The 266,547-nt window shown below is 45.3% G+C and overlaps 2 protein-coding genes and 1 pseudogene across 2 annotated transcripts in view; all 3 read left to right on the top strand.

Annotated features, from left to right (window-relative positions):
* LOC134910365 (transmembrane channel-like protein 1) overlaps positions 1-2,033 on the top strand; it is a 155,311-nt gene extending 153,278 nt beyond the window's left edge. The window contains exon 20 of the mRNA XM_063918346.1: positions 1,217-2,033. Within this exon, the coding sequence (XP_063774416.1) occupies positions 1,217-1,332 (116 nt within the window). The 3' untranslated portion in view covers positions 1,333-2,033. The remainder of the gene's footprint in view (positions 1-1,216) is intronic.
* Positions 2,034-111,182: 109,149 nt separating this feature from the next.
* LOC134993526 (transmembrane channel-like protein 2-A) lies at positions 111,183-244,371 on the top strand. The gene is made up of 19 exons (XM_063950886.1): positions 111,183-111,209; positions 119,462-119,499; positions 120,158-120,301; positions 126,228-126,318; positions 137,038-137,119; positions 137,999-138,105; positions 146,755-146,853; positions 148,113-148,255; positions 148,595-148,742; positions 157,563-157,751; positions 158,527-158,706; positions 167,070-167,219; positions 171,436-171,564; positions 192,652-192,719; positions 193,365-193,604; positions 230,784-230,909; positions 233,023-233,101; positions 240,759-240,882; positions 243,583-244,371. Exons 1-19 carry the CDS (start codon positions 111,183-111,185, stop codon positions 243,789-243,791), a joined length of 2,373 nt encoding a protein of 790 aa, XP_063806956.1. The 3' UTR covers positions 243,792-244,371.
* LOC134948862 (5S ribosomal RNA) lies at positions 113,212-113,330 on the top strand (annotated as a pseudogene).
* Positions 244,372-266,547: the final 22,176 nt, after the last annotated feature.

The following is a 266,547-nucleotide window of genomic DNA, read 5'->3' as shown; positions in this document are numbered from 1 at the left end:
GGTTAGGCTGCAGGGCTGAAAAGGTTACGGTTAGGGCCCGAGGAGGGAGGGTTAAGGCTAGGCACATAGTAGGGGAGGTTAGGGTTAGGCATTAAGTGGGGAGGGTTTGGTTTAGGCAGCGGGTAAGGGAGGGTTAGGGTTAGGCACCAAGCAGGGAGGGTTAGGCACTCACAAGGGGTGGTTAGGGTAGGGGGCAGAGGAGGGTTAGAGGGCTTACTGATGGGCTGTCGGAATTCTGTACATCCTCCTCCTGTTACCTTTCACAGTTACAAGAGACATACAACATATACATTGTAGCTGCTGCCTACGTCTCTATACAATAAGGGAGACTTACAGTGCTTTTTCCATGGGCTAAAGATTGAATGAGAGCACAATAAAATATGCTCATATGAAATCTATTTCAGCAAGTAATAGCATAAATATATGCATGGACTAAAGGACCTTTCTAATACAATTGAACCAACTGACTTTGATTCCGCTGGAGATTAGAAGGAACCAAATACTGTTTATAATATTGGTTTTGTTTATTCATGTTGTGTGTATATAATGTTTTTTAATTTTTAATGGTAATAAATTGATGAATGCACTCCCTGGTTATTAATTTAGCTTTAGGTGTTGTTTTAAAGATATATACTGTATAACAGATATATGCTGCAGCCATGACAGATGGATATGGCAACTTTTCATGGAGAACATTTGCTTTGCAGCTTTAAGTGTACTGGTGTCTTTTGGTATTCATACGGAACTCACTCATTTATACAGCAGTTTCGTCAATAATCATTTTTCTAAAATTATAATAATACACTTCTCAGTCTTCACTCAGTACTACATACTGTAAGTACTTATTTGTCTATAATGTTTTTGTTAAGATAGGCATATAGGATTAAACTATTACTAGCAGCACCAAAGCAGAGCTCCCTGTGCCGCCCACACCCTCAAACACACATGCAAAGGGGCGGAGCTGCTGGCAGGAGGAAGTGTAGAGCTGTCTAGATGCTCTGGACGGCTCTACACTGCAGAGTGCTTGCCTAGAGCATCCTTTGGACACTCTGAGCAACAATGCAACAGCACTACTGGCCACAGGGTGCCATTCAAGGCCCGCTCGTACACCCCTCCCATGGATCTGATTACAAGGCTCAGTTGTCTACGTAGCACCAAACTGGGTTCTCATTATGATATACAGTAGCTTTCTCATAATATGCTATTTGTACTACAGGAGGACGACCCAATAGGAATGAAGCAGCTGGAGGTAAAGGAAAGAATCTTGAAGTTCCTCCTCGTATTGCTGTGACTAAACCACCAGCAACTAGAGGACCACCTGTTCCTTCTTAAAGACGACAATTTGAACAAGAAGGCTAGCAATGTACAAACAGTGCAAAAATAATGACCAAAAATAAAACTCTGACAGCTTCAACAAGTCAAAAATGTTATGTTTAACAAAATCTTATTATTGCTATATTGATCATTGAATATTTAGAATTCTGGTTGGATTAATAATTGTAAAACAAGCAATATTTCCTGTGTTGTTTATGGCATTTATATTATAGTTTACCAATAGTATTTATGTGACTAATGGCCCCTATACATCAACAATTTATTGCTGCAATGTCCCATTCAACCAGGCCGTGGAATCGGGAATATTAAACATGGTTAAAAAACCCGATTCCCCAATTCAGGCCAAAAATGGTTGGGATCAGCAAATCAGGCATTTTTAACATGTTTAATTTTCCCAGTTCCCCAATGGATCACCAATCATTGCTGGTCACCGATGGGCGGATCTGGTCAGTGGATCGGTGGTACTAACGGGTCAGGCAATTTGGGAACTGTAGCCGCTGATATATGGGGGCCTTAAGTCATATCTTAAATAAATAATTAAATACTTTTCTAGGTTTATAATAAACAAGAGCCAAAGTTTCCCAGAACAAAAGTCAGGCACGTATAGTACATACTGAAAATCAAACCATTTATCATTAGCTTCTGTGCTCACATCAGTTATCAATCTTTTCCTGACTGAAGAAATGGCTTTAAAAATCCAATGCGCTGGGTTTATGTACTTCAATAAACCATTCAGCAAACAATGTGTCCTTAAGTCTCCGTGTTGCTCACTCTTAAGACAGACTGCTTCTACATTTCTGTAATATTTGTTTTACCGTGCATGTGCAGTAAAGTCCTGGATGCTGGAAGATGTCAGACTATTAGTGCTTGGCAGTCTGATGCTGTTTGGGGGCAGAGGCGGCCCTGTTTCTCCAAATGGAGGTGTACCACCGCCGTTGCAGGAGAAGGATCTCCGTCAGAGGATGGAGATTTCCTTGCCTCTAGGTACCATGGTCACGCAGCTGGCCGATAGTGTGGGAGATGATCTGATACTTCATCCTAGGATGCAGTTCAGATCAGTAATGCAGCGGGAGGCATGACACCTCCTTCTGCATTACCATATTAAAGCTATTGCTGCTGCTTCTATGTAAGTATCAGCAATAGCTATTCCAACCACATCTGAATGAGGGCCACTGTGTGCAAGAAGTTCCAAATAGATATGGAGTGAGAATGTTGTGTGGCTGATTAAAGTACAATGGTAGATCAAAATAAAAATCTCAATATACATTAGAAATTTACACACAGTATAGTGACATAAAAATATGCAGCATAAACCAATAGATGAACTTTGTACATACTGTATATAAAACTTGTGCAATATAGTTGAGTAATGCAGATCTGGCAAACTCTATTATAATGCATCAAACACCTATTGCATTCGATATTAACATCAATGTGTTTCAAATGTCTTTGTTTCCCATTAGTTTGGGGAAAAGATTTGAGGTTCTTTAAATCCTGTGTATGGTATATTGGAGGTCTGTAGGATCTATATTATACAACTGGTCCTGTTATATGCACCTAAGTGCAGTTCTAATATGATATGGTGGTTAGATTATTGTTCATGTTTTATGTCTCCTTTTCCTATAAGGTGAGTGTTTGCACTTCTTTCCTTATTCCGCCACCTCAGTGTTTCCCAACCTCTGTCCACGAGTCACTCTAACAGTCCAAGCTCATTTGCGCTCGCCACGCAGTCGGTATGCCGGTGGTCGGGCTCCTGACACCGGTATGCTGGTCGCCGGGAGCCTGGCCGCCGGCATACCATACTACACCCGTTTTGAAAACTAGACACTTTCCAGTACGTATCTTGGTCATGGTGATGTATAGCACAAGTGCTTTCACTGTAAGTTAGTTACTTTCTTGCAATCAATAACAATCCCCATTTTTGGCCATTTTTGGTAGCTATCCATTGCCACGCCAGGAAGTACATGTATTCTAATGCTAAGTGCTAAAAATTCAAAAGGATAAGGTATAATTATGTATTTATTCAGCACCAGGTCAAGGATAGCTTCACTGGTGAAGAGACTAAAATGACCGAAAATAAACATGAAATATGGATTACAATGAATGAAAATAATTACAGTTGTTCAGTGCCGGACTATCAAATAAGCAGAGTAGGCACCGGGCTATGGGCCTTGCGACAATAGTTTAAAATAATATTGATTTGATCTTGAAAGAGAATGACAATCAAAATTCTTAAATTGTTTCCAAAAGATAGAAAAAATGAATCAACTCGAGAAATGAAAACTGTACATTAAAAACTATATAGGGAAAATACTGTATTAATGTAATGTACCCATTAACAACTTAAAGTACAAAAACCATAGACATCAGATTCACATTACAGTTTCCAGATAATAAACTGTTGGTTGTTAAAATTAAAACCGTATAAGGAGAACATTTGTGAGGGGTGCCTGAGATTTCGACTGCCTAGGGGCCTCCACAGGGCTTAACCTGGCACTGCAGTTGTTTATATATTATGTACTGTATATGTTCATTTCATACTAGTTTATCATTTTCTTAGATGTAAATATAAGTAACATTTTTGCCCAGTGTAACAATTTGTTGTGACAGTAAAATGTCAAAATGTGCCTTACAGTACCTTATCTGCAATGGAGGTGGCATATTTTATTGTGTATTTCAATTTATAATTTTGCTTAGTGCTTAACAGCTAGTAACAAATGCTGTATACAGTGTATGTTACGTGCAAACTGTGTCATTTTAAACAAAAGACAATGTAATGCAATATCCCATTCCCACATTAACATTTTAACACATTTCATTGTGTCAGACTGGTTTACAAAGCAGGCCAGCAGGTGAGCTTGAGGTAATCAAAAGGAACCCCACCCATATCATAGTCCAGAAGGAGGAACGGACTCTTGATGGTATTTGTCAGTTCTTTGTCAAAGTGCAGCATAAGGAGTGGAAGCTGGACATGCTTTGTGACATGTCACCCCCTTATAGTCACACAAGCTGTAATCTTAAAATGAAACATGCAGATGCAGAATGTGTTTTACAGAATAAAAGAGATTTGTATATGTCCACTGACTTATATTAATACTTTAAGCAGTTATATCTGACACACTAGATTCTCATTAAGGGGGTATTTAGCAAAGCTCTGAGAGAGAGAGAGAGAGAGAGAGAGAGAGAGAGAGAGAGAGAGAGAGAGAACATTGCATATCTCCCAACATTGTGATATGCTGAGGGGGGACGTGATGGCGATACGAAGCCGCACCCGAAAAAGAGGCATGGCCTATAGGAAAGGGGCATGGCTTCATGGGTGTACCGCGATCGTGAGCCACGCCCCCATATTTCATCACAGTGGGGGCATGGCCAGTGCTCTGAGAGCTGCTGGCATGCCCCCTCTCCCTCTCTCTCCCGTGAGCAGACGCTGTGGAGCCTCCCAACTGCCTCCCTTCCTCACTGCAGGACACTGTGGTCCGCGCGTGAGACAGTCCCAAAAAAACGGGATTGCCCCGCGAAAATTGGGACAGTTGGGAGGTATGAATTTGTGAGAGATAAAGTACCAGCCAATCAGCTTCTGCCTTATATTTTACAGGCTGTGTTTGAAAAATTATAGGAGCTGATTGGTTGTAGTATACTGTATCTCTCACAATTTTATCTCTCTCTTAAAGAGTGAGAATTGCCTCTATGATTAGTTGGGGTATAAAAAGTATAGATGGGGATGCATCAGTAAAAGTGTAGGTTATTGCCCAATACCTTTTTCCTACCATCACTAAGAGTGAATATAATTGGGTATCCAATATTTTCTCCTCTTCACAGTTCCTGTATCATAGATCAGTTCAATGCTGAACATAATGGAATGCAGGCTCTGCACACTTTTACAATATCGTAAAATATTTCATTTAAATATATTTCCCTTTTAAATAAAAAAAAAGAATCCACAGATGTATTTACCTGTACTCTCATTCCTGTCTTGATCTGACTTATTATAATGGTACATTAAGAAATAAAAAACACAGATGTCCCAAATGCCCTAGTGGCTCCAAAGAACCCCAGCAAAGCAATGAGTTATGAGGATACAGGTAAATATAAAGTTAGGAAACTATTTTTTTTCATTTGTCTTTAAATGAAGGTCATTTTGTACAAAAAGAGGCAATATTTAAAAATGTAGAGGCACTTTTATTTGCTGTATATATCAGTCTAATGGGGCATATTTGTATTATTTAGTTCCCTAGGGGGCAGTTTTTTATTTTTTAAAGGGTTCAGGAAAGTATGATCTTTATGGAGAGTTTTTTTTATTTTATTTAAACAATATAAACAGTGCTGTATGTCAACAATTGTCTTTTATTTTCAAGCGTTACCAGAAAGGGCCACACTGTTTGTTTTTAGGCAACACAGCTATTGTATAAAATAAATGTGATGTGTGCATTAAACATCTGCATAGCTTGGTTTCTCAACCCTTTAAATCGCTATTACATCCTATTATTCACCAATAGTTACTCTGAGAATGAAGAGGCTGAGTCGGCACAGTGCTCTGCGCCACGGGGAGAATAGCGAGGTCTCCGCCACTCCCGCAGTGCACATGGAGAAGGTATGTGTATATTTTGGGGATGACCCCCCCCCCCTTGGATCTGAGCCAAAATCAAGGAAAATCACAGATGTTTGTGGAGACTCATAAATCGCTGCAAATCCAAAATGTATTATATTCCTGGATTGTCGATATTGTGACCATGTTAGCATTTCTCAGTGTTGCCATTCTGAATGTTGAAAAGGTCGCTGTTGACCAAACATACCGGAACCTCAGAAATAATGTAGTCATTAGCAGTGGCGTAAGTTTATTCCCGTGGCCCGAAGGCAAGTTAGAGTTTGGTGCCCCCACCCCTCGAAAAAAAAGTGAAAATTATATATAATTTGGGGCTAGGACAAAAGTGACAGGACCAGGAGGGACAGTCTCAGGACAGGGGTGACAGGGCCAGTACTGAGATGAAAGGGAAAGTCCTGTGGGGCCAGTACAGTGCGGCCAGGACATAACAAAGGAGACAGGCGCAGGACAGAGGTGACATTGCCAGGACAGAACAGAGGGAGCAGGAGACATGGGTGTCAGGGAAAGGACAGAGGTGACAGGGCCAATACATAGACAACAGCGACACTACAGTGGGGAAAAGCAAAGATAGAGAAACAAGAGAGAGGGGACAGGACCAGAACATAAGTGACAGGGCCAGGACAGAGAGGATAGGACAGGGTGACAGGGGCAGAACCAGGACAGAGGTACCAGGACAGAACTAAAGGGATAGGAGAGAGGGTTAACAGGGCCAGGACAGGGATGGACAGGACAGGGGTGGCAGGGACAGGACAGAGTGGACAGGGACAGAATGGAAGGGTCAGCAGAGAGAGATAACAGGGCCAGCAGCACAGAGGTGACAGGGACAGGACAGGGGTGACAGTGACAGGAGAGAGAGGAGACATGGCCAGCACAGAGGGGACAGGACAGAGGTGACAGGTCCAGCACAGAGGTAATAGGGCCAGGAGAGAGGGGACAGCACAGACGTGACAGGGACAGGCAGAGCTGGATTAAGGCATTGGGGGGGGCCGGGGTTCTTAAGACGGGGGGGCCCTAAGGTCTAAAATTATATATATATATATATATATATATATAAAATACACAATGTATCGTTTGAACTAGGGGAGTATCGGGTAGTTTGGATAAATTAGCTATTTTACATCTACACATATATATAAATATACACACATATATATATATATATATATACATAGACACACACACATATATATATATATATATATATATACATATACACACTCACCACAGCCTAACACTAACACTCCCACTGCAACCTAAACCTAATTCCCCCCCCCCCCCCCCCCCCCCCGCATGTTACCTCTCCTTGGGCCTGGCAAACATTCATAGGGGATTCCAGCGGTCAGGGATCCGAACAGTGTCATGATTCCGGTGTCTGTATTTCGAATGCTGGGATCCCGACTGCCAGGATCTCCACCCTGCTCATATATATATATATATATATATATATATATGGGTGGTATTCATGTGACCGCTGGTCAGCTGACCGACAGTCACATGACCTCCTCCACGAGCCCGACGGCTCACTTTCCCGATGGTCGGCATGCCGACCAACAGGGACTATTTCCACTCGTGGGTGTCCACGACACCCATAGAGTGGGAATAGAACCCGTGGCGACCGCAGGTCGCCACCGAGCCCGCAGCGTGTGCTGCCGGGATCCCGGCGTCGGTAAGCTGACCGGCGGTCAGGAGACCACCGGTCAGCCATACTACACCCATATATATATATATATATATATATATATATATATATAGCGTCTGTGCGGGCGGCACTCACGGCGGTTAAATCAAAACACAAACTCCAGGGATACTGTCAACGTTTCAATGTAAATGATTACATTTTCTTCAGGACAAATAAAACATACAAACATACATACCTTTATAGCCTCCTCTGATCGTACATGAGGCCGTCCGCCAGCCGCGTCCGCCCGTCATCTCCCGCCCAGCTCAATGACGTCATCCGCAGGCGCCGGCGTCCGGCGTCATGACAACCTGAACGAAGCACACCAGAGAAAACAGAAAGATTTAAAACGTGCTACCACATCTAAAGTGCAAATAGTGAATAAGCATACATTACAATCCTGTAAAGAGAGTAAAGGCCGTTATGCATGAACATTAGATTTAAAAACACATATTAGTGTAATGCAAAAATATTTAAGATGTTCTAATAAAAGGACAAAATAATCTCATCACATCAAATTATCTTAAATGCATAAGAATAACGGCTCAGCCGGACAGTATCCAGTGAAACTGGATACTGTCCGGCTGAGCCGTTATTCTTATGCATTTAAGATAATTTGATGTGATGAGATTATTTTGTCCTTTTATTAGAACATCTTAAATATTTTTGCATTACACTAATATGTGTTTTTAAATCTAATGTTCATGCATAACGGCCTTTACTCTCTTTACAGGATTGTAATGTATGCTTATTCACTATTTGCACTTTAGATGTGGTAGCACGTTTTAAATCTTTCTGTTTTCTCTGGTGTGCTTCGTTCAGGTTGTCATGACGCCGGACGCCGGCGCCTGCGGATGACGTCATTGAGCTGGGCGGGAGATGACGGGCGGACGCGGCTGGCGGACGGCCTCATGTACGATCAGAGGAGGCTATAAAGGTATGTATGTTTGTATGTTTTATTTGTCCTGAAGAAAATGTAATCATTTACATTGAAACGTTGACAGTATCCCTGGAGTTTGTGTTTTGATTTAACCGCCGTGAGTGCCGCCCGCACAGACGCTACATATTTGAGGGAGGTAGATTCCTCTCCTATAGGGAAGGCACCGGCATTTACCCTGTATTATCTTGGATTCCTGGAGTGCCACCTGACTGGTAGATATATATATATATATATATTACAGAATAAACAGTGGCACTCAGAGTCTTCTGTGTCCAAAAAAACTGTATTGAACAAGTCACATACAACTGATGTTTTCGAGGCTCGCAGACCCTTTTTCAAGGTGTGATTAAGGGTAAAGAAGGTCTGCAAGCCTCAAAACGTCGGTTGTGTGTGACTTGTTCAATACAGTTTTTTTGGACACAGAAGACCCTGAGTGCCACTGTGTATTCTGTACTATAGCTCCACCCCACATTGTAGCACCCGGTAGGAGCCGAAATTCACCTTGTAGCACACTGAATGAGCCGAAATTCACATTGTAGCACACTGAATGAGCCGAAAATCACATTGTAGCACACTGAATGAGCCGAAATTCACATTATAGCACACTGAATGAGCCGACATTAACATTATAGCACACTGAATGAGCCGAAATTCACATTATAGCACACTGAATGAGCCGAAATTCACATTATAGCACACTGAATGAGCCGACATTAACATTGTAGCACACTGAATGAGCCAAAATTCACATTGTAGCACACTGAATGAGCTGAAACTCATATTGTAGCACACTGAATGAGCCGAAATTCACATTATAGCACACTGAATGAGCCGACATTAACATTATAGCACACTGAATGAGCCGAAATTCACATTATAACACACTGAATGAGCCGACATTAACATTGTAGCACACTGAATGAGCCGAAATTCACATTGTAGCAAACTGCATGAGCTGAAACTCACATTGTAGCACACTGAATGAGCCGAAATTCACATTGTAGCACACTGAATGAGCCGAAATTCACATTGTAGCACACTGAATGAGCTGAAATTCACTTTATACTACACTGAATGAGCTGAAATTGTGACAGCAGGGACAGTCAGAGTGACGACAGGGAGAGAGAGAGTGACGACAGGGAGAGAGAGTGACGACAGGCAGAGAGAGAGAGTGACGACACGGAGAGAGTGACGACAGGGAGAGAGAGTGATGACAGTGATGACAGGGGGAGAGAGTGACGATAGTGACGACAGGGAGAGAGAGTGACGACAGGGAGAGAGAGTGACGACAGTGACGACAGGGAGAGAGAGTGATGACAGGGAGAGAGAGTGATGACAGTGACGACAGGGAGAGAGAGTGATGACAGGGAGAGAGAGTGACGACAGGGTGAGAGAGTGACGACAGGGAGAGAGAGTGACGACAATCAGAGAGACTGACGACAGTGACGACAGGGTGAGAGAGTGACGACAGGCAGAGAGCATGACGACAGGGAGAGAGAGTGACGACAGTGACAGAGAGTGACGACAGGGAGAGAGAGTAACGACAGGGAGAGAGAGTAACGACAGGGAGAGAGAGTAACGACAGTGACAGCAGGGAGAGAGAGAGAGTGACAGTGGGGACGGTAACGACAGGGAGAGAGGTGACAGGGGAACGTTGCCTCATTTGTTGCTGGTGGCTGGCGGCGGTGGGCTGCTGGCGGCTGTGAGCGGCGGGCGGCTGGTGGCTGGCGGCGGTGAGCGGTGGGCTGCTGGCGGCTGTGAGCAGCTGGTGGCGGTGAGCGGTGGGCTGCTGGTGGCGGTGAGCGGCGGGCGGCTGGTGGCTGGCAGCAGTCAGCGGCTGGCAGCAGTGAGCGGCTGGCGGCGTTGAGTGGCATGCAGTGGGCGGTGGTGAGCGGCTGTGAGCTAGTACAGCGCTCTACACAGCCGACGCGCAGGATCGGGGAGCACCATGTGCAGCAGGATGGCCACTTCGCTCACCTGCTGCTGCACTTTTAGTTCCTCATTTCCGGGTCATACCGCCTGTATACCACCCCACTCCGACCACTGTGTGTGTATATATATAAAGCAATCCAGCACTCCCTCGTATGCCACAGAAATAACCTGCCAGTGTGCCCTCCTAGGGACCAGCAAAGCCCATCCATTATGCAAACAGTAGAGGCGGTACTCCTGGACTCAGTACTTGGTGTAGTATAAAGTGCTTTACTGCAACGTTTTGAGGTAACCCCCCCAACTATCATCATGACACACTTGTCCTGATGACGGGGAGGGGGGGGGGGGAGTATCCCAAAACGTTGAAGTAAAGCACTTTATCTTTCACCAAGTACTGAGTCCAGGAGTACCGCCTCTGCTGTTTGTAAACATATATATATATATATATATATATATATATATAGTGTGTATATATATGTATATATACATATATATGTATATATATATAAAAAATACATATTGTGTGTGTATGTATGTATGTATGTATATATATATATATATATATATATATATAGTCATTTATGAAAGAGGGCACTCACCAATTTTTTTTAAAAGGTCAAAGGTTATTTATTACCACATTATGAAGTCAGTCAACGTTTCGATCACATCCCGGTGATCTTTGTCAAGACATCAGCAGAATACTGTAGACAGCAGGACACCAAAAGCATCATGTCCAGCCAGCTCACTTAGTGTGATATTTATACCCCCATCTATTAGAGAGCATCAGACACGCCCACATCCACTTCCTGTGTTGTAACAAACACACCAAACTACGAATACTTCTTGCTCAAATAGCTAGACACACATAGCAATGCAATAGGCACAGGATGGTAGCTGTATTAACCATAAAAAGTGAAGACAATAAGTCACAAGCAGCGCAAAACAAACCAAATTACATAAAATGCCAAACAGGAAGTATCCGTGCGTTCCAGCACCTGGAACGCACGCGGAAGGCGGAAGTGACCCAACTCAAGATGGACGTGACATCACGTCGTCATGGGAACCCGCGACTACCACTATACAAGCAAGGAATAGCTTAATAAACATGACTCATGCGTTCCAATACTTGGAACGCACACAAGGCGGAAATGACACACCATAGACAGGACGTGACATCACGTCGTCATGGTGACCAGCCGAAATAGAAAACGGATGGGCGGAACAGGCGCCCGTTTATGTAAAATATAAACATATAGATTCGGCACGGCGCTCCACTTGAAGTAAACATGAAAGAATAATAGTACAAGAGGTTAATCACGGGCTTCACTGGACTGTAATGGGCATGTCTGATGTCTCTAATTTTGGCAACATACATAACAATATTCTATAACATGAGACCATGTAAAACATAACTTTTACTATTAACATTAAAAACCTATCAATAGTCATCCGAAGCGCACCATGGACAGCCGGCATAAACCGTCACCATAGATATGGTGTAAATCATGCTAGGCTGCCGATGGGCACCCAAGATGTAGATATCAGGTACACAAAAACGAAAAATAAAACAAAATAAATAGAAGACTCTGCTGCAGGTGCACCACAAATAACACTAAAGGCTTATACAAAGACTTATAGGAATTATTTTGCCACATTTTGAGCCACATAGAGGACACATCAGTGTCAAGATAAAAATAATGCCATATGGGTTAGCTTCGTTGAGACCATGCGGGGTAATAGTCCCAAGTTCAAAAATCCATCTGGATTCACGTTGTTTTAGCTTGAGTTCTCTATCACCACCGCGAATTGACGATGGAATCTGATCAATCAACAAGCACTTGAGACTCGATATCGAATGTTTTTGTTGTAGTCAGTGCCTCGCCACTGGCTTATCTGTTTTATTCGTCTCTAGTGCCTGACGGATGGAGTAACGGTGGTTAGCCATCCGTTCACGGAAACAGCGAGTCGTAAGGCCAACATAATAGAGCCCGCATGGGCAGGTGATGATATATATGACAAACTCAGACAAGCATGATAACTTGTGCTTTATTGGTATCCGCTTCCCACTATGTGGGTGTGCAAATGAGGATCCGCTAGTCATTGATCGACAGGTCGTACAATCAGGACATCGGAAACAACCTGTTTTTTTTGTGTGTTTTCAACCACATTGAGCTGGTCTTCTGTGGTAATAAGGCAGGTCGCATCAGTAACTGCCGAAGATTTGGTCCTCTCCGGTATGAGTGCATAGGAGGTTTTTGGCTTATCCCTTCCAATTTAGCATCAGCTGCAACTATGGACCAATGTTTTCTAAAAGCTTTCTCAGCAACCCGTGCATTGGTGTCAAACGTGGATGTAAAGATCAGTCAGCTACAATCGAAGGAAGAGACCGGCTTTTGTGTCGAATCTCTGAATCTGCCCTTGCTTTCTTGAGGCATCTAGAGATGACCTTAGGTGAGTACCCTCGTGCCTGAAATCTGTCAGACATATCGTGTAGTTGTTGCTCAGCAGATACTGAAGAAGAGTTGTTGCGTAATACACGTAAAAATTTAGAAATCGGCATACTTTCTTTGAGATTCTCAGGGTGATGGCTGGTGTGCAAACAGCAATGTATTGCGATCAGTCTGTTTACGATATAACGTGGAACCCAAACGGTTCTGTTCACGGAAAATTGTGACATCTAGAAAATTCATAGATTCATAATCAATCTGATGTGTAAAACGGATGGGACTATCAATAGAATTAAGGAATTGGACCATGTTGCAGAACTCACTCTCGGTACCCTTCCACAAAATGAAAATATCATCTATATAACGCCCAAAATAGGCGAGCTTGTCACCAAAGTTAGGAAGAATATAGGTGTTTTCGTATTGGTACATGAATAGGTTAGCATAAGACGCACCAGGTTAGAGCCCATGGCGGTCCCCGTGTTCTGGATGTAGAACTCATTCCCATATCAGAAGTGGTTCTTACTAAGAACCAGCTCTGCCAGGGCCAAAAGAAGTTCGACAGGAGGACCGACATGTGCATCTCCCCAAGCGCTGTCCGTAATGCATCCAGACCAGCAGAATGCGGAATCACTGTGTATAAAGAATTCACATCTAGTGAGGCCAACCAAATATCATAAGAGATATAGGAAAACTGGGACATTTTTTCTAGAAAATCACCGGTATCCCTGATGTAACTCGACATACTACTTACTGAGGGTTGCAAAAAACTATCCACAAATTTAGCAATCGGTTGTAGAATAGAATCTCTAGCAGAGATAATTGTACGACCCGGAGGGGCGTCCAATGACTTGTGGATTTTAGGGAGCGTATAGAGAATAGGACACACAGGGTGGTCAACAGACAGATAAGTAGCAATTTTCTCATCAATCCACCCCCCACAGTGATCGTGATACCACGATCACTATGGGTTTACAAAATGGGTGGATTGATGAGAAAATTGCTACTTATCTGTCTGTTGACCACCCTGTGTGTCCTATTCTCTATACGCTCCCTAAAATCCACAAGTCATTGGACGCCCCTCCGGGGCGTCCAATTATCTCTGCTAGAGATTCTATTCTACAACCGATTGCTAAATTTGTAGATAGTTTTTTGCAACCCTCAGCAAGTAGTATGTCGAGTTACATCAGGGATACCGGTAATTTTCTAGAAAAAATGTCCCAGTTTTCCTATATCTCTGATGATATTTGGTTGGCCTCACTAGATGTGAATTCTTTATACACAGTGATTCCGCATTCTGCTGGTCTGGATGCATTACGGATGGCGCTTGGGGGAGATGCACATGTCGGTCCTCCTGTCGAATTTCTATTAGCCCTGGCAGAGCTGGTTCTTAGTAAGAACCACTTCTGCTATGGGAATGAGTTCTACATCCAGAACACGGGGACCGCCATGGGCTCTAACCTGGCGCCGTCTTATGCTAACCTATTTATGTACCAATACGAAAACACCTATATTCTTCCTAACTTTGGTGACAAGCTCGCCTATTTTGGGCGTTATATAGATGATATTTTCATTTTGTGGAAAGGTACCAAGAGTGAGTTCTGCAACATGGTCCAATTCCTTAATTCTATTGATAGTCCCATCCGTTTTACACATCAGATTGATTATGAATCTATGAATTTTCTAAATGTCACAATTTTCCGTGAAGAGAACCATTTGGGTTCCACGTTATATCGTAAACAGACTGATCACAATACATTGCTGTTTGCCACCAGCCATCACCCTTAGAATCTCAAAGAAAGTATGCCGATTTCTCAATTTTTACGTGTATTACGCAACAACTCTTCTTCAGTATCTGCTGAGCAACAACTGCAAGATATGTCTGACAGATTTCTGGCATGAGGGTACTCACCTAAGGTCATCTCTAGATGCCTCAAGAAAGCAAAGGGCAGATTCAGAGATTCGACACAAAAGCCGGTCTCTTCCTTCGATTCTAGCCGACTGATCTTTACATCCACGTTTGACACCAATGCACGGGTTGCTGAGAAAGCTATTAGAAAACATTGGTCCATAGTTGCAACTGATGCTAAATTGGAAGGGATAAGTCAAAAACCTCCTATGCACTCATACCGGAGAGGACCAAATCTTCGCCAGTTACTGATGCGACCTGCCTTATTACCACAGAAGACCAGCTCAATGTGGTTGAAAACACAAAAAAAAAAACAGGTTGTTTCCGATGTCCTGATTGTACGACCTGTCGATCAATGACTAGCGGATCCTCATTTGCACACCCACATAGTGGGAAGCGGATACCAATAAAGCACAAGTTATCATGCTTGTCTGAGTTTGTCATATATATCATCATCTGCCCATGCGGGCTCTATTATGTTGGCCTTACGACTCGCTGTTTCCATGAACGGATGGCTAACCACCGTTACTCCATCTGTCAGGCACTAGAGACGAATAAAACAGATAAGCCAGTGGCGAGGCACTGACTACAACAAAAACATTCGATATCGAGTCTCAAGTGCATGTTGATTGATCAGATTCCACATTCAATTCGCGGTGGTGATAGAGAACTCAAGCTAAAACAACGTGAATCCAAATGGATTTTTGAACTTGGGACTATTACCCCGCATGGTCTCAACGAAGCTAACCCATATGGCATTTTCTTATCTTGACACTGATGTGTCCTCTATGTGGCTCAAAATGTGGCAAAATAATTCCTATAAGTCTTTGTATAAGCCTTTAGTGTTATTTTTGGTGCACCCGCAGCAGAGTCTTCTATTTATTTTGTTTTATTTTTCGTTTTTGTGTACCTGATATCTACATCTTGGGTGCCCATCGGCAGCCTGGCATGATTTACACCATATCTATGGTGACGGTTTATGCCGGCTGTACATGGTGCGCTTCGGATGACTATTGATAGGTTTTTAATGTTAATAGTAAAAGTTATGTTTTACATGGTCTCATGTTATAGAATATTGTTATGTATGTTGCCAAAATTAGACATCAGACATGCCCATTACAGTCCAGTGAAGCCCGTGATTTACCTCTTGTACTATTATTCTTTCATGTTTACTTCCAGTGGAGCGCCGTGCCGAATCTATATGTTTATATTTTACATAAACGGGCACCTGTTCCGCCCGTCCGTTTTCTATTTCGGCCGGTCACCATGATGACGTGATGTCACGTCCTGTCTATGGTGTGTCATTTCCGCCTTGTGTGCGTTCCAATTATTGGAACGCATGAGTCATGTTTATTAAGCTATTCCTTGCTTGTATAGTGGTAGTCGCGTGCTCCCATGACGACGTGATGTCACGTCCGTCTTGAGTCGGGTCACTTCCGCCTTCCGCGTGCGTTCCAGGTGCTGGAACGCACGGATACTTCCTGTTTGGCATTTTATGTAATTTGTTTTGTTTTGCGCTGCTTGTGACTTATTGTCTTCACTTTTTATGGTTAATACAGCTACCATCCTGTGCCTATTGCATTGCTATGTGTGTCTAGCTATTTGAGCAAGAAGTATTCGTAGTTTGGTGTGTTTGTTACAACACAGGAAGTGGATGTGGGCGTGTCTGATGCTCTCTAATAGATGGGGGTATAAATATCACACTAAGTGAGCTGGCTGGACATGCTGCTTTTGGTGTCCTGCTGTCTACAGTATTCTGTTGATGTCTTGACAAAGATCACCGGGATGTGATCGAAACGTTGACTGACTTCATGATGTGGTAATAAATAACCTTTGACCTTTTAAAAAAAATTGGTGAGTGCCCTCTTTCATAAATGACTGTTTATTGGAACCCACCATTCCTTGGAGTTGAGCACCATCTGGTTGGCTTCTGAATTACGGATTTGTGAGGATGCTCATGGGACTATATATATATATATATATATATATATATATATATATATACACACACACACACACACACAACCCAGTGCCTATGTTAAAATTTAATACGTACTTTAAAAAAAATTAAACAACCCATCCTGACCTTACATCAAGGATGGAGCCTGTCTCTAGTTTTCACCCGGCCAGTACACACGCGCTGGCAGGGAGCTTCCTTCTTTCCTGCAGCCTGTGTGCTCAGCCAGTCGCTGAGCAGCAGGCTTGCAGGGTGACACACTATTGGGCAGCTGAGCCGTCACTCAGCAAGCAGCCTAGGAAGCGCTCAGCGGCGCCGGCGGCTCTGTGAGCGACGGCTGCTGCTGGGCTGATAGTGGGGAGGGGAGCGCAGTGCATTGCTGCGGATCGGATCAGATTACAGATCCGATCTGTGGCGCGTGACGGGGGGCCCTTTCAGACAGGGGGCCCGGGGTACTTAACCCCGGAGCCCCCCCCTTAATCCGGCTCTGGGGACAGGAGAGAGGGGAGACAGGACCAGCACAGAGTGGACAGGACAGAGGTGACAGGGCCAATACAGAGGTGACAGGGACAGGAGAGAGGGGAGATGGCCAGCACAGAGGGGACAGGGTCAGGACAGGGGTGACAGGGCCAGCACAGAGGTGACAGGGTCAGGACAGTGGTGACAGGGCCAGCACAGAGGTGACAGGGTGAGGACAGGGGTGACAGGGACAGGACATGGTTGGCAGGGACTGGAAAGCGGGGACAGGGACAGAACAGAAGGGTCAGCAGAGAGAGATGACTGGGCCAGCACTGAGGTGACAGGGACAGCACAGGGGTGACAGGGACAGGACTAGGGTGGCAGGTACTGGACAGAGGGGACAGTGACAGAACGAAGGGTCAGCATAGAGAGATGACAGGGTGAGCACAGGGGTGACAGGAACAGGAGAGAGGGGAGACAGGGACAGAACAGAGGTGACAGGGACAGGGAAGGGGTGGCAGAGACTGGACAGAGGGGACAGGGACAGAACAAAGGGTCAGCAGAGAGAGATGACAGGGCCAGCACAGAGGTGGCTGGAGCAGGAGAGAGGGGAGGCAGGGCCAGCACAAAGGTGACAGGGATGGGACAGGTCAGGGGAGACAGGGCCAGACTTAGTAAATAGACCCTGTGAGCAGTGACAGAAGCGGGCATTTTGGGCAGTTACCTGACACTGTGTTACAGTACAGTATACTGTACCTAGCCACAGGACACTCAGATGATTCCCAGCCCTGTACCCTGCTCTGTCCCCGATCCCATAGCTCTACCTCTCTGCTCCCCGTTAACTTGTTGACATCATCACTGCTCCCTGCACTGTTTCCAAGCAGCTGGCTCCTGGTTGGTCACAGCATCAGCCGAGGCCGGGAGCCGGGAGGGGGTGGAGCATGCAGGCGGGCAGCTGCAGTGCTGCCCGGCTACCTGCATGTTGCGGTGAGAGAAGGAGCCGATGTTCGCCACCGCTGGCCTTGCTTCAGCTAGCAGTGGTGGTGGAGGGGAAGCCATGCTGGGTCATGTGGTCAGCGGCTCCTCTATTACAGCAGGAAAGAGCACAGAAAGGGCAGGGGACAATGGAGAAACTGCCCCCTTGAGGGCAGGAGACCGGCGGAAACCGACTCCATTGTCTGCGGTAGTTCCGCCCCCGGTCATTAGGTATTTACTAGAAGTAGGTTAGCACTCCAAACATCACAAATTAATGCCTCTAGCATTAAGACTATAAATTACTGTGCTCAATTTCTGTAGTCAGGGAGTTATTCAAGTTGGTTTGCAGATTCTGCTAAAAAGCAGAATCTGCAATCTTTTTTTTTTGCATGCTGGGAGCCGCCCATCGCAGGGCAAGGCCATCCACTATGCTGAATGGCCTGCCCAGTGGCTGTGACCACTATTTAATTGTGGTCGCAGCAACTGTGGACAACCCCCTATAGCCGCAGCTAGGCTGTGTATGCAGGCAGTCCGCCACCATTTTCTTGATTGGAACAGCTGCCTGTGATGTCGCGCAGCTGCCCTGAAAACACTGCCGACCAGATCGCATAGGCTGCTAGCGCAAGAAGGGACCTGGTCATGTGCAGTGCCGCAGCCGGAGTAATTGTGGCTGCATTGATTAGCAATGCGACCTGAATAACCCCCTCAGTTCCATATCTACAGCAACAAAAAAAGGCTTTAGGGCGCTGTACTGAATGTAGCTCTGGAATGATGTATATCAGCAGCCGATTGGGACAAAGAGGTATGCCAGCTTCTTAAAACAGAACAAAAAACAAATACTCCCAATTGGATCTTAATGATACATGTGTACAACCAATACTAATTAGAATACACAATTTTATTCACAAAAAATATTTATAGCAACCTCCCGGGGGTTTGAAAACAATTAACACAACAATAAATTCAGTATAAAATTATACACAATATAAAAGGACACCAGTAACCTGTAGGTTTAGTAAATCATGTATACGGTTTCACTGGTGTTAATGTCTATACTCTCAAAAGACCTGTATTAGAGTGCATCTGCATATATCAAATATTGAAATATAATAAATGTTTTTATTACCAGCTGAATATTGAACCAAACAGCGGAGACTGGACCTCATTCCGAGTTGTTCGCTCGCTAGCTGCTTTTAGCAGCATTGCACACGCTAGGCCGCCGCCCTCTGGGAGTGTATCTTAGCTTAGCAGAATAGCGAACGAAAGAGTAGCAGAATTGCGAATAAATAATTCTTAGCAGTTTCTGAGTAGCTCGAGACTTACTCCTACACTGCGATCACCTCAGCCCATTTCGTTCCTGGTTTGACGTCACAAACACGCCCTGCGTTCGGCCAGCCACTCCCGCGTTTTATCCTGGCACGCCTGCGTATTTCCGCACACTCCCAGAAAACGGTCAGTTTCCACCCAGAAACACCCACTTCCTGTCAATCACACTCCGATCACTTCAACGATGAAAATTCTTCGTTCGGACGTGAGTAAATCTACTAAGTTTTGTGCTAAAATACTTAGTGCATGCGCGCTGCGTACCATGCGCATGCGCATTTTTGCCTTAATCGCTCCGTTGCGAAAATCGGCAATGAGCGAACAACTCTGAATGACCCCCACTGTCAGTGTTAGTATAACCTGTCTCAATGCTGATGAGGAGTCTTGGTAGGTAGGTGACAATGCACATATAGTGGTAAGCTGCTCAATAAGATTGTAATGTCACTCAGGTGCTAAAAGGGTGGGGTAATTCTGTGTAAGAAAAAACAATTTGTGTTCCCTAATGCACACTGAGTGAAAAATAATACTACATAATGGGGGTAATTCCAAGGTGATCGCAGCAGGAATTTTGTTAGCAGTTGGGCAAAACCATGTGCACTGCAGGGGAGGCAGATTTAACATGTGCAGAGAGAGTTAGATTTGGGTGTGGTGTGTTCAATCTGCAATCTAATTTGCAGTGTAAAATAAAGCAGCCAGTATTTACCCTGCACAGAAACAAAATAACCCACCCAAATCTAACTCTCTCTGCACATGTTATATCTGCCTCCCCTGCAGTGCACATGGTTTTGCCCAACTGCTAACAAAATTCCTTCTGCGATCAACTTGCAATTACCCCCTATAATCAGATAATATGGAGCTCTTAGTTGCGTATATCTGCAGATATAGGGTTAAGCCCCCAGGTCGATCGGCAAGGCGTCTCCGTCACTGGGGGTCCCTATTACTAGGTATGGGTCCGGGGTGCAGGACCCCATCACGTCGGCACAGATTGCCTACGCCAGGTCAGCACATTGGTGAAAATTAGGGGTTAATAAGAAGCACATAAGTGCTATGTGAGTGAAGTGTGATTAAAATAATACAAACATATATACAAAGTGATAGGGAAAATAATAAGTGTTAATAAAGTGTTAGGGTGTGCCAACCTGAAGCAGTCCAGCCATACCAACGTAGAGGCCACCGCACCCCACACCCTCCCCATAAATAATTATAAATATGTCTGGGTCTAATTGCCCAGTGTAAGGCCACATGATAATGGCTCCTACAGCATTTGAGAGCCAGCTTACCTGGAGACACCCCTTAGCACCTGAGTGACATCACAATCTGATTGAGCAGCTTACCACTATATGTGCATTGTATTTAGAGAGGCATGGAAGGGTCAGCATTAGGAGGAGCTGACTCTGGAGTGCCATTGGAGAAGCTAGGGGTGTCTCCAGGTAAGCTGGCTCTCAGATGCTGTAGGAGCCATTATCATGTGGCCTTACACTGGGCAATTAGACCCAGGCATATATGTAATTATTTATGGGGTGGGTGTGGGGTGCGGTGGCCTCTACGTTGGTATGGCTGGACTGCTTCAGGTTGGCACACCCTAACACTTTATTAACACTTATTATTTTCCCTATCAATTTGTATATATGTTTGTATTATTTTAATCACACTTCACTCACATAGCACTTATGTGCTTCTTATTAACCCCTAATTTTCACCTGTGTGCTGACCTGGGGTAGCCAACCTGAGCCGATGTGATGGGGTCCTGCACCCCGGACCCATACCTAGTATTATGGACCCCCAGTGACGGAGACGCCTTGCCGATTGGCCTGGGGGCTTAACCGTATATCTGCAGATATACGCAACTAAGAGCTCCGTATTATCTGATTATTATGTAGTATTATTTTTCACTCAGTGTGCATTAGGGAACACAAATTGTTTTTTCTTACACAGAATTACCCCACCCTTTTAGCACCTGAGTGACATCACAATCTGATTGAGCAGCTTACCACTATATGTGCATTGTATTTAGAGAGGCATGGATGGGTCAGCATTAAGAGGGATTGCTGACTCAGGAGTGCCATTGGAGAAGCTAGGGGTGTCTCCAGGTAAGCTGGCTCTCAGATGCTGTAGGAGCCATTATCATGTGGCCTTACACTGGGCAATTAGACCCAGACATATTTGTAATTATTTATGGGGTGGGTGTGGGGTGCGGTGGCCTCTACGTTGGTATGGCTGGACTGCTTCAGGTTGGCACACCCTAACACTTTATTAACACTTATTATTTTCCCTATCACTTTGTATATATGTTTGTATTATTTTAATCACACTTCACTCACATAGCACTTATGTGCTTCTTATTAACCCCTAATTTTCACCTGTGTGCTGACCTGGGGTAGCCAACCTGTGCCGACGTGATTGGGTCCTGCACCCTGGACCCATACCTAGTATTATGGATCCCCAGTGATGGAGACGCCTTGCCGATCGACCTGGGGGCTTAACCCTATATCTGCAGATATTCGCAACTAAGAGCTCCATATTATCTGATTATTATGTAGTATTATTTTTCAGTGTGCATTAGGGAACACAAATTGTTTTTTCTTACACAGAATTACCTCACCCTTTCAGCACCTGAGTGACATCACAATCTGATTGAGCAGCTTACCACTATATGTGCATTGTATTTAGAGAGGCATGGAAGGGTCAGCATTAGGAGGAGCTGACTCTGGAGTGCCATTGGAGAAGCTAGGGGTGTCTCCAGGTAAGCTGGCTCTCAGATGCTGTAGGATCCATTATCATGTGGCCTTACACTGGGCAATTAGACCCAGACATATATGTAATTATTTATGGGGTGGGTGTGGGGTGCGGTAGCCTCTACGTTGGTATGGCTGGACTGCTTCAGGTTGGCACACCCTAACACACTATTAACACTTATTATTTTCCCTATCACTTTGTATATATGTTTGTATTATTTTATTCACACTTCACTCACATAGCACTTATGTGCTTCTTATTAACCCCCAATTTTCACCTGTGTGCTGACCTGGGGTAGCCAACCTGTGCCGACGTGATGGGGTCCTGCACCCCAGACCCATACCTAGTATTAGGGACCCCCAGTGATGGAGACGCCTTGCCGATCGGCCTGGGGGCTTAACCCTATATCTGCAGATATACGCAACTAAGAGCTCCATATTATCTGATTATTATGTAGTATTATTTTTCACTCAGTGGGGGTAATTCCAAGTTGATCGCAGCAGGAAATTTTTTAGCAGTTGGGCAAAACCATGTGCACTGCAGGGGAGGCAGATATTACATGTGCAGAGAGAGTTAGATTTGGGTGGGTTATTTTGTTTCTGTGCAGGGTAAATACTGGCTGCTTTATTTTTACACTGCAATTTAGATTGCAGATTGAACACACCCCACCCAAATCTAACTCTCTCTGCACATGTTACATCTGCCTCTCCTGCAGTGCACATGGTTTTGCCCAACTGCTAAAAAATTTCCTGCTGCGATCAACTTGGAATTACCCCCAGTGTGCATTAGGGAACACAAATTGTTTTTTCTTAGGTAGGTGACAAAGCAGGGGACCCCACGCTGTAGAGTAACTGATGGCCCACTGTGTTGGGCACACTGTATGTTGTATGTCCAAAGCGTGTCTTATCCAAGCTCAAAGATGTATTTTCTTGTGTGGAAGGAAACCCAAACACCGGGATCTGCACACGGCTGAAAATATACGGCCACAGCTTACCGGTGTATGTGGGTGGCTGTGAGGTATGAGCAAAGGTATAGGCAGCCGTTTGTTCAAAGCTGCATATACTGTAGGAATGTCCGAGCTGCCAGAGTCCGCACACTGGCCCTCATTCCGAGTTGTTCGCTCGCTAGCTTCTTTTAGCAGCAGTGCAAACGCTAGGCCACCGCCCTCTGGGAGTGTATCTTAGCTTAGCCGAAGTGCGAACGAAAGGTTCGCAGAACGGCTCAAAAAAATTTTCATGCAGTTTCTGAGTAGAAGCAGACCTACTCCTACCTTGCGATCACTTCAGTCTGTTTAGTTCCTGTTTTGACGTAACAAACACGCCTTGCGTTCGGCCAGCCACTCCCCCGTTTCCCCAGGCATGCCTGCGTTTTTACCTAACACACCTGCGTTTTTTAGCACACTCCCGGAAAACGGTCAGTTACCTCCCAGAAACGCCCCTTTCCTGTCAATCACTCACCGATCACCCTTGCGACTGAAAAGAGTCGTTCGACCTTGTGTAAAACTGCATAGTTTTGTGTGAAAGTTCTTCACGCGTGCGCACTGTGGCCCATACGCATGCGCAGAACAGCTGATTTTTTGCCTGATCGCAGCGCTGCGAACAACGGCAGCTAGCGATCAACTCGGAATTACCCCCACAGTGAGGAACTGACCATGGCTTACTGGTGGAAATGGTGAGGGCTCAGAGATGAAGCAGGAGTCGCACATCGCAGTAGATCAATCAGGACAGCACACGGCTCTGATGTGGGGGAGCCTGACGTCACGCAGCTGCCCCGAAAATACTGCTGACCAGATCGCATAGGCTGCTAGCGAAAGAAGGGACCTGGTCATGTGCAGTGCCGCACCTGGAGTTATTGTGGCTGCATTGATTAGCAATGCAACCTGAAATACCCCCTCAGTTCCATATCTACAACAGTATGAAGTTAATCCAGTAATAATCAACATTTTAATGCATTAGTTCAGTTTTACGAACACAATTAGGGGTTAAATGATTCAAATAATCATTGTACTGTGTCTTGGACAAGACTTGGGTGTGACTCTTAGTTTATTATTTAACATTAGGTCAGATTATATTACACCAACACTATGCATCATGCCTTCAATGAAGCTGCCTACTAAAAACATTAGTCTCATGCCTAGCAGACGCCAAGGATTCTGACATAACCATCACATTTATTTTACCTTTAAATATGGTGAGGAAACTTAAAAAGCGTTTTGAGAGCCTGATGGATGAAGGTATGTAGCAATCACTCATTAAAGTTAATGATTCATTCCTGTTGTATGTACTACAGTATAACCTCATAGTTTCAGTTATTATGGTGCTTTAGTTGATTGTGCTTTCTGCTTTTTGCTCAAAAATTAATTTACTTTGAAATAGTTAATAAAAGTCAGATTTGGTTTTGAAATAAGAGGATAAAAAGCACAGTTGTTTTACCCAGTTGTCCGCTATATTAGGCTGATTTAATATGTAGTAAAATTTTCGTGACACAAATATGTTTAACATATTCTTGGTGATACAGCATGAGCATGAATTTAGTATTTTTAGTGATACAAGTAGAATTTAGTCACAATTCTAAAAAAATCACCAGTTGTAAGAGGTGGCGCAGTCCAAAATTGAAAGGGCCGAATGAAAGTGTGAATTCCCTCCTCCCGGCCGCGATTGCGCCCACCGGCGGTATTTTAATGTTAACCCCTTCAGTGGTTGGTTTTATTAAAAAATACACACCTCCCATGGTGTGTTTTTAGAATCAGGTAGTGCAGGGGTTAAAGTGCAAGGGGGGAGTGCAAGAGGGCAATTGCCTGCGAGAGAACTCCCGCAGGCATCGCCAGCATCATAAACAATTACATTATACCTTGCCATAAACAATTACTGTATTTATAAAATACACACCTCCCAGGGTATGTTTTTTAATTCAGTGAGTGCTGAATTCAGGGAGTGCAGGGGTTAAAAATACTGGGGAGGGAGTGCAGGAGGGCAATTGCCCACGGGGGGAACACTTGCTGGGAACGCCAGCTTCTGCGCTAATTCACGGAAACCATTGCACAGTTAAGCCTGCCCCATGGCCAATAGGAGTATGGGGCGCGGGCTTAACTCCATAATATCTTATGCTGATTCCCGGGCGCCGTCTGTCCCCGGGGAATCAGCCAGTAGTATGCACGGAAATATTCCGGGGTGGCCAGCGGAAGATTTCTGTACATACCACTGAAGGGGTTAATACCCCCCGGAGGTAGCGAGCTGAAATGAGTGTAAAGAGACCCGTTTTGGCACACAAACGGGTCTTTTTACTATCGCGTCCATTAGTTTAGTCGGGTTTAGCTGCTTTGCGCGTCTAAAACCGACTGTACTGGGTGCAATAGGGGTGAAAACTGGGGACATTTGAATATCGCCCCTCTATCACCCATCACTTTAGACAGGAGATAGGGGGGGTGTTAATATTTGAATCCGGCCCAAATAGTTGAGCCACATCAACTGTCACTCTAAACGCTGCCAAAAGTTGCCGGCCGGGACTCACTGGCAGTTGGTGGATCCCCTATTTGAATTCTGGACTGCTCTGCAGCCCCACCTCTGGAGACATCACTGGTTGTAACACATATACAAAAATAGACAACTTCACCCAAAACAAAAACTCTAGTTTTAGAATGGCTTCAACAAATTAATTTAGAAACAAAAAATGAATTACCATTTATTATCTGATAATATACTGGAATAGTCCCTTGCACACTCCTTGTGCTTTATACTGCGGGGGAAATTCCAGCAGAATGAGGTAGAGTTACCTTTGAGTGTATAAGTAATTGTAAGTTAGGGTGCTTGTATTTAGAAGTCCGCTTTACTGCAATATTACTATGATAATCTGATAGTGTGTGGGAGCAAACCATAATCATTAGTTTGCTCCCACACGCCAAAAAATGTCCAAAAACGGATGGTCCAACTAGTTGGATCCAACACGTTTGATTTTTCCCAGCTAATTGTAGCATAGGGCATAGGGCAAACTTTTCCTGCCAACTGAATAAGTTGACAGAAACTGATGGCAGTGTCTACCTACTTTTGTCACCAGACCTATGCCCATCACTGCCACGCTGGCCCTGTTAGCCCGGGATTTGCGCTGGTGTAGCAGGAGTCAGGAGGAGCTGCGGCAATCCATCACTGCTGCTGGCATACCCTCAAACTTTCCAGATGCTGTAAGTGGGATCTTCGGTGCGCCAAATGTTTGGCTGGCTGTAAGGGGGCGGAGTCTCACAGAAAGGGGCAAAGTCTCATGCCCATAAAGCCATGCTCCTTGATGTATGCCTTAGTCCTCTCTGTGCGTCATGCCCAGTAGCCCAGCACTACAGAGGTGGCTGGTTTAGCCCAAGCCTCCTCCCGGCACTGAATGGAAGATGCCGGCAAATCACTGCTGCTCTGCAGAGACTGCAGCAGCTAGAGTTGCAGTGTGATATGTGTCTCCCAGCCTCCTGTCCACCCATGGGACATCGCAGCTCATGAGTGGGACAGTGCCTGAAAAATTAGACTGTCCCGCTGAAATCGGAACATTTGGGAGGTATGGCTGCTGGACTGTCTCTATCACCCTGGGAAGCCTGTCAGTGGTGGTGGAGTAGGAGGAGGATCAGCAGCAGCTGTGACAGTTCATCACTGCTGCTGGGCTACCCCTTACATCCCTGGATCTCTGTTTGTTTGCAATGGTGGCACTGGAGTGGGAACTGAGAGAAGGATCAGGAACACTCTATTCTAGACTCTTCTCGGTCAGCAAACATTTGTTGTCTGCTATCCTGGCTACTCACCAGAAACTCTGACTCATGGGCGTATACCTATCGACCCTTCAGCTGCAAGCTCTGGCTGCAGGGGTCTCATTACTATGCACATACAGAGCTGTGCATCGCAGACTCAATGCAGCTCTGGCAACATACACAGAAACACAAGTTTTGTTCATCATTCTAATTGTGAAAATGCTTTCAACTGTCAGACTGGTCGGATCTTTTTTTTCAACCTCATGGTAGTAGTTGTCCTTTGATTGTATAGGCCAGATGTACTAAGCCTTGAAAAGTGATAATGTGGAGATATGTGGTGGACGCAAGCTGGGACACGTGATCGGCTCTTTTAGAATAAACCACCTATAAGAGTCTGGTATGCGTTCCAGACATAGGAAGTATACACATGCGGTCACATGATCGCCAGATTAGAACCAGGAAGTGCTTGTGATGTTTTATGTATTGATTGTATGAAATAAAGCACAAAAGTGGTTTTAAAACACATATTCACTTGTCTCTACAAATTGGTAATAAATTAAACTGGATATAGTTTTATTTTTCCTGATGTTTAAAGATTATAAATTAAGTGCAGCTGCAAACAATGGGCAATTAACAGCCTTTAAAAAGGGCATTTTCACAATGGACACACACACCTTGATAAAGCTGTTGACACAGCGAAATGCATCAGTTTTAAGAGGCCTTCCACTACAGTTACCACCTCCATCCTGGAATACGCCTAGAAGTCCATCAACGATCTCAAACGGGGAACTTGTTGCTGTCCAAGAGAGGAGTACAAGACCAAGCTTTCAATAGGACTACATTTGTCCAGAATCAAGCTTTCAAGGTCCCACCATCTTACTCCATATGGACCATAAAAACATCCACAAGTGATATATATACCCCCTGGACTGTGGCATCTTTTTCCAAGGATTTTAAACAGAGACTGTGTTTGGCCTCTAAATGTGGTAACATATCTAACAGATTGCTGTGCTGTGTTTGCCCTATTTGTTTATGCATTTTTTAATCAGATTTTTAGTATTTTCTTGTTGCAACTAGATGACATTTTTTAACAATAAAAGGTTATACTGTCTATATCCAGTTTATAGCGCTGTACATCTTTTCCTATAATTTCTCTGTAGGGATTAACTATCCCTTGAACAGCTGCTTCAGGTCAAACACCACATTTTGAAGCGCCGGGCCCATTACCTTGGTAAACTTCCTTTGCTTGAACACTATATGGTACTAGGAAATTATTAACAGTACTAATATTCATTTCCAGTAATTTCCAATCAATTTTTTACCTCACAGCTCATAATATTGTTTTCACCGATATTGCCAAATGCTGCAGCGAGCTGGCTGGCTACTTAGGGACAGAGCAATGACACAAAGACACAGCAGTTTATAGCACATCTATAAAACAATGACACATATTAGTTGTGTAAGATGGAATTGTCCTTGGACCCTCCCACCTACCCTTATGTTGGATACTAAAAAGGACATGCATAGTTTAACAAATTAAGCACTTCAGCGAAATGGACTGCCAATTTTGTTTCTGAAGAGCTTGGTTTTTTTGGGCCCCCACAAAACAAGCTATCAATGGGCTTGTTAATGATCTCTTCTCTACAGTGGGAAGATGCTGTCATTATCATCTTCATGTTGTGTCACTCTGGTGTGCTGAGTTGACTTATCCTCACCATTAGATGGTTTCTTGGGAAACCTCAGTTTTTCATGGCAGCAGTTCCAGGAGAAACTGAAGGAGACATTGGGGGTCATTCCGAGTTGTTCGCTCGCTAGCAGATTTTAGCAGCAGTGCACACGCTAGGCCGCCGCCCTCTGGGAGTGTATCTTAGTTTAGCAGAATAGTGAACGAAAGATTAGCAGAATTTCGAATAGAAAATTCTTAGCAGTTTCTGAGTAGCTCGAGACTTACTCCTACACTGTGATCAGCTCAGCCTGTTTCATTCCTGGTTTGACGTCACAAACACGCCCTGCGTTCGGCCAGCCACTCCCCCCATTTCTCCAGACACTCCCGTGTTTTATCCTGGCACGCCTGCATTTTTCCGCACACTCCCAGAAAACGGTCAGTTTTCGCCCAGAAACACCCACTTCCCGTCAATCACACTCCGATCACTTCAACGATAAAAATTCTTCGTTCGGACGTGAGTAAATCTACTAAGTTTTGTGCTAAAATACTTAGCGCATGCGCACTGCGTACCATGCGCATGCGCATTTTTGCCTTAATCGCTCTGTTGCGAAAATCGGCAACGAGCAAACAACTCGGAATGACCCCCATTGTCATGTAATATGCCAATTGAGCTGCCAAATTGCTCACAAGGAGATCTTTGTATATCTTAAGATATTTGTCAGTTAGAAAGAAAGACATTAAGTATGACTCAAACCGAGGATCAGGTATGGGCACCTAAATGTAGCGATCCTATTTCAGAACGTTGACATTTGGTCCTAATATACAGATGGAGCCAATCGTGGCTCCGTCTGTTCCTAGTTACAACCGGCAAGGTGGACCGCTGGGAGCAAATGGGGCGCGCGTGTGTCGTAGATGTGCACGCACCCCAATCAGAGTGAATAGGAGTGTGTGTGTACGCTCAGCAGTGGGCTGAGGTGTAGGCATGCCTAGGCACGCCACTCGCCCCTGCCTGCAATGTAGCCACGCTCTCCATCTGTACATACATAGTGGAACTGCTTTGTTTGATCTCTGCATTCAGTTTCTTGAGCTGCCTTTCCATTAGTCTAAATAAGGGAATCACCTAACTCAAGCTGGCACTGTCTGAACTGACTTCATAAATTACTACTTCTAATAGTTTCAGTACCTTGCTTAAAATGGAAAGTACAGCATTCTCTGTTGTACTGGACAAATGGACAAAGGTACATGCCCCCTCCTCTACCTATGCCATGTCTTGTGGTGTACACTTGGATAGCTTGTTATGGTTCCTTAACTCGCTAAAGCATATCAAGGGTGGAATTGCACCTTGTTACTGCCTCTTGCATTGGTTGGTGGCATGGCAAATTGAACTGTTCTTGCAGCCACTGCAATCTTCTACATGCTGTTGCTGAAAGCTGAAATTGTTCCAAAGTTTTTTGGGCCATCTCCTGCATGCGCCTATCCTTTTTGAAAGAATGTGTTATCAGAAATGGCAAATCCTGAGGACAGTCCTAGCAGGGTAAGCCTGCTTGCTGTGACATCCCTTAGCTTTTCTAACAGGTTGACACTGATATGCCTCTTAGTGTATCCCGTGATAGAGAGAGAAGCCTGCCTGTGAATGAGCTGGCATTTTGTGTTACATATTGCTGAAGGTGATAACCCCACCCAGTAGGCTGCCACAGTCATGTAATCTTTAGTTTGACCAGTACTGCTTGTCCACATATCTGTTACTAAGTGGACAGTGGGTACAATGGCATTTTGTAGGCCAAGAATTAGTTTATTTTAATGTCCTGGTGCAGGTGGGGAACTGCTTTGCTGGTAAAATGGAACTGTAATGGAATTTGGAAGTGGGGACACAGGACCTCAATTAATGGTCTAAAACCAGCTGTATTAATGGTGGATATTAAATGCAGAAAAAATATTAGCATATCCATCATGGCTTCAATGCAACTGGATGGCAGATTTCATACTTGTTTCCTCATGCAAAGGATTGTTTTACAGTCAGTTGTTGTTTGACACTACTAGTAGGTCCCCTTCTAGGTATAGATTTACCCCCAGCAGCAGCAGGCATAGTGGTCAAGAATTCTACTGAGGAATCCTGGTCAGTTAGCCTTAGCAAATTGGATGCAAGGGACTACCTCTGATCGTTCATAAGAAGATTTATGATGAAGGTTTTGGGCGGTGGAGATTGCATGAGCTGGGATCTTGCTGAGACATGGGAGGTAGCTGATGCTTGATTGTATGGTAGTACTTTAGCAGATTTTTCAGATTTTGACAAAAACTGAATGAATTTGCGGCAAATGATGTAACAGGGAGGAGGTTACCTCTACTTGCTTTGTCTTTAAAATGCTATAGATGGCTTGACAAATGTCAATATTTAGGTAAAAATAATTCAACACAGGCATGATAATGTCCTTCTTCTTATCATATGCAAGAACTGCTGCCACTTGTGCCTGACTAACACAAAAAACATCCCCATCAGCAACATCCTCATTAATGTCATCAGCTACACAAATTTCACCTTGATTCTGTTGCATTTTCACAGTGTTTTCCTCAATTTCTGTCACTGTTTATACTTGTGCTGCTCATCCCTACATTTGCAGAGGGTTCAGAAATGGTGAGGCTATCAGAAATGTCAGACTCACACATTCTGAACATGGTTCCACTTAGATTCTTCTCAGGGATTTGCAACATTTCTGAACACACAGTTTGTTCTTCAGCCTTAGTGTGTTTTAGTTGTTTTTGCCTGTTTTACATTTGACACCTCTTCTAGACTTCTACAGTCAAATGGTGTTGCATCATTATGTGAGGTTACAGAATAAGATTTTTTTTCTGACAAGTTCTGGGTCTTTCCTTGTCACTTCATGTGGTGTATGGCATCTTGGCAATTTTATGTTTTTCATCAGTAAACTTTCTCTGTATTACAGGTTTTTTTTCTTTAACATTATGAAATATTGTTTTAATTTAGGTGCCTTTTCTTAAACCATCTATGCCCTTAAGCACTGGCTTTAGTTGATGTTGAAGTACTAGTATCATCCTCATGACTGGCAGCAGCCACAGCATTAGCACTTTGTTGCTGCTCCTGCTCCTCTATCAACTGATTGTGATCCATATTGACTCACACAGTGCTTGTATTAATGAGGCGGCATGGCACCTACTGAGTGTTATTGTAACACAGTTCCACTGCCTGGCCTGAACACACACATTTTAGAAAAAGTTTTTATATATATATATATATATATATATATATATATATATACACACTGCTCAAAAAAATAAAGGGAACACTAAAATAACACATCCTAGATCTGAATGAATGAAATATTCTTATTAAATACTTTGTTCTTTACATAGTTGAATGTGCTGACAACAAAATCACACAAAAATGATTAATGGAAATCAAATTTATTAACCCATGGAGGTCTGGATTTGGAGTCACCCTCAAAATTAAAGTGGAAAAACACACTACAGGCTGATCCAACTTTGATGTAATGTCCTTAAAACAAGTCAAAATGAGGCTCAGTAGTGTGTGTGGCCTCCACGTGCCTGTATGACCTCCCTACTATGCCTGGGCATGCTCCTGATGAGGTGGCGGATGGTCTCCTGAGGGATCTCCTCCCAGACCTGGACTAAAGCATCCGCCAACTCCTGGACAGTCTGTGGTGCAATGTGGCGTTGGTGGATGGAGCGAGACATGATGTCCCAGATGTGCTCAATTGGATTCAGGTCTGGGGAACGGGCAGGCCAGTCCATAGCATCAATGCCTTCGTCTTGCAGGAACTGCTGACACACTCCAGCCACATGAGGTCTAGCATTGTCTTGCATTAGGAGGAACCCAGGGCCAACCGCACCAGCATATGGTCTCACAAGGGGTCTGAGGATCTCATCTCGGTACCTAATTGCAGTCAGGCTACCTCTGGCGAGCACATGGAGGGCTGTGCGGCCCCCCAAAGAAATTCTGATCGTTTGAGTAGACACATGCCCATTTGTGGCTTGCTGGACGTCATTTTGCAGGGCTCTGGCAGTGCTCCTCCTGTTCCTCCTTGCACAAAGGCGGAGGTAGCGGTCCTTCTGCTGGGTTATTGGCCTCCTCCACGTCTCCTGATGGCCTGTCTCCTGGTAGCGCCTCCATGCTCTGGACACTACGCTGACAGACACAGCAAACCTTCTTGCCACAGGTCGCATTGATGTGCCATCCTGGATGAGCTGCACTACCTGAGCCACTTGTGTGGGTTGTAGAGAGATCATACAGGTACACGGAGGCCACACACACTACTGTGCCTCATTTTGACTTGTTTTAAGGACATTACATCAAAGTTGGATCAGCCTGTAGTGTGTTTTTCCACTTTACTTTTGAGGGTGACTCCAAATCCAGACCTCCATGGGTTAATACATTTAATTTCCATTGTTATTTTGTGTGATTTTGTTGTCAGCACATTCACCTATGTAAAGAACAAAGTATTTAATAAGAATATTTCATTCATTCAGATTTAGGATGTGTTATTTTAGTGTTCCCTTTATTTTTTTTGAGCAGTGTATATATATATATATATATATATATATATATATATATATATATATTTATATATATACATATACACATATCTATCTATCTATCTATCTATCTATCTATCTATCTATCTATCTATCTATCTATCTACAGTATTGATTTTAATTCATACTTATCAAGGTGATATCTTAAACAGATAATTAATTCAACATTTCGATCCCTCCAGATCATCATCAGGAAAATACAACAAGCACAGCGTATACAGCAGATTACATCTGTTCATATGCACCAGTATCATATATGTATATATATATACATATATATACACAGGGACAGAACAGATATGACATGGGATTTAGAATTGCTGCATAGTGGTGAATGAGAATCCAGTCAGGTGTTACTGTTGTTCGTGGTTGAGAAGCAGTTGACTGCAGGCACCTGTAAGAGTGCATTAAAAGGGTTCTGGGCACAAGGCAACAATGCTTCTGATGGTGACTAGCATAAATATGGGGTTGTGGGGACATTAGGTCCACTACACCTGTACTAAGGTGAACCTGTATCGCTATGAACTTGTAATGATGTGATCCTGTACTGCTATGAATTTGTACTGATGTGTTCCTGTACTGCTATGCACCTGTAATGATGCAAACCTGCATTGTTATGCTGGAAGATCCCTGTTCTGTGGTGCCTAACAAAGAAATAAAGAAGCTGGTGAAGCTTTTCCAGTCTATATGATTCCTGTCACATTATATATATTTTTTTTTACACACTGATGCGACGCACTGTGCTAATAGGCACACTGGCACCTAATGAACATTATTATTTTACTACACAGTGCCTGAACCTGAACAATACACATAAGTTTTTTTTTTTTACACACTGCTGCAACTCACTGCACTTATAGTATTTGGAACACACCAAAAACTTTTGCGGGCAGTTACAGCACCAGTGTGCACCAATAAAGAGTTAATACAGCCCTGTATTAGGAGCTTTGGGCTGCACTGTTGACAGTTACAATATCAGTGTGGACCAGTAAGATTAATGCTGTCCTGTATTTGAAATAGGAGTTCTGGGCTGCACTGAGGTCAGTTGGTGTGCAGAGTACCAGTGTGCAACAGAAAGGTTAATGCTGCCCTCAGTGCCCTGTATTAACCTTAGGAAGGATTAGGAGCTCTGGGCTGCTCTGCGTGCATTTGGTGTGCAGTGTACCAGTGACTGTGCACCAGTAAGGTTATTAAATCTGCCCTGTAATGTATTAGGAATTTAGGTAAAATTAGGAGCAGAGCTGTGCTCTGCACTGCTGCCTGTCCACTGTACTCTCCTGTGTGAACTGATGCCCAAATCACCACAGGAGGGACTTATATTGAATCCAAAACATGCAAGAACCTTACTGGGAAGATGATGTTTTGCCTTCTTTTGGACTCCTAGCCTGGTTGGAAAACCCTAGCCATTGTTCATAATCACAGGAGTGTGTGGGCAGGGACACTGAGGGAGAATTACGGGGAGGGTACGGGCAGGGACACTGAGGGGGGATTCACAGGGAGGCTGAGGTCAGGGACACTAAGGGGGAATTACAGGGAGGGTTCGGGTAGGGAAAATGAGAGGGAGGGGCTACAGGGAGGCTGAAGTGAAGGACACTGAGGGGCAATTACAGGGAGGGTGCAGGAAGGGACACTGAGAGGGAATTACAGGAGTCTACGGGCAGGGACACTGAAGAGGGAGTCACAAGAGGCTGAGGTCAGGAACACTGAGGGGGAATTACGGGGAGGGTGCAGGCGGGGACACTGAGGGGGAATTATGGTTCGGGTGCGGGTAGGGACACTGAGAGGGAATTACGGGGAGGGTGCGGGCAGGGATACCTAGGGGAATTATGGGAAGGGTGTGGGCAGGTTCACTGAGGGGGCAGTTACAGGGATTGTGCGGGCAGGGATACTGAGATGGAATTACAAGGAGGGTGCGGACAGGGACATCGAGGGGATATACGCACACATACATACAGTTAAAAAACCCTCTCTAGGGGCGGGATGTATTAACATACAAATCCACCCCCCGCAGTGATCCTAATCGCATATGTACTAACATATGCGATTAGCATCGCAATGCGGTTACGGAGGCCCCCCGTGATACCTGTGAGGTGGTGTGCGGGGGGTCTCCATCACCTCCCTGGGCTCTCGCACTCCTCACCTGCCAGGAAGCAGCAGCAGGCTGTCCCCGGCGCTTCCTCCTCCCCCCTGCAGCCAGAAGGACCTCCGGCTGTGTTGCAACGGGGAGGAGGAGTTTGACTTCCGGGGCCAGGATGCTTAATTAGAGGTATGCCCAGGGCAAGGGGGGCCAGTGTCGGTGGCGGGGGGGGGGAGGGGTGGTGGAGTGGTGGAGGCAGCGGCTGGCGTTAAGAAGCCCATAGTTTTCTATAGTGTATCTCCATACCTGTGTGGCAAAAACGCGGCAGTCGGGGCTTAGTACATATGAAAATGCGGTAAAACCCCCGTTTTACCGCATTTTTCCCTTTAGTACATCCCGGCCTAGGTGTGATGGCACTACATGTCCCAGCAAATGCAGTTGACAAGGTGTGCTGGGACTTGTAGTCTCAACACAGCTGGACAGGCAGTCACTGGTCTAGATACCTCTCCATACAGAGCTCTTTGTAAGCTGTGATACAGACTGCCAGGATAGACCATGCAGTGCATCTACGGTACCGCAGAAAATGTACAGGTATGCTCATGCTGCACTGCTGACTGGTGCTGTTTGTAGTGTCTGCTGTTTGGTGACAGACCGCGTGGGACCAATGAGAAGGGGAGCGCATGAGGAAGAGGAGGTGCCTCGCCCCTCCCCATACACAGAAGTACCCCGCTCCCCAGCTATATTCACCATCATGGTGACTGTAGTCACAGAGAGTGTCAGAGTGCAATACGCTTCTGAGAGTCTGGCAGTGGATGAGCACTGCTAAGGGATTTACTCAGTGAGAACTACAATGTCATTCTACCCCCTGGCGTGGGTGGCATTGCCGGGCAGCGCCCCCCGCCCCCCTCTCGTTGGCCGGCGCCCCTGGCAAGTGCCATCCTGGCCAATAGAAAGATACACCCCTGACTCCCTCCCAGCACCTCTTTGCCCCCCCCACGCTCATCGCCACTCCTTTTAGCAGAAGCAGGTGTCTGGGCAGCCATCTTGTCCAGCAAGTGTCAGGGGAACCATTTGTCTTATCCCTCTGCCCCCTCACAGCAGCCTGCTCTCAAGTGTTGTGCTGCACTCAGTCAATAATCCCACCTAGATTGTGCTGCACATACTTGCCACTTGGTCCACACCTCAGTCCAAGAAGGCACTGTGTCCTGTCTCCTGGGTGGCGGCAGGAGGGGGAGACGAGGGGAGGCCAAAGGACTATCTTCTGACCCACTCTGCATCAGTGGGTGTAATGTAGTGGTTCTTGTGACTGCTATTGCTACTTCTTGCTGTATCCAATTGCGAGTACGTGCGAATATGGGCAGAAGCTAACCTGACCATAGGGACGCCCATTGCTGTCGCAGCATTTTCATCCGATTGCATATAATTGCTAAAACATCATTGCAAATTAGGTCATGTTGCATATTCTGAGTTCCTCTGTAGACGCGAAGGCTAAGCTGCTCTTTAGGGATGCAGAATGCTTTCCATTAGCAAGTGAGATCACAACTGGAAATTTATGCACGCCCAGAAAATACTGTCTGAATGGCCATGACACACCTGCGTTTACCTGACCACTCCCCCTTATCCCCCCGAAATGCTGTCTTTTGGTCGCTCCCTTTGCAACTAATCCTTCGTTGCAACTGCCATCACAATTCACTCGCTGCGCATTCACAATGCACAGTAAGAAAACATCTGCTTTGTGACCGGGGACGTTTCAACAAAGTGAGTGAACAAACTGCTGATGATCAATTAATAGAAATACTGCAGCACTGTGGAGTAAATGAAGCCTTTCTAAATCCATCGAGTGAAAGCTATCTGTAGAAAGAACTGTGGATACAATTGTATCATTTCCACATAGCTGAGTTTAAAGTATCTTTTATTATTGTATCTGTCTGTCTTGCAAGAGACAACGGTGTTGAAGATTTGTAACAAATGTATCCTTTTTTTTCGGCTTGTGGAAGACTAAATAGACATAAATAAGTTATATGCAAAAATTCATATCTACATATATATATTGGCCACCGCAGACCGGAAAAAAAACAGAATAATGTGCATTTGTGGAAATATACAGTATTTTAAAGTGGATTAATAAAATAAAAATAATTTTACATATACAGCTTGCCAGCGCTTTCTATTTTTGTTTTTTCGGTGTTTCAACAAAGGAGTGCGTCTGTGTGCACATCCTGGGTGGGCCCCCTCCTCTGTACGGCGCTGAAGACTCCGGCATTGTGCCAGAGTCTACTGCGCATGCACAGTTCTCCGGAAACATGGTGCCCGCCATGATCCAAAGACCAATTTAGCTACTGTGCATGCGCGGTGGCCATTTTGGTGGCGATTTCTGCCGTGACCGCTGTGCCCAACGCTGGAGTCCGGAAAAGGTAAGTATTAAAATGGGTGCAGTGTGTGCACTGTGGGCTTCCCCTAGACCCAGGGACCCGTGTGCACCGCACACATTGCACCCATTATAGAAACGCCAATGTTTGTGACCGCATCTGCACCGTGTGGCCCTTGCCTGTCTCAGATGAGTGATATGCTGCTTTGGGCTCCCTGTCAACCCGAGATCACTAGCTGTGGAGCGGGAGAATGACAATTTAAAATTGTGCGACTATGGGGCAGCTGATATCAGAGGTTCTACTAAAGAGTATTTAGACTGGAGATGCTGCTACTGTATACAGCATTTGTATTTTCTTTATTTCATGGGCTGCATACTGAAACCATCTAGTTAGAGTTTATGGGATACGTCATTAGGTCAACACCACTTAGGTCGACAATCATTAGGTCAACAGGGTCACTAGGTCGACATATACTAGGTCAACAGGCCGACATGAGTTTTTACATTTTTTAAAACATTTCTGGACTTTTTCATACTTTACGATCCACATGGACTAAAATTGGGAACAGTAACCTGAAGCGAGCCATGCGAGGGGACACGGAGCACTAATTGGGGTTCCCCGTCACTTTACGAAGAAAATGACACCAAAAAAAGTAAAAAAAACCTCATGTCGACCTTTTGACCTGTCGACCAAGTACACGTTGACCTAATGACCATGTCGACCTAGTGACTGTCGACCTAATGCATGTCAACCTATAGTGGTCAACCTAATGACTGTCGACCTAAGTGGTGTCGACCCAACGACCCATACCCGAGTTTATTGGGTGCATAAATAGAATCCTCATGGAGTGTAACCACATGAAGAATGACTGGGTAATATTAGTAGCCCCTAATACATAATTAAATGATCAGTGTTTATTGGTATGAAAGCCAGATCCACGGTGCACATGTAATGTTCTAATCTAAGGAGAGTAATTAGGATGGTCATATCCAGAGGCGTAACTAGGGTTTTTGGAGCCCAGGGCAAGATGTAAAATGGCGCGCCCCCCCCCCCCAAAAAAAAAAAAAAACATAGCAAAAGAAGCATGTGCGCACGCCGAAAAAATGGGCGTGGCTACACACCAGAAGGGGTGTGGCCACGCTCCAGAAGGGGTGTGGCGACTGAAAATGCCCCACAGTGCCAGATACAATGCCTCACAGTGCCAGTTACAATGCCGCACAGTGCCAGATACAATGCCCCACAGTGCCAGTTACATTGCCCCCCAGTGCCAGATACAATGCCCCACAGTGCCGGATACATGCCCCACGGTGCCAGTTACATTGCCCCACAGTGCCAGATACAATGCCCAACAGTGCCAGATACATGCCCCACAGTGCTAGTTACATTGCCCCACAGTGCCAGATACATTGCCCCACAGTGCCGGATACATGCCACACAGTGCCAATTTCATTGCCCCCCCAGTGCCAGATACAATGCCCCACAGTGCCGGATACATGCCCCACAGTGCCAGTTACATTGCCCCACAGTGCCAGATACAATGTCCCACAGTGCCAGATACATGCCCCACAGTGCCAGTTACATTGTCCCACAGTGCCAGATACAATGCCCCACAGTGCCAGTTACATTGTCACACAGTGCCAGATACAATGCCCCACAGTGCCAGTTACATTGCCCCACAGTGCCAGATACAATGCCCCACAGTGCCAGATACATGCCCCACAGTGCCAGTTACATTGTCCCACAGTGCCAGTTACATGCCCCACAGTGCCAGTTACATTGCCCCACAGTGCCAGATACATGACCCACAGTGCCAGTTACATTGCCCCACAGTGCCAGTTACATTACCCCACAGTGCCAGATACAATGCCCCACAGTGCCAGATACATGCCCCACAGTGCCAGTTACATTGCCCCACAGTGCTAGATACAATGCCCCACAGTGCCAGATACATGCCCCACAGTGCCAATTGCATTGCCCCCCAGTGCCAGATACAATTCCCCACAGTGCCGGATACATGCCCCACAGTGCCAGTTACATTGCCCCACAGTGCCAGATACAATGCCCCACAGTGCCAGATACATGCCCCACAGTGCCAGTTACATTGTCCCACAGTGCCAGATACAATGCCCCACAGTGCCAGATACAATGCCCCACAGTGCCAGTTACATTGCCCCCCAGTGCCAGATACAATGCCCCCACAGTGCCGGATACATGCCCCATGGTGCCAGTTACATTGCCCCACAGTGCCAGATACAATGCCCCACAGTGCCAGTTACATTGCCCCAGAGTGCCAGTTACATTGCCCCACAGTGCCGGATACATACCCCACAGTGCCAGTTACATTGCCCCAGAGTGCCAGTTACATTGCCCCACAGTGCCGGATACATACCCCACAGTGCCAGTTACATTGCCCCACAGTGCCAGATACAATGCCCCACAGTGCCAGATACATGCCCCACAGTGCCAGTTACATTGCCCCACAGTGCCAGTTACATTGCCCCACAGTGCCAATTGCATTGCCCCCCAGTGCCAGATACAATGCCCCACAGTGCGGGATTCATTGCCCCACAGTGCCAGTTACATTGCCCCACAGTGCCGGATACATGCCCCACAGTGCCAGTTACATTGCCCCACAGTGCCAGATACAATGCCCCACAGTGCCAGATACAATGCCCCACAGTGCCAGATACATTGCCCCACAGTGCCAGTTACATTGCCCCACAGTGCCAGTTACATTGCCCCACAGTGCCGGATACATGCCCCACAGTGCCAATTGCATTGCCCCCCAGTGCCAGATACAATGCCCCACAGTGCCGGATACATGCCCCACAGTGCCAGTTACATTGCCCCACAGTGCCAGATACAATGCCCCACAGTGCCAGATACAATGCCCCACAGTGCCAGATACATTGCCCCACAGTGCCAGTTACATTGCCCCACAGTGCCAGTTACATTGCCCCACAGTGCCGGATACATGCCCCACAGTGCCAATTGCATTGCCCCCCAGTGCCAGATACAATGCCCCACAGTGCCGGATACATGCCCCACAGTGCCAGTTACATTGCCCCACAGTGCCAGATACAATGCCCCACAGTGCCAGATACATGCCCCACTGTGCCAGTTACATTGTCCCACAGTGCCAGATACAAAGCCCCACAGTGCCAGTTACATTGCCCCACAGTGCCAGATACAATGCCCCACAGTGCCAGATACATGCCCCACAGTGCCAGTTACATTGTCCCACAGTGCCAGATCCAATGCCCCACTGTGCCAGTTACATACCTCACTGTGCCAGATACATGCCCCACACTGTGCCTGATACATGCCCCACAGTGCCAGTTACATGCCCCACTGTGCCAGTTACATGCCCCACTGTGCTCTCTCCCCCCCCCCGGTCACTTACCGAGTCACCGGCGCCGCTTGTTTTATGTGAGGGGAGGAGAGCGCCTCTCCTTCCCCTCACCGCTCCAGGACAGGTCTCCGGCGGCTGTGTGGCGCCGGTTCGCTAGCCAATCAGAGCTCGCGGACCGGCAGCCAATCAGGAGCCGGTCCGCAAGCTCTGATTCGCTAACGCCGCCGGAGGCCGGACACAGCAGCGCTGCTGGCAGCGCTGCTAGGGCTTTCAGCGGCGGTGAGGGGAGGGAGAGACAGTGCGATCTCCTCCCCTCACATTTCGGCTTTCGGCGTGATGGGGGCGAGTGGGGCATGATGCCCTTGCCGCCGGCGGCGCCCCCCTCTCCTGGGCCTGCCAAGGCGCCCAAGGCACGTGCCCCACTCGCCGTACCCTGGATACGCCTCTGGTCATATCACTAAATACACTGTTTCTAACATGTCTGTCACTTGATACATTTGTAACCACTATAAGTGTGCAGTGTAAGCAGAGATCGTTTGTGAAGAAGCTTGATAAATAAAGAGCTAATATTAATATTAAGTTCACTGATGTAGTGGCATCATAAGGAGAGTTCGGGGTGTGTGGCCTGCACCCGGGTGGGAGTGACACCAAAATGCCGGCTCCTCTGCAGTGACAGGAGCCAAATGCTGCAGTGTGACAGTCTCCTACAGCACCTGGTTCCTGTCATAGATGAGGAGCCGACAATGCAGGAAGACTGTCCCCGGGGGCAGCCCAGCATCTCCGCAGATTCTGGTCATGCCACCTGAGTGATGATCTCGAGATCCCCATGAGGCCACGCCCACTTTTTATGTGGTCATGCCCCCTTTATGTGCGGCCACATCCACTTTATGTGTGACCACGCCCCCTTTTCACTGCGAGCATGCTTCCATTGCACCGGACTTCCAGAGTGCCCACCGGGTGTCACCACACTTGGTGATGCCTCTGCACTGATGGTAAAGGTTTTTAATTAGTTGCCCCGATTTTATAAAATTGTGTAGTGTATGCAGAGTCTCCAAGAGAGATGACTTAACAAGTAGACAATTATTTAGCCAGCAGCGGAGCTGTACAATCGGCCATGTAAAGTTTATGCTATGCTGTACTTTGACACAATAATGTAAGAATTTGGTAAATTCTTCTCCTAAAGGTCGAGTTTAGTCGATTTGCCATTTTTTGCGAATATACTAAGGTTAAATTCACATGGAAGGTACATGTCACATGCGACTTCGCACTCCAAATTACAGCAAATCACCATCGGTACAAACATCATCTAAATAAAATTGGTATCCGTGAAATTCTGGCATTTACTAAGAATCGTCTTTGCAAAATCACTCCGATTCACACCAAAAGCACTACAAAATCACAACTCAATGCACAAAATCAATGCACTGATTTTTTTGAGCATGTTGACATGTGTGGACCATTTTTTCTGCCTAATTCCCAAACATAGCACCACTAAACGCACACAAAAACTCTCAATGCACCACTATTATAAAAAATGTATTATGAGAAAAACAATTAGAATGCTTATAAAAGGCCAACAGGTTACATGCAGCACTCACTTTCTGCTCTCAACCATGGCTGAGGCAGGATTTGCTGTAGCCAGGGACGGATTGGCCATATGCTGTACTGGGAAGATTACAGGTAGGCCTACATGCCAGTGGGGCCACCTGTTGGATGGGTGCAGAGGCGTAACAAGGGTAGTGCGAGTGGGGCACGTGCCCTGGGCGCCTTAGCAGGCCCAGGAGAGGGGGGCGCCGCCGGCGGCCAGGGCATCATGCCCCACTCGCCCCCATCACTCCAAAATGTGAGGGGAGGAGAGCGCAGCGTCTCTCCCTCCCCTCACCGCCGCCAGCACTAGCAGTGCTGCGTGTGTCCGGTCTCCGGCGTTAGCCAATCAGAGCTTGCGGACCGGCTCATGATTGGCTGCCGGTCCGCAAGCTCTGATTGGCTGGCGAACCGGCGCCACACAGCCGCCGGAGACCTGGAGCGGTGAGGGGAAGGAGAGGCGCTGCGCTGCGCTCTCCTCCCCTCACAGACACAACAGGCAGTGAGTGATGGGGGGGGGGGGATTTGGACGACTCGGGGGAGCACAGTGGGGCAATGTATCTGGCAAAGTGGGGCATGTAACTGGCACTGTGGGGCAATGTATCTGGCACAGTGGGGCAATGTATCTGGCACAGTGGGGCAATGTATCTGGCACAGTGGGGCAATGTATCTGGCACAGTGGGGCAATGTATCTGGCACAGTGGAACATGTATCTGGCACTGTGGGGCATGTAACTGGCACAGTGGGGCATGTAACTGGCACAGTGGGGCATGTGGGGCAACGTATCTGGCACTGTGAGGCAATGTATCTGGCACAGTGGGGCATGTATCTGGCACAGTGGGGCATGTATCTGGCACAGTGGGGCAATGTATCTGGCACTGTGGGGCAATATATCTGGCACTGTGAGGCAATGTAACTGGCACTGTGGGGCAATGTATCTGGCACTGTGGGGCAATGTAACTGGCACTGTGGGGCAATATAACTGGCACTGTGGGGCAATGTATCTGGCACTGTGGGGCAATGTATCTGGCACTGTGGGGCAATGTAACTGGCACTGTGGGACAATGTATCTGGCACTGTGGGGCAATGTATCTGGCACTGTGGGGCATGTATCTGGCACTGTGGGGCATGTAACTGGCACTGTGGGGCATGTAACTGGCACTGTGGGGCATGTATCTGGCACGGTGGGGCATGTATCTGGCACGGTGGGGCATTGTATCTCGCACTGTGGGGCAATGTAACTGGCACTGTGGGCCATTTTCAGTGGCCACACCCCTTCTGGTGCGTGGCCACACCCCTTCTGGTGTGTGACCATGCCCATTTTTTTCGGCGCGCGCACATGCTTCTTTTGCTGTCTTTTGTTTTGTTTTTGTTTTGTTTTTTGGGGGGGGGGCCGCGCCATTTTACATCTTGCCCTGGGCTCCAAAAACCCTAGCTACGCCTCTGGATGGGTGATATATATATTTTTAAGAACATGGCAGGTCACTGGCGCCTACAGTACACTCGGCCTTGTCCCCACTATTGAAGTGCCTGATGTCATACCCGGCCCACTCAACAAGGCATCAGGCCCCGCTCATACAGAGTGACCAGGGTATGGGAGGAAGACGGAAGTGAATGATGCCGGACAGGAGAGGGGGAGTGAAATAAGTGCTGCTGCTTAGTGATGGAATGCACTTTGTCCAGCGCAGCACTTGCGGAAGGGATGCTTTGGGCAGCACAGGGACCACTGCAGGAGCAGCAAGTACAGTAGGAAACACTGGGGGCTCCAGGTCGGGAGCAGGGACCGGGGGAAGCAAGAATAGGGGCCGCAGGAGCACAGCTTGCAGCCATGCGAGGCATGCAGACTGTGCACCCCAGCTGCTATGATTTTGTATGTAGCATAGCAGCCTCAAACTGGGAGTTTTGGAGGCAGGGCTGTCCGGGTTTCAGCGGTGCAAGGAGGGGAAATGGGTAAGTGGGGCAGGAAAAAGTAAGCATGGGACACCGTAAAGGGATCTACATGGGAGTGGTGGTGGTGGTGGTGATGGGGGCATATCATGGGAGGTTATAAAGGGAGCAAAATGTGGGAGCACTGGTACAGGGGAATTGCATAGGATGAAAGGCAACTGCATGGGGGTAGAGGCCATTGTGCTATTGTGCAGAAGGCAGGGGACTGAGAGGAGGGAGAAGGGTATAAACATTTACATGGAGGTAGAAGTGTATTGGTGTAAGCAGAAACTAAGATATTCATGGGGTGGCGGATGTAGGAGAGCTGAAAAGATGAGGAAGAGTAGATTTAACAAGTTTAAAAAAAATGGTAGAAAGGAACAACTTGGAGTATTGAGATAATAGTGGAAATAAGAGCATGTGTATATAGCCTGTGCAGTAATGTGCGTAAGCATGGAGCAAACAAGGGAAATAGAGAGAGCAAGTAGTACAGGATGAGCTGTAAAATGAGTAACAAGTATGCGAGTCGTCTGATCAAAAGGAGGATTGCCAGAGAGAAGAAAGATTCCTATGAAAGAAAGAGAGAAAGAGAGAGAGAGAGAGAGAGAGAGAGAAGGAGCCAGGTGATGAGAGGGAAAGAAGATAAAAGGAGAAGGCCAGAAGGGAAAAGGAGAGAGAGAAGGGAGGGTAACTGGGATCAGGAGAGTGAGGAATGGGTACATAGGAGGGTAATCGGAAACAGGAGAGAGAGGAATGGGTAGATTGGAGGGTAAGGGCTAAAACACACAAGCCGGCATTGTAATGAACAGTGTGAGGAGTAGTGTCCTTACACACTGCACGGCCCCGGCCCGGCTGCCGGGTTGCAGCCGGAACTATCCACTGGAAGGTCCGGCTGCTGGGTCGGCGCCAGGCCGTCTTTGCAGTCAGTGAACCGTGTGTGTGAAGGGGAGCTTCACACACAATGGTTTTTTCCCAAGCCGTGTCTAATGCTGCACACAGCATTACATACGGCTCAAAGCCGCTGTGTGTGAAAGACTCTGGCGGTTTCTCCCGGATGGCAAAAAGCCGGACAAAGTTTGTCCGGCTATTTGCCATCCGGGAGAAACTGGCGCGTGTGGTACAGCCCTAAGAGTGTACATATATTGATGAAATAAATCACTACATAGTATAAGTAGATATGTATGTACTGTATAACGTCTGAATGTGATCAAGCCCTGCATAGGATGGTTATCCTTACATTTGTATATGCACACAACTTTGACATACTAAAATGTATTTATACCATCCTTGTTATGTACTGTCGCTCAACTTCCACACAGGTGTATTGCTGTACCACTCTTGCCTACTATGGTGTTAGTTCCACCTACAGTTGATTTGGTGCTGCCTACTGTATGTGAGGCCACTTCTAGAAATTTTTCTAGTGCCACTTTTAGCTCCCAATCCGCCCGGTTGTAGCCCATATCAAGGCACTGATTTTATGTGTCCTGCATGAGCCAATTGATAGGGAATTTTGTTGCATGATGGCGACTTGTGGTGCAAATTGGGGCATGAGTTGGTTTCTGCTGGCATGCTACTTGTGAGGCATTCTACTGCGAATTATAACGCATTCAAATGTGACCTCTGAAGTATCTTCCCATGCAATAGCTACAAAATCGTCAAATAACACATGCCAAAAAGTGACAACACTATCAGAAGACAATGACACATGTAAAAACACTTGTTAGTAAATGGCCAATTTTGTTCTGGCGATTAGGGGCAATTAAGGGCAATTTATAATCTCACCCAAAATGGAGTCTTAAGGGGGGTACACACGGAGAGATTTGTGCTTAAATTCTAAGCAATCTCTCCGTGTGTATGCCTATAGCGATAGCGATGCGTGGCCCCGCACGTCGCTATCACGGACTCTAGATTTGGTATGCCAAATCTAGTTAGATTGCTCATTTCACTGCTGGGAGAAATGAGTGCCCCCCGCCACCCCTCCTCGCTCAGCACACATCGCGCTGTGTGCTAAGTGGGGGGACAGATGTGTGCTAAGCGGTCTGTGCAAGATCGCACAGCACACATCTTCCCCGTGTGCGCGGGGCTTTAGTAAATCTCCCCTCTGATGTTTCACAATTTCTGTGAATTATCACAGGGTCTGAAGTATGTGCACTTGTTTGAGGAGAAAGTGCACACCAGCAGGGTGAAGGAATATCACCCACTGGGGCAGATCATGTATTAACTTGGAGAAGGAATAAAGAAGTGATAAACCATTCATAAGCACAGGGTGATAATGCACCAGCCAGTCAGCTCCTAACAGTCATTTTTCAAATCTGTAATGATTGGCTGGTGCGTTATCATCTTGCACTTATCACTGCTTTGTCACTTGCTTATCCCATCTCCAGGTTCATACATCTGCCTCACAGTTTGCTTTAATCATCTGTTACTGTATATCTAACCTATTTCTAAATTGCTGATTATGGGGGTCATTCCGAGTTGATCTCTCGCTAGTAACTTTTTGCAGCGCTGCGATCAGATAGTCGCCGCCTATAGGGGAGTGTATTTTCGCTTTGCAAGTGTGTGAACGCATGTGCAGCCGAGCAGTACAAAAATGTTTTGTGCAGTTTCTGAGTAGCTCAGTACTTACTCAGCCGCTGCGATCACTTCAGCCTTTTCGAGACTGGAATTGACGTCAGACACCCGCCCTGCAAATGTTTGGACATGCCAGTGTTTTTACAATCACTCCCAGAAAACGGTCAGTTGCCACCCACAAACGCCTTCTTCCTGTCAATCTCCTTGCGATCGGCTGTGCGAAAGGACTCTTCATAAAATCCATCGCTCAGCAACGATCCGCTTTGTACCCGTATCATGCGCATGCGCATTGCGGTGCATACGCATGCGCAGTTTTGACGTGATCGCAGCGCAGTGAAAAAACCTAGCGTGCGATCAGGTTGGAATGACCCCCTATATTCTGTCCATTTAACGCAAGCAGTAAAACTTTCAAGTAAGTAATTTTAAATGCAAAGGTCAGTGCTCTTTCCTATTATTCTTTCTTTCTTTTATTCCTCATTTATGAGTTCCCACATATTCTGACTAAGCTATCATTTCCAAGAACCACTACAGCTACATTACATCCGGAAAGTATATACAGCACCTCACTTTTTCCACATTTTGTTATGCTCAAAATTCGACACACAATACACCATAATGACAATGTGAAAAAGGTTTTTTGGAGATTTTTGCAAATGTATTAAAAATAAAAAAACTAAGAAATCACATGTACATAAATATTCACAGCCTTTGCCATGAAGCTCAAAATTGAGCTCAGGTGCATCCTGTTTCTACTGATCATCCTTGAGATGTTTCTACAGCTTAATTGGAGTCCACCTGTGGTAAATTCAGTTGATTTGACATGATTTGGAAAGGCACACACCTATCTATATAAGGTCTCACACTTGACAGTGCATGTCTGAGCACAAACCAAGCATTAAGTCAAAATAATTGTCTGTAGACCTCCAAGACAGGATTGTCTCGGGTCACAAATCTGGGGAAGGGTACAGAAAAATATCTGCTGCTTTGAAGTTCCCAATGAGCACAGTGGCCTCCATCATCTGTAAATGGAAGAAGTTCAGAACCACCAGGACTCTTCCTAGAGCTGGCTGGCCATCTAAACTGAGTGATCGGGGGAGAAGGGCCCTAGTCAGGGAGGTGACCAAGAACCCGATGGAGCTACAACATACCTCTGTGGAGAGAGGAGAACCTTCCAGAAGGACAACCATCTCTGCAGCAATCAACCAATCAGGCCTGTATGGTAGAGGGGCCAGACGGAAGCCACTCCTTAGTAAAAAGAACATGGCAGCCCACCTGGAGTTTACCAAAATGCACCTGAAGGACTCTCAGACCATGAGAAACAAAATTCTCTGGTCTGATGAGACAAAGATTGAGCTCTTTGGCGTGAAAGGCCTGGCGTCATGTTTGGAGGAAACCAGGCACTGCTCATCACCAGGCCAATACCAGCGGCAGAAGCTGGGAGACTAGTCAGGATAGAGGAAAAGATGAATACAGCAATGTACAGATATCCTGGATGAAAACCTGCTCCAGAGTGCTCTTGACCTCAGACTGGGGTTACGGTTCATCTTTCAGCAGGACAACAACCCTAAGCACACAGCCAAGATATCAAAGGAGTGGCTTCAGGACAACTCTGTAAATGTCCTTGAGTGGCCCAGCCAGAGCCCAGGCTTGAATCCGATTGAACATCTCTGGAGAGATCTGATAATGGCTGTGCACCAACGCTTCCAATCCAACCTGATGGAGCTTGAGAGGTGCTAAAAGTAGGAATGGGCGAAATTTGCCCAAATATAGGTGTGCCAAGCTTGTAGCATCATATTAAAAAAGACTTGAGGCTGTAATTGCTGCCAAAGGTGCATCCACAAAGTTTTGAGCAAAGGCTATGAATACTTATGTACATGTGATTTCTTCGTTTTTTATTTTTAATAAATTTGTAAAAATTGCCAAAAAACATTTTTCACGTTGTCATTTTGGGGTATTGTGTGTAGAATTTTGAGGGGAAAAAATAATTTATTCCAGTTTGGAATAAGGCTGTAAAATAACAAAATGTGGAAAAAGTGAAGCGCTGTGAATACTTTCCAGATGCACTGTACATATTATACCGAGTTTTATTTTCTTTCAGTTTAAGAATCTGCGGTATTGCTTTTTAGCATGCCTGGTTTTTAAATAATGTGACACTGGTCAAACCCTTATGGGCATATTTATCAATTATCAGGTTTCAGACCCGATAATTGTAATTTGTTATTAACGCTATTCGTATCAATAAGAAATGATTTTGCCTGAATGTATCAGAACATATTGTACATGCAGTGCCTGCAATGTGTTTGGAGATAAGTGACCACATCAGTGATCTCTTCACTCCTCTACTGGACTCCAGAGCATGGAGGGTTTCCTGACCATGCAAATGCAGCAGAGTCCAGGGCCGGCGCTACCACTAGGCAGCTTTAGGCAGCTGCCTATGGGCGGCGACCACTGGAGGGCGGCACCGCTTAGCCTCAGCCCAGCCAAACTCCTCCTTTTCTTTAAGAGACAGAGGAGCAGCTCGTGGGCGCCCCACCACGTCTGTCTTCAAAGTTCAAACGAGTGAGTTTACTATGTGTGACTCGTGAGTCCCTGATTGATCCAGCAAACCTGCCCCCCCACACCTCTCTGCGATAGCCCGCATAGTGTCAGTGTGGAATGTGTTTGAATTGTGTTCAGGCTGCCGCGGCCGCCTGTCTGCCGCATGTTGTGCTCCTGTCCTGAGTCCGGGGTCCCACATTATCGTTATCACATTATGAGCTCTAGTCTCACCGCAGGTCCGCAGCTCCCCCACGCGATGGTCTCCCGAGTCCCGCCGCCCGCGTCATGCCCGGTGTCCCCCCCCCTCATCCGCCCTGCATATGGGCACATCATGAAGCAGTCACCCGCGGCCGCTGGCCTGGTCCGCTCCGCTGCCGCACTGTGTTACTGCTCCGGCGCCGCCTCCCCACTACGATCGCCTGGCTGCAACTTGTCATCAGCCGCTGCGCTCCCCCTCCCTCCGTTCAATCCCGCGACTGGCTCCAGTGATCAGCACTGGAACTCAATGAATGGCACCTGCTGGCTGCTGCTGCCTCTTGTTAACAGCTCCCCCACAGTTATATTCGGCTCCCGCTGCCCCCCCCTCACCTCCTGCAGCTTGTTCCTACAAGGTTCATCCCCCCACCCCCCGCAATTGGGCTCCCGCTGCCCCACCTCCCCTTCCTGCGTCTTGTCACAGTCACCAGCTAGCCTCCCCCACACTTATTGGGCTCACGCTGCCCCCCCCTCCCCTTCCTGCATCTTGTCACCAGCTAGCCTCCCCCACACTTATTGGGCTCCCGCTGCCCCCCCCCCCTGCATCTTGTTACCAGCTCCCCCACAGTAATTGGGCTCCTGCTGACCCCCCCTCCCCTTCCTGCATCTTGTTACCAGCTCCCCCACCACAGCTATTGGGCTCCCGCTGCCCCCCCCTCTCCACTCCCCTCCTGCATCTTGTTCCTACTAGGTTCATCTCCCCCCCCCCCCCCGCAATTGGACTCCCACTGCCCCCCCCCCTCCCCTCCTGCATCTTGTTCCTAGGTTCATCCCTTCTCCCCCCCCCAGTTGGGCTCCCGCTCCACCCCCCCTCCCCTGCATCTAGGTTCACTTCTTCTTCCCCCCCACCCCGCAATTGGGCTCCTGCTGCCCCCCTCCCCTTCCTGCATCTTGTTACCAGCTCCACCCCTCGATCAAGAGCACCCAGGGCCAGGAGAGTACTAGGAGGACGTCTCCTTAATGTATATAACGTGACTCAGGGCGGGATGTAGTAAGCGGAAAATGCGGTAAACCCCCTGTTTACCGCATTTTCCTGATGTACCATCCCCCGGCCGGCAGGTCAGCGCCGCGGTGGGGTTCGCCAGCAGTAGCTGGCGATAGTCCATAGAAGCCTATGGGCTTCTCTCCGTGTGCAGACTGACTCCTGGGGCCGAATCCTGGAAGTCAGGCTGCCACTGTGCATCGCGGAGGACAGCTCTTATCGGAAGAGCTGTCCTCAACAATGCTGATCGCATATGTAAGTACATATGCGATCAGCATCGTGGCACAGGGGGGGTTTCTGGGTACCCAGAACCCCCCCCCTGATGAACTGCAATCCTTATTTTAGAAACGACAGCTGTGTCTCCACTTCAAAGAAAGCCGCGATCGCAGCTACCGCTGCGGGGATGAGGGATCTATTGCCGGCAAAGTCTGCATAGTGACCTGCAGATACTGGGAGCTGTTGTGCATGCACAGCACAGCAACTCCATATGTCCTCATCATTCCAGTAGCTATTCCGTGGCTGGCAGTGTCTCTCCTCTGCAACCCAGGTACATATATGTGCAGTACAATGTATATGTTTGTTGAAATGTTCAGTATGTGTGTGGTGTGTTTGTGTGTGAAGTGTATGTGCAGTCTGTGTATTTTGCCTACAAACACACACACTGTCCCTGTCGTCACTCTACCTGTCGTCACTGTCGTCACTCTCCCTGTCATCACTCTCCCTGTCGTCACTGTCTCTCTCTCCCTGTTGTCACTGTCTCTCTCTCCCTGTCGTCACTGTCTCTCTCTCCCTGTCGTCACTGTCTCTCTCCCTGTCGTCATTGTCTCTCTCCCTGTCGTCACTCTGGCTGTCCCTGCTGTCACAATTTCAGCTCATTCAGTGTGCTACAAGGTAAATTTCGGCTCATTCAGTGTGCTACAATGTGAATTTCGGCTCATTCAGTGTGCTACATTGTGAATTTCGGCTCATTCAGTGTGCTACAAGGTGAATTTTCGGCTCATTCAGTGTGCTATAATGTGAATTTCGGCTCATTCAGTGTGCTACAATGTGAATTTCGGCTCATTCAGTGTGTTACAAGGTGAATTTCGGCTCATTCAGTGTGCTACAATGTGAATTTCGTCTCATTCAGTGTGCTATAATGTGAATTTCGGCTCAGTCAGTGTGCTACAAGGGTCTGGGACTCCAGGTCGACAACAAAAAGGTCGACACACCTTAGGTCGATGCCAATTTGTTGACACACCTTAGGTCAACATGGACAAAAGGTCAACATGGACAAAAGGTCGACAGGAACAAGGTCGACATGGAAAAATGTCGACATGAGTTTTTTATGTTTTTTTGGTGTCGTTTTCTTCGTAGAGTGACCGGGAACACCAATTAGTGCACCGCGTCCCCTCGCATGGCTCGCTTCGCTCGCCATGCTTCGGACATTGTGCCTTCGCTCCGCTCGGCACAGATTACCGTTCCAATCGTAGTCCACGTGGATCGTTAGGTATGAAAAGGTTCCAAAAAAGAAAAAAATTGTGAAAAACTCATGTCGACCTTTTTCCATGTCGACCTTGTTCCTGTTGACCTTTTGTCCATGTCGACCTAATGTGTGTCGACCAATTGGCATCGACCTAAGGTGTGTCTACCTTTTTGTTGTCGACCTGGAGTCCGGATACCGTGCTACAAGGTGAATTTCGGCTCATTCAGTGTGCTACAAGGTGAATTTCGGCTCATTCAGTGTGCTATAATGTGAATTTCGGCTCATTCAGTGTGCTACAAGGTGAATTTTCGGCTCATTCAGTGTGCTACAATGTGAATTTCGGCTCATTCAGTGTGCTACAATGTGAATTTCGGCTCATTCAGTGTGCTACAAGGTGAATTTTCGGCTCATTCAGTGTGCTACAATGTGAATTTCGGCTCATTCAGTGTGCTATAATGTGAATTTCGGCTCATTCAGTGTGCTACAAGGTGAATTTTCGGCTCATTCAGTGTGCTACAATGTGAATTTCGGCTCATTCAGTGTGCTACAATGTGAATTTCGGCTCATTCAGTGTGCTACAAGGTGAATTTCGGCTCATTCAGTGTGCTATAATGTGAATTTCGGCTCAGTCAGTGTGCTACAATGTGAATTTCGGCTCATTCAGTGTGCTACAAGGTGAATTTCGGCTCATTCAGTGTGCTATAATGTGAATTTCGGCTCATTCAGTGTGCTACAAGGTGAATTTCGGCTCATTCAGTGTGCTACAAGGTGAATTTCGGCTCATTCAGTGTGCTATAATGTGAATTTCGGCTCATTCAGTGTGCTACAAGGTGAATTTCGGCTCATTCAGTGTGCTACAAAGTGAATTTCGGCTCATTCAGTGTGCTTCAATGTGAATTTCGACTCGTACCGTGTGCTATAATGTGAAATGGGCACCAGTACTAGATAGTATAATAGGTTCTACTACACGGGACACGCCCCTTTTGGATGACCACGCCCCATTTCCCTTGACTTTTGCATACCCCTACTTCAAAATTTCCACTTCGACCACTGTGTGTGTATATATATATATATATATATATATATATATATGAGACTACATACACACACATATATGTGGGGGGGGGGGGGGTGGGCAGCTGACAATTTGCCTAGGGTGCTGAGAAACCTTGCACCGGCCCTGCAGCAGACATTTGCATCTTTGCAAAATGTAGCCATAGGCTACAGAAGTAAAATAACAAAATGTGGAAAAAGTGAAGCGCTGTGAATACTTTCCAGATGCACTGTACATATTATACTGAGTTTTATTTTCTTTCAGTTTAAGAATCTGCGGTATTGCTTTTTAGCATGCCTGGTTTTTAAATAATGTGACACTGGTCAAACCCTTATGGGCATATTTATCAATTATCAGGTTTCAGACCCGATAATTGTAATTTGTTATGAACGCTATTCGTATCAATAAGAAATGATTTTGCCCAAATGTATCAGAACATACTGTACATGCAGTGCCTGCAATGTGTTTGGAGATAAGTGACCACATCAGTGATCTCTTCACTCCTCTACTGGACTCCAGAGCATGGAGGGTTTGCTGACCATGCAAATACAGCAGACATTTGCATCTTTGCAAAATGTAGTCATAGGCTACAGAAGTTATGGTGTTGAATTTTACCAATTTGTCTGAACAACCATTTTTGTCCATTTTCTAGCATTTGAAAGCAAATGGCTGTCATTTACCCACACATTATCTTGTTGGCTGGTTTGAAAGATAAGCTTTAAATGTATGGCCAGCTTAAGTTCTGTATATGATATGACATGCTTGGTAAATTTGCAGTTTTATCTAGAGCTAATGCTGCTGAAATCTTTTCCTGCAGCTACAATTTCTTCATTTTTGTCAATGATGAAAAAGGAGTGGAAAATAGAACTATGTTATATAAATGAGACTACAGAATGGAGAGAACTGGAGATGAGATGGGGAACACTACACAAGCCAGGAATCACAGATCAAGAGTATATTGTTCATACTGTACATAAGCCAGTTAAAAGAAAAAAAAAATGATAACCAGTAACAGGAGATGTAACCAGAACAGAAGGTCAGGAACACACAAGTGAATTGGTGGGAAACAAAAAAATACACAAAATCCAGGACAAGAGCCATGAATTGTGCAATGCTTCTTTGCTATTAGTGACAGATGACAAAACGTCTAAACACTGAGGATTTGGGAATAATTTATAGCGAAATGCAGACTTTTTAAAGATAAAGTTGTTAACAGTAACACTGAGCAATGGGTGGAAATAATAATAGTCTCAACTAATACTTAGGACTTGTGAGTATCCTCTATAGTTTAGACTACTGTGAGTGTAAAATGCTAAGGAGTTTGGGGGTAATTTTGAGTTGATCACTCGCTAGCAACATTTTGCAGCACTGTGATCAGGTTAAATCTCGTATGCACTGCAATGCACAAGCACATCGTACGGGTACAAAGAGGATCGGTGCTGGGCGATGGATTTAACGAAGAATTCATTCACACAGCCGATTGCAAGGTGATTGACAGAAAGAGGGCTTGTGGGGGTCAACTGACCTTTTCTGGGAGTGTTTGGAAACATGCAGGCATGTCCAAGCGTTTGCAGGGCGGGTGTCTGACGTCAATTCCAGGACCAGACAGGCTGAAGAGATCGCAGCGGCTGAGTAAGTCCAGAGCTACTCAGAAACTGCAAAAAACGTTTTTGTGCCGTCGGCTGCAAAAGCATTCGCACACTTGCAAAGCGAAAATACACTCCCCCATAGGCGGCCACTATCTGATCGCAGCGCTGCAAAAAGTTACTAGAGAGCGATCAACTCGGAATGACCCCTTTGGTACTTACCGATAAAACCCTGTCTCCGATTCCATAGGGGATACTGGAGTTACACTGGGTTATAGATGGGTGATCCATGAAGCCTGGCACTTTAAATTTCTTTAGAAATTAAGCTGGCCCCTCCTCCTCTATGCCCCACTTGACACAGGTTAGATGAACTGAGTCTGAGTGGAAACAGAGAGTAGAGAAAACAGAGGAAGGAACAGAGAGAAGGAGGTACCAAAAGGAAAGTCAGTCCAAGGAACAAAAAAAAAAAAAAAAAAAACAACAACCACAGCATACTGCAAACAAACAACATGCAGGCAAAACAAAACAGAACAATGGTAGGAAGGAGATCAGTGGGTGGGCATCCAATGTCCCCTATGGAATTCAAGAAAGGGATTTATAGGTGAGTACCAAAATCCTGTTTTCTCCATCTTCCAAGAGACACTGGAGTTACACTGGGGACATCCCAAAGCTAACCTCCCAGGGCGGATGAGCGTTGGAACACATGCAAAATACGTTACTGCTATAAACTGAAACAGAGGCCGCAAAGGTATCAAAATGATAGGAACGAACAAACAAATGAGCCGTGGACCAAGTAGCCACATGGCAAAGCTGCGACGCAGAAGCACCTCTGCGAGCAGCCCAAGACGTACCAAATAAGAGCATGGAGTGCACTGAGAAGGAGGCAGACGGAGGCCGAAAACTGACCACATATGCCTGATGGATGGTGAGATGGATCCACTGAAGAGTGTCTGCTTGGAAGCAGGCCATCCTTGCCTGGCAGAATCAAAAAGCACAAACAGAATCCGATTTGCGCATGGCCTTAGTCCGGGTAACATAGATCTAGAGGGCCCGAATCACATCAAACAATGGGGAACTATAATAGGCTGGTTTATGTAAGACCACATTCGGCAAGATGTCCGTCTTCATGCAAAGTGTAGTGTTCTGTATGTGTTGTGTAGGTGCTCATTCATAAAAACAGACATGGAGACCGGGAACTGAGATCAGCATGCTGCTTGAAACTACTTGCGCTTGTAATGTACACTTGTCTGTGCGCATGGCACGGCAAGCTTGGTCTAAGGTTTTATGAAGCGTTCAGCCAGTCCATTTGTAGCCAGGTGATATAGGGCAGGGCTAATATGACGAATTCCATTTTTCTTCAGGAAAGACTGAAACTCTTCAGTGGTAACTGAAGCCCATTATTACTGACCAACTGCCCTGGTACCCCTGTTCTGGCAAAGAGATTCCTGAGCACTTCCACCATGTGTGCAGCTGTGGTAGAGGTAACTGCAAAAACGTCAGGCCATTTAGAACAGGCATCCACCACCACCAGAAACATGAAACGCATCAATGGTCCCGCAAAGTCCACATGAATTCGCTGCCATGGAGTGGATGGCCACTCCCATGGATGCAATGGTGCTAGAGCAGGCATATTTTGAACAGATTGGCAACAGGAACACTCTCGAGCCAGATCCTCCAACTGCTGATCCAATCCTGGCAACCATACAAAACTCCTGGCCAGTGCCTTTATTTTGACCATGCCTAAATGTATGCTGCTTGAAACTTTACTTAACTACAAACAAACATAAAGCAACACATTTTGCAGCAAGCTACAAAATAGCACTGCACAACAAAGCAGTGGTGTGACATAGTACTGCAAGCATGAAACAGAAATGTAAAGCAGTGTGAATCTAGTAAAGCCAGATTACCATATCTAACACAAAGATCAGCCCAATCATCATGGAAGACAACATATGGGGAGCGACAGGACAAGGCCCTAAACTTCAGCACCCACCAAGTGTAAGTCAGGGCTAAAAGAAGAATCATCTTCCAGGCCAGGTACCTAAGGTCCACGCCCTCCAGGAGCCCAAATACTGCTGAATGGAGAAAGGTCAACACTAGGTTGAGATCCCACAGAGCAGTAGATTGCACAAACAGTGGCTGAATATGAAGTATACCCTGCAGTAAGGTCTGAATCTCTGGAAGCAGGGCTAACCACCGCTAGAAAAAAATGGAAAAAACTCACACCTGTACCTTCAGTGAACCCAACCACAGACCAGTGTTCAGACCAGGGACGTGCGGTGAGACAAATGGCTCAGGAGGCACTGGCTAGTACCAGAGCCAGATCTACACACAATATATGAGCTAAAGTGTTCACGTGGGCATAATGCTCATTTGAAGCAGTAATGCTGCATAATGCTCAGGTGGCAGCCTGGAAATTTGGTGAGTTTTGATCACAGATGTGCGGAAAAGATATAAACTTTTTACTCCAGAATTTTGACCATAAAAAATCAGTAGAATAATACAAAGAAGATATTTCTAAAACATTCTTTGTATTTTTCATATAATTTTTACAGTCAAAACTCTGGTGCAAACATTAGTATGACAGGAAAGGCTCTGCCTCACCCCACCACATGTCACTGGTTCAGACTTGCCTGCAAGAAAAGAAGATGGCGTGACAGCCAAAAGGAAGTAGTGGAACAATCATGGTGTTCACACTAAGCCACATAAGACTTCCATATGGAATGGTAGTGTGTGGCTATCACCAGCTGCCTGGCCTGAAGCATGGTAGGAAAAATATCATCTTTGATACCCTTGCATCTTAGGATCGCGGCCTCAATAGCCATCCTGTTAAATGCAGATGATGTAAATTGGTGTACACAAAGAACCCTACTGAAGAAGATCCAGCCTGATTAGCAGTGGCCACGGATCATCTGGGAGGAGTACCAAGTGTGGCTGAGGTCAATCCGTGGTCACCAGGATGACTGTGGTACATTTGTGCCTGATGCATTTGAGCATTTGAGGAAAGGGGGGAAACAGGTGGACTAGACGTTACTGCTACAGAATGGCAAGAGCAGCCACCACCTCCACTGCTGGATCCCGCATCCTGGAGCAATATCGCGGCATCTATTTATTCTGTCGAGAGGCCATGAGATCTATCTGTGGCCTATAGATGGGGCCATGATCACTAGGACAGACGGTCAAACTGAAATGGCCTGTAATGGAACCTGCCAAACTGAATGGCTTCTAAAGATGCCACCATCTTGCCCAGCAGATAGATGCACATGTGAACTTACACCTTTTTCGACTTGAGATCTACCTTGACCAAGTCCTGAATCACTCGCTAAGCAAGCAGACAATCACCAGCGGCACAGTAGGAAATACCGTATCCTGAGACAGGCAGCCTATAAAAAGGGAAGATTGACTAACCAGAGCAGCCCCCACCAAACACACAACAACAAAGGGGGTCATTCTGACCCGATCGCACGCTGCACCTTCCTCGCAGCCGTGCGTTCAGGTCGGAACTGCGCATGTGCGGTGGCCGCATTGCGCAGACGCGTCGTTGCCCAGTGACGCCATGAATGAAGAAAGCGGTCGCAGCGGTAACTGCAAGAAGATTGACAAGAGGAAGGTGGATCTGGGTGGCAACTCACCATTTTCGGGGAGTTGTGAGTCCAACGCAGGCGTGTCTAGCCGTTTGGAGGGCGGATGTCTGACGTCAATTCCGGGACCTGCATCGCTGGAACAATCGCACAGGGTAAGTAACTCTTGTTTGATCTCGAATGGTATCGGGTGCATTTTACTGCAACTTTTTGAATCCTGATACGGTCATTCACTAAGCAGCCGACTTTTCCCAATTCGTATTTTCCGATGTCGATGTGATTCGTAATGTCAGGGCAGTGTCTTACGGGAGTGATGAGTAAAACACTGCCTGACAAAACACAAGGAATCCCGGCCGGATCTGTGAGATCCATGCAGGGCTTCATTGTGTACCTTAAAAAGGTGTTTAAAGTCTTTAAAAATCTGAAAAAAAATGCGTGGGGTCCTCCCTCCAAAGCACAACCAGCCTCGGGCTCTTTGAGCCGGTCCTGGTTGACAAAATATGGGGAAAAAAAATGACAGGGGTTCCCCCATATTTCATCAACCAGCACCGGGCTCTGTGCCTGGTCCTGGTTCCAAAAATATGGGGGACAAAAAGCGTAGGGGTCTCCCGTATTTTTAACACCAGCACCGGGCTCCACTAGCCAGGTACATAATGCCACAGCCGGGGGACACTTTTATAGTGGTCCCGGCGGCCCTGGCATTACATACCCAACTAGTCACCCCTGGCCGGTGTACCCTGGAGGAGTGGGAACCCCTTAAATGAAGGGGTCCCCCCCTCCAGCCACCCAAGGGCCAGTGGTGAAGCCCGAGGCTGTCCCCCCATACGGCGGATAGGGGGCTGATAGCCAAGTGTAAAAAATGTGAATATTGTTTTTAGTAGCAGTATTACAAGTCCCAGCAAGCCTCCCCCGCAAGCTGGTACTTGGAGAACCACAAGTACCAGCATGCGATGGAAAACCGGGCCCGCTGGTACCTGTAGTACTACTACTAAAAAAATACTCCCCAAAAAACAGGACACACACACCGTGACAGTATAAGAACATAAAAGTGTCCCCCGGCTGTGGCATTATGTACCTGGCTAGTGGAGCCCGGTGCTGGTTTTAAAAATACGGGGGACCCCTATGCTTTTTGTCCCCCGTATTTTTGGAACCAGGACCAGGCGCAGAGCCCGGTGCTGGTTGATGAAATATGGGGGAACCCCTGTCATTTTCCCCCCCATATTTTTTCAACCAGGACCGGCTCAAAGAGCCCGAGGCTGGTTATGCTTAGGAGGGGGGACCCCACGCAATTTTTTTTCTGTTTTTACACTAAACAGACCCTTTCCCATAGATAACCATGCACAGATCTCACTGATCCGTGCATGGTTATCCAAACTCAACTGGAAAAAGCAGGTCTATTTTTTTGCTGCTTTTTTTAACGATTCACAAAAAAATAGACCCGCACTTGAGCACTCAGAAACTAACACCCAAATACGAATGAATAGTGAATACCCGTATTGTATGAAATAACAGCCGCGTTTGACCGATGGTCTATTCATTCGTATTTCAGAACTTTGCCAATCAAACCATTACGAATAGACCAGACACTGCCGAGTTTTCTGTTTAGTGAATTCCCGGATTGGGACTTAGAAAAAAAAAACACAAATCGGCAAAACTCGGATTCTTAGTAAATACTGGCCCCGGTGCGCACCCTTAATATGCCTCTGGCACGCTCGCTGCAAAAGGGGTCGTGGCAGCAAAAGGAAGGGTGCGTGGCCTCATGGGTCATCACTCCTGGGGCGTGCCCAGCATTTCCGGAGATGCAGGGCTTTACTGGACTGCCCCGGAGACTGTTTGCAGCACTGTTGGCTCCTCTACTATGACAGGAACCGGGTGCTGCAGCAGAATTTCACACTGCAGCACCTGGCTCCTGTCATTGCGGAGGAGCCGACAGATGGCTCCTGGCTCCTGTCACTGTGGAGGAGCCATCACCTCATCTAGGCATCACACCCGGGTACAGGCCACACACCCCTCCCCACACCCGGCTTGACGCCACTGGTCAGGGCACATAACTTGTTGAAAATATGTGTGCACAGACTTGAGGTTAAATCAGAGTTTCTGAACACGCCAGTAGATGTCCTAAGAACAGCCCTGTTTCTTAACCAGGGAAGTGGTTTAGTGAAGGGGTAATGGATACAGCTGTACTCACTGTTAAACCTGCTTGTTTGATGGAGCAGAGCATTTTTGATGGAGGCCTTGGGCAACTTCTCCACTGGTTCACTTCTCCACATTTTTCACTGCTTCATGAACAGACCCCATGTGTGTTGTCTGGAAGTTCAGATACCAACGTTTAAGTGTTAAATATTGGCCCCTCAACAATATTTAAAAGCCACATTGTCAATCAGGAGAGTGCCACAACGTGGCGCTCCCTGCTTGGCTGAAGGGACCCTCTTTGACAGGAGTCAGGGGGGGTCCTGGCAGTCGGGGAAAGAGGTCCCATGTGTAAACATGGTACCCCTTTCAGTGCGTGGTCGGGTTTTCGTTTTTTTGTTTTGCCAAATACGTGGATTATACAAAGGACAGAAGCTACACTGGATTATGTGAGTATAATTTTTTTCACAGGTACCCCGAGGATTCTACATGGAGAAGAGGACCGAGCCTCGTGTGAACATAGGTAAGTATGTGTGTATGTAGGTGTGCATATATGTAATAAAGTTGTACTGTCACGGTGTGTGTGTCCTGTTTTTATTGGGGTATTTTTTTAGTAGTAGTACTACAGGTACCAGCGGGCCCAGTTTTCCACCGCATGCTGGTACTTGTGGTTCTCCAAGTACCAGCTTGCGGGGTAGGCTTGCTGGGACTTGTAGTACTGCTACTAAAAACAATATTCACATTTTTTACACTTGGCTATCAGCCCCCCATCCGCCGCCCTTGGATGGGGGGGACAGCCTCGGGCTTCACCCCTGGCCCTTGGGTGGCTGGAGGGGAGGGACACCTTGCTTTAAGCGGTTCCCACTCCTCCAGGGTACCCCGGCCAGGGGTGACTAGTTGGGTATGTAATGCCAGGGCCCCCGGGACGACTATAAAAGTGTCCCCCGGCTGTGGCATTATGTACCTGGCTAGTGGAGCCCGGTGCTGGTTTTAAAAATACGGGGGACCCCTATGCTTTTTGTCCCCCGTATTTTTGGAACCAGGACCAGGCGCAGAGCCCGGTGCTGGTTGATGAAATATGGGGGAACCCCTGTCATTTTCCCCCCCATATTTTTTCAACCAGGACCGGCTCAAAGAGCCCGAGGCTGGTTATGCTTAGGAGGGGGGACCCCACGCAATTTTTTTTCTGTTTTTACACTAAACAGACCCTTTCCCATAGATAACCATGCACAGATCTCACTGATCCTTGCATGGTTATCCAAACTCAACTGGAAAAAGCAGGTCTATTTTTTTGCTGCTTTTTTTAACGATTCACAAAAAAATAGACCCGCACTTGAGCACTCAGAAACTAACACCCAAATACGAATGAATAGTGAATACCCGTATTGTATGAAATAACAGCCGCGTTTGACCGATGGTCTATTCATTCGTATTTCAGAACTTTGCCAATCAAACCATTACGAATAGACCAGACACTGCCGAGTTTTCTGTTTAGTGAATTCCCGGATTGGGACTTAGAAAAAAAAACACAAATCGGCAAAACTCGGATTCTTAGTAAATACTGGCCCCGGTGCGCACCCTTAATATGCCTCTGGCACGCTCGCTGCAAAAGGGGTCGTGGCAGCAAAAGGAAGGGTGCGTGGCCTCATGGGTCGTCACTCCTGGGGCGTGCCCAGCATTTCCGGAGATGCAGGGCTTTACTGGACTGCCCCGGAGACTGTTTGCAGCACTGTTGGCTCCTCTACTATGACAGGAACCGGGTGCTGCAGCAGAATTTCACACTGCCGCACCTGGCTCCTGTCATTGCGGAGGAGCCGACAGATGGCTCCTGGCTCCTGTCACTGTGGAGGAGCCATCACCTCATCTAGGCATCACACCCGGGTACAGGCCACACACCCCTCCCCACACCCGGCTTGACGCCACTGGTCAGGGCACATAACTTGTTGAAAATATGTGTGCACAGACTTGAGGTTAAATCAGAGTTTCTGAACACGCCAGTAGATGTCCTAAGAACAGCCCTGTTTCTTAACCAGGGAAGTGGTTTAGTGAAGGGGTAATGGATACAGCTGTACTCACTGTTAAACCTGCTTGTTTGATGGAGCAGAGCATTTTTGATGGAGGCCTTGGGCAACTTCTCCACTGGTTCACTTCTCCACATTTTTCACTGCTTCATGAACAGACCCCATGTGTGTTGTCTGGAAGTTCAGATACCAACGTTTAAGTGTTAAATATTGGCCCCTCAACAATATTTAAAAGCCACATTGTCAATGTGGAGTTTACACTGAACCTGTGCAGCCTAAATCTGGGTACACAGCTATACAATTGTCAGGCCGATCACCCGATATTGGGTGATCAGCCCAATTATTGTATAGGAGTGTATGCAGCAGTAATGCAGGAGCATAAGCTGATAAACAGCTGAAAATGTTCCTGCAATGGTTGAATTGGAAGACAGCATCTTATGTACCGTTTAATATTTAAACTCATGACCCCCAGTAAGTGTTGGATTGGGGCATGGAGGGCCCACCAGCGGATTGCAGTGGTAGGGGCCCATGCTTAGAGACTTGGCTAACCAATAGTGAGTGTATAGTCTGGGTCCCTAGATAATTATATATATAGTAAATACTGCTAGTGCATGCATGATAATGTACCAGATTAATGATAGGAATGCACTGTGGAAAATATACCATAGTCCTGTGCAGTATAATGTAACATATGTATAATGCATAATTCAAGAGCATAGTCTGGAACCTGATCCCTTAAGGAGGGGGATGGAGAGGGATTGTGTGTGTGGGGGGGGGGGCAGACAGGGGGGCCCACCGGGTGTTGCCCCTGTGGGCCAGTCTGACCCTGTCTTCAGTTCCCAAAGAACACACACATTGGGTCTGAAATGCACCGAACCCGTACAGTATGGATCTGCAACGTAGGTCACATTGCAGCATCAGACTGTCAGTGATTGACAGTCTAATGTCGATTGGGGGCAGCAACAGCCTCCGTTTCTCAAAATGGAGGTGTGTTGCCACCGTTGTTGGGGAGGGACGAGGCCAGGATGTCACTATGGGTTATACAGCCGGCCAATGGTGTCACAGTTGATCCGTTGCTACATCCTAGAATGCAGCTCAGATCAGTAATGCATGCATGCTCCTGCTTTATTATCATTTGAGAGCAAATGCTGCTGCTTCCATGTAAGTAGCAGTGATAGCTCCTCCAGCCACATCTGAATCAGGCCTACTGAACTATTTCTAGCTCATTGTGTACGGGGGGTCAAACTGTTCCGACAAACAGTCCAGGGATCGCTTTATGCCAATCATCTGAGTGATCAGTTTAGTGTGTATACCCAGCATAAATTTGTGTTCATCCTAATCCCTCAACTGCTATACAGGTGTTATTTTCTGGGAGGTGAGTTAGCTAAATGGAATAATGTGACTTCTGCATCTGTGTCTAACAAAGTTTTGTCTGTCCTGGCCAGTAGATTCCACAATTACAGATGGCCTTTATTCCCTTTGTTTTATTACAAAAGGTAAGATGCATCAAGCAGCTTCTGTCATTTATGTAGCACAGTCTATTAAATGACAGAATCTACCTGGTTTCTACGGGCAATTTCTCTATTTTAGCCTACAGATGTTGGGAGGTATGCTTGTCAATAAGATGTATCATTCTCAATCATATATTGTAAAGCATTTTTTGGTTGGTGAACTATCCACTGTTTTCCTATGAATCACATTCTACCAGATCCCCAGCACAGGGGGAGGAATGCTGTGCTAGAGGGGTAATTGGAGCTGCGGCAGCCATAGTTACCCGGCATTGAGAGGGGCATGACCACTAAGGAGAGCAAGGGAGCCCGGTACAGTGCCAAAGTGTCCTGGCTTCCTGGAGGGCCAATCCATCCCTTATTATACAGAAAAGTATGTTTTACTTCAAATGAAAAAACAATAATCTTATATCTTTGTTTCTTTACAGTTGGCATTGATGTTGACGGGAATGCAGACAGCACAGAAACAGATAGTGATGATGGTAAGTAAGATAATCGTGAGGATGGTGATAAACTTTGAATTATTTTGCATAAATGTAGAGCAACTGACTCAAACTGTATAGTCTACTCTATTCTAACTGGCTAAAAAATACCAGATAAAAAGTATATAAAGTAGGTGAAGCCATTTTCCTGAAACAAATATTGATATTGTGGCATAAATGTTAGTTATATCTGTAAACTTGGAAAAAAAGGGCCCTGTCAGCTGCTTTGCCCACTACCATTGACCGCTCCAAATTAAGAAAAAAATACTATGCTGTTCCTATGCTCTGCAGCAGAAGGACAGTCCAGGAAGGGGGTATGGGGCAATCAGCGTGATCGCTCCCCCACCTGTAACACCTCTTGTCTACCCACTACTACTGGCCACTGTATAGCAGCAAAACGACAGCAGCACATCACGCAGTGAGAGAGGAGACTGCTGATGCTCAGCAACAGAAGCCTCCCTCCCCAACACAGCACACCTTACTGTATGCTAGACTGCTGAGGGTCCGGGGAGGCTGCTGCCACTTTGCTTCTGTACAGTGGCCAGTGGTAGTGGGCATAAGAGAAATGTTACAGGTGGGGGGGGGGGCGATTGCACTGATCACCCCTCACCTCCTTTCTGGACCAGCACCTGTGCAGCAGAGCATAGAAATATTAAAAACATTTTTTAGAGGGCGTGGCCACGCCTCCCAGATTGAGCCAAGCCCACACAATACCTGTGACTTTCTGAGCTCTCGATGGCTCTGGCCACGATACTGGCTTTTCTGAGAATGGCTTTGTGCCATGTTGAAGGATCTGGGCATGTGCAGCTGCAGCCCCTGCAGCAGTAACAGCAGCCATCCAGCTCACTCGTGATTCAGATCCTTTCACATGGAACGCCTTTCTGCCGTGTTAAAGGATCTGGGCATGCGCAGCAGCTGCAGCAACCGCAGCAGGCAGGCGGCAGCCGCTTAACTCAGTGGATATGGACGGCTGTAATACGGTGACCATGCTGTCAGTAGGCTGCTATGTGCTACAATACTTAATTTAAAAAAAAAGTACAGAGGCTTTTTGCCACCCGGTGAAAACGGACAGTGTGAAATAGCCCTAAAGGTGGGTACACACTATTAGATATATCTGCAGATCAATTGATCTGCAGATATATCTATGTACGGATCGGGCAGTGTGCTGTGCATACACACTGCCGATCCGTCGGGGGACTGACGTCATGAACTGGGCGGGCGCTCGCGCTGGCCCAGTTCACCTGTCAATCACCGCCGGCCGCCGCAGCATGTGTACGGGCGGTCGGCCGACCGCCCCGTACACACACAGCGACGCGCCAATATATCGTTAGATATATTGGCTGTCGGCTGTGCTGTGCGGCCGACGCGATACGTCTGTGAACGACGGAGTTCACAGACGTATCGCCCGTACACACTGGCCGACGGTCCCGCAATGTATCGGCCGTTCAAGAGAACGGCCGATACATCGACCAGTGTGTATGGGCCTTAAGAGTCACAGATTAGACTTGATGAAATGGCCCTGGAAGACTTGTGAGGCAAGTTTAAATCAGGGAGCACATGTGCTTCTGCAGCTGCTGACTGATTAGCTCAGCCTGTAAGACACAGACCAGAGTGTGCCAGAAGCACCAGAGCAGCAGGTGACACCCAGAGGCAGTAAGGAGAAACTGCATGGATTGTGACAGTCAGCGATTACAGTTCACAACCAGATAGGGAGACTACTCATCCGGAAACTTATTGCACACCCCTCATATAGTATTCGTCACACTAATTATTTACTCTCTGGCCCACAGTTATTGTCATAAAGGGTTGAGTTTAACTTATTCTCTCATCTGCTATCTTGGCCCAATCCTTTTGATAAAACAAATAGAGACTGATACAATTAGGTAAACAAAAAAAACAAAAAAAAACACCCAAGTAGCATCAATAACAGTGATGTTATAACTGCAAATCTGCTAGCTACGCAGAACACAAGCGGCACAGTACAAAAAAGCATCAATGCGTCTGACTACTTCATAGTTGCCTACCCTCCCGCATTCTGCAGGAGACTCCCTGAAATAGTAGCAATCTCCCTGACTCCCTGAATGCTCAAGCAATCTACCTGATTGCACCCTACCCCAAATGACACACCTCTCAGATTTAGCAGTACACGTCAGCACTGATAGGTGTTACTTTCACAATCTCCCTGAAATGCTTTTTCAAAATTAGGCAAGTATGGACTACTTCTATATAGTAAGTTTTTGCAGTATGCAGATTGCTGAGGGCTCAGACATATACAATTTACTTCCATCCTTGCTCTCTAGTTTTTACATGGAGAACAGAGCGGTAAACAGACACTAATCTCGCTTTAACATCAGAAGGTTAATAGTCACTGAGATTTTTCAGAACAGATGGATAATCTTTAGTTTTGGCCTATCATTTGTTCCTTAGTATATTCATAGTTATTCAAACTTTATACATTTGCTTTCTGCTGCGGGGCTCCATAGGGAATGACATTGGGGTGTAGAGTAGGATCTTGATTCGAGGCACCAACAGGCTCAAAGCTTTGACCTTCTTCCCAGAATGCCTAGCGTAGCGCTACTCTATAACCCTGCCTCCGTGCACAGGAGCTCAGTTTTGTAGTTGGTGCCATGCAGTAAGCAGGCATACAACAGGGGGGCTGCTCCAGCAGCCCTGAGAAGAAGCTTTTAATGAAAAATGAAGACTTCACGGGCTGCAGCAGAGACACTGACTGTGTTAGATGACAGTCAGACATCTCCTGCTGCAGCTCCATCACCTCCCCCAGCGGCGCTGTACACTCCCGCGCCCTGGTTGCCGGGTACCTACAGTGGAGGCTCCAGTTTTCTTCCAAGTTAGATACACACACACGACCGCTGTTCTCCCGGATCGCGTGGCCGCACTCACGGAGGAGGTAAGTGGGTCCTCCCTGCGGAACCCGCTGTAAATCGCGATCCCGCGCGGCTGGTGGGAGGCGGGCCGCATGCGCTGGTGTGGACACTGTGGTAGTACAGGGACCCCACTAGACAACCAGGGCAAGGGCACAGGTCGGTTTTCTCTCATAAACCGTTTATATATGCCCACAGTACCCGGTGGTGAAGTCCAGCAGGGGGATAAGGCTTTGACCTGTAGCCCCTCCCCCAGCCCCAGGGCGCCATTTAGAGTAAATGTTCCCACCCTGGAGCTGCATCTCTCTCTCTCCCTCACTCCCTGTCAGCGTTTGGGTGCCATTAGGACAAGCTGAGCTGATCCTGGGACTGTTTGGGCAAATCCTCCTCTGTAAAGCCGCCTGCATGTCAGCACTGTGCATTTTACAAGACACTTAAGTATTCTACATGTATGCTGACAGTGTTAGTTAAGAAAGAGTGCATTTAGTCAGGGTTATATAGTACAAGTACCCTGTGATATACATCCAGTCTTTACTGTGCATTGTTATATCTATTGAGTGTATAGCTATACATAGTACTACTCTGTATTACTAGTCCAGTGCAGTTTTATTGCATGTCATAATTTCTGCATTGTACAAACTGTGACTCTGTGTGTGTGCATATAGCTGCTGTGTGACCTCCATTTCGTGTATCTCACTCAGATTGCTATCCCTATATTCTATAACCTGTGGGGGCAAAGTGCGTCAGGTTTATCATTTAATATAGGTAGTTCACAGGATATACTCAGTGTGTATTTTTCTGTGATTTTTAGTCACCATTTATCTCTTGAATTCCCTGTTTGTGCTGATACACTGCACAGGGGGTTCTTGTCAGGCATTGTGCTGCTGATATTGTACTGTGTTGCCTTGTATTGAGCTTTCGGTTATGTTAGCTACAAAGGGCAATGGTGCTGGAGCTGATCCCACATTGTGCGGTGGTGACGCTGCAGACACATTTGAGGAAAACATAGCAGCTGAGGGTTCAGGTTCTGGGGGATCCTTACCCCCAAGTGGGACTGTAGCAACGGGGGTTCAAAATGACCCACCTTGGGCTACCTTCTCCATGCTATTGCATACGCTGGTAACTAGACTAACGCCCCCTGTGGGACCTCCTGTGCCAGTACAACCGCTTATGGTCTCCGCGATTAACCCGCATGGGCAAATCAACTGTCCGCTCAGTTACAGCAATTGAACCAATCACTGACTACTCAGAAGTCTAACCCACGCCCGCCTAAGACCAAGGGGTCCTCTGAGAGGGCCATTACTTCCTCACAATCCACCAACGTCCCAGACTCCTCGTCTGATGAGGATGGCGTTTATACTGATCCCACAGATTCTGATCCCGACGCTTCTGATGGGGAATTGGTTTTACAGGTGGATGCTCCTGACTTGTTGGGGGCTATCAGGACCATTCTTCAAATTACTGATGACCTGGAGCCTGATGCTGCCCCTAAGAAACCGGACAGGTTTAAACGTCAGAAAGTGGTTAATCAAGTTTTACCTCGTTCTGACCATTTAGTTGACATACGTCAGGAGTCCTGGGAAAATACAGGAAAGAAGTTCATGCCTCACAAGAAGATGCTGGCTCACTACCCCCTCGCTGTGGAGCTAAGTAAAAATTGGGAAACACCCCCGCCAGTGGATTCGCAGGTGGCTCGGCTGTTGGTATCCTCAACTCTGCCGGTAACTACCGTCACGTCTCTGAAAGAACCGACGGATAAGCATGTGGAGGGTTGTTTAAAGGCAATTTACACCCTAACTGGTGCTGTGCATTGGCCCACCATTGCAGCGACATGGGCTGCAGAGGTTGTTGAAGCGTGGGCTCAGGAGCTGGAGGCAGAGTTGCCTTCCACTGCTTCTGATCATGCCAGACAATGTCTGTCTTATATTGTCACAGCTTCTCATTACATTAAGGAGGCAGCTGCTGATGCCGGTATTCTGGCGGCAAAGGCTTCTACTATGTCCATTTTGGCTCAGCGGATTCTCTGATTACGGTCCTAATCTGTGGATCTGGACTCTAAGAAAACCCTGGAGGTACTCCCATTTAAGGGAGACATTCTTTTTGGAGAAGACCTCAACAAGATAGTGGCTGACTTAGCCTCTGCTAAAACAGCATGTCTACCTAGTACTGCTCCTTCGGTGCTGAAGGCTAAAAGTACTCCATTTCACTCCTTTCGTCCTTCAGGGAAAGCAAAAGTTCAGGTGTACCCAAAACAGGTTCGCACTTCCAAACCCAATAAGCCCAAACCCAAAAGGACCTGGGCTGCCCGTCAGCCTGCTTCCAAAACTAAAAAACCTGCCGCATGATGGGGTGTGCCTCCCTCTAGGGGATCCCAGGGTGGGGTGCCGACTTCTAGGGTATACCCAGGCAGTGCCAGATTAAGGTCCGCATGGACCTGGAGCTGAAATTTATGAAGGGCCTATTGTGTACCTTTGAAGTGTGGTGTGGTCTAAATAGGGGGTGTGGCCTGTGCCATGAGTGTGGCTATCTCCATGAAGATCATAGCTAGTGTTTACCTATTACCACTTCATAGTTAACTATAACAAGAAAAAGTTTGTGACCACCATATAATACAGAACTTCCGTGACCACAATATCAAGCATGGAGCATCACAGTGACCGCCATATAACATGCAAAGAAGGATGAAGGGCAATGATGGGGCAAAACAGAGCAGATGTGGAAAGTTTAGAAAAGATGGGGGAAATACAGAGTAGACAGGGAACTGAGGGCTCCTGTGACACACTTATCAACACAGACAACACTTACTGACATACACCCCCTACTGACACAAACACACTGATATAGACACACACACACACACACACACACACACCACTGACACATACTGACATACAGTACATTACTGACAAACACATACTGATACACACATTTATTGATACAGACACCACTTACTGACAGATACTGTACCAATTGTGGACACAGACATCACTTATTGGCACATACTTAATGACAGACACCCCTTACTGACACAGATACAACTTACTGACACAAACGCACCTTACTGTCAGATGCCACTTACTGACACAGACACCCCTTACTAAAACAGATTCCACTTACTGACACAGACACCCCTTACTAAAACATATTCCACTTACTGACACAGACACTCCTTACTAAAACAGATTCCACTTACTGACACAGACACCCCTTTACAAAAACAGATTCCACTTACTGACACAGACACCCCTTACTAAAACAGATTCCACTTACTGACACAGATACCCATTACTAAAACAGATTCCACTTACTGACACAGACACCCCTTAATAAAACAGATTCCACTTACTGACATGGTGCACTGATACATACACACTTACTGACAAACACACTTACTGACACAAACACCCCTTATGGATACCACTTACTAACACAGACACCCCTTACTGACACAGATTCCAGCTACTAACAAACATACTAACAGTCAAACTTACTGACACACTGATGCACACACTTATTGACGCAGATACCCCTTACTGACAGATACCACTTACTGACACACATACCCCTTACTGACACACATGACAGACATCACTTACTGACACAGATACCATTTACTGAGACAAATGCCACTAAATGATCGATACCCCTTACTGACACACACATACTTACTCAGATACCACTTACTGACACAAAAAACACAGATAAACTTACTGACGCAGACACCACTTAAATATGGGAGAGGAGACCCCTGAGCCTGGTGTGTTTGCAGGGATGCTAACATCTCTGCCTGATTGACAGGCAGGGGCATTCAGAGGGAGTGGCGAGGCCAAGGGCTATGTCCCAGACGCAGTTTCCTTGGCCACGCAAGCCGCACAGCGTCTGCTAGTCTGGGTAAACTCAGGCTTACTAGCCTGCAGTCACAGATGAACATTGCGACCAAAGGAAATACACACAAGTATGGGGAGAATATACAAACTCCACACAGAACCATTGTAGAAATCAAACCCACAACCTCAGTACTGTGAATAAGTTGAGTCATCTGTAACTTTATTATACATAAATGACCTTTGATATGAGAGAACTCCACCCCTCTATAATACATTTTCAGATTATTGACACAAGTTCCGTTCTATGAGAGCAATACCAAGCACAGGTGTAGTATGGTATGCCGGCAGACGGGATCCAGGCAGCCAGCATACTGGCGCCGGGATCCTGAACGGCGGCATACCGACAGCTGGGCGGGTGCAAATTAACCCCTTGCAGGCTCGCCACGCTGCGGGCACACGTGCCACACTATTTATTCTCCCTTCAGGGGGGTCGTGGACCCCCAAGAGGGAGAATAGTTGTCGATATGCCGGGTGTTGGGATTCCAGTGCCGGTATACTGAGCGCCAGGATCCCAACAGCCGGCAAACTGAATGCCACCCTCAAGCACATCCTACATTAAGATAGACTCATACCAAAACTCTGCCAATACCTGGGGTTAAATAACATGAACCATTTTCATTTTTGTGTAATTTCCCTATAAATAAATATTTATACAGTATTTAATTCTTATATGCCACCTGCCTTCACTCCTTATATAGGCATGGATTCAGCTTGTGCTGTAGTCTTGTGAAAATTCGCAAAATTAAAACTTTCTCTAGCATGCGGGGGGCCACCCAGCACAGGGCAAGGCTGCCCCGCAAGCCGCGTCCTTCACTAATCGCATTTTAAGGGAAGCCCCTTGCCAGTTTCCGGGCCACCATGTTATGGATCGCAGTGGCTGCATTTAACATTACGCAGCCACCACAGCCTGCCCCACAAACGGTCCGGACCCACCTCCGTTGTCCGCACTGCACCCCTGCATCGCCGCCCCCAAAACGCCGCCCACACCGGGACTTAGATTGCGTACGATCGCAATCTAACTCCTCACGCATGCCCACAGCGATGTGCATTCTCAGAAGTGCGGAAATCGCCAAATAGCGATTTCCGCACTTCTGCTAATGATACTAAATCAGGCCCATAATGTCTCATTAATGTGTGCAACCTGTTCCCTTTTATGCTTAATTAATGTGTACTTTATTTATGTCACATGCCCTCCCCTTACATATTTATATATATATATATATATATATATATATATATATATATTATATATACCACGTCTGTGCGGGCGGCACTCTCGGCAGTGCCGCCCGCACAGACGTGGTATTTTTGAGGGAGGTTTATTCCTCTCCCTATGGGAAGGCACCGGCAGCTTACTCAAAGTATTTGGAGGTTTATGGAGTGCCACCTGACTGGTTGTTATATATATATATATATATATATATATATATATTAATGTACAATATGTCTGGCACTCACGCTTGAAAGAATACAACAGGTCCGGTGCACAACCTCTCAAACGAGTATATAGATCCCACACAATGGAGGCACTCGGCGAAATAATAACTGACACCACCACAGCCGGTGGTGTCAGTTATTATTTCGCCGAGTGCCTCCATTGTGTGGGATCTATATATATATATATATATTTAAGTTGTAGTCCCGGTCTCCTCTTACATATTCAATTTGTGTCCCCTGCACACCCATATATTTTTATTGTGAGCTTCCAGTTCTCTCTTATTTATACCCCTTTTCCACTAGCTCAAAAAAAAACAGGTTTTTGCATGGGGCACACATTGACCTGGGTGTTTTGGTAGTAAAAATGGCTCCCTCTGAAAAAACCCGGATCAAGTGATTCGGGAATCCAACCCGGGTAGCTACTGGGTTGGACTCGGGAATGACCCGGGTAAGGGTATAGTGTAAACGGGTTACCCGGGTCATCCGACCCAGGACCCGTTTACAGCATGTTGAGCCCATTCCTCCCTGACTGCAGTGTCCCGCAGGCGGTTGGGGGGGAAGAGTATGCTATCAGTGCTGCTGTCTTTCCTGCTATGCAGACAGCAGCGCTGGCTGGGAGCAGCGTGACAGTGGGCAGCATCACATTGGGGGGCGTGGCCTAATGGGACCGAGGCCATGCACCGAGGGTCTCGATCTGCTGGTTTTCCAGGCGCTTGGAGATGACGTCATCTCCAAGCACCGGCCAGACGACACTGCCCCCGGGTGCAGTGTAAACGTGTTCCAGATCCCGGGTCAGACCCAAGACTTCTAGTGGAAAAGGGGTAATAGTTAACTTATGCCACTGTCCCATTGTTAGATAATATTGTTCTGCCACCTGAGTCCCCCCCATTTATTTTTAAGTTGTGCCTTCTGTCCCCAATAATATATAAATTTAACTTGTGCCCATCCTCCTCTTATATATTTAACTTATGTCGCTACCTCATCTTAAATAATATATTAAGATATGATTTTATTAATTTATGCCACATGCCCCCTTACATACAGTATTTATATTGTCACTTGCCTCGCAATATATATTTACTTTGTACCCATATCCGCCCTTTTATATTTAAGTTGTGCATCCTGAGTGACTCCCTTTATATTAAAATTGTGGCCCTGTTCCTCCTTATATTTAACTTATGCCCACTAACCCCCCTTTTATATATTTGTGTAACTTGAACTTCCTGCCCCCCCTTTTATTACAATATAATTATTAAACTTATGCCCGCTGTTCTCTAATATATGTACTGAAGTTATGACACCCCACCCCACCACCTACCTTGCTCTTCTGCTGTCCTACTGTTCTATTTATTATGTGCAGCAGCCGCACACCAGACAGGGCAAACTGAAGAGGCTTCCTATGTGCTGCCAGTGACACATCGAGTGCGGGGGCGGAGCTTCGGGTGGAATGGGGGCGGAGCCTCAGACGGGACAGGGGGCGGATCCTCAGGCAGATACAGACAGGGGAAGCAGCCCCTTCTGGACAATCCCTGGGGTTGTCGCTTGTCGGGAGTCGGACTTTGGCCAGCCGATCAGGGGTGGGGGTGAGTGAGATGCTGGTGATGACAGGATCTTTTTTCTCCTGTCAGCGCTGGCTGCACTGCAGGGGATCTGTGGGCCTATTTTCAATGGGAGGCTTGGAGCTGCAGCTCATCCGCCCCATTGTTAATCCGGCCCTGTACCCAGGAATGGTTGAGGACCACTTCCGATGTCTGGGTATGGGAAGTCGTCACTCGAGGATACGCCGTATCCTTCAAGAATCGTCCCCCTTATCGATTTTGCCTGACAGACGTCCCTTCAGATCAGGTGAAGGCAAAAACTCTTTATTCGGTGCTACAGTCCCTCCTGGACACAGGAGTGGTAGTGCAGGTACCTCTGGTTCAGAGAGGCAAGAGGTACTATTCACCGCTGTTCCTAGTTTCGAAACCGAATGGGTCCTCCGGCCCATTCTCAACCTCAAGTCCTTGAACAAATTTGCGAGGGTCTCCAAGTTTCGTATGGAAACTCTTCGCTCTATTGTTCTGGCCTTGGAACCTGGGGATTATATGGTCTCCCTGGACATACAGGATGCTTACCTGCATATTCCCATTGTAGTGTCGCATCAGCAGTACCTGAGGTTTGCGGTTTGCAACCTCCATTACCAATTCAGGGTGTTACCTTTTGGTTTGACCACGGCTCCGCGAGTCTTCACCAAGGTCATGGTGGTAATGACGGCTGTACTCCGCCGTCAAGGGGTCAGGATCCTACCGTACCTGGATGACTTGTTGATTCTGGCAAATTCCCCAGAAATTCTCCTACGCCATCTGGATCTGACTATCCAGTTTCTGCAAGCCCATGGGTGGCTCATCAACTGGAAGAAATCTTCCCTGGTCCCTGCTCAGAACATGGTGCCCCTGGGGGCGTTGGTGGACACTCACAGCCAGTGGTTGTTTTTGTCTCAGGAGAAAGTCCTGAAGCTTCAGGACAGGATTAGATGCTTCCTATCTCATCCGCAAGTGTCGATACATTCGGCAATGCAAGTGCTAGGTCTCATGGTGTCGGCTTGGAGTACGCTCAATTCCATTCCCACCCTCTGCAGAAGCTGATTCTTGCCAAGTGGGATGGTCTGCCTCACCGGATCAGGTCTCAAATGATCTCCTTGTCTCCGGAGGTCCGCTTGTCACTGAGCTGGTGGCTTCAGGACCAACGATTGAGCAAGGGTCGTCCCTTCTGGATCTCCAACTGGGTCCTTCTGACGACGGATGCCAGTCTGAGAGGTTGGGGTGCGGTGTTGGAGCAACACTCCCTTCAGGGTCGGTGGACCAAGGAGGAGTCTCTCCTCCTGATAAACATTCTGGAACTGCGGGCGGTGTTCAATACTCTGAACTTGGCCCAGCATTTAATACAGAACAGACCTGTTCAAGTACAGTCGGACAAAGCCACCACAGTGGCGTACATCAATCATCAAGGCGGCACTCAAAGCAGCATGACAATGAGGGAAGTATCAAGGATTCTTCAGTGGGCGGTACACCATCTGCCAGCCATATCGGCAGTATTCATTCCAGGGGTCCTGAACTGGGAAGCGGACTTTCTCAGTCGTCAGGACATACACGCTGGAGAGTGGAGCCTCCATCCAGAAGTGTTTCAAATCCTCGTGGACAGGTGGGGCCTTCCAGATGTGGACCTGATGGCATCCCGACACAAATCACAAGGTTCCGGTCTTTGGAGCAAGGACAAGGGATCCTCTAGCAGCGTTCATAGATGCACTGACAATTCCATGGAACTTTCAGCTGCTATACGTGTTCAATCCGGTGTCACTCCTGCCCAGAGTAATAAGGAAGTTCAAACAAGAAGGAGGAATCCAACTTCTGATCGCTCCCGCATGGCCCAGACGGCATTGGTTCTCAGACCTTCAGGGTCTCTCGTTAGAGCATCCCCTTCTACTTCCGCAGCACCCAGATCTCCTCGTTCATGGCCCCTGTGTATATCAGGAAATAGCCCGGTTGGCTTTGACGGTGTGGCTCTTGAAGCTTCCATCTTGAGGGCCAAAGGATTTTCTGAGGCGATCATTCAAACTATGTTGAAGGCCTGGAAACCGACTTCTGCTCGGATTTACCATAGGGTCTGGAATTCTTACTTTGCTTGGTGTGCATCTAACAATCATGACGCTTACAAGTTTAGTACGGCCAAACTTTTGGCCTTTCTACAACAGGACCTGAACTTGGGCCTTTGTCTGGCCTCCATCGAGGTTCATATTTCTGCCTTGTCGGTTTGGTTTCAGAGAAAAATTGCAACTTTACCTGATGTTCATACGTTCAATCAGGGTGTGTTGTGGATTCAACCTCCTTATGTCCCACCAGTGGCTCCTTGGGACTTGTTGGTGGTTCTAGAGGCATTGCAAGAGTCTCCGTTTGAGCCCCTTGAATTGGCAGATCTTAAGTGGCGTTCTCTTAAGGTTTTGTTTCTGCTGGCTATTTCCTCTGCTAGACGGGTGTCGGATTTGGGTGCCTTATCTTGTAGGTCACCATATCTGATTTTTCACCGTGATCGGGCGGTTCTTAGAACACATCCCGGGTATTTACCTAAGGTGATGTCTTCTTAATCAGGAGATTGTGGTTCCTGCCTTTGCCTCTCCTGAATTGTCTTCCAAAGAGCGGTCTTTGGATGTGGTACGGGCTCTCCGTATATACGTGAAGAGAACTGCCTCCATTAGGAAGTTGGATTCTCTCTTTGTTCTGTTTGGTTTTCACAAACATGGCTGGCCTGCTCACAAGCAGACCCTAGCCAGATGGATTAGAATGGTGATTGCACATGCTTATGTACAGGCTGGCCTTCCAGCTTCTGCTACCATAAAGGCCCATTCTATACTTGGTCGGTTGGACCTTCTTGGGCACTACAGTGCGTCCTCTCCCATAAGGAACTGCTTTAGGACATCCCCAATGTCATTCCCTGTGGAGCCCAGTACACCCCCCAGCTCCACAGGGTGCCCACCCTGACGCACTTAGCTTCTTTGGGTTGGTATGGCATTAGCCACTGACACTTTCTCCTGTCGTGAGAATGTGGTGTATGTGGCTAGTAACAGTTGTCGTCTCTTTTGCCTACTACTGTATTGGACAGGTTAACAAAAACTGAGCTCCTGTGCACGGAGGTGGGGTTATAGAGGAGGCGGCGCTAGGCATTCTGGGAAGTAGGTCAAAGCTTTGAGCCTGTTGGTGCCTCAGATCAAGATCCTACTCTACACCCCAATGTCATTCCCTGTGGAGCCCAGTGTACCTCACAGAAAGAGATTTAACAACGGTAAGTTCTTACCATAAATCTCGTTTTTTTCTGAACAGAATCTACAACAGAGGTTTCGTCAAATAAACAATTACGATATCTGAGAAACAGCTCTAAACATCATGATGATTCTGAAAGTGAAGATGATGATGATGAGCATGATGATGATGATGATGATGATGATGAAGATGATGAGGACATTGATTTGCCAAAAAGAAAGCAAATTGTAAAAAAGTCCACAAAAAGAAAAGTGGTAAATAACCAGGACACTGAAACAGAGTCAGACTCTGAGACTGAGCAAACAAAAAAAAGTAAAAGGAAAGTACAAAAGGACGTTAACAAAAACTATACAAAAACAACAAAAAAAGAGGATATAAATAATGAAACAAATGCAAGTAAACCTAAAGGGAATAACAATAATGACAAAAAGAATGACCAGACAAAAAAAAGAAAAGACAGCGGGTATGAAATTCTTTCTCACTGAATATTTTTATTTGATGGTTACTTCATATGTTTGGTAAGTTTATTTGCTTGCTATTTAACCACAGTATACTTATGATACACAAATACCCTCAAAGACCCTCAAGACATCAGGTAAGGAAAAACTCTTTCATATGTCATTATTGAATGGAATTGTATTTGAAATGTTAAGTGATCATATTTCCAAAATATGGATTTACATGCTGGTCTAAACATTTACGCCTTTATTAACTAAACGATAGATGTGCCGTTGCTTTGAATTCAATGTACAAGGGATTTGAATGAGTAAATACAGAGAATCTGTTTATATCGCAAACTAAAATCCAACGGTGATGCCCATCAGATTATTCTGTTTAAAAAGTACATTGGATTGCCATTTAACAATTTAACTCATCCTCAAATACACATGCAAATTTGATGGCCTTCAACATAAACCATACAAACATCATCCAAAACCGACCAACACTTCCTTAAGCTTTTCTATTGGTTTAAACACAAACCTACTATAAAATGTCCAAAATAATTCAAAATGCTGACAGGGTGTTCTCCGGTGAATGGTGGTAGTAGGAGAGTGGAGGTTGTTGATTGTAGGAGTTTGCACTTGTTATGAGTTGTTATTCTGTTTGTTGGAAGGTGTCTTGTTATATAAAGATTCAGGCACATTTTGAATTTGACACCAGCTGAGACACAATTGCTGCTCATGGACTGGTGAACTATCAAGAATGGCCGCAGTAAGCCAATTGTGGCTCGCTGTGTCATCGCTCCACCCATCTTTACCAGTTTGAGTCACCAGATGGATAGTTTGGTGGCAGAGAGTGAAGAGAGAAGGCCTGCTGAGAAGACCTCCAGTGGTTATGGAAGAGGAAAAATGACAGTGCTCAAGATAGAAGACTATAGGTGCAGCCATTGAAGATCCATAAGCTGCAGCAGAGCCTTGAGGATGCGGACATCAGTGAGAGTCAAGCTGAAGTTGATGACCAGAAAGACTAGCAGTGGTGGAATACAAATGAGCTTTACAAAGCTCCCCAGTGCAGCCTATCCCTGCGACTCAGGTAGGGGACTTTACACCACCACTAAGTAGCTATTTCCCTCTAGGCCACCAGTGTTTGGGCATAAGGCCTGGGGGGCATTGTCATGCACTAGGCCTGTGGCACTGGAGGCAGAAACTAGGTTTGGGAGGTGTTAGAGGGCATTAAGCCTGGTAAGTCTATATGCTTGGCAGAAGGGCACCAGGCCTGAGGCCACAGAAGGATACTAGGCCCTGCATGTGTTAGAGTGTAAAAGGTAATTGGTTAAGTTGCAATAGGCCAAGGCTGCAGAGGCATTAAGCCCTACAGTATTTTGCTAGGCCCATCGTTAGAAGAGCAATACTCTTGAGCCATGACGTATGAGAGGGCCCTATATAGTCTATATACTCCCCCTCTCATTAGGTGGCATTAGGCTGAGGCACTATGGGTATTAGGCCCTGTAAGGTATTATTATTGCCCTTGGTTAGGTGTGCATTAGGCCCAATGGTATTGATGTGAAGGCCTTACTAATAGGAATGTATTGTAGTATGTAACCTTGTCACCTCATCAGCACATGTCCCCCCAGTCAGGACCCCATTAAAGGAGGCTGTTGGTAAGGTACATGCTGGTGTTATTGCCATGTTCTGTAACTGTACATGTGGCCATTGCTGCATGGTTTGGAAAAATGCATATTTGGGAAATCTATGAGTAGGGATGTCAATCCCAGGCCAATTTTTCAATCTCAGGATTCAGGATTTAAAAACTCTCAATCCTGGGATCGCCGGGATACCCTTATTGAGTTGGTCAATAAAAAATATTATTTCACGCCCCGCACCAATGGAATAAAATAACTTCATGGAGCTACATCAGTGGCCTAAAGGTGAGAGCAAGTGGTGTGAGCCAACTGCACCTGCACCACAGCAGACATGCAAGCCATAGCCCCCCACCCCTACATTTTGACAGCGTATGGTAAAGCCTCCTCATCTGCCTAGGCATGTGTGCATTTTGTCTTAATTGTGTTGTCAGAAATTCAACCTTACCTCTCTCAAAGGCCGCTAAGGAGTCAATCAAGCCCAATGTTGAATCTCTGTGAGACCTTGCTTGTGGAGCAAGGGTGAACAAAGCAGTTGGTTCTTCTGCTTGATGAGCTGGTGGTGAAGGTTTCTCGACACCCTAGGCAAAATTTCAGCCTGCTGGCCCCACCCCCCTCAAAACCAATACCCACTTTCCAGCCCCTCATGTGAAAGTGTGGAGGTAGCATCTTAGAAGTTCATAGAAGTTCAACAGCTGCAGTCTGCATTAAGTTTAACAAGGATGCATTTTCCAGAGTCATCCTTCATTTAGTGATAAGCTGACTCAGGGCGGCCCCCCCAGATCCTGGAGCCTAAAGCTGCCTAATGGTAGAGCCGGCCCAGGATAATGGAAATACGTGCATGCTTATCATCTTTTCCTCCTCTCTCACAATATATATTGCTCTAAGATGGATTTTGTCTCACCACAATTGTCCACATTTCTGTGAGATCATCTCCCTCCAAGGGAGAGGAAAACAAGACCTGCAAATTTTGCACTTGCAGTAGAAGTGTCGAACTCGGGCTTTCTGGATTGCACAGCTCCAAGTTGAAAAATAGAAGTCCAGGTTTTCCAGCTCACCCAGATCCAGCAGGAAGTCAGAAGCAGGAGCAGGGTTTAAAACTCCCAAACATCCACTGCACATTGCATTGATGCCTGTTAGAAGCCAGCAAGTAGGATGCAGTTTTTTAGTGCCAGGTACTGTGGACGTTGGCTGGGACAGGAGAGCATGGTGGATGGTGGCTGCTGCAGGTCGTTGCAGCAGAATGACCAGTAAGTATGGCGAGTGCTAAGATATTTACTTTTATGTTTGGACTTATTTTTGTGTGCACCTGTGTTTCCAGGACTAAGCCTGAATATGCTATGATCAGTATACGATGCCATTAAAGACACTGTGTTCTACCGAAAAACCTGCCAACCAAGGGGTATATTTACTAATATTCGTGTTTTAGCTAGAGATGAGCGGGTTCGGTTTCTTTGAATCCGAACCCGCACGAACTTCACTTTTTTTTTCACGGGTCCGAGCGACTCGGATCTTCCCGCCTTGCTCGGTTAACCCGAGCGCGCCCGAACGTCATCATGACGCTGTCGGATTCTCGCGAGACTCGGATTCTATATAAGGAGCCGCGCGTCGCCGCCATTTTCACACGTGCATTGAGATTGATAGGGAGAGGACGTGGCTGGCGTCCTCTCCATTTAGATTAGATTTAGAAGAGAGAGAGAGAGAGAGATTGCTGTGATACTGTAGATTAGAAGAGAGTGCAGACAGAGTTTAGTGACTGACGACCACAGTGACCAGTGACCACCAGAGACAGTGCAGTTGTTTGTTTTATTTAATATATCCGTTCTCTGCCTGAAAAAAACGATACACAGTCACACAGTGACTCAGTCTGTGTGCACTGCTCAGCCCAGTGTGCTGCACATCAATGTATTGTATATAAAGCTTATAATTGTGGGGGAGACTGGGGAGCACTGCAGGTTGTTATAGCAGGAGCCAGGAGTACATGATAAATAATATTATATTAAAATTAAACAGTGCACACTTTTGCTGCAGGAGTGCCACTGCCAGTGTGACTAGTGGTGACCAGTGCCTGACCACCAGTATATTAGTAGTATTGTATACTATCTCTTTATCAACCAGTCTATATTAGCAGCAGACACAGTACAGTGCGGTAGTTCACGGCTGTGGCTACCTCTGTGTCGGCACTCGGCAGGCAGTCCGTCCATCCATAATTGTATTATAATATATACCACCTAACCGTGGTTTTTTTTTCATTCTTTATACCGTCGTCATACTAGTTGTTACGAGTATACTACTATCTCTTTATCAACCAGTGTACAGTGCGGTAGTTCACGGCTGTGGCTACCTCTGTGTCGGCACTCGGCAGGCAGTCCGTCCAACCATAATTGTATTATATACCACCTAACCGTGGTTTTTTTTTCATTCTTTATACCGTCGTCATACTAGTTGTTACGAGTATACTACTATCTCTTTATCAACCAGTGTACAGTGCGGTAGTTCACGGCTGTGGCTACCTCTGTGTCGGCACTCGGCAGGCAGTCCGTCCATCCATAATTGTATTATAATATATACCACCTAACCGTGGTTTTTTTTTCATTCTTTATACCGTCGTCATACTAGTTGTTACGAGTATACTACTATCTCTTTATCAACCAGTGTACAGTGCGGTAGTTCACGGCTGTGGCTACCTCTGTGTCGGCACTCGGCAGGCAGTCCGTCCAACCATAATTGTATTATAATATATACCACCTAACCGTGGTTTTTTTTTCATTCTTTATACCGTCGTCATACTAGTTGTTACGAGTATACTACTATCTCTTTATCAACCAGTGTACAGTGCGGTAGTTCACGGCTGTGGCTACCTCTGTGTCGGCACTCGGCAGGCAGTCCGTCCAACCATAATTGTATTATATACCACCTAACCGTGGTTTTTTTTTCATTCTTTATACCGTCGTCATACTAGTTGTTACGAGTATACTACTATCTCTTTATCAACCAGTGTACAGTGCGGTAGTTCACGGCTGTGGCTACCTCTGTGTCGGCACTCGGCAGGCAGTCCGTCCAACCATAATTGTATTATAATATATACCACCTAACCGTGGTTTTTTTTCATTCTTTATACCGTCGTCATACTAGTTGTTACGAGTATACTACTATCTCTTTATCAACCAGTGTACAGTGCGGTAGTTCACGGCTGTGGCTACCTCTGTGTCGGCACTCGGCAGGCAGTCCGTCCAACCATAATTGTATTATAATATATACCACCTAACCGTGGTTTTTTTTTCATTCTTTATACCGTCGTCATACTAGTTGTTACGAGTATACTACTATCTCTTTATCAACCAGTGTACAGTGCGGTAGTTCACGGCTGTGGCTACCTCTGTGTCGGCACTCGGCAGGCAGTCCGTCCAACCATAATTGTATTATAATATATACCACCTAACCGTGGTTTTTTTTTCATTCTTTATACCGTCGTCATACTAGTTGTTACGAGTATACTACTATCTCTTTATCAACCAGTGTACAGTGCGGTAGTTCACGGCTGTGGCTACCTCTGTGTCGGCACTCGGCAGGCAGTCCGTCCAACCATAATTGTATTATAATATATACCACCTAACCGTGGTTTTTTTTTCATTCTTTATACCGTCGTCATACTAGTTGTTACGAGTATACTACTATCTCTTTATCAACCAGTGTACAGTGCGGTAGTTCACGGCTGTGGCTACCTCTGTGTCGGCACTCGGCAGGCAGTCCGTCCAACCATAATTGTATTATAATATATACCACCTAACCGTGGTTTTTTTTTCATTCTTTATACCGTCGTCATACTAGTTGTTACGAGTATACTACTATCTCTTTATCAACCAGTGTACAGTGCGGTAGTTCACGGCTGTGGCTACCTCTGTGTCGGCACTCGGCAGGCAGTCCGTCCATCCATAATTGTATTATAATATATACCACCTAACCGTGGTTTTTTTTTCATTCTTTATACCGTTGTCATACTAGTTGTTACGAGTATACTACTATCTCTTTATCAACCAGTGTACAGTGCGGTAGTTCACGGCTGTGGCTACCTCTGTGTCGGCACTCGGCAGGCAGTCCGTCCAACCATAATTGTATTATAATATATACCACCTAACCGTGGTTTTTTTTTCATTCTTTATACCGTCGTCATACTAGTTGTTACGAGTATACTACTATCTCTTTATCAACCAGTGTACAGTGCGGTAGTTCACGGCTGTGGCTACCTCTGTGTCGGCACTCGGCAGGCAGTCCGTCCAACCATAATTGTATTATAATATATACCACCTAACCGTGGTTTTTTTTTCATTCTTTATACCGTCGTCATACTAGTTGTTACGAGTATACTACTATCTCTTTATCAACCAGTGTACAGTGCGGTAGTTCACGGCTGTGGCTACCTCTGTGTCGGCACTCGGCAGGCAGTCCGTCCATCCATAATTGTATTATATACCACCTAACCGTGGTTTTTTTATACCACCTAACCGTGGCAGTCCGTCCATAATTGTATACTAGTATCCAATCCATCCATCTCCATTGTTTACCTGAGGTGCCTTTTAGTTCTACCTATAAAATATGGAGAACAAAAAAGTTGAGGTTCCAAAATTAGGGAAAGATCAAGATCCACTTCCACCTCGTGCTGAAGCTGCTGCCACTAGTCATGGCCGAGACGATGAAATGCCAGCAACGTCGTCTGCCAAGGCCGATGCCCAATGTCATAGTACAGAGCATGTCAAATCCAAAACACCAAATATCAGAAAAAAAAGGACTCCAAAACCTAAAATAAAATTGTCGGAGGAGAAGCGTAAACTTGCCAATATGCCATTTACCACACGGAGTGGCAAGGAACGGCTGAGGCCCTGGCCTATGTTCATGGCTAGTGGTTCAGCTTCACATGAGGATGGAAGCACTCAGCCTCTCGCTAGAAAACTGAAAAGACTCAAGCTGGCAAAAGCACCGCAAAGAACTGTGCGTTCTTTGAAATCCCAAATCCACAAGGAGAGTCCAATTGTGTCGGTTGCGATGCCTGACCTTCCCAACACTGGACGTGAAGAGCATGCGCCTTCCACCATTTGCACGCCCCCTGCAAGTGCTGGAAGGAGCACCCGCAGTCCAGTTCCTGATAGTCAGATTGAAGATGTCAGTGTTGAAGTACACCAGGATGAGGAGGATATGGGTGTTGCTGGCGCTGGGGAGGAAATTGACCAGGAGGATTCTGATGGTGAGGTGGTTTGTTTAAGTCAGGCACCCGGGGAGACACCTGTTGTCCGTGGGAGGAATATGGCCGTTGACATGCCAGGTGAAAATACCAAAAAAATCAGCTCTTCGGTGTGGAGGTATTTCACCAGAAATGCGGACAACAGGTGTCAAGCCGTGTGTTCCCTTTGTCAAGCTGTAATAAGTAGGGGTAAGGACGTTAACCACCTCGGAACATCCTCCCTTATACGTCACCTGCAGCGCATTCATAATAAGTCAGTGACAAGTTCAAAAACTTTGGGTGACAGCGGAAGCAGTCCACTGACCAGTAAATCCCTTCCTCTTGTAACCAAGCTCACGCAAACCACCCCACCAACTCCCTCAGTGTCAATTTCCTCCTTCCCCAGGAATGCCAATAGTCCTGCAGGCCATGTCACTGGCAAGTCTGACGAGTCCTCTCCTGCCTGGGATTCCTCCGATGCATCCTTGCGTGTAACGCCTACTGCTGCTGGCGCTGCTGTTGTTGCCGCTGGGAGTCGATGGTCATCCCAGAGGGGAAGTCGTAAGCCCACTTGTACTACTTCCAGTAAGCAATTGACTGTTCAACAGTCCTTTGCGAGGAAGATGAAATATCACAGCAGTCATCCTACTGCAAAGCGGATAACTGAGTCCTTGACAACTATGTTGGTGTTAGACGTGCGTCCGGTATCCGCCGTTAGTTCACAGGGAACTAGACAATTTATTGAGGCAGTGTGCCCCCGTTACCAAATACCATCTAGGTTCCACTTCTCTAGGCAGGCGATACCGAGAATGTACACGGACGTCAGAAAAAGACTCACCAGTGTCCTAAAAAATGCAGTTGTACCCAATGTCCACTTAACCACGGACATGTGGACAAGTGGAGCAGGGCAGGGTCAGGACTATATGACTGTGACAGCCCACTGGGTAGATGTATGGACTCCCGCCGCAAGAACAGCAGCGGCGGCACCAGTAGCAGCATCTCGCAAACGCCAACTCTTTCCTAGGCAGGCTACGCTTTGTATCACCGCTTTCCAGAATACGCACACAGCTGAAAACCTCTTACGGCAACTGAGGAAGATCATCGCGGAATGGCTTACCCCAATTGGACTCTCCTGTGGATTTGTGGCATCGGACAACGCCAGCAATATTGTGTGTGCATTAAATATGGGCAAATTCCAGCACGTCCCATGTTTTGCACATACCTTGAATTTGGTGGTGCAGAATTTTTTAAAAAACGACAGGGGCGTGCAAGAGATGCTGTCGGTGGCCAGAAAAATTGCGGGACACTTTCGGCGTACAGGCACCACGTACAGAAGACTGGAGCACCACCAAAAACTACTGAACCTGCCCTGCCATCATCTGAAGCAAGAAGTGGTAACGAGGTGGAATTCAACCCTCTATATGCTTCAGAGGTTGGAGGAGCAGCAAAAGGCCATTCAAGCCTATACAATTGAGCACGATATAGGAGATGGAATGCACCTGTCTCAAGTGCAGTGGAGAATGATTTCAACGTTGTGCAAGGTTCTGATGCCCTTTGAACTTGCCACACGTGAAGTCAGTTCAGACACTGCCAGCCTGAGTCAGGTCATTCCCCTCATCAGGCTTTTGCAGAAGAAGCTGGAGGCATTGAAGAAGGAGCTAACACGGAGCGATTCCGCTAGGCATGTGGGACTTGTGGATGCAGCCCTTAATTCGCTTAACAAGGATTCACGGGTGGTCAATCTGTTGAAATCAGAGCACTACATTTTGGCCACCGTGCTCGATCCTAGATTTAAAGCCTACCTTGGATCTCTCTTTCCGGCAGACACAGGTCTGCTGGGGTTGAAAGACCTGCTGGTGACAAAATTGTCAAGTCAAGCGGAACGCGACCTGTCAACATCTCCTCCTTCACATTCTCCCGCAACTGGGGGTGCGAGGAAAAGGCTCAGAATTCCGAGCCCACCCGCTGGCGGTGATGCAGGGCAGTCTGGAGCGACTGCTGATGCTGACATCTGGTCCGGACTGAAGGACCTGACAACGATTACGGACATGTCGTCTACTGTCACTGCATATGATTCTCTCAACATTGATAGAATGGTGGAGGATTATATGAGTGACCGCATCCAAGTAGGCACGTCACACAGTCCGTACTTATACTGGCAGGAAAAAGAGGCAATTTGGAGGCCCTTGCACAAACTGGCTTTATTCTACCTAAGTTGCCCTCCCACAAGTGTGTACTCCGAAAGAGTGTTTAGTGCCGCCGCTCACCTTGTCAGCAATCGGCGTACGAGGTTACATCCAGAAAATGTGGAGAAGATGATGTTCATTAAAATGAATTATAATCAATTCCTCCGCGGAGACATTGACCAGCAGCAATTGCCTCCACAAAGTACACAGGGAGCTGAGATGGTGGATTCCAGTGGGGACGAATTGATAATCTGTGAGGAGGGGGATGTACACGGTGATATATCGGAGGGTGAAGATGAGGTGGACATCTTGCCTCTGTAGAGCCAGTTTGTGCAAGGAGAGATTAATTGCTTCTTTTTTGGGGGGGGTCCAAACCAACCCGTCATATCAGTCACAGTCGTGTGGCAGACCCTGTCACTGAAATGATGGGTTGGTTAAAGTGTGCATGTCCTGTTTTGTTTATACAACATAAGGGTGGGTGGGAGGGCCCAAGGATAATTCCATCTTGCACCTCTTTTTTCTTTTCTTTTTCTTTGCATCATGTGCTGATTGGGGAGGGTTTTTTGGAAGGGACATCCTGCGTGACACTGCAGTGCTACTCCTAGATGGGCCCGGTGTTTGTGTCGGCCACTAGGGTCGCTAATCTTACTCACACAGCTACCTCATTGCGCCTCTTTTTTTCTTTGCGTCATGTGCTGTTTGGGGAGGGTTTTTTGGAAGGGACATCCTGCGTGACACTGCAGTGCCACTCCTAGATGTGCCCGGTGTTTGTGTCGGCCACTAGGGTCGCTAATCTTACTCACACAGTCAGCTACCTCATTGCGCCTCTTTTTTTCTTTGCGTCATGTGCTGTTTGGGGAGGGTTTTTTGGAAGGGCCATCCTGCGTGACACTGCAGTGCCACTCCTAGATGGGCCCGGTGTTTGTGTCGGCCACTAGGGTCGCTAATCTTACTCACACAGCTACCTCATTGCGCCTCTTTTTTTCTTTGCGTCATGTGCTGTTTGGGGAGGGTTTTTTGGAAGGGACATCCTGCGTGACACTGCAGTGCCACTCCTAGATGGGCCCGGTGTTTGTGTCGGCCACTAGGGTCGCTTATCTTACTCACACAGCGACCTCGGTGCAAATTTTAGGACTAAAAATAATATTGTGAGGTGTGAGGTATTCAGAATAGACTGAAAATGAGTGTAAATTATGGTTTTTGAGGTTAATAATACTTTGGGATCAAAATGACCCCCAAATTCTATGATTTAAGCTGTTTTTTAGTGTTTTTGGAAAAAAACACCCGAATCCAAAACACACCCGAATCCGACAAAAATAATTCGGTGAGGTTTTGCCAAAACGCGTTCGAACCCAAAACACGGCCGCGGAACCGAACCCAAAACCAAAACACAAAACCCGAAAAATTTCAGGCGCTCATCACTAGTTTTAGCAACCTCCAATGGCGGGAACTTTGCGGTCAGCGGTTGAGGTTACTCGCGGTCAACCGCTGACTGCAAAGTTCCCACCATTGGATACAATGGAGCGCCTATGCGCTACATTGTATCTTCAGTGCGCAGCCTGACTGACAGCTCAGGAGTGCACAGCCAATCAGGAGAGTGCCACGACGTGGCGCTCCCTGATTGGCTAAAGGGACCCTCTTTGACAGGAGTCACAGGGGGTCCCGCCAGTCGGGGAAAGGGGTCCCATGTGTAAACATGGGACCCCTTTCATTGATTGGTTCGGGTTTTCCGGTTTGTTGTTTTGCCAAGTACGTGGATTACAAAGAGGACAGAAGCTACACTGGATTGTGTGAGTATAATTTTATTCACAGGTACCCCGTGGATTCTACATGGAGAAGTGGACCGAGCCTCGTGTGAACATAGGTAAGTATGTGTGTATGTAGGTGTGCATATATGTAATAAAGTTTTACTGTCACGGTGTGTGTGTTCTGTTTTTTGTTGGGTATTTTTTGTAGTAGTACTACAGGTACCAGCGGGCCCGTTTTTCCACCGCATGCTGGTACTTGTGGTTCTCCAAGTACCAGCTTGTGGGGGAGGCTTGCTGGGACTTGTAGTACTGCTACAAAAAACAATATTCTTATTTTTACACTTGGCTATCAGCCCCCCATCCACCGCCCTTGGATGGGGGGACAGCCTCGGTCTTCAATCCTGGCCCTTGGGTGGATGTAGGGGGTTCCCCTTGATTTAAGGGGTCCCCACTCCTCCAGGGTACCCCGGCCAGGGGTGACTAGTTAGTGATTTAATGCCAGGGCCGCAGGGAACTATATAAAAGTGTCCCCCGGCTGTGGCATTATCTCTCTGACTAGTGGAGCCCGGTGCTGGTGTTAAAAATATGGGGGACCCCTATGCTTTTTGTCCCCCTTATTTTTGGCACCAGGACCAGGCGCAGAGTTTTGGATTCGGTTCCGAGGCCGTGTTTTGGATTCGGAAGCGTTTTGGCAAAACCTCCCTGAAATTTTTTTGTCGGATTCGGGTGTGTTTGGATTCGGTTGTTTTTTTACAAAAAACCCTCAAAAACAGCTTAAATCATAGAATTTGGGGGTCATTTTGATCCCATAGTATTATTAACCTCAATAACCATAATTTCCACTCATTTTCAGTCTATTCTGAACACCTCACTCCTCACAATATTATTTTTATTCCTAAAATTTGCACCGAGGTCGCTGGATGACTAAGCTAAGCGACCCAAGTGACCGACACAAACACCTGGCCCATCTAGGAGTGGCACTGCAGTGTCAGACAGGATGGCACTTCAAAAAAATAGTCCCCAAACAGCACATGATGCAAAGAAAAATGAAAGAAAAAAGAGGTGCAAGATGGAATTGTCCTTGGGCCCTCCCACCCACCCTTATGTTGTATAAACAGGACATGCACACTTTAACAAACCCATCATTTCAGCGACAGGGTCTGCCACACGACTGTGACTGAAATGACTGGTTGGTTTGGGCCCCCACCAAAAAAGAAGCAATCAATCTCTCCTTGCACAAACTGGCTCTACAGAGGCAAGATGTCCACCTCCTCCTCATCCTCCGATTCCTCACCCCTTTCACTGTGTACATCCCCCTCCTCACAGATTATTAATTCGTCTCCACTGGAATCCACCATCTCAGGTCCCTGTGTACTTTCTGGAGGCAATTGCTGGTGAATGTCTCCACGGAGGAATTGATTATAATTCATTTTGATGAACATCATCTTCTCCACATTTTATGGAAGTGACCTCGTACGCCGATTGCTGACAAGGTGAGCGGCTGCACTAAACACTCTTTCGGAGTACACACTGGAGGGGGGGCAACTTAGGTAAAATAAAGCCAGTTTGTGCAAGGGCCTCCAAATTGCCTCTTTTCCTGCCAGTATACGTACGGACTGTCTGACGTGCCTACTTGGATGCGGTCACTCATATAATCCTCCACCATTCTTTCAATGGTGACAGAATCATATGCAGTGACAGTAGACGACATGTCAGTAATCGTTGGCAGGTCCTTCAGTCCGGACCAGATGTCAGCACTCGCTCCAGACTGCCCTGCATCACCGCCAGCGGGTGGGCTCGGAATTCTAAGCCTTTTCCTCGCACCCCCAGTTGCGGGAGAATGTAAAGGAGGAGCTGTTGACGGGTCACGTTCCGTTTGACTTGACAATTTTCTCACCAGCAGGTCTTTGAACCTCTGCAGACTTGTGTCTGCCGGAAAGAGAGATACAACGTAGGTTTTAAATCTAGGATCGAGCACGGTGGCCAAAATGTAGTGCTCTGATTTCAACAGATTGACCACCCGTGAATCCTGGTTAAGCGAATTAAGGGCTCCATCCACAAGTCCCACATGCCTAGCGGAATCGCTCTGTTTTAGCTCCTCCTTCAATGTCTCCAGCTTCTTCTGCAAAAGCCTGATGAGGGGAATGACCTGACTCAGGCTGGCAGTGTCTGAACTGACTTAACGTGTGGCAAGTTCAAAGGGTTGCAGAACCTTGCACAACGTTGAAATCATTCTCCACTGCGCTTGAGTCAGGTGCATTCCCCCTCCTTTGCCTATATCGTAGGCAGATGTATAGGCTCGAATGGCCTTTTGCTGCTCCTCCATCCTCTGAAGCATATAGAGGGTTGAATTCCACCTTGTTACCACCTCTTGCTTCAGATGATGGCAGGGCAGGTTCAGGACTGTTTGCTGGTGCTCCAGTCTTCGGCACGCGGTGGCTGAATGCCGAAAGTGGCCAGCAATTCTTCGGGCCACCGACAGCATCTCTTGCACGCCCCTGTCGTTTTTTAAATAATTCTGAACCACCAAATTCAATGTATGTGCAAAACATGGGACGTGCTGGAATTTGCCCAGATGTAATGCACGCACAATATTGGTGGCGTTGTCCGATGTCACAAATCCCCAGGAGAGTCCAATTGGGGTAAGCCATTCTGCGATGATGTTCCTCAGTTTCCGTAAGAGGTTGTCAGCTGTGTGCCTCTTATGAAAAGCGGTGATACAAAGCGTAGTCTGCCTAGGAACGAGTTGGCGTATGCGAGATGCTGCTACTGGTGAAGCCGCTGCTGTTCTTGCTGCGGGAGGCAATACATTTACCCAGTGGGCTGTCACAGTCATATAGTCCTGAGTCTGCCCTGCTCCACTTGTCCACATGTCCGTGGTTAAGTGGACATTGGGTACAACTGCATTTTTTAGGACACTGGTGACTCTTTTTCTGAGGTCTTTGTACATTTTCGGTATCGCCTGCCTAGAGAAATGGAACCTAGATGGTATTTGGTACCGGGGACACAGTACCTCAATCAAGTCTCTAGTTCCCTGTGAATTAACGGTGGATACCGGAAACATGTTTCTCACCATCCAGGCTGCCAAGGCCTCAGTTATCCGCTTTGCAGCAGGATGACTGCTGTGATATTTTATCTTCCTCGCAAAGGACTGTCGGACAGTCAATTGCTTACTGAAAGTAGTACAAGTGGTCTTCCGACTTCCCCTCTGGGATGACGATCGACTCCCAGCAGCAACAACAGCAGCGCCAGCAGCAGTAGGCGTTACACTCAAGGATGCATCAGAGGAATCCCTGGCAGGAGAGGACTCGTCAGACTTGACAGTGACATGGCCTGCAGGACTATTGGCTTTCCTGTGTAAGGAGGAAATTGACACTGAGGGAGTTGGTGGTGTGGTTTGCAGGAGCTTGGTTACAAGAGGAAGGGATTTAGTGGTCAGTGGACTGCTTCCGCTGTCATCCAAAGTTTTTGAACTTGTCACTGACTTCTGATGAATGCGGTCCAGGTGACGTATAAGGGAGGATGTTCCTAGGTGGTTAACGTCCTTACCCCTACTTATTACAGCTTGACAAAGGCAACACATGGCTTGACACCAGTTGTCCGCATTTGTGTTGAAATAATTCCACACCGAAGAGGTGATTTTTTTTTTGCATTTTGACCAGGCATGTCAATGGCCATATTTGTCCCATGGACAACAGGTGTCTCCCCGGGTGCCTGACTTAAACAAACCACCTCACCATCAGAATCCTCCTTGTCAATTTCCTCCCCAGCGCCAGCAACACACATATCCTCATCCTGGTGTACTTCAACAGTGACATCTTCAATTTGACTATCAGGAACTGAACTGCGGGTGCTCTTTCCAGCACTTGCAGGGGGTGTGCAAATGGTGGAAGGCGCAAGCTCTTCCCGTCCAGTGTTGGGAAGGTCAGGCATCGCAACCGACACAATTGGACTCTCCTTGGGGATTTGTGATTTAGAAGAACGCACAGTTCTTTGCTGTGCTTTTGCCATCTTAACTCTATTAAGATTTCTAGCAGGAGGATGAGTGCTTCCATCCTCAGGTGAAGCTGAACCACTAGCCTTGAACATAGGCCAGGGCCTCAGCCGTTCCTTGCCACTCTGTGTCGTAAATGGTACATTGGCAAGCTTACGCTTCTCCTCAGACGATTTTGATTTAGATTTTTGGGTCATTTTACTGAGCTTTATTTTTTGGGATTTTACATGCTCTCTACTATGACATTGGGCATTGGCCTTGGCAGACAACGTTGAGGGCATTTCATCGTCTCGGCCATGACTAGTGGCAGCATATTCAGCACGAGGTGGAAGTGGATCTTGATCTTTCCCTATTTTATCCTCCACATTTTTGTTCTCCATTTTTTTAATGTGTGGAATTATATGCCAGTAATATATCAATAGCAATGGCCTACTACTATATATACTGCGCACAACTGAAATGCACCACAGGTATGGATGGATAGTATACTTGACGACACAGAGGTAGGTAGAGCAGTGGCCTGCTGTACCGTACTGCTATATATTATATACTGGTGGTCAGCAAACTGTGCAAAACTGAAATGCACCACAGGTATGGATGGATAGTATACTTGACGACACAGCGGTAGGTAGAGCAGTGGCCTGCTGTACCGTACTGCTATATAGTATATACTGGTGGTCAGCAAACTGCAAAACTGAAATGCACCACAGGTATGGATGGATAGTATACTTGACGACACAGAGGTAGGTAGAGCAGTGGCCTACTGTACCGTACTGCTATATAGTATATACTGGTGGTCAGCAAACTGTGCAAAACTGAAATGCACCACAGGTATGGATGGATAGTATACTTGACGACACAGAGGTAGGTAAAGCAGTGGCCTACTGTACCGTACTGCTATATATTATATACTGGTGGACAGCAAACTGTGCAAAACTGAAATGCACCACAGGTATGGATGGATAGTATACTTGACGACACAGAGGTAGGTAGAGCAGTGGCCTACTGTACCGTACTGCTATATAGTATATACTGGTGGTCAGCAAACTGTGCAAAACTGAAATGCACCACAGGTATGGATGGATAGTATACTTGACGGCACAGAGCTAGGTAGAGCAGTGGACTACTGTACCGTACTGCTATATATATAGTTATACAGGTGGTCAGCAAAATTCTGCACTGTCCTCCTACTATATACTACAATGAAGCACAGATATGGAGCGTTTTTCAGGCAGAGAACGTATAATACTGGTGGTCACTGGTCACTAGTCAGCAAAACTCTGCACTGTCCTCCTACTATATAATACTGCTGGTCTCCAGTCCCCACAATAAAGCAATTAGCACACTGAGCACAGATATTTGCAGCACACTGAGCACAGTCAGATATGGAGCGTTTTTCAGGCAGAGAACGTAGATATTTGCACTTGCAGCACACTGAGCACAGATATTTGCAGCACAATTTGCAGCCCACTGAACATAGAAACTGAGAGGACGCCAGCCACGTCCTCTCACGATCATCTCCAATGCACGAGTGAAAAATGACGGCGACGCGCTGCTCCTTATATAGAATACGAATCTCGCGAGAATCCGACCGCGGGATGATGACGTTCGGGCAAGCTCGGGTTAACCGAGCAAGGCGGGGGGATCCGAGTTGCTCGGACCCGTGAAAAAAAAAGGTGAAGTTCGGGCGGGTTCGGAACCCGAGGATCCGAACCCGCTCATCACTATCTAGGAGTGGCACTGCAGTGTCAGATGGGATGGCAGATTTAAAAAATAGTCCCCAAACAGCACATGATGCAAAGCAAAAAAGAGGTGCAATGAGGTAGCTGTGTGACTAAGCTAAGCCGATACAAACACCTGGCCCATCTAGGAGTAGCACTGCAGTTTTCTAGCGAGAGGATAAGTGCTTCCATCCTCATATGAATCTGAACCACTAGCCATGAACATAGGCCAGGGCCTCAGCCGTTCCTTGCCACTCCGTGTCGTAAAATGGCATATTGGCAAGTTTACGCTTCTCATCAGACGCTTTTAATTTTGATTTTTGGGTCATTTTACTGAACTTTTGTAGTATACTTGACGACACAGAGGTAGAGCAGTGGACTACTGTACCGTACTGCTATATATATACTGGTGGTTAGCAAAATTCTGCACTGTCCTCCTACTATATACTGCGCACAACTAAAATGCAGCACAGGTATGGATGCATGGTATACTTGACGACACAGAGGTAGAGCAATGGACTACTGTACCGTACTGCTATATATATATACTGGTGGTCACAGCAAAATTCTGCACTGTCCTCCTACTATATTCTGCGCACAACTAAAATGCAGCACAGGTATGGATGCATAGTATACTTGATGACACAGAGGTAGAGCAATGGACTACTGTACCGTACTGCTATATATATACTGGTGGTCACAGCAAAATTCTGCACTGTCCTCCTACTATATACTGTGCACAGCTAAAATGCAGCACAGGTATGGATGCATAGTATACTTGATGACACAGAGGTAGAGCAATGGACTACTGTACCGTACTGCTATATATATACTGGTGGTCACAGCAAAATTCTGCACTTTCCTCCTACTATATACTGCGCACAACTAAAATGCAGCACAGGTATGGATGCATAGTATACTTGACGACACAGAGGTAGAGCAATGGACTACTGTACCGTACTGCTATATATATACTGGTGGCCACAGCAAAATTCTGCACTGTCCTCCTACTATATACTGCGCACAACTAAAATGCAGCACAGGTATGGATGCATAGTATACTTGACGACACAGAGCTAGAGCAATGGACTACTGTACCGTACTGCTATATATATACTGGTGGTCACAGCAAAATTCTGCACTGTCCTCCTACTATATACTACAATGCAGCACAGATATGGAGCGTTTTTCAGGCAGAGAACGTAGATATTTTCTGCACACTGAGCACAGATATTTGCAAGCACACTGAGCACAGATATTTGCAGCACACTGAGCACAGATATTTGCAGCACACTGAACACAGAAACTGAGAGAACGCAGCCACGTCCTCTCGCTATCATCTCCAAAGCACGAGTGAAAATGGCGGCGACGCGCGGCTCCTTATATAGAATACGAATCTTGCGAGAATCCGACAGCGGGATGATGACGTTCGGGCGCGCTCAGGTTAACCGAGCAAGGTGGGAAGATTCGAGTCTGCCTCGGAACCGTGTAAAATGGGTGAAGTTCGGGGGGGTTCAGATCCCGAGGAACCGAACCCGGTCATCACTAATAAATATATATATATATATATATATAGAAAGACTGTAAGGACCGGCACTCCCCCTCCAAGACTTAGTGCTTAGGTGCCATCTCAGGTAAGGATGGATAATAGACAACAAAGTAAGCGGCACTTTATAAGATACACAATGTGTGTAGTGGTGCAGATAAGTACTAAATTAATCTTATAAATTTTCTCCCGGTGTGGATTATTAAAGTTGGGCGGGCGTGATCAGATGCACTTGGCGGGTTTTCTTTCTCGATATAAGGTATGAATTTTATTATTCTTGTTATTGTTCACCTTGACAAAGGGGCGTTTGGACCCCGAAACGTCGGACCACTTTGTGTGAAATACACTTGACTTTGAAACAGACTTAGGGCTGTAACACACACTCCGGTTTTTCCCGGATGGCAAAAAGCCGGACAAACTTTGTCCGGCTTTTTGCCATCCGGGAGAAACCGGCAGTGTCTGTCACACTGGACGGCTTTGAGCCGTGTGTGACGCTGTGCGCATGCGCAGCATCAGACACGGCTGCAGAAGAAACCGTTGTGTGTGAAAGCTCCCCTTCACACACACGGTTCACTGGCTCCAAAGACGGCCCGGCGGCCGCCCGGCCGCCGGACCCTCCAGTGGTGAGACCCGGCTGCAACCCGGCAGCCGGGCCGGGACCGTGCAGTGTGAAGGGACCCTACCCCTCACACTGTTAACTACAATGCCGGCACGGGAAAAAGCCGTCCGGCTTTTTCCCGGCCGGCAACAACCGTGTAGTGTGTTTTAGCCCTTAGAGTGCCGCTTACTTTGTTGTCTATATATATATATATATATAAAACATATGGAAATTGGTGGCACTCACGCAGACTTGATAAATGCAGGAAGAAGATTCTTTATGGCAAATAAAGAATCTTCTTCCAGAATCTTCTTCCTGCATTTATCAAGTCTGCGTGAGTGCCACCAATTTCCATATGTTTTATATTGTCTATTGCTGACCTGGAGGGCACCGCAGCAAAGGAATATTTTTACTTTTATTTGGAGTGCCTGTAACACTTTGGATATATATATATATATATATATATATATAAACACAATCCCACATACAGTAGAATGCACTCCTCTTCCAATTTAAACAGCATGCCAGGGTGCACAGCATATAGGATTCGGGTAGGTAGGCACTCATCCGGTCTTACAACATAGTAGCTGAATACACCAGTGTAGTTGCAAAGTTTCACAGTTTTAATCCGTCATCAAGCAAAACATGTCATGCTTAGCTTGATAACGTATTAAAACGTTGAAACGGAGTCCACAATGTGGACTACGCAATGTCCACATTACTGGCATTGCAAAGCAGGGGGCGGGGCTACGGTGACGTGATTCAGCGCAAATTGCATCATTACCCCACCAACTTTCCCTCTCACGGCAGATGCGGGCAGCTGGTGGGGTGCCACCAAGTTGCGGGAGACTAGGCCCCTTTTCTGGGTGGCAGGGAGTGCCTCCTGATTTTTCGGCAGCCTCCTGGCCATTTCGGGAGAGTAGGTAAGTATGATTAAAAGGTTAAAGTCAAAAAGTATCACACGCCGCTTAAAATAAGCGGGATGCAATCCTGATTAGGAAGAGGAAAAGAAAAATATAAAGGTGTACAAGGCTGATGTAGTTATAACTCCCTCTCTATGAGTGTGTAAAGTTTTGAAAAAATCTAGTGAAAGTGACCGAATACTCAAATTAAAAATGTTGAAACCAGAGTTATATTAAAAAATAATAGGAAAAGTGGGTGGTGGGCCGTCCAGTATGGCCACTTTTTAGAGCTGCTCCATCTAGTATGGCAAGAATCCTTCTAGAATGGCAAGAATTCTCCCATATCACCCTACCTGCTTGGCTGATTGCTACATTCTCACGCTACCCTACTCCTCATGATCCTTATTAGTTTTGAAGCATCCCCAGAGTCTGGTCAACACCACTCACGGCCAATTTGACTGCCAACACCAAGTTGAAATGAAATTAATAGGAGACGCTGGGCCTAACTATTGAAGCCTCTCCCCTACTACACCTGTTCTGCTGCTTATTCCCCGAGACTCACCTGTCTGGTTCCATCTGCCGACCTGGAGTGGTCTGCCCAACAACTCTTGGGTGTTTCTGTGTGCTGTCATTGTAGAGTGTCCAGATGGTGGAGGCACCCTGATCTTCATTACTGCCTGTCTCCGAGTCCTGGGAGAGCCTGTGCAACCTGGTGGTACGTAATTAGGCTTACCATACCATCCCTTTAGACCAGGACACTCATGTATTATACAGGTTTTGTGGCTGATTAATACCAGGTGAAATTCAGGCTTGAAGTCAGCAGTCACAGAAACTGTAAATTATAGAGGTCCCGGTTTAAAAGGATACTATGGCAAGCATATGTATAATCCCATCTGCTACGCTTTGAGAGTCAGAAAGTATAGCCCCCGTCTCGATCTGTTTTTTCACGGAGGCTTCCCCTGGATTTCTTCCGAACTGGCCCCTCAACAATCTGGACAGTGTGTACTGCGGCGGTTTTACAGCGTGCTGAGGAGACCATTGACTGCTGCTAGATTACGGGGTATAGTAGCTGCTGAGGGATCCCATCTGCTGTCCTCTGTGATTGGCAGTGTGTGAGCTGGTGAATCAGCTAACCTTCTTTCCCGTAGTCTTGCCCTTATGGAGTTGCCAACGGCTGCTTTATTGTGTCCCATCCTCTCTACAGGGACTTTTTGGTGCACCTTTGCTGATGTGCCTGGTACTCTGCCATATGTGCCCTGCTGTGTTGGTCAGCTGGTCCTGGTGTCCCTAGCTTTTGCTGAGAGGAGCAGCTCCTGGGAATCCCTGGTGGTGGCTGCTCGATAATTATTTACCCGATCTTAACTTTGCTTGTTGATCCCGTTTCCCTTCCACTAACACCTATTTAGAAGTCCCTGTTTATCTTCTTTACTTGGATCCATTTAGCCATGCGTGATATTCTTGTTCTCATTTGTTACGAATGATACATGATGCTTAAGCCAATCAGCTCCTAACTGTCATGTGTTTGAAAAAATTACATGGCTGGAGAACCATTTATCATTCATTATGAGTGATAAGAAGACTATCTCTCGTTGATAAATGTGCCCCTTTTTTCCCTCACCACTCCTCCACATGCCTCCTTACCACCACCCCAGCCATCCACACCCACTGAGTCTCCTTACCACCCTTTACCTCTTGCCTGTACCTTCTTCCCCTTCTCTCTCTGCTACCCTGATATGAACAATCCAGGACACTTTGCTTGAGCAAAGGCAGTTGGAGGATCTTGTGCACCTGATCTCTCTGCTCCCTTCATGTGTGGACTTCCATGTCCGGTACCATACATCTCAGTTCTACCGTTGGCCCTGCTGTAGAGCTGTTCCACAATTGTAGTTTCACCTTCATTAAGTTCTGGCTCAGTGTCACCATTTACTACTTAGTATACTTCTCATAGATTACTAATTTGTGATTGATGCACCAAATAGTTTTCCTCCTGTACAACATCGCCATCTAGGGGATATTTTTTTTATTTACTAGCTGTACTATTTTGCACAGTTTTATTACATTCCTCATTGATTGCTCTAATACGCAGTTGTTGTGTGTCCATCTATTATATACTGTATGGTATTTTCTTAGTTATTTATTTAATAGGCTCTTTTGAGTTACTCAAGGAGGACTGTGTTTGTTGGATCTAGTACGATTACTGGGGGCAGATTTGTGAAAAATACTATGGTGCCCTCCCTCACACAATCTCAGGGTTTCTGTTGAGACATACTGTTGATACAGTAGTTATTTTCCAAAGTACCATTTATTCCTCACAGGGGGTCACTACTGGATGGTGATAATCATTAGCTACTTCACAGGTGACTTCCTGGAGCAACCTACAGTAGTAGCATCTCCTATTATTGCCCCCTTTTTGCTATATGCTCACTGGAGTTCTAAGGGTTTATTGCAATTTATATTTTGTTTATTATTTCTCCCAATATCCGTCTCCTTTTGTCTATTGCTTTCTTCACGTATAATGTACAGTACTGCATGCTATTCTCCAAGGATCATAGTGCGCATTTCAATAGCAGGCTGTAATATATGATATTGCAATTGTCAGGGCTGTTTCTAGCCAATTTGGCTCCCAGTGCGAGATTTAAAAATGCGCTCCCCTCCCCATTGATATAAAAAAAAATGTGCCCCCCATAGACATAAAAAGAAAAAGCAAGGCGTGCGCTCTCCCGGCAAGGGTGTGTGGTCTCATTAAAATGGGCGTGGGTTTATTAAATTGGGCGTGGCCTAATCTGAAAAGACTACCCTAAACTCCAGTTGTTGACCTTGCACCAACAGATCACGGCCACCCCAGGGAAAATATATATATATATATATATATATATATCTAGAGAAGATAGAGTAATGGGGGGCGCCAATAGTGCATTAAAAGATGACAATTTATTGACACTTGTATCTTTGATTTTAAAATGAATGTATCAGCGGTGATTATACCGCCATCTTTGGTACGCTTACTTTTTTAGACCTGTGTTTTATGATGTGTCAATAAATTGTCATCTTTTAATGCACTATTGGCGCCCCCCATTATTCTATCTTCTCTAGACATAATCTTTCCCCATTGGGAGACGGGAGAACGGGGTGGACGACAGCTGATCTAAACGGCAGTGTGCAGCCAGATTATTTGGAGACTTTGGGGTAGGAAATTGGAAAAAATCCTGCCGCACCCCCTGGACTGCTGCAACAGGTAGGTAAATAGGGGATGTCACACAATCTCCGGAATCACAAATGTACAGAAAGAAAGATTTTACCACCTAAACGCGCTGTCCAGTCGAATTGCCCAACATAGACATAAATGGGAGTACCCCAGCATTGAGGGGTGAATGTTCAATGTCGTGGATGGGGTAGGTTAAATGTTCGTGTGTGTTTCTTTTCAAATCCACTGGCGGAATGTCTATATCGGGAGAGTCCTTCAAGCAAGTGGGCCTAATCTTGAGGTGATGTCAGATCCTCTCAGCGATCGTCATACAGGGCCCTCCTGAAGGGTAAATCCTCAGTGTGTTGCGGGTTTATAGAAAATAAATGGAGAGACCATATAGTATAATACGTTTTGATGTATCATGAGCATAAATCTCCCCCCTTTCGCAATTATCGTTAGTAATCGCCCTACAAATGGATATATCTGCAACTGGTCAGTATAGTGCCACACACCTTCTACAAATAGTGACACCCAAGCGGTAGTGCAAGAAAGCGGTGGGATTAAATCAATTACCAGAAAAAGCAATAAATAGGCATAGATCTCCTCTCTTCACAATTGTCACAAGTGGTTGCCCTTCTCCAACTAATAACACCCAAGCGATGGTGCAATGAAACGGTAGAATTAAATCAATTACCTGAATAAGCAACAAGTGGGCATAAATCTCCTCTCTTCACAGTTATCACGGGTGGTCGCCCTTCAAGTAGGTATATCCCGATATGTGGTGGGTTTATGCAAAGAAGTATAGAGACCACATAACGTAATTCATTTTAATAATCACACACTAAAACAGACATATGTACAATGATCCCCCATGGAATCCAGAATGGTAAAACCAAAAAAATTACCAAAGCGCAAAAAATATATAAAAACTTCTCTTTAAAAAGACACTAATGGGGTAGCCTAGATGGCAGTAGAATTCACTCAATTACCAGAAATACAGAGTAAGTGTGCTCAAATACTCTGGAGGTGTGAGGGATGATATGCTCCCAGTCGGCACTCCGGAATCGCTCCCTGGACTTCTCACCTCATCTGATAGCTGAAGAACGCTCTGTCACCGCTGCTTCCCCTCCACCAACGCGTTTCGACTTGCAGTCTTTCTCAAGGTGAAGGGATAAGGTAAGTGCTGTGTTTTTATAACAAAAGGTCCCAGTCCTTCCCACAAAGGGGAGGGGACCGGAAATTAATTATAAAACATTCCAAAGGATATTTAGTATAGTGCTGGGACGTAAATGATATATATAATACAATAACAAATGTTGTCAAATGTTTTCTTAACAGCTTCATGTTGGAAAGGTTACGGTATAAGTGTATAAAACCTTAATTCCTAGCTTGCGTTCCAACCTCTTGGAACGCAAGTTGCTTTCCGGCTGAAGTCCGGTCCGGCACTTAAAGGGTCATCACAGTCTCAGATGTCCATACTCTATAGGGCTGGGGCCGCGCGCAGGAAACTTTCGTCACTCCCGAGTGACAGGAAAGAGCAGAGGAGGGGAAGTCCTTTACCTCCCGCCTCCCACGCCGGGTCCGGAAACGCAATGCGTTCCAAAGCCCGGAAGTCAAAGCCAGCCCTCCGTCATCGTGAAGAGAAGAAAGGGGGCATGGCTAAAGTCCGGCTTCTGCTGCATACAATGCGCTCTAGAGTAAAAGGCTGCCTGTCTTCCAGGCACCCATTGATGTATAGGGCAAAAACCCTCCAGGTTCCAGGAAATAAAAAATACCTAACATAGGGTTATAAAACTTATAAAACATAAAAGCATGCAATCGATACTTTTGACAAGGAGTGTGTATTTTCCCTAAAAATAGCTCTAGGGGAAGGTATGGAGACAAAATATGAAACCCTGAACAAGATTTCTAATGGGGACAGGAGGGAAGGGAAGGGATGGTGAGGTTATAAGAACCATTTCATCTCAAAATCCAAATTAAGGCCTCTAGGAATCAGAGTGCTTAAATTAAAGATGGTTTCCATTTCCTTTCGTGCCAGTCTTTCTTCAGTATCGTTTTTTCTCCAATTATTTTGAATGGAGTGGATTCCACAGAAGGAGACTAAATGAGCAATATTGCATTGATGTTCGTGCTTGAAATGGACTGACAGTCCATGTGTGATGAGTCCTTTCTTAATGTTACGCAGATGTTCGCTTGTTCTTTCCTTTAGTTTGCGTGTAGTCCTGCCAACGTATTGTTTTTTACAAATACATTCTAGTAGATAAACTACGTTTTTACTGTCGCAGGTAATAAAATCATTCATAGGAAATTCTTTAAAGTTGGCAGTGGAAATATACTTTGTGATTGCAGCATTGGTGCCCTTACAGCTTCTACACATTTGACAGGACCCGCAGCGATAGAAGCCTTTTGATTTAATAGGGTTCTTCCCTTTCCTTGTGTCCAACATACTGGAGACCACCTTAGATCGTATGTTGTCTGCTCTCCGATAGACAAACCTCGGTTTTTCGGTAATATACTCTCGCAAAATGGGGTCTTGTAACAGCACATTCCAATGTTTTCTTATGATGGATTCAAGATCTTTATATTGACTGTTATATTTGGTGATAAACGTGACCCCGGGTTTCCCTTTGCTTGGTTTTGTCTTTTTACTGGTATTACTGATGGTGGTGTCTATGTTGGTGGTAATCATATCCTCCCTATTCTCGTTCTCATATTGTAGAAAGGTCTCCGCCACCTTATTTTCTTTGTACCCCTTATTCAGAAAGTGTTTCTTAAGGGTGGATCCTTGTAGGCGGTAGTCCTCTATCCTAGAGCAGTTCTTCCGGACTCTGTAGAACTGGCTCTTAGGTACCGATGTCAACCAGTTGGGATGGTGGTTACTGGAAAAGGGTTTAAAGGAGTTACAATCCGTGGGTTTGACGTATGTTCTGGTCTCCAATTTTCCATCCTGAATGAAGATAGTGAGATCCAGAAAATTAATTTGTTCTTGATTGTGAACAAATGTAAGTTTGATGTTTTTATTACTAGAATTAAGATGTTCACAAAATTGGTCTAACGAATTGTGATCGCCTCTCCAGATAAAGAGGATATCATCAATATATCTAACCCATAGTACCAGGCTTGCCCCCATGTTATGGCCCCCGAAGACAGACTCTTCTTCCCAGTGGGCCATAAACAAGTTGGCATAACCGGGGGCAAACCTGGTACCCATGGCAGTCCCATGTTGTTGTAGATAAAATGTGTCATCGAAACTGAAAAAAATGTTCGTTAGTATTAGTTCAATCCCCTCCAAAATTAAGGTCTTTAAATCCTCATTGAGGTTTTCTCGATTCAAGAAAAAGGATGTTGCCTCGATCCCATGTTTATGGTCAATGACCGTATAGAGAGAGGTCACATCCGCAGTGACTAAAATTAAATCTGTATTCCATGGTACCTTACTCAATTGTAGGATTACTGAAGTTGAATCCTTTAGGTGGGAGGGGGTTTTCTGAATCAGGGGTTGCAGCAGATGGTCGATATACTGGGAGAGGTTAGAGGTCAAAGAGTCTGTACCGGCAATTATAGGTCTCCCTGGTGGGTGTTCTTCATCTTTGTGAATTTTTGGGAGAGTATACATCACCGGGATGGATGGATGTGTAATGTCCATATATTTCCGTTCATTTTCCGTTATAACCTTCCTCCGTTCGTATTTCTCCAGTAAAAGGTTAAGTTTCTTTTTTATTCCTTCCGTGGGGTTCCCCCGTAGTTTTTTATACGTCTTCCCATCATTAAGCTGTCTCTCAATTTCCATTTTATATTCCTCCACATTTTGTATGACCACAGATCCGCCCTTATCGGCTGGTTTTATAACGATAAGTTTATTATTACGCAAATCCTTAAGGGCTTTCCTTTCCTTGTAGTTAAGATTCTGTTTCTCTACGTCTTTAAAGGGTGTATTCTCAATTTCATCCTTGACGATTTTTTCGAAGGTTTCAATGAAGCACCCTTTCTTATGCATTGGAAAGAAGATTGACTTCGGTTTGAATTGGGTGGGGTTGATGTTTTCTGAATCTGGAGTGGATTGTTGTTCATGGAAGAATTTTTTCAAAGTGAGCTTCCTAACGAATTTCTGGAGGTCCACATATGCCCCAAAGCGGTCCATCTGGCTTGACGGTGCATATTTTAGTCCTTTTTTGAGTACATTCTCTTCGTCTTTCATTAATGTGTGATGACTCAAATTGAAGATTTTAATGTGCTCCATGTGTTCCTCTTCCACTGAGGTCCTCAAACTAATATTTTCTTTCTGGAGAGCTATTCTATTTCGTTTTTTTCTTCTTTTTTTGGTCTTATAAATTTTTACACATCCATCCATCCCGGTGATGTATACTCTCCCAAAAATTCACAAAGATAAAGAACACCCACCAGGGAGACCTATAATTGCCGGTACAGACTCTTTGACCTCTAACCTCTCCCAGTATATCGACCATCTGCTGCAACCCCTGGTTCAGAAAACCCCCTCCCACCTAAAGGATTCAACTTCAGTAATCCTACAATTGAGTAAGGTACCATGGAATACAGATTTAATTTTAGTCACTGCGGATGTGACCTCTCTCTATATGGTCATTGACCATAAACATGGGATCGAGGCAACATCCTTTTTCTTGAATCGAGAAAACCTCAATGAGGATTTAAAAACCTTCATTTTGGAGGGGATTGAACTAATACTAATGAACAATTTTTTCAGTTTCGATGACACATTTTATCTACAACAACATGGGACTGTAATGGGTACCAGGTTTGCCCCCAGTTATGCCAACTTGTTTATAGCCCACTGGGAAGAAGAGTCTGTCTTCGGGGGCCATAACATGGGGGAAACCTGGTACTATGGGTTAGATATATTGATGATATCCTCTTTATCTGGAGAGGCGATCACAATTCGTTAGACCAATTCTGTGAACATCTAATTCTAATAATAAAAACATCAAACTTACATTTGTTCACAATCAAGAACAAATTAAATTTTCTGGATCTCACTATCTTCATTCAGGATGGAAAATTGGAGACCAGAACATACGTCAAACCCACGGATTGTAACTCCTTTATACCCTTTTCCAGTAACCACCATCCCAACTGGTTGACATCGGTACCTAAGAGCCAGTTCTACAGAGTCCGGAAGAACTGCTCTAGGATAGAGGCCTACTGCCTACAAGGATCCACCCTTAAGAAACACTTTCTGAATAAGGGGTACAAAGAAAATAAGGTGGCGGAGACCTTTCTACAATATGAGAACGAGAATAGGGAGGATATGATTACCACCAACATAGACACCACCATCAGTAATACCAGTAAAAAGACAAAACCAAGCAAAGGGAAACCCAGGGTCACGTTTATCACCAAATATAACAGTCAATATAAAGATCTTGAATCCATCATAAGAAAACATTGGAATGTGCTGTTACAAGACCCCATTTTGCGAGAGTATATTACCGAAAAACCGAGGTTTGTCTATCGGAGAGCAGACAACATACGATCTAAGGTGGTCTCCAGTATGTTGGACACAAGGAAAGGGATGAACCCTATTAAATCAAAAGGCTTCTATCGCTGCGGGTCCTGTCAAATGTGTAGAAGCTGTAAGGGCACCAATGCTGCGATCACAAAGTATATTTCCACTGCCAACTTTAAAGAATTTCCTATTAATGATTTTATTACCTGCGACAGTAAAAACGTAGTTTATCTACTAGAATGTATTTGTAAAAAACAATACGTTGGCAGGACTACACGCAAACTAAAGGAAAGAACAAGCGAACATCTGCGTAACATTAAGAAAGGACTAATCACACATGGACTGTCAGTCCATTTCAAGCATGAACATCAATGCAATATTGCTCATTTAGTCTCCTTCTGTGGAATCCACTCCATTCAAAATAATTGGAGAAAAAACGATACTGAAGAAAGACTGGCACGAAAGGAAATGGAAACCATCTTTAATTTAAGCACTCTGATTCCTAGAGGCCTTAATTTGGATTTTGAGATGAAATGGTTCTTATAACCTCACCATCCCTTCCCTCCTGTCTCCATTAGAAATCTTGTTCAGGGTTTCATATTTTGTCTCCATACCTTCCCCTAGAGCTATTTTTAGGGAAAATACACACTCCTTGTCAAAAGTATCGATTGCATGCTTTTATGTTTTATAAGTTTTATAACCCTATGTTAGGTATTTTTTATTTCCTGGCACCTGGAGGGTTTTTGCCCTATACATCAATGGGTGCCTGGAAGACAGGCAGCCTTTTACTCTAGAGCGCATTGTATGCAGCAGAAGCCGGACTTTAGCCATGCCCCCTTTCTTCTCTTCACGATGACGGAGGGCTGGCTTTGACTTCCGGGCTTTGGAACGCATTGCGTTTCCGGACCCGGCGTGGGCGGCGGGAGATACAGGACTTCCCCCCCTCTGCTCTTTCCTGTCACTCGGGAGTGACGAAAGTTTCCTGCGCGCGGCCCCAGCCCTATAGAGTTTGGACATCTGAGACTGTGATGACCCTATAAGGGCCGGACCGGACTTCCACCGGAAGCAACTTGATTTCCAAGAGGTTGGAACGCAAGCTAGGAATTAAGGTTTTATACACTTATACCGTAACCTTTCCAACATGAAGCTGTTAAGAAAACGTTTGACAACATTTGTTATTGTATTATATATATCATTTACGTCCCAGCACTATACTAAATATCCTTTGGAATGTTTTATAATTAATTTCCGGTCCCCTCCCCTTTGTGGGAAGGACTGGGACCTTTTGTTATAAAAACACAGCACTTACCTTATCCCTTCACCTTGAGAAAGACTGCAAGTCGAAACGCGTTGGTGGAGGGGAAGCAGCGGTGACAGAGCGTTCTTCAGCTATCAGATGAGGTGAGAAGTCCAGGGAGCGATTCCGGAGCGCCGACTGGGAGCATATCATCCCTCACATCTCCAGAGTATTTGAGCACACTTACTTTGTATTTCTGGTAATTGAGTGAATTCTACTGCCATCTAGGCTACCCCATTAGTGTCTTTTTAAAGAGAAGTTTTTATATATTTTTTGCCCTTTGGTAATTTTTTTGGTTTTACCATTCAGGATTCCATGGGGGATCATTGTACATATGTCTGTTTTAGTGTGTGATTATTAAAATGTATTTCGCTATGTGGTCTCTATACTTTTTTGCATAAACCCACCACATATCGGGATATACCTACTTGAAGGGCGACCACCCGTGACAACTGTGAAGAGAGGAGATTTATGCTCACTTGTTGCTTATTCTGGTAATTGATTTAATTCTACCGTTTCATTGCACCATCGCTTGGGTGTTATTAGTTGGAGAAGGGCAACCACTTGTGACAATTGTGAAGAGAGGAGATCTATGCCTATTTATTACTTATTCTGGTAATTGATTTAATCCCACCACTTTCTTGCACTACCGCTTGGGTGTCACTATTTGTAGAAGGTGTGTGGCACTATACTGACCAGTTGCAGATATATCCATTTGAAGGGCGATTACTAACGATAATTGCGAAAGGGGGGAGATTTATGCTCATGATACATCAAAACGTATTATACTATATGGTCTCTCCATTTATTTTCTATAAACCCGCAACACACTGAGGATTTACCCTTCAGGAGGGCACTGCATGACGATCGCTGAGAGGATCTGACATCACCTCAAGATTAGGCCCACTTGCTTGAAGGACTCTCCCGATAGAGACATTCCGCCAGTGGATTTGAAAAGAAACACACACGAACATTTAACCTACCCCATCCACGACATTGAACATTCACCCCTCAATGCTGGGGTACTCCCATTTATGTCTATGTTGGGCAATTCGACTGGACAGCGCGTTTAGGTGGTAAAATCTTTCTTTCTGTATATTTGGAGACTTTACCTGTTTCAATTTGGATCTAACAATCTGGACTTGGACAATCTGGACAGACATTCTCTATTTAAACCCGGTTTGCGCTCACACCTCCAATTCTTTTTCCATATATATATATATATATATATATATATAGATATATATATACATACAATTCTCCTCCAGCCGGCACTCCGCAGTTACCTCCGCTATGCTGCGCCCGGTGCCCGTCCCGGCTAATGCATTTAGCCACGTACACTCCACTGTCTGGCGGCATTCCCTGGGATGAAATAAATTCTCCACAACGTGTAATACACGTTGTGGAGAATTTATTTCAGCCCAGGGAGTGCTGCCAGACATTGGAGTATATATGTATATATATACATATATATATATATATAATGCCATACACCGCAATGCCCTTGATACATTAAATCCCCATTTTACACATTACGCAGGCAAGTGTCCCCATTTTACACATTACGGCAAGCAAGTGTCCCCATTTTACACATTACGGCAAGCAATTGTCCCAATTTTACACATTACGGCAAGCAAATGTCCCAATTTTACACATTACGGCAAGCAAGTGTCCCCATTTTACACATCACAGCAGGCAAGAGTCCCCATTTTACACATTACGCAGGCAAGTGTCCCCATTTTACACATCACAGCAGGCAAGAGTCCCCATTTTACACATCACGTCAGGCAAGTGTCCCCATTTTACACATCATGGCTGGCAAGAATCCCCATTTTACACATCATGGCAGGCAAGAGTCCCCATTTTACACATTATGGCAGGCAAGAGTCCCCATTTTACACATCACGTCAGGCAAGAGTTCCCATTTTACACATTAAGCAGGCAAGTGTCCCCATTTTACACATTACGCAAGCAAGTGTCCCCATTTTACACATTACGCAGGCAAGTGTCCTCACTTTACACATTACGCAGGCAAGTGTCCCCATTTTACACATTACACAGGCAAGAGTCCCCATTTTACACATTAGGCAGGCAAGTGTCCCCTTTTTACACATCATGGCAGGCAAGAGTCCCCATTTTACACATCACGTCAGGCAAGAGTCCCCATTTTACACATCACGTCAGGCAAGAGTCCCCATTTTACACATTACGCAGGCAAGTGTCCCCATTTTACACATTACGCAAGCAAGTGTCCCCATCTTACACATTACGCAGGCAAGTGTCCCTACTTTACACATTATGCAGGCAATTGTCCCCATGTTACACATTACACAAGCAAGAGTCCCCATTTTACACAATAGGCAGGCAACTGTCCCCATTTTACACATTACGCAGGTAAGAGTCCCCATTTTACACATTAGGCAGTCAAGTGTCAAGTGGGGGGGGGAGAGGAAGGGAGAGGGAGGGGGAGAGAGACTTACTTACATTTGCAGAGGTTCTTCCTGCTATTCGGCCCGCCTCTCCCTCCTTGCGCTGGCCGCCTCTCCCTCCTTGCACCCTCCACCTCGTCCTTCTAGTAGCTTGGCTCCCCCTCCTCTTGTCATCGGTTCTCCGCTCGGGAGGCAGAGTTTTGTGGAATGACGTGATTGCGTCGTGATGTCATGACGCAACCGCCTCATTCCACGAAACTCCGCCCCCCGAGCGGTGTACTCGGGAAGATGGAGGAGGGAGAAGCAAGGACCAGCAGAAGTGCCACGGTGGGCGCCCCATGCGGGTGCATGGCTCGCCCGCCTCAAGAAACGGCACTGGCAATTGTTTACTTGACTGAGCTAATAATTCTAATTGCCTGCTGTCATTGCCAATTACAGAAGGCATTTCTACAACTACGAGAATGGGTAATCGTAGACCCCCAACACAAAAATACTTACCCACCATTTCATCCCCAGTATCCTCTGGGTCCGAGGGTGGCATTTCACCTACTAATTCTAAGGGTTAAAATCCCCACCTCAGCCAATAATGCTAAAGCAGGCTGAGGGCTGCCTAAGCCTGAAGCCATATAAGCGCCCTGGTTTTTTGTGACTAATGGGTTAAAGACAGGGCAGTGCTAGCTTAGTGATGTCATTTTGGGTCAGGTGCTTTTGTCTGCCTATTAGTGAGATTGTAGGAGAAGGGTATAATACAGTACTTATAGACATGTCCGGGGGTGCCATCTTTCTATTTGCCATTTGTTAGTCTCTCCCACCCACCCTGCAATTTTTTCACTTTGATTTTTGGTTCGCTGTTTTGGCTTCTATTTCCTTATAGTAGTTGGCTTTGACAACCAGTTGGGAGGAAAGTCGCTACCAGCCAGCGGTCAAAAGCTTGCATAAGTGGTCATTGTGGGGCACCCCCTTTTGGCAAGACGGCGAGTATGTCCTTCCCCTGCGTGTGGACTACGGACGTTCCCGTGCGGTTTCGTCCATACCTCTGCTAGAGTAAAGGGTGGTGAGTCCTACACAATGCGGGTTATGCTTAAGGAGGCAGTGGTAAGTCCCCTCCTAGGTTATTTGATATTATTCTAGTTGACTGGTGCTGGTGAGTTGGTAGCGCCTTTCTTTGCCATCCTCCAATACATAGTTAAAATTAGGTCATGAAACAATAAATACCTGTGGACCTTTTTAAATCTATGATACAAATTAATTTGATGGGTGTGGAAGCGCCCACGCCTCACCAAACAAAAGAAATTCCTATGTTTGGAGCACTCTTTTTGATAATATTATATATAGATGGATGAAAATTGTATTTAGTTTAAAACTTAGCTTTTATTAATCAAATACTCAACTAAAAATTAATGACAGGGGTGTACTAGAAATATCAATTAATTCCCCTTCTAAACAGTGGTAAAAATATAAATAAATGAGAGCAAATACTATCGTATTGAAATTATGTATTTGGCTCAAAAATTGATGACAAGAAAATGATGTTTCAATCTGTGCCCACTGAGAAAATATTTATTATAGTTTTCCAGCATTAGCCATATTCTCCTCTAGGAGCAATCCTGATGTGGGCAATTTCAGTACACAACTTTAATGCTTTCTTATGATTTAATGATACCAACACAAATGTGTTCTAATCTGTCACTGTGGTCCTTTTCATTTTCGGACTCTGGCTCAGGCCCAAGTGGCGCATTTAGGACCTTGCAAGGCTTATAAGCATCAGGGCCCATCTAACACCACGACGGGGTCTTCAGCCAGTGAGCCAGATTTACTTTTTTCCGTGACACAGTCGACGGTCCTACTCTCATCTTTCCTCCGCTCATGGATGAGGTTAGACAGCAGATGGGACTAGCAGACTAGAGTGTCACTATTTATTTATTTATTTTTTCCACTATCCATGCCAGTGTAAACCAATTTTTTCTTTTCTACTGTCCAAGACACATCACAATATGATCTTGCTTTTTCAAATTCTCTATGCAATAATTGATTTTTGAATACAGTTAATTAATAAATTGTACAGGATTCTTAAAGTATATGATGTGGTTTGTTACAACATGATTAGAGTGTGGTCTTTTACAAATGGTGGCTATGTAAGATATCTGTATCTGTTACATCATCTGCTGACTTAAACATCAGTGTGTCAGGTTTTTGGCTTAAAGATACAAATGAACCAAAATGTAGACAGAGTGTTCAGCATAGTATAATTGCAACTATGTATTCCTCATTTGTCTATACACAGACATGGATAGAAATTTTTCTCTTGCAGGGAAGGGCTGTAAGTTTTTGATGTAAAAAAACTACTGTGAAGTATGGGGAGAAGTCGATCCTATATGCATAGTATTACCTATACCGCCAGGTGAAATTCAGATATGTATTATTAGATTGGACCTTATATGAGATTATTAAGGTGAATATCTAAAGATTAAGCAAAAAAATTCTTTGGAATAACCTTTCTGATTGTATGTAAGAATATATATCACCAATATCACTACTGCTGCTTATTTGATAAGTTTGATGGATTACCATCATTTTCTTGTCATCAATTTTTGAGCCAAATACATAATTTCAATACAATAGTATTTGCTCTCATTTATTTATATTTTTACCACTGTTTAGAAGGGGAATTAATTGATATTTCTAGTACACCCCTGTCATTAATTTTTAGTTGAGTATTTGATTAATAAAAGCTAAGTTTTAAACTAAATACAATTTTCATCCATCTATATATAATATTATCAAAAAGAGTGCTCCAAACATAGGAATTTCTTTTGTTTGGTGAGGCGTGGGCGCTTCCACACCCATCAAATTAATTTGTATCTGGTACACTATTCCTGGGAGCACCTCCAACGTAAGAACAGCTGCCCATTGGGGCTCAATTCGCTTCTGTTTAGTTGGTTTTCATGATTTAGTCATCTAATTATACTCAGTCTGGTGCAGGGTAAATCCAGTTTTGCGACCTTTTTAAATCTAGCAGTTGGTGTCCGTGTCGTTATTTCTTAGTGCTAAGCTAGTTTAAGTATATATATAGATATATATATATATATATATAGATACACACAGCCATACCACATTGGAGATGCCCAATTCCGCCCGATCTTGGAAGCCAAGCAGTGTTGGGCCCAGCCAGTACATAGATGGGGAACCATCATGGAAGACTGGGTGCTGTATTTTGGAAGAGGAATATGAGGGTGTCCTACATCTCTGCTACACTCTAACCTCTTTCCTATTACCTATGGGAACTTTGGTGTTCTAGAGGCGATGCTAATGTGTTGAATATACACATAATCATTTATAACAGAATCATTTATAATGGCCTTGAAAGGTCCACAGATTTCGGATTTCCTGTCGTAATTCTATTCCCCGATTTTTAATGTCATGTTATTTACAACCACTTCCCATTTTTCAAGGTATTTAAAAAAAATAAATAAATATATATATATATATATATATATATACACACACACATTTATATATACATATAAGATCTATATATATGATAATACATATGCATCTAGATTTTGTGCTTTGGAATTAGCTTTATACATAAAAATATTTTCTATATGCATTGTCCTATGCCTAATATACCCTAAGGTTATGAACCTAATATAATGAAGCTGCAAGATATATCTAAGTACTTTTCCTAAACTACAAACTCTCTTCCTATCTTTGTTCTCGGACTGTGAGCACTGTATCACTATGAACCATCACATCAAAGATGGCCGCCGAGACTACATAGCTATACAAGGGATGTCTGCTATCAGATCTGCTCCAAGAAAATGGCCACCGCCCGTATGTCACAGACGATTGGACACCCAGAGCCCACCTGATGCGGTGACAGAGCGAGCGCAGCTACCCATGGACATTGGAGTTCCGTGATCCGTACCCGGCGCGTGCGCACTAGAGACTGTCCGACGCCGGAAGTGAGGCGCACGTGACGTCACCCACGATCCGGACAGGAAGTCCGGGATCATTAACTTTTATTAGCTTTTAACAGATTTTAGTGCATCAGAAGGGGGTCTTTTTACAGCAGTTTGCACAGCACAGTGGCACTGCTGGAGAGGAACCTCTGATATTAAATTTTGACAAATATAAGAAAGTGTCTCACCTTTGAACTGATAATTGACAGAATGTGATGTAGGAATCACTACCTCATTAGTACATGTATATAAAGAAGAGCTGTCCCACTGACCTACCACCCCTTGATGAAGTCCAGATAGGACGAAACGCGTTGGGGCCTACCAGGCATAACCCATCCTCTCAAGTTAAGATATTTATTTATTTATTTGCGTTGATTTTTTTACGCTAATTTTTAACATTAGTAATTTGGTCCTCTTGTTTTACATCAATTTATTGTATTTTTTGTATGGATTTTGTGTACTTTTATTTAGCTCCAGAGACATTTTCATTAATTTCTATTAGTTTTTTTTATATGTGGCTCTGAGATTTAATCTTACTGGTGCTAATTGTATTTGATTAAATTATATATGACTTTTTAACTTAGCCTCCTACAATTTATATGACACCATTGGTCGCTTAGAAACGCCTTATCCATTTTTTTAATATATATATATATATATATATATATATATATATATATATATGTTTAAGTGTGTCACAATAAAGCGGCTTAAAAGGTTATAACTATATTAATGTCCTTATTAGATAAGAAATTTGAAGGCCTACATGCCAGATTAGATGCATCATTAGCCAGAATAGATACGAAGTAGAGCTGTACAGGCTCTGATCTCAGGTGGTGACTCAGCGCTACCTTGAGAAAGACCCAAATTAAAAGGGTTGAAACGCGTTGGTTCATTGTGTCAGAAAGTCCAGGTTTCCAGAGCTGTCCTGGCGGTGCTGAGCGGAAGCCAGATCGATTTTCTTTCATGAGTTTGCCTACCCGGGTGGACCTCTTTTGGACAAGTAATAAGAACTGTTATTGAGAACTGCTTACCATCAGTTCTCCATCATATCTGGTAATTGTTCAGTCCCTCAGGGACACCACTGTGGAACATTAGAGCGATTCATGTTGTCATATTTGTGTATATTGTAATAAAACATATTGTACTGCACATGAAAGTTTTATGTTTTCTTCCCACATGTGGAGTGGATGATATGCAATACTCGATGTGGATGGAAAGATTTATGGAGCATCTATAAGGAATGTATATTTCCATTTGATTTCCTTGTGTGATGGTAGCACAATAATAGGTAGCGCCCAATTTAGCAGGATCAGATTTTCACGTCTTTCTGTATTTTCAAAAGTGTTTTGAAGAGTCACTTTTTCCTGATTTCTGCTTTATAAGGCTGCCTTCACTTATCTGCGCAGGGATTTATTACCTTAAGTATTTTCGTTGCAATTTCTCCCTGTCCACGCTGCTGTACTGGCTGCTGGGCTGTGATGTGTCATGTCCTGTGACTGCTGTGCTGTGTCGTTCCACTGATTGTGTCCAGTGGCTGCTGCTGTGTCCATCCACTCCCTATATCCATCTACTCAAGTGGCTGTGTTGTGTCCAGCGGCTGTTGTGCTGTGTCCATCCACTCCCCGTGTCTATCCACTCAAATGGCTGTGCTGTGTCCAGTGACTGCTGTGTTGTGTCCATTGATTATAGTGCTGCTGACGTATCTGTAAAGTGTTCATACACTCCAAAGCTGCTGGCATATAAGTCCAGTGTCCATCCCAAAAAAGTTTTTTTTTAAAGTTAAACTAAATAATTATTTTTTTAAGTAGAAAAATTAAAATCTTAAGTTGGCAAAAAGTTGAAAAAAGTAAAAAAATAAAAAAATGTTGTACTACTTGTGTGTGCTGTACCCCTTTACTGTGTTCACATAACATATAAGCTGACCTATATGTCCAGTGTCCATACACTCCAGTGCTGCTGATGTACTGTATCTGTCCAGTGTCCATACACTCCAGTGCTGCTGACATATCTGTCCAATGTCCATCCATTGTCCAGTGTTCATACACCCCAGTGCTATTGACGTATTTGTCCAATGTCCATGCACTCCAGTGCTGCTGATGTATTTGTTCATTGTCCACATAAAAAAGTTTAAAAAAGTTTTAAAAGTTGTAATTTTTTTTTTCAATAAATACTATAATAGTTTTTTTTCATACAACTTATGTGTGGTGTTGGTGCTGTACCACTCTGTGTTCACATAACATATAAGTACTGTGACTCCGCATGCTATACTCCACTGTGTTCACATAACAAAAGTACTGCGACTCCACAGTGAGTTGTGATTTTTGAAAAAAGTAAATAAATAATACTACTAAACTATAATTCATTTTGTACAACTTGTGTGTGTGTGTGTGTGTGTGTGTGTGTGTGTGTGTGTTTGTGTTTATCATGATGATCATTTTAGAAAAGAGCAGGAGCAGCAATCAAATACTAGTGCTGCGGCTGCTGCCAGCAGTCCTTCAACGTCATCTACTAATGCTGATGCCCAAGACCAGAGAGGGTTTAGGTCAGGGCATTTGAAATTAAAAAAAACAACATTTTATATTTGTAAATAAAAAAAAAAACCTCTAAAAAAGGGAACATTTTGTATCAAAAAACATAAAATTGCCAACATACCATTCACTACATGCAGTGGCAAGGAAAGGCTCAGGCCTTGTCCTTTATGAGTGGTGGTTCTGCAATTGCCAGTGTGGCATCTTCTTCTGCCTCTCTTGTTGACAATGCAAGCCCTTCTCACTCATTGTAGAAGAGATGTCAAAAAAAATTAAACTGGAAAATCAGTGCTAAAAAAGTAAAAACACTAAGGCAGTAGAACAAAATGTGTGCTCAGAAGCACACATCCATGGGGAAAGCCTAAGTGTATCCATGAGTGGTATGTGTGAGCCCAACCTTACTGATACTGTATCAGTAAGGTGACGTAGCTGGTGACGTAGAAATTGAGCATGCCACAGTGGAAGTGCAGGAGGATGAGGATGGGATTTTTGTGTAGCTGACGCTGGCACTAATGAGGATGTTGAGGATGAGGATGTTGTTTCTGTAAGTCAGGCACCAGTGAAAGCACTTCTTGCTGTGATAAGAAGGCCATTGTCATGCCTGGGCATATGACCAAAAACATTTGTCTAGCCATCTGAAGTGTTTACAAAGCAGCATTTACTAGAGGTTGGGACCATAACCATCTAGGAACCTCCTCCCTGTTACCAACCAGCAGTCCAGCATCAGCTAGCTACCTTCTCTCATCTAGATGCCAGCACCTTAAATCTCCACCGCCAACACCTTCATCATCAGTATCCTCACTATTGATCGGAAGTTGTCTTGCATCCAATTTGATAAGGTTAGGTTACTCCTCCCCTATCCAGCATTCCTCAGAAGAATCCTTGACTACTAGTAGTTTCAAACAACAATTAACTGTTAAACAATCCTTTGTGAAACGAAGCAAGTATGACAACTGTCACCCAGTCGCACAGCAGATCACTGACGCGTTGGTGGCTATGCTTCTACTAGATCTGTTGCTAATATCTGCCATTAATGCAGCGAGTTTTAAACAGTTAATTGAGGTATCTGAAGATTATTCCCTGTTCACCAACAAGATATGAGATGATTAAATTGAAGTATGTTATTATACACAATCTTTGACATGGATTTGTTTTTCTGTTCATTTTGTATACATTTGGAAGATTGCAACTGATATATGTTATTTGATGTGATGCTATAATAAAGAGAGTTTAAAAAACATCATAGGACAAATTGCTTAATATATATCAGCGTTCATTAATTCTCTGAAAAAAACTTTAATAGTTATACATACAGTATGTCAAGTTTTCTAAACCTTTTCTTTGAAGAAAGAATTGCATTGGATGACGCAGATTAGTCAGCTAAGCAGGTGTATTCCTGTAGACACAAAACTGTAATCAACAATATTACATACTCAGTAATAGTATTGCTTCTGGCTAATACATCAGCCCAATGAAAAAAGATACAATGATCCCTATGGCTAAATGCATTTTAAATAAGGTTTCTTGTGACCACTTACAGTATATGGAACCTCTTGTAAAACACAATATACGAACAAATCCTGAAAAATATCAGTGTTTTTTCTTCAACAAGTAGATCTTACAAACTTTGGGGCTCAGTTACATTTGGATGTAAGTCATTTTTATGATACGCCTCCCAGATATAGCAGTACACGTCCGCACTATTAGGTGTTACTTTCATAATCTCCCTGAAATGCTTTTTCAAAAGTAGGCACGTATGTTCTATATAGTTTTAGGTAGATATGGAGGTGAAGGAGAAATAATACAGTGAGACAGAGAATACAGAAGGGGAGAAATGCAGCAAAAGAAAGAGAGAGAAAACAGTAGGGGACAATATAACGAGAGAGAAAATACAGTGAGAAGGAGAGAGAATACAGCAGTGGTGGAGAGAAAGAGAATACAGTGGGGGAGGAAAGAAAGAATACAGGGGGAAGGATAGAGAGAGAATACAGCTGGGGAGAAAAGATAGAAATTACAGCGGGGTGAAGAGAGAGCACATTCAGCAGGATAAGAGAAAGTGAGAATACCGCAGGGAAAGAAAGAGAGGGAGAGAAAAAAACATGACTAAACAAACAAATACAAGCACACTAAGGGTGCCCACACACTGAATGATTTTAGGCCGATTTGGCTGAAAACGATACATCATAACGATACATAGTTTACAAAAGTGCAAATCGTGCGTTGTCCATGAACGATAAAGATCCAATGCACGTTCCCACTGCTCATTTGATATATCCTCTGATCTTCCCTGCTGCAGCAAGATCTGAAGCTATCGTCAACAACAACATGTCTTGGATGTGGCCCCTCTTCAGATCTTAAGATGTATCAAGGGAAATCGTTAATGGTACTGCATCATTTGTGAATTGCTTAGTGTGTGGGCACCATAAGACTATACTCAAGCTCAATAGCTTATTATTACATAATAATCCAATACACTGGAGGAAACACTATTGGATTCACCATATTAAAGAACATGGAAAACTACATTAATGCAATGGTGATATATAAGTATTGCCAGGGCCGTATTATCCACAACCCTGACTAGGCTGAAGCCTAAAGGCCCGAAGGGACTAGGGGCCCTGTCTTTTTTTTTTACATAGTAACTGTTACCTGTGCCCAAGGGCTCCAGTGGTTAAAGGCACTCTGCACGCTGCACATAAGCAAGGCACACTCGTAGTCAGCTGAGGTTTGTTATGAGACAGTGGTGGTGGGTGGGGGGGGGGGTGTGCAAACACTATGGTTAAAGGACTCATAGGCAGCTGAGGTTTGTTTTGAGACAGTGAGGGAGGCAACTAGTGGACCAATAACAAACTAGAGCGATTTCAAAAGAGAAAAGAGAAAAAGAACGACTGCGCAGTGAGGAAAGGGGTCAGCAGACATTGGGGTCTATGTATTAGGCCTTGTAGAGATATAATGTGGGCCAAGATAAAGTACCAGCCAACTAGCTCCTAACTGTCATTTTTCAAACACATGCCCAGATTTATCAAGCCTTGGAGAGTGCTAAATTGCATGGTGATAAAAAAAGGAATCTATTTACTAAGCCTTGGATGGAGATAAAGTGGACGGAGATAAAGTACCAGCCAATTAGCTCCTAACTGCCATGTCACAGGCTGGGTTTGAAAAATACCTGGAGCTGGTTGACTGGTACTTTATCTCCATCCACTTTAACTCCATCCAAGGCTTAGTACATACACCCCTTAATTTCAACTGGATATTGGTGTCCGTGTGAATTCTGAAAGTATAAATGATGTCATAAACTCTGCTTCCAAAATGTCAGATGTAGTGGGGTGAAAGAATGAAGTGCTGGAGGAGGGCCAAAATACTTGAAAGCCTAGGGGTCCGGCCATGGGTTAATACGGCCCTGAGTATTGCTGCCTCCACATGGTGTAAGCTGATGGATTGATGTCTGCATCAGCAGTGTAAATATTATAACAATATATATATAATAATAGAATCTAAATGTTATGTGAGCTCAATGTCTGTTTTTGTTTTGCTTATTTTTTCTCTTCAGTTCATCATCTTCATCTTCAGATGAAGAAAGTTTGTCGGATGGAGAACGAGAGAGGCTAATGAAACAAGTTGAAGAAAAGAAAAAAATGATTTCCGCTATCAGAAGTAAACCTTGGCGCATTTCGAAGAAACTAACATTGCTTAAGTATGTTCCTGATAATAGTGATTTCTTTAATTTAGCCACCAGTTACTCTAATTTTCTATTTAAATCGGATTAGTATTTAGACATGTCATAGCCTTGAGAGTTAGTTTATCATGAATTAATCAAGCCATTAGCAAACAGACATTGATATTGCTGCACATTGTTGACTACCTAGCAGGCATCTCTGACAATTGGCAGAGAAACATACTTGTATATGCCCTCCAAACCAGAGCTGCATTAGAGAAGCACTTTGGCCTGCCTCTGTTACTGCACAGCAGCCACCAGGCACTAGGGGGGTATACTTACTAAAGTGAGGGTTTGAAGAAATGGAGTAGTTGCCTATAGCAACCAATTAGAAACATGGGCCCGATAGGTAATGTCACCTTCAAGCTGAATAGAATAAATATTCATAGTGTTCGTAACATGGCCTAAAGGCTGTTCTCAATTTGTCATTGGGATGAACTTTGTAAAGACGTGGACTGATCTTAGAAGAATTTGAGAATCAGACATAGAGGTTGTTATAATCCAAACATGGACAAAGTTGTATATCTTCTTTTCAACAAAGACTATGAGTGCCTCTGGAAATGGATTGTCTGTTGTATCCATAGTCAAAATATCTTCAATATTTTTGAATTACTTTAGGACAGCCAGCTCACGTTCAGAGAGAGGATATGTGAAAGCAATTGGGGATCCAGTGACTAAGAGGTATATTTACTAAAGTGCAGGTTTTCAAATGTGGAGATGTTGCCTATAGCAACCAATCAGATTCTACTTATAATTAATCTAGCATCTTCTAGAAGACAATTCCAGAATCTGACTGGTCACTATTGGCAACATCACCACTTTTGTAAGCCTGCACTTTAGTAAATATACCCTAAATATACAGTATATGGAAATAATACAGTCATATGGTGGAAGGCCTCTGCCTGTTTTTTATGGAAAACATTCTGGTATTCTAGTTAAGCTCATATAATAACTTAATTCAATGTTAGTAAATAAGTACAAACAGTAGGAGGAAGGCATTGTGTTCTGCAGAATTCTGGGAAGAGAACTTCTCTAGTATCCAGATGATTTGTGGATTTTTGTTATCCAGCCATGGCATGCTTAGATCCCCAAAATTCATGAGTTTCCCAGAAATTTCAGGAGAGTTGGCATGATTTATGTCTGCTAAGGAAAGAAGTTATTGGGTGTTACAATGCCCGAGATGTTTCTGAGTGGGTTTTTTAGAAAAAAGACATAAGTCTAGAGGACAATGCACAAGTATTAAGCAATTTTCTACAAACGATATTGATACAAAACCAACCAATGAGGAAGGCAATAGAAGGGGCTACGCAAAGCCCTATTTTAATTGTAATTAGGTTGGAGGTGCGCCACTAAGCTGGGTTAAAGTATTGTTCTAGGAATTATTAGTGTAAGCCACTAGTGGGCTTATCACTAAAAGAAAGGCTTAGTGTGTGGCGCACTCTTTTGAAATGATTGTAAGTATTAAAACTTAACTTTTATTCATATTATTTAAGATAAATGTCTATTATCAGGCATAATAAGCCATCTGATAGCCTGAGAGTACTAAATTATAACATTATTGCCCGTGGGATTGAAACATTCAAAATAATGTCTCTATCCCTAAATCAAGGACAAAAAAAAAAAAGGAAGAAAGAGATTATTATTTCCTAAAAATGAAAAAGTGAAAAATTTAGAAAATAGATTATGCTAGGTGATATATTATTAAAATTGCTAGGCGCTAATAAGCTACCATTGTGCTCAATTGCGGAGACTGGATGTCTTCGGTAACTTGATACTATTTTGTCATTAATTGATCTCTAAGAAATAAACTGCAACTAAGGTTATAGAGTGCCTGTCCGAGGTGAGAGTTCCTCTGTTACTCCAAAGGTTAAGTGAAAAAAGGGGGAAAGGAGACAAACTTTAATTTGAAAAATAATTTTATAAATACTATTATAGAGTGGATTACTTGCTCAATTTCTGTGAAATCTTAAGGATTTACCGTCCTTTTCTTTTCTTTGAGAGGATTGACAGTGGCTATTTTGTCCATATATACACCTTATGTCATCATGTGTGCATGATTCGCAGTAACAAGAACTAATTTAATATCTATACATAGTCTATTGCAGGGGTGGCCAACCAGTCAGTGACAAAGAGCCAAAAAACCTTGTTAGGTACGTCAAAGAGCCGACATCGAGCCAATGGCGCGCATGCAAAAATGGAATGTTGCCTTGTGCATGCTAGACCACACCCCTGGTATAAAATACATTGAAAAAGCCAGAACGACATAAAATACATTTTTTAAAGCCAAATCCATTGAAAAAGTCACTTTCACATAATAAACTTCAGCGCCCCCATGTGTCACTCCAGCCAGCTTCCCCATGTGTCACTCCTGCTAGCACCCTCCTATGTCACTCCAGCCAGCTGCCTCATGTCACTCCAGCCAGGTCTCCCATGTGTCACTCCAGCCAACACCCTCCTGTCACTCCAGCCAGCTCCCCCGTGTCACTCCAGCCAGCTCTCCCATGTGTCACTCCAGCCAACACCCTCCTGTCACTCCAGCCAGCTCCCCCGTGTCACTCCAGCCAGCTCTCCCATGTGCCACTACTGCCAAGACCCTGCTGTGTAACTCCATCCATCTCCCCCATGTGTCACTCCAGCCAACACCCTCCTGTCACTCCAGCCAGCTCTTCCATGTGTCACTCCTGCTAGCACCCTCCTATGTCACTCCAGCCAGCTCCCACATGTCACTCCAGCCAACTCTCCCATGTGTCACTACTGCCAAGACCCTGCTGTGTCACTCCAGCCAGCTCCCCCATGTGTCACTCCAGCCAACACCCTCCTGTCACTCCAGCCAGCTCTCCCATGTGTCACTCCTGCTAGCACCCTCCTATGTCACTCCAGCCAGCTCCCCCGTGTCACTCCAGCCAGGTTTCCCATGTGTCACTACTGCCAAGACCCTGCTGTGTCACTCCAGCCAGGTCTCCCATGTGTCACTCCAGCCAACACCCTCCTGTCACTCCAGCCAGCTCTCCCATGTGTTAATCCAGCCAACACCCTACTGTCACTCCAGCCAGCTCTTCCATGTGTCACTCCTGCTAGCACCCTCCTATGTCACTCCAGCCAGCTCCCCCTTGTCACTTCAGCCAGCTCCCCCATGTGTCACTACTGCCAAGACCCTGCTGTGTCACTCCAGCCAGTTCTCCCATGTGTCACTCCTGCCAACACCATCCTGTAACTCCAGCCAGCTCTTCCATGTGTCACTCCTGCTAGCACCGTCCTATGTCACTCCAGCCAGCTCCCCCGTGTCACTCCAGCCAGCTCTCCCATGTGTCACTCCTGCTACCACCCTCCTATGTCACTCCAGTCAGCTCTCCCATGTGTCACTCCTGCCAACACCCTCCTGTCACTCCAGCCAGCTCTTCCATGTGTCACTCCTGCTAGCACCCTCCTATGTCACTCCAGCCAGCTCTCCCATGTGTCACTACTTCGAGCACCCTCCTGTGTCTCTCCAGCCAGCTCTGCCATGTGTCACTCTTGCCCACCCTCATGTATCACTACAGCCCCCCCCCCCATCAACTCATGCCATTGCAGCAGTCCCTAATGTGTCCTCTGTTTGCTCGTTGGTGTCTCACCTCTAGTATCTGGCCCCTTCAGTTTTCAGTCCCTGTAGTGCTGCTGCATGTCTGGCTGGAGTGCAGCGGTCTCTGTATCTGTTGTACTCACATGATTTAGAGTGTTGGGAGCCACATTTGAATAAAGAAAGAGCCACATGCGGCTCAAGAGCCACAGGTTGGCCACCGCTGATTTAGAGTGTTGGGAGCCACATTTGAATAAAGAAAGAGCCACATGCGGCTCAAGAGCCACAGGTTGGCCACCGCTGGTCTATTGTTACATCTTTACTGACTGTATTATACCGCTCTGTCAACTATACACTGTTGCAGATTGGTGGACGTAGCTTTTTATCAAATTACATGGGCACTGTCGCTACAGTCTTGAACAGTAGACTGTTGTAAGAGGCGGTCATATGTTACAATATTTTCATACCTCTCACTGTAATACATCTCAGGAATAGTTACATTGTTGCACATCCATTTACAATCAGTTTAGGATTAGCAACATCGGGGAATATCCCTCACGGTACTCCTTTCCCCCTTTTTTCACTTAACCTTTGGAGTAACAGAGGAACTCTCACCTCGGACAGGCATTCTATAACCTTAGTTGCAGTTTATTTCTTAGAGATCAATTAATGACAAAATAGTATCAAGTTACCGAAGACATCCAGTCTCCGCAATTGAGCACAATGGTAGCTTATTAGCGCCTAGCAATTTTAATAATATATCAGCTAGCATAATCTATTTTCTAAATTTTTCACTTTCTTATTTTTAGGAAATAATAATCTCTTTCTTCCTTTTTTTTTTGTCCTTGATTTAGGGATAGAGACATTATTTTGAATGTTTCAATCCCACGGGCAATAATGTTATAATTTAGTACTCTCAGGCTATCAGATGGCTTATTATGCCTGATAATAGACATTTATCTTAAATAATATGAATAAAAGTTAAGTTTTAATACTTGCAATCATTTCAAAAGAGTGCGCCACACACTAAGCCTTTCTTTTAGTGATAAGCCCACTAGTGGCTTACACTAATAATTCCTAGAACAATGTTTCTGAGTGGGGCAGGTACCTCTAGCACCAACCCTGGGCTCATAATCTATACGGCATAATCATTTATATATTTTTTTTATAAAACAATGTGAAAAAGGGTGTTTCACACCCTTTTCCCATTATTTTTATTTCACTGAAATATGTTAAAGGGATTTTGGAGCAGTTTTCATGTGATGGTGTCACAGAAGCAATCAGGTGACCGGAATGGGAGGAGCACACTGGGCCCCGATAAACCAGTAAGTGCAAGAGGGAGGGGGTACCTGGTGGCAGTGTTGGTGTCGGTGGCACATGCGCTGCACATACTCTGCATATATTTTTCTGAAAAATACCCTGAGAAGTCTGCAGAGTGGATTCTCGCACGTTCTGCCCTGCTCTGTCCCTGCATGTTTTAATTCCAACATCCCTAGGATGTGTTCAATTATCGTATTGCAGATTGGGGCGATTTTGCCACATCCCATCTGCATCTGAGATGTGGATTGTGACAAAATATGCCCCATAGTCTGCCCAGATTGTCAGTAGTGTATTACATAGTACATTACTGGGAATTCCTATTGGGTACCAGCACGAGACCACACTCACATTCAGGTGTCAGAATGTAAAGTATGCTTTAATGAAGACATATAAATGCTACAAGTTTATGGCATTAACATAGACAACATTTTATTGTTGAAAATAATGCCTTGTACAGAGAATTCCATGTGCTTATATTTAGTTGTTGCTGTGGAATCAGTATGAAAAACTGGCGGCCGGTATACTGACAGCGAGGCAAATGGTAGAAAGCCCTTTTCAGGCTCACTGCGCTTGCCATGCTGCGCTCGCCACAGGTTATATTCTCACTCTGTGTGTGTCGAGGACACCCATAGAGGGAGAAAAGCCTGTGGCGCAGGGATTCCGGCATCAGTATTTCACTGCTAGTCAGGATTCTGGCGTTGGCATTGTGACCTCCGGGATACCGAGTAGTGGTATTGTAACCGCTTCCCTTCTCTATAGTATGTCCTTTTTCTGTCAGAACATAAGTTAAAAAAACTAATGCCCTTATTTATCAATGAGTGATAAATTTCACTGTGAGTGATAAATTGCACCAGCCAATCAGCTCCTAACTTTCATGTCACAGGCTGGATTTGAAAAATGACAGTAACGAGCAGATTGGCTGGTGCAATTTATCACTCACCGTGAAATTTATCACTCATTGATAAATAAGGGCATAAGTATGCAAACTAAACTAATCAGTCTTGCTCATTTCATTTACTCTTTTAACAGGGAAGCCCAAGATTTTCTTGAAGAATTTGAAGGTGCACTGGGACGTGGAAAAGGGAGAAAACTCTATGCATATAAAATTATGATGGCTAAGGTATATTCATATTCACATGCTATGCTAACAATTTTATTTATGTACGTAATCTAATAATTCTTCTTCTAGACATATTATAATTGAATCTGTTTTATAACATGCATTTACTGGCATAAAAGAGAGTACAATTCATTTGTGTGGAAGGACTGTCAATTACTGTACATTAATTTGCCATCATTGTCTGTGACAATTGGGTGGTGTACGCTAAAGTTATAAATAGTGTAATTTAAAGAAGTTGTTAGTACCTGTGGAACTTGGAGCCTTGAGTACTCCATCAAGACAGCTTCCAATAGCTATGGTCCGTTAGAGCAACATGGATCCTACAGCCACCAAGGTCTTTCCTAGATATAACAGGAAAGAGTATATATATTTATGTCCCTCTCTGTTCTGGCTGGGTTCCTGCACTTATTGTGACTCAACCTTTCTTAGGCAAGAGTGTATAATAATCCCTGGCACACTTGACCACAAATCCCGAGTGTCACCTATAGGCATATGCACCCCAGGTGAAACTACAGCCTCACACTGAAGTGTAAGGACCACAGGTGCCCACCAGGATTGGCATAAGCACTAGCGGCCCATGAAGGAAGAAAGTTCACAAGTTTCACACAACAATCTAGGGGTATATTCCATTGAAGTCGAAAAGATGGCAGTTTTCGACTTTTTTAGGTCGGAAGGGGTTCCGACCTATTCAATATAAGTTAACCCAAAATTATCCGACAAGTCAAGGAAATCGACTTGTCGGAAAGCACAAGGATCGGCGGAATAGTTGCTGATCCACGTGCTTCTGTCGGATTGAGATGAGGGAGCCGAGAGGAGGAGAGGGGGGAGACCAGTGGGGAGACAGGGGAGAGCCGCTGGGAGACGGAGGAGAACAGCACTACAGCAGTGGCTACAACAGTGTAGCCGGAGGATGTGTCACAGCCGCCGCTCATGGCAGCGTCCACCCAGCTCCAGCAAGCGAGGTCTCACTTGCTGGAGCCGGGTGGATGCTGCTGTGAGCAGCAGCTGTGACACACCCTCCGGCTACACTGATATAGCCGCTGCTGTAGCAGCTGCTCTCCCCGTCTCCCCGCGGCTCTCCCCCATTTCAGCTCCCACATCTCAATTCGACTTTTTTAAAAGTCGGATTGAGATGGCATTGAATAGCCCTTGTCGGATCCATTCCGACAAATGAATGTCAGAATGGATCCGACTTCAATTGAATATACCCCCTAATCTTTCTGGCCCTAATGGAGTGCCCAACCAACTACTAACTAGCCCATAACTCCGTCAGAACTAGTGTAATAACAATACAAACTGAATACAGATGTGGTGCACTCAGGGCAGTAGAGAGTCTGGGCAGGTCCAGGTACTTTTCAGGGGCGTGTCCTAACCACATGAGGCATGACACGGCACCCTTAGAAGAAAATATATATATATAAAAAAAAGTACTTTAAGCACCTCCCTGGCCACCGTGCAGTCCAGCACACCGCAGCGTATGCTGGGCTGAGGAGAAGAGCTGTAGCTGCTGTTGTCAGGTAAGGGGGAAGACAAAAATATTTTTTTTGTGCTGTACCCCAGTGTACTATACAGTTTTTATTTTATTTTTATAAGTACTGTGACACTGCTGGTCAGACCGCAGAACATTATTATTTCATACTCATACACCTATTGTGACACTGGTGGTGAAGGTCAACCTCAGTGTTCGGTTACTATTTCTGACACACACACGTATTGCGTGAAGCTGTGGGTGACGGTGCTACCACAGTAATATATTTTATTTCCTACTCATACACGTATTGTGCGACACTGTTGGTGAAATTAAACTGCAGTGTTCCTAGTGGGCGGGAGGGCCCAAGGACAATTCCATCTTGCACCTCTTTTCTTTGCATTATGTGTTGTTTGGAGCATTGCTGACTGTCTACTTATGTAGATGACAAACATTTGAATAGTTTATTAAACTGCCACCCTGTCTGCCACTGCAGTGCCATTCTGTTTGTTAGATGTGCCATGTTGGAAGTTTAAGTGCCACATGCTTGTGCCACCCACTGCTGTTGCTTAGCTTAGTCATTCAGCTACCTCGGTGCAACCTTTTGGCCTAAAATGGATGAAAACAATAAAAAATAAAAAATGTTATCCGCGCTATGGGTTTTATAAGCAGCTCATTTGATTTGATAAAGCACTTAAATGAAAAATAGTGCGCTATATATTCTAAGCATGGCACCTGTACAAAATTAAATGGTTAAAAACAATTCTGTTTACAGCTCCTTTTGGAGCGATTATGACAGCCAGGGGTGAAGTCTTTAAGTTAGGACTGTCCCTTACTTGCCCTACCTGATGATAGATGATGATGTTCCTCAGTCTTTGTGGCAGTCCGCAGCTCTAGATGTATTGCCACCTCTCTGCGGGAGGCGGGGAGCGGGATGCTGGCGTGGTCCATCGGACGTGTGACTGTTCGTGGCTCCAGATGTTTTACCGCTGCGTCCAGCGGAGAGTGGGGTGACGTGTTCTGATGGGCACTAACAGTCTCCGATGATAGCAGTGTAGACTTCCTGGCTGTCTGTGTATGTCTCCAACGCGTTTCATGCATATACAGCACTTTTTCAAGGATGAATAAAATTCCTAATGAATCTAGTATTTCTAAGAAAAAAACTTTATTGTTCCAAAAGATAAAAATGGAACTTCCGGACCGGAAATGCCAAAATTCGGTGGGAATCACATGTTCATATCCACAATGTGGTTGAAATAAATTTTAACATTTCCAAGGTGCCATGCTAAAATAAAGTAAATTGTATAGTTATGAAAAAATGGTTATAAAAATACTTATAAAAATGCATTCAATTCAATATCTATATGGTTGAAGAGTTTTAAGTTCAAAAATCCATCTACTTTCAGCCATTTTAATTTCTGTGATGGTATCTCCATCTCTCCAGTTCTTTTTAACTTTCTGTATTGCAGTACATTTTAATCCAACTGGATCTTTGTTGTGTATCTCCAAGAAGTGATTTAATAAACTATGTGTGGTTAAATCTCTCTTTATATTATATATATGTTCGGCAAAATGTATTTTTGCTTTCCTTTTCATTTGTCCCACATATTGGAGGCCGCAAGAACATTCTACTAAATAGATTACCTTCTCTGTGTCACACGTCAGGTTGTCTTTAATTATATAAGTTTTCCCAGTGGTATTTGATTTAAAGTTAGTGATAGCTTTAGTTGATTGTTCTTTGTTGTTTTTGCATGATTTGCAATTTAGGCATTTATAATATCCTTTTCTCACTGATGATACTGTAGATTCGTTATTTGGTCACTGGAAATTTGATACCAACTCTTGCTCAAGATTTTTTGCTCGGCGATAGATGATTTGAGGTTGATATGTGATCAATGGCTTTAAAACTTTATCTAATTGTAGCACGTTCCAGTGTTTTTTGACCATATTCTCTTTGGCTTTTATGTTGCTATTGAATTGTGTTATAAAAGGAATGTTAGGAACTTGTTCTGTTGTTTTTGTCTTATATTTCAGCATTTCAGTTCTATCCATTTGTTGTACTTCATTAATTTGAGTTTGTAGTTTCTCTTTCTTTTAACCTTTTATAATAAAGTTCTCCATCATTTCATTACTTTGTAAAATGTAGGTGTCCTGGTCTGTGCAATTTCTTTATTTTCTTTGAAATTGTACTTTGGAGATATTGGAAATCCAATTCCTGTGATGGTTGCTTGTGGTAGGAAGTATAGTGTTTCCATTTACTGGTTTAATGTGAGTTCTTGTTTGAATGGTGTGGTTTTTAATGTAAATTTCTAAATCGAGGAACACTATCTCTGTTTTGCTGGAAATGGAAGTGAATTCTAAATTTATTGTGTTGGAATTGATGTATTTTTTAAATTCCTCTAACTGATCATCTGGTCCTCCCCAAATAAAGATGATGTCATCGATATATCGATGCCAACAGACAAGATGTTTTTGATATATATTGTTTGTCCAAATACACTCATCTTCCCACTTGGAGACAAACAGATTTGCATAGCTGGGTGCCAGAGGCATACCCATGGCTGTGCCACATTTTTGAAGATAAAATTGTTCCTCGTACCAAAAATAAAAATAATTATGTGTTAGAACAAAGTCGATGTTGGCCATAATTAAATTTGTTGATTAGGTAGTTCTGATAGGTAATGTCTAGTATAAGAACAGCCAATATCATGTGCAATGCATGTGTACAAAGATTTTACATCAGTTGTACACAATGTAGAATTTTCATTCCATTGCAAGGTTTCTAATTTTTGTAGTATGTTGGTAGTGTCCTTCAAATAACTTTTTTGTTGTGTTACTATTGTCTGAAGAATAAAATCAATGTATTTTGAAAGGTTTGATGAGACTGATGTGATCCCTGATATGATGGGGTGTCCTGGTAGATTAGTACAATTTTTATGAATTTTTGGGAGGAAGTAAAAGGTGGATATCTTTGGATTTTCTTGTAAAATGAAGTCAAACTCCTTTTTTGTTATGATTCCCAGGTTCAAGCCTTCTTCTAGATGTTCCTTAAGTTCTTAAACAATTTTTTTGGTGGGATCTTGAGAGAGTACTTCATATGTTGTGGTATCTGACAATACCTTTTTGGCTGTCTGTGTACGTCTCCAACACATTTCATGCATATACTGCACTTTTTAAAGGATGAATAAAATTCCTAATGAATCTAGTATATAAGAAAAAACTTTATTGTTCCAAAAGATAAAAACGGAGGTTCCGGTCCGGAAATGCCAAAATTCAGCGGAAATCACAAGAAGAAAGACGTACAAATAAGAGATAAACCAACCATATTTAATCTAAGTGAAAAAACATTGACAGAACCACAAATAAGAATACTACAAAAGGGTTTAAAATTTGCTCCAGAATCAAAAATTGACAAGTTTGATTTATTTATAGATGTTCTGAAATTCGTATGAAAGTTATGTATCAAAAAGTTTTTTCAAAACAAAAAGACAAAAGTCAGGAAACAGATAACCAATTCCTATATACAGAATACAAACCAACATCGACATTTAATCCTACTTTTTGCAAAGGACCTCACATTGAAACTTTTCAGAAATTACTAGAAAAAGAAATAGAACATATACCGGATAAACAAAAATTAAAACAGAATATTTAAAGAGAGGAAAAAGAAGCAATGAAAGAACTAAAACAAGATAAAAACATTGTAATCAAGTCAGCAGACAAAGGAGTAGGCATTGTAATCATGGGACGAACACAGTATGAACAAGAGGAAAATCAGTTATTGTCAGACACCACAACATATAAAGTACTCTCTCAAGATCCCACCAAAAAAATTTGTTCAGGAACTTAAGGAACATCTAGTAGAAGGCATGAACCTGGGAATCATAACAAATAAGAAGTTTGACTTCATTTTACAAGAATATCCAAAGATACCCACCTTTTACTTCCTCCCAAAAATTCATAAAAATTGTACTAATCCACCAGGATGCCCCATCATATCAGGGCTTAAATCAGTCTAATCAAACCTTTCAAAATACATTGATTTTTTTCTTCAGACAATAGTAACACAACAAAAAAGTTATTTGAAGGACACTACCAACATACTACAAAAATTAGAAACCTTGCAATGGAATAAAAATTATACATTGTGTACAACTGATGTAAATTCTTTATACACATGCATTGCACAAGATATTGACTGTTCTTATACTAGACATTACCTATCAACTAATACAGAACTACCTAATCAACAAATACATTTCATTGTGGCCAACATCGACTTTGTTCTAACACATAATTTTTTTTGGTATGAGGAACAATTTTATCTTCAAAAATGTGGCACAGCCATGGGTATGCCTCTGGCACCCAGCTATGCAAATCTGTTTGTCTCCAAGTGGGAAGATGAGTGTATTTGGACAAACAATATATATCAAAAACATCTTGTCTGTTGGCATCAATATATATCGATGATGTCTTCTTTATTTGGGGAGGACCAGATGATCAGTTAGAGGAATTTAAAAAATACATCAATTCCAACACAATAAATTTAGAATTCACTACCACTTCCAGAAAGACAGAGATAGTGTTCCTCGATTTAGAAATTGACATTAAAAACCACACCATTCAAACAAGAACTCACATTAAACCAGTAAATGGAAACACTACACTTCCTACCACAAGCAACCATCACAGGAATTAGATTTCCAATATTCTCAAAGGACAATTTCAAAGAATAAAAAGAAATTGCACAGACCAGGACACCTACATTTTACAAAGTAATGAAATGATGGAGAACTTTATTAAAAAAAAAAGGTTACAAGAAAGAGAAACTACAAACTCAAATTAATGAAGTACAACAAATGGATAGAACTGAAATGCTGAAATATAAGGCAAAAACAACAGAACAAGTTCCCAACATGCCTTTTATAACACAATTCAATAGCAACACAAAAGCCAAAGAGAATATGGTCAAAAAACACTGGCACGTGCTACAATTAGATGAAGTTTTAAAGCCACTGATCACAGAAATACCTCAAATCATCTATTGCCGAGCAAAAAATCTTAAGCAAGAGCTGGTATCAAGTTTCCTGCAACCAAATAACGATTCTACAGTATCATCAGTGAGAAAAGGATATTATAAATGCCTAAATTGCAAATCATGCAAAAACAACAAAGAACAATCAACTAAAGCTATCACTAACTTTAAATCAAATACCACTGGGAAAACTTATACAATTAAAGACAACCTAACTCAGTTCATCATTGCTGTATGACCATATCATACAGCCCACCAAGAACCTTTGCAATCTGGCAGACAACTATTCAGTAGATAGCACCTTTCCTCGTGTATACATGCCTATTTCCCTATATATTGTAAGCTTGCGTGCAGGGCCTTCCTACCTCTATGACTGTTTGTTGTTATCACCCAGTTTGTTATACCATTGTTATTTCCAATTGTAAAGCACAACGGAATTTGCTGCGCTATATAAGAAACTTTTAATAAATAAATAAATAAACCTAACGTGCGACACAGAGGAGGTATTCTATTTAGCAGAATGTTCTTGTGGCCTCCAATACGTGGGACAAATGAAAAGGAAAGCAAAAATAAATTTTGCCGAACATATATATAATATAAAGAGAGGTTTAACCGCACATAGTTTATTAAATCACTTCTTGGAGATATACAACAAAGATCCAGTTGGATTAAAATTTATTGCAATACAGAAAGTTAAAAAGAACTGGAGAGGTGGAGATACCGTAACAGAAATTAAAAAGGCTGAAAGTAGATGGATTTTTGAACTTAAAACTCTTCAACCACGAGGCCTCAATATAGATATTGAATTGAATGCATTTTATAACTATTTTTATAACCATTTTTTCATAACTATACAATTTATTTTAGTTTAGCATGACACCTTGGAAATTTTAACATTTATTTCAACCACATTGTGGATATGAACATGTGATTCCTGCCGAATTTTGGCATTTTTGGACTGAAACTTCCATTTTTATCTTTTGGAACAATAAAGTTTTTTTCTTAGAAATACTAGATTCATTAGGAATTTTATTCATCCTTGAAAAAGTGCTGTATATGCATGAAACGCATTGGAGACGTACACAGACAGCCAGGAGGTCTACACTGCTATCATCGGAGACTGTCAGTGCCCGACAGCTCACGTCACCCTGCTCTTTGCTGGACGCAGCAGTAGAGAGGTGGTAAAACATCCGGAGCCACGAACAGTCACACGTTCAACGGACAATGCCAGTATCACGCTCCCTGCCTCCCGCAGTGGCAGAGATGTCGCAATACATCTAGAGCCACAGATGGCCGCAAAGACTGAGGAACATCATCGTCTATCATCAGGTAGGGCAAGTAAGGGACAGTCCTAACTAAAAGACTTCACCCCTGGCTGTCATAATCGCTCCAAAAGGAGCTGTAAACATAATTGTTTTTAACCATTTAATTTTTTACAGGTGCCATGCTTAGAATATATAGCAAATTATTTTTCATTTAAGTGGATGAAAACAATATTGTGAGCTGTAAGGGGGTCAAAATTTACTGGAAATTTATGTTATTGAGGTTATTAATACTGTAGGAACAAAAACAGGCCAAATTCTGTGATTTTAGCTGTTTTTATGATTTAAAAATAAAATATAATACAGATCTAAAATAAATACAGATCCAAAACTCGCATGGGAGGTTTTGGCAAAATAAATACAGTTCCAAAACACGAAGGAGATACAGATCCTAAACACGAACCCAAAACCCGAGATTTGGGCTGGCCCACATCCCTAGATGTAGTGGGCATGGCTGATTCTGTGCTTCAGTTGGCCCACATAATTTCAAAATGCAGCAATTACATTGGAAAAGATTGAATGCTTGTCTGCATCGGCAGAGAACATGGCATCCGGTGGATGATGTGGATAAGTGATGATGTGGATAAGTGAGTACTCACCTCTGACCCCACTTGCACAACTTGCAACAAGTTGGATACTTATGGGTACATTTATCAAGCCTTGGAGAGTCATAAATAGCACGGTGATAAAGAGCCAGCCAATCAGATCCTAACTGCCGTGTTACAGGCTGTGTTTGAAAAATGACAGTTAAGAGTTGATTGACTGGTACATTATCACTGTGCTATTTATCACTCTCCAAGGCTTGATAAAGCTAGGCATAAATATCTTAATAAGGTCCCTATAATGAATAGGCCCCAAGGAGAGCAGTTATTACAGTATATATTGTATACTGGCAGCCGCTGGCGTATTTATACCCTGTACCCATTATTTGTAATACTTACCCCCCGGTGTCCCGCGGTGCAGCAGCAGCACTGCAGAAATCACTGGGAAAATGTCACGGTGCCATTTTCCCAGTGTTTCATGCATGCGTAGTAGAAAACCACCGGGAAAATGGCTGCCACGCCATTTTCCCAGAGATCTGTGCATGCGCTGTGCCCAGAGACAATCGCTGCTGCCGGCTAGAGAGGAGGGGGCCCAGATGAATCCTGCGCACGGGCCTCCAACTCTCTAGAAATGCTCATGCTAGCAGCAGCGAGTCATAATGGTTGTCTTTGCAGCTTCCTAGCACTGAGATCATGATTTTATTTCCAAACAGGGCCCTATAAGTGCAAACTTTGTATGTTTTCCACATGTCCATATGAGTTTCCTCCAGGTACTCTGGTTTCCTGCCATACTTCATAGACATACTGGTAGGTTAATTGGCTCCTGACAGAAAATAACCCTAGTGTATTGTGGCAAAAGGGGTAGTGTGCTACAAAGGAACCAAGGGTGTTCATCGAGTAAGCCCAGGAATGTCATGCATTTGGAGGATAAAATGTGTGCTTTACCTGATTTCAGCGTGTCTCTCCCTGCAACCTGGCAGCTGTGTAATTAAAATAGAGCACTTGTCAGGAAGGTATGCAGATAACATACCGCTCATCGGGATCCCGGTTGTCACAATATCAATGCCGGGATCCTGACTGGGGCACCATACCGCCGCCGGTATACCAGCAAGGTAGGTGATTCCCACTCTATTGGTGTCCACGACACCCATAGAGAGAGAATAGAACCTGTGGCGAGGGCAGCATTCCACCGCTCTGGATGCCAATGTCGGTATAGTGACAGCGGGATACCATACTGATCCCGATAGGAGACCCTTTTACAAGGCAAGGCGGGAGCATCATTTGCCAGTCAGTCTAGGAGGGGGGGGGGGGGGTCTAGGGTATTTATGGTCTGTTTAGGCCATTTGTTCTAGGGGAGAACAATGTGGTCTTGATATAATGAATCATTTGGTGATGGTGGATGATAGCCAGTCACTCCCTTTTATAACCCCTTCTCGTCACTTGTGACATCAGAAGGGCTCCAGCTGCTCTCAGCTTCCTGTTCTTTATAGGAATTGACTGACTCAGAAAAAAAATCACACCTGTTTAAGAATAATCGCTGACTGCTCAATTCTGTACTAAAACACTGTAAGAATGGGCATGGGACAGTCCAAATGGTTACTGGTTGCCGTCATCCTGACAAATTAAACCATGGTGAAGAAGTACAGAGTCAGTGCTTTCACTACACTTCTTTGGCACATTATATGTTCTGTATGTACATGTGCTAGGGAATATTGATAGTAAACTTGAGCAGGGACTAATGTGAATAACTAAATAGTTTCTGTAAATCGGTGTGTAATGTAACTGTAAATAACTGGAAATAAACTGTATGAAAATTCTATGATTGTAGTGATATCAGCACCCCAATAGCATATAATTAAATTTGCCACTTTCATTCTTTGGTAGATACTGCTGTTTGCTATTTTGAGAAATAAAGATAAGATGGTTTGTGCTGCAGAACATTGATGAGCTACTTTTTCTCCCCGTAGTAAGTGTACAATGCGTTAATTGCTAAAACTTCACCACTATCTCCAACTTTGAAATTTGCATTATAATAAAACTGTGACATATCACTGCAAAGGGTCATCCAATTAGCAGCAAGTCCATTCATTGTGTGAGTGGGATAGGGCAACAAGGAGGGCGAAATGCGGAGCTGTTGTTATCGTTTCCACGCTGCTGCAATGGCAACTGGACCTCTTCGTGGCTAATTGGATTGATCCCTAAATGTAGTGTCATGTTTCTTACAATACATTATAGTCAAAATATCAAAGTTATTTCAATAGATCTGTTGAGACTTCTGCTTTATTTGTGAGGGATTTCTTCTGAATACATTTGTGCATAAAAGACAATATAAAATATGTATTTTATTTACAGAAATGGATGAAATTTAAAAGAGATTTTGAAAATTTCAAAACTTCTTGTATACCATGGGAAATGAAAATAAAGGAAATTGAAAGTAAGTAGCATTATTATTATTATTATTATTATTATTATTATTATTTAATACTTTTATTGTTCCTTGTTAGTACAGTATTTTAAATAAATGTTTCATGAACGCAAACCCACAATCATTATCAACAAAAATACCATCAGGATTTAGATCAATTTTGACTGGATCGGTCAGTGTTAGTTTCTGGTATTCTCAATTATCCTTGTATATCTTGTGTACTGTATATGGTTACTGCTTGGCCACACAGAAGCATTTGCACAAATATATGTATTAAATGTCAGATACACCAGACGGAATATTGTCTTAAATTATTAAAGCAGAATTTGCATTTTTAATATATGTGATTATGCACAAAATCAAGATACAAAAGATTTGTTTAAATTAAATACAAACATCTATTTATTGCTCCTTTAAAGTTTGTGTCCTGCAATAGTCCAAATAGAAAACTCAATTAAATGCTATAAGGCCTATTTATTAATATGTTCGAAGCCAAAATTCATTTAAAAGCATGGCCGGGAGGAATCTTCTGATCCCTCAGTCCTTGGCATGATCGTGTCCCAACCTTCTTTACAGTTTTGTTTCTCTATGTACATATGAGCAATGCGTAATGGCACGGCCAAGTGCAAGCCCAGCAGTAGATTGACAGCAAACTCTATCATTGTTAGTTATCTGCTGGGACAGCAACTTATCAGATGTGACAACCTCTTGGTGGACTACCCTAAAGTTTAATTTTTTATAACTTCAAACAGCAGCAATAAGAAATAATGTTTAATATGGCAAATTGTATTTTTTTTAATACATATATTCCTATGAGACTTTCTATTTTAAAATTAACATTTCATTATGCTGCTTTTAGATTGTTACTAATTATTATTCTTTTTCAAGGTCACTTCGGATCATCTGTGGCATCATACTTTATTTTTCTTAGGTGGATGTATGGTCTTAACATAGTCCTTTTATCCATGGTTCTTGGACTGATTATTATTCCTGAGGTAAATAATAAGTTAAATAGCAAACTAGAGAATACTTCTCCATAAAAATAATACAAGTAAATAAGAATAATAGATATTTTGAATTGATAGCTTCTGACATAACTTCTGTTTTCTGGACAATGAACACATGGGAAGAAGTCAATTGTCCACGGTAATTTACTGTGATCTAATTGATCCCCAGGGCTATCCAATTGGCCATGAAGGCAGCCCGAAGCCAGTATTTATCAGTGATATTTTTTCGGGACCTGCGGAAGTCCCAGAAAACCCCCCCAGATAAGTGCCATGTTTTCAGGAACTTATTCCAGATCATATGTGTTTCCGCCAGAAAATGGGTAATTTTGAGGCAAAAGAAGGGGTACAACTGATTTTGTACAAAAAAAAAACAACATCGGGAAAAAATGATGGTGAAAGCCTGTTTCTTCGGCTGTTGTAGCTTAAATATAACAAAAAATAAATATAATAAAATAAAATGCATATATGCAGATATTCAGAAACTGCTAGAAATGTTAATGCAGTGTATTGACAACCACAAATAAATGAGTACAAAACTTTTATTTCTAAATTTAATTTCTACTCATTTATGCTTATCAGAAGGTTGTACTGTTATGACTGCAATTTAATGCATAACTTCTAGACAGTGTATCACTTTTCCATATTGTTGTATTTTACCACTTTTCTTACGTTATATTTATTATTTACTAGCTGTTCTACTTGTTCTTTGCATGGGACTTTCTGATTTTCACGGTTGTAAATACAGGTTGAGTATCCCTTATCCAAAATGCTTGGGACCAGAGGTATTTTGGATATCGGATTTTTCCGTATTTTGGAATAATTGCATACCATAATGAGATATCATGGCAATGGGACCTAAATCTAAGCACAGAATGCATTTATGTTACATATACACCTTATACACACAGCCTGAAGGTAATTTTAGCCAATATTTTTTATAACTTTGTGCATTAAACAAAGTGTGTCTATATTCACACAATTCATTTATGTTTCATATACACCTTATACACACAGCCTGAAGGTCATTTAATACAATATTTTTAATAACTGTGTGTATTAAACAAAGTTAGTGTACATTGAGCCATCAAAAAACAAAAGTTTCACTATCTCACTCTCGCTCAAAAAAGTCCGTATTTCGGAATATTCCGTATTTCGGATATTTGGATATGGGATACTCAACCTGTATAAATGAGTGTTAAAAATTTGGTAAATCTATAGACGTCTCAAATTTACATAATTTGAGATGTCTTAATGTAAGTAGATATTAATTAGAGATGAGCGGGTTCGGTTTTACTCGGATTTACTTGGATTTACCCGAATCTCCTTATTGGCTATCGGACGTCACGTGTTTTGGTTAACCAATAAGAAAAATCCAGAAAATAAGAAATGGCGAAAATTCTGGCATAAAGAACTGAGTAAATCCGAACCCGCTCATCTCTAATATTAATCCATGGTTCTTAGCATTACCCATGGAGCACCTGTAGCAGATATAGTAAAAAGCGACAGGACCATTTTTATAGTTTATTAAAGTCTACCCACTGAAGGTGCCATCCAAATTTTGATCCGTTTGTCAGTTTGGGCGCTATCGTTCACTCAATGCAAGCCATGTCATTATGTCAACCCCTTTTCATCCGCTTAGGGGAGGTTTTTTTAAATTCTAATTACGTAGTTTTCCTAATTCCCACCTGAAGAATACCTGTGTTATATTGCAGCTTTCTGACATATCTGGAAGTAAGAGAATTAGTGATGAGTCAGTGAGTGAGGGCTTTCACATTTATATATACATACTGTATGTACTCGAGTATAAGCCAACTTTTTCAGCACTTTTTTTATGCTGAAAAAGCCCCCTCGGCTTATACTCGAGTCAGTGCCTGGGAAGGAGGGACACGGAGGGCACAGCGCGTGCCTCTCCTGTGTCCCTCCTGCGTCTCCGGCGGCAGCGGCGGGTCTATTAAATGAAGTACCCGTTCGTGAGCTCTGATTGGCTCATGAACCGGCACTTCATTTAATAGACCTGCCGCTGCCGCCGGAGACGCAGGAGGGACACAGGAGAGGCGCGCGCTGTGCCCTTCGTGTCCCTCCTTCACAAAACAGCGGGGGAGCGGGGAGGGTAAGTTGTACCTGGCACTGGGGGAGCATATTTGGCACTTGGGGGGGGGCATATGTGGCACTGAGGGGGCATATCTGGCAGTATGAGGGCATATCTGGCACTGTGGGGGAATATCTGGCACTGTAAGGGCATATCTGGCACTGTGGGGGAATATCTGGCAGTATGAGGGCATATCTGGCACTGTGGGGGAATATCTGGCAGTAGGAGGGCATATCTGGCACTGTGGGGGCATATCTGGCAGTGTGAGGGCATATCTGGCACTGTGGGGGCATATCCGGCAGTGTGAGGGCATATCTGGCACTGTGGGGGGCATATCTGTCAGTGTGAGGGCATATCTGGCACTGTGGGGGCATATCTGGCACTATGAGGGCATATCTGGCACTGTGGGGGGCATACCTGGCAGTATGAGGGCTGTGTACGGCTAGAGCTGCATTTCCCACCCTAGGCTTATACTCGAGTCAATAAGTTTTCCCAGGTTTTTGTGGTAAAATTAGGTGCCTCAGCTTACATTCGGGTCGACTTATACTCGAGTATATATGGTATATAGATGTAGCTTGGAGAGGATTGATTTGCGAGTGCTCACTTGGGAAACTCATCAATTGGTAGTGTTTGCTGCCAAAAGAAAGAGTAATCCAAGAATCTCTTTTAAAAGTCCAGTAGTAGTGAGTCCATAAGGCGCAGGTCATAACAATTGGAGAGACTAAATTGATTCTTTGACTGGAGTTCATTGAAATGTCATCACATGATATAGTGCCTAGTACACAGAACAAAGGCTGTGTGACTAAAGTTTATGTGCATCTTACTCTGACAAGCTAAGTGTGACCTAATGTCTGCCTATCCGTGTTATGTTGTGATGACATTTAAAACAAAAAAAACACAAGTCCAAGTCAAAGAAGAGATTTAGACTCTTGAATTCTAAGGACTAGTGCCTTATTACTGATATTATTTATGTTGTAGCATTTGTTCTCCAAGCACTTTTTGAAAATGAGCATGTCAAAATTTCTAATTATGATAAAAATGGATGTTGGAGGTTCTAGTTTAGAATAAGGATAGGTTAACAGGGGTTAGGAGCTATCACCTATTAGCTAATTAAACGTTAGGACGTGCTAGGAATAAAATTATTTTCTCTACTGACTGGGCCTGGGTTCTCATCTTAGAATATTAGCTAGAATCACCTTTCTCTTTCTTGTATGCTATTTAACCACTTGCCTGGCATGGTCGCATCAGATGCGACCATGCCTGCAAGTGCTCTATCTGACCTGGTCGCACAGGATGCGATCAGTCAGATAGTGTTAGCAACGGCAGGGAAGATAAACTTCCCTCAGCTGCTGCTGTCAGAGGGACCGGAAGGTCCCTCTGCCTCCCTGCACTCTCCCCCTGTGTCTGCCATGCTGCCGATCACTGCTGATGTGTCAGCACGGCAGGACCCCCCCCACTCCAGCAGCTGCAGACAATGGCAGCCGCTGGGGAGAGTAAATTAACCCTCCCAAGCCACCCCCTGACCCCCCCTGCATACCTGCAGGCTGTCCTGGCTTTCAAAATGAAAGCCGCGATATTCGCGATGTTCCCGATGTTCCGATGGTCACGATGTTCCCGATTGATGTTTCGATGTAGGAAAAAATATTTACAAAAAAATAAAATATATATTTTTTTCCCTTTTTATTTAACTAAAATCATTTGGGATAGGGTTAAAGTCATGTTCTTCACTTAATTCACTCATAAAAAAACCCGACAATTTCAGAGCGGTTTTCGGCTAAATAAATCGTCAGTTAAGTTGTTAAAAGAGTACTGATCAGCATAATTTACATATGCAGTTTTAAGAATAATACTTGCAAAATAATGATACTTATCATATGGCATGGATATTTCTAGACAATTCATGCAAGTACAAAATATGTTACAAGTGAGTGAAATTCTTAAAACTGTTCAACTGAATATTTGACTTTAATGAGAGATATACTGTAGTATACAATAGTAAAAATGCTACAATCTGTGTACAGTATGTTACGTAATAAAGCTTTAATTCAGATGTGTTTGGAGTAACTATTGCTGCTGCTTCCTTACCCCGTTGTTTAGTGGTTTAGAAACATTACAACCAACAAATAGTCATTATTATGATCAGAGTATCACAAAACTTCCCTTCACACCCCCATACCCAGGGGTGTATCTAGGGGTCCGGGCGCCCCTGGCAAAGTAAGGGACTGGCGCCCCACATATTTGAAATAAGGAAGGTGCATGTGTAAAAAAAGAGACATAATCTTGTGGGAAAGGGGCATGACTATACAATAGTTCCCCCAATTCAAATTATGCTACACAGTAGTAACCCTTATACATAGTATGCCCACACAGTGGCAGTTCTCTTTACACATTATGCCCGCACAGTAATTATTATAACACTGAGGAGACATCAGCAGTGCCTGGCCTGGCTGAAGCGGCAATGCCACCCAAGGCCAGGTAGTATAATCAAATAGTAGTGCAAAGAAGTGCAGTGCAGCGCACTACCCAGTGGTGCAAGGCCAATGAAAATGGGGGCGTGATACACACATGCCCCCACAGTGCCAGATATACACATTTGCCACCACAGTGCCAGATATGCCCCCATGGTGCTAGATATGCCCCCACAGTGCCAGATACACATATGCCCCTAGTGCTAGATACGCCCCCACAGTCCCAGATACACATACAGTATGCCCCCACATTGCCAGATATGCCCCGAAATTGCCAGATACACATGCCCCCACGGTACCAGATATGCTCTCATAGTGCCAGATATGCCCCCACAGTGCCAGATACACATATGCCCCCACAGTGCCAGATAAGCCCCCACAGTCATATAGTCATAGTCCCCATCTCCCTCCCAGCACATAGCCATAGTCCCCTCCCAGTAAATAGCCATAGCCCCCACCTCCCCTAGCAATATCCGTAGTCCCCCCAGCACATAGCCATAGTCTCCACCTCTCCCAACATAGTCATACAGTAGTCCCCATCCCCCTCCCATCACATAACAATAGTTCCCTGCCAGCATAGATAGCCATAGTCCCCCTCCCTGCACATAGCCCCTCACCTCCCCAAGCACATAGCCATTGTCCCTATCCCCCTCCCAGCACATAGCTGTAGTCCGCCCTTAGCACATAGTAGTAGTCTGCCCCACCCCCAGCACATACATAGCCTCCCCACACAGCACATAGTCCTAGTCCCCACCCCACAACATCCCAGAAGATAGCCAGAGTGTCTGGCAATACATGCTGTGCCGAGCTGCCTGGGATGGAGGGTGGAGGATCGTTCAGCAGGCAGGAGCTGACGACAGTGTCCGGCACCGCACCAAAACTTTGTGAAGGAACTGATAACAAACTACAGCTCCCAGCAGCCCTTGCCGCCAGGAGATCCCAACAGCAAGAGTTGCTGGGAGTTGTAGTTTATTTTCAGTTTCTTCCCTGTAGTGCATTGCGGTATCGGACACCAGCGCCAGCTCCTGCCTGCTGAGCAATCCTCCGCCCTCCATCCAAGGCAATGCACAGGCTTGGCACAGCAGGTATTGCCAGACACTACGGCTTAAGGGGTTCCACCCATTGGCCGAGGGGTGGCACCATTGGGCAGCGCCCCTGCTTGGCTGGTGCCCCTGGGGAGTGCCATCCTGGCCATTGGGTAGATACGTCCCTGCCCACACCCCTCTCCCGTATGATCAGAGGATCACGGAACTTTATTATATTACAATCTTTCCAGTTTATTTTATTTTTGAAATACTCTAGGGACATATAATTCGATATTTGAACATACAAGTCATATTTTGTATTCAATTATTAACATTGAACGGGGATCCTAAGTTTAGTTGTGTATTCACGTGAGTTCTCACATTACATAGGTTGTTCATGTTTTTAGTCACTAGGCGTGGTTGCCTATGCACTATATCATCAAAGTTAAAATTAATCAATTCACAGTAGCATATGGATACTATATAACTCACACTCTCATATACAGTTCTCTCTTGAATAATCAGCACTCACTTTATCAACACACCATGTTAGACCTCAACAACTTTCACTTAATACATTGGCATTTCTATAATGGGTGCAATGTGCGCGATGCACATGGGCCCCTGGGTCCAGGGGAGGCCCACACCACACACACTAAACTCATGTTGAAATACTTAGCTTTCCAGGGTCTTGCATCGGGCACAGCAGCCACTGCAAAAATCGCAGCCAAAATGGCCACCGCACATGCACAGTAGTGAAATTAATCTCCAGAACATGGAGACCATGTTTCCGGAGACCTGCACATGCGCAGTAGACTTTGGCACAGTGCCAGAGCATACTACACCATGGAGAGGAGGGGGTTAACCGGGAGTCTTCACATGGCCCCTTCTTCTGTTAAAACACCCCTGCATTAGACACTTATGAGCTGGCATGCGAATCAGATCTGGGAATCAATTTTGATCAAGAAGAGTGGTTAGAAATCTGGGACAATGCTGTTTCCAGATGCATTTATGTCAAAATTACAGAAAACGTATGTAAACTTTTATACCATTGGTACTATATTCCTTCTCGGCTGAAGGCCGTGTTCTCTGACACCAGAAGGTGCAGGAGGGGATGTTTGGAATAGGGCTCCTTCTTACATATTCCTTGGGATTGCCAACCTTTTGATCCTACATTTTTACTTCTTACTTTAAGCCTTCCCACCCTTTCTAGGCACCAAAATAAGACGTTACATCATATTCCCTTAGCCATGACTTGCCAAATTGCTGCAGACTGGAAAAAACCTACATCATCACCTACAGTATGCAAGCAATTCTATCTAGAATTTGGTACGTTTACAAAATGGAATGTACAGTGCATCCGGAAAGTATTCACAGCGCTTCATTTTTTCCCACATTTTGCTATGTTTTAGACCAGTGGTCGCCAACCCGTCGCTCGGCACCACTTCCTAGGTATATAATTTGTACAAGTGGCACTAGTGTGCAGCTTAATGTGAGCAACGGACGCTACTGTGCAGCATGATGGGAATAACGGACACTATTGTGCGGCGTGATGTGAATAACGGACACTACTGTGCGGCATGATGTGAATAATGGCACTATTGTGCAGCGTGATGTGAATAACGGACACTACCGTGCGGCATGATGTGAATAACGGACACTACTATGCGTCGTGATGTGACTAATGGACACTACTGTGCGGCGTGATGTGAATAACGGACACTACTGTGTGGCAAGATGTGAATAATGGCACTATTGTGCGGCATGATGGGAATAACGGACACTATTGTGCGGCATGATGTGAATAATGGACACTACTGTAGCAGTGATGGGGAAGCCGCCTCTCTCCCAGGTACAAGTCACACTTCCCCACTGAGCTCACCCTGTGCCGCAGGCAGCGTCTAGCACGGTCTGGCAGTCATGCCTCTGCAGGAGGGACAAGATCCATGAGCAATACTCATTGCTGTGACTTCCCTTGTCTCCGATGTAGTAATGCCAGACCAGAGCTGCTTGGCCATCCACGTACTGATCCGGGAGCCCCTCAGCCGACACCCCCACGGAGTGGGTCTGGTCTGGTACACACTATCCACTATTGTCCCCTGCTACGCATCTGGAAGCCGAGTTAGCATCAGCGCCCATTGTACACACTGCACCCTGCAGATAACCTACCTCCCTCCCTCACGCCCCCACATCCACTGACCATTCACAGCAGCAGCTGTTGTGGGAGGTCCCACAATGTACACAGGAAAAAGCCCACCAGCTGGCCAATCACAGGTCACCGCGCAGTGTCGCATGGTGCGGCGGTGGAGCTGAACCCTGACACGAATCTATCACCTCCACACTTTTTTTTACCTAAGGGTGGGGGCACGCCCATATGTTTTGCGTAGGGTGCCAAATTACGTTGCACTGGCCCTGTCTATAATAGAACCTTGTATAATGGCATCTGTTTCTTTTGGTATAACAGTATCTGGATGGATCTGCATTGACCTGTAAAAATGACTAAATGTATTATCTGAATGCCGTTGATCACTGATGCTAGCAATCTTTAGTTAATCTTTGAAATTTCTTGTTTTTGAAGCAACTGAAAGTTTTTTTTTACCGCGATATAGTCAGTAAATTGGTAATATAACATTTTTTTTTTACATGATTGTTCTATTCATTAAACTTTGCATTCATAATATAATTCTCGATTTGCAGCAACTACAGTATTACAATACATATGCATTATTATTTCTATGGCACATTAACTACTTTTGACTATAGTCTGCTATTAGTGCCTGTCTGGTCTTCTTTACCTCACCAGAACTCCCGTCATTAGACACTTTAGCTTACATTTACCATAGTTAGAGTTTTGAGTGAGCTTGAATATATAGATAAATATTTTGCATTCACATTACAGTATACACTTTCCATAACATTGCCTCATTTAATTTTGTTTTAACTACTCATCCTTAATTTGTTTGACATGTTCGTGTTGATATATTTGTTAGTGGGTCATTTGAAACAGCCTAATTAGTGATGCAAACAGTTTATTTTTGTTACATTTGCCCAACAGCTTTTAATGGGACTACCATATGGGAGCATTTCAAGGAAGACGATACCACGAGATGAGCAGGACACCTCAATGAATTATAATGTGCTCAGTGAGTTTAGGGTAAAAAACAAAAACTTCTTTCTATTATATAGTACTGTAGCCTCAAATGGAATGCCAATCCTCAATACCAGTTTACCTGAACATTTACCACTTCAGGCTAAAAGTTGTATTTACATGATTACAAATGCTTTATATTAGATGGAGTGTGGCCATCCCATGAAGAAGGCATAATACAAAGTACAGTGTATATAATACTGTACTACAGGCATTTACAGGACCAACAATCATTGTAATCCATCAGATTCGGCATTAGGGACAGCCTGTCTGAGCTGAATGTTTTTTTGTTCTGTGGGACATTGGAGTGGCTGAATTACCTGGACATATACACATTGTAATTAACAACATTGATGGCCTATAGCTGTGTGTACCCCTAACAGTGCATGTTTTCCAGATCCCCTATTGGTGCACAGCAGAGGTGTGTGGTGAGGTGAGGCAGAGCCTTTCCTGTCATACTAGCCCTTTGGCTCATATATTGTGTATAAATCTGGCTCTGGTACTAGCCAGTGCCTCCTGAGCCATTTAGCTCACCGCACGTCCCTGGTGCACAGGTGTATTCATTACTGGTTGACATATTTAAAAAAATTCACAGGTAGTGCTAATTATTTAATTTCTGATGCTAGGAAGATCCCTAAAACAGACTGAACATATAGGTGTAAGGATGCCCGAGTACGGCAGGCTTGCAGGATGCCAGCCTAACTCAGACTTTGTTTTAAAGCGTCAATTACTTACAATGCATGGTTTTGCCTTGTGAGTGAATACCCCTTTGAAAAAAGTCCAAGATCAGCCAGCATCAAGCACAGCCACTGAACTCAGGCATCATTGCATCTGGCCCATATTCTTAAGGTGTGTAGGCCTGCAACATGATCCTTTCAACCCAGTACAAAATGCTCTACTCCAGAATTCCACATTACTATTGCAGATTCTTTGCTGAATGAATTGATGATAAGAGTTTTTTCAATTAATTCAGCATAGGTACGTGCAAGTTTAATGGGAAGATTGGGAACAGACCATTTCATAAACCATGGAAGGTGCCATATTGAATGGCTTGCGTTTTACAGTACTATTAAACTGAACAAACACATAATATAATGAATAGCATGAGGAAGAAAATCTAAAAAGAAAGAACAATGCAAATAATCTGATTTTAGTTTAGACTTAGTTAGGATAAACAATTTCATAGGCTGCAATACACATATGCATAGAAGTGTCCATGTTTAGTCTTGTTTTATGGTGCAGCAAAACAATTTTATATTTTGCAGGGAGCTTTAAAATACTCACCACTTTTTTATGGCTATTACAACAACGAAAGAACAATTGGACCACTTAATTTCAGACTGCCGTTAAGTTATTTTTTATGTGGTATTGGTGTCTTTGGATATAGCTTAATAGTTGTGATAAGGACGTAAGTACTGCTTCTTTTATAATAACCTATCTGAATGTGTGTGATTAAGTTTAGATTAGGTGTTCTATCATATACAAAATAAATATCTTCTTCTTCTTCTTCTTCTTCTTCTTCTTCTTCTTCTTCTTCTTCTTCTTCTTCTTCTTCTTCTTCCTATACTATTAAGTGAAATTAGAAAAGAAATGAAGAGGAAGGGAGAGAGGGAGGAGGATATTGTCACTAACAGAACATTATATACTGTATATACTTCCATATATTAATGAAAATTTGACATTTTTGCTAACAATCATTTTTTTTATTTGGATTTTAATGTACTGTTGTTTTACTATTAATGAACAGAATGGCAAAGAATATAAATGAAAGCACTGCTGATGATGGAGATGATAATTTTACATTCAGCTGGAAAATATTTACTAGTTGGGATTATCTTATTGGCAACCCTGAAACAGCAGACAATAAATTTGCATCAATTACAACTAGCTTCAAGGTAATAGTTTGTCTTTACTAAGAGTAAGAAGACAGTATAGTGTATTTTGGGATTTTACGATATACTGTAGTTTCAAGAAAGTGACAAAATATGTTAGTAACATGGAATTGTATGTAACACTAAACACATTGGTACTGAGCACTTAAGGAAATAAATTAACGTTTAATCATGTAATAAAGTATATTTCAGTATAAAAAGGAAAAAACCTGTTTACCAAACGGTCCAAATCCTTATTTAACAGATCCCCCAGTCTGCCATAGCAATCTACTTGTATTAACAGTGAAAGTTTTCACCAGGGCTCTCTAGCATAGACTTCCTCATGCAAAGCAGCTGCCGTGTCTTCTTATCACTATCTCAAGATTGTAGCAGCAGGAGTTTATTACTGGAAAAATGTTTATTACTGAAATAAATACATTTTCCACATTTCAATATTTTATTGTTTATTTTATCATGTATTATTCTTTTCTACTTTTAATTGTGCAATGGGCAAAACCATGTGCCGTGCAGGTGGGGCATATATAAAATGTGAAGAGTTAGATTTGGGTGGGTTATTTTGTTTCTGTGCAGGGTAAATACTGACTACTTTATTTTTACACTGCAATTTAGAATTTAGTTTGAACACACCTCACCCAAATCTAACTCTCTCTGCACATGTTATATCTGACCCATCTGCAGTGCACATGGTTTTGCCCATTAGAGAAAAAAATTGCTTCTGCGATCAGATCTGAATCAGGCCCATGGTCTGAGCTATCTCAACAATAAGAACAATGCCCAACAAAAATGCCTATTTTTCTGGCAGTCTTGCCACCGCATGCAGGGCAGTAAAGGTACTTTTCAGGGGGTGTGGCCTAATCACAGGAGGTGTGGTCATGCACCCTTCAAAAAAAATTCTGAAAAAGTTGTATTTTAAGCACCTGCATGGCCACACTGCAGCGTGCTGTGCTGAGGAGAAGAGCTGCAGCTGCTGCTGCCAGGTAAGGGGGAGGGTCCCATGGCCCCCGCTGGGCCCTCACTGGGCCCCTCCATCAGACTTGGGCCCTGGTAGTAATTAGTACCTTCTCCAGCCTCTCTCTGCACCACTGACCGCATGCAGCTTGGTGTAAACCAGCTTGCAGTTCTTGACTTTTCAAACTGCCACACATTGCCGGTGGTTTAAGTTTTCACAGCCCAAACAACAGGACAGTAAACCCTGCTTTTGGAGCTGAGAACAACTGGTAAATATTGCTGGTTTAAACTTTTTCCCCTAGTTCTGCATTTCTGCAGATAATAGATGATACTTAAATTGCATTACACAAAGTGAAAAAGTAACATATTTTATCCCTCAATGGATGGAAATGTACTTATAATACTTACAGTATATCAACAATAAAAATAGCAATTAATTCTGTATTGTTCTACATGATAAATGGCCCTATTTATCACAATCTGCATCTTTAATGAGGATGTCATAAATTATTTATGCCTAAATCAGGCGTGTCCAAACTGCGGCCCTCCAGCTGTTGAGAAACTACACATCCCAGCATGCCCTGACACAGCTTTAGCATTCTTTGACAGCAAAAGTGTGTCAGGGCATGCTGGGATATGTAGTTTCACAACAGCTGGAGGGACGCAGTTTGGACATGCCTGGCCTAAATTAACAATGTTAAAATTTACATTTTCACTGGCATGTAGAAAAAAGCTTTTGCCCAGATGCCCATTCCGGTTCAGATCCAGGGCACGTACTGTACTGATCCAGGGGCGTACATTGGCCAGCACATGTGTCAGTGGAGGCTGACAGAGAGGGATCTAGAAGATCCCTCTTCAAAAGGATCTGTGCTTTACTAGCCCATCTTTAGATGGCATTATGGTCATAGAGATGTGCGCGGACCCCGTGTTTTGGTTTTGTCAAAACCGCCCTCTGTGTTTTAGTTTTGTTTTCCGGTTTTGCCAAATCCACCCTAACTTGTTTTGGTTATGGATCTGGATTGAAAAAATAAATTGCTTAAAACAGCAAAAATTATGTAATATGGGCCAGTTTTTGTTTCTGCAGTATTATTAACCTCAATAACATTAATTTCCCATCATTTACAGTTAGGGCTATTTTTGGTCCGGAACGCCCCTGAACACCGTTCCTGAAGGTCTCTTCTAAAATGACATCATCAGGAATGGCGTTCCGGGATGTCTGCGGCCTGCCCTACCCTGCTGTCGTCGCTGCCGCCACTGCTGCCGCCGCATCCTGTGTCTGAGGGGAGGAGAGCGCAGCATTTATCTCCTGCCCCTCACTGTGTTCCGGTCTCCAACAGCCATTTAAAATGTGGTTGGGCCGTCAGCCAATCAGGCACCGGCCTGCGAGCTCTGATCGGCTGACGGCCCACCACATTTTAAATGGCTGTAGGAGAGATGTGCTGAGTGGCAGGAGAGATGCGCTGCGCTCTCCTCCCCTCAGGCACGGGAAGCGGCGGCAGGAGGATCAGCAGCGGTGACAGAAGGAGCAGCAGCAGCAGCAGGGGTGAGTGACAGCAAGGATATTGTGCACTGCTGGTAGCATTGTGTATCTGGCACTGCTGGGGGGGCATTGTGTATCTGGCACTGCTGGGGGGTCATTGTGTATCTGGCACTGCTGGGAGCATTGGGTATCTGGCACTACTAGGGGGGGCATTGTGTATCTGGCACTGCTGGGGGGGCATTGTGTGTCTGGCACTGCTGGGGGGGCATTGTGTGTCTGGCACTGCTGGGGGGCATTGTGTGTCTGGCACTGCTAGGGGGCATTGTGTACCTGGCACTGCTGAGGAGCATTGTGTATCTGGCACTGCTGGTGGCATTGTGTATGAACGGCACTGCTGAGGGGATTATGTGTAGATACTGCACTGTTGGGGGCAATGTGTAACTGGCATTACTGGGAGAAATGTGTAACTGGCACTGTTGGGGGTATTATGTGTATATATGGTACTGCTGAAGGCAATATGTGTATATACAGCACTGCTGGGGACATTATGTATTAAAAAATGCACCAACTGATGCCACGCCCCTTTGGTAGCTCTGCCCATATCACTGCCCACGTCTGCCCCGCCCACGGTTCCTGAATCTATTTTCCCTACAAAAATAACACCGTTTACAGTTAATTTGACCAACTCACAGCTCACAATATTGTTCACCAATATAGGCCAAAGGCTGGCTGGTTAAACAAAGCAACAGAGCAGCTGCACAAACACACAGCAGTTACTTTAAGAATATAACACATCTATGAAACATTGCGGCACAGTAATGGCAAACAAAATAACAGTTTAATAAACTACAGTATATCACCAAATATAAAACAAAATTACAAAAGAAGAGGCCCCAGGGCAGCACAGTGAAATTAAGGTGGTGTATGTACTGACAGGCAGGTAAAGCATTGATTGATTGATTGATTGATTGATTGATTAAAGTTAATTGATTTTAAATTGATTAGTTTCATTTAATTTAATTTAGATAAAAAAATACAATGCCATAAAAAATACGTTGTACATAGCCAAGGATTCCTGACAAGGGTTAAAACATGGGTCTTCAACCTGTGGCCCTCCAGCTGCTGTGAAACTACACATCCCAGCATGCCCTGCCACAGTTTTGCTATTAATGTATGCTAAAACTGAGGCAGGGCATGCTGGGATGTGTAGTTCCACAGCAGCTGGAGGGCCACAGGTTGAAGACCCATGGGTTAAAACGATAAGACAAAAAATGATGGCCATACAACCCCCTCTCCACTCTCCTTTCTAATTGTGTAACACACCCCTGTAATACTATGTTTTTTTACTCCTAAATCCAGTCCACAAGTGGTGTAAGGTTGAATTGCCCTTGGGTCCTCCCAGGCACCATTATTTTGTATATTAATCTAAAAAGGACATGCACAGTTTAACAAACAAAGCAGTGAAGATTGCATGTGCTGGTTCAAACTGCTGGTAGTTGATACTTACTGCATTTTATTATTTTACAGGATATTTTTCAGATATTGATAAATAACTTGCATGAAATCACTGTAAATTATATAACAGGGAGGAGGTGCCTAGATGGTTAATGACCCTACTTTTACAAACTTTGGCATCATAAATGGTACAAATACCTTCACAAATGTTGTCGAGATTTGAGCATAAATAATTCCACACACCAGAGGTGGCTTTTTTGGTCATAAACCCAGGCATGACAATGGCCTGCTTTTTAATATGGGCAAAAACTGCTGCCACTGGTGGCTGACTTACTTTGACACAATCAACACCCTCATCATGAAAATCCTCACCATCAACATCCTCAATAGCATTAGACTGTATACAAATATCCATTTCAATTCTTCTACACTAGCATCGTCAATTTCTATGTCACCATCTTTACTTGTGCTGCTTATGAAATGTCAGACTCACACATACAGTAGCTAACGCGGACACCCCTAAACTCTCTTCACGGATTTGTGAATACACAGTTTGTCCTTCAGCATTAGTGTTCTTTTTTTTAGGGCACTCTTCTGTCTGTTATAAAGGTCACACTTCGACAAAACTCAGAACGAGAAGGCATTGCATCATCATCATCATCATCATCATCATCATATGAGATTACAGAAGAAGATGCATTTGGCCAGGCTTTTGCAATAGGCATTCTTCTAGTGCATGAAACAGCAGTAGCACAAGCAGGACCACCACTCGCATATAAAGATCATGGCCTGAGTCTTTCCTTGCCACTGCGTGTGGTGTATGGCATGTTGGCAATTTTACTTATTTTATTTTTTGGCAATAAATGTTCTCTTTTTTTATTAGCGGTAATGTTTCCTTTCACATTGTTAAATATTTTCGATTTCAGGTGCCCTTTCTTAAACTGTGTGCCCCCTGGACCACCTTTAGTAGATATTGAAGTACTATCATGACTGGCCGTGATCTTTATCAATATTTTTATTTTTTTACACACTGTGACAGCAATTCTAGTAATGGTTGCATAATGGCACCTACTGAACGTCATTATTATTTTACAACACAATGCCTGATTCTGAACAACACACAAGTTTTATTTTATTTTTTTATACTCTGTGACTCACTGTGATTCTAGTAATGGTGGCACACTGGCACCTAATGAAATGTATTATTTTACAACACAATTCCTGAACCTGAACAACACACTCTTTTGTTTGTTTGTTTGTTTGTTTACATACAGCGACTAACAGTGATTCTAGTAATGGTGGCACGTTGGCGCCGAATAAATGACCAGTTATCAGTCATCAATCAAAGTTCTAGAACTCATTACCTGAGTCAACTTGTAAATAAAACATTCTATTTTCATCTGTCCAAGTAATAATGCATTACCTATTGTACTGTATATTTTAAAGATATTAGAAGTCACAGGAGGAGCGCTGTAGGCTGAGTGCTCTTAATTATGCATTATTCATTAATGAAAACTAAAGAGATAACTTCAGAAAATGGCTATTGTAAGCGATGACATCAGAACTCACCTGGGGGCAATTGGGAAGAGCAGAACAAGTACAGTATAATGCTGTACAAAAGACCTGATTAGCTTCAGCTGCAGTTTTGCTAAATTAGCAAAACTGCAACTGGCTAGAATTGCATGCTGGGGGCCGCCCAACATTGGGCAAGGCCCCCCAGCATGCTAATGGTGGCCAGCGATACAATTGCAAATCAATTGCAATCACATTGCTGATTAAGGGAAGCCCACTTGTGTCCGCAGTCGGGACCGCCATTTTCTCTGTTGGTTTTCTCTTGAACCTGCCCCCATTTCTGACACCCCCCCCCACAATGCTGAGTCGCCATCCCTGCAATGCCGCCACAACCGCCCCGCTAATGCCTCTGCCTGTCAATCAAGCAGAGATGTTCACATTGCTGAGTTGCGATCACATCTCACTGCCCGTGCACACGCAGTGCAGGCCCTGCACATGCGCACTGGGCCTAAACCGGGGAATATGCAATTGCATCTCATTAGTGTCTGCCACTGAATAAGGCCCAAAACCATCTTTATTAACCTTGTGCTTTTTGATTTGCAAAAGTACACCTAGATCTGTACAGGCACTTATACATATTTGCATGACAAAGTGCCTAATTCAGACTTGATCGCAGCAGCAAATTTCTTCTCTAATGGGCAAAACCATGTGTACTGCAGGGGGGGGCAGATATAACATGTGGAGAAAGAGTTAGATTTGGGTGTGGTGTGTTCAAACTGAAATCTAAATTGCAGTGTAAAAATAAAGCAGCCAGTATTTACCCTGCACAGAAACAAAATAACCCGCCCAAATCTAACTCTCTGCAAGTGTTTTATTTGTCCCCCTTCAGTGCACATGGTTTTGCCCAACTGCTAACAAATTTGCTGCTGTGATCGGGTCTGAATTAGGCCCAAAAATACATCCAGGGACAAGGAGCCCATCCCTGCGATGTGTGAAAGTAAAATGATCACTAATGCAGGTTTGTGACGTAGTTACACTACTGTGCAGAGGCGGAACTACCGGCAGTGCAGGCAGTGCACTGCACTGGGGCCCGCCTCTGTCCAGGGGCCCAAGCATGTAATGAGTCAAACTGACTCATTACATGCCGCTGTGCGCTGCAGGCAACCGCTGCCCGCAGCGCACAGCCGCCCGGAGATAGGAGCTGAGCAGCGGTACAGACGGGGGAAGGAGGAGGGAGCCGGAGGACGGAGCCGCAGCAGCGCTTTGTTACTGGTGGAGGCGCTGCTGCTGCTGCTCCTCTGCTTCCCTATAGGTTGTCTTCCGAGAACAGCCTATAGGGAAGCAGAGGGGCAGCAGCAGCAGCGCCTCCACCAGTAACAAAGCGCTGCTGCGGCTCCGTCCTCCGGCTCCCTCCTCCTCATTCTCTACTGCCCGGGAATCGTCGTCTGACGCAGCTGCACCAAGGAGCCTGAGGGTAAGTATAATTCTTCTTTCTTTCTTTCTTTCTTTCTTTCTTTCTTTCTTTCTTTCTTTCTTTCTTTCTTTCTTTCTTTCTTTCTTTCTTTCTCTTTCTTTCTTTCTTTCTTTCTTTCTTTCTTTCTTTCTTTCTTTCTTTCTTTCTTTCTTTCTTTCTTTCTTTCTTTCTTTCTTTCTTTTTCTTTCCTTCTTTCTTTCTTGTGCCTGCCTGCCGCAATGTGTAAAAAGGGGGGACTACCTGCCGCAATGTGTAAAAAGGGGGGACTGCCTGCCGCACTGTGTAAAAAGGGGGGACTGCCTGCCGCAATGTGTAAAAAGGGGGGACTACCTGCCGCAATGTGTAAAAAGGGGGGACTGCCTGCCGCACTGTGTAAAAAGGGGGGACTGTCTGCCGCACTGTGTAAAAAGGGGGGACTGCCTGCCGCAATGTGTAAAAAGGGGGGACTGCCTGCCGCACTGTGTAAAAAGGGGGGACTGCCTGCCGCAATGTGTAAAAAGGGACTACCTGCCGCAATGTGTAAAAAGGGGGGACTGCCTGCCGCACTGTGTAAAAAGGGGGGACTACCTGCCGCAATGTGTAAAAAGGGGGGACTGCCTGCCGCAATGTGTAAAAAGGGGGGACTGCCTGCCGCAATGTGTAAAAAGGGGGGACTACCTGCCGCAATGTGTAAAAATGGGGGACTGCCTGCCGCTATGTGTAAAAAGGGGTAATCTGCCCGACGCAATGTGTAAAAATGGGGGACTGCCTGCCACTATGTGTAAAAAGGGGAATCTGCCTGCCGTAATGTGTAAAAATGGGGACGCTGTCTGCCGTAATGTGTAACAAGGGCACGCTGTCTGCCGTAATGTGTAACAAGGGCACGCGGTCTGCCGTTATGTGTAAAAAGGGGTAATCTGCCCGACGCTATGTGTAAAAATGGGGAATCTGCCTGCCGTAATGTGTAAAAAAGGGGGGCTGCCTGACGCTATGTGTAAAAATGGGGAATCTGCCTGCTGCTATGTGTAAAAAGGAGGAATCTGCCTGCCGTAATGTGTAAAAATGGGGACGCTGTCTGCCGTAATGTGTAACAAGGGCACGCTGTCTGCCGTAATGTGTAACAAGGGCACGCTGTCTACCGTAATGTGTAAAAAGGGCACGCTGTCTGCCGTAATGTGTAACAAGGGCACGCGGTCTGCCGTTATGTGTAAAAAGGGCACGCTGTCTGCCGTTATGTGTAAAAAGGGCACGCTGTCTGCTGTAATGTGTAAAAAGAGGAATCTGTTCGCTGTAAGGTGTAAAAGGGTCTCTACCTGGTGTAGTGGTGCTACTGTGCGGCGTAATTTGAATAATGGAGACTACTGTGTTGGTATTATTTTGTGGCCACACCCCTTCCCCACGAAGCCACGCCACTATGTATTTTTGCGCGCGCCTACGGCGCGCACTGCCCCCGGGGTGGACTTGGATGGGGGGGGGGGGCCCCAAAGCATTTTGTCGCACCTGGGCCCACCGCTTGCTTGTTCCGCCACTGCTACTGTGCATGCATGGTCTGTGGAGAATACCATGGAGGTATCCTACAAATACTTCTCTGCGTAACTTTTATGGGATGTAGCCCATAAGCTACAACAACTACTGCAATCTGTGGCTGATTTTGCAATTGAAAACAATGGAATCCCAGCAGACATCTTTGATATCTGCTGCGATCCCCTGCACATACTGTATACTGCATCCATGGGATCCTTAGTATTTGTGGGCAGCCCACTAAAATGGGTGTTTTGGGGGGATGTCCTGCAAATACAGTTTGATAAATATGCCCCAAACAATAAATGTATTTTCTTTACAATAATTGTTGTTGAAAGTTTCAATCAAAAATCTTTTTCAAATACTAATAGTACACACATGTGCCCACATAACTTAATTACCACAAGTCTGCAAAAAAAGAAAAACAATTTCTATTGTTTTGCCTTGCCCACAGGAATCTATCGTGGAAGAACAGGAAAATGCAAAGGAAGAAAATATTCATTTGCGGCGGTTTCTGATTGTACTGGCTAATGTGCTGATCACCATTTGTCTCGGAGGAAGTGGTTATCTCATTTATTTTGTTGTAAAGCGATCACAGGAATTTAAGAAGCTGGATAACCCATCCTGGTATCAGAACAATGAGGTACGATTGATTTGATGCTGGTTTGGACAGTGAACAATGACATTATTTGTACTTTGTGAACCGCTAACCAGATCATAAACATGAAGATGGTTGTGGTCCTTAGTGATTAATGAAAGGGGTTAGAAAAAAACCACAACGTGAGGGAGGGAAAGGAAACAGTGAGATCAGAAACTACAGGTTAAATGGGCTGAACGTACCACCCAATATATTGACATGTATATGGGATAAATTCATATCCCCATAAAAACTATAGCTTACGAGTAAACCCAAGACAGAGAGAAAGATTGCTGCCTAGATAAGCAATTTGCTGGGCTCACGTTATAAAAATTCTCCATAAACGTATTTTGTGTCAGTGGTTGCAGAGTGGTCATAAACAATTGCCGCTCCTGCCTATGCTGGCCAGGGGGTAAGTTAATTTGTGCGCATGTGTTGGACTGTGATCCTGCGCATCCACACAAATTAACAAGCTGGTCAGCTACTAGGGACTGCTATGGCTGCAACCCCTGGATGCTAGTAAGGGCTGCCTTGATAGCAGGGAAGTGGATTCCAATGGAAATCGCTCTCTGCTATTGTAGTCTGGACTGGCAGTCCCAGGGAAAGAAAATACCTCCCCCTTGGACTACTTGTCCATCATGTGATTAGCAGTTAGCACCTCCAATTAGCAGTGAGCACTTGCAACATTTTTGGTTTGCTAACAAACCTGAATAACCGTCATTGTGTGCATTTACCATTATTATTTTCTTCTAAATATTTGTATCTATCTTTTATCTTCTAGATAGAAATTGTAATGAACTTGCTGTCAATGTTTTGCCCTCCACTAATTGAAACAATAGCTGGAATGGAAAATTATCACCCAAGACTGGCTCTGAAGTGGCAACTGGGGAGAATTTTTGCACTGTTCCTCGGAAATTTATATACTTTTTTGTTGGCTTTAATTGATGATGTCAATGGAAAAGTAAGATTATTTTGCCTATAACAAACACAAAGCTGTATGTGGAATGCTGCCAAATGCTGCCATAAAATATTTCAGAGCTTATTAAAACTTTTTGAGAATATTAGCCATGCCTTTGCAGTTTTAGGAAAGCAATTCAAAGGACGGAAGCATTGTGAACTCTTACTAATGTAGAATATTATAGATGAGAGCTCTCCTACTCAGGGCCTCATTCAGAGATGCACGTAAACCTGATGGTTGCGATGCTGATCCTGTCCTGTAACTTCAGACGTATGCTTCGGATCTGAGATGCTGGCAGGAGGTGTCTTTTTCCTTCAGACACATCCTGCAGGAATTAGCATATTTTTGCACAGCTGCTGCGACCAAAGAAACAGCTGCTGTGCAAAAACATCCATCTCTGAGTCAGGCCCTCAGCTTTATAGCACAGCGTTATAACACACTTGCTATCATAGTTGTTAAAGCCGCACTCCCAGCTTTAGAGCTGCTTTGTAATAGCACAATATGTTATAATAATGCATTTCATCATTGTGCATGAGAGATCTTTTTGCCAGTAGTCATGGTACCAAGCAAATGTATTGCCGAGGATGGAGGAACTGGAGAGGACGGTAAATGGACACAGATTTGTCCAGTGTACTGATTTTGGAGGGCACAGTCTGGTGCAGTCCATTGATAAGGGTTGACTTGTGCAACATTACACAACCGTGAAAACTTTTAGCAGTATCACTCAAGAAGATGTCCATAAGTACGTAATAATGCCTACTGATGTAATGCTGTCCATGTATTGCTGATTGACATGCTTGCAATTAGACGGCTACAGGTGCACACTCACGTCACATCCAGTGGCTCTGATGTTAAGAGTGGCCTGCAGCTCTGCAGTTTGTTCGTCCAGAGGCTTGTCGCCTAGCAACAGTTGATGGGTAGCTGTGCAAGCCTCCTGACTATTGACTACATAATTTCAATTACCTTGTTCCCATATCTAAGGGAGCAGGTGGCACCTGAGCCATGATGTGAAATCACATGTACGCATGCTTGTGCATCACATGCACTTTTGCATGCTAGCGGCCTGCGCACCAAGCCCCCTGATCAGCCAGATTTTACCTCAATGCCTGACATGGAGGACTCAGTGTGTATGCCTGAGGAGATATTTTTTAAAAGAAACCAAAGAATTACTACTGTCATGTCAGATGACAGCAAGAATAGGTCAGAGGTTGAGGAGTGTCTCCTTTTACCAAATCACCCTCACCTTCCCCCATTTCACACAAAGATGTGGAAAAATTGGGGCTCAAAAAATAAATATTTTGGACAATGTTTCTTTAAGAGATGCCTGTTCAGGACGAAACATCTCTTTCCCAGGTATTGCCCTTAGTTGGAACACCTCTATGGTTCATAGCAGACCACCTTTTTCCTGCCCACAGTCGGCACATCTTTCCTGCCACTGACTGGCACTACTCACAGACCTGCTCCCATAAGGGGTAGCGGATGCAGAGTTCACTGTATCCCACTAATTTTTATGAGGACACCACTTACCCCTCTGTGAACTGGGCCACAACAGCAGGTACAGAACATGGAAGGGCCGGCAGCAGAGCATAAAGTATAATGATGTGGCGTCATTCATATGCGCAACACAACATATGACCAGAACGGGGGGACAGGGGTAACTGGAGGAGGGAGGGGTCTCTTCATAATTAGCTTTTTTTGGACGAGTGGCCGGCGCAGTTTTTAAATTGACCGGTGCGGTAGATACCAGAGAGGGTAGGCAGGGACGACAACTTTGGAACAAGGGGGAGGCAACATCTAGGAAGCAATGGGGGGGGGGGGTTAGGGAACAGTAATGGGATTGGGATGACTAGGGAACAAAACAGGGGTGGACTAGGAAACGAAAGAGGGGGGAGGGGATGCCTGGGACAAGGGAACTTTCCCACAACTGCATGAGACACTGCAAACTGGCCATATTGTAGCCAATGTCTAAAACATTAGTGACCAATCACTGTGTCACAGCCACAGCGATCACTTACTGCCAATGTGCTAAAGCAGAGAACGAGCCCCGAGACTTCCCTGGCTTCCGCCGCTACAGAGCGCTGATACGCTCTCTCCCCTGTCTCCCTACTATCTCCTCTTCTCCAAGAAGGCAGTGGTGGCGCCCTCCATATGTGGCGCTCTAAGTGGCTGCGTAGTTAGCGTAATGGGCGGGCTGGCCCTGGTGGTGATCTCCTTTAGATGTGCGCACTACTACCATCTTTTTATGCCTCCTGAAGAAGCTGCAGTTTGCAGTGAAATGTATTAAGGGATACAGACTTGCATTCTCCTGGCATTGCTGCTTACGTATGTCCACTACTTTCAAGCCTTTTTATATACATACAGCCAGCTGGAATATTCTTTGTTCATTATTGCACCATCTACCTGGCTTTACACTGTGCTTATGCATTGGTCCTCAGCACAGGACTGTGCTGCACCTGACAGCGTTTACAGTGAGCCCCTAGCACATGGGGCTGACTGCACACCAGCCGGACTGAAATTACAGCATGAACTACTGTAGCTGTCAGCTATATCACTGGTCCCCTTATATACAGGACTGTCTACGACCTTGGTAGGGGTCCTGTGACTTATGTGATCACTGCAGACTGATTGGCTGTTATCCGGTGCCGCGAATATCATAATTCAGCTACAGCGACTGCAATGCTGAAGTATGGCCCTGTTAAAACATTATTTATCATATTCCCCACTGAGTTTTCTTGCATTCCTATATCGTGGTGTATAATTACATACAATATATATACAAACTCACATATAATGTTTTGCATACATTCCTGGGAGTGTACTTAGGGGGCAATTCAGATCTGATCGCTGCTGTGCGTTTTCGCACAGCGTGCAATCAGATCTGAATTGTGCATGCATGTGAGCCGCCAGGGCCGGCGCTACCCACTTAGCAAAGGGATGCACAGCAAGTAGGTGCCAGGGTGGAGAGGCGCTGTACCTGCTCTGCATCCCCGCTGCTGCGCCTGGCCTCCCTGCTGCTGCCGGCTGCTGTGCCTGTCACTGTATGACAGGCAACGGCGCCAGCAGCTTGAGTCCTCCTCTCCTCATCTTGTGACTGCCGCTGGCATGTGGCAGTGAGTGACGGAACGTATGAAATGGGTGCGGAGCTACACGGATGGAGGGGGCGGAGCTACACTGGAGCACCAGGCTGCTGCATATCTGACAACCTGATTGTGGAAAGAGAGTGAGAAAAAGTGTGTGTGTGTGTGTGTGTGTGTGTGTGTGTGTGTGTGTGTGTGTGTCTGTGTGTATCTGTGTATGCACATCAGGGCCGGCTCCAGACACATTTGACACATGTGGCCGCACAGGGCGCCACCCTTAATTTGTGCCGCTATATCATACTTGCCTACCTGCCCCTCTCCATGAGGGAGAAAATGCTCTGTTCCTGGACTTTCCTGGTAATGTATGATTGCCAGGAGAGGAGTGGTCGTTGATACCAGGTGCCGGCGGTGACTACTGGGGAGCTATGTGGCCGCCCGTCACCCAGTGTGTGAGTATTATTATTGATTGACACCCCTGCCGCCCCTGATTATGATTTATTGAACAAGCAGTGTGACGCTGAATGTGCCACCCCCCCTCATATAATGATAATAGAATGATGTGATGTACTGCATATAGGTGTCATTGTGAATTTTATGTCTATATATGTGTTAGTGTGCTTCGTGTAGTATATAGTTGTCCCTATTAAATGTATGAGATATGTATTTCTATATATGTGTCAGTATGATATGTATGCATATATAGGTATCAGTGTGGCTGCTGCCGAGACGTTGGGACAGAATCAGTATGGGATCCTGGTGGTCGCAACATCGACGCAGGGTTCCCACTGCAGAAAAGACCGACAGGTGTAAGGGGTTTTCTCCCCTCTCCCCATTCCCCTAACCCTCCCTTCCCGCAGCCTGACCCTAACCTCCCTCCTTTGTGCCTAACCCTAACCCCCCCCCCAGAGGTGCCTAATCCACGTCCCCACACCCTCCCTCCCCTAACTGTAACCCCCCCCCCGCCATGGGGGTGCCTAACCCACCCTGCCTGCAGCCAACCCTAACCTCCCACCCCCTCCGCAGCCTAAACTTAATCCTACTGTACCAGCATCCTAAATCTGACATTTCCCCTACCCCCCCCCAAACAGCCTTACTCTTTCCCGCCCCGGCACACATACGACCAGGATGCCGGCAGTGGGGATTCCGGCGGGGGCATAGTGATCCATGTTGGGATCCCAGAGTTGGTCTTCTAACCAGTGTAGAGAGCCCCAGGCCGAGGGTATGCATTGCAGGATGGTGCCAGGCTGGAGAGGTGCCATTCCCACTACACTGGGCTGGCCACCCTTAGTACGCTGGTAAAGCAGCAGCAACACACACCTCTGGCTGGTCTCCCCCCCATTCACTTGCGTAATCCACAGTCTACATGGCCATCCTCCACTAGGAGCAGGACGCTGCAGGGAGCCCAGTTTCCATTCACCATGATCCTATTAGGTCACACATGGTATAATCTGACACACAGGTCTCTCAGCAAAGGTAACACAACAAATGTCACACATGTACTGTTAGCCCCCCTAACTCTGCACACATTACTGAACCCCTTATCATTCATTTTACAAAATACTGCATGTTACAGTTCAGAATATGAAACATTGTAAAGAGACACGTTGAGGACTTTTTTGTAGGAGGGCGCAAATTATAGTTTGCAGGGGGGGGCGCCGAACACCCTAGCACCGGCCCTGTGAGCCGCAATGTGCCAGCGCATCACACAACAGCACCGGGCATCGGTGCCTAGCAACGGGTGTAGTACGGCTGACCGGCGGTCTCCTGACCGCCGGTCAGCTTACCGACGCCGGGATCCCAGCAGCATACCGACGCTGGGATCCCGGCGGGGAGGGGCGAGTGCAGCGCTGCGGACTCGGTTGCGACCTGCGGTCGCCACGGGTTCTATTCCCACTCTATGGGTGTCGTGGACACCCACGAGTGGAAATAGTCCCTGTTGGTCGGCATGCCGACCATCAGGACAGTGACCCGTCGGGCTGGTGGAGGAGGTCATGTGACTGTCGGTCAGCTGACCGACGGTCACATGAATACCACCCCTAGCAACAAGATGGTGTGAAAAATCCTAATGCACGGGCATTCGCAAGACGATTGACAGGAAGAGGCCGTCTGTGGGTGGCAACTATCCATTTTCCTGGAGTGTCTGGAAAAACGCAGGCGGAATCAGGCGTTTTGAGGGAGGGTGTCAGCTCCGGCCCCGATCATCAGGAATACATTGCAGCGGCTGAGTAAGTCCTGTGCTGCGCAGAGACTGCACAAATTTATTTTTTTGCAGCTCTGCTAATGAAGCGAACGCACACTTGCACATTGTTTTCCCCTCCACCCCCATAGGCGGCAAATATCAGATCGCAGGGCACCAAAAAATGCTGCCCAGCTATCAGATCTGAATTAGGCCCTTAGTTTTTATGTAATTCTATATATATCTATATATATCTATATATATATATATATATATATATATATATACTTTTTATTAAATACGATATTAGATATTTATTGGTTATTGTACTTTTTATGTGCAGCTCCACCTACTACCTGTTTCGCTGCCCATGTCTTTTGCTTTTTGATTTTGATATTATATTGTAGCTTTTGACTTATGGTTAATATTCTGGAGATAATATGACGTAAGACTATGCTACAGTTCACGTGCTGTTGATTCATTGTGATCCTTCCGATTTGATACATGAGTCCACTGTCCTTTTCTAATAACTTTGAGATCTGACTACACTGTACTAGCGAATAATTCTAGGATGCTGCTTCAGCTATATGTGTTTCCGATATGATACTTGTCTCCATGGAGACCGGACTACTGAGGGCTGGGAACTGATGTAGGATTTGAGTGACGAGACTGTGCACTTCCGGTCACGGGTCCGGAACTTGCATTCCAGATACCGGAAGTAAGGTGCGCAGTGGAACGCACGCCGCTCTTGTACTGCTGAGAGCCGCGGTTCACAGTGGACTCATGTGCCTAATCGGTATATACGGATTTCAAGTTTTTATTTGTATGTTGTATTTGTCCATGTGTTGTCTTTATATGTGTTGTCTATCTGTTTGTTGTTGGATATGAGTATTTGATAGATTGTAATTGATTAATTAGGGGGAGGGCCACTTTAGGGTTTATAAGGGGACCATTTACTGTGCTTTATGATCTTGACAAAGGTTCCACTTGGAACCGAAACGTCGATTACACCCCTTGATTGATGTCTTGCTGCTAATAAAAATAAGAAATATTATGAAGACTGGTGAGTGCTCCTATTTACTGGATATATACTGGCATTGATGGATCTTGACGATTTATCATTTTGTGGAAGTCACCCCAGCATATGTGGATAAGGCCAGAGTGTGGACTGTTCTGGGAATATATATATCTATATATATATATATATATATATATATATATATATAATACTGGATTTCCACCATGGTGGAAGGGGCACTCACAATAATAGGAAACAGACAAAAAATTCATATCTCTTAAATTATCACATAGTTTAATTGTTGGATCATCTGTTGCACCAACTCGCCCTTAATCGACGTTTCGACCCTATATCTAGGTCTTTTTCAAGATAGGCAGATTCGGTGAAGGTTCAGAAAATTCACAGAAGTAAATGTTACAACATCAATAGAGATCTAGAAAAGATATGAAACATAAAAACACACTCAGTGCCTCCCAGGCCCCATTGTTGCAAAATAAATACTTCTTTATTGCAAAGCACACTCATAGTGCACTCATCCGATACACCTTAGGCCCAGTGGGTAAAAACAAGTATACTTCAGTGACCACCCAAGTGGAATCAAGAGACTATAGGGCTTACATAAACCAATCTCTCTGGGAGATGTCCAAATAACACCTGCCAAATCAACAGGTGGGCGACCCATGTGCACCTAAAATCAATATATACAAAATATCAGAGGTATAGGAAAAGGGACAGTACTTAGTTCAACTAAAAAAAATAATACACAAGCAATCACATACTCTAGTGGCCGTGCCTCCACAATTATCAACTTGTTACTTCTTAATGTGATCAGCTCTCCCTATAAACAAATGAAAGGTAAATCTACTAATTATATAAATACAACGTACCAGACAAACAATACACAAATTTCACAGCCTCTAATTACTCACTAGATCCAGGTAGTTTTTCCAGTATATATCTATGTCCAAATAGTCCATTAAATTATTTCCAATAGGTCAAACAGATCCCTAGAGTATAGAGCAGTACATATTTACCATCAGCCACCCGGGGTATAACCTTTAAACAAATAGTCATAACCACTAAATTGCAAGTACTCACATGGCTGGTATCCTGCTGTCACACTGCACATGGCTCTACAAACACTGTCCCAGCACCGGGGGTTATAACCCCGGGCACCCGGAAGTAGAAACAACATCACTTCCTGTTCTCAGTATATATTATACACTCAATACACAAAGCCATAACTGGCCTCCCCTACCTCCAAACCAAGTCATCTGTCCCTGAAGCCTGCAGCCCTCCCGCATAACGGACTCGACCCCCAGATGCCACGGTCCGGGATGCGCCCTGCGCTCCACGGACCGGAAGCGCCTCCGCTGACCTGGTCAGGGACGCGTCATGCGTTCCACAGGCCGGAAGCGTGTATTGCGTTCCACCACAAACAGGTGAGACGCATCGGATAACGCTTGCGGAGTACTCAAGTTTACAATGTACTATACTCACGGGGGGAAAAAACGGAAACTAACGGGCAAATTCACACTTCTACAGGGCTCACTTGGCAATATACCCACTGGGCTTAACTAGGTGCATGCTAAAATTGCTTGCACTAGTAATAAAAATTTATTAATAATAAAAATGGTTTATAGAAAAAATAAACATCATATTAAGTTGTTCAGACATCATGCAACAATAGGACCTGAGGACAAAACGTGGAGCGCAACCTACATCAATCCTGCCAACTGTGTCTCATACTTCAAATAAGTGGACATTTCAATAACATATAGTAATCATTATATAATCCTAAATTTAACATAGAACAATTCTCGCATATAATCAAATAACACTACATCACATAGAAACATATATATATATACTTTTTATTAAATACGATATTAGATATTTGTTGGTTATTGTACTTTTTATGTGCAGCTCCACCTACTACCTGTTTCACAACTACCATTGTATTGCACTGTATTATATAAAGAAATCCATGGCTAAATTATGGCACCAAAGTAATTTGTTTCAGTCAACGTTAATGCTTATTGTAATTTTATTGTTTGCCCTATCACACATATTCTAATTAAACATTTGTTTTCAGTTAGCTGAGGAAGAGGTTATAAAGAACAAAACGTTGTTGCTACTATCCATCTTTTATAATTCGTCTTCAAATAACAACAGCACTGCAATACCATATATTCATCCAGCTGATATTCCCAGAGGTCCCTGCTGGGAAACCAACGTGGGAATTGTAAGTTACGTTTTGTGCTTAAAACAATGAACTGAATGCAGTGAGGTTTTTGGGAATGAAAATTCTGAAACAGTGTGCATAGTGCTTCAATTGGGGTTTGCTACATTAATCTGGATGAACATAAAGTAAATCTGGCAAAAAAGCATGACTTAATGCAAGGCAGAAAAATCTCACAAGCGGCACTGTGTAGAAGTGTTTGGGGCATGGCCAGTGCTAGGGTGCTTGGTACCGCCCATGCAAACCTTACATTTTTGCCCTCCTACTAATATGTCCTCTTGACATCTCTTTACAGTGTTTCATATTTTTAAATGTAACATGCAGATTAAGTCACAAGGGGTACAGTAGTGTGTGCAGGGTTATGGGTACAGTAGTGTGTGCAGGGTTATGGGTACAATAGTGTGTGCAGGGTTATGGGTACAATAGTGTGTGCAGGGTTAGGGGTACAGTAGTGTGTGTAGGGTTATGGGTACAGTAGTGTGTGCAGGGTTATGGGTACAGTAGTGTGTGCAGGGTTATGGGTACAGTAGTGTGTGCAGGGTTATGGGTACAGTAGTGTGTGCAGGGTTATGGGTACAGTAGTGTGTGCAGGGTTATGGGTACAGTAGTGTGTGTAGGGTTATGGGTACAGCACTGTGTGCAGGGTTAGGGGTACAGTAGTGTGTGTAGGGTAATGGGTACAGTAGTGTGTGCAGGGTTAGGGGTACAGTAGTGTGTGTAGGGTTATGGGTACAGTAGTGTGTGCAGGGTTATGGGTACAATAGTGTGTGCAGGGTTATGGGTACAGTAGTGTGTGCAGGGTTATGGGCACTGGCGTGCGCAGCACATTTTATTAGGGGGTGCACCGTCGGAGGGGTGTGTCTAGCACCGCCTTTTGGGCGTGTCTAGCACCATCTATTGATGGTCAACGCATATAAAATATCCACCTTTGTACCAATCCTAATAAAGCAGATACATTGTCAGATGTTGTGGTGTGCACCAAACAAACACCCCTGATGGCACTCACTGCAATTACACTGCTCCTCCTCAGCCTGGTCTGGCTCCCCCTCTCTTTCCCCTGCAAGCTGCAGCAGCTTACTTACAAGTCAGTCACTCACTGACAGTCGCAGACTAGTACTGCTGCTGCTGGAAAAACGAGTGACCTGTCAATGCTGCCGCGGGCCGCCTGCCAGTATTGAATTTGTCTTCTTAAGAGGAACGCTGGCTGCATGCTGCTCTTCATCAGTGGCTGGCGTTGGCATAGAATAGAAGGACTGAGGTGGGCGTGTAGCGGGTGTGACGGGTGGGCATGTGAGCAGCATGACGTAATCAAGTCACATCACGCTGTTTTTGTACATGGTGGTGGAGCTGGGAATTTGAAAGCCGGTGGCAGTGGCACCCTTGATTAACCCAGGTATCAGGTCTGTAATGCAGTCCTGACAGGGTGCAGCACAGAGGGGACAGTAATCAGCCTGCTCGGCGATCCCTGCATCAGGCATGTGAGATCGGGGTGCCAGACATTAGGGGGTGCCTGTGCGCACCAGGCACCCCCCCTGCGCACACCTATGGTTATGGGTACAGTAGTGTGTGCAGGGTTATGGGTACAGTAGTGTGTGTAGGGTTATGGGTACAGTAGTGTGTGCAGGGTTATGGGTATAGTAGTGTGTGCAGGGTTATGGGTACAGTAGTGTGTGCAGGGCTATGAGTACAGTAGTGTGTGTGTGGTTATTGGTACAGTAGTGTGTGCAGGGTTATGGGTACAGTAGTGTGTGTAGGGTTATGGGTACAGTAGTGTGTGCAGGGTTATGGGTACAGTAGTGTGTGCAGGGTTATGGGTACAGTAGTGTGTGTAGGGTTATGGGTACAGTAGTGTGTGCAGGGTTATGGGTACAGTAGTGTGTGTAGGGTTATGGGTACAGTAGTGTGTGCAGGGTTATGGGTACAGTAGTGCGTGCAGGGTTATGGGTACAGTAGTGTGTGCAGGGTTATGGGTACAGTAGTGTATGCAGGGTTATGGGTACAGTAGTGTGTGCAGGGGAATGGGTACAGTAGTGTGTGTAGGGTTATGGGTACAGTAGTGTGTGCAGGGTTATGGGTACAGTAGTGTGTGCAGGGTTATGGGTACAGTAGTGTGTGTAGGGTTATGGGTACAGTAGTGTGTGTAGGATTATGGGTACAGTAGTGTGTGCAGGGTTATGGGTACAGTAGTGTGTGCAGGGTTATGGGGGTACAGGTAGAGTAGTGTATGCAGGGTTAGGTGATAAGGACATAGTTTTGGGTGCAGGGTTAGGGGGCTAAGGGAATAGTAATGAGTTAATGGTTGGTGGTAAAGATACACTATTAGGTGCAGGGATATGAGGTATGTGTACAGTATTGGTAGCAGGGTAAGGGGATAAGGGAACAATATTGGGTAAAGTGTTGGGGAATAAGGACACAGTGTTGAGTACTTCTGAGTTGATTGCAGCAGGAACTTTGTTAGCAGTAGGGCAAAACCATGTGCACTGCAGGGGAGGCAGATATAACATGTGCAGAGGGAGTTAGATTTGGGTGTGGTGTGTTCAATCTGCAAACTAAATTGCAGTATAAGAATAAAGCAGCCAGTATTTACCCTGCACAGAAACAAAATAACCCACCCAAATATAACTCTCTCTGCACATGTTATATCTGCCTCCCCTGCAGTGCACATGGTTTTGCCCAACTGCTAACAAAGTTCCTGCTGCAATCAACTCAGAATTACCCCAGAGTTAGGTGTATAAGGACACAATAATGGGTCCAGGGTTAGGGAGGTAACCATATACTGTAGTAGAGTGTTCAGGGGCTAAGGTTAAAGTACAGAGTGCAGGGTTAGAGATAAGGACACCGTAGTGGTTGCAGGGTTAGTGGTGGAAGGAAACAGAATTGGTATATAAGGCTGCATAGTGAGAGCCAAAGTAGCAAAGTGCTGTGACAATCGTACTGTATGTGCATGCAGTTCTGAGGAGTTCACAGAACAGTGCAGAATATTGAGGAGAGGGGGATGCTAAAAATGTAGCTAAAAATGTAGACATGACACTTCACAGGAGTGAAGGGTACAGTGCATGGAGAATACAGTTCAGAGAGGATGTGTAAGCAGAGAGAGAGAGAGAGAGAGAGAGAGAGAGAGAGAGAGAGACAGACAGACAGACAGACAAAGAGGAACAGAGAGAAAGTGACAGACAGCAGTCAGAGAACAGGAATAATAGGAGAAAAAGAAGATAGACAGCTGGGAGCAAAGTGGCAACTAGAGAACAGATTGCAGACAGAAGACAGAAAAAAGAGAGAATCAGCAGGGTCTGAGGAGATGCACTGGCAGTTTAACACTGTGACTGCGACTGTGTTACACCCACCTCCCTACACCCCCCACCCGACTGCCCTCCACCCACTCTGCTCTGCACTGCTGCTTCTCCTCTCCAGGAGTAATCTCCCCAGGTGTACTCTCCCCCTCTTCCCCGATCTGCTCTCCCAATCCCAGTACCTGGCTGCAGTGATCCATCTCACTGACCAGGAGAACACCTCCTTGAAGCTCCATTTTGAGGTCCACTTTTTTTACTCCTGTTCTCAAAGGCATCTCAAAATGAAACTTATACCAAAGAGAGATTGTATTTAACTGTATAACATACTTTATGTACAAAGAAATTTAAAGTACACTTTTTTAGATAAAAAATGTCACATCAAGTAACCTTGAAATGTAGAAGTTAATATTGAAATCTTAAGCCATTTTTTTATGAAAACCATGGTCCCTTAGCTTTAAACCAAGACCAACATGAACGTTCTACCACAATTAGAAGCAAGGTTCTGATTTTTTTAGTTGACCTTAAATGTAATTTTTTTGTCATGTTTGCAACCCTGTTGCATGAAGACCGTGTATCACTGAGGGCTAAAATATTACATATCAAAGTAACTTTATGTTGTCTATCATCCTACCAAATTTCATTCAAATCTGAGATGGTCGGGTTGGAAGCTGTGATGATTTGGCATGGAATGACCCTATAATAAAAAATTATTATATAGATGATGAGGGAAGGCGAGTCAAGTTGTTCACTTTGCCAGGTACATTCAGATCTCTAGGTACGGCCCTGCCTCTAATATCTAGTTAACTCGATTTTTATTATTACAGATAACGGCTTAATATAATATTCTAAACAATAAATAGATACCTGTGTTAATGTAGATTGGTACTGTTACAATGTATAACAATGTATAACTATTTTTCCTTTTCCAGGAGTTTGTAAAGCTAACAATCTCAGATACACAAATGACTTTCATAATGATTCTTCTGGGAGACTTTGGACGAGCAGTAATAGTCCGCTTTCTCAATTCATGCTGGTGTTGGGATTTAGAATCTGGATTTGTAAGTTTAAAAAAACAAACATTTAAATTGATTTGATTGACTGCAATTTTCTCTTATGCTGCATTAGATACAGTATTTTGCTTTTCTACAGAGCTCAAACAGTGTACTGTAGCTTGTTAGCTCTGAGTGTTATCAAAATTGTAACTGTTGTGAAAAATACATTAGACCAGTGGTTCTCAAACTGTGTGTCTAGGCACCCAGGGGTGCCGCGAGGCTCTTGTAGGGGTGCCTTGGTTTGGTAGACCAGGAACAAATCAAATTATGTATGGTCAAAGTGATAGGCAAACCCAGTGCTAATAGCTGCCAATCATAAACATGTGGGCATACAAAAGCACAACTGTACTCCGTCACATAACTGAGCCTAAGGAAGACAGGTAGGTTTAATTTACTTAATTTAATATTTTTTTCCAAGTAGATCAATAACTAACTTTTATCCTAGGGGTGCCGAGAAAAAAATGCTGATAGTTCATAGCGCTGTGAGTCAAGAAAGTTTGGAAACCATTGCATTATACCACAACAGTTTAGCAATAATATATAAACATATTTATCTTATCTATTTATGTAAACTGTGTTGCTTATCAATCAATGCTGCTTTGGACATCTTGAGTGGCCCTAATTCTAATAATAATAATAATAATAATAATAATAATAATAAATTATCCTGAAAAAAGTATGCAATACATAAAAATGCAATAACCTTTACTACAGTATACTTCTATTTGCACTTGGATTCTTGGAAGATGTGGTCTTGGTGCATAATACAGGTCACCTATTACACACAGGTACACATTTATTCTCATACTATAATTCAGTGTTTCTCAATCATTTTTTACCTGGGTCCCCCTTGGCATTTGCATTAACACTTGCAAAGCAAAATATTTGTAACATATATTGTTGCTACTAGATCAAATGTAACAGCCTATATACAGTGTATACATATATTATATATATATATATATATATATTAAAATGTATTTTAAAAAAAGGTAAAATTGATAATAAAGCTATAGTCCACATAGAAACATAGAAACATAGAATTTTTCGGCAGATAAGAACCACTTGGCCCATCTAGTCTGCCCCCTTTTTTTTTTTTTTATATTATTTTTTATCACTAACCTTATTTGATCCTTATTTCTTTGTAAGGATATCCTTATGTCTATCCCATGCATGTTTAAATTGCTCTACTGTCTTAGCCTCTACCACCTCTGATGGGAGGCTATTCCACTTGTCCACTACCCTTTCTGTGAAATATAGTAATAATTTTTCCGCAAATTTCCCCTGAACCTCCCCCCCTCCAGTCTCAGTGCATGTCCTCGTGTCCTATTGCTTCTCTTCATTTGGAGAATGTTTCCCTCCTGGACTTTGTTAAAACCCTTCATATATTTGAAAGTTTCTATCATGTCCCCCCTTTCCCTTCTCTGCTCCAAACTATACATATTGAGATTTCTTAGTCTTTCTGGGTATGTTTTGTGATGTAGGCCATGCACCATTTTAGTTGCCCTCCTTTGTACAGTTTCTAATGTATTAATATCCTTTTGAAGATATGGCCTCCAGAACTGAATACAGTATTCTAGATGAGGCCGTACCAATGACCTATACAGTGGCATTATTACTTCTTTCTTTCTGCTGCTGATTCCTCTCCCAATGCAGCCAAGCATCTGACTAGCCTTCCTCATTGCCTTGTTACATTGCTTACCTGCTTTTAAGTCATCTGAAATAGTGACTCCTAGATCCCTTTCCTCCTCAGTAGTTTCCAGTATAGTGCCATTAATACTGTATTTAGCTTTAGGATTTTTGAGACCCAAGTGCATGATTTTGCATTTTTTGGCATTAAACTGTAATTGCCAGACTCTTGACCATTCTTCTAGTCTACCTAGATCCTCAATCATTTGTTTTACCCCACCTGGTGTGTCTACCCTGTTGCATACCTTTGTGTCATCTGCAAAAAGGCATACTTTCCCTTTAATGCCATTTGCAATGTCACCAATAAAGATATTAAAAAGCACTGGTCCAAGTACAGATCCCTGAGGTACTCCACTGGTAACATTTCCCTCCTGTGAATGCACTCCATTTACCACAACTCTCTGTTTTCTATCCTTCAACCAAGATCTTCTTATCCATTCAATAATCCTAATATCCAATCCCAAACTTTCAAGTTTATTTAGCAGTCTGCGATGTGGAACTGTGTCAAAAGCCTTACTAAAGTCTAGATAAGCTATATCCATGGCTCCACCTTTATCCATCACTTTAGTCACACAATCAAAAAAGTCAATAAGATTTGTTTGACATGATCTCCCCCCAGTGAATCCATGCTGTTTGGGATCCAGTAAATTGCCGGATTTGAGATAATCTACAACTCTTTCTTTTAAGAGTGTTTCCATCAATTTCCCTACTACTGATGTAAGACTCACTGGTCTGTAGTTGTTTGCCTCTTCCTTGCTTCCACTTTTGTGCAGTGGGACTACGTTTGCTCTTTTCCAGTCCCCTGGAATTTCTCCTGTAGCTAATGACTGGTTGAATAATTCTGTCAATGGTGCTACCAGCACCTCTTTAAGTTCTTTTAGTATCCTTGGATGTATCCCATCTGGCCCCATAGATTTGTCCACTTTCAGCTTTGAGAGTTCTGTTAGGACCTTCTCCTCTGTAAATGTACTTGTTTCATTTTCCTGAATATCCCTGCAACTTAACTGTGGCCCCTTCCCCTCTCTTTCAGTAGTAAATACTGAGCAAAAATAATCATTAAGATGATCTGCTATTAAATTGTCTCCTTCAACAAGACTCCCAGTGTCCGTCTTTAGTTTTATAATTCCGCCTTTTGTTTTTCTCTTTTCGCTTATATACCTAAAAAAAGTTTTGCCTCCTTTACCCACTGACTGGGCCATTTTCTCCTCAGCTTGTGCCTTTGCATATCTGATTACCTTCTTTGTCTCCTTCTGTCTAACAAGATATATCTTTTTGTCTTCATTATTTTGTGTCTGCTTATATTTCCTAAAAGCCATCTTTTTTGCTCTCACAATATTTGCTACTTCTTTTGCAAACCACACTGGCTTCCTTTTCCTTGTGTTTTTCCTAACAGTTTTGATACAAAGGTCTGTTGCCTTCAATATTGCACATTTGAATGTTTCCCACCTCTCCTGCACTGTTTCCAAGTTCCTCCACTCTGCCAAAGAATCACTTACACATTTTCCCATCCCTACAAAATCAGCCTTCCTAAAATCCAACACCTTTGTTTTTGTATGGGACAAGTCAGTCTCTGTCTTAATGCTGAACCATACTGCTTGATGATCACTGGATCCCAAGTTTTCACCCACTTTTAAGTCCGATAATCTGTCTCCATTTGTAAGTATTAAGTCTAATATTGCGTCTTCCTTTTACAGGGATAACAGGATAGACTTTTGCATTTTGTTATCAGAATCCTGCTGTGCATAGGCGAAACTAAACATTTGGTAATGAGTGGTCCCAGTTCCAACCCCTCACCAGAGCTTGTGCAAATGGCAGGCACCACCCAATTGTGTCCTCACAAGAATATACTGTACATCCTTCTTTTACCACTCATTCCCAAAGCCTCCTAAGTCCGAAGATCTTTCAATGCTCTCAGAACCTTCATCCCCACATCTTTTCTGCACCTCATCATCCTTTTGCTGAAACATCATGCACCAAGAGCCCAAGGCAAGATTACGAATGGACCCTACCTCCCAAAAAAATCCCTCAAAGTAAATCATGTGCGCGCATGGAAACATACCAGAAGGGACGTGGTCACTGAAAATGGGGCGTGTCAACATGACACACCCCCTGTTTCCAGTCACACTGAGAACATTCTTTTCAATTCCACATGCACCTTACCTATGTGATGGTTTCTCACAATGTGGAACCTCTGAAGAAATGTATACTCTAAAGCAGACTGCATTTTCAGTTGGTATTCACTATTCATGTAGGAGATCTCTCAGTACACCATCACCTCCCTCTGTGATGTCTCTCAGCACACCATCACCTCCCCATGTGGTGTCTCTCAGCACACCATCACCTCCCCCTGTGATGTCTCTCAGCACACCATCACCTCCCCATGTGGTGTCTCTCAGCACACCATCACCTCCCCCTGTGATGTCTCTCAGCACACCATCACCTCCCCATGTGGTGTCTCTCAGTACACCATCACCTCCCCCTGTGATGTCTCTCAGCCCACCATCACATCCCCCATGTCATCTTTCAGTCACACCATCACTACTCCCTGCATCATCTAACAGTCACACCATCATATACCGTTGCAACATCTCTCAGCACACCATCACCTACCTCCTGCATCGTCTCTCAGTCACACCATCACCTACCCCCTGCGATGTCTTTCAACACACCATCACCTACCCCTTGTCATCTCTCAGCACACCATTACCTACCCCTGCATTGTCTGTCTGCACACATCACCTTCCCCTGTCACATCTCTCAGCACACTGTCACCTCCCCCTATGATGTCTCTCAGCACACGACCACTACCCCTTGTTATCTTTCAGCACACCATCACCTCCCCCTGTGATGTCTCTCAGCACACCATCACCTCCCCCTGTGGTGTCTCTCAGCCCACCATCACATCCCCCGTGTCATCTTTCAGTCACACCATCACCTACCCCCTGTGATGTCTTTCAACACACCATCACCTACCCCTTGTCATCTCTCAGCACACCATTACCTACCCCTGCATCGTCTGTCTGCACACATCACCTTCCCCTGTGACATCTCTCAGCACACTGTCACCTCCCCCTATGATGTCTCTCAGCACACGACCACTACCCCTTGTTATCTCTCAGCACACCATCACCTCCCCCTGTGATGTCTCTCAGCACACCATCACCTCCCCCTGTGGTGTCTATCAGCCCACCATCACATCCCCCGTGTCATCTTTCAGTCACACCATCACCACTCCCTGCATCATCTAACAGTCACACCATCATATACCGCTGCAACATCTCTCAGCACACCATCACCTACCTCTTGCATCGTCTCTCAGTCACACCATCACCTACTCCCTGTGATGTCTCTCAACACACCATCACCTACCCCTTGTTATCTCTCAGCACACCATTACCTACCCCTGCATCGTCTGTCAGCACACATCACCTTCTCCTGTGACACCATCACCACTCCCTGCATCATCTAACAGTCACACCATCATATACCGCTGCAACATCTCTCAGCACACCATCACCTACCTCTTGCATCGTCTCTCAGTCACACCATCACCCACTCCCTGTGATGTCTCTCAACACACCATCACCTACCCCTTGTTATCTCTCAGCACACCGTCACCTCCCCCTGTGATATCTTTCAGCACACCATCACCTCCCACTGTGACATCTCTCAGCACAACATCACCTCCCCCTGATGTCTCTCAGCACACGACCACTACCCCATGTCATCTCTCAGCACACCATCACCTCCCTCTGTGACATCTCTCAGCACACCGTCACCTCTCCCTATGATGTCTCTCAGCACACAACCACTACCCCGTGTCATCTCTCAGCACATCATCACCTCCCCCTGTGACATCTCTAAGCACACCATCACCAACCCTGTGTCATCTGTCAGACACACCATCACCTCCCCCTGCATCATCTAACAGTCACACCATCATATACCGCTGCAACACCTCTCAGCACACCATCACGTACCTCCTGCATTGTCTCTCAGTCACACCATCACCTACCCCCTGCATCGTCTCTCAGCACACAATCACCTACCCCATGTGATGTCTCTCAACACACCGTCACTTACCCCTTGTCATCTCTCAGCACACTATTACCTACCCCTGCATCATCTGTCAGCACACCACCACCTTTACACATGGGAGCCCCCCAGCCAGGGCGTTGACAGTGGGAACCAGCAGCAGGGGGCTCTGTTTCTAGACTCGGCGCCGCACTATGACATAACCATAGGTTGAAAAGAGTGGGGAGTCCCTATGAGCGGGGAGTGAGGTAGGGGTCCCACAATGGACCATTCCACAATGCAATGTTCAGCACATCCCAGCATCCTGCAGGGGGACAGAGGCTCTGGCAGGCAGTCAGACAGCATAGGAAGGGCAGGACTCTTCTCAGGCTGTTGAGTCTCTAAGTGTACTAGTAATAGCCACAGCCCATGCCCCACAGGAGGGAAGGAGGACAGTGCAGGAGGACAGCGCAGGAGGGGGGAGGGCGGAACTCGGGAGGACAGCAGCAGCGCTTCTTGGTTGTAGCAATCTAGAGGTGGGCCTGGGCGACTTGGGTGGCAGCCCGCGCTCCACAGGAGAACAGAGCCAGAAGCTCTGGCAGTCATACAGTGTGAGTAGGTGGGAGGACAGCAGCTTTTCCTCTGCTGTGGCGGTCAGGCGGACTTTGACACCAAAATATAGTGATCTGATTTCAAGAGATTGATGACCCTTGGATCCTGGAAAAGCAAATGAAGGGCTTCATCTACAAGTCCGACATACTTAGCGGAATTGCTCTATGGGAGTCATTCCGAGTTGTTCGCTCGCTACAGTAGCAGTTTTTTGCAGCCGTGCAAACGCTATGCCACCTCCCACTGGGAGTGTATTTTAGCTTAGCAGAAGTGAGAACGAAAGGATTGCAGAACTGCTACAAAATAATGTTATGCAGTTTCAGCGTAGCTTCAGACCTACTCAGCACCTGCGATCACTTCAGACTATTCAGTTCCTGTTTTGACGTCACAAACACGTACTGCGTTCGCCCAGCCATGCCTGCGTTTTTCCTGGCACGCCTGCGTTTTTTCGAGCACTCCCTGAAAACGGTCAATTGACACCCAGAAATGCTCTCTTCCTGTCAATCACTCTGCGGCCAGCAGTGCGACTGAAAAGCATTGCTAGACCTTGTGTGAAACTACATCGTTCGTTGCAATAGTACGACGCGTGTGCGAATTGCGCAGAAGTGCAGTTTTTTTGCCTGATCGCTTCGCAGCGAACGAATGCAGCTAGCGATCAACTCGGAATGACCCCCTATATCAGCTCCTCCTTCACTTTCTCCAACTGCTTTTGCAAAATTCTGATTAGGGGAATGACCTGACCTTAGCTGGCAGTGTTTGAACTACAGATGGAGTCATGCTCATTGAGCATGGCTACATTGCAGGCAGGGGTGCCCAGGCACACTGCTGAGTGCACAGAGTCGCTCCCATTCACTTTGACTATTAGGCACGCACGTCCCATTCGTGCCCAAGAGTCCACCTCGCCGGGTGCACTCTGTCGCAGATGGAGCCATGATTAGCGTGGCTCCATCTGTAACTTCACATGTGGCAACTTTGAAGGGTTTGAGAACCTTGCACAACAGTAAATTATTCTCCACTGTGCTTGACTAAGGTGTATTCCTGCTCCTCTTCCTATTTATTTAGTCGATGTGTAGCTTTGGATGGTTTTTTGCTGCTTCTCCATCCTCTGAAGCATATAGAGCAGGCCTGGCCAACCTGTGGCTCTCCAGCTGTTGAAAAACTACATGTCCCATCATGTTTTGCCACAGTTTTGCTATTAAGGAATGCTAAAACTGTGGCAGGGCATGCTGGGATGTGTAGTTTCACAACATCTGTAGAGCCACAGGTTGGCCAGGCCTGATATAGAGGGTTGATTTCCACCTCGTTACTACCTCTTGTTTCAGCTGATGTCAGGGCAAATTCAACAGTTCTTGCAAGTGCTGCAATCTTCTACATCGACTTTAATGTTTTTTTGACACTTCTACAGGGAGAAGGACTTACATCATCATCATAAAAGGCAGAACCACCAGACATAACTAAAGGCCAAGGTCTTAGCCTTTCCTTGTCACTGCGTGTGTTAAATGTCATGTTGGCAATTTTATATTTTTCTGCACCAAACTTTCCCTTTATTACATGTGTTTTTTCTTTACAACTGTATATTGGTGTCTTGATTTAAGATGCCCTGACTTACAAGGATTGTAAAATTTGGGAATTTCGCAATCCAGCCGATTTTCAAACAACTGCATTCGCATTGCACATGCGTGAGCAAAAATAGCGACAGAAATTGCGTATAGATCATGATCGCAATGTAGCTGCTGTTTAACTGACAGGAACCTGCCATTTTCTAGGTGTGTCTGAAAAAACGCAGGCATGCCTAGGCATTTTTAAAGAGGGCCTCTGATGTCAGAGATGACAACTTCCAGTCTCTTGTGTCGCAAGAATTGTGGATGACCTTGCCTGGCGCAGATAGGAAAAATCTTCGATGTTCCGCCATTTGCGTATGGTTTTGCAATCAGCCCGCATATTGCGATGCATTTGTAGTTTCTGCAATGGCCATTTTTCCTCTATTTTTGTGCGGCAACTATTTGATTTTAGAAACTGCTTTTTAGCAGAACTTGCAGTCCTTTCTGAATAAGGTCCTTAGACCCTTTATTCCCTTGAGCATCAAATTTAGTAGATGATGTTAAATGAATAGTTTCATCATGATGACTGGTGGTAGTAGCTGTTGCGACAGTATTTTGTTGCTCTTCTGTAAACTGGCCATTATCCATTTTTCAATTTGAAGATCATTGCGTGGAGTAACAGGGCTTTGAAAAAAGTGCACTAGGGTAAAGCGCACCACACAGTGCAAACAAAACAATAGAAATATATATTTTTTATTTTTCTGCCTTTGAACTCCCAGCCTGGTTCAAACTGCATGGAATCACAGGGCTTATAGATGCACGTGAACAAAGTGCACCAAACTGTACAATGGCCCTCATTAGAGTTGTTCGCTCGCTAGCTGCTTTTAGCAGCATTGCACACGCTAAGCCGCCGCCCTCTGGGAGTGTATCTTAGCTTAGCAGAATTGCGAACGAAAGATTAGCAGAATTGCGAATAGAAATTTCTTAGCAGTTTCTGAGTAGCTCGAGACTTACTCAGCCATTGCAATCAATTCAGTCAGTTTCGTTCCTGGTTTGACGTCACAAACACACCCAGCGTTCGCCCAGACACTCCCCCGTTTCTTCAGACACTCCTGCGTTTTTCCCAGAAACGCCAGCGTTTTTTCGCACACGCCCAGAAAACGGCCAGTTTCTGCCCAGAAACACCCACTTCCTGTCAATCACACTACGATCACCAGAACGGTGAAAAATCCACGTTATGCCGTGAGTAAAATACCCAACTTTTGTGTAAAATAACTAAGCGCATGCGCTCTGTGAACCTTGCGCATGCGCAGTAAGCGACTAATCGCTATATAGCGAAAATCGGCAACGAGCGAACAACTCGGAATGACCCCCAATATACAGCAGAGACACAGCACAGTATATAGCCGTGTGCCCCCTACAGACAGAGACAGTGATTACCCTGCAGACAGTGATTACTATACATTCACAGCCCCTTGTGAGTCTGGAGTCAGACCCAGCACAGTAGTACAGTATAGCTCGTGAGTCTGGAGCCGGACACAGCACAGTAATCATGCCTCTTATACACAGCATCTCTCTACAGTATAGTACAGTGCAGAGAACGTGCCTCTTATACACAGCCCTTACAGCAGAGTACAGCGCAGCTAACGGTAGCGTGCACTAGACATTTATGGATACTAAGTCACATGAGAATCTGACACGGGAGGATGACGTTTGAGCCTCATTTTGGATTCGGAAAATGGTGGGAGATCTGAGCTGGGACTCGGGTCTCCTCGGAATCGGTATGTTCGGGTGGGTTCGGTTTCCAAGAAACCAAACCCATTCATCTCTAGGCAAAACCATGTTGCAATGCAGATGGGGATGGGGAAGATGTAACATGTGCAGAGAGATTAGATTTGGGTGGGGTGTGTTCAAACTGAAATCTAAATTGCAGTGTAGAAATTAAGCAGCCAGTATTTATCATGCACTGAAACAATATAACCCACACAAATCTAACTCTCTGTGCACATGTTACATCTGCCCCACCTGCAGTGCAACTTGGTTTTATACAATTGCAAACTTTATTGGTTAGCTAACAAACCTGAATAATCCCCATAATGTATAATGAATTCATTTCTATATAAAATATTACTTCATGCAGTTTCATTATTTCAGATTAATATGGATTTTGGTCAGCTAAATTACCTTTGCTTTGCCATAGAGCCAAAGGGGCTGATTCTGAATTGGGAGCAAAGCGAAAAAATGAGTAACTTTGCACCTTGACAAACCATGTCGCAAAGCTAGGGTACAAATACATTTATTTATTTTTGTGCATGCAGGGTAAATTCTGGCTGTTTTTGTGTGTAACCCACAAAAGAAGGACAACTTTATTTTTGCACTGCAATGTAGATTTTTTTTACATTTGCCCACCTGCAATGGTGGTTTTGCTAAGGTGCATACAGTAGTTTCTCATTTTATTTGCTTTACTTCCATCTATGAATCAGCCCCTATACAGGTACATAATTCTGCAAGTAATATTACAGTTTACTGTTATTATAGGTGTTTTTTCTGCAGCGGGGTACACTGTGTTCCACAGGGAATATATCGGGGTGTAGAGATGGATCTTGATCCAGAGGAACCAACAGGCTAAAGCTTTATACTGAGCCAGGATGCATTGCGGGGCCTCCTCTATAACCCCGCCTCCAGGCACTGTGAGCTCAGTTTTAAAGTTGGTTCCTGCATGAAGCAGGTCACTTAACAGGGGGTTTGCGCTAGGCAGCCCTGAAAAAGCTTTTTAGAAGACTTCAAGGGCTGCAGCACTTCATATGTCAGTGTGACATACTGTGCTGCGGCTCCATCACCTCCTCAGCGGCGCTGCATACTCCCGCTGGCTCTGTTCCCGGGTACTTGCGGCGGAGGCGCTTCGGTTCCTAGGCACACCACCGCAGACGCTCTCCTGGATCGCGTGGCTGCTACTAAGGGAGGAGGTAAGAGGGTGCCCCAGGCAGGACTCGCCATTAAATCGCATTCTGGTCACGGTCTTAGGAGACAGACTGCGATGCTGGCTTGGACACTGTGACAGAGCAGGGACCCCACTATATGCACCAGGGCATGAGAGCACAAGTCGGATAGTAAAATATCCTGTTTAATAAGGCTCCACAGTACCCGGTGGTGAGGACCAGCATAAGGGATAAGGAGCTTGACCTGTAGCCCCTCCCCCAGCTCCGGGCAGCATCTACTGCTGGTGTTCCCTCCCCGGAACTGCCTCACACTCTCCCTCACTCCCTGACTGAGACTTTGGTGCCATCTTCTCACAGTAGCTGCGACTGGTCTCCATGACTGCAGGGCAGAGTCTCCTTCTGTAAATCCACCTGTACATCAGCGCTGTGATTTTACAGGCACTTAAGTATTCTAAAAGTCATTTTAAGACAGCGTTAGTTAAGTACATATTGTACGAGTATATTGTACGAGTATTCGGATATATACATCCGGTCTTGGACCGCACATTGTTTTATATATATATAAGCACAAAGATGGTGGCACTCACGGGTCTTTCGGTCAAAATATAACGGACACAGCGGTCTCAGATAAAGATCAACATTTCGTTAATTTAATAACGTCATCAGGATACAGATACAAGAACAAACAAACAATATATAGCCACTTACCACACCTCGTGAGTCCCCGCCATCGTCCCTGGCGCCGGGTCCACTGACTACGCCCCCCGACGTCACGCACTTCCCGTGCGTCCGGCAGACGGTAACTAGGCAACATAACAACACACCCCACACAGTGAATGGGATCGTGCAGAAACAGTGACAGGCATATTAAGAATTAGTATCTAAATCATATAAATGCCTGCATGCATTAAGAAAAATCTTAGAGGCATGACAATCAACTAGACTAATCTGTAAAAAATACCTGGATGTTAACATAATACAGCCGATATATATACGGAAATAGAACATACATATCTCAACAACAGCAGTTTGAAGTACTGCTGTTGCAATCCTATATATGACTAAAAAACAAACACATCAGAGACATGAGGCAATCAGGAGCCAGCAAAGCTCAACAATAGAGGAGACTATGCCTATAGATGATCGCTTATCCCTATATCAATATTCACATATAATCTAGAAATATTAGAGAAAACGGTTCAAAGGTAAGTGTTCATTGAGTCCTTTCGGAGCAATGGTATTCAGGCGGTGGATCCATCGAGATTCTCTTTGTAACAGAGTTTTACATCTATCAGAACATCGTAATCGTCGTGGTACTGTGTCAATTATTTTGTACCATAACGTGTCCAAACCATGATTCAAGGCTTTGAAATGACGGGCAACTGGTTGATTGATCCCACCTTTGCCACCCTCCAGTGCCTGTCGGATGGAGGACCTATGGAGTGCCATGCGCTCTTTAAACTGCCTTGTGGTCTTCCCCACATAGAGGAGACCACAAGGACAGCGTATGATGTAAACGACATGGGTGCTACTACATGTCAGAATGTGGCGTATGGCAATCCGCTCCCCCGTATGCGGGTGAGCAAAGGAGTCCCCATGTTCCATAAAACTGCAGGTAGTACAGCCGGTACAACGATAGCAACCCGGCTTTCTGGATAGAAAAGTACTCGGACCACTACTAGCACGGGTAGAATTGTCATTCTTGACAAGCCAGTCCTTCAGATTCTTATTCCGGGTATAGCTTGGCATCAGTCTCGATTACTTTAACATAGGGAATTCTGGATCAGAGGTCACAACCGGCCACAAATTCTTTACAACTTTCGCAATTGTTGGACTAGCTGAATTAAATTGTTGGACAAACGGAATAATGTCCAACTTCTTTTGCTTATTGCTGCTTTTCCTCGGAATCAGAATTTTAGAACGTGGGATGGCAAGTGCTTTGTTCTTTGCCTCTATCAGATCTTGGTATTTATATCCCCTCGTCAAAAATTGTCGGATCATGATGTCAACCTCTCTGATGGTATTAGCCATATCATCCGAGATGCGGTGTATCCGAAGGAATTGTGAATATGGGAGTCCTTTTTTGGTAGAGCCCGGGTGCTGGCTATTACCGTGCAAAATGGTGTTCCGGTCCGTATTTTTCTTATACAATGCAGTATGTACCTTCCCGTCCATCAAAGACAACTGGACATCCAGGTAATTGACACACTGAGTACTCATACAATAGGTGAATTTGATGGTACTCTCTGCGGAATTGATCCTTGCCATCAGGTCATTGAATTCAACATCGGTGCCCAACCAGATAAGGAGGAGATCGTCGATGTAGCGTACAAAGAGGGTATCTTCTCGGCAATCTCGTTCTCACTAAAGAATGCCCGTCGCTCTACCCCAAACATATAGCTATTAGCAAAGGCTGGTGCCACGCAAGATCCCATGGCACAGCCTTGTTGTTGTACAAACCAACGAGAATCGAATAGAAAGTAGTTCCTCTTTAGTGTTAGTTCTAGAAGTTTAATGAAGAAGGGCACTTCTGGGCCTTTATAACTGGAACTAGATGAAATCAATTCTGCAACAGCTTCAAGGCCACCTGAATGAGGGATGTTGGTATATAGACTTACAATGTCCAAAGTGCATAAATATGCATTGGGAGGAAGTACTGGTAAATTCTGTGAACGTATGATAAGTGACGTCGTATCTTTCAAGTATGTATTCTGGGCCTGCACAACTGGTTGGAGGAGCACATCCAGGTATTGGGAAATCTTGTAATATATCGACTCCCTAGCAGCTATAATCGGGCGGCCCGGGGGAGCAGTGGGGTGCTTGTGTATTTTAGGCAACGTGTAGAGAACTGGAGCCACCGGATTCTGCTGAATCAACGTTTTCATAGTTGCCTGAGAAATGGTCCCTTTCAGAACTGCTTCTTGCAGCACTCCCTTTAGCTCCACCTCGAACCTTGCAGTTGGATCGGTAGAAAGTTCAAGATATACTGTCGAATCATCCAACTGTCGATATATCTCTTCTTTGTACATGGCAAAATCTTGTATTACATTACCACCCCCCTTATCTGCGGGGCGGATGACGATACTAGAATCACCACTCAACTTTTTCAGAGTCTCCCATTCCAATTTGGACATATTTGGTCTCGTTGGTTTCACCGACTGAACTACACCCTTAACTTGTTGGTCCAATGACCGATTGAAGCATCTCAACGACGCATTCATACTAATGGGGTCAAACTGAGATGACCCTTGGATTTTCCTCAATGGATTCTCATCCCCTGAGTCCAAAGCCTCAATGTCACCAAAATGTTCTCGTAATCTTAAATCGGTAGGCATCCAACTTCCACTAGAAATCATTGAACTGGTTCGAGGGTACAAAGGAAAGGCCCTTGTTGAGGAGATTCTTTTCCTCACTTGACAAAGGTCTGCTGGATAAATTGAAGACTATTTCTTGGCAGGGGCTTTGTTCTTGCACTTTGAGAACCCTTTGCCACTATCCTCCTCTTCTGGTAAACGATCTCCTTTTGCTTCTCGCTGAGCGCGAGTGCTGACCCCTAAAGGGGGTTTACCAGTGTTGCGTCTTCCAGTTGTTTCTGTCTCACTCTGTGAAGACTGTCCCCCGCTGGAGGTTTCTGTTTCCCCTGCAAATCTCCTAAACTTCCTGTGTCTTGGATTATAGGTCCTCTTGTAACTCGGGTTCAATGCCCAGGGGTAAACTCTACCTTCCGCATAATCCTTTTGTACCAAGGCAAGTTTATTTCGTTTGAACTTAACCAGATCTTTCCGATAATTTTCTACTTGTGTTGCTAGTTTTCCCAGCCAATCAGTGCCTTGATCCAATCTGATCGTGGCAAGATGTAATGTCTCAAACTCAGTTTTCTTATTTTTAATATCATTCAATTCCCTTGCGGCCTCCTCAATGACTAACAGGATTAAATCTAGGCTGCACTTGTTGAGGATTGCAGTCCACTTGCGACAAAAGTCAGAGTTATATTTCCCTATGGTGGGGGAATTCCTAATCCGAAACCCCCTGGGGATCTGGCCGCTGCGGTGATAGTCTGAGAGAGTCACCCCGTCTAGAAAATAATCAATCTCTTTCTTAGATAGCCTAAGAAGCTGCGTGTAGAGCTGCTCAGCCGATTCTCCTGACTCCGACTGTTCAAGGTGTTCTTTGAACCGTATAGTGTCGGCATCCGCATCCGAAAAACTCCAAGTTTCTCCAGCAAGGAGTGTAATATTCCTGATGCCTGTACTGTCCTGCATCTCTCCCCAGGAACTGGTTAAAAGCGCAGGCAAATGATCCTGCAGTGTCACAGACTCATAAGGTGTAAATCACCTAGGTCAGGAGGTGCCTTGCAAAAATGAATGTAAGCCGCCAACAGTCTGTCTCCAACAACGTCCCGTGATGCAGTTACACCAATATGTACTGAATGTATGGCCGGCACTCACTCCTTGAAGATCTCACTGCCCCGGTGCCTCCCACGGAGGTCTCTCAACCAAATGTACAAGCACAAAGATGGTGGCACTCACGGGTCTTTCGGTCAAAATATAACGGACACAGTGGTCTCAGATAAAGATCAATGTTTCGTTAATTTAATAACGTCATCAGGATACAGATACAAGAACAAACAAACAATATATAGCCACTTACCACACCTCGTGAGTCCCCGCCATCGTCCCTGGCGCCGGGTCTACTGACGACGCCCCCCGACGTCCCACACAGTGCATTGGGATCGTGCAGAAACAGTGACAGGCATTCACTGTTTGGGATGTGTTGTTATGTTGCCTAGTTACCGTCCGTTGCTGCCGGACACACGGGAAGTGCGTGACGTCGGGGGTCGTCGTCAGTGGACCCGGCGCCAGGGACGATGGCGGGGACTCACGAGGTGTGGTAAGTGGCTATATATTGTTTGTTTGTTCTTGTATCCGTATCCTGATGATGTTATTCAATTAACGAAACGTTGATCTTTATCTGAGACCGCTGTGTCCGTTATATTTTGACCGAAAGACCCGTGAGTGCCACCATGTTTGTGCTTGTACATTTGGTTGAGAGACCTCCGTGGGAGGCACCGGGGCAGTGAGATCTTCAAGGAGTGAGTGCCGGCCATACATTCAGTGTATATATATATATATATATATATATATATATTTACTAGTCCAGTGCAGTTTTGTTGTCTGACCAAAATAATTATCTGCATTGTCACTGTGACTGTGTGTGCCTGTATCTGCTGTGTGGATTTCATTTCAGTGTATCACAGCTATATCTATCCCTGCATTCTATACCCTTAATGACTAGGTGCCTCAGGATATCATATATAGTGCTGCACAGTATTTACCGTTAAGTGTATTCTACTGTGTACCCAGTCACATCATACCGCATTTATTTTCTGTTTGTGTACTGTGCATGCTGTCACATAAATAGGGGATTTATTTGCAGGTATTATATTTGTCTGGCTGTATTGTACTCATACGCTCTACAGTTATACAGTTACATTCACCATAATGTCTAACACAAAGGGCGGGAAATCCGCGGACGCTCCTGCCTCATGCAGCGCATGCGCTAAGGATTTGCCTGAGGGGGAAGTTTTACATGATGGTCTGTGTAATATGTGCCATACATCTCCCAGTCAGCCTGCAGCTCCTGCAGTCAATCAGGAGCCACCTTGGGTGGCGTTCTCAGCTATGCTGAATACGTTTGTGACACGTCTTGCACCCCGTATGGGACCTCCTATGCCATTGCAGCCACATATTGTCCCTGTGGAAAAGCCGCCTTGGGCGGATGCTTTGTCTACCCAGTTACAGCAATTAAATCAATCTTTGGTAAAACCTACCCCACGTCACTCTGGTGTCAAGGGGTCATCTAAGCAGGCCGCCTCCTCCTCACAATCCACTAATATCTCAGATGATTCAACTGATGAGGATGGCGAATATACTGACCCATCAGACACTGATACAGCTGCTTCTGACGAGGAATCTACAACTCAGGTTGATGTCCCTTACCTAGTGGAGGCTATTAAGCTGAGTCTACAAATCGATGATGATGTAGATCCCACTACTACATCTAAGAAACCTGATAAGTTTAAACGTCAGAAGGTAGCTAAAGTAGTCTTACCACATTCTGACCATTTAGTAAACATACGTCAAGTACCATGGTCTTCGCCAGGAAATAAATTCTCCCTGTCTAAAAAGATGCTAACTCGTTATCCTCTCCCTGCTGAGTTGTGTAACAAGTGGGAAAATTCACCGCTGGTGGATTCCCATGTCACCCGTCTTGTGGTGTCATCTACTCTGCCTGTCATCACTGTCACCTCACTGAAGGAACCTACAGATAAACGTGTGGAAGGATGCCTGAAGTCTATTTACTCCCTTACAGGGGCTGTACATAGACCCACTATAGCAGCCTCCTGGCCGCAAAAGGAATTGAAGCATTGGTTCAGGCATTAGAGGAAGAGCTGTCTCAGGATATATCTGAGACTGCCAGACGATATCTGTCTCATATTACCCACGCCTCCCACTACATTCAGGAGGTGTTCTCTGAGGCACGTGTAATGGCGGCCAAGGCATCGACTACATCCATCCTGGCTCGCCAAATTCTGTGGTTGAGGTTATGGAAGGTGGACTTGGACTCCAGAAAGACCTTGGAGGTACTACCTTTTAAGGGAGACATCCTATTTGGGGAAGATCTGAATAAGATTGTGACTGAGTTAGCGGCTGCTAAGACTGCATTTCTCCAGAATACTAATCCTTCTGCACAGAAGGCAGAGTACCAATTTTCATTCCTCTCGACCTCAAGGGAAAGCAAAAGGTCAGGCATACCCGAGACAAGTACGTGCTCCCAAAACCACTAAGCCCAAAGCAAAACAATCCTGGGCTGCCCGTCAGCCTGCTTCCAAACAAGACAAGCCTGCTGCATGATGGGGTGGGCCTCACCCAGGGGGATCCCTGGGTGGGAGGCTGACTTCTGCAGTTCACCCAGGTCTGGTTAAAGACCACTTCAGATGCATGGGTGCAAGAAGACGTCTGTTGCGGGTTAGCAGTCTCTTTGAAGAGACGCCCCCCTCGCCAGTTCTGCACAATGGTTATCCCTTTGGATCTGTTGAAGGCGCAAGCTCTGCATTTGGTTGTGCATTCTCTCCTGGATACAGAAGTGGTAGTGCCAGTATCCCTGTCCCAGAGAGGTGGAGGATACTACTCGACCCTGTTTCTAGTCCCAAAACCCAATGGGTCTTTCCGGCCTATACTCAACCTCAAATCACTGAACAAATTTGTGGAAGTGCCCAAGTTCCATATGGAAAAACTGCATTCAATTGTACTGGCCATGGAACCCATAGATTATATGGTATCCCTGGATATACAAGATGCTTATCTGCATATACCTATTGCCTTATTGCATCAGCAATATCTGCGGTTTGCTATTGGCAACCTTCACTATCAGTTCCAGGCTATGTCATTTGGACTGGCCACGCCCCTTGGATCTTCTCCAAGGTTATGGCTGTGATGATGGCTCATCTACGTCATCAGGGAATCAGGATCCTTCCGTATCTGGATGACTTGCTGATCCTTGCGAACTCCCAAGATGTCCTCCTCAGTCATTTGCAACTGACGGTATGCTTCCTAAAAGCCCACGGGTGGCTAGTCAACTGGAAGATGTCCTTGCTGGTCCCTGCTCGGAGCATGGTGCACCTGGGGGCACTGCTGAAACACATACAGCCAAAGTCTGTTTCTGTCTCCAGAGAAAGTCCTGAAACTTCAGGACAGGATCAGATACTTCCTCTCTAGCTCAAGAGTGTGCATACACTCGGCAATGCAAGTACTAGGCCTCATGGTGTCGGCTTTCGACATAGTAGAGTACGCTCAATTTCATTCCTGCCCTCTGCAGAGGTTAATCCTTTCCAAGTGGGACAGCCTGCCTCATCGGATCAGGACTCAAATGATCTCCTTGACTCCAGAGGTTCGTCTGTCACTGATCTGGTGGCTACAGGACCAACAGTTGAGCAGGGGCCGTCCCTTCTGGACCCCCAACTGGGTCCTACTGACTATGGATGCCAGTCTGCAGGGTTGGGGCGCGGTGCTAGAGCAACACTCTCTCCAGGGTTGGTGGACCAAGGAGGAATCTCTCCTCCCGATAAACATTCTGGAATTGCGGGCAGTGTTCAATGCTTTGACTCTTGCCCTGCCTCTGATACAGAACATTCCTTTTCAAGTACAATCAGACAACGCCACCATGGTGGCATACATAAACCATCAAGGCGACACTCAAAGCTGCATGGCAATGATGGAAGTGTCAAAACTCCTTCGTTGGGCGGAACGCCATCTGCCAGCAATATCACCAGTGTTCATTCCGGGAGTCCTCAACTGGGAAGCTGATTTTCTCAGTCATCAGGAAGTGCACACCGGAGAGTGGAGTCTTCATCAACATTCTAGTGGACAAATGGGGTCTACCAGATATAGACCTGATGGTGTCTCGACACAATCACAAAGTTCCGGTCTTCGGATCAAGAGCAAGGGATCCTCAAGCAGCATTCGTGGATGCACTGGCAATTCCATGGAACGTTCGGCTGCCCTACGTGTTCCCTCCAGTTTCACTTCTGCACAGGGTACTATGGAAGTTCAAGCAAGAAGTAAGAATACTACTTCTAGTCGCTCCAGCGTGGCCCAGCATTGGTTCTCAGACCTGCAGGGTCTATCAATAGAGCGTCCTCTTCTACTTCCTCAATGCCCAGACCTCCTCATTCAGGGCCCTTGTGTCTACCCAGACCTGGCCAGGCTGGCTTTGACGGCGTGGCTCTTGAAGCTTCACTCCTGAGGGCCAAAGGATTCTCCGAGGCGGTTATCCAAACTATGCTGAAGGCCCGCAAACCGGCTTCTGCACTGATTTATTATAGGGTCTGGAATTCTTACTTCACCTGTTGTGCTGGTAAGAATTATGATGCTTACAAGTTTAGTACTTCCAGACTTCTGGCTTTTTTGCAACAAGGGCTGGATTTAGGACTTCGTCTGGCCTCCATCAAGGTTCACATATCTGCCTTGTCGGTGTGGTTTCAGAGAAAAATTGCATCTATTCCTGACGTTCATACATTCACTCAGGACATACTGCGGATTCAGCCTCCCTATGTCCCTCCTGTGGCTCCATGGGATTTATCTGTTGTCCTGAATGCCCTGCAAGAGTCTCCATTTGAACCTTGAGTCAGTGGACCTTAAATGGCTCACAGCCAAGGTCCTGTTTCTGCTGGCTATTGCCTCTGCTAGAAGGGTGTCGGACATAGGCGCGTTGTCCTGTCGTCCACCCTTTTTAATATTTAATCTTGACCGAGCAGTTCTTAGAACTCGCCCTGGTTATTTACCTAAGGTGGTGTCATCTTTTCACCTTTAATCAAGAGATTGTTGTTCCAGCCTTCATCTCTTCTGAATTGTCCTCCAAAGAACGGTCTTTGGATGTGGTACAGGCTCTCCGTATATACAGTATGTGGAGAGGACTGTCTCTATCAGGAGGTCAGATACCCTCTTTGTACTGTTTGGTTTTCACAAACGTGGCTGGCCTGCGAATAAGCAAACTTGGCCAGATGGATTAGAATGGTGATTGCACAAGCTTATGCGCAGGCTGGACTCCCAGCTCCTGCTGCTATTAAAGCCTATTCTACTCGGTCTGTTGGACCCTCTTGGGTGGCCCGTCGTGGTGCGTCCGCAGAACAATTGTGCAAGGCGGCTACGTGGTCCTCAGTGAACACGTTTATTATGTTCTATGCCTTTTATACTTCCGCATCCCAGGATGCTTCCTTTGGACGCTGGGTTTTCATACCCACTAAGGTGCCTCCCTTCCCTTGAGGAACTGCTTTAGGAAATCCCCGATGTATTCCCTGTGGAACACAGTGTACCCCGCTGCAGAAAAGGAGATTTATGGTAGACTTACCATAGTTAAATCTCTTTCTCCGAGGTACACTGGGTTCCACAGAGCGCCCACCCTGACGCACTTAGCTTCTTTGGGTTTGTATGGCATTAGCCGCTAGTCCCTTCTGCTGTCGTGAGAACGTGATTCTATGTGACTAACATCTGCCTTCTCTTTTACTTGCTTCTGCATTGGACTGGTTAACAAAACTGAGCTCACAGTGCCTGGAGGCGGGGTTATAGAGGAGGCCCCGCAATGCACCCTGGGACAGTCTAAAGCTTTAGCCTGTTGGTGCCTCTGGATCAAGATCCATCTCTACACCCCGATGTATTCCCTGTGGAACCCATTGTACCTCGCAGAAAGAGATTTAAATATGGTAAGTCTAACATAAATCTCCTTTTTTCCTTGTTTTACAGCCATGTTATGCTGAGTTTGGGATAAGTGAGAATGTTCTAGGTCTCATCTTCAATCAAGGCATGATATGGTAAGGTAAAGTAATAATGCTGGGAAAAAACTTTGAGTGTATTCTTACTGATATGGAAAATTCATATCTGCAGCCGCGGCTCCTACCTTCTTTAGATGTGGGGCTTCCGTGAGGTCAGTCCGACTCCTGGGTCCCAGCGCCTGCGCAATAGAGCTGACAGTCGCCGATACGTGGCACATGCGCACAAGCGGTGGCTTCGGTGCACATGTGCAAACCCCTGCTTCTATGGACAGCATCAGCTGCAATCGTTAGAAGCCAGCTAGGCAGGCAGTGGCTTCCTGCTGGTGACTGGCAGTTAGGACTTCCAATAGGAAGTCACTGCCGGTCACAGTGAAGCCAGTGCAGTCACATGTACTGCATCTGGCTCACTGAGCTGGGTGGTGGATTTTACCTGGGGGGCAGCAGTCCTGCAGCCCATAGGTAGAATCCGCCACTGCATATCTGTGTTTGCCATTTATTTTAAATGGGCCTTTATATGCATCTTAACCTTCATATGCTGGGATGGCATTTGTTTAGTTAAAATCAAAGTTTAACATACACCTGGAAGGGTAGTTTTGGAATGATTAGGGACTCTGCACAAATATTAAGAGAGCAGAAATGTAATTCCAATCTTTTGTGTTTACAATATATTCTTTTACGTTACAGGATGGGTACGTTTTATGCACCAGGACTGATGGTTGTAAATGTATTACGTCTTCTAACTTCAATGTACTTACAGTGCTGGGCTGTAATGAGCAGCAATATTCCCGAAGAACGAGTTTTTAAAGCTTCAAAATCAAACAATTTCTACATGGCCCTTTTACTACTTGTTCTATTCATGAGTCTGCTGCCAGTGGCCTACACAATAATGACAATATCCCCCTCCTTTGACTGTGGGCCTTTCAGGTAATAATACTAACACTATCTATTATTTACTTATTAACAGTTATTTATAAAGCACAAACATATTATGTAGCTTTCTAGAAAATATTTAGTCGTTCACGTCAGTCCTTGCCCCAGCGGAGCTTACAATCCATATTACCTATCACATGGACACACAGTCTAGCATTATTTTTTCGTCAGAAACCAATTAACTTACCAGCATGTTTTTGAATTGTGGAAGGAAACCGGAGTACCTGGAGGAAACCCATGCAAACATGGGAAGAACGTATAAACGCAACACATATAATGCCCTGAAATTAAATGTTATATAACACTAAATTTATTGGTACAACAACTGATTGTACCAATATATACATCACTGTGATCCTGATTCAGATGCAATGGTATTGCGATTATTGTGCACATGCCAAGGTACCTTTGCGATGCCGCCAGGGGCGGATTTCTCGCAAGGCAACCTAGGCGTCCACCTAGGGCCCTGCGGGTCCCAAGGGGTCCGTGAACGTGCCCCACAAAATCCATCTCACCCAGTGGGATTCTCTCAAAGGGTCTTCTCTGTATCTGCCCAGGGCCGGTTCTAGACCTTGTGGTGCCCAGGGAGAATGTTTCCTTTGGCGCCCCCAACAGGAAAAACAGGGTTAGTGCGCACCGCAGGCGCGAATCAAAAAAATAGGGCGTGGTTTTATAGGGAAGGGACGTGGCTACAGTTATGCCCCCTGTGTAGTTGTGCTCCAGTAGAGTTGTGCCCCTGTAGTTGTGCCCCCTGTAGCGTTTTGCCCCCTGTAGTTTTGCACCCTGTAGCTGTGCCCCCAGTAGAGTTGTGCCCCCTGTAGTTTTTCCCCCTGTAGCTGTACCCCCAGTAGAGTTGTGCACCCTGTAGAGTTTTGCACCCTGTAGCTGTGCCCCCTGTTGAGTTTTGCCCCCTGTAGCTGTGCCCCCTGTAGATTTTTGCTCCCTGTAGAGTTTTGCCACCTGTAGCTGTGGCCCCAGTAGAGTTGTGCCCCCTGTAGTTATAACCCCAGTAGAGTTGTTCCCCCTGCAGAGTTTTCCCCCCTGTAGCTTTGCCCCCTGTAGCTGTGCCCCCTGTAACTTTGCCCCCTGTAGCTGTGCCCCCTGTAGCTGTGCCCCTGTAGTTATGCTGGACACTGCGACCCACTGGCGGGATAGTCCCAGAAAACAGTACTGTCCTGCTAAAATCAGGACAGATGGGAGGTATGCTATAGTTCTTCCATAAATAGCCTATCCTCTGGTGCCCGTGGTGCTTCCCGCTCTTCCAACGAGACCCTGTATAAAGCTGTCCTTTCACCCGTGCGCAGGCTACTCTCAGTGTCCACTGTCACCAATGCTAAGTATTTCTATAATATAAATAACTATATTGCCAATATTATCTATCTATCTATCTATCTATCTATCTATCTATCTATCTATCTATCTATCTATCTATCTATCTATCTATCTATCTATCGTATCTAACTTTTATCTAATTATATACATCTATCTCTCTTTATTTATCTCTATATACACTTATTTATCTCTATCCAATTTAGAGATGTGCGGTGGGCACTTTTCGTGTTTTGGTTTTGGTTTTGGTTCTGGTTCCATGCTCGTGTTTTGGATCTGGATTGGTTTTGCCAAAACCACCCTGTTGTGTTTTGGTTTTGGATATGGATGATTTTTGAAAAAAAAACACATAAAAACAGCTAAAATCACAGAATTTGGGGGTAAATTTGATCCTATGGTATTATTAACCTATAACATTCATTTCCACTCATTTCCAGTCTATTAGTTCCAGTGAACACCTCACACCTCACAATATTGTTTTTAGGCCAAGAGGTTGCACTGAGGTGGCTGTATGACTAAGCTAAGCGACACAAGTGTGTGGCACCAACACCTGGCCCATCTAGGAGTGGCACTGCAGTGTCAGACAGGATGGCACTTAAAAAAAAAAAATAGTCCCCAAACAGCACATTATGCAAAGAAGTAAAAGAGGTGCAATGAGGTAGCTGGATGACTAAGCTAAGCGACACAAGTGTGTGGCACAAACACCTGGCCCATCTAGGAGTGGCACTGCAGTGTCAGACAGGATGGCACTTAAAAAAAAAAAATAGTCCCCAAACAGCACATTATGCAAAGAAGTAAAAGAGGTGCAATGAGGTAGCTGTATGACTGAGCTAAGCGACACAGGTGTGCGGCACAAACACCTGGCCCATCTAGGGTTGGCACTGCAGTCCCACTGCACTAATGGCGGATACCAGTTGAACGTCTAACACCAACATAGCCGTCAAGATCTCAGTTATCCACTTTGCAACAGGATGACTTCTGTCATATTTCATCTTCCTCGCAAAGTGCTGTTGAACAGTAATTTGCTTAGTTGAAGTAGTACAAGTTATCTTCCGAGTTCCCCTCTTGGATGACGATCGACTTCCAGCAGCAACAACAGCAGCAGCAGCTACAGCAGTAGTAGGAGGAATTGGTTCTTGATCTTTCCCTATTTTATCCTACAAATTTTTGTTCTCCATTATTTTGCTGGAGTTATATAACAAAATGCAGCAAAGGAGAGCATACCTCTACACCACACAGGGCAAACCCTGTAAAAATTATTTGGAATTAATATTAATAACCCCTTTATTTGGAGTAAATAAAACACAGCACAGAACAGCACCACTGAACTTATATGGCAGCACCACTGGACTGGATTTATACGCCAGTACCACTGGACATATACGGCAGTACCACTGGATTTATACGGTAGTACCACTGGACATATACAGCACATACTTGCCTACCTGACCCTCTCCATGAGGGAGAAAATGCTCTGTTCCTGGACTTTCCTGGTAATGTATGATTGCCATCACCTGTGGTGAGACATCTTTCTTATCAATTACCTAGCTCACCACAGGTGATGGCAATCATAAATTATTACCAGGAAAGTCCAGGAACAGAGCATTTTCTACCTCATGGAGAGGGTCAGGTAGGCAAGTATGATACAGCAGTATCACTGGACATATATAAGTTAGAGATGAGCGCCTGAAATTTTTCGGGTTTTGTGTTTTGGTTTTGGGTTCGGTTCCGCGGCCGTGTTTTGGGTTCGAACGCGTTTTGGCAAAACCTCACCGAATTTTTTTTGTCGGATTCGGGTGTGTTTTGGATTCGGGTGTTTTTTTCAAAAAACACTAAAAAACAGCTTAAATCATAGAATTTGGGGGTCATTTTGATCCCAAAGTATTATTAACCTCAAAAACCATAATTTACACTCATTTTCAGTCTATTCTGAATACCTCACACCTCACAATATTATTTTTAGTCCTAAAATTTGCACCGAGGTCGCTGTGTGAGTAAGATAAGCGACCCTAGTGGCCGACACAAACACCGGGCCCATCTAGGAGTGGCACTGCAGTGTCACGCAGGATGGCCCTTCCAAAAAACACTCCCCAAACAGCACATGACGCAAAGAAAAAAAGAGGCGCAATGAGGTAGCTGTGTGAGTAAGATTAGCGACCCTAGTGGCCGACACAAACACCGGGCCCATCTAGGAGTGGCACTGCAGTGTCACGCAGGATGTCCCTTCCAAAAAACCCTCCCCAAACAGCACATGACGCAAAGAAAAAAAGAGGCGCAATGAGGTAGCTGTGTGAGTAAGATTAGCGACCCTAGTGGCCGACACAAACACCGGGCCCATCTAGGAGTGGCACTGCAGTGTCACGCAGGATGTCCCTTCCAAAAAACCCTCCCCAAACAGCACATGACGCAAAGAAAAAAAGAGGCGCAATGAGGTAGCTGTGTGAGTAAGATTAGCGACCCTAGTGGCCGACACAAACACCGGGCCCATCTAGGAGTGGCACTGCAGTGTCACGCAGGATGGCCCTTCCAAAAAACCCTCCCCAAACAGCACATGACGCAAAGAAAAAAAGAGGCGCAATGAGGTAGCTGACTGTGTGAGTAAGATTAGCGACCCTAGTGGCCGACACAAACACCGGGCCCATCTAGGAGTGGCACTGCAGTGTCACGCAGGATGTCCCTTCCAAAAAACCCTCCCCAATCAGCACATGATTCAAAGAAAAAGAAAAGAAAAAAGAGGTGCAAGATGGAATTGTCCTTGGGCCCTCCCACCCACCCTTATGTTGTATAAACAAAACAGGACATGCACACTTTAACCAACCCATCATTTCAGTGACAGGGTCTGCCACACGACTGTGACTGATATGACGGGTTGGTTTGGACCCCCCCCAAAAAAGAAGCAATTAATCTCTCCTTGCACAAACTGGCTCTACAGAGGCAAGATGTCCACCTCATCTTCACCCTCCGATATATCACCGTGTACATCCCCCTCCTCACAGATTATCAATTCGTCCCCACTGGAATCCACCATCTCAGCTCCCTGTGTACTTTGTGGAGGCAATTGCTGCTGGTCAATGTCTCCGCGGAGGAATTGATTATAATTCATTTTAATGAACATCATCTTCTCCACATTTTCTGGATGTAACCTCGTACGCCGATTGCTGACAAGGTGAGCGGCGGCACTAAACACTCTTTCGGAGTACACACTTGTGGGAGGGCAACTTAGGTAGAATAAAGCCAGTTTGTGCAAGGGCCTCCAAATTGCCTCTTTTTCCTGCCAGTATAAGTACGGACTGTGTGACGTGCCTACTTGGATGCGGTCACTCATATAATCCTCCACCATTCTATCAATGTTGAGAGAATCATATGCAGTGACAGTAGACGACATGTCCGTAATCATTGTCAGGTCCTTCAGTCCGGACCAGATGTCAGCATCAGCAGTCGCTCCAGACTGCCCTGCATCACCGCCAGCGGGTGGGCTCGGAATTCTGAGCCTTTTCCTCGCACCCCCAGTTGCGGGAGAATGTGAAGGAGGAGATGTTGACAGGTCGCGTTCCGCTTGACTTGACAATTTTGTCACCAGCAGGTCTTTCAACCCCAGCAGACTTGTGTCTGCCGGAAAGAGAGATCCAAGGTAGGCTTTAAATCTAGGATCGAGCACGGTGGCCAAAATGTAGTGCTCTGATTTCAACAGATTGACCACCCGTGAATCCTTGTTAAGCGAATTAAGGGCTGCATCCACAAGTCCCACATGCCTAGCGGAATCGCTCCCTTTTAGCTCCTTCTTCAATGCCTCCAGCTTCTTCTGCAAAAGCCTGATGAGGGGAATGACCTGACTCAGGCTGGCAGTGTCTGAACTGACTTCACGTGTGGCAAGTTCAAAGGGCATCAGAACCTTGCACAACGTTGAAATCATTCTCCACTGCACTTGAGACAGGTGCATTCCACCTCCTATATCGTGCTCAATTGTATAGGCTTGAATGGCCTTTTGCTGCTCCTCCAACCACTGAAGCATATAGAGGGTTGAATTCCACCTCGTTACCACTTCTTGCTTCAGATGATGGCAGGGCAGGTTCAGTAGTTTTTGGTGGTGCTCCAGTCTTCTGTACGTGGTGCCTGTACCCCGAAAGTGTCCCGCAATTCTTCTGGCCACCGACAGCATCTCTTGCACGCCCCTGTCGTTTTTTTTAAAATTCTGCACCACCAAATTCAAGGTATGTGCAAAACATGGGACGTGCTGGAATTTGCCCATATTTAATGCACACACAATATTGCTGGCGTTGTCCGATGCCACAAATCCACAGGAGAGTCCAATTGGGGTAAGCCATTCCGCGATGATCTTCCTCAGTTGCCGTAAGAGGTTTTCAGCTGTGTGCGTATTCTGGAAAGCGGTGATACAAAGCGTAGCCTGCCTAGGAAAGAGTTGGCGTTTGCGAGATGCTGCTACTGGTGCCGCCGCTGCTGTTCTTGCGGCGGGAGTCCATACATCTACCCAGTGGGCTGTCACAGTCATATAGTCCTGACCCTGCCCTGCTCCACTTGTCCACATGTCCGTGGTTAAGTGGACATTGGGTACAACTGCATTTTTTAGGACACTGGTGAGTCTTTTTCTGACGTCCGTGTACATTCTCGGTATCGCCTGCCTAGAGAAGTGGAACCTAGATGGTATTTGGTAACGGGGGCACACTTCCTCAATAAATTGTCTAGTTCCCTGTGAACTAACGGCGGATACCGGACGCACGTCTAACACCAACATAGTTGTCAAGGCCTCAGTTATCCGCTTTGCAGTAGGATGACTGCTGTGATATTTCATCTTCCTCGCAAAGGACTGTTGAACAGTCAATTGCTTACTGGAAGTAGTACAAGTGGGCTTACGACTTCCCCTCTGGGATGACCATCGACTCCCAGCGGCAACAACAGCAGCGCCAGCAGCAGTAGGCGTTACACGCAAGGATGCATCGGAGGAATCCCAGGCAGGAGAGGACTCGTCAGAATTGCCAGTGACATGGCCTGCAGGACTATTGGCATTCCTGGGGAAGGAGGAAATTGACACTGAGGGAGTTGGTGGGGTGGTTTGCGTGAGCTTGGTTACAAGAGGAAGGGATTTACTGGTCAGTGGACTGCTTCCGCTGTCACCCAAAGTTTTTGAACTTGTCACTGACTTATCATGAATGCGCTGCAGGTGACGTATAAGGGAGGATGTTCCGAGGTGGTTAACGTCCTTACCCCTACTTATTACAGCTTGACAAAGGGAACACACGGCTTGACACCTGTTGTCCGCATTTCTGGTGAAATACCTCCACACCGAAGAGCTGATTTTTTTGGTATTTTCACCTGGCATGTCAACGGCCATATTCCTCCCACAGACAACAGGTGTCTCCCCGGGTGCCTGACTTAAACAAACCACCTCACCATCAGAATCCTCCTGGTCAATTTCCTCCCCAGCGCCAGCAACACCCATATCCTCCTCATCCTGGTGTACTTCAACACTGACATCTTCAATCTGACTATCAGGAACTGGACTGCGGGTGCTCCTTCCAGCACTTGCAGGGGGCGTGCAAATGGTGGAAGGCGCATGCTCTTCACGTCCAGTGTTGGGAAGGTCAGGCATCGCAACCGACACAATTGGACTCTCCTTGTGGATTTGGGATTTCGAAGAATGCACAGTTCTTTGCTGTGCTGCTTTTGCCAGCTTGAGTCTTTTCATTTTTCTAGTGAGAGGCTGAGTGCTTCCATCCTCATGTGAAGCTGAACCACTAGCCATGAACATAGGCCAGGGCCTCAGCCGTTCCTTGCCACTCCGTGTGGTAAATGGCATATTGGCAAGTTTACGCTTCTCCTCCGACAATTTTATTTTAGGTTTTGGAGTCCTTTTTTTTCTGATATTTGGTGTTTTGGATTTGACATGCTCTGTACTATGACATTGGGCATCGGCCTTGGCAGACGACGTTGCTGGCATTTCATCGTCTCGGCCATGACTAGTGGCAGCAGCTTCAGCACGAGGTGGAAGTGGATCTTGATCTTTCCCTAATTTTGGAACCTCAACATTTTTGTTCTCCATATTTTAATAGGCACAACTAAAAGGCACCTCAGGTAAACAATGGAGATGGATACTAGTATACAATTATGGACTGCCTGCCGACTGCAGACACAGAGGTAGCCACAGCCGTGAACTACCGCACTGTACTGTGTCTGCAGCTAATATAGACTGGTTGATAAAGAGAAGATGTCTATGTAACTATGTATGTATAAAGAAGAATGAAAAAAAACCACGGTTAGGTGGTATACAATTATGGACGGACTGCCTGCCGAGTGCAGACACAGAGGTAGCAACAGCCGTGAACTACCGTACTGTACTGTGTCTGCAGCTAATATAGACTGGTTGATAAAGAGAAGATGTCTATGTAACTATGTATGTATAAAGAAGACTGAAAAAAATCCACGGTTAGGTGGTATACAATTATGGACGGACTGCCTGCCGAGTGCAGACACAGAGGTAGCAACAGCCGTGAACTACCGTACTGTACTGTGTCTGCAGCTAATATAGACTGGTTGATAAAGAGAAGATGTCTATGTAACTATGTATGTATAAAGAAGAATGAAAAAAATCCACGGTTAGGTGGTATTACAATTATGGACGGACTGCCTGCCGAGTGCAGAGACACAGAGGTAGCCACAGCCGTGAACTACCGTACTGTGTCTGCTGCGACTGGATGATAAATGATATAAAAAATATATATATATCACTACTGCAGCCGGACAGGTATATATTATATATTATATAATGACGGACCTGCTGGACACTGTCTGTCAGCAGAATGAGTTTTATTTTTATAGAATAAAAAAAAAAAAACACACAAGTGAAGTCACACGACGAGTGTTTAACTTTTTCAGGCAATCACAATATAAGTATACTACTAACTATACTGGTGGTCAGTGTGGTCAGGTCACTGGTCAGTCACACTGGCAGTGGCACTCCTGCAGCAAAAGTGTGCACTGTTTAATTTTAATATAATATGTACTCCTGGCTCCTGCTATAACCTATAACTGGCACTGCAGTAGTGCTCCCCAGTCTCCCCCACAATTATAAGCTGTGTGAGCTGAGCAGTCAGACAGATATATAATATATATAGATGATGCAGCACACTGGCCTGAGCCTGAGCAGTGCACACAGATATGGTATGTGACTGACTGAGTCACTGTGTGTATCGCTTTTTTCAGGCAGAGAACGGATATATTAAATAAACTGCACTGTGTGTCTGGTGGTCACTCACTATATAATATATTATGTACTCCTGGCTCCTGCTATAACCTATAACTGGCACTGCAGTAGTGCTCCCCAGTCTCCCCCACAATTATAAGCTGTGTGAGCTGAGCAGTCAGACAGATATATATAATATTATATATAGATAATAGATGATGCAGCACACTGGCCTGAGCCTGAGCAGTGCACACAGATATGGTATGTGACTGACTGAGTCACTGTGTGTATCGCTTTTTTCAGGCAGAGAACGGATATATTAAATAAACTGCACTGTGTGTCTGGTGGTCACTCACTATATAATATATTATGTACTCCTGGCTCCTGCTATAACCTATAACTGGCACTGCAGTAGTGCTCCCCAGTCTCCCCCACAATTATAAGCTGTGTGAGCTGAGCAGTCAGACAGATATATATAATATTATATATAGATAATAGATGATGCAGCACACTGGCCTGAGCCTGAGCAGTGCACACAGATATGGTATGTGACTGACTGAGTCACTGTGTGTATCGCTTTTTTCAGGCAGAGAACGGATATATTAAATAAACTGCACTGTGTGTCTGGTGGTCACTCACTATATAATATATTATGTACTCCTGGCTCCTGCTATAACCTATAACTGGCACTGCAGTAGTGCTCCCCAGTCTCCCCCACAATTATAAGCTGTGTGAGCTGAGCAGTCAGACAGATATATATAATATTATATATAGATAATAGATGATGCAGCACACTGGCCTGAGCCTGAGCAGTGCACACAGATATGGTATGTGACTGAGTCACTGTGTGCTGTGTATCGCTTTTTTCAGGCAGAGAACGGATTATAAAGTAAACTGCACTGTCCTCACTAGTAAACTCTCTCCACTCAGTCTCTACACTTCTACAGTAACAGTACTCCTCCTAGTCAGCTCCAGTAAATCTCTCTCAGTCTCTTATAATCTAAATGGAGAGGACGCCAGCCACGTCCTCTCCCTATCAATCTCAATGCACGTGTGAAAATGGCGGCGACGCGCGGCTCCTTATATAGAATCCGAGTCTCGCGATAGAATCCGAGCCTCGCGAGAATCCGACAGCGTCATGATGACGTTAGGGCGCGCTCGGGTTAACCGAGCAAGGCGGGAAGATCCGAGTCTGCTCGGACCCGTGAAAAAAACCATGAAGTTCTGGCGGGTTCGGATTCAGAGAAACCGAACCCGCTCATCTCTAATATAAGTCAGTATTACTGGACTTATATGGCAGTATCACTGGACTGGATTTATACACCAGTACCACTGGATTTATACGGCAGTACAACTGGACATATATAGCAGTATCACTGGACATGCAGTATATGGCAGTATGGAGGAAGAGAGATGCAGATGCACACTCTTAGCACTAAGAACACTGATGGTAAAAATAATTTATTTAAACCCTCACAAATAACATGAAGTATAACTGAAGTTCTTAACACACATTTGCGCAAATATGTGGGCCCATGTACCGCGGCCAGGTGACTTCATCACATGGGTCTCTAACATTCCTAATACTATCACATTCTATAAATTTATTCAGGACTTACCTCTTATAGGGCCTTATCAATGTGTGATCTGAAATGCAGGAACCCAGCTAATTAAAACACCTGAGGGTGAATGGGAGGAGTGCCAATACCAGAGGAAGGAAGCCTTGCCTTCCAGTGTACAATATATACACAAATATAGTGGAAAAAGGGGGGGACCTGGACTGCACATCCTATTACTAAAGATATCAAGAGGTGCTATCATGCTGAGGCTTCTAATACTATGCTGGAGGCATAGTATTAGAAGCCTGATATATGGAAGTATCACTGGACTTATACGGCAGTATCACTGAACTTATACGGATTTATACTAGAGATGAGCGGGTTCGGTTTCTTTGAATCCGAACCCGCACGAACTTCACTTTTTTTTTCACGGGTCCGAGCGACTCGGATCTTCCCGCCTTGCTCGGTTAACCCGAGCGCGCCCGAACGTCATCATGACGCTGTCGGATTCTCGCGAGACTCGGATTCTATATAAGGAGCCGCGCGTCGCCGCCATTTTCACACGTGCATTGAGATTGATAGGGAGAGGACGTGGCTGGCGTCCTCTCCATTTAGATTAGATTTAGAAGAGAGAGAGAGAGAGAGAGATTGCTGTGATACTGTAGATTAGAAGAGAGTGCAGACAGAGTTTAGTGACTGACGACCACAGTGACCAGTGACCACCAGAGACAGTGCAGTTGTTTGTTTTATTTAATATATCCGTTCTCTGCCTGAAAAAAACGATACACAGTCACACAGTGACTCAGTCTGTGTGCACTGCTCAGCCCAGTGTGCTGCACATCAATGTATTGTATATAAAGCTTATAATTGTGGGGGAGACTGGGGAGCACTGCAGGTTGTTATAGCAGGAGCCAGGAGTACATGATAAATAATATTATATTAAAATTAAACAGTGCACACTTTTGCTGCAGGAGTGCCACTGCCAGTGTGACTAGTGGTGACCAGTGCCTGACCACCAGTATATTAGTAGTATTGTATACTATCTCTTTATCAACCAGTCTATATTAGCAGCAGACACAGTACAGTGCGGTAGTTCACGGCTGTGGCTACCTCTGTGTCGGCACTCGGCAGGCAGTCCGTCCATCCATAATAGTATTATAATATATACCACCTAACCGTGGTTTTTTTTTCATTCTTTATACCGTCGTCATACTAGTTGTTACGAGTATACTACTATCTCTTTATCAACCAGTGTACAGTGCGGTAGTTCACGGCTGTGGATACCTCTGTGTCGGCACTCGGCAGGCAGTCCGTCCAACCATAATTGTATTATATACCACCTAACCGTGGTTTTTTTTTCATTCTTTATACCGTCGTCATACTAGTTGTTACGAGTATACTACTATCTCTTTATCAACCAGTGTACAGTGCGGTAGTTCACGGCTGTGGCTACCTCTGTGTCGGCACTCGGCAGGCAGTCCGTCCATCCATAATTGTATTATAATATATACCACCTAACCGTGGGTTTTTTTTCATTCTTTATACCGTCGTCATACTAGTTGTTACGAGTATACTACTATCTCTTTATCAACCAGTGTACAGTGCGGTAGTTCACGGCTGTGGCTACCTCTGTGTCGGCACTCGGCAGGCAGTCCGTCCAACCATAATTGTATTATAATATATACCACCTAACCGTGGTTTTTTTTCCATTCTTTATACCGTCGTCATACTAGTTGTTACGAGTATACTACTATCTCTTTATCAACCAGTGTACAGTGCGGTAGTTCACGGCTGTGGCTACCTCTGTGTCGGCACTCGGCAGGCAGTCCGTCCAACCATAATTGTATTATATACCACCTAACCGTGGTTTTTTTTTCATTCTTTATACCGTCGTCATACTAGTTGTTACGAGTATACTACTATCTCTTTATCAACCAGTGTACAGTGCGGTAGTTCACGGCTGTGGCTACCTCTGTGTCGGCACTCGGCAGGCAGTCCGTCCATCCATAATTGTATTATAATATATACCACCTAACCGTGGTTTTTTTTTCATTCTTTATACCGTCGTCATACTAGTTGTTACGAGTATACTACTATCTCTTTATCAACCAGTGTACAGTGCGGTAGTTCACGGCTGTGGCTACCTCTGTGTCGGCACTCGGCAGGCAGTCCGTCCATCCATAATTGTATTATAATATATACCACCTAACCGTGGTTTTTTTTTCATTCTTTATACCGTTGTCATACTAGTTGTTACGAGTATACTACTATCTCTTTATCAACCAGTGTACAGTGCGGTAGTTCACGGCTGTGGCTACCTCTGTGTCGGCACTCGGCAGGCAGTCCGTCCAACCATAATTGTATTATAATATATACCACCTAACCGTGGTTTTTTTTTCATTCTTTATACCGTCGTCATACTAGTTGTTACGAGTATACTACTATCTCTTTATCAACCAGTGTACAGTGCGGTAGTTCACGGCTGTGGCTACCTCTGTGTCGGCACTCGGCAGGCAGTCCGTCCAACCATAATTGTATTATATACCACCTAACCGTGGTTTTTTTTTCATTCTTTATACCGTCGTCATACTAGTTGTTACGAGTATACTACTATCTCTTTATCAACCAGTGTACAGTGCGGTAGTTCACGGCTGTGGCTACCTCTGTGTCGGCACTCGGCAGGCAGTCCGTCCAACCATAATTGTATTATAATATATACCACCTAACCGTGGTTTTTTTTTCATTCTTTATACCGTCGTCATACTAGTTGTTACGAGTATACTACTATCTCTTTATCAACCAGTGTACAGTGCGGTAGTTCACGGCTGTGGCTACCTCTGTGTCGGCACTCGGCAGGCAGTCCGTCCATCCATAATTGTATTATAATATATACCACCTAACCGTGGTTTTTTTTTCATTCTTTATACCGTCGTCATACTAGTTGTTACGAGTATACTACTATCTCTTTATCAACCAGTGTACAGTGCGGTAGTTCACGGCTGTGGCTACCTCTGTGTCGGCACTCGGCAGGCAGTCCGTCCAACCATAATTGTATTATAATATATACCACCTAACCGTGGTTTTTTTTTCATTCTTTATACCGTCGTCATACTAGTTGTTACGAGTATACTACTATCTCTTTATCAACCAGTGTACAGTGCGGTAGTTCACAGCTGTGGCTACCTCTGTGTCGGCACTCGGCAGGCAGTCCGTCCAACCATAATTGTATTATAATATATACCACCTAACCGTGGTTTTTTTTTCATTCTTTATACCGTCGTCATACTAGTTGTTACGAGTATACTACTATCTCTTTATCAACCAGTGTACAGTGCGGTAGTTCACGGCTGTGGCTACCTCTGTGTCGGCACTCGGCAGGCAGTCCGTCCATCCATAATTGTATTATATACCACCTAACCGTGGTTTTTTTATACCACCTAACCGTGGCAGTCCGTCCATAATTGTATACTAGTATCCAATCCATCCATCTCCATTGTTTACCTGAGGTGCCTTTTAGTTCTGCCTATAAAATATGGAGAACAAAAAAGTTGAGGTTCCAAAATTAGGGAAAGATCAAGATCCACTTCCACCTCGTGCTGAAGCTGCTGCCACTAGTCATGGCCGAGACGATGAAATGCCAGCAACGTCGTCTGCCAAGGCCGATGCCCAATGTCATAGTACAGAGCATGTCAAATCCAAAACACCAAATATCAGAAAAAAAAGGACTCCAAAACCTAAAATAAAATTGTCGGAGGAGAAGCGTAAACTTGCCAATATGCCATTTACCACACGGAGTGGCAAGGAACGGCTGAGGCCCTGGCCTATGTTCATGGCTAGTGGTTCAGCTTCACATGAGGATGGAAGCACTCAGCCTCTCGCTAGAAAACTGAAAAGACTCAAGCTGGCAAAAGCACCGCAAAGAACTGTGCGTTCTTTGAAATCCCAAATCCACAAGGAGAGTCCAATTGTGTCGTTTGCGATGCCTGACCTTCCCAACACTGGACGTGAAGAGCATGCGCCTTCCACTATTTGCATGCCCCCTGCAAGTGCTGGAAGGAGCACCCGCAGTCCAGTTCCTGATAGTCAGATTGAAGATGTCAGTGTTGAAGTACACCAGGATGAGGAGGATATGGGTGTTGCTGGCGCTGGGGAGGAAATTGACCAGGAGGATTCTGATGGTGAGGTGGTTTGTTTAAGTCAGGCACCCGGGGAGACACCTGTTGTCCGTGGGAGGAATATGGCCGTTGACATGCCAGGTGAAAATACCAAAAAAATCAGCTCTTCGGTGTGGAGGTATTTCACCAGAAATGCGGCCAACAGGTGTCAAGCCGTGTGTTCCCTTTGTCAAGCTGTAATAAGTAGGGGTAAGGACGTTAACCACCTCGGAACATCCTCCCTTATACGTCACCTGCAGCGCATTCATAATAAGTCAGTGACAAGTTCAAAAACTTTGGGTGACAGCGGAAGCAGTCCACTGACCAGTAAATCCCTTCCTCTTGTAACCAAGCTCACGCAAACCACCCCACCAACTCCCTCAGTGTCAATTTCCTCCTTCCCCAGGAATGCCAATAGTCCTGCAGGCCATGTCACTGGCAAGTCTGACGAGTCCTCTCCTGCCTGGGATTCCTCCGATGCATCCTTGCGTGTAACGCCTACTGCTGCTGGCGCTGCTGTTGTTGCCGCTGGGAGTCGATGGTCATCCCAGAGGGGAAGTCGTAAGCCCACTTGTACTACTTCCAGTAAGCAATTGACTGTTCAACAGTCCTTTGCGAGGAAGATGAAATATCACAGCAGTCATCCTACTGCAAAGCGGATAACTGAGTCCTTGACAACTATGTTGGTGTTAGACGTGCGTCCGGTATCCGCCGTTAGTTCACAGGGAACTAGACAATTTATTGAGGCAGTGTGCCCCCGTTACCAAATACCATCTAGGTTCCACTTCTCTAGGCAGGCGATACCGAGAATGTACACGGACGTCAGAAAAAGACTCACCAGTGTCCTAAAAAATGCAGTTGTACCCAATGTCCACTTAACCACGGACATGTGGACAAGTGGAGCAGGGCAGGGTCAGGACTATATGACTGTGACAGCCCACTGGGTAGATGTATGGACTCCCGCCGCAAGAACAGCAGCGGCGGCACCAGTAGCAGCATCTCGCAAACGCCAACTCTTTCCTAGGCAGGCTACGCTTTGTATCACCGCTTTCCAGAATACGCACACAGCTGAAAACCTCTTACGGCAACTGAGGAAGATCATCGCGGAATGGCTTACCCCAATTGGACTCTCCTGTGGATTTGTGGCATCGGACAACGCCAGCAATATTGTGTGTGCATTAAATATGGGCAAATTCCAGCACGTCCCATGTTTTGCACATACCTTGAATTTGGTGGTGCAGAATTTTTTAAAAAACGACAGGGGCGTGCAAGAGATGCTGTCGGTGGCCAGAAAAATTGCGGGACACTTTCGGCGTACAGGCACCACGTACAGAAGACTGGAGCACCACCAAAAACTACTGAACCTGCCCTGCCATCATCTGAAGCAAGAAGTGGTAACGAGGTGGAATTCAACCCTCTATATGCTTCAGAGGTTGGAGGAGCAGCAAAAGGCCATTCAAGCCTATACAATTGAGCACGATATAGGAGATGGAATGCACCTGTCTCAAGTGCAGTGGAGAATGATTTCAACGTTGTGCAAGGTTCTGATGCCCTTTGAACTTGCCACACGTGAAGTCAGTTCAGACACTGCCAGCCTGAGTCAGGTCATTCCCCTCATCAGGCTTTTGCAGAAGAAGCTGGAGGCATTGAAGAAGGAGCTAACACGGAGCGATTCCGCTAGGCATGTGGGACTTGTGGATGCAGCCCTTAATTCGCTTAACAAGGATTCACGGGTGGTCAATCTGTTGAAATCAGAGCACTACATTTTGGCCACCGTGCTCGATCCTAGATTTAAAGCCTACCTTGGATCTCTCTTTCCGGCAGACACAGGTCTGCTGGGGTTGAAAGACCTGCTGGTGACAAAATTGTCAAGTCAAGCGGAACGCGACCTGTCAACATCTCCTCCTTCACATTCTCCCGCAACTGGGGGTGCGAGGAAAAGGCTCAGAATTCCGAGCCCACCCGCTGGCGGTGATGCAGGGCAGTCTGGAGCGACTGCTGATGCTGACATCTGGTCCGGACTGAAGGACCTGACAACGATTACGGACATGTCGTCTACTGTCACTGCATATGATTCTCTCAACATTGATAGAATGGTGGAGGATTATATGAGTGACCGCATCCAAGTAGGCACGTCACACAGTCCGTACTTATACTGGCAGGAAAAAGAGGCAATTTGGAGGCCCTTGCACAAACTGGCTTTATTCTACCTAAGTTGCCTTCCCACAAGTGTGTACTCCGAAAGAGTGTTTAGTGCCGCCGCTCACCTTGTCAGCAATCGGCGTACGAGGTTACATCCAGAAAATGTGGAGAAGATGATGTTCATTAAAATGAATTATAATCAATTCCTCCGCGGAGACATTGACCAGCAGCAATTGCCTCCACAAAGTACACAGGGAGCTGAGATGGTGGATTCCAGTGGGGACGAATTGATAATCTGTGAGGAGGGGGATGTACACGGTGATATATCGGAGGGTGAAGATGAGGTGGACATCTTGCCTCTGTAGAGCCAGTTTGTGCAAGGAGAGATTAATTGCTTCTTTTTTGGGGGGGGTCCAAACCAACCCGTCATATCAGTCACAGTCGTGTGGCAGACCCTGTCACTGAAATGATGGGTTGGTTAAAGTGTGCATGTCCTGTTTTGTTTATACAACATAAGGGTGGGTGGGAGGGCCCAAGGATAATTCCATCTTGCACCTCTTTTTTCTTTTCTTTTTCTTTGCATCATGTGCTGATTGGGGAGGGTTTTTTGGAAGGGACATCCTGCGTGACACTGCAGTGCCACTCCTAGATGGGCCCGGTGTTTGTGTCGGCCACTAGGGTCGCTAATCTTACTCACACAGCTACCTCATTGCGCCTCTTTTTTTCTTTGCGTCATGTGCTGTTTGGGGAGGGTTTTTTGGAAGGGACATCCTGCGTGACACTGCAGTGCCACTCCTAGATGTGCCCGGTGTTTGTGTCGGCCACTAGGGTCGCTAATCTTACTCACACAGCTACCTCATTGCGCCTCTTTTTTTCTTTGCGTCATGTGCTGTTTGGGGAGGGTTTTTTGGAAGGGACATCCTGCGTGACACTGCAGTGCCACTCCTAGATGTGCCCGGTGTTTGTGTCGGCCACTAGGGTCGCTAATCTTACTCACACAGTCAGCTACCTCATTGCGCCTCTTTTTTTCTTTGCGTCATGTGCTGTTTGGGGAGGGTTTTTTGGAAGGGCCATCCTGCGTGACACTGCAGTGCCACTCCTAGATGGGCCCGGTGTTTGTGTCGGCCACTAGGGTCGCTAATCTTACTCACACAGCTACCTCATTGCGCCTCTTTTTTTCTTTGCGTCATGTGCTGTTTGGGGAGGGTTTTTTGGAAGGGACATCCTGCGTGACACTGCAGTGCCACTCCTAGATGGGCCCGGTGTTTGTGTCGGCCACTAGGGTCGCTTATCTTACTCACACAGCGACCTCGGTGCAAATTTTAGGACTAAAAATAATATTGTGAGGTGTGAGGTATTCAGAATAGACTGAAAATGAGTGTAAATTATGGTTTTTGAGGTTAATAATACTTTGGGATCAAAATGACCCCCAAATTCTATGATTTAAGCTGTTTTTTAGTGTTTTTGGAAAAAAACACCCGAATCCAAAACACACCCGAATCCGACAAAAATAATTCGGTGAGGTTTTGCCAAAACGCGTTCGAACCCAAAACACGGCCGCGGAACCGAACCCAAAACCAAAACACAAAACCCGAAAAATTTCAGGCGCTCATCTCTAATTTATACGCCAATACCACTGGATTTATACGGTAGTACCACTGGAAATAAACGGCAGTATCACTGGAATTATTTGTCAGTACCACTGGACGGGTGGTCTTCTGTTTGCCGGCGACCGGGCTCCCGATGACCAGCATACCGGCACCGTAATCCCGACCGCCGGCATACCGACCGCCGGCATACCGACCGCCGGCATACCGACAGCTTTTCTCCCTCTTGGGGGTCCACGACCCTCCTGGAGGGATAATAGATAGCATGGCGTGCGTAGAGCGTAGTGCGCCACCGTGCCCGCAACGAGCCCGCAAGGGGCTCATTTGCGCTCTCCCAACTGTTGTTATGGTGGCGGTCGGGATTCCGGCACCGGTAACATACTACACCTCCACTGAACATATACGGCAGTATCAGTGGATTAATACGGCAGTACCACTGGACATATACAGCAGTATCACTGGACTTATACAACAGTATCACTGGACTGGATTTATACGGCAGTACCACTGGATTTATACGGCAGTACCACTGGATATATACAGCAGTATCACTGGACCTATACGGCAGTATCACTGGACTGGATTTATCCACCAGTACCACTGGATTTATATGGCAGTACCACTGGACATATACGGCAGTATCACTGTAATTATATGGCAGTACCACTGGACATATACGGCAGTATCACTTGATTTATATGGCAGTATCGCTGGACTTATACAGCAGTATCACTGGACTGGATTTATACGCCAGTACCACTGGATTTACACGCCAGCACCACTGGATTTATACGGCAGTACCACTGGATTTATACGGCAGTACCACTGGATTTATACTGCAGTACCACTGGATATATACAGCAGTATCACTGGACCTATACGGCAGTGTCACTGGACTGGATTTATCCGCCATACCACTGGATTTATACGGCAGTACCACTGGATATATACAGCAGTATCACTGGACCTATACGGCAGTATCACTGGACTGGATTTATCCGCCAGTACCACTGGATTTATATGGCAGTACCACTGGACATATACGGCAGTATCACTGTAGTTATATGGTAGTACCACTGGATTTATACGGCAGTATCGCTGGACTAATACAGCAGTATCACTGGACTGGATTTATACGCCAGTACCACTGGATTTATACGCTAGCACCACTGGATTTTATATGGCAGTACAACTGGATATATACGCCATTATCACTGAGCAGCACAAGACAGCACTAAAATCACCATCCCACTTTCCCTCCCGCACAGACACTGAGGATGGAGACACGTCCTATCGCTACACTCTCCAATGCCGGAGTGAAAACCCACAAGAATCCGACAGCGGGATGATGACGTTTTGCCTCGTTCTGGTTTCCGAGTCAGGCGGGAAAACCCGAGCCGGGCTCGGATCCGGGCTCTGGTAGTGAAGTCCAGTAGGGTTCGGTTCTCAGGGAACCAACCCGCTCATCTCTACTTTCCATCTATCGGGTCGGGTGTGAAATGCGGGCTGTCGGGATGCCAGCAGTCAGGAGACCAGAAGACCGCCTGCGGCATCCCAACAGTTAAATTCCGACAGGGGTATTTAAGTGGTCTAACCATCCCTGTTCCCTACACTAACATTCCCTTTTAGATAGGATTAACTGAGCCAGGGCAGTCAGACTTAATCCCCTGCTGTTTTGTTCTCTCTGTATTGTATTGCGCTATTAAACCTTAGTGTGCCTAGGCACAGCAAAGAAGCCAAGATGAGCGTGGTTCCATCTGTAACTTACCCTAACCCTCCAGCCCCCCCCTCACAGCCTAACCCTAACCGCCCCTCTCCTCCCCTCCCCGCACCTAATCCTAACCATTACCCAATGCAGCCTAACCCTAAACCAGTGGTGCCTAAAACCCCCCCTCACCAGATTCTAAACCTACCCCCACACACACACCCTAACCCTGAGCACCCCAGGGGTTGCCTAAACTTGACCCCCCCATACCCATCGTAGTACTTACCCAGTCCGCTGTCTGTGTGATTGGGATCGGGAATCTGGCATTGGTGTCCTGTACCCTTTTGGGATTCCAGTGTCGGATTTCCATTGTGTGTACGGAGGATTCCGGCATCTGGATCCCAATCGGCAAGATATTACCTGCATCCACTTCTATCTATAGCTATCTTTCTCTCTTTCTCTCTCTCTCTGCTCTCTTTATCTATCTATCTATCTATCTATCTATCTATCTATCTATCTATCTATCTATCTATCTATCTATCTATCCGTCCATCCATCCATCCATCCATCCATCCATCCATCCATCTATATCTATCTAAGGCAAGATTTCCTTCAAGGCAACCTAAGTGCCGCAAAATCGAGTCTTTATTCCCAGAGGAGCACTGCTCTGTGCGTGCAGCAGACATCACGCTGCGGACCCTCCCACTGTCTACACTGAGCATCTGAGCCCAGATTACACAGACAGCAACTGCTACTGTGTGTTATATGACCTTACTATCCCTGGCCAGGCCACAATGAGCACTCAAACTCACCTCAGCGCTACAGGATGTTGCCTACTGTCTGTGGCAACCAGAGCTGGAGTCTCGCCACTGGCCGGAAATCGTAGCAAAAATCCTAACAGTGACGGACCACACATGAAGTCCAAAGACAGAGAGAGGTTCATGTCGCAGTCTTGCTAAAGGGCAGGAAAGCTGGAGCCATACATCAAGGTACCTGGCCAGTGCGGCCCGCCTGTATCTGTACACTAATATATGTAATAGTAACCTCTGTATATTACACAGCCTCTGGGGGTAAATGTATTATGGGGGCATGGATTGTGTCGCTGTAATACTTCCTCCTTCACCTCATTACCGAGGCGAAGCAGGAAGGGACAACGACAAGATGTATAAACATCTTGTCTGCTTTCACTAACCCATCCAGTGTGATGCCCCCCTGAGCTGTGTCTCCCTGCCCGGCCGGCTCCTCTACGCATGCACAGGATCTCAGTACCTACGAGAGATCGCCTGCGTAGTCCGGAGCCAGCACCCGCCATAGCCAGGGACACATACTGTAGTGTATGGGCATCGCCACCTGCAGCATCAATATGGACAGGGGAGCATAGCGCCCTTGTCACTGAGCCCACTCCGCCGCAGTAATAACGCTGCATAATACATTTACTCCCTGATGCCAACATACAGTGGCTGCAAATGGTTTATAAGTAAAACCTTATTGATGAACATTATTTTAATAGGAAATATTTATTTTTTTATTAATAATTATTGTTTTGGTAAGGTCTGTGCAGATGATATACTCCAAAATTAAACTTACATAAACAATAGTAAAAACATGTGGAAACAAACTAACATTTTCCTTTAATGGTTAGCTTATAAAAAAAATATAAAATATGCTGTTTTTGACTGCATTTATAGCCCTGCTTTCTGTGTGTTCTGTTTTCTCCACTGAGCATTAGAAATCCGTGACATTAAGAACTTACCCTCTAACATAGGCATAGGGTATTAGAGTTGGTGTATGGTTTAATGGTTTGTATTAGGGTATTAAGGTTAGGGCATTAGATTTCTCCTCTCCGGGAGAATCCGGAGAGGAGACGCTGCAGGAGTCATCGGGGGGCAGGGCCGGGCTGTGACATCATCAAGCCCCGCCCCCACATCAGTAAACGCTACGATTCACCATGGGAAGGAGGCGGGACTAAAATGGCGCGATTTGCGTCATTTTAACCCCTTCCCCACCCGACAGTCCCGCGAATACGGGAGATTATCTCCCCATCCTGCCCGCATCACTAGGGTGTGAGCAGGATGCGGGAGACCTGCCTACTCTTCCGGGGGTGTGGGGGACTACCCTAAAAAACGGGAGCCTCCCGCAGCTTCTGGGAGAGTAGGCAAGTATGGGTTAGGGGTAATGGTTATTGGCAGGATTATGGTAGGGATGCTATATGTCCTGGGTTTACCAATCTAAATATATTTGTATAGTTTCAGGTCCATAGTATACAGTTTGCAACTACTGTATAAGATGGAATTGCAGTTTCCTTACACACTCATCTATACAGATCCCATCCAGTCCAAGAAATACAAGGGGGTAAATTTACTAAGAACCAATCAGATTCTACTTCTCATTTATCTAGCACCTTCTAGAAGATAATACCTGGAATCTGATTGGTTGCTATGGGCAACATCCCATCTTAAATGGTACTCCCATCTTAGTCAATTTACCCCAAGGCCCTAAACCAGTAATCCTGACAATGCAGCCTATCACCTTATTAGGGAGTAGTGACAATCTTGTTAATTGATGTACTCTCCATAGGATGAGAAATGTCTGGACATACAAATAAATTTCAACAAGGGTATGTGGGTGGTCAGTTTACTTTAAATGTGACTCAAGTTTTAAGTCTACTTCCAAAGACCTGGGGCCTGATTCAGATTTGTACCCAGTGTCAATGTTTGTGCAATTGAGCGATTGTCAGTAGACTGCGCACGTGCCGTGATCGTACTGCGCACACACCAACGCAGTCTAGCGATGATGCTTGTAATCAGGAACAAAAATATAGTGCTATGAATTGTGTGAGGGAGGGGCCCCAAGCCAGTATCTGGCCTAGGGCCCCAATGAGGTCTAAATCCACCTCTGGATGCCGCTCACAGTGAGGAATCAATCATAGAGGTAAATTTACTTAGATGGGAGTTCTATTTAAGATGGTATGTTGCCTATAGCAACCAATCAGATTCCAGGTATCATCTTCTAGAAGATGTTAGATAAATGAGAAGTAGAATTTGATTGGTTGCTATGGGCAACATCCCATCTTAAATAGAACTCCCATCTTAGTAAATTTACCCCAAAGAGTGATTGACAGGAAGTGGACGTTTGAGGCGCGCCATTTTTTCGGAGTCCTGCGCATGCGCTGTTGACTCTTGCACTGTGCCAGAGTCTCTAGTGGTCAGTGCGCTAGCAGTGGCGCGACGGCTACGGAAGAGGAAGGGGCCTACAAACGGTCAGCAATGGACTCCGGAAAGGTAAGTATAGGAGAAATGGGTGCAGTGTGTGCCGTGTCGGCCCCCCCAGGACTCAGGGGCCCGTGTGCACCGCACACACTGCACCCATTACAGAAACGCCAATGTACTGCGGCCTTTCTGCCTGGCCATGGAGGCACTAATCGAGTCAGTGTTCCTCACATCTGCATCGTGGTTGCAACGGAGTATGCAGTTGCTGAGAATGTTCCAATGGCTTCGGTGGGCATTTGTGTTGCATTGCAGTTCCATCACTGAAAGGGATCGCTGCTGCATCAGCATTGTGACCACACCTGAATCAGGCCCTGTGTGCAGTGTAATTGAAAAAAACAACCATGTAGCAGTATGTAAAGTGGACCTTATTCAGCTTTGTTTGCTGTTTTGCTAAAATTGCGAAACTGCAACTGGCTGCGACCGCATGCTGGGGGACGCCCAGCATAGGGTAAGGCCGCCCAGCATGCAAATTCCTGCCAGCTGTCCAATCAGAAATTATTCGCTGATTTGTGGAAGCCCCCGCCTCTCCAGCCAGGCTATGAAGGCAGGTGCAGGACGGCCATTTTCCGGGTCTCAGCGGCTGCGTGTGACGGCACGCTGCCGCCCCATACCTGCCCCCATTATCAATGTTACGCCTGTCCAACACCGAGATCCCCCTCCCTGCAACATCACGTCACCACCCCGCGAACGCCTCTTCCTGTCAATCAGATAGACATCTGCATAAATGAGATGCGAACACATCTCCCCAACTTGGCATGCATAGTGTGGACCTGCACGTGTGCACTATGGCGGCCCCGTGGAGAATGCAAACACATATCAGATGTTTCCCAAGCTGAACCGGGCCCAGTATCAATATACAGTATATTGGTGAATATATGAAAGCCAAGGAACTACACATAGGCCCTCATTCCGAGTTGTTCGCTCGCTAGCTGCTTTTAGCAGCATTGCACAGGCTAAGCCGCCGCCCTCTGGGAGTGTATCTTAGCTTAGCAGAATTGCGAACGAAAGATTAGCAGAATTGCGAATAGAAATTTCTTAGCAGTTTCTGAGTAGCTCGAGACTTACTCCTACATTGCGATCAGTTCAGTCAGTTTCGTTCCTGGTTTGACGTCACAAACACACCCAGCGTTCGCCCAGACACTCCCCCGTTTCTTCAGACACTCCCGCGCTTTTCCCAGAATCGCCAGCGTTTTTTCGCACACTCTCAGAAAACGGCCAGTTTCCGCCCAGAAACACCCACTTCCTGTCAATCACACTACGATCACCAGAACGATGAAAAATCCTCGTTATGCCGTGAGTAAAATACCTAACTTTTGTGTAAAATAACTAAGTGCATGCACTCTGCGAACCTTGCGCATGCGCATTAAGCGACTAATCGCAGTATAGCGAAAATCGGCAACGAGCGAACAACTCGGAATGACCCCCATAGGTCTTTCCTAAGTGTCTTGTCCTTTTCAATCTGCTTCTGAGTTATTTTGATCTCACAGTGAGCAGTACATTTACATACTGTAGCTGTTTCGTCTGTGATGTTTACTTCTCACCAGTTTGACTAGTTAATATAGAGTAGAGATGTGCGCCTGAGCCGTTGATTTTGATTTTGATTGGTCAGTGGAATTTGGATTTGGATTTGCCAAACAGCCGTGACAGGCTTTGGATTTGGATTTTTTTTTTAAATTGTCAAAAAATGCCAAAATCACATAATTTCTCTAACGTCCTAGTGGATGCTGGGGACTCCGTAAGGACCATGGGGATAGACGGGCTCCGCAGGAGACATGGGCACTTTAAGAAAGAATTTAGGTTCTGGTGTGCACTGGCTCCTCCCTCTATGCCCCTCCTCCAGACCTCAGTTTGATACTGTGCCCAGACGAGCTGGGTGCTTTTCAGTGAGCTCTCCTGAGTTTGCTGAGAGAAAGTTTTTTGTTTTTTATTTTCAGGGAGCTCTGCTGGCAACAGACTCTTTGCATCGTGGGACTGAGGGGAGAGAAGCAGCCCTACTCTCTGAAGCTAGGTCCTGCTTCTTAGGCTACTGGACACCATTAGCTCCAGAGGGATCGTACGCAGGATCTCACCCTCGCCGTCCAATCCCAGAGCCGCGCCGCCGTCCCCCTCGCAGAGCCGGAAGACAGAAGCCGGGTGAGTATGAGAAGCAAAGAAGACTTCACAGGTGGCAGAAGACTTCGTTCTTCACTGAGGTAACGCACAGCACTGCAGCTGTGCGCTATTGCTCCCACACACCTCACATACTCCGGTCACTGTAAGGGTGCAGGGCGCAGGGGGGGGGGGGGGGGGGGGCGCCCTGGGCAGCATTTGGGACCTCTTTTGGCAAAAGTAAACATATATACAGTTGGACACTGTATATATGTATGAGCCCCCCGCCAAAAATTGCATATTTAAGCGGGACAGAAGCCCGCCGCCGAGGGGGCAGGGCTTCTTCCTCAGCACTCACCAGCGCCATTTTTTCTCCACAGCTCCGCTGAGAGGAAGCTCCCCAGGCTCTACCCTGCAGATACACGGTAGAAGAGGGTAAAAAGAGAGGGGGGGGGCACATAATTAGGCGCAAAAACAATATATAAACAGCAGCTACTGGGTTAACATTAAGTTACTGTGTTATTCCTGGGTTGATAGCGCTGGGGTGTGTGCTGGCATACTCTCTATCTGTCTCTCCTAAGGGCCTTGTGGGGGGACTGTCTTCAAAAAGGGCATTCCCTGTGTGTGTGGTGTGTCGGTACGCTTGTGTCGACATGTCTGATGAGGAAGGCTATGTGGAAGCAGAGCGGGAGCAAGTGAATGTGGTGTTTCCGCCGACGGTGCCGACACCTGATTGGATGGATATGTGGAAGGTTTTAAATGATAATGTTAATTCCTTGCATAAAAGGTTAGAAAAAGCTGAAGCCTCAGGACAGTCAGGGTCCCAACCCGTGCCTGATCCTATGTCGCAGAGGCCGTCAGGGTCTCAGAAGCGCCCACTATCCCAAATTGTTGACACAGATACCGACATGGATTCTGACTCCAGTGTCGATTACGATGATGCAAAGTTACAGCCAAAATTGGCTAAATCCATCCGTTATATGATTATAGCAATTAAGGATGTGTTGCACATCACAGAGGAAATTCCAGTCCCTGACAAGAGGGTACATATGTATGGGGAAAAGAAGCCAGAGGTAACCTTTCCCCCTTCACACGAGCTAAGTGAGTTATGTGAAAAGGCTTGGGAATCTCCAGAAAAAAAAAATGCAAAAAGGATTCTTATGGCGTATCCTTTCCCGCCAACGGACAGGTTACGCTGGGAATCCTCCCCTAAGGTGGACAAAGCTTTAACACGCTTATCCAAGAAGGTAGCCCTGCCGTCACAGGATACGGCTACCCTCAAAGATGCTGCGGATCGCAAACAGGAGGTTACCCTGAAGTCCATTTATACACATTCAGGTACCTTACTGAGGCCGGCGATCGCGTCGGCCTGGGTGTGTAGTGCTGTAGCAGCATGGACGGATACCGTGTCTGAGTAAATTGATACCTTAGACAAGGATACTATATTGTTGACCTTGGGGCATATTAAAGACGCTGTCCTATATATGAGAGATGCTCAAAGAGACATTAGTCTACTGGGTTCTAGAATAAATGCTATGTCAATTTCTGCCAAAAGGGTCCTGTGGACTCGGCAATGGACAGGTGATGCCGACTCAAAAAGGCATATGGAGGTTTTACCTTACAAGGGTGAGGAATTGTTTGGGGAGGGTCTCTCGGACCTGGTCTCCACAGCTACTGCTGGAAAGTCAAATTTTTTGCCATATGTTTCCTCACAGCCTAAGAGAGCACCGTATTATCAAATGCAGTCCTTTCGATCACAGAAAAACAAGAAAGTCCGAGGAGCGTCCTTTCTTGCCAGAGGCAGGGGCAGAGGAAAGAAGCTGCACAACACAGCTAGTTCCCAGGAACAGAAGTCCTCCCCGGCCTCTACAAAATCCACCGCATGACGCTGGGGCTCCACAAGCGGAGCTAGGCCCGGTGGGGGCACGTCTTCGAAATTTCAGCCACAAGTGGGTTCACTCCCAGTTGGATCCCTGGGCAATAGAGATTGTGTCTCAGGGATACAAGCTGGAATTCGAAGAGATGCCCCCTCACCGATACCTCAAATCGGCCCTGCCAGCTTCCCCCCACGAGAGGGAAATAGTGTTAACTGCAATTCACAAATTGTATCTTCAACAGGTGGTGGTCAAGGTTCCCCTCCTTCAACAAGGAAGGGGTTATTATTCGACCATGTTTGTAGTCCCGAAACCGAACGGTTCGGTCAGACCCATATTGAATTTAAAATCCCTGAACATATACCTGAAAAGGTTCAAGTTTAAGATGGAATCGCTGAGAGCGGTCATCGCAAGCCTGGAAGGGGGGGATTTTATGGTGTCTCTGGACATAAAGGATGCATACCTTCATGTCCCCATTTATCCACCTCATCAGGCGTACCTCAGATTTGTGGTACAGGATTGTCATTACCAATTTCAGACGTTGCCGTTTGGTCTCTCCACGGCACTGAGAATATTTACCAAGGTAATGGCGGAAATGATGGTACTCCTGCGGAAGCAAGGAGTCACAATTATTCCATACTTGGACGATCTCCTCATAAAAGCGAGATCAAGAGAGCAGTTGCTGATCAGCGTAGCACTTTCTCTGGAAGTGTTACAGCAACATAGCTGGATTCTAAATATTCCAAAGTCGCAGTTGGTTCCTACGACTCGTCTGCCTTTCCTGGGCATGATTCTAGACACAGACCAGAAAAGGGTTTATCTCCCGATGGAGAAAGCTCAGGAACTCATGACACTGGTCAGGAACCTATTAAAACCAAAACAGGTGTCATGCATCACTGCACTCGTGTCCTGGGAAAGATGATGGCATCATACGAGGCCATTCCCTTCGGCAGGTTCCATGCGAGGACTTTTCAATGGGCCTTACTGGACAAGTGGTCCGAATCACATCTTCAGATGCATCGGTTAATCACCCTATCCCCCAGGGCCAGAGTGTCACTCCTGTGGTGGCTACAGAGCGCTCACCTTCTCGAGGGCCGCAGATTCGGCATTCAGGACTGGGTCCTGGTGACCACGGACGCAAGCCTCCGAGGTTGGGGTGCAGTCACACAGGGAAGAAATTTCCAAGGTCTGTGGTCAAGTCAAGAGACTTGCCTTCACATCAACATCCTGGAACTAAGGGCCATATACAACGCCCTACGTCAAGCGGAGACCCTGCTTCGCGACCAACCGGTTCTGATTCAGTCAGACAACATCACCGCAGTGGCTCATGTAAACCGCCAAGGCGGCACAAGGAGCAGAGTGGCGATGGCGGAAGCCACCAGAATTCTTCGCTGGGCGGAGAATCACGTAAGCGCACTGTCAGCAGTGTTCATCCCGGGAGTGGACAACTGGGAAACAGACTTCCTCAGCAGACACGACCTCCACCCGGGAGAGTGGGGACTTCATCACGAAGTCTTCGCACAGATTACAAGTCGGTGGGAACTGCCACAGCTGGACATGATGGCATCCCGCCTCAACAAAACGCTGCAGAGGTATTGCCGCAGGTCAAGAGACCCTCAGGCGATAGCTGTAGACGCCCTGGTGACACCGTGGGTGTTCCAGTCGGTCTATGTATTTCCTCCTCTTCCTCTCATACCCAAGGTGCTGAGGATAATAAGAAAAAGAGGAGTGAGAACAATACTCATTGTTCCAGATTGGCCACGAAGGACTTGGTATCCAGATCTGCAAGAAATGCTCACAGAGGACCTGTGGCCTCTTCCTCTAAGACAGGACTTGTTGCAACAGGGGCCCTGTCTCTTCCAAGACTTACCGCGGCTGTGTTTGACGGCATGGTGGTTGAACGCCGGATCCTAGCAGTGAAAGGCATTCCGGATGAGGTCATGCCTACGCTGATAAAGGCTAGGAAGAACGTGACAGCTCAACATTATCACCGTATATGGTGAAAATATGTTGCTTGGTATGAGGCCAGGAATGCTCCTACGGAGGAATTCCAGCTGGGCCGTTTCCTTCACTTCCTACAGTCCGGAGTGAGTTTGGGCCTAAAATTGGGTTCCATTAAGGTCCAGATTTCGGCCCTATCCATTTTCTTTCAAAAGGAGTTTGCTTCTCTACCTGAAGTTCAGACGTTTGTAATGGGAGTGCTGCATATTCAGTCCCAAGTGCGGACTTCTTCTGCAATACTTGTATATAGTTATTGCTTCAATAAGGGTTAAGTTATGGTTGCATCAGGGTTTGACCTGATGCTCTGTTCTTTGTCATACTGTTAACTGGTTGTTATCACATGTTATACGGTGTGATTGGTGTGGCTGGTATGAATCTTGCCCTGGATTACCGAAATCCTTTCCTTGTACTGTCAGCTCTTCTGGGCACAGTTTCTCTAACTGAGGTCTGGAGGAGGGGCATAGAGGGAGGAGCCAGTGCACACCAGAACCTAAATTCTTTCTTAAAGTGCCCATGTCTCCTGCGGAGCCCGTCTATCCCCATGGTCCTTACGGAGTCCCCAGCATCCACTACGGACTACGATAAATAGATTTACCGGTAAGTAAAATCTTATTTTTTGTGTTATTTTTGTCCCTAGAGTATTACAGGTTGAGTATCCCTTATCCAAAATGCTTGGGACCAGAGGTATTTTGGATAGCGGATTTTTCCGTATTTTGGAATAATTGCATATTATAATGAGATATCATGGTGATGGGACCTAAATCTAAGCACAGAATACATTTATGTTACATATACACCCTATACACACAGCATGAAGGTCATTTTAGCCAATATTTTTTATAACTTTGTGCATTAAACAAAGTGTGTCTACATTCACACAATTAATTTATGTTTCATATACACCTTATACACACAGCCTGAAGGTCATTTAATACAATATTTGTAATAACTTTGTGTATTAAACAATGTTTGTGTACATTGAGCCATCAAAAAACAAAGGTTTCACTATCTCACTCTCACTCAAAAAAGTCTGTATTTTGGAATATTCCGTATTTCGGAATATTTGGATATGGAATACTCAACCTGTATTAACCTCAATAACATTAATTTCCAGTCATTTGCAGACAATTTTGACCACCTTATAGCTCACAATCCACTTTAAGTCAAAGGGGGTAATTCAGAGTTGATCGCAGCAGTAAATTTGTTAGCAGTTGGGCAAAACCATGTGCACTGCAGGGGTGGCAGATGTAACATGTGCAGAGAGAGTTAGATTTGGGTGGGGTGTGTTCACACTGAAATCTAAATTGTAGTGTAAAAATAAAGCAGCCAGTATTTACCCTGCACAGAAACAAAATAACCCACCCAAATCTAACTCTCTCTGCAAATGTTATATCTGCCACACATGCAGTGCACATTCTGAGTTGATCACTCTCTAGCAGTTTTTAGCAGCCGTGCAAACGCATAGTCGCCGCCCACCGGGGTGTGTATTGTTGCTTTGCAGAAGTGCGAACGCCTGTGCAGCAGAGCGCCTGCAAAAACGTTTTGTGCAAAACAAGACTAGCCCTGGACTTACTCTTCGTGTGCGTTGATTCTAACATTGGAGGGTTAGCTTTTGATGTCACACACCCACCCAGCGTTCGTCCAGCCACGCCTGCATTTTCCCCAGCACGCCTGCATTTTTCCAAACACTCCCTGAAAACGGTCAGTTGCCACCCAGAAACGCCCCCTTCCTGTCAATCTTCTTGCATTGTGCTGTGCAACTTAAAGCTTCGCTAGAACCTGTGCAAAACCACAAAGGTCTCTGTACCCGTACATCGCGCGTGTGCTTTGCGGTGCATACGCATGTGCAGAAATGCTGATTTTTAGCCTGATTGCTGCGCTGCAAACAACGGAAGCTAGCGATCAACTCGGAATGACCCCAATGGTTTTGCCCAACTGCTAACAAATTTGCTGCTGCGATCAACTCTGAATTACCACTAAAGTCTGCAGCGAGCTGGCTGGTTACTTACTACTAGGCGACAAAGCAGCGGCACAAACAGACAGCAGTTTGTAGCATATCTATGAAATACTGCCACACAGCAGTGGGATAAATGAACGGTGGTGCAAGATGAAATTGTCCTTGGGCCCTCCCACTCACCCTTATGTTGGATATGTGGCACCCCATCACTTTTAACTTCCTTCTGTGCCCCTTCCCTCCCCCCTACATAATGCAGCCTGGCTGAATGCTTTGTGCCTGGCAGCAGTGAAAGAGTTAAAGTCATATTCTGTGCTGTATCAGGCATGCGCTGTGACAGTTAACAGCTGGGACCTTTTGCAGTTCGGCGGCAGCCATCTTAAGGGAGAGTTATGGAGAGGTTGTGTGAGGAGATACTGCACATCTGATTTGTCGGATACACTGTTCCTGGTTACCAGGGTTAGTAAAACAGCAACTGGAGAGCAGTCTGAGACCTATGAGCAAACCCACAGCATCCGATGGTAGCGGCTGGCAAGTAATGAACAGGGGCAGAGCAGAATTGGAGACCCCATTACTAGAGTCGCCCCAGGGAGTGTGGTGATGCAGTTCCCCACAAGATAAAGCAGGTAGAGTTGGGCTGTGAGATGGATTCCCGGCCCTGCAAGGCAAGTAAACCACCCACACTGAAGGGAGACAGGGAGGAGTAAGAGGGGAAGGAGTACTTGGACATTGAGAGACCCCTCTTTTAAGTGAACCTGAAAGGACTCCACCATCGCAGCCACATATATTGCAGAGACTACTGTTGAGAGACTATTGTTAAAGTATTACAACTGGAGAGATACTAACCTAATAGAGCAGGAGCAGCTTAAGCTAAACCCTATTGTGGACAATGATAAATATAGCGGTAAACTACAACTGCATAATCCTGTACAGTTACGCACCATCATTACCGTCCAGGACAGTGGTAGCCAACCCTGGTCCTTGAGAGCTACCAACAGTTCACATTTTCCAGGTCACCTGGCAGGTGCACATGTGTAGTCATTACTGTCACATTTTAAAAGATCCACAGGTGAAGCTAATCACTTAACTTGTGATTCTGTGAGGAGACCTGGAAAACGTGCACTGTTGGTAGCTCTCGAGGACCAGGGTTGGCTACCCCTGGTCCAGGCCACCTCATGTAGCGACAAGAATTCCTTTAATGTAGAAGGAAGTGGATTAGCTGCTAATTAAGGACCTCTGCAAACAGTAAGCTTGATGGAGAGCATACAGCTATAGTTGATAACTGCTTGACACCTTAATCTACTGTACAGCGCTACCCAGTGTACCGATATTCCCTTGACATCGTATGGGGAGACGTAGATTGTACAAGAGCAGGGTATTACTTTATGTGTGCACACTGTGCAGCTTTAAAATTATACATGTGTGACAATATTGAAAGTAATTAAACGTTCCCAGCTCGAGCACATACAGGGGAGGTGCTACAAAGTGTCCATTGTGAAGTTAGCTAAATTTCAGCTACAGATCAGAGACTGTGAATAATAATAATAAGAATAATAATAATAATAATCTGGAGCTTTATCTCTGTAACTCTGTAAGCACTCAAGAGCAGATAGTTGTCAGATTTATTGGAGCCAATTTTCCCAGGAGCAGCACTAATTTATAATATAGACTGTACCGCCGCAGAGGGATACCATTCAGTGACCGTTAATTTCCATGCATCTACTTAACCCGGGCAACGAATAGCAAAATAGCTCTCATTAACATTAATCTATACCTGCATGAACTCTAACAAACTTGGGCCTCGATTATCACTAATTGGTTGCATGCAAGCTATCAGGTGAAAGAGTATTGTATGTGATTATTATCTAATATTGTACTTGTAAACAAGTAAGACCAAATTCATTGTGTCATTTGAGGTAATTGCATAGCTAATGTTATTGTTTGTATAAAAACTTTTAAGTTAATTTCATACGCTTGTATACTTATTGTATGTAGCCATATTGCACTCACCTAGCGCATTTGTTGGGTTAACTCCAATGTCTTAGTTAATAAATTGAAACCTCATTTGAAACTAGTGTTATTACTTTGAAATTGAGTTCACTTTTCCCATCTTATCGATCTTGGAGATGTAGCAGAGAACTTACCCAAGCCTGCTGTGGAGAAAGATACTGTGTCATCATATCTGGTTGCCACAGATATTAAACAGCACATGCACAGATTAACAAACCAATCATTTCAGCGACAAGGAATGCCACACTTGTGGCTGAAATAATTGGTTTGTTTGGGGAAAAAAAAAAACAAGCTACCAACTGCCTTAAAGCAACAGCTATACAGTGTCTAGAAGATGCCATCACCATTGCCATCCTCATCTTCACCCTCATCAGCGTGTACATCCTCATCATCATCATCCAATATTAATATATCCCCGCTAAAATCCACCATTACAGATGTCTCTGTATTTTGATATAATTGCTGGGAAAGATCTTCCTTGTGGAATTTCCAGTTCATTTTGATGAACATCATCTTTTCCACATTTTGAGGAAGTAGCCTCCTAAACCATTCACTCACAAGGTTCCCAGCTGTGCTGAAAACTCTCTCCGAGTACACATTGGGGGGTGGGCAGCTTAAGTAATACAAAGCCAGTTTGTACAAGGGCCTCCATATTGACTTTTTTTCCTTCCAGTACTTGAAGGGACCTTGTGACATACCTGCTTTTATGGTGTCGTGAAAATAATCCTCCACCATTCTTTGGATGGGGACTATATCAGATGGAGTTACGGTAGAGGTGTCACTAATACTGGGCAATTCATTTAGACCTGAACACATGTCAAAATGTTGTTTTGACTGATCTGCATCCCAACTAGGTCTTTTGGGAAAATTTAGTTTTTTCCTGGCTGTTTCGGAAGAAACTGAAGGAGGAGACGTCACTTGAGCTGTCAACATGCTCACCAGGAGCTCTTTGCATCTCTTAAGATCTGTGTCAGTTGGAAAGAAAGACACAGCACATGACTTCAACCTAGGATCAAGCACGGTTACCAAAATGTAGTGATCCGATTTCAAGATATTGGCAACCCTTGGATCCTGGCGAAGTGAAAAAAGGACTTGATCTACAAGTCTGGTGTATTTTGTGATTTCGCCTTGTTTTATCTCCTCCTTCAATTTCTGCAGTTGTTTTTCCAAAAGCCTAATTAGGGGAACCACCTGGCTCAAGCTAGCAGTGTCAGAACTCACTTCACAGGTGGCTACTTTGAAGGGTTTGAGCACCAGCTTGTCCAACACTGCGTGGAGTCAGACCGCTTTCACACACAATACTATACTTTGGTGTACTGGGGTGCAGTGCACACAACAAAACAATGTAAACAGCAAACAAGTTTTTTTTGTTTGTTTTTTGGGGACGCAGCTTGTCCCACACTGCGTGGAGTCAGACCAGTGTCACACACGTTACTATTATTTGGTGTACTGGGGTGCAGTGCACACAAAAAAAACAATGTAAACAGAAAGGGGGGGCACAGGTTGTCCCACACTGCGTGGAGTCAGACCGCTTTCACACATGCACTGTGAATGCAGAGTGTGGGGTCTGCGTAGTCACTGCAGTACCACTGTGATGGACTTAGGGGACTGGTCACTGGACACAGTGACAGCACCACAGTCCCTTAGATGGACAGTGACAGCACCAAAAAAAACCAATAGCTGTGCTGGACACAATTACTGACAGTCCCTTAGATGTACAGTACTGACTGATAGCCTCTCATGTACACCAGTGCCGTAACTACGTGTGTGCCAGGTGTGCCTGGCACAAAGCACAGTCGCACTGAGGGCGCAACCGCCAGCGGCAATTTGACTCATTACAAGCCGCCTGTGCCGGAGGAGGAGAAAAAGCAGCGGAGAAGGAGGAGGAGGGAGGGGGAGCAGGGAGCCGCAGCAGCGCTATGTAATTGGTAGCGGCGCCGCTGCAGCAGTCCCTCTCCTTCCACATTGGCTGCACCGGCGCTGCTGTGAATGCTGGGATGCGCTTCCCTCATCCCAGCATTCACAGCGGCGGTGGCCAGCCAATGCTGAACGAGAGGTACAGCTGCATGTGGCGCCGCCGGTAATTACAGTGCGCTGCTGCGGCTCCCTCCTCCGCTCCTTCCTCCTCCTTCTCCCCTGCCACCCGGAGCTGCCAGCACAGAGGAGCCTGACTGCCTGAGAGATGGTATCATCTATACTATTCAATTCTATTCTATCTATCTATCTATCTATCTATCTATCTATCTATCTATCTATCTGTCTGTCTGTCTGTCTGTCTGTCTGTCTGTCTAATGTTTAAAAGGGGGACTCTGTCTGCCATAATGTGTAAAAAGGGGACGCTGTCTGCCGTAATGTGTAAAAAGGGGGACGCTGTGCCATAATGTGTAAAAAGGGCACGCTGTCTGCCGTAATGTGTAAAAAGGGGGACGCTGTCTGCCGTAATGTGTAAAAAGGGGACGCTGTCTCCGTAAGTGTAAAAAGGGGGACTATCTGCCGTAATGTGTAAAAAGGGGGGCGCAGTCTGCTGTAATGTGTAAAAAGGGGACGCTGTCTGCCATAATGTGTAAAAAGGGGATGCTGTCTGCCATAATGTGTAAAAAGGGGGACGCAGTCTGCCGTAATGTGTAAAAAGGGGACGCTGTCTGCCGTAATGTGTAAAAAGGGGAAGCTGTCTGCTGTAATGTGTAAAAGGGGGACTGGCTGCCGTAATGTGTAAAAGGGAACGCTGTCTGCCATAATGTGAAAAAAGGGGACGCTGTCTGCCGTAATGTGTAAAAAGGGGGACGCTGTGCCATAATATGTAAAAAGGGCACGCTGTCTGCCGTAATGTGTAAAAAGGGGGACGCTGTCTGCCGTAATGTGTAAAAAGGGGGCGCTGTCTCCGTAATGTGTAAAAAGGGGGACTATCTGCCGTAATGTGTAAAAAGGGGGACGCAGTCTGCCGTAATGTGTAAAAAGGGGGCTCTGTCTGCCATAATGTGTAAAAAGGGGATGCTGTCTGCCATAATGTGTAAAAAGGGGGATGCAGTCTGCCGTAATGTGTAAAAAGGGGACGCTGTCTGCCGTAATGTGTAAAAAGGGGAAGCTGTCTGCCGTAATGTGTAAAAGGGGGACTGGCTGCCGTAATGTGTAAAAGGGAACGCTGTCTGCCGTAATGTTTAAAAAGGGGACGCTGTCTGCCGTAATGTGTAAAAAGGGGAATTTGTCCGCCGTAATCTGTAAGAGGGGCTGATAATGGAGACTACTATAATATGTAATGTGAATTGGTATTATTTTGTTGCCACACCCCTTCCACATGAAACCACGCCCCTATATTTTTTGCGCGCACCAAAGGCGCGCACTGACCCTTTTTTAAATAGAGGGGGGGCGCCGATGCCCTATCTTGCACACAGCACTAATGTACACTACTACACTGGTTGACACAGCCCTTTATGTACACTACTGCACTGACTGACACAGACCCTTATAATGTGCACACTGACTGACACAGCCCCTTATGTACACTATACTACACTGACTGACACAGCCCTGTTATACCACTGACTGACACAGCCTGACAGACAGACCCTGATGGACACTCTGACTGACAGCCCCTGATGGACACTCTGACTGACAGCCCTTGATGGACACTCTGACTGACAGAGTCCCTGATGGACCCTCTTACAGCCTGCCCTTAAAAGGACTCAGACTAACAGCGCACAACACAGCAGAGCTCCTTGCAGCTTGGAAGCATGCAGTGAAATGGTGCCGAACCCCGGGACGCCGAGCCTTTATAGACTCGAAGTCTTGCGAGAATCCGAAGCGGGATATTGACTTTTGGCCTCTTCTGGGATCCCGAGCCTGGTGGGAACTTCACGAGCCAGGCTCGCGAATGGCTCGAGGGGCTGTGTTCAGAGTGGTTCGGATTCCAAGAAATCCGAACCGCTCATCTCTAATATAGAGTAGCCCAAAGGTTCTGAAACGTGATCCTCAAGGTATCCAAATGGTACAGGTTGCAAGTGTATCCATTTTTGGCCACAGGTGACATTATAGGTACCTTAATCAATTTGATTTAACCATCTGTGCTGGGCCATTAATATCTTTTAAATCTGGACCATTAGGGTGTCTTAAGGACCACATCTGGTAACTTCTGGAGAAAGATATTGCTTGAGCACTTAGTGTGTTGCCTAGTAAGGTATGTGAATTAAATATCATGTTTCCCACCACTGATGCTAAAAAGTATGTCAAACTATTATTGAATGTGTGGGAAATTGTTTTGTAATAATTGTTTTTCTTATTTTAAGTGGAAAGAAAAAGATGTATGATGTTCTTCAGGAAACAATTGAAAAGGATTTTCCAGCTTTTATTACAATGGTGTTTGGTTACGTGTCCAATCCGGGTATTGTAATAGCAGCTGTGCTTCTTATGATGTAAGTTGTATAAATTACTTAATTCAAAACAATAATGTAGAAATCAGTATGCTACACTATTTATGCTATGGACATGTAGATACTGATTCATAGGGGTAAATTAGATGGGGGGTTTTAGAACTGGTGATGTTGCCCATACCAACCGTTGATATCTAATATCTTCTAGAAGCAGCTAGATAAATGTTAAGTAGAATCTGATTGGTTGCTATGAGCAACATCACCAGTTCTAAAAAAACTACCACCTAAGTAAATTTTGGGTAAAAAAATATTTACAGTGAACACACAGCAAGAGAACATTACTATGTAAAAGCAATGAAGATACTGAGACTTTGTTGTATACTTGTCTACCATGCTGGAATGTCTAGAGGACACCCACATTTTGTGAGGCTCTGCTGGACCCCCAAAATAATAGGCCTTAGAATTTTGAATCACATAATTGTGACCTGCCCACTCCTGCCCAGTGATAAGAATCATGGCATTAAGAAGTAGGAGGTGGATCCAGGGGCATGTTAAGAGAGGAGGGGGTCTGTGTGTAGTCTCTGTCTGCCCCCCCTCCTTTCTAGCTGGCAGTGCTGAGTAGTGAGCAATAGTAGCATGTAAGGCTGTGCTAGAGTCTACTGCTCCCATGCAGGACTCCAGGAAAATGTTGCAATGGCAATTTTCCTTGCTATTTACCCACTGCCTATGTGGGACGTGGGACTCCGTTATTGAACAAATGGATGCAGTCTGTGCGATGTGGGTCCCCGTGTGCGTCGCGCACCATGCCCCCATTATAAATACACCACTAGGTAGATCCACTATGATTTGATTCACCACATCATAGTGGTAATTGCACAATTCTGCTGATATATTTTGTACAAGTGTGCAAGCATAGCCTATACCAAAGTCAATATTACAACTGTTTACATGCAGCACCAACAGAAATTATACAGTACTTTTACAGCAGGCTTTGAATTTTCCGAACGTTTAGTTACACTTTTTGTTCCTTCTAACATGTTGAATAAAATATAAATACAATGCAAACATTTTTAGTATTATTGCCCTTGTTGCTCCTTTAAATTCACTATCTAAAACTGCTGAAGACATGGCAGCTTTGAAAACCACTGCTTAGTAAATTTACCCCAATATGTGTATAAATGGTAAGTTTTGATTTTATTGCTTAGTTACTTATAACCAGTGATTTCTGATGTTATCACTTCAGTGTAAAGTAGGAAAACTGGTGAATTATAAATAATGATGATTCCCTGCTATAAATGATTGTGAATATTAGACGTCACCACAGTTTTCTGGGGATCTGTATAAAGCAGGGTGTGGATCATAGGGTCGACCACACTTAGGTCGACAGTGTCTAGGTCGACCACTATTGGTCAACAGTAAGTAGATTGACATGAACAAGGTCGACATGACAAAAGGTCGACATGAGTTTAAAAAAAAATTGGTGTCGTTTTCTCTGTAGAGTGACCGGGAACCCTCATTAGTGCACCGTATTCCCTCGCACGGCTCGATTCGCTCGCCATGCTTGGGAAAGGTTACCGTTCCCAACTGTAGTCCACCGGGATCGTAAAGTAGGAAAAAGTTTAAAAAAATCGTGAAAAACTCATGTCGACCTTCTGTCATGTCGACCTAGTACAAGTCGACCTAGAGACCATGTTGACCTAGAAACCATGTTGACCTACTTACTGTCGACCAATAGTGGTCGACCTAGACAGTGTCGAGCTAAGTGTGGTCGACCTAGAGACCAGATACCATAAAAGCAATAGTAACAGAAAGATAATAAATCAGCTCTATAATAAGGCCAATGAGCTATATTATAGTGAATCTGAGCTCTGGTTTCTCACCTCTCTGTTACTATAGTGGTGTGGTGGGGAAGAATGAACCCTTTGTGCTTTTACCAGATGCTGCACAAATTCTATGAAGCGCAGGGTTGAATTTTGTATATTATTATCAGTATAAAAGCACTTGTCCTCCAGCCTCATGTTTTTTATATAGTCAGGCAAATCCTCTGAGACTTTAGCTAGACTTATTATTCATAGTAATTGATACTTTATACGGTATACTTAATATATTTGTAGCTAAGTACATAAATGTTTTGCTGTGTTTTTACTCCCTGCAGCCTGGCTATATACTACCTTAATGCTATATCAAAGGCATACAAGAATGCTAATATCGAGTTCAAGAAGAAAATGCAGAGGGTATGTTGTTATCAATAGTTTTTAACAACATTTATGATATTATTTATAATAGTATTTAAAATGTGTTAAATGCTATTGCCGTCATGCATGCTCAGTTTCTCCACTTAATAGGGCCTATTCATCATAACATATTTATCAGTGGTGACAATTATATTTTACACTCGCTGCGAGTTTAATAAACCTTTCGGAGGCATTCATCATGGCTCATTAACTAAGGTATCACTTCTGAAAAGCTTCCCTTTTTGCTGAGTCGGCTTTTTCCCTACGGATTTCTCCGCTGCCATCTGTATCTTTGCCACCTGCTAACCCTGCTGTTGTTTATAACCCACCCCTGCTCATAGTTTCAGCCCCCCCCCCCCCCCCCCCGAGCCTATCCCATCGCTGTTTGTAAACCACATCTCCTTCCCTGGTAGTACTGTGCAGAACACACTCCAGGCAGGCAGGACAGGCTTATTGGGGGTCATTTCGATCCATTCACACGCAGCGGTTCTTCGCTGTGGTGCGAATGGGTCAAGACTGCAGTTGCACGGCGCCCGCAATGTGCACACGCTTCGTTGCCAGGCGACAGCCATCGCCGGGCAGCGATGCCGCCAGCGGCGATCACTAGAAGATTGATGGTGGGGAGGTGTTCCGGGGTGTCTACTTTACCAGGCGTGGTGAGTCCAACGCAGGCATGTCCAGGCATTTGGAGGGCGGATGTCTGATGTCAAGTCCAGGATCTTAATCACTGGATCCGTCGCACTGGGTGAGTAACTGGGTGCAGCCCTGGTCTTGTTTTACTTGAAACTTTTTTAGCATAGCAGGGCTGCACAAGCGTTCGCAGCCCTGCCATGCTAAAATACACTCCCCCATAGGAGGGGAGGTCGCACAAGCAGCAAAAAGTTGCTACGTGCGATCAACTCGGAATGACCCCCATTGTGCACAGGCTTTACTGTGCATAAAAGCTTGGCAGGGAGGAATGTGTGCTGCAGTCACTAGCCTGTGACTGTGTGTGTGAGTTGCAACCTTCATTAATTTTCACCTATTTTTGGAGAATTTAAGGGATGATGAATAGACCCCAATGTAGGGAAAGATCATAAAAGTTTGCTTATATGATGAATTAGGGCGATGGAACAAAGTGAAAAGAGATGTATTTTACATAGGAGAAAGAATGGGAGTGAAGAAGGGGGATAGCAGAAGAATGGCAAAAATGGATAAAAGAAGCTAAAAAACACAGATTATAGCAGTGGTTCCCAAACTTTCTTGAATCACAGCTCCCTAGAGTACCAGCATTTTTTCAAGGCACCCCTAGTCCAAATGTTTCTTATTGATAAACTAAAAAATATGTATATTCAAGAAAGTGAATTGTGCCTACCTGTCATCCATAGATCCAGTTATATGGTGGTGTACATAGTTGTGGTTCTAGTTGTCCACATGTTTTATGATTGCCAACTTCTAGCACTAGTTTGACCTATCACTTTGACCATAAATAATTTGTTTTGGTCCTGAACCACCAACCCCTGCAAAAGTCTCACAGCACCCCAGGTGCCTAGGCACACAACCATTGGATTATAACATTAGAATATTGAATTAAGAGAGAAGTGAATTTGTGGTGACATTTTTTGCAGAAAGTTTTAATGATTTAATCTATGACTTCAATTGTAGCTATCCCATTCCTTGGAATGTTATTACTTTCTGTGTTTGTATGTTAGAATTTTATGGAATTTAATTAATAGAGTTAAAACAATGACAGAAAAGGCCCAATGCTAGCAGTGAAACATGCTACGTTTTGCAGAACAATTTAAAAAATTCTTCCCATCTCTACTACCAACCATGGTGAAAGAAGAGTTACAAATATGGAAAAGGGATTTGAGAATATGGCCACTAATTTGTCAGAGGAAAAGAAAGACGTACAAGTACCTATTAGGAAGACAGGGATATTTCATTTGTTTTGATAAAAGGAAAATAAATCATTTTCAAATGCATTAAAGAATTGTATTACACATTAGGCCCAGGTTTTAGCATTTTTATTATGCTTTTTCTATTATTATTATTTCTCTGACGTCCTAGTGGATGCTGGGACTCCGTAAGGACCATGGGGAATAGCGGCTCCGCAGGAGACAGGGCACAATACTAAACAGCTTTAGGATCAGGTGGTGTGTACTGGCTCCTCCCCCTATGACCCTCCTCCAAGCCTCAGTTAGATTTTTGTGCCCGGCCGAGAAGGGTGCAATCTAGGTGGCTCTCATAAAGAGCTGCTTAGAAAAAGTTTTTAGGTTTTTTATTTTCAGTGAGTCCTGCTGGCAACAGGATCACTGCTACGAGGGACTTAGGGGAGAGAAGGGAACTCACCTGCGTGCAGGATGGATTTGCTTCTTAGGCTACTGGACACCATTAGCTCCAGAGGGATCGAACACAGGCCCAGCCATGGAGTCCGGTCCCGGAGCCGTGCCGCCGACCCCCCTTGCAGATGCCGAAGTTGAAGAGGTCCAGAAACAGGCGGCAGAAGACTTTCAGTCTTCATAAGGTAGCGCACAGCACTGCAGCTGTGCGCCATTGTTGTCAGCACACTTCACCAACAGTCACCAACTGTCACTGAGGGTGCAGGGCGCTGGGGGGGGCGCCCTGGGCAGCAATGTATAATACCTTTTTTATGGCTAAAATACATCACATATAGCCCCTGAGGCTATATGGATGTATTTAACCCCTGCCAGATCTCACAAACTCCGGGAGAAGAGCCCGCCGTTTTAGGGGGCGGGGCCTATTCTCCTCAGCACACAGCGCCATTTTCCTGCTCAGCTCTGCTGTGAGGAAAGCTCCCAGGCTCTCCCCTGCACTGCACTACAGAAACAGGGTTAAAACAGAGAGGGGGGGCACTTTTGTGGCGATATAATTACATATGTGAAAATGCTATAAGGGAAAACACTTGTATAAGGGGTTGTCCCTGTATAATTATAGCGTTTTTGGTGTGTGCTGGCAAACTCTCCCTCTGTCTCCCCAAAGGGCTAGTGGGGTCCTGTCCTCTATCAGAGCATTCCCTGTGTGTGTGCTGTGGGTCGGTACGTGTGTGTCGACATGTATGAGGACGATGTTGGTGAGGAGGCGGAGCAAATTGCCTGTATTGGTGATGTCACTCTCTAGGGAGTCGACACCGGAATGGATGGCTTATTTAGGAATTACGTGATAATGTCAACACGCTGCAAGGTCGGTTGACGACATGAGACGGCCGGCAAACCAATTAGTACCTGTCCAGCCGTCTCAGACACCGTCAGGGGCTTGTAAAAACGCCCATTTACCTCAGTCGGTCGACACAGACACGGACACTGACTCCAGTGTCGACGGTGAAGAAACAAACGTATTTTCCTTTAGGGCCACACGTTACATGTTAAGGGCAATGAAGGAGATGTTACATATTTCTGATACTACAAGTACCACAAATAAGGGTATTAAGTAGAGTGTGAAGAAACTACCTGTAGTTTTTCCTGAATCAGATAAATTAAATGAAGTGTGTGATGATGCGTGGGTTTCCCCCGATAGAAAGGTATTGGCGGTATACCTTTTCCCGCCAGAAGTTAGGGCGAGTTGGGAAACACACCTTAGGGTGGATAAGGCGCTCACACGCTTATAAAAACAAGTGGCGTTACCGTCTCTAGATACGGCCGCCCTTAAGGAGCCAGCTGATAGGAGGCTGAAAAATATCCTTAAACGTATATATACACATACTGGTGTTATACTGCGACCAGCAATCGCCTCAGCCTGGATGTGCAGTGCTGGAGTCGCATGGTCGGATTCCCTGACTGAAAATATTGATACCCTTGACAGGGACAGTATTTTATTGACTATAGAGCATTTAAAGGATGCATTTCTATATATGCGAGATGCGCAGAGGGATATTTGCATTCTGGCATCAAGAGTAAGTGTGATGTCCATATCTGCCAGACACGACAGTGATCAGGTGATGCAGATTCCAGACGGCACATGGAAGTATTGCCGTATAAAGGGGCGGTCCATCGGACCTGGTGGCCATGGCAACAGCTGAAAAATCCACTTTTGTTACCCCAAGTCACATCTCAGCAGAAAGGGACACAGTCTTTTCAGTCTCAGTCCTTTCGCCCCCATAAGGGCAGGCGGGCAAAAGGCCAGTCATATCTGCCCAGGGGTAGAGGAAAGGGAAGAAGACTGCAGCAGGCAGCCCATTCCCAGGAACAGAAGCCCTCCACAGCTTCTGCCAAGTCCGCAGCATGAAGCTGGGGCCGTACAAGCGGACTCAGGTGCGGTGGGGGGTCATCTCAAGAGTTTCAACACGCAGTGGGCTCACTCGCAAGTGGACTCCTGGATCCTACAAGTAGTATCCCAGGTGTACATTGGAAATTCGAGACGTCTCCCCCTCACAAGTTCCTGAAGTCTGCTTTACCAACGTCTCCCTCCGACAGGGAGGCAGTATTGGAAACAATTCACAGGCTGTATTCCCAGCAGGTGATAATCAAAGTACCCCTCCTACAACAAGGGAAGGGGTATTATTCCACACTATATTGTGGTACTGAAGCCAGACGGCTCGGTGAGATCTGAAATATTTGAACACTTACATACAAGGGTTCAAATCAAGATGGAGTCACTCAGAGCAGTGATAGCGAACCAGGAAGAAGGGGACGATATGGTGTCACTGGATATCAGGGACGCTTACCTACATGTCCAAATTTGCCCTTCTCACCAAGGGTATCTCAGGTTCGTGGTACAGAACTGTCACTATCAGTTCAGACGCTGCCGTTTGGATTGTCCACGGCACCCCGGGTCTTTACCAAGGTAATGGCCGAAATGATGATTCTTCTTAAAAGAAATATGGACGCTTTCCTGATAAGGGCAAGGTCCAGAGAACAGTTGGAGGTCGGAGTAGCACTATCTCAAGTAGTTCTACGACAGCACGAGTGGATTCTAAATATTCCAAAATCGCAGCTTTTTCCGACGACACGTCTACTGTTCCTAGGGATGATTCTGGACACAGTCCAGAAAAGGAGGTTTTCTCCCGGAGAAGAAAGCCAGGGAGTTATCCGAGCTAGTCAGGAACCTCCTAAAACCAGGAAAAGTATCAGTGCATCATTGCACAAGGGTCCTGTGAAAAATGGTGGTTTCTTACAAAGCGATCCCATTCGGTAGATTTCACGCAAGAACCTTTCAGTGGGATCTGCTGGAAAAATGGTCCGGATCGCATCTTCAGATGCATCAGCGGATAACCCTGTCTCCAAGGACAAGGGTGTTTCTTCTGCGGTGGCTGCAGAGTGCTCATCTATGAAAGGGCCGCAGATTCGGCATTCAGGACTGGGTCCTGGTGACCACGGATGCCAGCCTGAGTGGCTGGGGAGCAGTCACACAAGGAAATAAAATTTCCAGGGAGTGTGATCAAGTCTGGAGACTTCTATCCACATAAATATACTGGAGCTAAGGGCAATTTACAAGGCTCTAAGCTTAGCAAGACCTCTGCTTCAAGGTCAGCCGGTATTGATCCAGTGGGACAACATCACGGCAGTCGCCCACGTAAACAGACAGGGCGGCACAAGAAGCAGGAGGGAAATGGCAGAAACTGCAAGGATTCTTCGCTGGGCGAAAAATCATGTGATAACACTCTCAGCAGTGTTCATTCCGGGAGTGGAATACTGGGAAGCAGACTTCCTCAGCAGGCATGACCTCCACCCGGGAGAGTGGGGACTTCATCCAGAAGTCTTCCACATGATTGTAAACCGTTGGGAAAAACCAAAGGTGGACATGATGGCATCCCGCCTGAACAAAAAACTAGACAGATATTGCGCCAGGTCAAGGGACCCTCAGGCAATAGCGGTGGACGCTCTGGTAACACTGTGGGTGTACCAGTCAGGGTATGTGTTCCCTCCTATGCCTCTCATACCAAAAGTTCTGAGAATCATAAGAAGGAGAGGAGTAAGAACGATACTCGTGGTTCCGGATTGGCCAAGAAGGACTTGGTACCCGGAACTTCAAGAGATGCTCACGGAAGACCCGTGGCCTCTACCTCTAAGAAAGGACCTGCTCCAGCAGGGGACTTGTCTTTTCCAAGACTTACCGCGGCTGCGTTTGATGGCATGGCGGTTGAACGCCGGAAAGGGCATTCCAGATGAAGTCATCCCTACCCTGGTCAATGCCAGGAAGGATGTAACCGCAAAACATTTTCACCGCATTTGGCGAAAATATGTTGCGTGGTGTGAGGCCAAGAAGGCCCCTACAGAGGAATTCAAACTGGGTTGTTTCCTACATTTCCTGAAAACAGGACTGTCTATGGGCCTAAAATTAGGGTCCATTAAGGTTCAAATTTCGGCACTGTCGAATTTCTTCCAGAAAGAACTGGCTTTAGTGCCTGAAGTTCAGACGTTTGTAAAAGGGGTACTGCATATACAGCCTCCTTTTGTGCCCCCAGTGGCACCTTGGGATCTCAAGGTTGTTTTGAGTTTCCTAAAGTCACATTGGTTTGAACCACTCACCACTGTGGACTTAAAATATCTCACATGGAAGGTGACGATGCTATTAGCCCTGGCTTCAGCCAGGCGTGTGTCAGAATTGGCGGCTTTATCATATAAAAGCCCTTACTTAATTTTTCATTCTGACAGGGCAGAATTGAGGACTCGTCCTCAATTTCTCCTTAAGGTGTTTTCTGTGTTTCACATGAACCAACCTATTGTGGTACCTGCGGTTACTAGGGACTTGGAGGACTCCAAGTTACTTGACGTTGTCAGGACCCTGAAAATATATGTTCCAGGACGGCTGGAGTCAGGAAATCTGACTCGCTGTTTAGCCTGTATGCACCCAACAAGATGGGTGCTCCTGCTTCTAAGCAGACGATTGTTCGCTGGATTTGTAATACAATTCAGTTTACACATTCTGTGGCAGGCCTGCCACAGCCAAAATCTGTAAAAGCCCATTCCACAAGGAAGTGGGCTCATCTTGGGCGACTGCCCGAGGGGTCTCGGCTTTATAACTTTGCCGAGCAGTTACTTGGTCAGGGGCAAACACGTTTGCTAAATTCTACAAATTTGATACCCTGGCTGAGGAGGACATGGAGTTCTCTCATTCGGTGCTGCAGGGTCATCCGCACTCTCCCGCCCGTTTGGGAGCTTTGGTATAATCCCCATGGTCCTTACGGAGTCCCAGCATCCACTAGGACGTCAGAGAAAATAAGATTTTACTTACCGATAAATCTATTTCTCGTAGTCCGTAGTGGATGCTGGGCGCCCATCCCAAGTGCGGATTGTCTGCAATACTTGTACATAGTTATTGTTACAAAAATCGGGTTATTCTTGTTGGGAGCCATCTTTTCAGAGGCTCCTTCGTTGTTATCATACTGTTAACTGGGTTCAGATCACAGGTTGTACGGTGTGATTGGTGTGGCTGGTATGAGTCTTACCCGGGATTCAATATCCTTCCTTATTATGCACGCTCGTCCGGGCACAGTATCCTAACTGAGGCTTGGAGGAGGGTCATAGGGGGAGGAGCCAGTACACACCACCTGATCCTAAAGCTTTTTAGTATTGTGCCCTGTCTCCTGCGGAGCCGCTATTCCCCATGGTCCTTACGGAGTCCCAGCATCCACTACGGACTACGAGAAATAGATTTATCGGTAAGTAAAATCTTATTTTTCCATTTTATTTCTATTTGTTGCTAAAAACTAATTAAGAAAAGAGAAGATGAGAAAAGCAAAAGGAATAATACTGCCTCAACTAATGAAATTATGAGGGATTTAGAAGAGCTACTGCCTCCTAGTGTGAGATATGGGGCCAATAAATCTGATGAAGAAAAAGGTAAGATTTAGCTCTTAATAACTTATGATAATGGTCTATAAAGTGCACAGAATAAGGATAGGTTTTTTTTAGGATGTAAGTGCTTGAATACAGAAGATTTTACATTTTCAAGTAAATATCATCATCATCATCATCGTTTGTTACGCTCCACAAAACTCAACTGTCCGAGAGTAAGAGTTATGAATCTTGGAAAATAAAATAAAACAAAACATAAAAACAGAATGTATGAGGTTGACAAAAGACATACAGATGTGAGACAGAGGGTAGGGAGGGCCCTGCTCATGAGACTTTAGTCAGTTCATCTCATTCAGTATTTAGGCTACAATAAGTTGTACATTCAGACAGCCAGTCACATGGGCTAATATAGAGTTGGGTGCAATATCTACCAAAAACGTAGATATAAATTGCATCCATAAAAACACGTACGTTTTGTGATATGCAGACCAGCATGTATCCTAAGATGCCTGCAACTGTGCATAAAAATTATCCCACACTCACTACTCAGGGGTGTGGGAATAGCCCTAGTGTTATCAACATGGAATTGGCTTTCCAAGGAATGGGGCTAGGATGGGGTGGGTGGGGGGGGGGGTGTTACAATCTATTTTGTGGGTGTCAAAATAATCACAGATGGATTGTGGATGCAACCCATACCTTCGGATTGTCAGAGACCTAAAATGTGCAGTCTAATGTGCCAACGGTATTCACCAGGACACAGACAGACATGTAGTGGATGTGACACACTTGGGCAGATATGTAGTTGGATATGCTACAGACAGGTAGCTGGATGTGGTGACATAGTCAGGCAGACAGATGAATATGACACAGGCAGGAAGACAGGCATGTGGATGTTATTCAGACAGGTAGGTGATGGGACACAGGTAGGGAGGTCAATCCTTCCCAGGGCAAAGGGATGCAAAGCAGGAAGGTGCAGGCTGGAGAGGCGCTCTCCCTGCTCTGCAGCCCTGCTGATGTCCCCTGATGCTACCGGCTCCTGCGCTTGTCACACTGTATGATAGGCAGTGGCGCCAGCAGCTTGAAGTGTCCCCTCACACCTGTGACAGTGGCAGTGTGCAGGACTTGAAAAGGGAGTGGAGCTACATGTGAATGAGGGACGGAACTACATGGAACTGAGGGGGCAGAGCTACATGGGACCAGGATGCTACAGAGGAGGATAAGCTGCTAAAGATCCGGCCAGACAGATTTTAATAGGTAATTGGAGATAAAGAGAGTGAGAAAGTGCATGTGTGTGTATTTGTGTGTGTATGTATGTGTGTGTGGTATGTGTATTAACGGCACTAATACTATGGACAATATATGTATAAGGGGCACTACTGCTGGGGGCATTATGAGTATAAATAGCACCACTACTATGGGCAATATGTATAAGCGGAACTACTACTTGCGGCATTATGTGTATAAGCGGCACTACTACTGGGGGCATTATGTGTATAAGCGGCACTACTAAACTGATTAAGATTGTACTACTGTGTGGCGTAATTTGAAATGGGGGTATTATTGTGTGGCCATGCCCCGGTACACGCTGTGCATTTGCAAAGTATTGGAGGGTGCAAATGTATAGTTTGCAGGGGGGGATGCACCGAACACCTTAGCACCAGACAAAGTTGCTGCACTTTACTGGGCTTGATGGGCTCCTACACAATATTAAGCACCTGTCCCATGACTTTTGGCACATATCCCATTACTTTTGGCACTTCCGCGTATATTGCAGTGCACATGTACTGTAAGTCATTAGATGTCACATTAATAACAAAAGTATCCAGGAACAAACATTTAAAACCTAGTACTGTCTTTGGTAATTAAGAACTTTGGAGAACTATGTGGTGACTGACATATATGAAGAACATTCTAGAGCACCCATGGATTATTTTTAAGCATAGACTTGTGATTTCACTGTTGCTATTATAAATCACTCTTTAATTTTGGTTCCAGTGATACTGTTCTGCCTTCTGTACGAATTTAAGGAAGATGGTATTGAGGCATCTGCTAGCATGATCTTAATTTCTGTAGAGAGAAGGGAATAGACATGTGGAGCTACTCGGAGATGGAGTGGTGTGGGATAATTAGTAGCATCAATGGGACTAGTATCAAGTAGGTAGTTATAACTTGTAGAGCAGAAAAGTGGTTCTGGACAGGGCGTCGAGGCAGGAAAATTGACTGTAGAGCTGCTAATATAAGAAAATAAAGTTGGGACGTCTCGGAGCTGAGATGAGCAGCACTGGTGGGGACACTTGTTGGAGCATGTCATATCCACTCAGATCACCGCCCATAACATTGCATGTGATATACTGTAATCTAAATGTCATGAATGCATAATTGCTGCAACCCAGTTTATATTTTAACATAATTGCAATGGAAATAAGGCAAGAAGTTATTGCACTGTTTAGTTTTGATCTATGAAACCCACAATTCTGGATTTTTGTTGGCTTTTAATTACCACTAGATCTTGTGGCACCAGGTGTGAGTTATTTATATAGCTGCAATATGTTACTGTTTTCTACATTCTCATGGATGGGAAATTTTTGCTTAACTGGCTAAAAATTCAAAAAGCAGTTAATGGTCTTTGAAATTGCGGAATGTAAATAAACACATGGCACAACACTGTTGATTTTTAATAGACATTTGCAATATTAATAAAAAAATAACATATCTAATTTCAATGTTTGAATTGTTTTCTCTTAGCTGATGAAAAATTCCTCACGACTAAGGCAATCAATGAACCAAGTACTAAGACTAGTGTGCAAGGTGTACCTGTGAAAAATGGCCCACATCTGACTGTTACGAAACCACTAACTCCTTCCCAGCTGATAATAACGTCCTCTACTCAGAAACTTAATATGAAGACCTTAGGGCTGCGGCCGGGACAGGGTAGAGGACGGAGCCCTTCATGAAACTTGTTTGTGAATATTTTAATTTAAAATTTTCAAAAGTTTTTATTTTATTTTCTGCTATACAGGTTGAGTATCCTTTATCCAAAATGCTTGGGACCAGAAGTATTTTGGATATCGTATTTTTCCGTATTTTGGAATAATTGCTTACCATAATGAGATAGCATGGTGATGGGACCTAAGTCTAAGCACAGAATACATTTATGATTCATATACATCTTATACACAGAGCCTGAAGGTAATTTTAGCCAATATTTTTTACAACTTTGTGCATTAAACAAAGTGTGTCTACATTCACACAATTCAGTTATGTTTCATATACACCTTATACACACAGCCTGAAAGTCATTTAATAGAATATTTTTAATAACTTTGTGTATTAAACAAAGTTTGTGTACACTGAGACATCAGAAAACAAAAGTTTCCATAAGTCACTCTCACTCCAAAAATTCCGTATTTCGGAATATTCCGTATTTCGGAATATTTGGATATGGGATACTCAACCTGTATTAATAAATGTTGTAATTTAGCAAATTAAATGCAGTCATATAAAAGCGTGTAAAGCTCAATGGTACATGCTGGCACCAAGAAGTGTTAATTATTAACTGTTAATAATAAAAACTAAAATAAATCATCAATATTTGCCTTTGTTTTTTTTGTGTTTTTTTTAAAATAAGGTCAATGGGGCTTATGTAATAGGTTCCAAGTTAAAGTGTTTTCTTCTAGTTTTCCACTATACAGTATTTAAAGCGAAAATCAGTTATAGGGCAAAACAAGCTTTATACGTAATTACACCTTTAAATTTAGCAGCAAACTCAGAGAAAACTCAGTGGTTCCTGAAACTCGGAACCTACTACGTAAACCCCAATATCTGTGTTACTAATTGAGAATATAACATGTTCCATTGTTTTCCCTCTAACTGCATTCAGCATCTCAAGGCCAGAACAGAAACACTGTATAAAAAACATTGTGGCGTGTGTGTGTACACACAAAGTATATACACAATATACATTGGTATGTACACAATATACAAAGATGCCAAGTTGTCTCCAATGGAGCTAATTAAGTTTGTGGCAAAGTTCTTTTATACAAGCTCTAACACCTAATCGAATCTCATTCATTCACACTGCAGCAATCCACCTATACACAGAACGTTGTCACGCCTCATCGCCTCTCATTACCGCTGTGTCCTAGGCAGACAAGCATTCATTCATTAGAGCAGCACATGGCCAGGAGTGGTCAGGTAAGCAACACCAATTAGCATCACTAATTTCCATTCTCTTTAGACAGAACCAGCGGAACTATTGTAAAGTAATCTTAAAACAACATAATGTACCTTTATTATATTAACCTTACCAAATACATTTAAAAAAAAAATATGTTTATTAAGGAAGAAAATGGAAATACACACACATTACCACAATAACTGTAGAATATTGACAATAGGAAAATACAGGGATATCAATGAAAATGATGATATATAGGAATGTTTATCATAACTTTTGTTCAATACAAATCACATAAGAAATCGAATAAGAGAGTAGAGCTAAGGGGGAGGTTCAAAATGTAAAATGGGAGACTAACAACATTTAGTGTCAGCAAGAAGTCAAATAATGCGATCAGGATAGTACGAGAGTTGAGGCTAAAAGGGCGGTGATCCCTTCATGAGTACCTCAGTATTGTACCATGTATTATGTTTAACTACCTTGCGTATGTTGTCACGAGTTGACTGAGATAGGGATATGATATAGGGCAACCATATTGCAAAGAATTTGGAAGAGTTGGAGTCTGCTCTGAGAGAGCATTCTATCCAGTCCATTTGATATAGATATGTCAATCTAGGGAGCAGAAGAGTCATGGATATAGGGGGTTTATGTATCCACTGAGAAAGTATGGTCTTTTTGGTGGCTGCCGCAATCCGTGCTAATAACAGTTTATTACCTGGGGACAGTGAAAGACAATCAGGATCATACTGATTCCAGAAAGCCCAAATTAAAGTAGCCGTGAAAGAAATATTCAGGGTCGTTGCAATGTAGGTACAAACATATTTCCAGAACAATTGTATTACCGGGCATGACCAGAGGCAGTGGATGATATCGGCACCAGGAGAAGAACATTTGAAACATTGACAGTTATCAGAGATGCCCGTAAGAAATCTAAGACGAGGAGTGTAGTATGCACTATGCAAAATTTTTAAATGCATTTCTGAATAGGAAGAGGAGACTAAATGTTTATTAAGTAGTAAGTGCCAGCGTATTACAGTTTGTAGATCAGTTCCCGGCAAGGTATCTGTCCATTTAGCTAGGCCTGTAGTTAGACTATTCAGATCTATCTTACGCCTGGTGTATGCATAAATAAAGGATGTGGGGCAAGGAGAGTGAGGAGTCAATCATAATTGGGCGTCTAGGGGAAAGTTGTAGTCCGCAGGTCGTAAGCGTAATATCAGTCGCGTTGCAAAATTGCGGACCTGAAAATATGCAAAGAGTGGTATATGTAGGTTCGGAAATCTGAGTTTCAATTGGGACAGGGTGAGTACTTCGGTGCAGGTGACATTCAATAGTTGATATATCAAACGCAAGCCGTGAGAATACCAATTTTTGATAATCGCGTCGGTCTCCCCTCCTTGAAAGTCTGGATTATTTAAGAGTGGTTGGAATAAGGAGCAGGTCACTGTAAGTCCCATGCGTTTTCGTATATCGGTCCATGCCTTACACTGGGAAAATAATAATGGATTCGAACGGAAGGGTTGCAATGAGTCAGGAAAATGTAATATGGAAGGCAGGTTACCATGAGGTAGCATAGATTGCTCTAGTGACAAATTAACATACAGTAGTTGGCAGAGCCTCCAACCCAGTCAATAGCATATCTGTAATTAGCGGCCAGAGAGTAATCTTCTGGACATGGCAAGTTCACACCCCCCAGCGTAGTTGGTTGTTTCAATTTAAAAAGGGCTATGCATGGGCGTTTATTCTCCCAAATAAAAGTATTAAGGGATTTCTTAATTGTTTGGATTTCGCGTTTAGCTAGAAGAAGCGGATGCATTTGGATCGGATATAGTAGACGGGGGAAGGAAATCATTTTATAAAAGTGGCATCTACCTAAATATGAAATTGGTAAGTTTTGCCATCGTGCAAAATCGTCCATCATTTTATTAATAGAGCGAGAGAAATTTAGTGCGTATAGATCGGCTAATTTGGATGAAAAACGTAAGCCTAGGTAGGTTATAGAGCTAGCGGCCCATTTGAAAGGGAATCGGGAGCCCCAATTTTGTGTAGTTTTGGGGCCTAGAGCCAGTGCCTCCGTTTTATCAAAGTTGATTAGGAAGCCCGAGATCAAATGGAAATCACGGAGTATGGCCAATAGAGAGGGGAAGGCCTTTATGGGTTCATTAAAATAAAGTAACAGATCATCAGCAAAAGCCGATACTTTCACTGATTGTGAGCCAATTTCTATCCCTTCCCAAGTAACATCCTGCATGCAGGTGCGTATTAACGGGTCAAGGGCCAAATAAAAAAGTAGGGGAGAGGGGACATCCCTGGTGCGTACCCCTATGTAAGGAGAAGGCGGATGTGTTCAATCCATTAATAGTGAGGTGTGCCTGCGGATTAGAATAAAGCATATTAAAGACTCTAATAAACTCTGCTCCGAATTCTTGAGTATGGAAGATTCTAAGTAAGTGTGTCCAGGATACCCGGTCAAACGCTTTATCAGCGTCGCAACTGACCACTAGCGCTTTAGATGTTGTAGAGCCATCGACACTATGTATTGCTGCAATCGGGGTACGTACATTATGTACTGATGTTCTAGTTTTTACAAACCCGGTTTGGGCAGGATGTAAGATACGTTGCAATATTAATTGGAGTTGAGCGGCCAATAATTTGGTGAATAGTTTTAGGTCCTGGTTTAGAAGGGATATAGGATGATAGGACTGGACAAGTGAAGGGTCTTTACCCGGTTTAGGAAATATTACTATTCTAGCTTCGGTGAATCCCGAAGGGGGAGAGGATCCTTGCAATAATGAGTTAAACAATGTTAGCAAATAAGGCAACATATGAGGAGCTAGCATTTTATAATATTCTGCTCCGAACCCATCAGGGCCCGGCGTTTTCCCATTATGGAGTGATTTAATCAAATATAGCAATTCCGTTTCCGTTACTGGGTCCGTCAATGATGCCCGTTCCTCCTCCATTAATGTGGGAAAGCCTGCTTTTTCCAGAAATAACATATCCTCAGTGGGGTTATCTAAGGGTGCTGCATATAAATTCTTATAATATTGTAAGAAGGTATCAGATATGGTTTGCGTGTTCATAGTTGAAGAAACTGAGTATGTGTGTAAGTGAGTAATGCGAGAAGGGACTGTAGATGATCTCACTAAGTTAGCCAACAATTTGCCTGACTTTTTACCACCACGGAAAAATTTGTTTAGTTGGACATCATAGGAAAAGTTAGCTCGTTCAGTGTATAACGCGTCATAAAGATGTTTTGCGGCCCGCCTCGTGGCTGGAGAATCATGTAATACCATAGCGTCATATGCTGCCGTCAAAGCTTTGCTCAGATCATGCAACTGGGCGTTCAATTGCTTGCGTTTTCTGGAAACATATTCAAGGATTTGTCCACGGACAACTGGTTTGGAAGCCGACCAAAACAAGTTGATGTCGTTGACATGAATTTTGTTATCATTTACAGAGTTAAGGAAGGCCTGGGTAAGAAATTGACTAAAATCTGAGGAATGTTCCAGATAAGCAGGGAAACGCCAATTATGGGATCTAGTCAAAGGGGTATCTAAAGTGATCGAGAGCCAGATTGGGGCATGGTCCGAGAGTGAAATGGGTTCTATCGTAGCATCCACAATATGTTGCAGAAGAGAATCCGCAATTAACCAAAAATCTAATCTAGAAGAGGAGTGGTGAGGGTGGGAGTAGAAGGTATATTCGCGAGCGTCTGGGTTGCGAATTCTCCATGGGTCAGATAGTCGTAAAGAAGAGGTGAGCAGTGTGAGCGAGGTAGGAGTGGCAACAGTAGACAGATTAGGTGTGGACGTCCTGTCAAGACCAGTTGACTGTACACAATTAAAATCTCCCCCCAAAATAATTTCTCCCTCTGCCCAACCCTGCAACTTCGAGTATATATCAGAGAAAAAAAGATGCATTAGGGCCATTAGGGCAGTGCCGTAACTAGGCATTTTAGCGCTGTGTGCAAGAAACGACAGTGGCACCCCCCCCCCCATGTAAGATAGGGGCAGTGCGCACCGTAGACGCGTGAAAAATTTATAGGGGCGTGGCTTCACGGGGAAAGGGCGTGGCCACAAAATAATAGCAATTCATACTACGGTGCACAGTAGTCTACATTATTCAAATTACGCTGCACAGTAGCGCCACTACACCAGGTAGAGCCCCTTATATACATTACAGCAGACAGCGTCCCCCTTTTTACACATTACAGCAGACAGTCCCCCTTTTTACACATTGCGGCAGCCAGTCCCCCTTTTTACACATTGCGGCAGCCAGGCCCCCTGTTTACACATTGCGGCAGCCAGTCCCCCTTTTTACACATTGCGGCAGCCAGGCCCCCTCTTCACACATTGCGGCAGCCAGTCCCCCTTTTTACACATTGCGGCAGCCAGGCCCCCTCTTTACACAATGCGGCAGCCAGGACCCCTTTTTACACATTGCGGCAGGCAGGACTCCTTTTTACACATTGCGGCAGCCAGGACCCCTTTTTACACATTGCGGCAGCCAGGCCCCCTTTTTACACATTGCGGCAGACGGTGTCCCCCTGAGAGAGAGAGAGAGAGAGAGAGAGAGAGAGAGAGGGATATACTTACCCACATTTTATTATGTATTGATTTATTTATTAATTTATTTATTTGTGTATATTAAGCCCAGGGAGGGACCTCCAACTATTATGCCCGGAGAGCGTGGGCGCCGGCCGAATATTAAGCCCAGGGAGGGACCATCCACCGGGGACGGAAGGACCAGGGGAGAGGCCCCTCCACCCGACCCACCCGGCCGGCAGAGGCGCTGACCTTCGTTCCGAACGGATTGTCCCTGACCAAGTCCCCATGACGAGACACTGCGTGCGCTGCCGGCCCCGCCGGCCGGCGGGTGTTCCCCGGCTGTTCAGCCCCGGGGAAGGGGCAGCCCGCCTCCGACTATTAAGCCCGGAGAGCGGGGGCGCCGGCCAAAAATTAAGGCCAGGGAGGGACCAGCCACCGGGGACAGAAGGACCAGGGGAGAGGCCCTTCCACTGACCCACCCGGCAGGCGGAGGCGATGAACCTCGTGACGAACAGATTGTCCCCGGCCAAGTCCCCGGGACGGGACACTGCATGCACCGCTGGCGAGCAAGCTTCGGGTGCGAGGGCACGGGATGCCCCATATGCCCACCCCCGTAGTCAGCCAAATTTTGACTGACTTTGTGGCATTTGGTCATAATATCAGAGATGGTAGCTCAGGCTCCTCTAGTTTCTCAGCTTTACACGTGCAACAAATGTCTGATCTTATAGTTACTCTCTTATAGAAAAGTTCAATGGTGACAACACATCATCAGTAGGCCGAAACAAACTTAACCACCAGCGCCCAATATCTCAACCTGACACCAAAGTGAGAAATGATGACAGCGGACCCCCCCCCCCCCCCCGCCAAGGTGAAGGGGTTACGAAAACCTCCCACAGCGATGACATTCAACCATGGCCAGTGAAGGAACCAGCAAACCTCTGAACCCTGCAGTGCTAGGCTGCAGGTAGGGTAGCCAGAGGAGGTGACCCCTCCAGTCACCATCACCACCCTGCAGGGCCTGTCACACACCCCACCGTGGGGAAAGAGGTAGCTGTCACCCCTCTCCAGAATGGAGAGGACTACGGACAACCTCAATCGAGAGCCCCCACCCGTGCCACAAGCAGGCATCAGGGAATCCAGCAGCCCTCTGGATCCTGAAGTGATGCGGGAGAAAGCTTCAGACGGGGCGTAGAAGCTGCCAGTGTAGGTGACACCTCCGGCCAACATCACCACCCTGCAGAGCCTGTCCCGCACCACACCGCCTAAGGTGGACAAGGATGGCTGTCACCTAACCCCCCCTCCAGGGGGCAGACATCCTCAATCCATCCCCGACCCATGCTGTTTGGCCACCAGCAAGCATTGGGGAATCCAGCAGCCCGCCAGATCTTGCAGTGATGCGGGGGGAGGCTGCAGACGGGGCGGAGCAGCGGCCATTGGAGGTGACCCCTCTGGCCGACATCACCACCCTGCGGAGCCTGTCCCGCACCCCCACCGCCTAAGGGGGGACGAGGGTGGTTATCACCCCACCTCCGAGATGGAAAAGGAACTGACAACCTCCCGCGACAGCCCCCATCCATGCCGCTCACTCGGACTCAAGCAAGCATCGGGGAATCCAGCAGCCCTCCGGATCCTGCGGTGATGCAGGGGGAGGCTGCAGGCGGTGCGACGGCCGGTGGAGCATACCCCTCCAGCCGACATCACCGCCCTTCGGAGCCTGTCCCGCACCCCGCCGCCTAAGGTGGACAAGGGTGGCTGTCACATCCCCCCCTCCGGGATGGAGGGGGGGCAGACATACTCAATCCATCCCCGACCCATGCCGTTCGGCCACCAGCAAGCATTGGGGAATCCGGCAGCCCTCCGGATCTTGCGGTGATGCGGAGGGAGGCTGCAGACGGGGCGGAGCAGCGGCCAGTGGAGGTGACCCCTCCGGCCAACATCACCGCCCTGCGGAGCCTGTCCCGCACCCCCACCGTCTAAGGTGGACAAGGGTGGCTGTCACCTCCCCCCTCCGGGATGGAGGGGGGGCAGACATCCTCAATCCATCACCGACCCATGCCGTTCGGCCACCAGCAAGTATTGGGGAATCCGGCAGCCCTCCGGATCTTGCGGTGATGTGGGGGGAGGCTGCAGACGGGGCGGAGCAGCGGCTGGTGGAGGTGACCCCTCCGGCCAACATCACCGCCCTGCGGAGCCTGTCCCGCACCCCCACCGCCTAAGGGGGGACGAGGGTGGTTATCACCCCACCTCCGAGACGGAAAAGGAACTGACAACCTCCCGCGACAGCCCCCAGCTGTTTTGGGATACAGCAGCCCTCCAGATTCTGCATTGATGCGGAAGGCTACTGGCAGGATCAACAAGGTAGCTCTCAGTAGCCAGTGGTGACAGGGGGTGAGCCAGCCACCGCCATCTCTTAAGCAGCAGGAAACCCCACAGAGAAGAAGGAGCCACACACCAAGCAGGCACCAGCAAGAGGAGTAGGCCCGGTCGATGGCCGTCAGTGCGGGTCAAGTGAGAAGTTTGGAGTCAGAAGGACAGTGGGGCCCGCTCTGTGTGGTGCCCAGGCACCAGTGCACAATTACCACCCCCCAGATAAAGGGGGACAACACCCACTCGATCTCACATTTTTTGCCTCACCCAAAAACCCGTTCACTAGGAAACCAGTGCAAGCCGCCCTGGGCGACAGTTTGGGTAAGCAGCGATTTAAAAAGGTCGCCTCAGGCCTCCCGACCCATATCCCCGCTGGTCGAGGCGAGGGTGAGCCATCCGCCCCCAGGGAACCCCGCTGCCCCCAACCCATCACATCCCGATCTACACCTGACTGGTTTCATCTTGTCCCGGGGGGGGGGGGGGGGTGAAAGGGTGTAAAAATTTCATCTCATAAAGGGCTGTGCCACTCTCCAGGATACTGTCAATGATACATGGGTAGTCCCAGCCCCACTCAGTGCGCAGCTTCCACTGGCTCCCTCCAAATGGGCCTCCCACTCTCCCTTTTTCTACTGGATGGACACCAGCCAGTTTGCTCAGAGACTGTGCTTCTCTCTCACACCATACGAGACCCACCTTTCTCGCACACTTTCTATATCACTCAACCTCCATCCTGTCTGGCTCTTCTCTCCGCAGGGCCACACAGCTGAACCCTTCCATGCAGCCACCTCGCCATGGTGGCACACAGGGCCCTCTCCAGGGGCTCAAGAGGAGCGGACATTGACAGACCACATCCTTGGTTCATGGTGGCACTCGTGCAGTTCCCAGGAAATCATGTGCTCCACCAGTGAGCTTTGCTAGGTGATGGGGACACTTCCCCTGCACCCCTGGTGTTGTCAGGCACCTGCTGGGCTGATAGACAGAGCAGACCATACTGACTACAGTCAGAAACAAGGCCAACCCAGCTCTGGCCAAGAGCACTGGGCGGACATTTGGGGACTAGTAAACCCTTACAGTGGAGGGTTTCCAGACACGCCGTGGGCAAAAGAAGGGCCTTGTACACCTGGAGCTGGCCAGGACCCCTGGGATCCGGCCAAGCAAATGGCCCTTCCCGCCGGGGCGCAGGGAGCCACATCGATCAGGTTGCAGGACAAAGAAAAGAGGACCTTCTATCGAGTACCCATCTTTTCCTGGCTGGACTCTGTTCTCATCCTGTGAATCTCTCAGCAGGGTTCTCTCAGACGTAGCAGGACAGGTGATGCACGTGACACTTTTGCATTACACTCTCCTATTTTCCCCAGGCTCTTGGAACCACTCCCAGCCTGAGGGTTCAGCCATACACACTCATCAGCATGACTTCCACAAATTGCAGTACCCAGTTCAGCACACTGGGGGTGTTGCTCCCAGGAATAGGGAGCCGGGCCAAGCCCGGTCCGCAGGCTCCAACCGGTGCCCGGTGGAGCCCCATTTCGGCCTCGGAGGGGAGATCAGAGGAATGAAAGACTGGAAGTCCCGGTGGGACTGCAATTTCCCTGTCTGCCACAGGGGGGCGCTGCGCCAGGGGACAAGGATCCGGGCCAAGCCCGATCCGCGGGCTCCAACCGATGCCCAAGGAGCCCCATTTCGGCCTTGGAGGAACGAAAGACTGGAAGTCCCGGTGAGACTGCATTTTCCCTGTCTGCCACAGGGGGGCACTGCACCAGGGGAGAAGGAGCTGGGCCAAACCCGGTCCGCGGGCTCCAACCGATGCCAGGAGGAGCCCCATTTCGGCCTCGGGGGAACGAAAGACTGGAAGTCACGGTGAGACTGCGCTTCCCCTGTCTGCCACAGGGGGGCGCTGCACTAGGGGAGAAGGAGCCGGGCCAAGCCCAGTCCGCGGGCTCCAACCGATACCCGGAGGAGCCCCATTTCGGCCTCGGAGGAGAGGTCGGAGGAACGGGAGACTGGAAGTCCCGGTGGGACTGCACTTTCCCCGTCTGCCACAGGGGGGCGCTGCACCAGGGGAGAGGGAGCAGGCCAAGCCCGGTCCGCATGCTCCAATCGATGCCCGGAGGAGCCCCATTTCGTCCTCGGAGGGGAGATCGGAGGAATGAAAGACTGGAAGTTCCGGTGGGACTGCGCTTCCCCTGTCTGCCACAGGGGGGCGCTGCGCAAGGGGAGAGGGAGCCGGGCCAAGCCCGGTCCGCGGGCTCCAACCGATGCCCGGAGGAGCCCCATTTCAGCATCGGCGCCCTGGCCTGGTTGCCTCTGAAAGGGAAGACCTCTCTCTATTGTTCAGCCTGTATCCAGTCTCTGAGCTCCAAGGCATTTTTGTCACAGATCCTTTACTGCAGTTCCAGCCTCTCAGCCACATCACCATCCCCTGAGGATCTGGCCATATCAATATGCCCGAGGGGTTCTTTTCAGGGTAGCAGATCGGGTGGAGTGCGCGTCATTCTAGTGGGCCATGCTCAGATTTTACCCTAGCTCCTGGAAACGTGTCCAGGCACGAGGGATACATGTCCACACTCATTTGGGGGAGTTCCAGAATTGGAAATTCAACACTTTTTATCGAGATAAGTCGAATAGCTCCTCTCCAGCGCCCGTGAAAATTATAAAAAGGGCCCGGCTAGAGCCCGTACTGGAAAAAGTGGGAGGGGGCACGTGCGGCGCCCCCCGGTGGCCGCCGGGCGGAACTGCAGTGGGCCCCAAAAATTATGGGAAGGCGCCCCGGGTTCCCAAAATTACGGGGAGGCGCCCTGACTGCTGCTCCGGCAGGGGGCAGAGGGAGGGGGCACGTGCGACGACCCCCGGTGGCCGCCAGGCGGATCCGCAGCGGGCACCAAAAATTATGGGAAGGCACCCCGGGTCCCCAAAATTACGGGGAAGTGCCCTGACTGCTGCTCCTGCAGGGGGCAGAGGGAGGGGGCACGTGTAGCGCCCCCGGTGGCCGCAGGCAGAACTGCAGCGGGGCCCCAAAATTATTGGAAGGCGCCCCGGGTCCCCAAAATTATGGGGAGGCGCCCTGTCTGCTGCTCCTGTAGGGGGCAGATGAAGGGGGCATGTGTGGTGCCCCCCGGTGGCCACCGGGCAAAACTGCAGTGGGGCCCCAAAAATTATGGGACTGCACCCCGGGTCCCCAAAATTATGGGGAGGCACCCTGACTGCTGCTCCTGCACGGGGCAGATGGAGGAGGCATGTGCGGCGTCTCCGGTGGCTGCCAGGTGGAACTGCAGCTGGGCCCCAAAATTATTGGAAGGTGCCCCGGGTCCCCAAAATTATGGGGACATGCCCTGTCTGCTGCTCCTGCAGGGGGCAGATGAAGGGGGCACGTGCGGCGCCCCCGGTGGCCGCAGGCAGAACTGCAGCGGGGCCCCAAAATTATTCAAAGGCGCCCTGGGTCCCCAAAATTATGGGGAGGTACCCTGTATGCTGCTCCTGCAGGGGGCAGATGAAGGGGGCACATGTGGCGCTCCCCCGGTGGCCGCCGGGCGGAACTTCAGCGGGGCCCCAAAAATTATGGGAAGGCACCCCGGGTCCACAAAATTACGGGGAGGCTCACTGACTGTTGCTCCTGCTGGGGGAAGATGGAGGGGGCATGTGCGGCGCCCCCGGTGGCCGCCGGGCGGAACTGCAGCAGGGTCCCCAAAATAACGGGGAGGCGCCCTGACTGCTGCTCCTGCAGGGGGCAGAGGGAGGGGGCACGTGCGGTGCCCCCAGTGGCCGCCGGGTGGAATTGCAGCAGGGCCCCAAAAATTATGGGAAGGCACCCCGGGTCCCCAAAATTACAGGGAGGCTCCCTGACTGCTGCTCCTGCTAGGAGCAGAGGGAGGGGGCATGTGCGGCACCCCCAGTGGCAGCCGGGCGGAACTGCAGCGGGGCCCCAAAAAATTATGGCAAGGCACCCCGGGTCCACAAAATTATGGGGAGGCACCCTGTCTGCTGCTCTTGCAGGGGCACACATGGAGCCCCCTGGTGGCCACCGGGCAAACTGCAGTGGGGCCCCAAAATTATTAGAAGGCCTCCCGGGTCCCCAAAATTACAGGGAGGCTCCCTGTCTGCTGCTCCTTAAGGGGGAGGGGGAATGCACAGCACCCCCGGTGGCTGCCTGGTGTAATTGCAGTGGGCCCCTAAAATATATAAATCTATATTTTTTTAGAGAACCAATCAGTTGCTTTAACATATAATCTTCATTGCACACACATACACACAGTATGGTCTGGTAAATGTGATTCTCGAGGACATGCCCGATTTTGATGCTCGGTAGTTGGGACATGCCCTTACGATCACCTACTGGGGTCTGACTTGTGGGGACCTCATTTCAGGTCCCCACCATGTTGAAAGTCCCACCAGTGTTGGTGTGCTGTCCGGTCTGTGTCCCCATAAGGATAGGAATACGAGTGCACACACACACACACACACACACGTAATTCAGACCTGACCGCTGCTGTGTGTTTTCGCACAGCAGGCGATCAGGTCCAAACTGCGCATGCACCGCAATGCGCAGGCGCCTCGCACGGGTACAAAGCGGATTGCCGCTAAACAATGGGTTTGTGTGATGAATCCGTTCACACGGGCAATCGCAAGAAGATTGACAGGAAGAAGGCGTTTGTGGGTGTCAACTGGCAATTTTCAGGGAGTGTCTGGAAAAATGCAGGCGTGTCCATGCGTTTGCAGGGAGGGTTCCTGATGTCAATTCCAGTCCCGGACAGCCTGATGTGATCGCAGCGGCTGAGTAAGTCCTGGGCTGCACAGAGACTGCACAAAATCAGTTTATACAGCTCTGCTACACATGCGTTTGCACACTTGCACAGCAAAAATACACTCCCCCTGTAGGCGGCGACTATCTGATCGCAGTAGTGCAAAAATCGCTTGCTAGCGATCAGGTCTGAATTAGGCCCTAGATACGCACACATACATACATATATTTATCTAAATATAGGGGACACACCAATATTTATCTTGCCTCCGGGCAACTGGGACTAACTTACGCCACTGTATTATATACATATATAAAAAATATGTATGTGTATAATATATATATATATATATATATACACAAACAGAAAACCCTGCACTCACCTAAGCAGCGTCACAGCCCACCGCACCCCAATCCCTGGGAATGGCGAGTGCAGTGGTTCCTCGTGTTTGTTAATATATATATATATATATATGTACAGCAGCAGCCGGCACTCCTCCAAAAGAATCAACTTGCTCAGGTGCCAGAACAGTAGATATGTAGAAATTCAATGCAGGAACGGCACTCAGAGACAACAGCAGGTCAAAAAGCGTGTATTAGAAGTCTACGATCGTTTCGGAGCACAAAGCTCCGTCGTCAGGACAAATGTTGTTATTTGTCCTGACGACGGAGCTTTGTGCTCCGAAACGATCGTAGACTTCTAATACACGCTTTTTGACCTGCTGTTGTCTCTGAGTGCCGTTCCTGCATTGAATTTCTATATATATATATATATATATACATACACACATCATACACTGTTACATGCAAGTGAGGGCATGGCAAGAAAAGTATAGCAGCACTTGCCCACATATAGATGTAGATAGGGAACCCCTCTCCCTTAAATAGATCCCAAGTCGTTTAATGATTTTTAATATACAGTACAGTATCAGCAGTATCTGAGTTGACCACAGCAGGCGCCCCTGCTCCTCACCTTGTGTCCGGAGCAGAGCTGAGGAGAGGAGTGCACTCAGCAGCTGCAGCGCTGTAAAGGGCCCCATACACTACAACGATATGTCTGAGGCTGAAGTCGGAGGTGATTTCCCTTGAACTTCCAGGAGCTTCCCGGGAGTGGTTCTATACGATTCCATATGATTTGGTACATTTTGCATGCGATATATCATATGCGATCCCAGCCATGCCTGCGGGAACCGACATATCACGAGTGCCACACTAACGATCTAGAGGAGCCGATTCGACCCTCACGGGAATACACATCGGATCGGATACACCTCCAAAATGCCCGATTTCACCCGATATATCGGCGCGAATGCCCGAAATTGGATGAAATCGGGCATTATCATTCTAGTGTATGGGGCCCTTAAGAAACTATTGTATGCACTGCAGCAGCTTCCCTGAAACCGGATCTCTGTGGCTACCCCCTGCCGCGACCACTGACTAAAGCCCCAAGGGCAGTGCTGCGTCGTGGCAGCAGCATAAATCGGCCCGGCAGGTGGGACTTTACTGAGACATGCACCAGTGACATCGGTCATTTGCGCCGATAAGTCACGCGCAGGGGGGTTTTCAGGTACTCAGAACCCCCCCCCCCCCCCTGCGTGCGCGTATGCACCTTATTTTGCCCAACACAGTAATGCCCCTTGGATCATTTTAAGACTCAAACAGTATTGCCCATTGCACCTTATTATCCCTTGGATCATTTTATGACTCAAACAGTATTGCCCATTGCACCTTATTATGTTCCACACAGTAATACCCCTAGCACGATGCCTCACTTTGGCACTGTACCTGCTGGTGGTGATGGGGTTGTTTCATGCTGCTGGTGTGCTTCCTTGCCAACACTGCTGCAGCCGCATCCCCAGCAATGCTGTGTCATTTTTGCCTCCTCCCTCCGGGTTTCATCTTAAATGTCCCTCCCCAAATGGCCGCCACCTCCTCTAGCATCTCTAAAAACTGCTTTCTCTCAGGCAGTGTCCATTTTTTTGAGGGAAGTTTCCAAAGTATTCTATTCGGCCAACCAGGCCACATAGAATACTGCAGCAGTGTTCACACAATGGCCGCGGGCACTGAACATAAATGTGAATCTAGAAGATGGTGACAGGTTATCTTAACAGTAATTCTATAGTTATTTCAAACAGGGGCAGATTAACAGAGGAGGAGTCCCTTGTGCAGACACTGTGCGAATGCGCAGGCCTCTGGAAACTTTTAACTCACCATGTTTCGGTGACTAATACCAACTGCCAAATTGCTAGAGATGAGTGGGTTCGGTTCTCAGAGAACCGAACCGTACCGAACTTCAACATTCGAGTCCGGTTCCGAGCCAAGTTGGGTTTTCCCGCCTGACTCGGAAACCAGAACGAGGCAAAACATCATCATGCCGCTGTCGGATTCTCGCGGTGTTTGGATAACATATAAGGAGCCGTGCGTCCCTGCAATTTTCACTTCGGCATTGGAAAGTGTAGAGAGAGGACGTGTCTCTGTCCTCAGTGCCCTCTGTGGTAGTGTATTGTGCTGTATTTGTCCAGTCACAGTGTTTGTGTCCTCTTGCTGCCATATGTCCATTGCTGCTGTGTTGTGCTGCATCAGTTCAGAGGTGGTGTATTGTGCTGCATCAGTCCAGTGGTAGTGTCCTGTGCATCAGCCATCAGTCATTCCAGTGACCAGGCCGTCACAGTGTTTGTGTCCTCTTGCTGCCATATGTCCATTGCTGCTGTGTTGTGCTGCATCAGACCAGTGGTAGTGTCCTGGCCATTAGTCATTCCAGTGACCAGGCAGTCACAGTGGTATATGCTGCTGCTATATGTCCACTGCTGCCGTATTATAATAATAATAACAACAACAAGTCCCTTACAGTGTTGCTGTGTTGTGCTGCATCAGACCAGTGGTAGTGTCTTGGCCATCAGCCATCAGTCATTCCTGTGCCGCATATTGTGTTATACAACTCCCAAAAAATAATGGAGAACAAAAATTTGGAGGATAAAAAAGGAATAGATCAAGAACCACTTCCTCCTAGTGCTGAAGCTGCTGCCACTAGCCATGACACAGACGATGAAATGCCATCAATGTCGTCTGTCAAGGCCGATACCCAATGTGATAGTAGAGGGCATGTAAAATCCAAAAAGCCAAAGTTCAGTAAAAAGACCCCAAAAAAAGAAATTTAAATGGTCTGAGGAGAAAAGCAAACTTGCCAATATGCCATTTACGACTTGGATTGGCAGGGAATGGCTGAGGCCCTGGACTATGTTCATGACTAGTGGTTCAGCTTCACATGACGATGGAAGCCCTCATAACTGAGGCCTTGACACTTCTGTTGGTGTTAGACGTGTGTCCGGTATCCGCCATTAGTACAGTGGGATTTAGACAATTGATGGAGGTATTGTGTCCCCCGGTACCAAATCCATTCTAGATTTCACTTCACTAGGCAGGCGATACCGAGATTTTGTCATTTAATTCCAGTGATTTTGCCAATTCATTCCAGTGATTTGGACGTATAATTCCAGTGATTTGGACGTATAATTACAGTGCTTTTGCAGTATTATTACAGTGATTTTGCAGTATAATTCCAGTGATTTTGCTATGTAATTCCAGTGATTTGGACGTATAATTCCAATGATTTTGCCATTTAATTCCAGTGATTTGGACGTATAATTCCAGTGATTTGGACGTATAATTCCAGTGGTAATTGTTTGTGTCGCTTGGCTTAGTCATACAGTTACCTCGTTGCACCTCTTCGACATCTTTGCATGAGGTGCTGTTTGAGGCCTAGTTTTTGAAAAGTGCCATCCTGTCTGACACTGCCGTATGAGTCCAGGGGTACTGCTGTATTAGTCCTGGGGTACTGCCGTATAAAATTCACCAATCATAGAATTTTTTTAAAAATGACAGGGGCGTGCTGGAGATGCTGTCAGTGGACTGAACAATTGCGGCCCACTCTCGACATTCAGTTACTGCGTGACACTATTAGATGGGCCAGGTGGTTGTGTCGCTTAGCATAGTCATACAGCAAACTCGGTGCATCTTTTTTCTTCTTTGCATCATGTGCTGTTTGGGGACTATTTTTTTAAAGTGCCATTCAGTGGTACTGCCATTTAATTCCAGGGTTTGGACGTATAATTCCAGTGATTTTGCAGTGTTATTGCAGTGATTTGGACGTATAATTCCAGTGATTTTGCCATTTAATTCCAGTGATTTGGCAGTATAATTCCAGTGATTTGGCCGTATAATTCCAGTGATTTGGCCGTATAATTCCAGTGATTTGGACATTTTATTCCAGTGATTTGGACGTATAATTCCAGTGATTTTGCCATTTAATTCCAGTGATCCTGCCATTTAATTCCAGTAATCCTGCCGTATAATTACAGTGGTACTGGCGTATATTTACTGTGATCCTGCCGTATAAATCCAGTGATCCTGCCGTATAATTCCAGTAATCCTGCGGCATAATTACAGTAGTACTGGCGTATAATTACAGTGATCCTGCCATATAAATCCAGTGATCATGCCGTATAAATCCAGTGATCCTGCCGTATACTTACAGTGGTACTGGCGTATTAATCCAGTCCAGTGATACTGCCGTATATATACCCTGTTGTAAAGCCGATTACTGATGCCATAATAACTATGCTGGTGTTAGACGTGCATCCGGTATTTACCATTAGTGCAGTGGGACTGCAGTGCCAACCCTTGATGGGCCAAGAATTTGTGCCGCACACTTGTTTCGCTTAGCTTAGTCATACAGCTACCTCATTGCCCTCTTTTACTTCTTGGCATGATGTGCTGTTTGGGGACTATTTTTTTTTAAAGTGCCTTAATTCCAGTGATTTTGCAGTATAATTCCAGTGATTTTGCAGTATAATTCCAGTGATTTTGCCATTTAATTCCAGTGATTTGGCCGTATAATTCCAGTGATTTTTACGTATAATTCCAGTGATTTTGCCATTTAATTCCTGTGATTTGGACGTATAATTCCAGTGATTTGGACGTATAATTCCAGTGATTTTGCCATTTAATTCCAGTGATTTGGATTTATAATTCCAATGATTTGGACGTATAATTCCAGTGATTTGGATGTATAATTACAGTGATTTTGTTGTATAATTCCAGTGATTTGGATGTATAATACCAGTGATTTTGCCATTTAATTCCAGTGATTTGGACGTATAATTACAGTGATTTTGCCATTTAATTCCAGTGATTTGGACGTATAATTTCAGTGATTTGGATGTATAATTATACAGTGATTTGGACGTACAATTACAGTGATTTTGCTGTTTAATTCCAGTGATTTGGACGTATAATTCCAGTGATTTTGCCATTTAATTCCAGTGATTTGGACGTATAATTCCACTGGGGCATAGTTTTTGTAAAGTGCCATCCTGTCTGCAACTGCAGTGCCACTCCTAGATGGGCCAGGTGTTTGTGCCACCCACTTGTGTCGCTTATCTTGGTCATGCAGCCACCTCGGTGCAACTTTTAGGCCTAAAATCAATACTGTGAGGTGTGAGGTGTTCAGAATAGACTGGAAATGAGTGGAAATTAATGTTATTGAGGTTAATAATACCGTAGGATCAAAATTACCCCCAAATTCTGTGATTTTAGCTGTTTTTATGTTTTTTTCAAAAATCATCCAGATCCAAAACCAAAACCAAAACACGAAATGGTGGTTTTGGCAAAACCAAGCCAAAACCAAAACACAAAAGTGGAATTAGAACCAAAACACGAAAAGTGCCAGCCGCACATCTCTACAAATTGCAGAAGTAATTTCCCCAGTGATTTTTGTCACAGCGCCGATTCAGGACTGCAGAAAGGTAAGTAATGAAACAAGGGTGCAGTGTGGGCTCCCCTAGACCCAGGGGCCCATGTGCACTGCACACACTGCACCAATTATTTATACTGTAGATATGCCAATGACTTCAAAGTACAAACATACTGTACTCATTTAGTTGTGTGGCTTTACTGTAAAAGTGTGATTTGAAAAATAAATAATACACCTACAGTAACTTAATCTAATCGTTTGAGCTATGTAACCACCCTTATTTTAAATGATGGTTAACAGCAGATAAAGTAATATCTGTTTGTTCTCACACCTTAACTGTAAATGGACAGATTTCTCTCTGCCAGCTCTTTTTTCCAAGCATTCTTCTGATTTCAGTGACTTTCCCATGAGCTCTAGTAGCTCTAAATGTGAAATGTCAATCAACTCCATCCACACCCCTGACAATCTTATACCTTAACAGAAATGGATAAAAATAATTCTTACAGCACACTGCAATGGGCCAGCAAAAGAGACTTGCATCCTACATTATATTAAAATGCAGAGATCTGTTACATACATTTGCAAACATATGGTAAGCCATCAGCCACAGCAAGGCATCTCTGCTCTGTTCTACACTACATGATAATAGCACCATTTTGGGTTATATATAAATATATTCTAAGTTGAGAGCCAACTCACCTATAGGCATCTGAAGAAATTATTTAAAAAATCTTTAAGGGGTGGAGGGTCTGATTTAGAGATGGATGCAGTACACACAATGCTGCATCTTTGGACGCAGATGCTTTGTGTAAATATGCCAATTCCGCAGGACGTATTTTGTGGGGATCCGGTCTTTAGGTCGAGGGTAAGTAGGTAGACACTGTCTAGGTAGACCACTATTGGTCAACAGTAAGAAGGTCGACATGGTTTCTAGGTCGACAGAGACTCTAGGTCGACATGTTCCTGGTGGACATGACATAAGGTCGACATGAGTTTTTAACCTTTTTTTCTTAATTTTTTGAAGTTTGTCATACTTTACAATCCACGTGGACTACAATTGGGAATGGTAACCGAGCCATGGGAAGTGAGCCATGCAAGGGGACCCAGAGCACTAATTGGGGTTCCTGGTCACTTTACGGTGAAAACGACACCAAAAATAAAATAAAAAACTCATGTCGACCTAGAGTCCATGTCGACCTAGAAACCATGTCGACCTACTTACTGTCGACCAATAGTGGTTGACCTAGACACTGTCGACCTAAGGCTAATCTACCTAACATACCACACCCATTTTGTATTAATAGACTGCAAGCTTTTGTGATCTGCTGCTGCTCCTTAGGACACATCATCAGATCACTCTGCAAAAAACATCATCCATCTGTGTAACTCTTAGGTTATGCTAGAACGCCAGTGTTTTCAATCTGCCATGGCCAGTTAATATGCATTGGAAGATACACACCCTGACCAAGGCATGTGTAAAAAATGGGGGTGACATGCCCTCATTTTGTTGAATGGTTCCCATTGCCAACCCTGCTATGCTGCCAAAACAGCCATATCATGTTAATCATCCAGCAACTTGGAGGCACTGCATACGACAATGCATGAAGCATTCTGCACATGCACAGACCGTGTCCTGCACATGCATAGTGCAGCCACCATCAGAATACAGTAGTATGCAAACCGTCAGATTTGTAAATACCCTTCTCTAAAACAGGCCCTGAGCTAGCAAATTTAAGGTGTAATTAGTTGGTTTAGTGGAGTGGTGGTTCAAGAGCTGGGCTAGCAGAGCTATTACCTGAGGCACTGCAGCCATGGAGAGCAGCCGCAGTCACCCTGCCAGTACAGCTACCGTTAGATTACTACCACCTCGGCACCCTGCCAGCACTGTAGTGTGCAGGCCAACAGTCTGCTGGCAGTAGGGCCCAGCAAATCTCCATGGATGCGTGACAGAAGCCTTGTGCGCATGTATCTTTTCTCCATGCCACTCCACAGACATGAAGAGGAGAGAGAAGAGGAGCATGCAGGCTGTCCAAGAGGAGAGTAAGTTGGAGGGTGAGGTGATACAGGACAATGGAGTTACAGGGGACAGGACGTTAAAGTTACAGGGGACAGAATTCTGGAATTATGGAGGGCAGGACACTAGAGTTACAGGGAACAAGATGCTGGAGTTACAGGGGATAGGATTTCTAGAGTTACAGGGAACAGTATGCTTTAATTACAGAAAGCAGAAGGCTGGAGAGACACAGGGGCAGGAGGCTAGAGATACACAGGGGGCAGAAGGTTGGAGTGATGGCAGGAGGCTGAAGTGGTATGGGGCTGGAGTGATGGCAGGAGGCTGGAGTGTCAGGGGTCAGGAGGCTGGAAAGACAGGAGAATATAAAAGACAGGGGGCAGGAGTCTGGAGCGGTGGTAGGGACCTGGAGTGAGATAGGGCTGGAGTGATGGCATTAGGCTGGAGTGACATGAGGCAGGAAGCTGGAAAACAGAAGGCTGGAGTTATGTGAGGATGCTAAAAAGACAGGAGGCTGGAGAGACATGAGTCAAGAGATTGGAGTGACAAGATGCTGGAATTAGAGGGGGCAGGAGACTGGAGAGACAAAGGGGGCAGAATACTGGAGAGCCACATGGAGCAGGAACTGGAGTGATCGCAGAGGGCTGGAGTATTGGCAGAGGGCTGTAAAGACTGGAGGTTGGTATGACAGGTGGCAGGAAGCTGGAAAGACAAAGGGCTGCAGAGACATGGGACATGAGGCTGGAAAGTCAGGAGGTTGGAGAGACAGGAGACACAGGATGCAGGAGGGTGGAGGGGACTCAGGGCAGGTGGTGACACAGAGGGCTGAACCTATGTTGACATTGGTTATACTCCTACCCAAACAGGCATCTTCTAGACCATGTGATTTCCTACATGATTAGTGAATACCAACTTAAAACACGGTCTGCCAAGGGAGGATACACTTATTCAAAGGTTCTCCGTTGCAGAGAAACCACCATGAAAGTAGAATGTATTTTATTTAGTTCACACAAAAACAGTATAGATTTTAAGGGGCCGCTTAAAGTGGTCCAAGAGAGGAGGTGGAACTCAACCCCCCCCCCCCTCTCCCCCCCCCCGTCACCTCAATGGATGCAACATCATTAGCCCCTCCCATTTTCCAAACCCCTTCTTCTGTTGCTCCTTTCTGTTAGTCCATCCATTAGCTGCCTGTATGCTATTGATTTCCATATAAATTAGTTCTACTGATACAAAATTCTATTAAAAAAACTACACCAACATATGTATATCTCTTCTCATATCTTACAATATCTCCGAGCTCACCACTTGATTTTGCACAACTCTGCATCTCTCACATACACACATTACCTACTCTCAGTAATGGTTACAGGACTTTTTCATGCAGCACCCTCCAGTCTCCAGACCTTTAAGTGTTCCCTGGGAACTCACCTCTTCAGGCATCATATTCCAGAACAACCCACATTACCTCCATAAGCTATTCTACCCAATTACCTTCTACACAGTCCACACATACCTTTACATATTTTCTCTTTCTACACTTATACACCTCTTGTCCCCAGACCAACATGCTGTGTAATTGGATCATAGAGCCCACCAAACACCTCTGCAATCTGGCTGGACTTGTATTATACACATGCCTTCATCGATTCATCCCTCAGTGGGATATTTCATTTCACTCTGTGCTCTGTAAAGTTGCCACAGTGACAGTCTAGGTTACTAAAGTACCTAGCTATACTTTTGGATAAATAATACAGGAATTTCTATTGAAATCTTGCTTGCTTTGGATCAGCTACGTTAATCTCAGATCCTCCCTGTGGAACCTTTGGGGACTATTAAAACTTTGGAGGCTGCACTAGAGAAGCCAGTCCGACCCCATTTTTGTAATTCCAGGATTAAGGATTGAAAAAATCTCAATCCCGGAATTGAAGAGCATGCTCTAAAAAAAGAAGTCGGAAAGGGTATCAGTTTATCCATCACATAGCTCTCCCCTGACACAGCTTATCAATCATACAACTCTCGCGCTAACACAGTTTATCCCTCACACTGCTCTCATCCTGACACCGCTTATCCTTCAAACAGCGCTCGCCCTGACACCGCTCTCTCTTTGACACCACTTAT

The sequence above is a fragment of the Pseudophryne corroboree genome, chromosome 1 (assembly GCF_028390025.1).
Source record: "Pseudophryne corroboree isolate aPseCor3 chromosome 1, aPseCor3.hap2, whole genome shotgun sequence".
NCBI lineage: Eukaryota > Metazoa > Chordata > Amphibia > Anura > Myobatrachidae > Pseudophryne > Pseudophryne corroboree.
This window is presented reverse-complemented; position numbering and strand designations above follow the sequence as displayed.

Coding starts and splice junctions, on each gene's coding strand:
- LOC134993526 (XM_063950886.1), top strand. CDS start 111,183: ATGCGGGTTATGCTTAAGGAGGCAGTG. Junction 111,210..119,461: donor TTATGCTTAAGGAGGCAGTG/GTAAGTCCCCTC, acceptor ATAACAAACTAG/AGCGATTTCAAAAGAGAAAA. Junction 138,106..146,754: donor GACTGATTATTATTCCTGAG/GTAAATAATAAG, acceptor TTTGCCCAACAG/CTTTTAATGGGACTACCATA.